At 40.5% G+C, this 285,548-nt stretch overlaps 15 protein-coding genes, 2 long non-coding RNA genes and 1 pseudogene across 27 annotated transcripts; 7 read left to right on the top strand and 11 right to left on the bottom strand.

Moving 5' to 3' along the window:
• Positions 1-8,506: 8,506 nt before the first annotated feature.
• ephb3a (eph receptor B3a) lies at positions 8,507-75,791 on the bottom strand. 2 transcript variants are annotated; one of them, XM_008433273.3, is made up of 15 exons: positions 75,230-75,791; positions 61,050-61,114; positions 56,715-57,387; positions 49,073-49,228; positions 42,854-43,189; positions 39,235-39,359; positions 36,651-36,807; positions 36,357-36,465; positions 36,005-36,057; positions 32,637-32,759; positions 31,714-31,961; positions 23,070-23,285; positions 19,784-19,933; positions 16,611-16,804; positions 8,507-11,629 (listed from the first exon to the last, which is right to left on the bottom strand). In XM_008433273.3, exons 1-15 carry the CDS (start codon positions 75,291-75,293, stop codon positions 11,518-11,520), a joined length of 2,781 nt encoding a protein of 926 aa, XP_008431495.1. In that variant the 5' UTR covers positions 75,294-75,791; the 3' UTR covers positions 8,507-11,517. The 2 variants fall into 2 exon arrangements, with proteins under 2 accessions (XP_008431495.1, XP_081454142.1); XM_081598016.1 differs by having other exon boundaries at positions 16,598-16,804.
• Positions 75,792-102,400: 26,609 nt separating this feature from the next.
• LOC103479061 (neuromedin-U receptor 1-like) lies at positions 102,401-110,155 on the top strand (annotated as a pseudogene). Its single transcript, XR_014084396.1, has 4 exons — positions 102,401-103,065; positions 105,380-106,103; positions 106,796-107,032; positions 107,833-110,155. The product of XR_014084396.1 is annotated as a neuromedin-U receptor 1-like (transcript).
• Positions 110,156-113,536: 3,381 nt separating this feature from the next.
• cpdp (CPD photolyase) lies at positions 113,537-121,157 on the bottom strand. Of its 2 annotated transcripts, none has more exons than XM_081598672.1 (10): positions 121,026-121,157; positions 119,039-119,385; positions 118,801-118,949; positions 117,521-117,703; positions 116,601-116,759; positions 116,031-116,229; positions 115,751-115,903; positions 115,499-115,620; positions 114,438-114,597; positions 113,537-114,360 (listed from the first exon to the last, which is right to left on the bottom strand). In XM_081598672.1, exons 2-10 carry the CDS (start codon positions 119,283-119,285, stop codon positions 114,212-114,214), a joined length of 1,521 nt encoding a protein of 506 aa, XP_081454798.1. In that variant the 5' UTR covers positions 119,286-119,385; positions 121,026-121,157; the 3' UTR covers positions 113,537-114,211. The 2 variants fall into 2 exon arrangements, with proteins under 2 accessions (XP_081454798.1, XP_008431493.2); XM_008433271.3 differs by lacking the exon at positions 121,026-121,157 and adding an exon at positions 119,565-119,977.
• Positions 120,460-123,575, top strand: LOC103479059 (UAP56-interacting factor). Of its 2 annotated transcripts, none has more exons than XM_008433269.3 (9): positions 120,460-120,693; positions 120,821-120,946; positions 121,029-121,192; positions 121,995-122,164; positions 122,244-122,316; positions 122,407-122,462; positions 122,627-122,701; positions 122,808-122,964; positions 123,050-123,575. In XM_008433269.3, exons 1-9 carry the CDS (start codon positions 120,621-120,623, stop codon positions 123,149-123,151), a joined length of 996 nt encoding a protein of 331 aa, XP_008431491.2. In that variant the 5' UTR covers positions 120,460-120,620; the 3' UTR covers positions 123,152-123,575. The 2 variants fall into 2 exon arrangements, with proteins under 2 accessions (XP_008431491.2, XP_008431492.2); XM_008433270.3 differs by having other exon boundaries at positions 120,463-120,693; positions 122,808-122,934.
• A 517-nt stretch (positions 123,576-124,092) lies between these two features.
• On the bottom strand, positions 124,093-149,713 carry LOC103479057 (TSC22 domain family protein 2). 2 transcript variants are annotated; one of them, XM_008433266.3, is made up of 4 exons: positions 147,314-149,713; positions 138,216-138,290; positions 126,968-127,019; positions 124,093-125,986 (listed from the first exon to the last, which is right to left on the bottom strand). In XM_008433266.3, the coding sequence occupies exons 1-4, from the start codon at positions 149,026-149,028 to the stop codon at positions 125,627-125,629; spliced, it is 2,202 nt and encodes a 733-aa protein (XP_008431488.2). In that variant the 5' UTR covers positions 149,029-149,713; the 3' UTR covers positions 124,093-125,626. The 2 variants fall into 2 exon arrangements, with proteins under 2 accessions (XP_008431488.2, XP_008431490.2); XM_008433268.3 differs by lacking the exon at positions 138,216-138,290 and having other exon boundaries at positions 147,314-149,712.
• On the top strand, positions 149,636-157,229 carry LOC145548097 (uncharacterized). Its single transcript, XR_014084394.1, has 3 exons — positions 149,636-149,732; positions 156,401-156,439; positions 157,008-157,229. It is a non-coding gene; the product is annotated as an uncharacterized LOC145548097 (long non-coding RNA).
• A 2,714-nt stretch (positions 157,230-159,943) lies between these two features.
• On the top strand, positions 159,944-165,324 carry LOC103479056 (profilin-2-like). 2 transcript variants are annotated; one of them, XM_008433265.3, is made up of 3 exons: positions 159,944-160,334; positions 161,401-161,593; positions 163,315-165,324. In XM_008433265.3, exons 1-3 carry the CDS (start codon positions 160,206-160,208, stop codon positions 163,410-163,412), a joined length of 420 nt encoding a protein of 139 aa, XP_008431487.1. In that variant the 5' UTR covers positions 159,944-160,205; the 3' UTR covers positions 163,413-165,324. The 2 variants fall into 2 exon arrangements, with proteins under 2 accessions (XP_008431487.1, XP_008431486.1); XM_008433264.3 differs by having other exon boundaries at positions 159,946-160,334; positions 163,654-165,324.
• Positions 165,325-172,458: 7,134 nt separating this feature from the next.
• ahsg2 (alpha-2-HS-glycoprotein 2) lies at positions 172,459-174,368 on the bottom strand. Its single transcript, XM_008433262.3, has 7 exons — positions 174,071-174,368; positions 173,834-173,944; positions 173,631-173,712; positions 173,400-173,554; positions 173,233-173,328; positions 173,091-173,159; positions 172,459-173,012 (listed from the first exon to the last, which is right to left on the bottom strand). The coding sequence occupies exons 1-7, from the start codon at positions 174,266-174,268 to the stop codon at positions 172,635-172,637; spliced, it is 1,089 nt and encodes a 362-aa protein (XP_008431484.2). The 5' UTR covers positions 174,269-174,368; the 3' UTR covers positions 172,459-172,634.
• A 4,198-nt stretch (positions 174,369-178,566) lies between these two features.
• On the top strand, positions 178,567-186,113 carry LOC103479049 (SUMO specific peptidase 5). Of its 2 annotated transcripts, XM_008433259.3 has the most exons (11): positions 178,567-178,824; positions 179,629-179,712; positions 180,251-181,174; positions 181,929-182,034; positions 182,116-182,263; positions 182,354-182,401; positions 182,659-182,736; positions 183,187-183,324; positions 183,472-183,555; positions 184,277-184,327; positions 185,232-186,113. In XM_008433259.3, the coding sequence occupies exons 3-11, from the start codon at positions 180,430-180,432 to the stop codon at positions 185,346-185,348; spliced, it is 1,515 nt and encodes a 504-aa protein (XP_008431481.2). In that variant the 5' UTR covers positions 178,567-178,824; positions 179,629-179,712; positions 180,251-180,429; the 3' UTR covers positions 185,349-186,113. The 2 variants fall into 2 exon arrangements, with proteins under 2 accessions (XP_008431481.2, XP_008431480.2); XM_008433258.3 differs by lacking the exon at positions 179,629-179,712.
• Positions 185,703-196,113, bottom strand: LOC103479050 (protein crumbs homolog 1-like). The gene is made up of 8 exons (XM_008433260.3): positions 195,786-196,113; positions 193,452-194,423; positions 190,815-191,365; positions 190,570-190,735; positions 188,529-189,444; positions 188,341-188,382; positions 188,135-188,257; positions 185,703-187,904 (listed from the first exon to the last, which is right to left on the bottom strand). The coding sequence occupies exons 1-8, from the start codon at positions 195,817-195,819 to the stop codon at positions 187,652-187,654; spliced, it is 3,057 nt and encodes a 1,018-aa protein (XP_008431482.1). The 5' UTR covers positions 195,820-196,113; the 3' UTR covers positions 185,703-187,651.
• A 798-nt stretch (positions 196,114-196,911) lies between these two features.
• zbtb41 (zinc finger and BTB domain containing 41) lies at positions 196,912-204,550 on the top strand. Its single transcript, XM_008433261.3, has 11 exons — positions 196,912-197,243; positions 198,767-199,945; positions 200,090-200,297; positions 200,877-200,946; positions 201,110-201,257; positions 201,382-201,511; positions 202,039-202,134; positions 202,283-202,389; positions 202,486-202,591; positions 202,704-202,792; positions 202,903-204,550. Exons 2-11 carry the CDS (start codon positions 198,802-198,804, stop codon positions 203,535-203,537), a joined length of 2,733 nt encoding a protein of 910 aa, XP_008431483.2. The 5' UTR covers positions 196,912-197,243; positions 198,767-198,801; the 3' UTR covers positions 203,538-204,550.
• A 736-nt stretch (positions 204,551-205,286) lies between these two features.
• Positions 205,287-208,344, bottom strand: LOC103479045 (complement factor H-related protein 3-like). Its single transcript, XM_008433255.3, has 8 exons — positions 208,184-208,344; positions 207,915-208,106; positions 207,620-207,781; positions 207,322-207,510; positions 206,539-206,589; positions 206,161-206,322; positions 205,912-206,076; positions 205,287-205,370 (listed from the first exon to the last, which is right to left on the bottom strand). The coding sequence occupies exons 1-8, from the start codon at positions 208,239-208,241 to the stop codon at positions 205,324-205,326; spliced, it is 1,026 nt and encodes a 341-aa protein (XP_008431477.3). The 5' UTR covers positions 208,242-208,344; the 3' UTR covers positions 205,287-205,323.
• A 2,811-nt stretch (positions 208,345-211,155) lies between these two features.
• Positions 211,156-212,530, bottom strand: LOC103479046 (uncharacterized). Its single transcript, XR_535885.3, has 4 exons — positions 212,418-212,530; positions 212,174-212,338; positions 211,611-211,636; positions 211,156-211,446 (listed from the first exon to the last, which is right to left on the bottom strand). It is a non-coding gene; the product is annotated as an uncharacterized LOC103479046 (long non-coding RNA).
• An 8,090-nt stretch (positions 212,531-220,620) lies between these two features.
• Positions 220,621-233,927, bottom strand: LOC145548113 (complement factor H-related protein 2-like). 3 transcript variants are annotated; one of them, XM_081598778.1, is made up of 7 exons: positions 233,776-233,927; positions 233,492-233,674; positions 232,248-232,427; positions 231,951-232,142; positions 230,387-230,545; positions 229,942-229,967; positions 220,621-220,827 (listed from the first exon to the last, which is right to left on the bottom strand). In XM_081598778.1, exons 1-7 carry the CDS (start codon positions 233,831-233,833, stop codon positions 220,798-220,800), a joined length of 828 nt encoding a protein of 275 aa, XP_081454904.1. In that variant the 5' UTR covers positions 233,834-233,927; the 3' UTR covers positions 220,621-220,797. The 3 variants fall into 3 exon arrangements, with proteins under 3 accessions (XP_081454904.1, XP_081454903.1, XP_081454905.1); XM_081598777.1 differs by lacking the exon at positions 220,621-220,827 and adding an exon at positions 229,621-229,827; XM_081598779.1 differs by lacking the exons at positions 220,621-220,827; positions 233,492-233,674; positions 233,776-233,927 and adding exons at positions 229,621-229,827; positions 233,076-233,279.
• Positions 233,928-237,827: 3,900 nt separating this feature from the next.
• cdc73 (cell division cycle 73, Paf1/RNA polymerase II complex component, homolog (S. cerevisiae)) lies at positions 237,828-263,964 on the bottom strand. The gene is made up of 17 exons (XM_008433254.3): positions 263,787-263,964; positions 263,097-263,202; positions 262,926-262,995; positions 261,232-261,294; positions 261,015-261,067; positions 259,349-259,437; positions 258,999-259,212; positions 257,864-257,962; positions 257,645-257,723; positions 257,418-257,482; positions 242,093-242,150; positions 241,640-241,675; positions 241,466-241,553; positions 239,744-239,905; positions 238,929-239,029; positions 238,702-238,843; positions 237,828-238,611 (listed from the first exon to the last, which is right to left on the bottom strand). The coding sequence occupies exons 1-17, from the start codon at positions 263,915-263,917 to the stop codon at positions 238,575-238,577; spliced, it is 1,593 nt and encodes a 530-aa protein (XP_008431476.1). The 5' UTR covers positions 263,918-263,964; the 3' UTR covers positions 237,828-238,574.
• LOC103479042 (beta-1,3-galactosyltransferase 2) lies at positions 246,994-254,753 on the top strand. The gene is made up of 2 exons (XM_008433253.3): positions 246,994-247,741; positions 252,284-254,753. Exon 2 carries the CDS (start codon positions 252,399-252,401, stop codon positions 253,659-253,661), a length of 1,263 nt encoding a protein of 420 aa, XP_008431475.2. The 5' UTR covers positions 246,994-247,741; positions 252,284-252,398; the 3' UTR covers positions 253,662-254,753.
• Positions 263,965-265,144: 1,180 nt separating the features above from the next.
• On the bottom strand, positions 265,145-275,867 carry ro60 (Ro60, Y RNA binding protein). 2 transcript variants are annotated; one of them, XM_081598780.1, is made up of 10 exons: positions 275,234-275,867; positions 274,629-274,657; positions 272,762-273,353; positions 271,425-271,645; positions 270,386-270,532; positions 270,169-270,306; positions 269,971-270,087; positions 269,602-269,718; positions 268,568-268,714; positions 265,145-267,477 (listed from the first exon to the last, which is right to left on the bottom strand). In XM_081598780.1, the coding sequence occupies exons 2-10, from the start codon at positions 274,632-274,634 to the stop codon at positions 267,325-267,327; spliced, it is 1,638 nt and encodes a 545-aa protein (XP_081454906.1). In that variant the 5' UTR covers positions 274,635-274,657; positions 275,234-275,867; the 3' UTR covers positions 265,145-267,324. The 2 variants fall into 2 exon arrangements, with proteins under 2 accessions (XP_081454906.1, XP_008431474.1); XM_008433252.3 differs by lacking the exon at positions 274,629-274,657 and having other exon boundaries at positions 275,234-275,864.
• Positions 275,868-276,687: 820 nt separating this feature from the next.
• Positions 276,688-282,930, bottom strand: LOC103479040 (regulator of G-protein signaling 21-like). The gene is made up of 4 exons (XM_008433251.3): positions 279,926-282,930; positions 278,918-278,979; positions 278,658-278,824; positions 276,688-277,528 (listed from the first exon to the last, which is right to left on the bottom strand). The coding sequence occupies exons 1-4, from the start codon at positions 279,976-279,978 to the stop codon at positions 277,262-277,264; spliced, it is 549 nt and encodes a 182-aa protein (XP_008431473.1). The 5' UTR covers positions 279,979-282,930; the 3' UTR covers positions 276,688-277,261.
• Positions 282,931-285,548: the final 2,618 nt, after the last annotated feature.

Here is a 285,548-nt window from a genome sequence, read left to right on the forward strand (position 1 = left end):
CCTCTTCCACTTTTTGCTGAGCTTGCTCTTTTCCTCCTGTCTGAAGCCAGTGAACCATAGAACCCAACGAACCCAGAGACAGCTACTGTCAGGATTTTCTTCATTCCCGACTCCGGCTGTGAGACTGTAAACTCGACCACTTGTGTCATCCAATTCAGCCGTTCGCCTCCTTCCCTTTGACTGTTTTTGTGAATGTGGGTTTTTAAAAGTCACGCAGAAATACTAGTCCTTGCATTTCCACTCCTACGGTGAGTTGAGGTAATTCTTTATTATCAGGATGTTGAATGAAATTCTCTGAAAGCCTTCCAGCTGACTCAAATCGCAGCAGCTAGAGTTCCTGTGAGAGTAAAGAGATCATATTTTGATTTTAGCTTCTCTTCACTGTCCTGCCCCCTGTAGATTTATGTTTTCTTTCTCTCATGAAAAGCTCCACATGGCCACTCTCTCTTTTATATTATAGAACTGAATGTTCTTTAAGTTCCGTGTTGCTCTCAAACTGTAGATTTACTCCTGGTTCCCCAAGTACAGCGGCACCTTAAAACTCCACCTCCTCTTATGAAATGCATATTATTGTTTATTTTTCTTCCATCATCGATACTGCGGCTCTTTTTTTTCTTTTTTCGTCATGTTAAAAAAGTGAGACTTGGATAACTTTTTTTGGATATAACTTTTCCACACACGTGACATAGAATATGATAACCAGATTCATTGTAATTGTCCAGTTGAATTTTAACGGAGCCAGTCAGCGGGAAGAAGGATGAGTCGTGAACAATGATGTGGATCTTCTGGATTGTCTTCGTATTTAAGGTTTGGAAATGGCAGTGAAGGAAGTGAATGAAGCCATTCAGTCCAAATATTGAGCAATTAAAGTCAGAGTGAGAGGAATGTTTAAGACATTTTGTTACCGTGACCTTGTCCGCCATGTTTACGGCGCACACAGTTTCCGGTAAACAGTGTCAAGGTGTGAATGTGTAAGCGAACTCTGATGTGGACCAAAAAAGCAAACTCTGGTCCACCTGCAAACCAATGCCTCGGTTTGGTTGAAGTGAACTTTGGTGCAGTTTAAATGCACCAGAGACTGCTCCAAGTGGACAGCAGTGCAGTGCATTCTGGGAAAATATAACCAGAACAAATGTCTAGCCCTAGCAGAAGAACTGTCTTGTGGTCTTTTTCCAAAAACAAACACATCCTACGATCTCTAAAATCTGACGCCACTCCATTTTTGTCTTTGTGAAGAAGGAAGTCGCGCTCAGTGTCTTCTTCAATGGTTTTCATTTCGTTTTCCTCAGCGGTTCTTGTTGCAGCATTACCACAGGCGATAGGGAGACCTGGTTTCTCAAGTGCTTTGGTTCGTTTGGCACAGTGTGACGTGAAAGTGAACAGCAGCAGCTGAAAATGTCGCAAATCAAACCGAGTCAATCGGACTTTTCAGGCGTGCTTCCTGAGCCAAGCAGAAGTCTGCACGAGAGTAAATACTTTCTCACAAAACATAATAACTTTCCAACATAACAAGCACGATCTGAAAAATACTAGCTGACATGCTAGTCCAAGCCTTTCACCTCTTTGTATACCTTTGCCTCTTAATTCTCCCCTCCCGTCCTCCTTTTGCCTGACCTCATTCGCTGCTCTGTCCTCTGCTGATTCTCCCCTCCTGTTTTGGCTGTGGCCTCCAGATCAGCAGCCCTGGCTCAGCAGCAGCCGCAGCAGCAGCATCAGAGCTGCTGATGATAGGCAGGGGAGGGGAACGGTGGCTTTAGCAGATTTTCTGCCGCACAGTTTTCCGCCCTTCAGAGCCGACAGGGCGCTGACACCGGTTAGTCAATGGCAGTAGCTGCTCAGGCTACTTTAATGGATCCCACTCGCAGCTCCAGCTGCAGGCTGACAGAGCTGGAGAAGCACACACACACACACACACACACACACACACACACACACACACACGCACACAAAAAAAGCCACTGTTATGCTAATCACTCGTCCCCCAGGCTTTTTATGACAACAGTGCTGAAAGGTAAAGGCAAAATTGGAAAACATTATTTACCATCACAGGAGTGTGTGCGGAAGGCATGTGTGCAAAGAGAGCAGGGACTCTGGCGTTGCAGGCCCTTTTAATTAAATGTGAAGAAATCATTTCATGACAAAAAAAGAAAAATAAATGCTGCCTTTTCCACCGCTCCACATTTCTTTATTTTTTCTTCTATAGATGTGAAAGCTCCAGTAAAGATTATAGCTGCACGCAGCGCCAGCTGTTTGGCTAAAAATGTTCCCACGTTATAGTTAGAGCGGGTTGAGAGGGAGTAACGGATTATCATTAACGAGATTACTGTAATCTGGTTACAAGAAATGCTTGGTATAATCTATTAGGATTCAAAGAAGGAAGTTTTTTTTGTTTTTTTTTTACAGAGTCTGATTTTCATGTTAAATAACATTTTGATGGAGGCAGATTGAGAAATTCTACATTTATTACAGGTCGGTAGGGGTTAATTACTATGTGCCAGGGGTTTAACAAGATCCCACACCTGGAGATGTCTCCATATTAAAATGGCAGAATATTTCCTCTTGAAGTAAAGTCACAATCTGCTGTCAGGTTCTGGTTTTGTCTGGTGAAGTAAGAGTGAACTAGAATAATTGGACTCTGATTCGAAGGTGTATGTTTTAAGGTCCCACTATAGCTGCATTTATATTGACTATATAATTGCACAACTTCCATCCATCCATCCATCCATCCATTTTCTGACACCCTTGTCTCTCAGTGGGATCGGGAGGGTTGCTGGTGCCCATCTCCAGCTGGCGTTCCGGGCGAGAGGCGGGGTACATCCTGGACAGGTCGCCAGTCTGTCGCAGGGCAACACAGAGACACACAGGACAAACAACCATGCACACACACACACTCACACCTAGGGGCAATTTGGAGAGGCCAATTAACCTGACAGTCATGTTTTTGGACTTTGGGAGGAAACCGGAGAACCCGGAGAAAACCCACGCATGCACAGGGAGAACATGCAAACTCCATGCAGAAAGACCGGGGCCAGGAATTTAACCCAGAACCTTCTTGCTGCAAGGTAGCAGCTCTACCAACTGCGCCACTGTGCAGCCCCGAAATGGAAACAGGGCAGCTTGAAAACCTTAATAAAAAGGTTTGGCACCAAGATAAGATGGTTTTTTTTAGCTGTATTGACATTGGTTTATTTAGCAAAACTGCAACAGAAATACTTTTTTCACGTCACACGAAAGCATTAACAACTGGATGTCGCTACTGGCACAAACCCCAAAGAAGACGACAAGAAGATGTGGCATTTTTTTAAGTAACGTATCTTGCGAAAAAACTTATTCACGTGATTTAGTTGCGTTTCTTATTTAATGGAAACACCGCAACTGTGAAACAGTTTTTTCGACATTAGCTGGATATAGACAGTTTTGATCACATTTGTCATGGAAACTCAGCTGATGTTTGAAGCTCTTAATAAAAAAGAAAAAGAAAAAAGAAATCAAGTAGTTCTTGAGTTGACTTTTTGTCAAAATGGCTGCCAAAACATGCTTGCGAAAGTCCTAAAGAGACCGCCACTATTTTTACATCAAATATCAGGAAGCATTTTGAGCTAAAAAGAGACAGAAGATACATGCTAACCTAATATATTATTCTTAGTACAGATCTACTGAACATTGTTGGAAAGCTGCCTATTGTGAGTTCAGGCAAATTCATTCATCTGATAGTGACTGAAGTTTAAACCTTTGAGTCATGTGTACTTTGTGACTTTATGCACCTTAATAACCAAAATATATGATTTGTATTTATAAATACAAATTTACTTGCTTAGCCAAGTCCCTGGTACCTAAAACTTAACAGAAAAAAAACCCACACTGAAAATATGTTTTATAATTTTAGAATATGACACACAGGACTAAGCGTTACAAGAGTCAAATATTGATCTAAATTATATTTATATTTAATGTTTAACAATGCGTTTTTTATTATTTTAGTTTTCTTAGTTATTAGCTGAATGAAAATGTGGAGAACATTGTGACCTGCCCTACATTCCCAGTTTGTAGTGAGGAACAGAGTTGGTGAAAATGCTGTTTAGTTATCATATCCTCCTCATTTTGATGGAGATTTTTAGGTGCAATATGTTCTGCTTCTGTCTGTTACCATGCCAGCTCTCTATTGACTATTTAGTTCAGGTGGTCCTGCTCTCCTGTGCTTCTCTGATTGCTTCCTCTGTGTTTTCAGTTCATGTTTCCTCTGATGCCTTTAGGGTTTTGTCCCTCCTCCCCCCAAATATGAGACTATTCTCCATTTAGGACAATGTATCTAATTATCTCAAATTCAAAATCTACATCAAACAGCTCAAACCTGACCTACACTCAAGAGATTCTTTCACGTTTCTTCATCATTTTGAGATTTTCCATATGTGAACACACAAAAAAAAAACCTCAACAATTTCAAAGCGTTTCTGTCTTTAGTATTAGAATGAGCTTAAAACCTGAACATTCTGGTCTTATTGCTTCTCTGTGAAAAAATGAGATTGTACTAGTTCTTTCCAAAAAATATTTCAAAATTCCTGTCATTTTCCACATGAGCCCAATGTCCTGCACTAAGCTAACTGGTATGAATTGCTGATAATGTTTGGTAAAAGCGATGAAGAAGCTACCATGATATTACACAGATAATGCTTTCAGAATCTATTTAAGTGGAAAAGAAGAAAGAATGGCAGAGAAGACTAACAGTTTGTAAGCACCGAATGTCACCGCTGGCTAATTGTTAGCTTCTAATGAAGCTAAATTAGCATGTGCTTCAAAGCTTCACCTTAAATTGTAAATGAGCCTGTAGCTGTGTAGCATTTATCAAGTGCAAAGCACCTCAAGGCACTTCACACTTTGACGCTTCAGTCATTCGCACATTCACATGCTGTCAGTGGCAAGCTACTTACTTATCTTAGCGCTGACTTGACATTTGACCTTTACATTTACATTTATAGTAAAACATTGCTGAATTCATGTCATATTCCTGCGAACAGAGTAAAGTGAATTATCTTTTGAAATGGAAGCCTACTCAGGCCACTGAAGAGCTGACTAGTCAGCAGCACTCGGTTAGAAAAGCATTGTAGAAGCCTTCACCTCTTCTAAATCATTTTGGAAACATTTTGGTGACCCCGTTGGGGGGGGAAGAAAAACAGGTGACAGAATTACAGGTAAGGCTGTTTGTAAGCACCGTTAAGCATTAGCTGCTATTAGTAGTTAAGGTATCAGTGATGTTAGCTTGCTAGCAGCCTGCTGATGATGCTAAATGGAGCATTTATTTCAAAGCTCTTAGCACTGCCTCAGAAGTAGTTATTATATTTACTCTCTGAGGACAAACACCAGAGTTTCTTAGTTTTCCAGAAAGTCTAATAAAAATCTCACCATATTCCATAAACACAATATTGTTCTGTCTTCTCTTGCTGACTCCATTAATCTCACAGCCCTACTTTTTGACATGGTTAAATAATTCATCTTTACATAAATGGATTAAATCATCTCTTTGTTTAATTAATATTCTTTTTTAAAATGCAGATTATTGAAAGTGATGTCACGGTTGAGTCACATTGTGAATGTCTTTCTTCCTGCGGCTCATTACAAACACGACTTTTCTGATTCACAGCCCGAGACGCTTAACCGATGATGTAAAGGTAACGTTTTAGTAAAAAGTTTAGAAATGCAGTCGGACCGTTTCAGGTTTCTCTCGACTGTCAGACATAATCAGTGCAGCTGTAGCTGTTTAGCTCACTCCCTCTCCATCCTTTGCTTCCCTTCTGGATATTTCAGAATATTCAATTAAAACGGAAAACTATATTGCATGAAAAACTTCTGAAAGGGCTTTGATTTCCGCTTGTGCTCTCGGTGCAGGCGCAGAAATTCCTTCCAACGCAGAGCAACTGTAGCAGGTCGTTAAAGAGCCCGAGACTTCAGTGTCTCTCCTCACAGTTTAGGCTTAGTGCTGCCTGCCTTCCCTGTAAAGAGGGTAGTTTTCCATTGATGAGCCCGCACAAGCAGCCTCAGCACCAGCACCAGCAGCAAATCACTACTCTGTTAAAAGGCCCTGATGCGTAGCAAAACTCTCCTGCCAAGCCCGCCTCGCTCCAAATCTGCCTGCTCTCGCCCCGCCCTGCCTCCCTCTGTAATTGGAGGCATTAAACTTGCTTTGGACAGGATGGCAAATGAGCCCATTGAGTCCGGGAGAGAAGTGACGAGTGCGTTCAGTTTAAATCTGAAAGATCGCCTCCAATCCAGCAGATTTGCGCGCGCTTCTCTCCCTCCTGCCGAAGTCCAAGTCTGGTCCGGTTTAGAGGCAGCGCTGCGGCTAATCTGGCAGTAATCGTCGGGGTCGGCGCAGTGACGTCTGGATCTGCCTCGAAGCCCAGCGACCGGCGGCAAACGAATAACAACGCTTGGCGCTGGGGATGCTTTCTCGACTTTCCCACTCTGCCAAGCTCGCTCATTAAAACCTCTGTGAGAACGCGTCGCAGCTGATTTCTCCCCACTAATGGCCTGTAATACAGTGGTGAGAGATTTTCCTTCAGGTTTGCTGCCATTTTGCATCATCTTCAAAGATGCAGCAGTGGAAGGGGGGGGGAAGCTTCTGTGAGATGGAGGTGCTGTGAATGTTGTCTCTCGGTGAGCAGCTGTAAACGCTTCAGATATTTAATGGTAAACAGGATGCAAATTCTCACTTCCTGACATTGTGTCTGGTCTCATAGGAAACGGTAAACACAAACAAAGACATTGGTGATTAAAAAGCCGGGCCGCTCCTGTTAATTTCCAAGCTTGAGGATTTCTCAGTAGACGGAGCAGATGCGCCATCACAGAGCATTTATCTGCTCTGCTAGCAGCAGGTAGCGCCGACACGTATGATAAATGCCAGCGGCCTGGCTGTTGACCCGGCCGCCGTCGCATCCTGTGAGAGCGTCGCTGATGATTAGAGAACCAACCTGAGCGTGACCCCCGGCGCTCGCTCCTCTCGGCGGCTGAACACGCAGCCGCCGCGGGAACCCAAAGACGGAGAGAGTTAGGGATCAGCAGCTGCGTTTCCATTTACCAGAGAATTTCATAAAGTATGAATATACATTTGCTTAATAGACATTAATTTTGGAAAAAAAAAGTTGAGATTCGCACATGTTGAGTCCGTAGCTCTTCTTTAAAATCGCAAATCACAGATGACAATTTCCCAAAGTACAAGCGGCTTCTCGCTCTCACGCCTAAATAAGACGCAGACGTCTCCTCTGATTGGCTGATAGATTAGCGCCAGTGTCATGGCTTAAACTTTACCTTAAAATTGCACAAATTGAAATCGCGAAAATAAATTAGCTTAATAGAAACATGCCATTTTTTGATAAAAAAGCTTTTGTGCGAGGATGAGGTGGTTTTTCAGCTGTAGTGAACTTAATGTATTTCACAAATCTGCAACGGAAACACTTTTTTTTCCGCATCACACGAGTCGCGTGACGAACAGCCGGATGTTACTACTGGCGGAAACGACAAAGACGACGACAGGAAGTGGTAGGAAGAAGATGGTTTGTGTTTGTTTTCTTGTAGAGCTCACAGTATCGCGCCGCTCATAAAAAGTTGTCATTTGAACATGTTGAATCCAGAGCTCTTCTGTAAAATCAAAAGTGACCCCAAAAAGCCACACATTTGCTATGGAAACGCAGCTCATGTTTCCATTACAAATGTGCACAAATCTACAAAACACGGATGGAGCAGAACCATTGAATGCCACTGGCTTTGGATGGCAGATTTTTAAAAATTAAAGGATTGTTGTTTTATGTTTTACAACAGAGTCACAGAGATATGTGTGGAGAACGACAGGTACATAAAGGTAAGATCATGCACAAATTTTAACCAGAAAAGAGAGGTTAGCCAAAGAAAACATTAAAATGAGGAAAAAAAACCTGAACATATATTAAATATTCTATTTTTCTTGAGTGATATTGCTGAATTGATTAAAGCATAATGAATACCTTTAATTAGTTATAATCAAAGTTTAAAACATGAGCTTCGATGTTGGATTTTGGATTCGTACGTCCGATCGTGTGGGAGTCTGCTCCTCGACACCCGAGAGCCCCAGGAGCCTCTCAGTGGCCAAGCCTGCTCAGTCAATACAGACACAGGGTGACGGCGCCGCTCAGCCGGACGGCTTCGCTTCGTGTCCTGCTCGGCAGATTAAAGCCAAACAACACCGACGCTTGGTGAAAGGCCAGATTAACTTTGCCTCCTTGAAGCCTCTCCAGCAGCAGTGGAGACCGAAATCCCCACAACAGTCCTGCGGTCTCGCTAATTGGCGAGCAACGCCGGTCCGGGCTTTGATTAATCTTAAATCTTAATGAGTTCACTCAGAGCTGCTGTGATATTCCGACTGAGGAGGTAAAACACACTCGCGATCCCCTTCGTTTCATCCCCACGGTTGCATCAGAGGAGACCTGGAACTTTCGGCCTAGTGAACCCGCCTAGGAATCAAAGAGAATACCAGAGATGTGTTTAATAATTTATTTGCATATGATTATCGTAAAAATACTGAAAGAGAAATGCTTATTTTTGTTCTAGTTTTCTCACATTTTCTTTTTTTTTTATTATTTTTTTTTACAATCTAGTACACCTTTAACTGCACATGAAAACTCTGCCCCAACAGACACGTTTTCTTCTTTCACGGCGAGATTCTCTTTAGTTTCAGATACGGACAGACTAAGGATGTCCCGATCCGATCCCAGGTATTGGTTTGGGCTTTTTAAAAAAATTGCTATTGGCATTTCAGGCCTTCTGTCTGTGATTTTTAGCTCTAGCTAGCTGTGCAGTTGTTCTTTTGTAAACATATTTCCTCCATGGAAAGCGCCACACGTGTCACAAATCTACACTTCCTGAATGTCTTAGTATTTTTTATTTGTTTTACCCCAACTAATGAAGTTCACAGTGATAGAGACTGTATTGGCTGCTGCAGCTCCTGGTCTATCAGTCATATTTTGTTAGTCATGTGACTTAGATGTGCCCAACTGTCCCAAAAGCAGGAAAATGACTTCAAGTTTTATCTGCAACCAGTTAACTAGAAATGCAATAAAATATCACTCAGAGCTGCTGTGATATTTCGACTGAAGAGGTAAAACACACTCGCCAAATAATTAACAAAACCTTTTTTTTTTTTTTGATAAACCAGAGCAAGCATGCTAACGCTAAGCTAGTAGGCTAGTAAGTAACTTTGTTTCGAGTCAGATCATAGAAAAAATGAAGCTGCACAGGTTTCCACTAGGCAGGATCTGATGACATTTTCAATTTGATAAACTTCAGGATAAAAAGCAGTTTAACTTTATGAAGTCTAAAAATCAATGCAGAAATGTACAATGGCCTTATTCAAAGCGGCTACTTCTGTTGGAATAATGTAACATTTACATTACAGTTACAACGTTAGCTATAGCATTTATTATTTTAATTTCAGTATATATCGACCTCATGCAAAAATGTATTAAAATTCACTAAATTTAGGTCTAGTCCACATGTTGCCAGATATCTGGGGAAAAAAAGTAAATTTTTGTTTTAGCCTTTCAACCACACAAAAACTCAGTTTTATTTAATAAAACTCTGATCAAAGTGCAGATTTGAGAAAACTGTGTGTTTGCATGTGTGTACAAAGGAAAACAGACTTAAGGTCTCGCAAATTAGTCTGGGACAAATAATGTGCCAATATATCCGCTTTGTCAAGATTCCCAATCGACGTCGTCTTGTGTTTAATTAACTTTATATTCTAACACGTTGTTTAAAAGTAGTTAAACCTTTTTATCTGTCGACACAAATGAGCCTCTTGGTGCCATGTTTAATTCCTGACAGGAAGTTGTGTGTTTTGAAGCAATCTGATTGACTGGCATAGGTTTTAGCTTTGTGCTACACTGCCCCCTATGGGTTTGGCATGTTTACAAAAATACTCAAGGGAGGATTTGTGTGGGTTCGTGTGGATGAAAACTTTTCTGAAAACGATCCTGAGTGCAAAACTTAATAAAACAATATGAGGAATCGTTCAGTTGAGGCGTTTTCCGCAACGGTTTTCTCGGATCGGTTTCGGGACATCCCTGGTAATGACCGTCAAATTCCCTCATCCGTTGCTTTATGAAAACATAACAAGCAGATAAGTGAGGGCCCTGCAAAAGGCCAAAGTCAGGTCGGATAGCTGTAACTGCTCAGTGGTTTGGTCTAATACAAACATGGTGTTATATACAGGCAGTTGGTTTAGATAGAAACTGCACTGACAGCTGGCGCTCCGAGGAAAACACTGATTAGGAAGAAACAAAACAATGGCGGATTTGTTCTGCAGTTTTTCTTCCTACCTCTGAGTCAGTTTTAAGTTCCTGCTAAGCTGCGATTTTTTTTTTTTCTGAATAAAATCTGCAGCTCTGCTTGGGGCAGGAAGAAGCCCAACATCGATCCTGACACAGTCTGCTCAGTGATTATAAAGATAATTAGCCTGTCTGAGTCAAATGTCTCCTTAATTCACTCATTCACGTCTGTCTGGTTTCTTTCAATGTGGGAAGAAAACAAAAAAAAAAAAACAAGCTTTGTAATAAAAAAGTTAAGCCCAAGTAAAAAAAAAAAAATAGCAGTATCAGGTAATAACTTAGCATTCAAAACAATGCGTTTTATGAGTCAAGGGAGGTTAAGAAAACGCGGACGTTAAAGCCCGAAACAGCAAGATGCCACCGAAGCAACAGCGAATGTGGAACTTGGTAAGTACGTTTCTCATGACGGAGTTTCCACTTTGGCATGCACATGACGTGTCCCGCACAGTGTCAGCTACGTCTCGCCTCCAACGCAGAGAGACGCGGGGGGTTCAGGAGAGGGTGAAGACTCGGATGCTTTGTACAGGTTCGTAAAACACGGATCTCCCAGTACATTTCTGTGGAAGACGGTATTTAAGAGGAAGAGGATGAAAAGTTCCTTTTTTTTTTTTTCTCATCGCCAAAAATAACTTTAAGGAACCTATTTGGTTGGGTTTAAACAAACTACAAAAGAAAAAAACAAACGGTTGAGCAGATTGATACAGAGGTCAAGCTGTGTTGAAGGTTGGGTTTGCTTCATCTTGGCACTGTTGCGTCATTTAGACGTTTGTTTGTGAGCTCGCCTTTCCTCGGTGAGACGGCAAGAAGGAAATGCTGATTCCCAACCAGCGGAAAGAAACAGGAAAAAAAAAACACATGCAGGCATGCAAACACAACCTGAGAGGGTCCATTAAGAAGTTTGGCTTCATGTCAACAGTCACAAATCCACAAGTGTCAAGTAATGAACACACACACCGCAATGGGAAATTGTCTTTATACAGACGTTAAGTCTCCAGTGGGAAGGAAGTCTTCGAACCGGTCCGCTTTCATTGCCTTCATATTTTATTCCCCGCCCTCTTTTTTTTTTGTGTATTTTTAGACTTTGTACATCAGATTCTCCTCGTCAGAGTTCATAGGTAGTTTTTTTTTTTTTTCTTTAATCTCCTTCTGTATGCGTTGCAGCAGTTCACACTCTGATGGGAAGAGTCTGGCTCATCTGTTGCCGGATGATTTCCTGACTGTCTTCCGGACTCTTCCTGTTGTGTCCCGGCAGTGTTCCTCCCAGCCGCAGCAGATCCCTGCCAAGACAAACGACACACAGGTCAGCATCGAGTTCGCAGACGCCAAAGCTGCCGCGAGTCTGAGTCTTTCTGTTGAAGCCGGATTAAAGTCTAACCCATCTTTGTGTCGGAGTAGCTCCATTCTGCAGAGTTCCTCACTCTCAGATCCTACGATTGCACATAATAAAATGCCACATCATGGGAATAAACTGTAAAACGTGCTGATTTGAAGCCTCGTCTGCTGTAAGCAGCTCCAGAGCCAGGCCAGAATCTATTCATCACGTTTTCAGTTTTTAATAAAACTTCAACATATTTCTTGGCTATCTTTGGGACACCAGTGGCCGAGTGTCCTTTGTTCTCCGGCCAGTGTCCTTGTTTTTAAGGCCCGTGTGGCTGGAGATGCTGAAGCAGATAGCGCCACATCTCATATCCCTTCTCTGCATCCCCTTTATCTGACCGCGGCATCGTCCAGCAGCCAATGGCGACGCAGACGCTCTCTAAATCATCGCTCTGACAACATGATTCTTCTCCTCTCCCCATCTATCACTCGCCACTGCCGCATACAGATGAGGCCATAAATTAATCATTGGCATGTCATCGGCACACAGCCACAGAGGAACATGCAGACGCACGAGCAACGCAACGCAAACAGGAGCGCGCGCGTTCCCCTTCTTCCCGCCCGTCGTGTTCGCCGGGCGCGCCCTCCCCTGATGCATTAAAAAGCTCATTAGCAACCTAATTAAACACATTCCTCTCTTTTAGCTTCTCCTCAATCTACCTTATTACTCACACTTCATCACCTCCTGCTTTTCCACATCAGCACCCCGTGTGCCGCTTTCTGTCCTATCACCTACATTCCAGCATCCAGCCAAGTGGAAGGGGAATTAAAGCGAGGTCAGCCATTACATTTCCACACACAATTAGCTTCGCTGAGCCCAAATCCTGGCACAGGAAATGCCCTCGGGGGACTCCGTGTTAGAGTGAAAACTGTGAGCCAAGGAGCCGGTACCCGCACCTGGAAACTGAACGTGTGAATTCTGCTGTATGCGTCTCTCTGTCTGTCAGCCAGCCAGCCCGGCGGCGTAGACAGTGCTGAAGATCTGCGTTTGATTCATTATACATCACCAGCCGATCCGGTGTTCTGAGCACCCGCTAAGAACACCGCTAATGTTGTTGACTTGAATTCCAGGCTAACAAAATTCAGAACAAACACGTCAGCATGCTGGAGCGTTCCAAGTCTGCAAAAAGTCAGAAGGAGAAAGCTGGGGGAAAAAAAAATACAACCAACACCTGGGGGCGAGCACAGCTACCTACGACATCACATCTCCACTTCCACCGAGAAGTGTCAGAGACTCGGAGGCAGACATCCGTCTGGCAGCAAAAAGGCCCTTCAGCGCAAAGAGGCATCCTATCGAGTCAACACGGAGTATAAAACAAAGCAAAGCCAACGAGCACGCACCTTGTTGTGCTTCTCTTCAGGCCAGACATTTTTTTTTTTTTTTCTGTGACATCTTATTCCAGCAACCCAGAGGCGCAGCGCTGCCCGTCTCCGCAGCACCAATCTTTATCTTGCGCTGAGCGCCAGTCATATACAATACCAAAGACAATTTCACACAAGGAAGAAGGAAAATGCATTACTGCTTTATTTTCTGCTTCCATCATGGAATAACCTCCAGACCATTTTGAGTGCTGATGGAGTAAAAAAAAGAAAAAGAAAGAGGACAGTGATTGTTTTTTTCTGTGCCAAACTTTGCCCACAGTAGCAAAGTTGCCTCCATTTACAAACGCGTTGCCTTTTATTTTAAAGTGACGACCGTCAGAGCAGACAGATGATTAAGAACCTCCAGACGGACATCCATTTGGGAAAATGTCAGATTTTAAAAAGCATTTTGAAACAAATGCTTCACTAAAAGTCAATGCCTGGACACGCCTGTTCAAACACCTTCATACAGTGTATAAAGGTTGGCAGTACAGATGTTAGAAGCATTAAATAAAGCGGCAGAATGTAAGTTACATAAAAAATTGTTTTTTCACTTGTTTAAACTGTCACCATGTCGTGAAAGATAATCCGTGAAAAGATCGAACTCCCTCACCTCCTACCTGAGCTGCTGTTAACATCTGGAGAAAAACAACCAATCTGAGCCAAGAGGTGGGTCATAGCGCTGTCAGTCATCCTCATGTACTCGTTGCTAAATGTGTTGATAGCAGAGAAAACATCTTACCGTTACAGGATTTATCTGCTGTCATTTGGTGGCTATGCTAACTAGCCTTAGCATTCACAACATGCTATCCTAGCTGCAGTGTGGCAGGGAGCAAGGCGAGGACAATGGAGGATGAGCAGCGCCACACGTAGAGGTGATTGACAGCGCTAAGACCCGCCTCCTATCTGTGATTGCTTGTTTCTAGTTGGCACTGGGAGAAAACAGAGGAACTTTTTTTTTTACAGATTATACTGTCATGACATGGCGACATTTTCAACAAATTTGTAAAAAAAAAAAAAAGTTTGAAAAATTTACATAAAGCAGCTTTAAATGTAGTATAATATCACAGCGAAAAAAATTTGAAAAATCAAAACTTTAGTTCAGTACAATTATATAGTGGAGAAAACTGAACTCTATCCCTGGTATCACTGCTTTAAATGTTTTGCTTCTGGCAGTAGGAGACCATTCTTCTGGTCCTTAGGCATTTCACAGATCTCTGGTCCAGAATCATGGGAACTTGGATGACCTGGGAGGAACATTGATTCTGTGTCTGAAGGAGCGCTCGGTGTTCTGTTTTGGACCAGATCGAGCTACGCAGTATGTTGAATCACAATACACATCTCCGTTTCCAATCGTGCAACAAGGCAGTCACAAAGGGCTGAATAATATCTCCAGTACCATTTATTCAAACTCTGTATCAATAGTAACATCTGGACAATTAGACTTTTCTGTCCTCAACTGATATAGATTTCAGTAAATCTGAAGAGGAGAAGTTCAGACGTCAACGATGATGGGGGAACAAAAGCATAGAGAGAAAAGTGCGAGTTATTCATGATCGATGTCATCACTGCAATTTTCAACTCTATGATTGCATCTTCATGCTATCCTAATATTGTGCACACAAAGTTCATCCCCAACAATGATCCATTTTCAGTTTACTGGCAGAGTTCAGTAGATTTTTTAAAAATCTCCTCTGGCAAGAGTTTATGATGCTCTGCATTCTAATAAGGATCCCTGGGTTTTTTTGTTGTTGGAAAATCCAAGTTTTATCTGATCAAAGCACATGCTTCCAGTTAAAGCCCTAGTGGAGTTTAGCTAGCTCAGCGTTGTGAAGGTAGAACAAAAATTAAAAAAAGATAGAAAAACATTTTTGGCATCTATCCCAAGTAAGTAGGAGATCGTTGATCGGTTAATATTACATAAGAATCCGCAAATGTCTGAAAATGAACCACTTCTAGCTCTGCTGTAAGAGAGGGCTGAGAGCCGCCAACAAGGTCACATCTGTACCAGCACCGTTAACAGTAACTCTACTGTTAAGAACTTGGTATAAAATAGGCTGCTATATTTTGCAACTTTTTGGACAAAAACCCCCCCCCCAAAAAACCAGGATTAGCCAAAATCGGAATCTAATGGTTCCCCAAGTTGATCACTATACCGGTGAGCTTTGGATATTTTTTTATTACCTTCCTTTAAATCCTTTTCAGTACGTTGATGGGAACATGAATATGGGTTCTTCTCCAGTCTAATAGCCAACAACTAAAAGAGTTTATGACATGGAAGCTTCTAGATATTTGGATTTCAAGGGAAGAGTAAGACCAGTGGTTCTTAACCTTTTTTGAGGTACCGAACCCCCCAGTTGCATATGCGCATTCACTGAACCCTTCTTAATCCACCCCTCCCCACCACACTTACAAATACTTTGCAGTATTCTGATTTAGTAATGTAACTAAATTAGCTGTGTTACCACCCCCACGCCACTAGAGGCAGTAGCAACGCTGAAAAGATGCGACTAAGGAACAGATTTAGACTATAGAATTTGGTAAAAACTGAGCTTTGCTGAAGTAATTAAAGACACAAGTTCAAATCCATGCTGAGAGTGGAACTCCTTCAATCAGTGCTCCTCCGCAGCTCTGATTGGCTAAGCAATGTAACCTGATCCTCTGCAGCAAGTGATGGCAAAGCGGGGCGTCATCACGACTTTACACAACTGTGTCTTTACCTCCACGGCAGAGGCTCCGCCGAACCCCTGAGACCGACTCCTCGAACCCCTGGGGTTCGATCGAACCCAGGTTAAGAACCACTGCATTACACACAGGATGTGTTTCCACACTCGTGCTCAAATTAAAGGTCGGATTTTTCAAATTAAGTTGCAGAAATTAAAGATTGATTTAAGACTTTTTACACAACTAAACCCAAGAGAGCCACATTTTTCCATGTCTACAAATATTTTTTTTTTTACATAAACATAACTCACTTCATCCCAGACTTTCACCCCGACAACAGTAGCTGCGTTCCCATTACAAAATGTGCGCAAAGGTTGGTCCACTAATGTTGAAAAAAAAAAACACAATTTCACAATTACTGTTTCCACTAAATAACAAATGCAATTAAAACCACACGTGAAGTTTGTTCACGCGATAAGTAAATAAAAAACATGCTGTGCGTCATCATCCTCCTGCCACTTCCTGTCATCTTCTTTATCGCTTCCGCTGGTATGAATATCCAGCTGTTAACCTCGTGATTCGTGTGATGCAAAAAGTTTTTCCATTGCAGTTTTGCGAAATGCAACCATTTGATACGGCCCCCCAAAAAAGAACTCATCCTAGCGCACGAGCTTTTTATTGAAAAACTAGAGCTTTGTTTCCACTAAGCAAATTTTTTTTTCGGAATCCCAATTTGCGCAATTTTAAGGCCAATGGAAACGCAGCTAGCAGATCATGAAGTTGCTCTGAACACCAGTGCTGTTGGGCATCGACCTGAGTGGCTCTGGTCCAATCAAACTTACATGTCTGACTCACCCTGAGTAGCTGCTGGTCACCACCTTGAGGCTCGCGGCGTTGCGGAGCAGCTTGTCCAGGGTGCTGACGATGCGCGAGAACTTAGGCCTCAGGTTTCTCTCCTTCATCCAGCACTCCAGCATCAGCTGGTGCAGCACCATGGGACAGTCCATGGGCGGGGGCAGCCGGTAGTCCTGCTCTACTGCTGTCATTACCTGACAGAAGGAAAACCACTCATAAGTACGATCATTTTAAGCTAACTGGCGTAAACATTGTATGTTCAAGGTCCACTGAATTCAATGTGGCTGCAAAACGTAGAGACTGGTTAAGTGTTTATTTGAACTGCAGCAGTTTGTTACTCTGAACATCAGGGAGCATCCTCTGAAGGTGCGCAATTAAATATTAACGGACAAAAACATTTAAAATGAACACCTGAGCAACACACATGATTTCCACGCTGAGACAAAGTTCAGTTTATTTTTGATTAGATAAAAATCTCTGTTCTTTTGCTCGAATTGAGTCATTTTGATGAAGTGGCATCACCTGCCTGGATCATCGACTTGCTCTTAGAATACAGATGATGACATCTCCAAGGCACACCATAAATCTGTGTTAATTCTAACGGCAACAAAAAAGTGAAAAGTCCTGGACTGAGTCTGTATCGGCTGTGCAGGGAAAGTGTGACGATGCGTAGCTCATCCAGTACAGCTGCTGTTAGTAATTGGTGGGATCTGAGCTTATTCTACTTTATGTTGTTTTGTTTTATGCTTGTCAATCTTAACTTAAAAACACGTCAGTTTGAACTTATAATAAATCTATTTTAGACATTGAAAGAATCGTCTTTAAGATTGAATATTTACACATTTCAGGCATTCACAATGCGTGTGTAAATACAGGATCATTTAGGGAAGTGGCTGTATGGTCAAATAAAAATGCCTACAAAGTCAATTCTGATTGGTCTGGATGAGGCAGAGTTTTATTTTTTATTTTGTTGGGCTGTGAGTCAGATGTCAAAATCATTCACCCCCTAATGCACAAAGATTTCAGAATTATTTTTGTGAGTAAAACCTCTTGTGAAACATAGCAGCCTCCAGAGACGGAGGAAGCGGTTTGTCCAGATGAGATGCAGACATGTTCCACCTGGACCTCGCTGACACTTATGACCCTTTTGGTGCCGTTTTTGCATTCGTCGAATCTGAGCATTTCACACACAGACTCTGATTTTTGATTGAAGCCTCTTGGGGACTGATAATGCACTGAAAAGAAGGGGAAATAAACTGAAGTGAAAAGAAAAGTAAAGCCAAGTCTCACCAGGATGTCAATGCAGTTTTTGTGTCCCTGTCGTCCCCGAGAAGATCAATAATTCAAAACAGGAGGAGAACAGCAAATCTACCTTAAACATAACCATCTTTGTTTATCCTCTTCAGCCTGTGAAGTGATTCAGGGGGTTTTGTATCTACTGTGCATTTGGGATCAACCTTTGAAGGGGAATTTTCTGCTGACTAAATGCCTGCAAGTTTCACAGGTGAGACTGAACACAAGAAGAAGAGCCACAATACAAGAAAAGCCACAAAAAACAAAGTCACAACATAAAGGTTCAACACGAGAAACCACAACACAAGAAAAGCCACAAAAAACAAAAAAAAGACACACAAGTAGCCACAACAAAAAGCTACAATACAAGTTATGCTAAAACTGAAGGTATGCTAAACCTGCTAGCAACATAAAATTTTAATGTAAAACAGAATTTATGAACAATTTCAAAGCATAACTTGCGTTGTGGCCTTTGACTTTACGGCGTGGCTCTTGCGTTTTGCTAACCCTTCCAGGCCACCGTCCTTGACAGCATTGTGGTACTTTGAAATCTAAGTAATAAGTGAGGAGCTACTTATTTTAAAGTCTGAGAACCACCAATCCATAACCTATAATTTCTTTTACGGTCTTAGTGGTGTCAAACAAAGCATTTCAACTTGAAAAAAACTAACTCCCCATTCCTTCGCTACAAGCTAAAATAAACCCCATCATGTTCAACCATGTAGTTCTGACTAACCACATAAAGACTCTGTTTAGTGTCTGTTGGCGTTCTAGTAAGATAATCGCCACTTTCTGTATTATGTCCTGCGTTTGACAGCTGCTCAGTTTGTGCTGTCAAATATTCCATCCTTCCTTTCAGCGTCTCTGCCAAACTAAAAAAAAACTAATCCCAAATGTTGTCACTTCAGAACTGCTGTGACTGACGCGGAAAACAATAAGTGAAGGAAGAGCACGTTGGCTCATTGATTAGATTTCGCCTAGCAACTGCATTTACCTCCATAAGCTCTGTATGGGCTTCCAGCTCCCCGCAACAATAAAAAAACTGGCATTTGGGAACAATAAAGCAGTTCTGCTGCGCTCCTCTCCTCCCGCTGCTTGTCCTTTGATTTTGTGTCGTGCCTCCAGCCGGTGAGTACCTCTGTTTATATCTCGTATTTGTTGACTCTGTTGCTTATTGAGCAACGGCTGTGGCACAAAGGCTACGGGGAACAATGGAGAGCCTCTGCTTTGATGCTTTTCATTACTGCGTTAGGGTTTTGTTGTGAAAGTTATACATACATTAATGCCATTTTTCATTTTGGTTGCCTTTTTTTTTTTTTTTCTCCCTTGCTTTATTGGTATCAGTGTTGCACGTCTCCTTTTTGAAGCGCGATACAGAGCCGGTAGTCCTCGGAGAGTTGCGTGGAGGTGTACAGTACGCACCGCTTCGGCACTTTGCTCAGCGAGGAGGAACCCAGAGATTTCTGTTTTCTTTCCTACAAAGCTCGGTGCTGCAGCTCCAGTGTCTGTGCAGAGCAGATAGCCGACAGGTAACAAGGCCCGTAAAAAAAAAAAAAAGCCTTTCCTGAGAATGCCTTTGTGAGTGTGAGGAGGGGAGGCTTTGCAGTATGGATTTGCAGGGAGTGTGCCGGGCTTGAGCTGTAAATAAGGTAGTAAAAAAGAAGGTAGAACACAGGCACACAGCTGCACCAGCATCTGCAGAGAGGAGATAAAGACTCCAGAACAGAGCCGGGGTCCAACGTGTCACTCTGGAAATCAAAGCCACAGCTGCTCAGAGGAACTCCCAGCCGGCCCCCGCTAAACTTTAGTCGTAAAACTCTTTGAGAAGGAATTTGCGGCGCAGGTGTGTGTGTGTCGGGGAGGCGGCGCGGCCAACTCACGTCCTGGTTGCTCATGTCCCAGTAAGGCCTCTCTCCATAGGACACCACCTCCCACATGACGATGCCGTAGCTCCACACGTCGCTGGCCGAGGTGAACTTCCTGAAGGCGATGGCTTCTGGCGCCGTCCACCGAATGGGAATCTTTCCTCCCTGCTCACGCACACAAACACACACGCACACACACGCACACACACACATCGCTATTATAGAATACACGGCAATCCAGAAACAGTAGAGAAGCACAGAAACACGGTGCCCCGCAAGTTTTCACACACCACTAACTTCTTTGTATTTTGTTATAACTGTGGTGACAACTTTGTACTTTGACTTGTCTACTGGAGAACGGAGCTTATGGACGGGTATTTTTGAGACGTGTTTTAATCATCTTGACCTTTGATTGAACTGTTGTGTTGAAAGGTCACGGATGCAAAATCAGACATGATCCAGACTGTATTGTCTTTTTATGTACGCTGATGTTTGACATGTTAAGTTCTGTAAGGGAAGTTTGATTTTGTGTACGTGACTATAAAAAGCTACGTATGTACTTGTTTCTTCACTCTCGTCTTCTCCGAGGTTTAAAGGTTTAAACTTTGTTGATCCTTGAATGAAATATCCTGAAGACAAATGAGCGTTTCTCTGTATGACTGATTCAGTGTTTCTACATTTTAATAAGAGGACACAACCAAAAACCTCAAAGTAGGAAATATTTAGGAAATGAGGGGAAAATTATTTACATTTCAAAAATAATTTTTACCAATACCAATTTATATTCTGCCCCTATACTCTTGGTCCACGTGTAACTGTATATCGGGGAAAATGAAGACATCTTATGTGTTTTTTCATTCATCCACGCAAACACTTCGATTAATATCACTAAACATGATTACATATTTGATGAGATTTGAGAAAACTATTTGTGTTTGCGAGTGTACCTGTGAAAACAGAGCAGAGATTACAGTCTGTGACAAGTAATGCGCCAATATGTCCACATATTTACTCTGATTTCCAATCAACATCACCTTGTGTTTTATGAACATTATATTCTAATACTTTATTTAAAAGCGGCTCAACCTACATACCTGTTCACACAAATGAATGTCCTGGCACCATGTTTAATTTGTAGCAGGAAATATTGGTTATATTGAAGCAATTTGATTGGCTGGCATAGGTTTCAGCTGTGTGCTAAACTGCCCCCTATGGTTTTGGCATGTTAAAACAACGCCCATGGGCGTATTTGTACAAGTTTATGTGGATAAAAACTTTACTGGAATGTTTTTATAGAAGAACTGGCTATGTGTGTACATGGCTTATTACCACAACACGAGTTTCCTTTCAGAAGTCACCTTAACAGTAAATCAAGTCTCCCTGTGTGTAATTTCTTCTATGTACAAATACGTTTATACTAGAGATGTGGCGATTGATCGGCCACCGATCATAATCGGCCTATTTCCGTGAAAAAGTGTATGATTGGTGATTGGTGATCGCCGATCACGGTCTCTTGTTGCCGATCACACAAACCGATCACCTGCTTCTCATTTCCCAGCCTGCCTGTGCAGCTGGTCTCCTCTTTTCTTCACTCTGCGCAAACGCGCAGCAACAAATACTAAGCGATGTGGAACTATAACGCACTGAGTGAATGGGGAAGTTTGCTTGTTGCGGCAGAAAATTGAAGCACGTCAAAATGCATCAACACGACGAATCTAATACGACATAAAAACAATGGCATACTTGAGGAGTTTGGTTACATCGAGGCTCACTGCAGTAAAAAAGACATATGGAGGATCAGACAGCAGGTAAAGCAGCGCACAGCTACAAACACAAGAATTAGCATGACGGTAAGAAAGCTAAACAAATAACCTGGAAAATAATTTAAGTCTTCGAGCTGCGATGTAAGACCCTGGTTCTGCTCTCGCTGTTGAACCGCTGCTCCGCGCTACAGGTAGTAATATTTGACAGACAGAGCGCCGCTTCTGCTCCACCTGGTAGTGACTCTCACACCGAACCTCTGCTTAAAGCTGCAGCATCTAACCTAAAAAAATAAATTTTACATATGTATTAAAATTTTTGCTGTCCTAACATGAGACAGATAATCTCTGAAAAAATAATCGATCTCCTCTGCCTCCTCCCTGTTCTGCATAATTACTCAGCTTAGTCAGAAACATCCAATAAAAACTAGCAGTAATCAGCTAGCCGCCATGCTATCAGGAAGTTTTCATTCAGTAACTCAGGATTGTTTATTGTAATGGATCCTGTATTTGCCTTTGAATGTTAAGTTTTATACTTGAATTTCTTTGGCAATGTTGAGAGGTTTTATTTTGACTTTTTGCATTATTTTAGCCTTTTCTGAGCCTCCATATGTTTTCAGTCTGTTAAAGATAGTATTACTGATAGCAGTACAATTTGCACAATGTCTGCTTTGTTTTTTTTCTTGGAAAAAGTTATTAAAAACAAGTTTTTGTCTAAATTAAGGTGAATTCATGGTTCCTTTTTCCACATAATGTAACCGGTAGTGCTTATGATAAAAAAAATAAAATAATTATGTGATCGGTATCGGTGATCGGAATCGACAGGAAAAATCCTGATCGGCACATCTCTAGTTTATACATTGGTGAACCAATCACTGACACCAAGTAACACAGCAGACTAGTCAGGGATCAAACTGTGAAGAAGTTTAAAGCAGTTCCAGCAGAGAGAGCATGGCACATCTGCAAACCAAACAAGACATGGCCGACCACCTGAACTGGCAAACCAGGCATTAATTAGAGAAGTAGCCAACAGGTTCATGGTAATTATAGAGGAGCTGCAGAGATCCACAGCTCAGCTGGACCGATCTGCCAACAGCTAACAGGATGTTATCCCTCCTGATAGTCCTTTAGACTCGGTTCAGTTGGTCACCAAAATTGCAACATTTGTTACGTTTCTACTGCCGTGTTTCTCTTTCACTGTGTCAAACAACCAAACCATTTGAAAAACCTGTTCGGCGCTGTGCCAAAGAACCAGAGTCTGACTTTACATTAACAGCTCCCCTGGAGAACCTGACTTTCTAGGAGTTTGATTAAAGTGCCACAATACTAGAATCTAGATGTTTTTAGATATCAGAGCCAGTACCAATATTAATGTCAGATTGGTGCAGCTCTAGTAAGAAAATTTAAAAAAACGTGAAAACCAGTTTCCTTCTACTTCACAACTATGAGCTACTTTGCCTCAGTACGTGGCATAAAATCTAAAACAAACGAGTTTCAGAAACGGTAAGAGTTAGATTAAAAAGAACATTAATCTGACTGACCAGGGAGCTGGTGTACGTGGGGTCAGCGGACGTGTCGTCCAGGAAGCGTGAGAGGCCGAAGTCGGAGACCTTGCAGACCAGGTTGCTGTTGACCAGGATGTTCCGTGCGGCGAGGTCTCGGTGCACGTAGTTCATGTCTGACAGGTACTTCATCCCGGCGGCGATGCCGCGCAGCATCCCGACCAGCTGCGTCATGGTGAAGCGCCCGTCGTTGAGCTGCAGATAGGAGCCAAAGAGATTCAGGACGGGCGGCGAGGAAGAGAGAGGATGTGATGATTATGGAAATGTAGGAGTATAAGAGATAAGGACAACACCGGAGGGGAGCCGATCAGTCACTGACGCCACACAAACATGACATCTGTCATGATGCGTCGCAGCTGCTGCTGACGCTCACTGACAGCTGACCTTTTCACACACGCTGCCCAATTAGTAGATTAATTACACACTTTATTGCTGCACCGAAGCCGCTTGTGTCTAATACCGCTTTGACAAAAACAACATAAAACAAACTGACAGGCCGCTCGCAGACACACGGCCGCTACCGAGGCGGATTTCTCATCGACATCAAAACAACAACACATTAAAGCGAAACCGCCTTCCAATTGCATCTTGCACCAAAAAGTCCTTGATTTGCAGCTTCTTTATTTATTTATTTGCCCTCCTTTTTGCTACCATTAAAGAAGCATGAAACAAATCTTAAGATTGTGGGGCTTTCAGGGTTCATTTCACAATTCTCCACATTAGTGAAGCATGTCACAAAGTGGAGATTAGAATAAATGATCGGTCCGACCTGTGAAGACTCGTGACCCCCTGACGATCCGAGAGCCGGAGAGAATCGATGGAACGTCGATAGACAATTAAAAAAAAAAAAAACCGGGGAGACGTTTCTTCTCTCATGACCTGAATATCTAATAAAACCGGGAAGAGAAACTGGAGAAAATACTGTGCTGCATAATCGTTGCCTCCTTTGACTCGGCTATGAGAAAAGCAGGAACGCACACACAGATGTGACATGGCAGAAATGGTAAACACGCTCGCTTTGTAGTCTGCACACTCCGGTGGAGTTCGACAGGCGAACGGGCCGGGATGGATGGATGTATAAACAGCCATGATTCACTGCAGGCCTTCAGAAAGTCCTGTGTATGCATGTGTGTTATTTCAGGACGCCTGTGAAGGTTCTGCATGCGCACATGTCCTGAAAGCTCAGAAAGTAGGTCTTCTGGGAAGCATGAGTTGAGAATTTCCCGTGAGTGACCGACTCGGACAGTAAATAAATGTGTGTGTGTGTGTGTGTGTGTGTGTGTGTGTGTGTGCGTGGTGGTGGTTAACGCAGTAGTTTCCTCATTAGAGTAGAACTCCGAGTTCCCTGAGTCACCGGCTGAGTGACACTGGCAGGAGAGAGGAGAGCAGGGAGCAGGCAGGAGGTTTTTCTCCGTTATTTATGTGATAGCTGACTGAAGCTGCGTTTCCATTATGAATGTGAGGAAAACTTTGTCAATATTCCGCTAACGTACAAAAAAAAACAACTTCACAATTGCATTGTTTCCATTAAATAAGAAATGCAGTTAAAATCATGTGCATGTTTCTTCATATAAGTTGTTGCCATCGTTCGTCTTCCACTTCCTGCAGTCTTCTTCGTTTTCACCAGTAGAAACATCCGTTTGTTGATGAAATGACTTGTGATACAAAAAATGTGTTTAGACATGGAGCTACAACTACTGACTGTAATTTCCAAGAACAGGTTTTCAAATAAAGACGTGGTAATAAGCAGAATGATACCCATTTACATTGTCCAACGGTTTCAGGTTAGCTTTTCTCTTTCCCTTAGCTGTTCTCCTTAGCATCGCAGCAGATCACCCTAATCTGCTGTCGTACAAAGCATCTGCACTAATCCATCACTTCATCCATGAACCTTCTGTGAACTGGGGGTGGGGTTTGAAACTGGTCCAGATTTATAACACCTGAACACCTCCCAGCATGCTGTTCCTGTGGTTTAAAGTCCTCCTTATAGGACAGAATCTCCAACTCCTTCCACTTTAGCTCAAAGACTTTAAAATACTTCTGCTAGTTTATAAATCACTGAAGGGCTTAGCACCAAAATACATCAAAAACCTGTTGTTCCATCAACTGGGGTCTCCTGGTTGTGGTCTACCCTACACCGCTCAGAACCAAACACAGAGAAGAAGCGTTCAGCTTCTATGAACCACAAATCTGGAAAAAAAAAAAACTTCCAGAAATCTGACTTCCTTTAAATCTAGACTAAAAACCTCTCCTGTTTAGAGTTGCCTTTGATTAGTAAAAGCACACACTATCTTGATGATGCAGCTTATTAAATCAATTGTTTGAGGTTTTTTTTTTTATTAACACAAGCGAGGTTTTGTGAAAAAGGACATAAGCAATTAAAATATTACCTATAATGTATAACTATTGACGTTCTCATAAAGTATGAATCCAGATTAGTTGGTATCTGAGAGTGAAGTTATCAGGGTGAAAAACTAATGGGGACTTTAACATCTAAAAAAAAGTTACCCGTCATCATGTTTGTAATTGGGTTGTTAATTACACAGAAGCTGATAATGTTTTACAAAGTTAACAGCAGCTAATGATCTTCCTTTGTGAACATGTGAAGCTTCCCTGGTCACAGTAAATACATAACCAGTAAAACAGAACACAACATTTTATGAAGTTAAAACTTTAATCACTATCAGCTTTTGTTGTTTTTTATCCTTCTGTTTTTTGGACCACTTCACTTAATGTCACAGTTGTTGTAACCATTACGTGAACTGCATAAATGATTCACCTCTTTGTAGATTTCCTTTCAATACAAATACAGTATGACATGTACCTTCGAGGTATGCATAAAATATGAAACTGTTCAAGTAGTCAAAGAAAATGAATATGTTTCTAATCATTTTTCAGAGAAATGTGAAGTTTTGCCGCCACATCCAGGGTGTTTGTCAGGGTCAAAACAAATCTGTTTTATCAGCTGCTTTATTATATATGAATATTATGATTTTGTAATATTTTTCTTAGTGTATTACGTCATGATCACAGCTCCCCTCTTCTGCATTGAAGTCTGTTATCTCATTGTATGATCAGACAACTAAATGTTTTGGACAAGATGCACATAAAATAGCATCATCAGCAAATACAAACTTTTTCCCCTATAAAAATTGTATGAATTTTTAGCATTTCGAAAAGGTCTATATAGCCTCTGCTGGTGGGGACTGTATAGTTTCAAAATCTAAAACATCCATTGGTCAGTCTTGTTTGCCACTTAAGGCGCCCAAATGTTGGGACTCTTTCCTCACTGACCTTTTTTTAGCTTCATATCATGTTACATTATTTCTTCATCAAAATCATTCTTTGATTCTTGACTTGATTCCTTCATGCATTTTTGAGAAATCTTTTAATCTCCCAGGGCAACCATTCAGCTGTGCAAAACACCTGGGTGGACCTAGCTCCGCCTTCCAGACGCAGGTCCTCCTCAGTTTTAGTTTTCAAGCTTCTGAGCTTCACAGACCTTCCCTCCCCTGCAACTTCCCCTCTGAGCTCCTTCAGACTAGCTAGCAGCAATTGGCAAACACCTGGCGGAACTGTTCATCTACTGAGCTCATTGTAGGAACTACGTCTCAGTGAAACGCTGGTAAAAATGTTAAAACTTTAATAGAGGAGCCATGTTGTGATGACTTTCTGAACGTGGAGTTTTAGAAAGAGTAGGAAGTTTTAAAGGGACAGAGGCCCAAGACGTTAAATTACAAAGTAAAATCGCTTTTGTCATATTTCAGATACGTATATAGAGTTTTTAAAGCCACTGAAGGACACAGTTGATTGTGCTATAATCAAAGGCAGTATGTGTCAGGAAGAGACCCAATACTGAAGATAAGGCCAATGCAGACCTTACATAAACATCACATTTATGAGACTGGAGTTGTTTTAAGAGACGTCAAACTCCAGTCCTCGAGGGCTGCTGTCCTGCAACTTCTTGATGCGTCCCAATTCCCAACACACCTAAATCAAAGAAGCAAATTATCTCTTCTTGCACTGAAATTCTATAGAGTACTACTAAAGGTAATTATGTGATTCAGGTGTGTTGACAGAGAGGTGCCTCTAAAAGCTGCAGGAGGCCAGCCATGGAGGCCTGGAGTCTGACACCTGTCCTCTACGGCAAGCTGTTAGCTTCAGCTGTGGGACCAACTAATGACAACAGGTTCTGCTGCAGGTAGAATATGAGCCGCTTTTAACAGAATCACCCTTAGGAAATTATGAACTGTATCTCTACAGCAACAGTATTATTATTTTATTACTATTACAAATGCGCTCAAAACTTTGTCAATATTCCTCTTGTTAAAAAAAACACAACCAGAATTTTACAATTGCGCCATTTCTAGTAAGAAATGTGATTAAAAATGATAAGTTTGTTCACATGATGTCGTTACAAAACATACTGCTCCATCTTCCTCCTACCACTTCCTGTTGTCTTCTTCATCATTTCTCCTCCAGAAGTAACATCTGGGTGTTCACAACTCATGTGATGTGAGAGAAGTGTTTCCATTGCCGTTTTGAGAAATACATTTATTTCATTACAGAAGAAAAACCTCCTCACCCGGGAACAAATTTTTTTATTGAAAAGCATGAAGTTTTGTTTGTTTTTTTCCCCCCAAATTGGCGTGTTTTCATTTAGCAAATTTATCTTTGTAATTCAAACTGTATGGTCAATGGAAACGGTGTTTTAAAAGTTGCATTTCTGTTGTGTGATGGTTATTTGTACTTTCACATTTAACAACATGAATAATCCAACTTTTACATGGAAATTTATTTTTTGTTGAATGAGCCCAGCTGAATGGCTAAAAAAAACAAAAAAAAAAAACAAAGCTAGATAAAAATATAATAGTAAAATAAACAAAACTAAATTACTTTTGAAAGCGTTTCACCTTTGGTAGCCTTTGTTTTAGACACAGTACAGCTACAACCTCACTTTCTTATTGTCTTCATAAATGAAAACATTACCTATTTGGGTTGTAAGAGCTACAGGTTGCTCACCTCTGCACCTCACCGGATGTGTAAGTGTGTAATACGATGAACCAAAATCAAAATTAGAACCATAAGAATCATTACACAAATTTAGCAGCAGCAGGGGTGAATTGAATTTTTTTATTTTTTATGTTTAACTGGTATTTATGTTGTTCAGTGGATGTAGCTCCAGTGATTACTGACAGGAACAGTCATGTTACACTAATTTCCACAGAGCGTGCTGAGCTTGGGCACACTTCTTTTTCGTCTTACAGAAGAACGACTACCAATGGCACAATTTCAAACCGAGGACATGAAACAGAGCAGCAACTCGGAGAGATGGAGACGAGTTTTACTTTCTCACTCAGCCTAAAACCTATTTCAGTCTAACGACGGGGGCATTGACAGTCCAAATAAAACTTACAAAGTAGCCTAATTATCTGAGGAAGTTGTGGTTACCACAAACAGCGGCCCCAACGCAGTCAGCAGGATACAGTTTAATACATTGTTACAGTACTGCTGGGTAGGATAGTTTGGTAGTTACTTAAAGAAGCCCGAGTTCATCCTGAACCTCAGAGCTCAGAGGGGAAACCAGTGGATGTAGGGAAGAGTTCAATCAGGTGGTTTCACCCACCAACTCCCCTCATTAAACTCCCACTATTTCTACTGCATGAAATGAGCCTCCAACTCCAACTTCATGACAATTTCACAGGTTTTTTTTCTTTACAATAAAGCTAGTTTACAAAAACCAGTAATTAGTTCTATATCCATCTAAATTTATAGTGGCACAGAAGGGTCATAAAAATGAAAAAAACTACAACGTCACAACAAAAAAGCACAACTTCAACCAGATGAGCCACAATGGTAATTATGCTAAACTTGCTAACATAGCGTTGGTTTTAGCATAGCTTTTATTTTTCTGGTTTTGGCTTTAGCATTTTGTCAAGTCCTTCCAGGCGACTGTATAAATTAACTACAAGAGGTTAAATCAAAGTGGAATTACATACAATAAAAAGACGCAAGCATTTATGGACTATTTTACATAAATAAAAAAAAATTTACAAATAGAAAAATTCTAAAGTACTTTTTGATCAAAAATGTCTGACTGTGCTAACAAAAATCTAACATTTATGAGGTTATAAAAAAAAGCTTAGAAAAATACCTGTTTGTGTTCACAAACAGGATAAAGGTTTCATAAAGCTCGCGCTGAGTTTTAAAGAATATCTGTTCAATATGGAGTTATAGAGCTCCACTTTTTAAACTAGTAATTGTCAAATCTCATCTAAATTCGTCAAAAAGCGGTTCATAAGCCTTCTATGTGAACTTTAGCATCATTAGCGGTTAACAGTTAGCCTATCACAATGTTCTTACACTGCTTAGAAATCACTCATATTCTCTGCCAGTCTCTTTTTACTGCGCGCCCAAAATGTTGACACACAGACAACTTAATAATGTTATCACCCCGCTCAGCAAGTTTTTATTAGTCGACTCTGTGACTGTGCATCTCGAGAGCAACGTCCCTTATTACTTCAAATACAGCCAGGGTGTCAAATTTAAAGTTTCAAGACAGAATTTACTTTGATGATAAATATAATGAGATTGCAATATTGCAAGACCTTGTTATACACCTATTGTGCAGTGTCAACACCAAAAATCAGTCAAGTCATCCATCTCAAATTAATGTTTTTTTTTTTCTTCTGTGAAATAGTAAAGAACAATCCTCCCTACCGAGCAACGTCAACTAAGTTCTCACTAAGCAAGTTGGGCACAAAAATAAGAGCTATGATCTTCAGCAACAGAGCTGTGACTAGCAATTCTGTCAGACGGACGACACTTTAAGAGTCACATAAAGACAGTTAGAAAGTCGGCCTTCTATCGCCTGAAGAACATTTCCAGAATTAGAGAACTAATGTCTTAACATCTCATCCATGCGTTTATCTTTAGTCGCATTGATTACTGCAGTTGAGTTAGTTGCTTTCAACCCATAATCACTGGAACATGGACCAACATATTTGATGGTTTTGATGATGGTACTTGACCATGTAAGGTTTGTTACTGGGTTCTCAATTGGTGTCTGTTTGTTGTTTTTATGTCTTTATTTTTGCGATTTTATGATGAAAAGCACTTTGAACCGCCTTATTGCTGAAATGTGCCATGCAAATAAACTTGATTGATTGACTTTATAACTTAGAGTCACTACAAAGTATGGAGAAAGCTGCAACAGTAGAAAATGAAAGATTTTGCTGAAGCAGTACTCCTTGTTGGTTATAAGAGGAGAGGAGAGACGGCTCTCGTTGGGATTAAAAATAGTGCGGTTTGGCCATAAAGTGTGAATCATTTCACATCATTTACACTGAGAAACGAGAACGTAATCACCCAAAAGTCAGATGATGTTTGTAACATTCACAGATATGTAATAAACAAAGCCTGAGAAATGTGTGCAATGGGAGCATAAACCACAGTCCAGGCACTGCCTTGTGTTTTCAATCCTTACTTCCTGAATTTGACATGTCTTTATGTGTTTGACATGTCTTTTTACCTTCAGGCAGATTCAGAGTTAAGAACAGATTGCTCATTTCAATAAAGCACATGCATGAAATATATGTGAAAGCATGATGCAATTATGCAGCACTAGGCATAAGTGGGCATAGTAGTAATTAAATAAATGACCGCTATGACCACTAGATGGTGGTAACATGCCTGCATTACACTTCTCGGTATGTATCTAATATGCATGAACAGGCGTCTTGGCTGGGCTCCAGGATCTGTTATCGATTCAGAGGGAAAACGATTGTCCTCATTTCCACTTCAGACCATAAAATATTCATATGATTAAAGTATTTTAAAATGATTTACTGAATTAGGAGGCGGACATGAAATCCCTGGACAAAGTTTCTGTGGTGGAAACATGCCTTTATTTGTGAGCAAATGGAATGGAACCCAATGAAATGGAAATAAATCAAAACAAGCTGGAAGATGTCAAAGACTCCTGAATCTCCAGAACACCCCTGGCCCAAGCCGCTGATAGCCAAAGCAGTTATCACGCCAAGCAACACGAGACAAAACTAGCATGAAGCAGCCTCCTTTCCCCCCCAGTTTCACAGAGTAGACGTGTTCAAAGTTCAGCCATGCAGGAAAACGAGTGTTATTGAATGTAAATGACATGTAATAGCCCCCACGCAGCTGGAAATGTACCTTGTGACATCTCATTTCTCATCCTGCCTTTGTTCAACATTTTGCGTAGGCGGTTTGGTGTGTACAGACAACTCTGATCAGTAATGTATTCAGTGGTTGTACGGGGACTCTCTAGCACACCAAAGCAAACTTATCCAAAAGTCTGCGTGTGACGAGTTATCCAGCAGGAGCATGTGCCGCGAAGAGGCTGTCAGCATCACTCAGCCGCGTCAAGCAAAGACACAATGCCTGTCTTCAAGCTTTCTATTACACGTTTAATGTCTATCACTCAGCAAGCGAGCGCCTCAGGCTGTTTTACACGCAGTAAAACATTCCAATAACCCAAAGGTGCTGTGGCTGACTGTCTGCGTGTGTGTGTTCCTCTCGGCTTTGATGCGAGCAGAAAGTAATCTTCCCCGTCAGAGGTGCTGCAATTTGCAACTCCCAGCATGCTCACCCTCAGGAAGGAATCCAGCGCGCCGTTTTCCATAAATTCAGTGATGATGAGGACGGGGCAGCTCCGTGTCAGGACACCCTCCAGCCGAATTACGTTAGGGTGGTCGAACTGACCCATGATGGAGGCCTCGGCGAGGAAGTCTCGCCTCTGGCGCTCGGTATAGCCCGCCTTAAGAGTCTTGATTGCCACCACCATCTCCCGGCGGCCGGCCTGCTTGAGGCGGCCGCGGCACACTTCGCCAAATTCACCTGCAGCAAGAGAACAAAGTGGCGGGAGGGAGGGAGGGTGATGTGGGGAGGGGGTTGAGTGAGCAGAGGGAAGGTGTCGGGAAAGAGGGAGTTTGGGGGAAATGCAGGAAGAGGGAGAGTTACTGGTCGGATTTGGGTGTGAAGGAGCTGACTTGAAAAAATTGAGGGTCGGCTTCAACTGTGGGACACATTTAGAAAAAAAGAAGAGGAAATCTTAGGGTTGTGGAGGGGGGATTCAAGGATCAAAGATATTGGGGAGAGAGGGGGTGACTGGTATCGGTCGAGGGTGCAACCTGGGTGTGTTGCAGGGAGACAGAGGATGGGCGAAGTACTTGAGGGTTTTGAATCTAGTGCCTAGGAGCAAGTATGTTTACAGGGAAGTAAGAGAGAGAGAGAAAGAAAGAAAACATAGGGATGCATGAAAGTTGGGCGAGCAGGACCAGACCCATCAGGACAAAACATGCTGCTGGAGAGAAATAAAAAGAGAAAAGAAAACGATCTAGAAGGGGGAAAAGTAACAGTCACGTGAGTACTTCCCAGCTTTCAAGGGCACTGTGAATACTATCCCTTTTTCTCCCAGAGAGGACTCTAGCACGGCGCACCCCGAGGCTCTAAGGAATAACAAACTAAAGCCGTTTCTCTCTCCTTCCGAACAAAAGCAGCTGCTGCGCTTACCTGCACCAATTACTTCTTCGATTTTCACACAAGAGATGTCTATCTCTTTGGCAAACTCGTGAACCGCATCGTTGGGGTCCTCGTAGGTGAAGGGGTCAATGTACACCTTGACCCCTGGAGAAACTAGGAGGAAAAACAAGAAAGAAAGATCAGATCCTTGCATGTGTACCGGAGAATTGGAGGCGGAACGTTGAGAGTGATCGCTGAAAACACAACTGTGGTCAGATTTCAAGTTAAATAAATAAAGTTGATTTCTATCTTAGCATTTTGGAGTGAATAGTCTAATGTACTTTGTGAATTTTTATAACGGTTTCTCATTTTTATGTCTGAAACTCTACAAGGTTCCTTATTGAGAGGCTAAAGGTAAAATCCAATGAAAGCTGCGTTTAGCTTTTTTGTTTTGTTTTGGCTTAAAGATTTACTTTGTGACATAAACCCATTTTCTTAGCATTTTTGTTCTGGAATAAAACTGGGGGTTAGGGTTAGGGTTAGGACAGGTGGAGTTTTGAAAGAATCCAGGTGAAATCACATGTTCAATAGAATCACTTTTGTTCTTGAGTTACCTCCCCAAAAAACAGTTCCTGTGTTATAGCATTACGCCAAAATTGCCTCAAATTATAGAAACTCCTGACCTGAATAACCTAAAGAATGTTTTTGTTTTGGACCAAACAGAACTTAATGATCAGAAGTTCTACTGCAGCAAACAAGGCTTAAACAAACATGTCCAGAAATATACTCCAAATATATTCCAGCAATATATTTGTAATGGAAACACAGCGTTTGACACTTTTTGAAACCAAGTCTTTTTGGGAACACCCCAAGAAGCTGCAGGATTTGTTGCATGGGAAGATAACAAATAATGGCAGAACTTCCAATAAGAAATATATGTCACGTGAGCACTTGTTTTATCAGAGACTGGTTAATGTTTTTCTAAGTGAGGTGGAAGCCAATGTTCGAAAGCACATATGCATTTTGATGACATGCTAAAATCACAGTGCCATCTAGTGGCCTGGCATAACAACTACAGTGGATTCAAGGTGCTTCTTTGGTGGTGCTGTCTAAATGTGGAACTTTTCCCCAATGAACACATGAAAATACCAGCAATTTCCACACAGCAGTGGCCAAAGCAACAATTTTTGAACAACAGCCTTTGACAACAAGGGAACAAGTAGTAGAAGGACGAGCAGTCAAAATGAATTTCCCTGACTGATCCTTGTGGCCGTTGGGACATTGACAAAATCAAATGCAACGCAATGCTCGATGCAGAAAAGATGAGCGTTTCCATTAGCCCCATGTTGTGACAACAGTGAAGCATCTTGATATGGTCCATGTCTGCGGTTGCTTCTCATCATGTGGTTTTACTTCAGCCTAAGAGCAAAACCATGAACAAAAAGTGGGATGAAAACATCCTCCAAGACTGTCGTCTTCCCACAATCCAGGAACAACTTGAACACCATGATCCTTTGATTTGCCAGCGTGCGGGAGAGCAGCGGGTTATGGAGCATAAGTGAAAACAAAAGATCAGATTGTTAAAATGTTGCGGTAATGACCAAGAAATTCTCCAGATAAGAGAGGAGCTGAGACCAGCAAACTGATCAACTCCAAACACTGCAAGTTAAGAAAGGGTCACCATCAGTCTGGATGTCACCTCCAAGTTGATTCCCAGCCTCTCTGTATGAATCGTGGACGTTAGAAAATCACATTTCTGACATATGAGTTTCAAAACCGTTAAAGCTCATGAAATATTTCTGTGGTTTACATCACAGAATGTGTGCTGAAAAATCTAAAAATATAAGTACTAACACATTGGTCACACAACACAAATGTTGGATTTATTTTTTTTTTCAGAATTGCTGCAAGGTTTTAAAAACCATCAGCGACTCCTCACACTTTAAATTGGTGAACTGCTGCCATTCGTCAAACAGTGCCAATTCAATTCAGTTTATGTTGCACAAATTCACAACAATGTAAATCTGTAGAAAATTTGGGAAGAAATTCCATCAAATCTATTGATACAGACAGATGCCAAGTCAGTTGCACATATTTCAAATACTTCATTGTTATCAAGATTAGTTCATTAATAGATGATTAAAAGTTTCCATCTAAGGAGACTCAGATCTCAGATAGCATCTAGTCGCTGACTTGCAGCTTTCACTCCTCCTGGACCAACATGTAGCGACAGCAGGCTGTTGCATGCATTGTTGCTTTGGGTATGAATGGTGCTATTTAAATAAACCTGCCATGGCCTGCCTCACAGCAAGAGGGCAACATCACTAGTGACAACTTCTCAATGTGGTCACTGAATGCAACACCAGAGCTAACTAAAAGAAATAGGTCATTTTTATGGGTTTCATTGTAAAACTACACAGTAAAAATTAATAGTAAATGAAGCGGGTTTAATTTTTTAAAGTCATAAATTCAACATGTCATTTATAATTGTCAGTTATAAGCTAAATATGTAGTTAGCATGATAACTTCAAACTAATATACAGTTAGCATGCTAACTTCAAACTAAGTATACAGTTAGCATGCTAACTTCAAACTAAATGTACAGTTACCATGATAACCTCAAATTAAATATGCATTAGCATGCCAACTTCAAACTAAATATACAGTTAGCATGCTAAATGTGTAAATATTTATCCCTATAAATATTTATCTCCATAAATATTTAGTGTGCAGGCTAACTATTTCGATCTTAGCTAGCTAAATTATTTTACAAATAATTATTTAGCTTGTGGATTAAATATTTAGAACTACGACATAAAAATGCATGAACGTCATTGTGAAAATATAACTTTGTACTCCCATTTTTTTCACTCTTATAACCCAAATTATTGCTCTTCATTATTGATTGTATAACTTTACAGTCGGCACTCCATAATTTTCAAATCACAATTCGCAGTTTATTGGTCATTCTCATATTTTTAATCCTTTGTTTTGGTTGTAAACATTAATCTGAACAAATTATAGTGTTTAGTTGATAACTAAACTAGGGGGTAGTTTGTTCAATTTGGCAGAGTTGAGGAAAAATCAGAAAAACAAAGGCAAAAATAGAAAAAAAAATCAAACGGCAACAATGGAAATGCAGAGGCTGTGTGCATACTAAAATCTCCTCAGAAATAATGCAGATCAATAAAAACCATTATTTCACTCTTTGGCTTATTTCTTCTTCTCCCAATAATCAATAACCCTCCGGCAGCGCATGCATCTAACTCTGTTTCATCTGCGAGGTCTGACTTCCTCCGAGCTAACAGGAACATGCCTTCTTTGACTCAAAACAGGTGATTAGATAATTGACCAAATCAGTTGGTTAACTGTACTGGCATGACTACAGCAGCAGAGAGGAGCAGGACACAGAAACTCACTGTACTGCTGCAGTTTCTCGGTGTACTCCAGCTCCGACCCGCTGCGCTGCTTCCTGTAAACAACAAGCACATGAGCAGAGTCACATTCACACAATCAGCTGCGGCTCTTTCCCAGGCACGGCAAACTCGAGCTAATAAACCGCTCCGACATCAGCCGGGAAGCCAGGCCGAGGTAGAGAACCGCTGCTTTCTTTTCCTTGGAGCTTAAGAGGCAAGAGTTGCATGGAAGCGCACACCCTTTGAATTCATCTGAAAATTTAATGAGCCTCTTTGTTCAAAGTCTAATTAACACGGCAAAACATGTAGTTCGTGTTGTCAGGGATGGAGAAGGGGAAAAAAATCAAACACTTACTTAAGGCAGACAACAGCGATAACCACCAACGCAACAACGACCACCAGACCGGCCGAGGCCGAGCCGATGATGAGAGGCAGCTGGTCCTGCACCGACTTCTGGGGGTCACCTGGATTGTAAAACGCACACGAATAAATACCAGCAGACGGATTAAAGAGCAGCTTGAGCTGGATGTGTAATGGATACCAATTAAGTCGGTCATAAAAGCTATTAAGCCTGAACCTTCATTAGGAAAAGCTATGGCAGCAGACCATCAAGGACAGACAGCAGAGGGAGGGAGGAAAGCGTTCGTACTGTGCAGGTTGGTGCTGAAGTCCATGGGGTTGCTGTAGCGACCGTACCCGGCCACGGTGCGGGCCCTGACCTGCACCACATAGGGCGTGGCCGCCCGCAGGCCCTCCACCTTGGCCGAGCTGTGCTGGGACGTGACGGTGTGAGCCATCGCCTGGCCCTGACCGGAAACAACAAAGGAACGTCAAAAGCTGCAGAATGTAACTTTTTATTAAACATATTTTTTTTTACATTTTTGTTGAAACAGTCACTATGTTGTGACTGTATGGTATGAAGAAAACTTGAGCTCCTCTCCTTTCTCCCAGAGCTACCTGGAAGCAACCAATCAGAGCCAGGAGGCGGGGCTTAGTGCAGTCAATCATGGCCATGCTCATGCCACTCTGCCTCCCTCTCCCCCTGCCTTCTGCTATGCTGAAGCTAACAGAGTCTGTCATAAATGCTAATGTTAGTTACCATGACCACCACTGACAGCAGATAAACGGCTTTCCTGTAACTTGTTTCTCTGCTGTTAGCTCATTTAGCAGCAGGAACATGAGGTTTGACTGATGGCGCTCCTGGCTCTGATTGGTTGTTTTTGTTCGGGAGCGGTGCATTTCTTCAGACGATGATAGCAGCAAACAGAGGAGGTCCATCTATCAGACTGTGTGTCATAACAGACTGTCACGATATGGAGACAATTTTAACAGATATATAAAAAAACAGATTCTTTCTAAAAGTTGCACCTTTAAAACTTGAAATGCACCAATTTGATAATAACTGTGTTAAATATTGAAAAAATTCTAGATCGGGTATCGGTGAAAATGTCCCCGATCTATAAAGACAGATCTATTCAGTCTAATTCTATGCTTTGTTCTGAACAAAGCATGCTTTATTATTTAATTGACATATTTAGAATTCCTGATTGTTCTTTCTGAATCATTTGAAAGAAAGTTTGTTACATTTTCTTTTATGTTTGACCAGAATAGCCAACCTATTGTTTTTATCAGTTTCTTTACTATTTATTTGACATCGGCTGTTCTACTCCTAATTGCACCGACTGAACAAATTTTGTTTTTACATGTTTGACCAACTTATGAAGCTGATGGTGGATTTAACTGAGCTGTACTGATGCAGAGTTATCAGATTAATTTGTAATTCAGTGCATTTATGTCTATGTTTAAAAAAAAGGAGACATTTTAAGTTAAAACATTCATTTTCTCTATTGTATTGATCTCAGCCAATACTAATCTTCATATTTGTATCAGAAGTGGAAAAAAATGGCTCAGCACATCTCTAATTAAAACAAAAATCATTTATTGTTCTTTTTTGGGGTAACTGTAAGGTCATGGTAACGCTACAAAAAGTCAGTGAACTGCACACAGTAATCACATTCAATCATATTTTCTAATCTACTGATATTTATTGACAGCCTCATGAGACAAAGTGGAGACAATTGTAAAAACATTTCTCATATTATTTTTGTTTTTTGGCTTTATCGCTAATTGAAATGTATCAAGACAACAATAAATCAACATTTTTAATATGATAAAAAGTTTTTCCACAATAAACGATATGATAAATGCAAACTCCTACTTTCCTCTATTCGCTTATAAAACATAACTCTGTTCTGACAAAACATTGATAAAATGTGATCTTGTCTTGTTCACATGAACTTAATATCTCGCATTATTTCATCTTATTACATAAATGTATACATATATGCATATATGTATACCCCTAATGGGTGAAGCATAACCCACTATGTAAGTGCAAAATGATCACTGATCAGAGATAATATGGTTTCATCATAAATTCATCACAAATTTACATTTCTGCTGATGTTATTGACCACAATAAAAGAAAAGGGATTTCTGATTAAATTGTATATTTTTTGTATTTAAAGCAGAAATCCAATAACTTCTGTTTTTCATTAATACTTTCTAACGAGAAAATCCAATTACCAAAACTCGCCCCAACCCCAGACATCATAAGTGAATTATTCATACTCGTATTCGTTTTGTCTTTTAAAAATGTGACGCATAATTAATTTCAAAATGCCGCTCTGCCTGGACCTGCCACGCTGGTATGTGAAATCCTCCGGTGAAGCTAATCTAATGCAAATTACCCTATGAACACGATAAGAGCCATTTTACTATTTACATCACAGCTCCTGAAATAGAGGTTTAAAAGATGAAGCGATTATGTCAAATCGATGTCATATTATCGGTGGTGTTCTCTGTTGCGGGGTTAGCGGTAGCTCTGTGGCCTTAAGGCCGAGCAAACCATCGAACTGGAGCTGCTAACGTGGCTAAAGTTGACCGTTAGCTTGTTTTAGTGCAGCAGCAGGGTCGGTAAGCCTCAGGTTTGACCATCAGAGGTTACAAATTGGCTGCATTATGCCTGCAGGCTGTTCTTAGGGAATTGATTAATGCTAATGATGCAGCAGGAACACATTACCAGCTGCTGACTTTGATTCTGCTACAATTAAAATGTGCGCCTCATCCCCAGCCCCCCAGCATCACGCTCCAAAGCTCACTTAGTGTTCAAAACAATTAAGTTGTAGTAAATTTTTATTTAAACATTTAATGTGACACGTCAGAGCTTTTACCCTCTCCTGGTACTTGATCTCATAGTCGAGGATGACGCCGTTGGGTTTCTCGGGGGGCAGCCATGACAGGCTGAGGGTGTCTGCAGTGGAGCGCATCAGATGGACTGTTGGTACGGCTGAAGGTGCTGCAGGGAGTCACCAAGAGAGACAGTATATCACTGTGATGTAACTTAAAAGTTGCTGAGAGCTTCTTTCAAAGTTGTAAACACAGATGCAGTGAAAAAATGGCTGTGGACTGAAATCTGACCTTTTTCAGCTTAGTTAACCTTAAATGGTTCCAGACTTCTTCTTTTTACATGGTGTTACTACAAGTTAAAAAATGTTTTTCCTCACAAACATTTTTTTATGATTTCCTTATGTTTCTCATAATATGAACCATAAAATTGAAACTTTTATAAAACATATTTTTTCAATTTTTGTGTGAAACTGTCACTCTGTTGTCACGGTATGGGACAGATAATCTGCGAAAAAATTAAATAAATAAAAAAGTCAATCTCTTCTGTTTTCTACCAGTGATAACTACACACAACCAGAGTCAAGAAAAGGATCTTAGCGCTGTCAATCACAGTCTCCTGTGGCGCTGCTAACCCCTCCTGCCCCCCTCTTGCTCTCTGCTATGATATGCCTCAGGCTAGTTCGCATGGCGACCAATGGTGGTCATGGTTTTCCTGAAACGGTAAAACCATCAGCACTAAATGTGCTGCACTATGCATTTAGTAGCAGGAACACAAATGTGATTGACAGCACTAAGACCCTCCTCTCTGCTCTGATTGGTTGTTTTTGGAGAGGCACATTCTTGCAGGTGGCAATAGTAGGTCAAAGAGGAAGTGGAAAGATCAATGTTTTCACAGATCATCCGTCTCATTCTATTGTTACAACATGGTGGCAGTTTTAACAAATGTGTAAAAAAAATACATTTGAATCAGAAGTTAAAAGCTCTCCAAAAACCAGGAATCAGAAATTCTGATGGGTACAATAAAATAAATACTACAGGTCAAGCTGTGACATAGAATAAAGAATGAGAAAGAGGGTTGGGGTTTCATTTGTACTGGTTTCAGTGACTGGAACTCATTTCTCTTCCTGTTACATTTAGTGAAACATATTCTGGACTGAACATTTATCATACTGGGATAATAAAAAGTCACATGTGTGTTCTGGTGACGCAGGCTTGAAGCATTTAAAACATTTTTGGATCATAATTGTAGCATAATGTCCATGTTTATGTTTCATTAATACAATCCTTGCAGAGAAAATGTTTATATCTCATTAAAATGGAAAGAGGTTGAAATTTGACTTGGTGCAGAAAACCGTAAGAGTGTAGCGTAAGGATTGTGGCTGGGAATCCAGGAAGAATACTAATCAACGTAGGAACACACAGCAGAAGATGGATGGGCATCTGACAACTGAAAATCTGCTGAAGGAAACACACAGCAGAAGATAATGAGTGAAGAATTCATGGCTGCAATTAGGAAACGGGAAGTTGATGTTATGGAAGCTGAGCGCAAAATCAACAGAGAAGAACAGAAACGTAAACGACAAAAAAAAAGAGAAAGATACAAAAACGCAGAAAATTCTAGAGACAATCCAATAAATGCATAACGTTAAGTCGCTCCTGTTCTTGTCGGGTTTTTCATCACTTCCAGTTATCTCATTATTTTAGCGCACTCTTTAAGGTAACTCTCCAGGGAATGCTGCCCCGTTAATGAATGCACACCTATGAGGAAACATTATAGGTCAACGTTATTAGGTCACAGCAGCAAAGACATTAGGAGCCACATTAAAAATACTTTGGAATAAAGTCGTGGTTATGACAAAACCCAGATTGATTATTCTTAATCAAATGCCACTAAATAAAACACTCATTTGTTCTCGGATGTTGCGACTATGTTCCCTCTGAAAGATTAGTTTAGAAAATGAATAGTTTTAGACGTGCAGTAAGCCTGATGGGCATTAACTTATAAATGGTGCCATGGTCTGGAATCTACGGTGGCCCAAAAGGGTCAACACGACAGCATAACTTCCGTTTTAGCATAAGCTGTTACCTTTTAACAATGTCAGTGATAATGTAGTCAAGGTTTTACCGCGTTTCATGAACTTTTTGTGCAGACTTCGTAAGAGAGCGTCTACTCACTCCACCACCTTGGCTGTCTCCACACGTCCTGTTTTCAACTAACACGCAAGAGCCAGCTTTTATTTTGATATTTCACTTTTTGCCAAGCTAACTCACATATTAGCAAAAATATTTAACATTTTACCTTCTGCTTTAGCATAACTTCAGTTTTAGCATAATTTACGTTTTAACATTTTAATTTACGTTTTAATATAACTGCCATGATAGCAGAAGTTCTGCTTCAGCATAATTTACATTTTTAGCATAACTTCTGTATTAACTTAACTTTTGCTTTAGCATATCTTATGTTGTGGCTTTTGTTATTGTGGCAGTATATATATATGTGTGTGTGTGTGTGTGTGTGTGTGTGTGTGTGTGTGTGTGTGTGTGTGTGTGTGTGTGTGTGTGTGTGTGTATGCATATGCTTATGCTCATTTAGTTGACACTTCTGGGATCAAAACAACTTAGCTAAGCCCCCTAACGACCATGACTTCCTGTTAGAAATTAAACATTATTTATTTGGACAGATAGATATATATATATATATATATATATACACGTCAAACTACTTTTAGATAGTTTATTAGAATATAAAGTTATTAAAATGTTCTCCCTTGTACACGCACACACAAATACAGAGCTCTCTCAAATTTCCACTTTTTTATAAACCATCGTTTTCAGTGAAAATAAACAGAGTTTTTCGTATGATCGGAGGGCCAAAACGCTTAAAAAGGCATTTGTTTTCCCAGATATCTGGCCACATGTGGACTACTAGGCCTAAATCAGGCTTGTGTGTAGGTTTAACTTTGAGTCACGTCTAAATACATTCTAAGTGAACCTTGGCTGGTGAAATCGTATTTATTGTTCAGCGGGAACGCCTGGTACCCGAAGCACTTGAAGCGAACCGAAACGGAAAGATGATGAATGTTCAAACTTTCCCCACCTCAATCCCGAACAGCTTAGGAGAGGAAGTAGATGATTCACCTCTACTGTTCTGCAGCCTATTGATTTGTGACGCCTGACTCAGTTGATAGTCACTGAGCTGGGCTCATATATACTGCAGTGAGGTGATTAAGTGCAGGTTAACTGGGAGAGTAATTGCCGTCTGGGAGAGGCCCCCCTGAACAGTTTGGTTGATGATGATGTTGCATATATTTAAGTGGCGATGTTGGAAGGTGACATTTGTCAAGACATATGATAAGAAACCTGCTTAGTCTGCCGAGTGCTGACAGTGGGGATATAAAGCAGAATTTATCTGCCTCTTCCTGAGAACTGTCCCAGAAACGCAGAGCTGCAGCCCGGCATTTGTCCAGCTGTCACTCTCAATGAGCTTTCCTCCACACTGTTTACTCTCCGTGTTGGAACCTCTGTTGATACCCAACACTCATTAGGAGGCTCATTGACATTGACTGAAAGCGGGATCCTTTAACCAGCCTGTACTACCGCGATGCTAAGTGGTATTGATCGGCGCTCCGCCGTGAATCAGGCCGGCGACGAGGTTTTACTCACCGGCCTGGTTGGTGGTGATGTTGACCGTGGAGTAGTTGGGTGAGGACGGGTTCTTCCCGGACACACCGTTGACGGCCTGGACCTCGAAGCTGTAGCGGGTGTGGGCCTGCAGGTTCCTCACCACCACCTTCCTCTGCCTCATGCCCAGGCGGCGGGGAGCGATGTCCACGTTGTCGTCGCAGCGCGTGCACGGGCTGAGGTCGCGCAGGCACTTCTTGCACACCACGTTGTAGACGAGGTCCCCCCGCCCGCCCGTGTCCGTGGGTTCGTCCCACTCCAGGGACAAGGAGGTCTCGTTCACGCTGGATATGACGTTGCGAGGGGCCAAGGGGATGGCTGCACAGAAACACACACATACACACATGTGTGGGCACTGGAGAAGGTGGGCAGGCTGTGCTAAAACACACAAGTGAGGGTTTAGTCATCCTCCTGGTGCAGCGCTGACATTATCCTCCCTGGTGGTTAAAGAAACTGTTTTAACAGCTTTATAAAAAGGGAACAATAGGTAGCATGTGAGCAGAAAATAGAGTATAAGAGAGGTGGAATGTAATATTGACATTCTTTAGTGAGAATACGCACATAACATGTACAGAAATGTCTTAAAAAGGGTAAAAGAGATCATATTCCGCCTCCTTCGGCATCTTTATTTAGCATAAATCCAGACTATTTGGCCCCAGAGGCTGCAGGGAACCACCAGTCAGAGAGACAATGACTTCTTCTACAACACACAGAAGACTACACAAACATGGTTACAGGCAGTTTCAAAGTAGAGATGCACCGATACGATATTAATATATGTATTGGTCCCAATATTGAAAAAAATTCTAGATCAGGTATCTGTGATAATGTACCTGATCCATAAGGGCAGATCTATTCAGTTTAATTCTATGCTTTGTACTCTGGGCGACATCATGCTTTATTATTTATTTTTTTACATTATATTTAGAATTCATAATTTCCTGTATTAGTTTATTTATTTTCCATTGGCTTTTAGCCTCCCAATCTAACTGACTGAACAAAGGAAAGTTGTTTTTACAAGTTTGACCAAACTTGTGAAGCTGTTTGTATCTAACTGATACTGCACTGTTGTAGAGTTATCAAATACATTACTTATTCAGTACATTTATGTCTTTGTTTAAAAATAGAAACGTTTTAAGTCAATTCAGCTGTTTTTCTGCATTGGATCAGTATCGGCCAACGCCAAACCTCAGCTACTGGTATTGGAAGTGAAAACAGTGGATTGGTGCATCGCTGGTTTGCAGGGCTTTATACCTACTACGTAAAGGCAGTAGGTAAATCTTATGGCGTCTTCATTAGAGCTGTTAGTTTATGCACAAAAAAACTACTAGCATGATTATTTATGTTCATTTAGAAATGATAGTTTTGATGAGTTTGCAGGAAATCCTTGTTGTTGGGTAGGGAGTTGGGTTTAGGGAGTTAATACCTAAAATCCTCAAACCCCTGAGTTCCAATGGGAGTGGTGCATCTCTACTTTAAACAGGCTCCTACAATAATTTTAAAAAAAATGGCTTGAAAATAAAGCAACGTTCAACTTTTTTTTTTGTTGATGTGATTCATATAAACTGTCATGCTCAAGCATAGCTTGGCTGACCCTCTGTCAGTTTGAAATAGCTAATCTGCTCATGACAGAGAGTTCCTGTTTGTGAGTCAGTGTGACCCAGGGCCATCGTGTTTCTATAAGCAGCGCAGCATTTTCAGAGAGAGAGCGCTTGAAAGTGCGATAAGCACCGAGGAAAGCAACAAAGATCACTTGTGCAAACAGGCTTTTCATCTTATTAAGGTGCTCTGCCTCTCGGCTCCCGGCAGCGGAGCGTCCGGCCCGTCTCACTGCAGCCAGAGAGCAAACGGCTCTCTCCACAGAGTCCACCTCCTCAGCTGCCTTGCCCTGAGCGGCCATTTCTCTCGCCCCATCCTTTCTAATTAGGCAGACGGAGTTCAGAGTGGAAGCTCCTCTAATTGGACACCCGTCTAAAACACACGCTGAGTCCAAGCTGCCATCCATTGCCTTCTCTTGTGCAATGCGCAGCTTCAAAAACACAAAACGCAGGCGGCCCTGGCTCCGGCTCTGACAGACCGCAGAGGCAGGACTGTCAAGCCTGCGCGCGCCCGCATGCGTGTTTGTGTGTGTGTGTCTAGTGGAAGGTGGTGGCCGTGTCCCTGCCCGCCTGTCAGCGTGCGCTGGTCAGTGTCACAGTCCACAGTGTTCCTGTGACGAGGATCTGGGGGAGACAGTTGCGGGCCGTGTGTGTGTCATTTAACGTGGCGAAAGGCCCCTGGGGCTCGACTTTAGCAGCTCATGTCGCTCTAAATCAGCACGGCCAGGGAGGGACTGGTGGAACAAGCAGGCCGCGCTGCTGCCAGCAGCACAGCCGCCTGCTTACCGCTAAAACAAGTCCTTCACATTCAAATACTGACATTTACAGGCTTTCTGCAGATTTCAACAACTCAAATTTAGGACCTTTTTAAGATGATTATGAGTGACATTTAAAACCTGTATCACTTCGGAACGGTACAAAAGAAAATGACATATTTGATGTAGTAGTAGTGCCGAGCTTATTTGCACAGACTGAATGTGCAACAGAAGTGAGACAGTGGTGAAGACAAACGTCTTCTAGACAACTGGCGACAATTTTACACTTCCATGATAAAGGCAAAAACTAATGCATCTGAAATGAACTTGAAAAGCTAGTGTATTTTAATTTTAGATACATTAATTTAAGCTAGCCAGTTAGCTCAATTTAAGTTAGCTAGCTAGCTAATGTATCTAAAATTAAGATTAATAGCTAATGCATTTTAACTTTAGACAAATTAATTTATCCTTGCTAGCTAGCTAGGTTTCTAAGCTAGCTAGCAAGGTTTTGTTAGAAGCTACTTAGCGGTAGCATCAACCGCCTCAAGAATGCAGTGAATGAAGATGTCTGCACGTGACTCAAAAGTTTGACAGAAAAGTCACGAGAGAAAAGCAGTGCGTAGTATACATGATGATGTCCTGCCACCACAAAATTTAAGACCTGTGATTAAAGTAAGTTGCACCAACTTACATTTTTCTATGGAATTTACGACATTTTAAGGCCTTAATTTTTGATGCATCAATTTAAGAATTTTTACGGATGCACAGACTCCCTGATTTAGAAGCAAGTTAGAAGTAAGGAGTCAGTTTGGGTTTACCATTTTAGAGCCAAACTGAATTTAAAGTATGGACTGTTTTGAAAGGGTCCACTCTAATATTATTCTTAATAATAATGACAATATTTTCTCACCTTTTATTCGAGTCGCATTGTTTTTAACCAATGTACTTACAGCTGCCTTGAGACTTGCCTTACCTCAAACCATCAGTGAGCAGCTGCTCCTTCATACTTAGACAGATGTAAAGTATTTAGGAGCCGTCATTATCTTGCCTGTAACAAACCACATTTAGCTTGAAAAATGCAAATAGTTTGGGAATCAGTCTAACTGATGAAAATGTAGACATTTGTGAGTAAATACAAATTTTGAGGAATTTACTGTATCTTTTTGTGTCAGAGTTCTACGTATCATCTTTTCTTCCAGCAACAATGTGACATATACAAAAATGGCATAAAAAAACCATGAGGCGAAGTAACACATCTGTCTACTCATAAACAATTCAAATTTCAGAGAAAAAAACACAGGAGCTAAAGCGGATCGTTTCAGAAGGAACTGCAAACACACAACATTTTACCCATTACTGGAGGTCTAGTTTCTACGGCAAAAATCCCAGCACACATGAAAGAAACAAAACTAACATACAATCAACTTTTCAGCACAATGTAGGAGATAGCTTTAAGTTAAAAATTCCTTAATATAAAAACTACTAGTTCCACTGGCAGATTATTCAACCAGTGGAAATGGGAAATTATAAGTGAAATAATGTGCCAGTGGAACTAATACTTATTGTTAATATTAGGGATATATTGACTTAAACAAGCTGCTATGTCTTGCTGAAAATCTATGTGCAAGATTTTCTTTTATTTCAAGTGTACTAACTTATGCACAGTAGAAACTAGACCAAAGATACTTGGTGAGATTTCTTGTTTTTGTTCTTTCAATAACAAAGTTAATGGATTTATTTGTGCTAGGTTGTAGAGAACAAAACAATGAAAAACTTATAGCCCAATGTGTACAATCAAGAATAGACCCAGTTATTGGTGATCACTGCTATTCAGAATATGTTGGCGTTTTCTCAAAAAAAAAAACAAAAAAAAACTTTTTTTGAGAAAAACATGTTAAAAACTAACAATAAGTAGAACATTTCTACAGCCCTACACAACAAAACAATGCAACAAATGCAGATTATGTTTTTCTGGAGCTACTTGTTTACAAGTTTTTTTAAAAAAAAAACATTTTGGTTTCCAAGGAAGCGAAGGCAGCTGTGGCACGCATTTGGTACACATATGGAAAGCCAAAAAGGATCATAATTTGTCTGCTTTGCACCAGCAGGCGATATCTAATAAATGCTGTGAAATACATCACTAGGTCTTAACTGATTTAATAAGTTATCCTGTTTGGTTTACTTTGTGGACGAGGCCAAATTCACTGAAGAAAAACTTATTTTATAACATTTAATTCTAGGCTTAGCAGATGTTTTTATTCGATACGAGGCCTGTAGGGCTGAGTTTTGATTTCACTTATAAAAAGAAAAATATCCGATCTTGCTCTGCTTACAAGCGTCCCATCTACCTCCTACTCTTTATCTTTCTTGGTTTTTATTTATTTTCATAGGGTTTCTGCTTTTTTTTTTTTTTTAAATGCAATGAATAAATTTGGCATTTGCTTCTGTTTGCTGCTCTGCGATGCTCATGCAGACCAGTGACCTCAAAACCAGGGAATTTACCAAACTGTGATTTATCTGCACCGTTACACCTACCAGCTACCATGACCCAACAACTAAGTCATAACACAGAATTCAAGTTAATACTTCAGTAGAATTAACTTGGCAAAATGTGAATTTAAAAAAACGTTTATATTTTACGGGTCTGAAACTAGATCTGCACTATATGTGAAACGGTGATTGTCTCATTATCCACTTGTGCATTATCCCAATTACAAAGAACCGCTTGGACGCAATGTTTGGTAGGAAATTATATTTCAAGTGGCATGTATGCAAATTCTGCATGCCAATAATATATTTGGCCTGTTGGCTGGATCTGCACCGCCGTCGATGCCAACACTTGTTTAATAATTTCAGTGGTTGAGATTCTAAAGCTCGCTGGGAGCGAGTGAAGAAGGAAAAGAAAGAAAAGAGACAGAAGAGTGAAGGGTGGCAATAGCGCCTGACAATATGGTCATGAAAACGTTGAATTCTCCTGATGTTATGCAGCCGCTGCAGACGCTGAATGTATAATGGAGTCTTAACAAAAGTTCAGTCTGGAAGACTCTAGTCACACCTGCCTCATCAATCAGCGCCTCCCTCTCTGCAACCTGGACCTATCCGCGCCGGTCCAATCCTCGCTCCAGCCAATCATCGTTTGGGCTCCAGTTCAAAAGGACCTTCACCCCTGGCCTCCTCTGCTCACCAGCTGCGATCAACCCACCTCCGCCCCATCTCCACCTTCTGCTCCCGGCTCTCAGGCCTCATCCTCCTCCGACTGCGGCCACCAGTACAGGCCCCGGGGGTCTACATTCCTATGCTGCACCAGGAATGTTCATCGAGCTTATCGAAGTCCAGCTTGACGTCCCCGACCGGGACCTGAACGCCAAAGGACTTTGTTTCTTTCTATGTTCATTTTGTCATTAAACTCTTTTAATCGCTTTCTTTGTCCGTTTGAGTCTCTCCAGATTGAAATGGCTTTTTGTAAACTGGGTTAATTTTACTGCAAAGTTTCAGAGAAAACCTTAATGGGTGATTTTCTGTTAAACGGTTAAACAGTTAATATCCTGCCAGAAGTAGAAAAATCTTTTGGTTTTGGATCGATACTAAACTTCAGATATTGGTATCAAAAGCGAAAGAAGTGAATCGGTGCGTCCCTACTCTAGTTTTTAAATTATTTCTCAATCTGGTGAATACTTGCAATAAGCTATGACAACATATGTCATCATCATCATCATCATCATCATCACCTTTACTAAAGACACAAGCAGGTCCATATAAAGGTGAGAAAATCAACTGCTTATAATCTTTCAACTGAACCTCACTGAAGATTGTGAACGTTTAAATTCAGATGGCGGAGCGTTACTCACTGGTGCAGGAGGAGTCCGGCGGGTCGCTGTCGGCGCGGTAGAAGCCGCTCAGGCAGGGACAGATGTTTGCGCCTCGTGAACTGGTGCGGCTGTTGGCCGGGCAGGGAGCGCACGTCCCCTCACCGAATTTGGATTTGAAAGTCCCGGGGATGCAAGCTGGGTGGACGAGAGAGAGAGAGAGAGAGAGAGAGAGAGAGAAACGGGAAAGGACGATAAGAAGCGAGGAAAACAAAACGCCGCTGTCGCTTATCTGGAAGACCAGCAGCTGTCACATCAGGACGCATCCTCCGATGCACCTGCAAAAAAACCTCAACATTTACAAAAGAAGCATCGGCGGTGCGCTTAAGCAGTGGGACTTATCTGTGCTTTTTTTTTTTTTTCTTGCATTTGCTTTTTCATTTTCATCCTCTGTGCTCGGTGACATTAATCTCCCCGAACATGGAGTCGCGATGACAGCAAAGTTTCATGTTGAAGATGAGGAGAAGGGGGATAAAGATGAAGACCGACTGCTGACAGGAGATTGCTGTTGTCAGACAAAACAAGGATGGAGAATGCTTGTGTGGAAAAAAAAAAAAAAGAAGATGAAGAAGAAAAAAAAGGGATCCACCCCGAACCCATCAATCAGTGTCTCCCGGCTCCTCACGGCTCTCCAAAACCGCGCCGCTGAATACAAACGAGGGCCTCGGCGCGCATGCAGAAGACGCTCCATAATAAGCCCATAAATCAATCCAAATGAAGGGACATCAGAACAGACATGAATTAGCTCAGCCGAGTTATGAGGAGAGTATACAAAGTGCGGTAATCTGAGGCGATGTGTCCAAGAGATTAATTTAAATTCCTAAGTGTCGGGCTGAAAGTTGGCTGATATGGAGTCTTAAGGATAAACCGGAGTAAGCCCAGACTAAAGAAGGATTCTGATAAAGGGGATTAGCAGCGAAAGGTCTGGATAGATCTGCCTCGGGAGCCGCTGGTTTTACTGTTCGCCACATTCCTAACCGGTGGTGTAAAAGTGGGGGAGTCTGGCAAACATCTGTCCTGTCAGCGTGACTGCTCATAAAACCCAGAGAGAGGAAGAGGGAGAGAGAGAGGAGAGGGTGATTAAGTAGTTAGGCTAAGTGGGCTTTCAGTTTCGGCTCCACCCAAAGTCAAAACAATGGCATGATTAGAGAAGCCAACAGCTAACAGCCCTGCAGCGGCGTTACGCAATAAAACTCGCAACAGCAAAACTTATGCTGAAAAAATAAAACACAATTTTGCAATTGCGGTGCACCCGTTAAATAAGAAACATGATTAAAATCAGACGTGAATCAGTTTGTTCACACCAGAAGTCATTAAAAACTATCATCCTCCTGCCACTTCCTGTCATCGTCTTCTTCGTCGTTTCCGCCAGCAGTAACATCCGCCTGTCGATCATGTGACATGAAAAAAGTGTTTCTATTGCAGTGTTCTGAAATACACCAATTTAAAAAGCCGTCTTATACTACTGCAAAAACGTTTTCACAAAAAAGCTTTTTTCCAATTTTCCAAATTTTCGTAATTACAATTTGCACAATTTTATATTTAAACTACAGGTCAACTTCAGTCCCAACACTTCCAGCTCTGGTTTAGTTAATCTTTTGTCCCTTTCTACCAGAAACCATTCATTGTAACTATTAATTGACAGTTTTTTATGTAGTTAAGCCACTGCAGAACCTGCAAAAGTAAAATAATATATAATCTAATGACTACAAAGCTGAATGCATCGAGTATGACACGCAAAAATCTGAGAAAATCAGACAAAATTTCAACATTCAATAAACAGCTGATTTAATTTTTTGAATTTGACAATATTTGTATCAGGCTCTAAGGTTTGTGTCAAACTCAAGACCTGGGGGCCAAATCTGGTCCCTTCTCATGACGTTTCTTTATGTCAAGTTATAGGCCACATTTCAGGTCATATGTAAGCGCAAAAATAGCTAAATTCTTTGTAAATATTTTTAAATTAGCGCCACAAAATTTTAGATCTTTAAATTAAAGAACAAAAAAAAATGTTTTTAGCTGTTTGAATATTTTATGTTATGGAACATTACATTTCTATAGAAAATAGAGTAAAAACAAAAAGCATGTAGTTTACAATCTATTGGTAAAATTACTTGATAAAAATGTGTGCAGCACCGTGTTGCCTCTGCCCCACCTGTTGCTGCACACTGAAAATCAGTTAGCTAAAAAAATTGCCACTTTTTTTTCTCACTTAAAACACAAACAAATTTCCAAGTTTAGAAATATTTATGATCCCGAAAATAACAAGATTTCAATAGAGTTGAGAGTTAATCCTAAAGGATTCTGTTTCTGTTTTATCCATCTGCCTGTTGTTTTCTTCTCCTTGTTGGGTCAGAGGGGAGCGTCTGGCCCCACCGGTTATTGGGCCAGTTATTGGGTTCACCCGGGACAGGTCACCAGTTCATCACAGGGCAACACAGAGACACAGGACAACCGACCAAGCGCGCGCACACACACACACACACACACACCTACAGCCAGCTCAGAGAGACGAGTTAAGCTATCAGCTATGTTTTTGGACAGAGATGAACCGATCCACTTAGTCATTTCCAGTACCAATATCTGAGGTTCAGGATCGACTGACACCGATCTGAAAAAGAAAAACTGCTGAACTGATGTAAAATGTTTCTTTTTTTTAAAACACAGACATAAATGTACTGAATTATAAACTAATTTTGTAACTCTGCACCAGAACAGCTCACTCAAATACACCAATAGCTCCACAAGTTTGGCCAAACATGTAAAAACAACTTTAATTAGTTCAGTCAGTACAATTAGGAGTAGAACAGCCCATTTAAAATAAATAATAAAGAAACTGACAAACACAATAGGTTGACCATCTTGGTCAAATATGTAAAAATAAACTGCAACTTGGAAGCTGGTCATCCCACCGGTCAATCACCCACACAGTCCATCAGCAATCAGACCAGTCAGCGCTGACGAGGAGAAACTGCCCCACAGCCCCCAACCATTAACCCGCCGCAGCGGCTGGATTGCTAAAACGCCATGGGAGGAAGGGCAGAGTGCCATCCCGTCTGGTGAGACCATCCCGGGGAGGCCAAGAGGAAGGGGGGTTCCCACCAGAGCACAGCGCAATCCCCACGGCCCACTGCTGGCCCGACGCCCCCCACAGAGCAAAAGGCCAGCCACTGACACCGCCAATGGCTTCTTCACACCACCAGTCCCCGCCAAGCGGCCCTGGGCACAGAGGCAGGAACAAAAGAGAGGGCTGCACGGGATCCACACAGCGCCCAGCCTCATCACAGCCTCACCCAGGTCGCTACAGTGCTAGAACCTCCCAGAGCTACCAGGAAACACCTGAGAGGAGCCCAGGCAGGAAGTAAGGATCTTTTACAGTAGAGTAAGAGAAGTTACTTTAAATCGTCGGTTGTCAGTGTGGTGGACAAAATACTCAACTATATCTGAGTAAAAGTTTATTCAAGTTAAAGCACTGAAGTACTTAGTTTTGAAAATACTTTAGTATTCATAAGCGCATGAGAAGGAAGATACATTCCTGTATTGTTTTCCGAGTGCTTTTACAATACTCCAGTAAGGATACTCAAAAAAATTACTTAGGTATAGCAGTCAAGTAATTGCACTTCATCAGGGTTAGAAATTTGATTAAGTATAAAACACGCCAAAAATAATCAGATGTTGCAAGTTATACAAATGGATCTATGGAGTGACAAACTCAGCTCACCTTAAGGGTGACACCAAGTGAAGCAAAGCTTGTAGCGCGAGTTCTGCTGTTATCTCCTCAGTCTGCCCCCTCTCTGAGTGTTGACCTGCCTTAGTCAGTTTTTGTTTATATGTAACTGTCGCCAGCCTTGTATGTTATGGTTGTGTAAGCTGCAGCAGTGTGCAGAGAAGAGACAGAGGAAGGACACAGACTCGTAGATCCATGACACATGAAATGTCCGGCCATCTCCATTTTATACCCAAAACTTTGGAAAACGACCAAAACTGCAACGGAACAAAACGCTCAGCATCCATGTTTTCTTCTGCATGAAACGTAGCCCACCGTTATTTTCTTTTGGTTTATTTTCCTCTCATTTCTTTCGAGTGTCTGCTGAGTCACCCCCTCACTCCCCTTCTCTCTCTCTGTCTTGTTTTAATCCATTAACCTCTTTGGAGGGCACGGTGATTTTCCTGTTTTTGATCCTCCATATCTCCCTCTATTGTCTTTTCCCCTCTCCTCCCCCCTATATCTCATGCGGCGTTTGGCTCGGAGCGGCCAGACGGAGGTAAGAAATGAAACGTCTGAGTGATTAATGTCAGCGTGGCGGTGTTGGCTCGCGTTGGTCTGAATGGTGTTAATGAGCGTGGCCGCCTGTAGATTAACTAACGGGTAGGCCGCCGAGGAAATTACACTTCCTCATCACAAGCGCTGGCTGAGGCCCTGGAGAGCTTTTTATCAGGCTTCGGCGGCAAGCTTTTAACCTTGAGCAGCCACATGGCAACGAATGAGCTCTCCGGCGCGTGTTCAACACCATTCCTCACGCCCAGGTGAGAGAAGGTTTCGCGTGCGCCGTCTCTGACTTCCTGCCGCCAGCTGCCATTTTCATTCCCCTCCTTTTAGCAGCTGTTTCTGTCCGCGCTTTGGCAATTCACACCTCGCCCCCAGCCCCCCCGCCCCCTCCTCCGCCTCTCCCTCCACAACGCTATCTCTCTTCTCTGGGATTCATCTTCCCGTTCTATTATCTGCGTTTGCCTCGCGAAAATGTATTGGCTCTCGGTTTTGTGCCATCCGACTATCTTTCTCTCCCTCCTGTCCCGCTTGCACAATATTTGTATGCGGCTCTTCTCTGCAACACCTCATTAATTCATACTCCTCCCCTACCCCTCTTCCTCCTTCACCCCCGCATCCCCCCCCCTTTCAGGAGCCACACAATAAATGCGAAGAAGAGGGCACAGGCTGAGGTGACTTGCATTGAGCATACAAAGGAGCTGTAGTTGAACAAAAGTCAGAACGAATAAAAATTTAAGTTAAATACTGTACAGGGCTTGGTCCGCTTAGAGCTACGGTACGTAACTTTTATTAAAAAAAAGTTTAATCATGACTAATGGTGGAGAGATGACTTACTGTAACAGGAAGAACGTTTATCCGCCATAGCACCATAGCATCTGTAGCTATGCTAACTAGCCTTAGCATCTTCTTCTCTTTTGATTTTACTGGTTGCTGGCAAACAGATTTTAGTTTACTTTACCGCCACTTACTGAAGGGGAGTGTGAGCAAGAATTGAAACCCTGACCTACATTTTACTGAACTGTTCTGATTTTACAAGACACTGGGAAAAAATGCTTAAATGTGATTTGAATCTAAGAGAAGTAACTCAACTAAATTAAATTTCTCTTTTTCTCGCCTGAGCATTCACAACAGGCTCTGGAATCAGGAAGAAGTTGCAGCATAGCAGAGAGCAAAGAAGTAGAGGGGGTGGGGGATGAGCAGCGCCACACAAGATTGTGTTTGACAGCGCTAAGATATGCCTCCTAGCTCTGATTGGCTGTTTCTAGTTAGAACTGGGAGAAGGCAGAGGACCTTGATTTATTTATTTTTTTCACAGATTGTCTCATACCAAACTGTCACAACATAGTGATAGTTTCAACAAATATGCAAAAATGAAAAAAAAATGTTTATATAAGTTGCATACTGCAGGTTTATTTAGCATCAATTTTATAATATGACAGTATGATTTCCTGCGCACAGAGAGAGGAGCTCGGTATTATTTTTTTCTTTGTAAAAATGTGCGTCCACACGACAGGATACGGCGCCAGAAAGCGCTGTAGCACTACCAGAGAACGACAGAAACACACAGAACGGCGCCAGGAAGCGGGATAGAGAGAGAGAGAGATGGAGCTATGACATCATTGATTAAAACGAACAAAAAAATGAAACATGAAAGTGCCATTTTGAAATGTATTCACTCTAATGTTGGTTTTAAAAATGTTTTAAAAACGATCGTTTCTAGTTTCGTAAAACTCCAAAACCGTGTGCATGCACAGCCTGAACATTTGCAGACACACTTAAAAGTCTTTCTTAGCTAAATGTTAATATTTCGTCACATCATTCCCTCAATTTAAAGCTCTTCCACCCAAAGAAAGTGAGATTTCTGTTCCTCTGTGGATCATAGTGTAATGCAGCGCTGCTCCCTCCCCTACATATTGCTACTCACTTCCAGTCAGCAGGCAGACAGAAGGAAGCTGAATGTTTCCCTCACAAGAAAGGGAAAAAAAAGACTCTTAGGAAATGTTTCTGGCTTAAAAATCATTAATGATATGGAATCTAGAAGAAACATACTCACCACTATTATGAAGCTATTGACATAGTAACACAGCATAAGGTATATTATTTGCGATAAGCACTTAAACACTACTGATAACATTCAGTAGGTATTTATTCTATTCGATGTATAAATACTAAATAAACACGTTATAGAAAAAGGATTGAAGTAGAAATACACCAGATGTTTACATTTGTTCCTGAAGGTCACATTCATACATCAGAAATTAGATTTTTTTTTTTATTTATTTAGATCAGTTATGATCACAACAACTATTTCTATTTGCTAAATACCAGAATAGCAAACTCTGAAGTTTTAAGACACTAAGATCACTGAACTTTCTAACTTGGGAACAAAACAAAAGAAGAGGCTGTCATTATCTACTGTGAAATGAAAGGCTGAAGAGATGAAGAGCCCAGTGTTCCAAAAGCCAGGTAAACAAAAAAAAAAGCCAGTGTAAAGTTGGCAAATGCAGTTAGAAAAATCCTTCCTTTTTGGAGATATGTCCTCTAGTCCAGATGTTTCCCAACCTTGGTTCTCAAGGCCCTTTGCCCTGCATGTTGTAGATGTTTCCCTGCAATTCAGCAAGAGTCTGTTAATGACCCATCAACTGAAATGGGAAGCAGGGAAGCATCTAAAACATGCAGGGTAGCAGGGTGGAAGAAACTGCTGCAGTCTGATGCAACTAAACTGTAAGTGTTTGGCTGTAAGGGCCATTGCTACTTTTGGAGGGAAAACGAGGGAAGATTGCAAGAGGTGAAGAATGTGATAATGTTGTGTGGGTGTTTTGCTGCAGGAGGGATTGGTGCACTTCAAAAACGTAAATGGCAACATAATACAAGAACATTATTTGGAAATATTGAAGAGACATTTCAGGACATTAGGCATAAAGTTCAAGCTTTGGCATAAATGTTTCTTTGGAATGGAAAAGGACCCTAAGCTAACACTAGATTACTTGCAAAGTAACTTAAGGACAACACAGTTCATGTTCTGGAGTGGCCATTGAAACGTTTGTAGGAAGAGCTGAAAAAAGGCATGTGTGCAAGGAGGTCTACAAACCCGACCCAGATCCAGCAATTCTGTCAGGAGGAAGGAGTCAAAGTTCTACTCTGTTGTGAGAAGCTTGTGGAAGAAAACCTACATTTGACCCAAGTCAACCCAATTTAAAGGCAATTCTATAAAATGTCAAGCAAATCCATTTTAAACTTCTGATCTTGTCTGTAGGTATTTCTAGGTCATAGGATCAACTGTTTGTCAGTTTTAAGTCAAAGCAATTCTATACTGTGAAAGGCCACTGTGTAGTGAAAGTCCCGTCCTCTTACCCTGGCACTGCGTATTCTCTCCAGCGGGTTCATAGCCGGCGACGCAGGTGCACGAGCCCACCGGAACCATCCACTCTCCATCCCCGTTGCAGTACAGTTTGAGAGGGACGGACACCTCCATGGCGTTGGCCACGCAGGCCCCTGGTGCAATCACCAGGGAGGTGGCCTCTGCACCCGTGGCGGTCTCAGGGAAGACGGCGAAATTGGCAATGGTGGTGGAGCACTTCTTGAAGAAAACCCTGACTGAGATGAGCGACATGCAGGCCCCCAGGTCCTGGAAGGCCAGGTAGAACCCGGCCTTGGACAGGGGGCCGAAGCTGCGCACTTTGGTGTTGATCCTGCCGGCCTCCAGCAGAGAGAAGCTCTCGTCCGGAGCAATAGTATCCACCTTCACGTAAGGGTTCTCCTTCCACAGGGGGCTGCTGTCTGTAGCCACGTCCCCCTCTGACTCGTAGTAAAACAGATTGAAGGTCTCCTTGCAGGAGCCCGGGATGTTGGGGATGCTTGCGCAGTCGCGGACAGAGAACTTGAGTTCCACGTAGACTCTCAGCACTCCTTTACGGGGGACGTAGTCTGTCCTCAGCCAGTTGTTCTGGTTCGGCTGCCGGACGTTGCACACCTGGTAGGTTCTGATGGGGCTCATGGAGTCATCGTATCCGCTCACTTCCTCCCACTGCAGGGGAAAAAATAAAAGTCAGAGGAACTCGGTCAAAACAAATCCTAGTAACCTGATTGGAAAGCTAACGAGTGTTAGTTAACTAATGCTTCCTAATGCAAACTGCTCAAGCATGGAAGACGTTCAAAACAGTCCTGTGGCGCTTGGAATGGATTACAAAAAAGAAATGACACACACACACACTGACACACATTCCCGCAGCATGCTGTGTGTACACGAGGCCTGTGAGGAATAATTTGGAGCTAAATCACTTCTAATTGCATGAATCATTCAGAAAATTCCAATCATTATGGGCTATTAATAGATAACATTTTCCCATTAAAACACATTTCACGCATTCTATCTGTTTGACTAGTTCCGATGCCGAGCGCATGCCGGAGGTCTGCGGGAAAGAAACGGGGGCGGGGCGAGCACTTTTCTTCGGCTGTGATCACAGCAAAATGTGTCGATTTAAAAGCTTTATTAAATCCTACCCTCAGAAGATGCAGCGTAGAGTGGAGGAAGACCTGTCTGTAAATCTGATGCGCCGCAATCGATTGAGCTTGAGGAAAGAGATTTGGTCTCTCAGACAAACGGCACTGTTGAAACTCAAACGTTCCCATGTGTCTTTAATGAAAGGAACTCCGTCCGTGCGATCGGGTCCAGCGGTGTGAGCGCTACTCACTAAGTCTTCATACACATGAAGCATGAGTGCATGTATTTACATGTATTAGTTCATAAAGCTGCTACGCTCAGCCGAGCTGTAGCTCAGGAACCGCTAAGATTATCAAATTAAAGTAACTTTTGACTTTGTGTTTGCATTTATAAAACAGTGATGACGATACAGTTTCACATCACCTTGCAAAGGTATCCAAGCCGCTTGAGCTTCTGCATTTTGTCTCATTACAGCCACAAATCTTATTATATTCTTTAGGTTTTATGTCAGACGTTCACAGTTTATGCTTAATTGTGAAGTAAATCTTTGAAATGACTTATCTTGACTGGTACCCCTGAATACAATCCAGTGCAGAGAAACAGCTTAGATTCCCGTGGTAACTGTGGAGGAGGAGCTGCCAAAATACAAATCTCAGGTGTGAGAATCTGCCAACAAGACATTATCGGTGCACTTTGATTTAAACTTATTAGAAATATGGCACAACTAAAGTCAGTATTGTAAAAACCCATAAGAAGTTTTGCTCATCAGTTTGCCATGATCAAACATGTGGATGACGGCGTTTTCCAATCTGGCTGGAACCAAAGGGATCACACACCCAAACAGAGGACCATACTGGAAGTAAACTTCTTCTGCCTCATCGCTATTGGTGTAGCTTAACCAGTTCTTCCTCAGTCAGCCCCTGCCAGAATCATCTCCGTTTGCAGATACTGCGCAGTTCTTTGTTTTTTGGGTGGTTCAAGCTGGATCTAGTCGGGTATTGTGCTCAAGCTATTTGATTGGCAGCAGACTGCATTCATTGGCTGACCCATAGATTTACGTCAACCGTATCCACATCTCAAAAACCAATCCACAACAAGACCGTAGAAGCTGCTAATCTATAATTCCATTGATGAACTTGGGGTCCAAACATTTTTATGAGTTGTGGCAGAAGAATAAATACAGCGTCAACCGGACGGTACAACGCACAATGAACAGATACTCAGAGAGATTTTGGAAAATCTGGCCACCCAAAGGTACATGCCCAAAAGATGTCAACAGCATGGGCCGTACTGGAAGAAAACCTGTTAAGCCCCTTCTTCCATTTGCGGATCCTACGCGGTTCTTCCCTTTTTTTTTTGGAATCATCCAAAAAAGCAGCCAGAGCATGGCATTGCACCCAAGCAATTTGGTTGGCAGGAGACTGCATTTGTTGACTGGCCCATAGAGTTACGTCAACAACATCTCAACCATCATTTTCAGTGATGGTTCAAGCTCAAACTCAATAGTATGTGAGCTTGAACCAATCAATAACTCCATTGTCAAACCTTGAGGTCCAAAACTTTTTATCGACTGAAATAGAAGAGAACGAATTGCATCCACTGGACAGGGTAACAAACAACTATAGTGAGAAATGTCTGGTTGCCCAAGGATACATGCTCCACATGACATCAATAAACCACAGCTGCAGCGTACTCATGGCCCACCCATGTGCACATCCACATCATGAGGAACACTCTGCTGGTAACCGGCTAGAGTGAGACTTGACAATGGAGAAGGGGCATTTGAGACCACAAACGACTTGACACTTTGACTGGCCTAGTCAAAGTCCTGACTTAAATCCAACTCTGATTACAAAATGTTTACAGGTGTTCTCAGTTGAATTTAGCTGAGCTTTGCTAACAAGAATGGGCAAAGCGTCTAGATGTGCAGGGATGATATAGATTTGCAGTTGAAAGTTGGCCCTACAAAGTACTGTACAACACTTTTTAGACTCTTCATAATTAATAAGTTCATAGTTATTAATTTTAATGTGTGGGAATGCCTTAGCAAAGCACTATATTTGTATTTAACAGCAATGTTTATATACAAACTAATGTTAGAAGCCCTAATATATGTTGTCCACTGGTCAATAAATTCAGTCCATTAGGAAATAACCTTGTGAGACGTCAATGCTTCTGTTTTTTTCCCCCTTCGGTTCCCAGTTCAACTGAATGCTTCGTTTCCATAACAAATGACTGCCCCAGAAATTGATTATTTCAACTGGAGGGAAAATAATGCATAACTCATCTCACGTCTCCGGGCTGCCGGGCAATTTATCCCCAAACGATGAGCCCAAAGAGTCGGCATCAGACGTCGTAAATCACCGGCAACACGTTGACGCGCTACCTGACAAATATGATAATTGCCGGCCCCTGAACGAACGGGCTTTGCCGGGGCGTGAGGGGAGCGAGGATGGAGGGTGGAGGGTGGAGGGGGGTGCGCTGCCTCGCCAGTCCTGACATATGACTTCATGGATGCCAGGACATTCAGAGCCGGCCGGAGGAGTGAAAGAGGGGGGGATTGAAAAAGGAAAAAAAAAAAAAAAAGAGGGAGCTGGTGGAGATGGTTTCCATGGCAACCCAGCATTTCCATTGACTGACTTTGCGCTCACGTAGCGAAGACAAATTGCGCCGGCCGGGTGTGGGGGAGGTCTGTCAGGCTGTTAGCCCTGGGGTCAAATTCATGTTGTTTTATTTTCTCACAATTCCTACAGGGGGTATCAACTGAAAACCCTTAATTTCTGCCTGTAATGCGCTCTTGGGCCTGTATTATAAAAGATGCATGCTTTCAGGTTGCCAGGCCCTCATTCCTGGGGAGAGACGGAAGCTGCGGCCCACCTATGCAGTCCTCACTTTAAGGGGATTTTCTCCCGGCCTCGATATTTGCTCATTTTGCGGCACCGAGTACAATCTACACATGCAAACTCTTGCACTTTTTTTAAGGACTCCAGAAAGATGTACACACTGAAATCTCACATTTATTTCACACAATGTCACCGTGTGCTTTTTACTATCCCAGAAAGTAAACATTCCCTGCAAAAACAAAGATATAAAACAGCAGGGAGGCTTGCTGTTCAAGGCAGATTGGGCTCTATTAACAGGCAAATGGAACAAATGCTGCTGGAGGAGAAAGAAGAAAAAAAACACACAAAAAAACACAATGCACAAAGCAAATTCAATGCATAAGCACACTAACTCTAACTCACCCCGCTCTCTGGAAACGTGGTCCAAGCCAACTCTGTGGTAGCCCACCGACTGTCCATGAGGGTTTCTGCAAACAGAGAGTAGGAGGGAGGAAACAGGAGCTCAAGTTAAATGGTGTGAGTGGGGGGGCATGGCTGCACAGCATTAAAGACACACAAGTTCCCCATACAAGACAAAGGAAGCAGGTAAGGCCTGCTCTACCTCTCCATCATAACCTCCACCCACGTGCGCTCACTTTTTGAAACCGCTGACAATCACAGGAGATCTGTGATGCAGCCTAATTAAGCCTCTGTGTTGCAGCTGTGTGTGTGTGTGTGTGTGTGTGTGTGCGTGCGTGTGTGTGTGCATGTTCACGCCTGGCACACACTCCTCTGTCCTCACTCATTTAAGGAGCTCAGAACAAAGCGTCCTCCTGGATGCCTTCAGCCCGAGTTTGACTTTGTGGTTCAGAAAGGTCTGATAAGCTTCGGAAACTTTGGCCCAACAGGCGGCGTGTTGGAGGCCAATAGCTGCTAGTGTAAATTGCATTTAGCATTTAGCCTTTTAAATACCTCGTGCCTGAGCTTATGCTGACGCCACCTCCACGAGGACAATCTGTCTACATTTGAAGATCTGAAACTCGCCTCACATTCAGGTAGAAGCTCTATAACAACCATTTTGAAAATATATGGAATTGACATTGAAATTGTATATAAAAGGCAAACAGCAGGCAACTCTGCCCCCAAAAACCGCTATCTTCGGCTGGCATGGACAAACATCGGAGGAGTCCGGATCAGATTCAGTGACCTGGGGCCTCCTGGGGAAGCCTGGACGGAGGTCCGGTCGGTTCGCCTCACCTCGGAAGAACTAACCTTGTTTACAGCTGCAGCGTCACCGACTCCCATTGTTCTGTTGTTGTTGGTGCATAATCAGTGAAACAATTACACTTTCTTCATGGAGACTCAATGACACGGCGCCTGCTGTGCACCATTTGCTCACAAGTTGTTGATAACAGTGAAGAAGGAGGAGGGTGTGAGAGGGCTAAAATAAATAACATGCTCTGTGTAGAGCAGTGGAGGAAATGTGGTTCTGTTGTGGCGGCAGACCAGAGTTGGCAAACGGTGTCTCGTCGGCTTTTGTGTGGTACTGATAGGAGGTCGGTAGGTTTAAGCAGAATTTACAGTATCTATGTAACCATGGTAATCACCAAAGGTTTACTTTGCCTCATGAGGGAGAGAGATTTGATCAGAACTAGACTGGATTTGTTTGGATCATACAGACACTCATCAGTATGGCTGCAACAAGCTACAGATAAAACTGAGCATCTAAATTTTATCAGCTGGTTGACGCCTTGGTTTTATTGACTAATTCAGTTTGTGATTTAATCTCAGTATGAATGTAGAGAACACTGGAGGGCAAACGGCATCGTGAAGACCGAGGAACACAGCGGACAGATCTGAGGTCGGTTCAGTCCATCATCTGAAAATGCAGAGTGTGACACTACTGCAAAGCTAGCAAGATATGGCCGCCCGTCTCAAACAGGAGAGATCACTATCTTGGAAGAATGTTGTGTAGTCATGAACTAAACACATGCTACACAAAAAGCCATTAGCTATGTTTCCATCCAATTGTCGTGTGGCATTTGAGCAAATTTTTAAAATGCAAAAAAAATCAAAAATGCTAAATAGGCATGTTTTTATCTACTGGTTTGGAGCAGATCAACAACGCTACGCAAAGCGCAACTTCGTCAGGCGTTGACGCTAGGTATGGCTGTAGTAAGCAGGAAGTAGCATGGACCACACATCTCATAAAAAATAAATGGAGTCCTCCCCTCCGGCATGGAGATGTGGATTGAGATTTCTGTGCCTCTGGTAAGGCACAAACCCACCAGTGGATTGGGGTGTTTGCTACATCAAAACTTATTTGGAAAATGTGTTTCCATGTTTTAGCATACTAGCTCATTTTCTGAAAAGCCAAAAACCACCTCAAGCTAGCTTAAAAATGTTTTGCGGTTTTTTGTAAAATTAAGAAAGTTATTTCAAATTTAGCCATTTCCATCAACCTTTTCTATTGCGATACTGCAATAGAAAAATGTGCATACAAAAATAATGGAAATGAGGATAATGTTGAAATAAAGCCAAAAGTTTTAGTTTGTCAAGTCAATGAATGGAAAAATCGAAAAGATGAAAAAGTATACTCTGAAAACCATAACTCAGATGTTTGGTCCACACACGAAACATTACATATTACTATAAACTACCACTGTCATCGCTTTTTCTTTCACTAGATTATTCCAGGTCAAACAGGAAGGGTACTTTTAGCATTAGGTGTGTTGTTTTCTTGTTCTTCTGTGTGTCTAAAGTTCAGAGATACCGGTGTTGGGATTTTATTTACTGCATTTGGGGGTTTTTTAATTAGTATTTTATCAGTTATCAGACATTTTAGTTGAGAGATAAAGCTTTAAATAATCAACGGGAAGAGCTTTGTGAGCTCATTTCTATTTTAAGCTGTTGTACTTTTACATCTGCTAATGAGAATTATCTGACAAGAACAACACCAAAGCCAGAGGAAAAAACACAAACACACTGAAATATAAAGATAGGAAGAGTGTAATTAGCTTTTGAACTGATAGTGTGACATAAGCACTGTAAATCTGACCTCATTAATTGAATTGAATACAATTGAAGACTTTATTTTTAATGTGCACCCATATATCCAAGAAAAAAACAGGCATTGTGCAAATTGTACTGCTATCAGTAATACTATCTTTAACAGACTGATAACTTATGAAGGCTCTGAAGAGGCTAAATAATGCAGAGTCAAAAATAAAACCTCTCAACATTGCCAAAAAATTCAAGTATAAAACTTAACATTCAAAGGCAAATACAGGATCCATTACAATAAACAATCCTGAGTTACTGAATCAAAACTTCCTGATAGCATGGCGGCTAGCTGATTACTGCTAGTTCTGATTGGCCATTTCTGACTGAGCGGAGTAATTATGCAGAAAAGGGAGGACGCAGAGGAGATCAATTATTTTTTCAGAGATTGTTTCATGTTAGGACAGCGAAAGTTTTAAAAAGTATGTATAATGTATTTTTTTAAGTTAGATGCTGCAGCTTTAAGCAGAGGTTTGGTGTGAGAGTCACTACCAGGTGGAGCAGAAGCGGCGCTCCGTCTGTCAAATATTACTACCTGTAGCGCGGAGCAGCGGATCTGATCCTCCATATGTCTTTTTTACTGCAGTGAGCCTCGATGTAGCCAAACTCCTCAAGTATGGCATTGTTTTTATGCCATATTAGACTCGTCGTGTTGATGCATTTTGATGTGCTTCAATTTTCTGCCGCAACACGCAAACTTCCCCAATCACTCAGTGCGTTATAGTTCCACATCGCTTAGTATTTGTTGCTGCGCGTTTGCTCAGTGTGAAGGAAAGAGGAGACCAGCTGCACAGGCAGACTGCGAAATGAGAAGCAGGTGATTGGTTTGTGTGATCGGCAACAAGAGACTGTGATCGGTGATCACCGATCATACACTTTTTCACGGAAATCGGCCGATTATGATCGGTGGCCGATCGATCGGCACATCTCTAATATATATATATATATATATATACTGTATGTATACATAGATATTTTTCAAAAAGAAGTGGGAAGAATAGGAACGTATTTAACTTTGCCTTTCTGTTTCACAGTCAATTAAATGTTTGGGTGTCCTGTTTAAGTCACAATTCATATATGTAAATCCAAAGAAGTACACACATTAACAAGTCTACACATACCCACTCATATGTGCATCCAATCAAATCGTTATATACATTTTTATTAGACTAAAAGTTACTAACATTTTGGATTGGCCCAATATGATTCTGAACTTAAATTCATGCCATGCAGGAGCTAAAAGTTAGGACAATGGCAAAGAGGCATTTGAGCTGTTAATTTAACACCTGTCATTCAATCTTTAGAGGTTTGGGGACTTCATAAAAAGACTAAAGATTTTGAATTAGTACTCCAAAATTACATAAAGGTGAACTATACAACAACATTTTAAAGGTCAGCATAGTTTGTTTTTTGCCTCCAATTCCCTTTGATAGACGTCATGAAATAGCCTGCAAGCTAGCTCGATCGCAAGCAAAGGTGGGGTGGGGTTGTGTTGCATTCCACCCAAGCCAGTCTAGGGGGGCATGGCAATAAATAAGACAGCATGACGAGACGAGAAAAAACTAGGATGTAGTAAATTTATTTATAGAAAGACAAATGTAATCTAGAATTTAAAGGAAAAACCTAATTAATCTATCCTAAAATCTCAGGTTTCTAAAGATGAACCACCAGCACCAGCTAGTGAAGGAGACACTGGTCCTTTCTCTGTCCAGCCACAAGCTGGAACAAAATGAACAACCAGTTCTCTAGAACAATAACCATAAACCCTTAAACCGCCTAGTAGAAAGAACCAGCACTCATCCTACCATATGGGAACAAAACAAAAGGCAAGTCCTGAGTCACCAGCAGCAAACCAGCTGCGAACAAAACAGCCAAAAAACTGGTCTGAAGCTACACACATGCTGCCCAAATGGCCAAATGGCAATAAGATCAGCCCCACACCCTGCTTTGTACTCTGCTCATTAGGGGGCACAGTGGAACCAGCTGTGCCTGCTTCAGCTGCAGCAAAACTAAGACCTAGTCGGGTGCCTGGGGAAATGAATACATTTTTATGTGTTTTGGCTTTTCATCCACTCAGAAACTCTGTTCAATATCACTAAAAATTACTATAAATCACTATAAAGCTCATACGAAAGTGGAGATTTGAGAACCTCCCATAGTTGTGTGTCTTGTGAGGAGGTTGTACCTGCACATTACAGTCTGCAACAAATAATGTGCAGCATGTCCACACATGCTTTGACATGATTCCCAATAGATACTGTGTCTTGTTTCATTAACTTTATATTCTAATATTCTAATTAAAAGTAGTTCAACCTGTATATCTGTCCACACAAATGAACCTCCTTCTGCCATGTTTAATTCCTAACAGGAAATCATGATTGTTTTGAAGCAATCTGATTGGCTGACATAGATTTTAGCTTTGTGCTACACTGTCCCCTATGAGTTTGGCATGTTTAACACAACACAGATTTGTGTTTATTCTGTGTGGATGAAAACTTGTGTTAAACCGATAACGTAAATACAATATTATTTTTTAAACGATGTGGTGTAGATATTAGTTTTTATAAAGAATACGTGTAGGAGAAGGAAGACAAAGTATTTACACACATGCAGGCACTGGTGCATGTAAAAAGCTATATTTCAGGAGTTGGCTAATAGTAATATTACAGATATTTATCGATATATTTCACTACCATTGCGGCAAGATAAAAATCAGTATCAGTTGTTCATATCGGCAAAGTTCTATTTATCGGGCACAGATACTGATCTGTTGAAAAATTACGAATATCTGATGTTATTTTCGATATATCGTGCATTGCTATTAAAAACCCAAACAGAACAGCTAAGGAATTAAGTAAGGTGGAGTCTGAAGTCAGGCTTTGTCATCCAACATCATTGCTTAGTAGGTTACTTATAGTCAAAAGTATACCATACAACATTTAGTGGTGGTTAATGGCAATAATACTAGTGCTATTATGCCACGTTAAGTTTTTTCTACTTCTGCACTTATTTTCTCGGGCTTTTACGTTTAACCGACACCAAAAATGTAAGCTCTGCCTGTAGCACACGTAAAACAGGCTGCATCGTCCCCCGTTTCCAAATCACATCCCCTTCAGCATATTATATTCCTCGTTGGTAAAACAATGAGATTAAAAGCTCTGGCGGTTTTCAAATGAAAAGCAAACAGACAGTTGAGAAAATGTGGAGGTATTCCTCGGCAAACAGCTCCTCGCGGGGACCGACGCACCGGGGAAGGAGATAAATCTCAGCTGATTCTAATGACTCATGATGATTTACTGCGCCGTGTATTGCTGAATCCCCACTGTTCCCCACTCTGAACAGCTCATGTCACTCATATGACTAATTAATGCCTTGCGATGCCTCAGCCACCATCAATAATTGCCGGGTCATGCAGTCAACATGAAGATGTTTGCCTCATATTTCTATACGGAACTGAAAACCTTTTTTTTTTTTCCTAAGGAAATCGGCATACTACTTAATGAATAACACTACTATTATTGCTACTAGCCACCACTAAAGATGAAACGCAAAATAGTCGATAATAACATAACCTTATGTCAGCTGTAATTGCAGATAATGTTGAGGGGTATGAATTATATATTAAGAGTGCAATTTAAAGTCGAGCTGTATTTTTCTTTGAACATAATGTGCTCTGGAATATGCTGGAAAAGTTAAAAAAAAAAAAAATCCTCCTCATTTTAAAAGACTAACCGAACCCTTCTATTGTTGTTAACAATAGAAATTCCCCTTTTTTCCTCAGCAGGATGATTAATAAGTAATATTTATGCACAAAGCAAACCTAAATTTACATTAAGTGCCGTTGCTCCGCTTTAAAAGCCTTCTTCGTTCCTTCATGCTTGTCTGCAGAAGGGAATGAACGACAGCAGCTAATAACCTCAGTTGTTAAACCCAAATAAATGCCTGTGAACAAGGTTGTTTTACTGATTAGCACGGCTTGAGCCAGGGAGGAGGAACTAATCAGCAAAATCAGCGCCTGTTGTCTCTGCTTGGCCACACTCGGGCCTCTGCGGCGCACCAGCCAAGCGAACGGTGACGCCGCATGTGCCGGCTTGTCCCCCCACCCCCCTTGAGCGGGTGATCTGGAGCGTCGGCCCCCACCCGTTGCCTTATCTCTCCCAGGTGCCCTGAGGCAACAGAGGCAGAATCAGTCACCCTCAGCAAACCAAAGGTCTGAGCTGCTGCTGCTGCTTTCACGGCGCACACATGCACACGCTGCAGGCTGACGCCGCCGCTGCCTCTGTAAAAGCTGGGTTTAAGACCCCGTGTGAAGAGAGGCAGCATCAAGCCCGTGCAGCTGTTATAGGTTAAAGTTTCACTGCTAGCAAAAAAAAGTTAGGTGAATTCAGGAAAAATGGGGCGCTGAGTTAAAATGGGACAAAACAAAGGCTGGAGTACGATCTGTCTGAGCTGGACTTACTGAAGAGTTACTTGATGCCAAGGTGTGAAAATGTCTATGTGCAAATCTTTGTCGATATTCTGCTGCTGTCGAAAAATTACAATTTCACAATTTCACCAAGTCCACCTCTGAAAGGTCCAAAAGTGAAATTAGTAGAAGCTTTTGGAGTGGTTTAATCAAAGATCCGATTAGGGTGTAGTGGTTTGACCTCAAACATGAGGTCAAATTCATGATTAAAAACTCTTCAGTGTGACTCAATTAAAACAATTCTGCAAAGATGAATGGGCCAAAACTCCTCTTCATCAATGTTAAAGACACGACATCTTGTCACAAATGCTTGATGGCAGCTATTGCTTTTAAGGGTTTAGCAACCAAGTTTTTAGGTTTAGGGGTCAATTACTTTTTAATATAGCATCAGGTTGGTTTTGATTGTTTGTCCCCTGAATAAATTAAACCAGCATTTCAGGTCATCTATGATTAAAAAATAAACAACCTGTACATGAAAATGAGTAGAAAGAGAGGAAACAATACAAACAGTTTCTAAAAGACCCCAAAAGACTAAGTGACAGCAGACGGTAAGAGACTGTTGATGTGGCCTAGAAGAGGTTTTTACTAGTAAATATCCTGCCTGCAACTGATTCTAATGGCTTTAATTTAGTGAAATTGTCATTAGATTCTGAGCAAACTCTGAGTCAGAATCAGGACGGAGACGAAAGCCACTGCCACCTGAAAACAACAGTAGTAATCCAAAAGCTATTTTATAAACCTGTAAATCGGCCTCACATTTCTATTAAGAGTTATTTACAGCGCAGTTGACAGTTAATTTTAAAGACATGTTACTCTGGCCATATATACCAGCCAGTTATATAAGTATTTGTATAAATGCTTTTGTAAGATGCACTATGACACAGTAAAGTAGAGGTTTGCTCTGCGCTGGGAGTCTCTGTTGGTTTACGAAGCCTACAAAGTCCTCATGTTTTCCTCTTTTTCCTACAAACACTTCCTGTCAAATTGCTGATTAGTAAAGACCTCTAGTGCCAGATAAATCATTTTCTAAAACGCATCAGTTGCCATTGTCTGTTGGTTTCAAACTGAATAGCCATTAGCTAGGCAATAGCTTCCTAGCTAACCTCAGTTTTCTCAAAGTGAAGATGCTAAAGGACATATCTACTACTGGTGAGGTATTCTTATTGCCATAACATATTAAAATACATAAATATAAAAAAAATACTACTATTTTTGAAACATTTTCACTTTTAGGTTATTTAGTAGTTTGCCGTCTTTGTCCTTTCCACAGTATTTTGGCTAATAGGCCAAAATAGGCATCAGTGTAACCACAAACATTTTAAAGTAGCAGTATTATGTAAAACAGACTTTTTTAAGCTTTACACCATGTAATAATGTTATTCCCTCATCAAAAACACCCAGAGTGTTACTTTGATTCTGTCATGCATGTTTGAGAAATCAATTAATCTCCATGGCAACCATTCAGCTATGCAAAACACCTGGTTGGACTTAGCCCCGCCTTCAAGACGCAGCTCCTCCTCAGAGCTGCAGCTTTCAAGCTTCTGCCACACAGAGCAATTCCCCCATTCAACTCCTTCAGACTAGCCAGCAGTAATTAGCAAACATCTGTTGAAACTGCGCATCTGCTGAGTTCATTATTAAAGGCATGCTTCAGTGGAACGCTGGTACAAACTTTGTTAAAGTTTTAATAGAGGAGCCATGTTGTGATGACTTCCTGAAGGTGGAGTTTCTGGAAGAGCAGGAGCTTTTAAAGAGACAGACTCCCAATTTTAAAGTGTTAAACTATGCAGCACAATTTCTTTTAAGTCATAGTTGACATCAAACAACTGAAGACAAAATGGTTACTTGATTGTGCTATGAATTGGCCCAACGTGTCTGGAGAATACATGATACTGCCCCTTTAACACAGCTGTCAATAACTGTTAATATTATTGTTATTATAAACAATATAATCTGGTACTGTGCCTAAAAATATGCTTTGCCCTGTAGTTCTAAACTATCAGCTATTGTTGAGCTAATTTGCGTTGACCTGATTTTGTCGCACATCAAAGGGGATTCTTAATGTTTACAGCTACAAAATAATTTCTCCACACTTATTTTCTCCAAGGTGCAGTTATTTATTCAACACATCCCTATTTATCCATGTAATGTCCTTTCATCTTATGCAGCACTTATTTGACGGCGTTTAGGAAAACGTGCCGAATGCGGCCCATTTTCGCAGACCTACAGAATCATAAAAGCCGTTAAAACCTCGCAGCCAACACGAGAGAGGATAATGATGCCTATCCTCGAGCTTAAAGTCGACTCCCGGCTCATGTGCCGCCGTAAAACACTGAAATGGCAGCATAAAAAAGGGTTTCCGTTAGCCAGTAACTCTCCTCTCCAAAGCGTGTCGACTCACTAATTCCCAGAGACCAGTTAAGGTTGAAAAAGATCCCATTTGTTCCACAGTTCTCCCCCTTCCCTGGTAAATTTACAACACCCCTGAGATAGGCCGAACTGTTACAACTCAAATCCAGATTTCTGGTCTCTCCCCCCCCCCTCCCTCTCCCACCTCCCAGCCTCGCTACTCTCCACCTCACTCATAAAGCTGCAGCAGAGGTGGAGTCATTCACCCCCTGGGGTAAGAAAACAATGCAGTAGTGGGAACTTTAGAGCATCACCACTAGTGGCATTTAATGCTGTTTTTTTTTCTTTTTTTTTTCTGATCGCCTTCTGGAGCCAAAATGCCACACAACTCTGTATTCTCCAAGTGCTTGGGGAGCTCATGCATGCTGATGTTTTATTCACTTTGTGAGAGAGGGGGTTGGGGGGTATGATGAAAGGGGAGGCATCCCTTGTATCGCACTGACACTTGGAGCCAGCCAGCAAACACATGAAATATTCACAGAAAGAAAATAGCATCATCACCATTGATCAGTGATGATCAACAGTCAATGATGGGGAAAAATAAATCCAGCTTTTAGGCATTTGTAGGAGTGTCGGCGTGTATCGGGTCAAGGTTTTTTATAATATCCTTTAGTGAGATTACAGGGAAAGAACTTTAGTTTTTCTAACCATTGAGCATAAAGTTGCACAGTATCTGTTGCTCAAACTCCAAGCCATCACTCTAATACCCCAATCACACTGCCGTCTACAGCATTTAATTTCAATAGAAGACAGTTGGTAGTCAATTGAGAGACGAGACGCTGGAAAATAACTCCCTCACATCACATTCCTACACATTTAACACAAAAATCTTGACCATCAGGACAAGCCATGTTAACCAGACATATGCTCTAGAATCAATGCAACTGGGATAAATACCATTAGCTATAATTGCTCAATATCGATGTTGTTAATTCTCATGCTCACTATCCAGAAGCTTCACTCACCTCTAAATGCAGAATGCTTGAAACCTTCCAACGCACTTAGTGTGTTGGAAGGCCACCAGACTTTACATGTTTCACCTCCCTCTACAGGCTAAGCATTGTTCATTTATTTTAATTAGGGATTTTTATACACCAGTAGCAATGACAGTTAAGATGGATTAATATAGCTGACACATTGAACTGGGTGCAATTGATGTAAAAGTGGTTTTGTTTTTGCAATTTTCTGGGGGAAACTGCCATTGTAGGGCAGATCTGCTCCTCTTCCAGCTTTTGCTGCACACTGCTGTTGAGATGGCTGAAAGACCGCTACTGCATTCCGACCCTAATGGGCTCGAAACTTGGAGAAGCAACGAACGACAGCAAAAGACACAACTTTTCTGCCACTCGGGGTGAACCCAACACACGAGACGCAACAGCAGGCTAGTGACGCAACTTTCTTGAGTCGCGTCACTAGCCTGCGTGAACTTCTACAGGTACGAGCTTGAAATTTCACGTGCACCAATTTTGCAAATGATTGTTGTGTAAGTTTCTTAGGAAATGAAGGTAGTGACGTCGCCTCCAGATTGTCAGACGCTTTCCAAGAAGGACTATTTTTGAATTATTTTCAGTTGTGAAAAATAGAGTACAAACCATCAGTGATATTAAGCTAACAGTTTGTCTGACTGGACACTCCGACTAATTAACAAGCTAATATACACTTATTATTCTTTTGACTTTCACTATAAAGAGCAGAACAATAAAACATATATTTTGAGCAATAAAGCCTTGAAATGAAAGTTATTACATAGGCCTGTCGCAATAAATCAATTAATTGCATGATGAATTAAAATGAGCTAAATAATTTATATTTGTACGATTTATCGTTTTTCGCTTTTCTCTCTCTCTTTCTACCAAAAACAAGATGAAAAAAGTCTTCAGTCTGGTGCTTTGGTCTCAACTAGTCACTTTTTTAAAAATACAATTTTGTTTGCAGATACTTTGTAGTTCATTTTGTTTTTTTTATTATTATTTATTTATTTATTTTGGATATTTTAAATGTCTTCCAGTTCCAGTGTAAATTTGTGTTAAAACAACAAAATTATCGTTTATCACAGTAACTTCTGGGACAATTTATCGTCCAGCAAAATTTGTTTCCATGACGAGCCTAGTGTTCCAATCAAACTAACAAAATATATATGCAATTTTGGCAAAAGTAAGACTAGGATTAATTGTAACTTTTGTGTTTTAGGTCAAAGAAATGAGATCACTTGTTTTTATTTTTGTTTGTTAATAAATACCAGGATTTTGTCAAAATATTGTATTTTTTTAATCAAGATGATCACACTGACAACGTCATACAGGCTCCTGCCTTCGAGCTGGATTTGCTCTGGAATGCGTGTCTCTCTGGAGTGAACCACAGTGGTTAGAGTTGATACTGATCCTCAGCTTGATGCTTGAGCAGAAGCTCTTTGAACAAGTTGAGCTGACCTAATTCAGTCTTTCTCGGCGGCCGCTCGAATATGCTTTTACAGGTCAGCAAATAACGGTTTGACTCGATATGAAGACATACTGAGAGAGCAGAAGAATCCGAACGATCACCCCTGCTGATATGGGGGGAGGGGAAAAAAAAAACAACAACAAAAAAACAGCCAAAACACACAGACACACGTAGATCCTTCAGATTGCTTTATAAAGTCTCTTTCCTAGCGCTCATCCGTCTGGTTTATTAGCTTTTAAAATGAGAGGACAGTAAACGCTGACTGTAAATGAGAGAATTATAACATAAAAATGTCAGAGATGCTGAGGCCTTTACTGCAGTCTGGGGGTGCAAACAGGGGGTGCATGATTCAAATCACACTTCCTTATGCGACCGGTGTCCTGATGAAGAATATTGTTACTTTCCTAGAACAATGACCTAAGTCATTTTTTGAAACGACAAAAAAAATATCCACCTCTTTCTTTCCAAAAGATGTTTTAGGCAACAAAAAAAGTTATTTTTGGCAAGAAATAACTTAGTCCATTATTTTAGGAAGGTGACGATGTTACAAAAGGGAATGTTTTTGAATGGCTATCATTGCTGTGTGATGCAGTCGCAGCTTAAAAAAAAAGGAAAAAAGGGATTTTATCGTTACTTTTATTGCAGTTGTACAAGAAAATATTGTAAAAAAAAGTCCATATCTCCCACCATTAGTTTATCAGCAAAACAAAAGTTAGGTGATGAAAACGACTCAACTTGTGATAGACTTTAACTATACCCCTAAAGCAATCTATTTTATATGGATTTTTAAATGTAGCTTTTTGAACTAGATCATCAGTAATTGCTATGTTTATATTTAAAAATCCAATAGAATGCGTATATTTTTTAACGTTTAGCTGCGAAGTTACAAGAATGTTAAACTGTATTTTTCATTCTCCTTTTGGTTTTTTGGGGGGGTTTTGTGTGTGTGTTTTGTTTTGTTGTTTTGTGTCTCTCACTCCTTGGTAGAGCCCCTGATAATCCCTCCCCTTCAAACTCCCAGCCTTTGTACAAACTCTAGCAATAATAAAAAAAAAAAAAACAGGATGCCACATTCATGCCAACAGCAACCTGCAGGAGGAAAAAGAAAAAAAAATGGCTGTGCCTGCCTGTCTTCCAGCTCATTTAAACCCATCTGATGATCTGCCCTTCATGTTTATCCTCAGAGGACAAACATTAGTTAACCCCTGAGCTTTGAGTAACGGGCTCTGGCCTGGGGAAGAGAGTGGGTGTGGAGTGGGGGGTAGTGGGGGTGGTGGTGGTGCTGATCGTCTCTGTGTGGGGAGCCCACTGGGACTCTCAGTGCTGCCGCCGCTGCATTGATTTACTCGCTGACACCAGAACTGATGAGGGATCAAGCTGGCCACGGTCCAGCAGAGGCAGATTGGATGGGGGGGGGGGGGGGGGGAGGAAGGGGGAGTGAGGTGAGGTGAGGCGGAGAGAAGCGGGCGAGGGTGGGCTTCTCCCCTGGGGGCAACGCTCCCCTCCCTCCCTTGTTGATGGAGAGGGCCCGCAGCGCACTTGTTAAGCCATTGACCTTTAATACACACTTGTCATCTAATATGTTACACATGTGCGGGATTGATCTGGCGGGGCGCGCGCGTGCTTAAGGAGCCACCAGCCCGGCGCAGGTCGGTCGGTTTCAGAGCAGCGCGCGCGCAAACCTCCTCCGGAGCGCATCATTTGCGTCCTCACGGTGACGGCGGAGGGACGCCCCCCACCCCCTCCCCTCTTCTGTCCCCCCACCCACCCACCTCGCCTCGCTGCCTTCCGTGGAGGGAAACCGAACCTCCTCGGCTGTGGGGAGGATAGGCGGGGCAGGTGGGGCATCCTCGCTCCGCTAGCGGGTGTGACAACAAGGACAATAGCAACAGGGACAAGTCCCAAAAGCCGCATCGGAAACACCGGGGGCGGGGTGTCATCACGGAATAACCCCTAACCCACCAACTGGGCTGTGTTAGTGGGTTTAATTAAGGAAAACAAAAGCGGCTCCGGTTTCTCCCACTGAGACAATAAACATCAGGTAAACTGAAGACATGGAGTGGACTGCTCTGGTTCAGTTCGTACAGTGGCTCTCTTTCTATCTCTCCCCCCCACCCCCCTGTTATATTGTCAGAAACCAAATAGTCTATTCTTTTTACGCAGCAAACAAACAAAAAAAGCAGATATTAAAAAAAATAAAAAGAATTAAAAAAGAATCAAAACGACATACCTTCTACAGCCAGGACCACAGGGACAACAAGGCTGCACACCCAAAGCAAGTAATCCATTGTCATAAACCAGGCGCTTGCAACATGAAGAAAGGTGTGCAGACTGGACCCCCCTCGGACGGACTGGAGACTCAAACGCAGAGAGCCGCAGCAGCAGCAGAGCTTTTTCTTCTCATGTCTTCAACTGGGATTGGGGGGGCGAGGAGAGAAGGAGGTGGAGGGGGTACGGGGTGTCTTAGAGCCCCGATCAAGCGCACAAATCCTCAATATAAAACCATGCAGGCTGGTGCCGTTATTACTCCTCCGGGGTGATGAATGTCGCGCCGCTTCACAGTCTCATTCTCTTTGTGTGACTTTACCGACAGCGAGCTCCGCTCCAGGGGCGCATCTCCGCGCCGAAGGCTCTCCCGGGGCCCAATGGGGGGGAGGCGAGGTACCGGAACCCCGGTGGGTGAAGTCCTCTTCTGCGCAGAGGGACCCGAGAAGCGGCACCCTATCCAGCTCCGCCAGGATGGTGCTCCTCTGCGAGGGATGTGCGTCGGAATGGCAATAGAGACTGAAAGAGGGTGAAAGAGGGAGTGGGGGGGGGGGGGGTGCTCAGCAGCAGCAAGGCAGACATAATTAGTTCCATGCTTCCTGGTAAGACTTTCAAAGTAAGGGCACACAAATAACAAAAATAAGAATAATTAATGCATTATCTTAAACAAACTCACTGTGTAGGTCCCCCTTCCGTAATTTTTGCCGCATACTGCTGGTCAGCTGGCTGAAAGAAAGAATGTAAACTGCTGTTTAGAAATATCTTCTTCCCAGTTGGAAAGGTAAAATTGTCATATTAAATGAAAGGCTTAATGTTCTACATGATAACCGTGTGAAAAATACTTCCCTACAATGATATTTATATATCACTTAAAAAAAGAACGGTTTGACTGGGCTGTACATACAAACGTCAAGTGATAGATGTAGCTGGTGTTTATTTGTAATTGGGTATCAAAATCTCAGCGTGCCCCTGTTATTTGATGGGGTTATAAATACCACAACTGTCAGAAAGCAACTAAAATCCTCAAATACGTAAGACTTTCTCTAATAATGCTTATGACTGCCTATTTTACAACGAGGTGCTGTTTGTAAACAGTTTTTAAAAAAGCAAATTTTTGACTTATTTAGCCTGTGGTGAGAAAAAAAAGGGTGTTATGCTGTTTTTCATTTTTCTAAATGTTACAATTCCAAGCTAAATATTTAATTCACAACTCGTTATTTTGTTAACAATCTAAATATTTAACTTGCGAATTCGGTATTTAGCTATTAAAATAGATACCACACCAAAGGTTTAGGTCTGTGCTAAATGTTTAATTTCCTAAGTATATTTATTTTCCAAGCTAAGTATTTAGTGTTGACCTAAATATTTAGCTAGCAAGCTAACCTAACTAAATATTTAGCTAGCTAGGTTAGCTTGTTAGCTAAATATTTAGCTAGCAATATTTTTAAAAAGTCACATATTTAGAGATGTGACATTTATAAATGTATTAATGACGTGGCGAAAATATGACATTTTTGGTTTACTTAGCATATCATATGGGAAAAATGGTTTCAAAGTTAGATTTTTTTTATTGTGAAACACTTGCTTTGAAGTAAAAGAAGAAGAAACAAACTCCCCACACCGGATCAGATATAATCTACTTCATCATAACCAAAGATGCCACAACTTAACAAAGTCTGACGTCACTGATTGGAAAATAAGGCTTTTACTTTGTCGTGAAAACCCCCAAACTTCCGTCCGTGTTCCAGCTCTTTAAACCGAGCTCGACGCAGCCGTGTGCGCGCGTGGAAGTGGGTGCAGGACAAAAGAGTGTTAAGGTGGGAGGAAGAGGAGGTGGTGGCGAAGGAGACTTGTTAGTGTGCCCGCAGACTCGTACCTGCCAGACGGCCGCCGCTGCGCTTAACACCGGCCTGAAGGTTGTGCACAGCGCCGTTGCAGCGCCGATCGATGGTGGCATTAAATGGACTGCGGTCATACCGGCGGAGAATGTCAGCGAGAGCCGTGAACAGACAGCGCTTCCCGCGGCTTATTGAGTGGCCCGGGTGGCTGATACTCCATAATAACCATCTGATTTGAGCTCAGCCACACTGGATTTAACAGAACCAAACCCACAGATTTCACTTAGTCTCAGCATGAACCGCTGCTATGGTCGTAATTGGATATTAGGAGGGATAACAAAAAGAAGGAATGGGTTGAATCGTTTTACAGCAGTCAGTAAACTTTTAGCAGGGTTGTGTAAGAGCTTCTGGTAGGCCTATTGGAGCCTATCAAAATGTCAGTTTTAAACTACAAATTATGTGATACTGTTTATTAGATTAAAAATAATGTAAAAGTGATTCCAGAGAAAGTGACTGGAGTTTTCTCTCCATTGCTGAAGCATGAAGTGAATCATGACCCTTTCTTACCTGTTGCTCCACACTGCTGGTCAACTGGTTGAAAGAAGGCTACCTAACTTCACGCAACAGTTTTACTCAAATAATGCTGTTTTAAGTCGTACTTCCACTGCAGGTCAGCTGGCTGTTAGAACGACACTTAAGGTGCATTCATACCACCTCTATCCCACTTTATCCAAACTCCAGTTCATTTGCCTAGAAAGTCCATTTTGTTTTGTGCAATTGAACTTTGATGCCGTCCAAAAAAGTGAACTCTGGTCCTACAAACCTAGGTCTTTGTTTGGTTGAAGTGAACTCTTGGTGCGGTTCCAATGCATATGTAAATGCTAAGCACACCAGAAACCGCTCCAAAAGCAAGAAGCGAACTACAGCGCAGGGCATTGTGGGTAAATGCAACCAAAACACATGCATGAGTCTAGCATTAATGGAAGAAATGGCTCACAGTCTTTTGCCAAAGATAAAAGAGAAATCCTTGAACAGCTAAAATCTGACACCACTCCATTTTGTCACAATTGATGACATAGAAGCTAAAGGCCCCCACACACTCAGATGTACTTCTCTCCATGGAGGTCTGCGCATACTCAAAGGGACGTCCGCCCAACAAAAGTGCATTTTTATGACAGCATACTCTGATTCCCTCATCAGAAACATTCCTGGAGCATTGCCTTCATTGTTTTCATGCATGTTTGAGAAATCCTTGAGTCTCTAGAGGCAACCATTCAAATGTGCAAAAACTCCCGGGTTGACCTAGCGTGTCTTCGAGGACTTGGCTCTTCCTCAGAGCTGCCGTTTGCAACCTTCCGAGCTTCTACTTTACAGAGCGACCCTCTTCTAAGACTCCCCCATCAGCTCCTTCAGACTAGCCAGCAGCAATTGGCAAAAACCTGGTGGAACTGAGCATCAGCTGAGCTCATTATAGGAGCTACTTCTCAGTGCAACGCTGGTAAAAACGTTACAGGGTTAGAGGAGCCATGTTGTGATGACTTCCTGAAGGTGGAGTTTCAGAGACAGAGTTTCTTAAAGAAACAGAAGCCCAATTTTAAGGCGTTAAATTATGAAGTCAAATTTCTAAGTTGCATTTAATTTATAGGAATTTTTTATAACAACTGAAGGTAACAGTTACTTGATCAAATGGATTGTGTTACCCCACATAGAGTAGTATTATGCTATTTGACACTTTAACCATGTTTATTTCAAACTAATCACTTTAGTATGTTTTTATAGAAAAATAGATAAATGCCAGATACTGTTGAGCTATTGTTATTGAGATATTGCAATGTGATTTTATGAAGTTATTTTAAGAGCTGGAGGCATCATCATTAGTTTTTCGTTCCAAATCAAAGAAATTAGAAAGAAATTACATAATGTCACATTGTATTTAGAACTGTGTCCACAGTGACACTGTGGCATTTTTACTCTGACTTTTCATCCAGTTGAGACTCATACCAGCCCCTACAGCTCTGTGCCACCACAGACACACTTTCCTGGAGCAGATCATATTTGTCTCTGAGCAGTTTATGAAACAGGATCCAGTTTACCAGTCTACCAGTGGTGGTACCATCTCAGCCAAGCCCTGACAGACACTTCCCTCATTAGTTCTTGTCATACTTTGACCTTTCGCAGTCTCTGTCTCACATTCTCTCCCTTTTGGCTCCCTTTTTCAGCAGATCCCAAACCCTGGTCTTTTGTCCCTTGATGGGTTCCAGAGGAGCGTTTGTATGCGTGTAGGGCTGTGTGTGTGTGTGTGTGTGTGTGTGGGTGTGTGTGTGTGTGTGTGTGTGTGTGTGTGAGCTGGTAGTATAGCGCTCAGCTCAGGGACAGGGCTCCCCTTCACACTTCCAATTCCTCTGACTGTGAGCCTCTGTTCCCACTGAGTCTCCACACAGGAACACACACGCACACACACAGAGTCCAACCTCTTCCCAAAAGGAAAAAAAAAAACTGCTTATGACGTCCCCCCCTCTCCCCAGGCTTCAGACACACACTTCCAAACAGTCCCCCCCCCTCCTCCCCACCCCCGCCATCCTCACCTCCCTAACTTCCTTTGTCTCTCAGGCTTTGTGTACTAATTAACTACAGTTCAGCTCCCAGCAGGACGGGGTCAGCCCGCGCCACCGAAACCACTGACGGACAGCTCTTTTTAACCAGCAGAAAAGAGGGAAAAAAAGAGGAGGAGGAGAAGAAAACAGCTGTCACTCTGGCATCAGCACAGTCATCATGACCAGGTGATATTAAACGCTGTCTGCTGCTGCACAGTTCTTTCTAATTAGTCTTTTTTAATATCCCCCACTGACTGCTGATTGCTTGTTTGTGTGTGTTTTCTAAGAAGCTCCTCGGAGACCCACGGCGAATCGGACAATATTTTTATTTATTTTTTTTTACAAATCTACTTTTGAATTCATCTTTCAATCCCCCTGGTATCTCGGAAAAACACAGCGTGTGGAATGTTTCTAATTAATGGCTCAAAAAGCCAATATAAATCCAATCTCAACCCCTTTTCTTGTGTGTGTTTCTCACTCTTAATAAACTTCCATTTGATTTATTGCTGAATAAAGATGAGGGGGGAAAAATGTATTTGCAGCAAAGATATGGAGAATTTCAGGAGCACAATCGCAAATGGAGAAATTTAGAGAAGGATAAAACTTTTAACTTTAAAACCTTTCTCTAGTGGAGAACAGTACCATTTTATGAAAAAAATGTGTTTGTCCAATATCCCACAGCTTTGGGATCCCGGCCAGAGGGGGGCTTACTTATAAATATAGAGACAAAGTCATTAAGTTAGCAACAGTATATTGTATATACTGTATACTGTGACTGTATATTTTGGTCTGTTATATTCTAATTGGGAATATCATGTTTTCACTACCTATAAGTGGAAAATCCTGGTTAACAGAAATAAAGGCTTTCAAACATCCATCTGTCTGTTATTAACCCATATCTGTTTCACTTAGTGATACATTTCCCAGAACAAAACCAGCAATTAATTTAATTTCTGTAATTTATTGAATGGGTCTGCAGTGAAAATTGAGAGGAAAAGCCCATTTTAACAGTAAGAAAACTCCAGCAGAACCAGAGCCTGGCCCAGTGTGACTGGCCATCTGCTGCGGGTTTGAGATGACTGTGCAGACACACACACGCGCACGCACGCACCCACGAACACACACATACACACACAAAAGTAAAGACCATAGCACAGGAGTATTTTCTATAGCTGCATTTCCACTGAGCATTATGCAAATTGAAATTATGAAAATAAATGTGCTTAACGGAAAACTGCAAATTTGTGGATCACAAACATCACACAGTTCATGAAAGGTTGTGTGTCATTTGAAGGCGTTGAATTTATAGCTCTTCTTTAAAATGGACGACTACAATTTCCTTAAAGTGCCGCATACGTAGCCTCTCCCGCGTAGGCGGGGCCTCTCACTAAAGAAGACGCTGATGTCTCCTGTGATGGTTGATGAACCAGCGTCATGGATGGCTGAAGAATATGCTACCTATTGTGGAAAAACAGCAACTGTGAGAAATTGTGTTTTCCCGACACTGGCAGAACATAGACAAAGATTTGCGCACATTTGTAATGGAAACAGCTAGTGTTCAAGAAAAAGTGCATCATTAATGAGGGTAGAAGCTCCTTCATTGGCTTCATTAAGTAGAGAAACACAACTAAACAGTTTATCTCTGAGCCTGTATATGTTGTTCCCATGTAATGTTAAATATTTAAATTAATTGCTGGTAATTTACCAATTGTCATACTCTGAATTTTCTACTTATCCCTCACATGTCAGATGCATCAGCAACCCGTAGTATGTGCTTCTTTGTTTTTGTCGTGCTCCAGTGATTTCCTCCCATCACCAAGTGCAGACTAGGTACATTTTGGGTTATTGTCGTCGTGTGGATCAAGGATTACTTGTCTCAAAATGATCCAGTGTTAATGAGAGGAAGGAAAATGTGTGTCCTTATGTGGCCAAGGACTGGAGAATTGTAACATTTATGTGTACATAACTACCACTATTGTAATTGGCATGCATAAAGGAATTTGTGGGTGTGGGGTAACCAAAGCTGCCTCTGATCCAGGGGCGCTCAGGCTTTTAAATGCAACCCTGACCTCTGCTGTCAATACTTTGTAAAACTCCTCCTCTACATATTCATCTCTTCTGCTCTCTCCTCTTCAGCTCAGTTGTGCTTTTTTTTGTCACCAGGGGTGTCAATAAATTTCTTTGCGTCTGTACCGGGGTTATAACAATTCTGGGTTTTTCATTATAATTTAGTTTTATTTTGTTGTGACTTTGTCTAACTCAGTTTGAATAATTTTAGTGTGTTTGCTAGTTTTTAAAGGTTATTAATTAAATATTTAGTTTAGTTTTCAGTTATAGTGTACTACTAGTAGTAGTTACCAGTACTGTAGTACTATTAGTATTACTTGCCATAACTAATGAAAACCAAACATTTAGTTAATAATTTAAAAACTAGCAAACACACTCTAAAATTATTCAAACTAACTGAATTAGACAAACACAAAAGTCACAATAAAATAAAACTCACATAGTCACTAGTTATATTATAACTAGTAGTAGTTACTAGTTATTCAGTAACTAGTAACTACTACTAGATACTACTTGTTGCTACTAGTATCTAGTAACAACAGAATTCTAAAAGGTCAAGTGTTGTATTGTGATTATGTATACATTGATTGCATATTGAACACTCAGCAGAGGATGCCATTTAAAAAAAACTTATTCACTTATTGTTGGACTGCCTCTGGTGTTTTCTCAATTTTGCTGTCGCCATTTTGGGGACTAGAGTAAGGAGGATTATGGTGTGCCTTAATTTGCTTGTGCAGAGAAACAAAAATCAATTTCACATCAGTTTAAAAAGCTAATAAACAGATTCATAAACACAGAACACATATAGTTTTAATATAGTTTAGTTTTAATTGCATATAGTTCCAGTTAGTTATTGTTTTTTCCCCATTAATTAGAATTTTTATTTATTTGAGTTGACGAAATGTAAGATTTAGCTATTTTGCTAGTTTTGGCTATCTATAATAGTGTTGGTCTGTACGCCAAACTCATGTAAAGACATATGAATGTGTCCAGACAGCAAAAGGGGGGGAAAGGCACATGAAATATTCCAGAGTTCATCCATGCTCTGTGTTCAGGTGTTACCTCAGTGTTACTCCCCAGCTCAGACAGGATCAACCGGGAGGCTAAATCCTAAAGCTACACTGACGTTACCAGCGGGCCGGCTGGAGCGCGCGCCTCTGCTGCCACTCTGACAGGTGGAATAAAGAAGTGCCGATCCACAGACTCTTCCCATCCAGCAGCAGATGAGAAACCAGTTCCTAAGCTCCAGCAGGGGCCGAGGGGAGGGAGGAGGGAGCGGGGAAAAAGGAATACATATTTCACAGAGCGTGGAGCAAAGTCCTGAGCAGCCAGGGATGAGGTGGAGGGAATGTTAAGTTGACAAGAAGGGGACGGCAGAAGAACATCTCCACAAAGCGAGCCGGGTGTGTATTTTGAAGTGTGACCGGTTCGACTCGTGCGAGTGCAGCTTCGTGCGCATGTAGCGCTCGCGGATTTATCTTGCACACATGCCGCTGTTTCTTTTTTTTCTTTTTAAATCAATATTACATGAATTCAGCAAGCTCCTAATCCTCAGAGCTTAAGCTCTTTGCATGTTATATGTTTCTCCCATGCAGCACCTAAATATATATACATATATAAAATGATTTTTTTTTTTTAAAGAGCAAAATCCATATTCATTCTACAGATGCATCATTTAGTATAATTACAAATTGAAAGGCCATGGCTGGGGATAAACACAGTTGGGGGTTGGGCTTTCTGTAAGTTAATCAAAGGAATCTTTTTTTATAAGATTCTCTTTCAGGCCACAGGCTTAACAGAATATGCTCTGAATGCCAGTTTAATATGAGTCTATTCCTCTTTAAATCCAAAGAAATACCGAAGCTAAACTTGAACGCAGAACGATAATAAACCATGGTGTACAAGCTGTTAGGCAGCCTTTGATCTCCTCTCATGTAAAACTTAGTTTGCAGTCACAATTTCATTTTCTTTCAGAGCTTTGAGGACCTTTTTTTTTATCCTCCGCTTGATGGAAACCGATGGTAAAGTTCATATCATGTTGCGCTGAGAATAAAGTCTCCCACCATTTCGTCAAGCTGTCATAAAAAGACAATCTGTCATGTTTTAAATCGGCCCTGGGAAGTCGGCAGGGGTCTTTTTTGTGGAGCTGCTCGCATCACTGTCGAGAATCAGATTCAACTCAATGCCTCTCGTCTTGTATTATGCTGAAACTTCAGTTTTGTTTTTGCTGTACTTCCATTTGCCCATTGGATAGGCCTACAAACAAGTGAGTCAGTTAAAATTAGGAAAGCCTGGTAAGTTTGTGGAAAGAGTCAAACTGAAAAACATGAAAAGTACTTCTTCATGTGCCTCACCAGATGATATTTTGACTATTCTTCACGAACAATGTTGCGAGATGAGACTCTAAAAACACGTATTCTGTGGGTCCATGCTTTGAGTGCCACAAGTGGTCAATAACCAATCAGAAAATAGGTCAGGCTGCTGTTAGTTGGAGTCACTCCTAGGATTTGGCTTATTAAAGTGAGTAAATCTTCGTCAGTGTATTGGTACTGTCCTGCTGATACATCAACCGCACCACTACATATCCACAGTGATGAAAGTAGGGCATAAAAAGTATTTCATTTTTCTACATTACAAAACACAAATTGTGCGAGTTCATGCAAAGATTCAATCACCACTTTATGTTATGTCATGCTATGCCATGCAGACGCTGTGCTGCGCTGAGAAAAATTCAACTGCAGGGCAATTTTCTGATTCATTTTGAATGTAATAAATACACGATTGAGCTTTCATTATTAACACAACAGATGGTAATGTTGGAGCCTTCGTTATGAAGGCTACACCCTTCATCCCAGCACACTGGCACCGCACAAAACAGTTCAAGAAACGATACGCTTCACAGGTGTGACAGGTGTCATGTTGTTTCTTTACAAAACTCTGGTTCAGATACAGCCACAAACACAACTAAAACAGTTTGGATATATAAAAATAAGACAAATGAAAAACATATCTTTATTCTATTTCAGCAGGGACTGATGGTGGAGTTGGATAACCGGGAGGAGGAGATGGAATATGAAATGCTCTGAACAGAACTGCAGTCCGTTGGGTTCAGCGGTGAAGCAGAATGTGTTGAGGGTTGATGTGACAGACAGAGACACCGCAGAGACAGGTGACCGTTGATACTACTGATATTTTTAAAGTAAAATGTTTCTCTGCTAAATAGAATTTCTTATATCACCAACATAAGAATTTTTTTTTCTCGTTGCTTCATGATGCCTTTAAAAATAACCTTTAAAAAGAGAATTACAAATGGATCAAATGCAGCTTTGAAATATAATCTATGTTCAACAGTAAAATCAGTAACTTACATCCTCTTTAGCCTCCAGGCTAAAGAGGATGTCCAGACCGAACAGATTCGTTGACTTCTTCCACTGCCATTGCTAATATTACAGGCGGAATTCTAAAACAGCACAAAAGAATCAATGTCATTGTTCAAAACTTCTCCTTCTACTAAATTCTACCAGAGAAATCAATTTCAATGGGAGAAAATCCAGATGGATCCCTAAAAGGAGATGAGAATCAAGTGAAAATGCTTAGGAAGGCAACGCCCAGGCAAAGTTCATGCTAGTTTATAACCTCTACATCATGTTTACAGCCAACACCTGATAAAGTTACTTTGACTAACCTGGGGGATTCGCTCCAAACCAGTAAATGGAAACACACTTAATTTGCATTTTCTGTTTTTCCCCCACAAAATTCGCATGACAATTGGATGGAAACATAATGATATCTGACCAGAACATCTTCTTCCAGATGTTTATGATACTTAACTCCCTGATTTCTCGATGGTAGAAGATACTTCAAAGTACTAATCCCAAGAAAATACACTTAAGTCTGTGTTTATAACATGATTTATACTGAAAAAGGTTCGTGGCTATGAAAACATTTGAACGACACAATACCTAACCCTTTGATGAACTCACGCCATGGCTGTTATTTATAAACTAATCGTTACTTCTGGCGCCTGTTTGGTCCGTTCTCTCCACAAACCGAGTCACGTGACTGACCTGCAGCCAATTAAACTAATTATCCCTGAGATTCTCCAGCAGAAAAACTGTCTGCCAACAAACACCAGGAAGTAAACTTTGTGTGGGGTGAGACTGACGGATAATGAGGGGAGAAAAAAATAATAATAATCAAGAGGGATTTATTCGTATGATTTTACATATATTTACATAACTGTCAAAATCGTTGTGGGTTTCCTGTTTGCTGCTGCTACAAGGCCAAAATAAAGAGTCCTCGCTGATTGCAGAGGAAATCCTACATGATTGTGCTCAGACAAAGAAGCTGCCTGTTGGATACTGCCGGAGGGCAAAGACACTGCCGGGCCTCTGGCAGACGCCTGTCACCGCGCCGCCGATTGATTATGATTTTGGTGTTGGTTTGAGTTTGTCTCCCGGCGTCACCGACTCCGCGAAGCTGTCACAGGCGGCGAGGAGCTCCAGGTGAGGGCGCGGAGCTCCACCGAGCGCCGCCTGCACACTTCCTCCGACTTCCACCTGGCTAATGAGTGGAAAGCTGTCAGTTACTGTGGAGGACTCTCAGGATGGAGGGGTGGGAAGGGGGGTGGGAGGGGAAGGGGAGCTTTTCAGGACCGCGGGTAATCGAAGGCACAAATACTCGTGAAATAATGAGCGCTCATCCATGAAGTGAGGCAATACACAGCAAAAACTAGTTAAGACAATTTCATTTTCAGCGGGCACAGACACTTTTTTTTTTTTTTTCCCAGCAGAAGTCTTTTTTTTTTTTTTTCCTTCAGAATTATTCACAGGAGGCGTTATTGATGATTCGCCACATTCTGCAATTTTCCCACCATTCTTCTCTTCCATTATTCATCCACCTCTACTTTTTAATCTCCTGTGAGCTGACTCAGAACTCCGCTTCCATTTGCAGACTGTTCCTCCTCCATGCTCATGTCTGTAGCATTGATTAAATGGACCCCAGTGGGCTGTGGGGGATTACATTGGGGTCTATTTGAAATGGCATTTCTACAGTGTTTTTCCCATTACTGAGCATACTATTGGAATTTAGATAAACCAGGGGGGTTCTGGGCATGGCTTTAGCTCATTTCTGAGTTTATTTGGGCCCGGTCCACATGGGTTCTGTTTGCTGCAATTTAACAATTATGAGCTTTGGTGTGTTTGCTAATTTTCTGCTCTCGCATCCCTCACCAGCCTTGAGCGCCAGCAGAGCGAGTTCCTGCAGGAAGGGGACGGCGAAGGCAGGAAATAATAGAGACAATTGTTTTTCATGAGCCGAGAGAGACAGAAGGCACAATCAAACGGGACGGAGACAAATTAGGCAACGAAGGACGGAGACTAGGAGACGTTGTTCAGTTATGTAAACATTTCAAAAAATAAATACATTTTAACAGTCCATTAGTAAAAACCGAGGCGTCTTGTGAAGCTGGTTTGTCTACAGTCGAACCAGATAAAAATAATGGTAGCTCCCCCCTGTCACAGTTCACTTTGTTTAATCGAGAAATGCAAATATGTTGATGCCAGTGGCAGGTTTTTTTTGACATGAGTAAGACAACGTGCCACCCAGAGCGCAGTCCTACCAGAGGGCAGCAGATAAAAAAAACTAACTAAAAAGTTATTTGGTATTTATTATTTGCTGCTCCAGTCAGTTAGGAGTGGGGCTTCCTGTGTTGAGCCAAATGTGATAAAAAAAATAATGATTTTGAACTTCAACTGGATAATGGAGTTGAAGTCGGTGTATGATTTGAAAGACCCAACACAGCACCAAGCTAAACGGCTGTGACTAGCTACGTTTCCATTGCTAATGTGCAGAAAAATTTGTGGATCTTCTGCTAATGTAAAAAATAAATAAATAACATCCCCCAATTGCAGTGTTTCCCATAAAAAACTAAATGCTTTTAAAATCACATGAATGTCTTCATATTTCAGCCTCTCGCAACGTATCATCAGAGGAGACATTGGCAGCTTATTCATTCATTGGAGCAGCAAGTTTCTTATACTTGGAGTGTCTACGTATGCGGCGTTTTGGTACATTGTAGTCAGAGATGGGCTCAGTAGGTTTTTCAGTTTTGTTTCATTTTTTTCTCTTCTTCCAGCAGGTGTAGAGGCAGATAACAGGGTGTTGACTTGTGTTCTCTCTGTGCTTCTTCTTCTTTCCCTTTGGACCTTTTCCCCATCTTTCCCCAGCCTTTCTTTTCCATCTCCGTGTTTATTACATTTGGAAAAAAAAAAAAAAAACCTAAGCAATTTCTAATAAAGTGAAGAGTGGAGCATCATGGCGAAGGCTCAAATGCTCCGTTTGTGAAAGTAAATTTCTAGGGCCTCACCGTGACACCACAATCCTGCACATTCACGCAGACGGTGAATATTTTATATTGAGAGCTTCTATATTATTTTATACATATATTTTTGTACTTCCAATTTTCTGCAATTTTATGATTAGTGTAATTGCAGCTATTGTGTTTTAAAGAAAATGAACAGTCATCATCTCTGGTTAAATATGTAAAACACCAAGATGTGAAGAACACACACACACACACACACACACACGCACGCACACACACACACACACACACACACGTATGGGATGATGCGGCAGAAAGATGTGCTCACCCAGCAGAATCACTAGTTGGATCCAAGCGTTTCCCTCACGTCACTGACTTCCTAGTCTACCTGCATTTCTGAATATGATTCATGCAGATGGTGAAATATTTCATATCGAGAGCTTTTCTGACATCTATTATTAATGTCCTTCAACTAGAAAACCCGAGGCTTTTGGCCTCTATTCATATAGTATTCTACTTGACAAGTGTTCAGGTAAGCGGCGGCTGTCACATATCAGCTGCTTCAGTGAACGATGTCAGGAAGTTTTTCTGTGTCCCACACTTCTCGTTGAGATTAATTAAAAAATAAATAGATCCAGCACAGATCCTGCAGTGCTGGATCCCAGTCCCATTCTTCCACCGTAAGAATCCTGTTCTGGCTGCAGCATCCTGCTTTTCAGCTTGTATCGTGAAGAAACCGAGCTCCCTCGAGGCTATTTTCCAATTAGTACCAGAAATCCAGTGACCTCTTTCGCTGCAACTCTGAGCAACTGATGATAAGATCAAAAGCCGCAATAAAGTGCCAAGAACCGGAATGAACTTTCAGTGAGAAGGAAGCATCTCATAAACAATCCCACAGAGCACGTGGATGAATAGAAGCTGTGTGAGAAATGACGTCTTTCAGCTCATTTCTGAACTCGTTTCCCCACAGCCTTTTTTTTTTTGCTTTTGGTTCAACTTTTGACATGTTTTCAGCCACTGCATCGCTTTTCCAAACTCCACCGAAGCCCACAGTACGCTGGCTGTCTGACACCAACAACAAGCCAACATCCACAGTGAGAGCTTAGAAGGAAGGTGGAGCATTTTTACGGCTTAAGCGCCTGATGTTACCCACAGGAGACCGGAGGAAAGGGAGCCAGAGCCAGAGCAGATTGACTTCCTTCTTATAAAGTGAGTGAGGAGAGTTATTAGAGGCATTTGAGAGTACGACTGAGGTTTTTCATTTTACTGTTTTTCGTTAAAGCGCTCAAACCTCGTGAACTTTTCTACTTGTTGACATACATGTTGACGTTGCAGACGTCCGTATTTTTTTATTTTTTGGTGCGATAGAACCAAGAAAATGTCTGGTTCTATCACACCAAAGACTCCTAAGACAACACAGTCTTAGGGGAACTGAGACTGTATTGTAAGACAATACTTGGAACCACCTGGAAGTGGAACTGCATCTGAACTTTGACTAGGCCAGTCTAATACACGACTGTGCTTTTTATCTTTGAGCTTTGTTCAGGATCGCTGTCCTGCTGGAGAGTGAACGATACAACAGCATGAGCATAAATGCACAACAACGAGGGGCATAGTACAAACTAATACCGAAAAAAAACAAAAAACAAACAGTAGCTGTGTTTCCATTACAAATGTCTGCAAAACTCAATCAATATTCCACTAATATTGTAAAAACACAATTTTGTAAAAACTCCAACTACTTCCTGTTGTCGTCTTCTGTTGTGCCAGTGGCAACATCTGGTTGTTGATCATGTGACTCATGTGATGTGAAAACAAGTGTTTTCATGGCAGTTTTGCGAAATAAACCATTTCGATACAGTAAAAAAAAAAAAAAACACCAACTGCTAAAACCACTTTTTTCAAAATTGCCGTCTTTCCATAAATCAAATTTATTTTCAACATGTCAAACTGCGCAATTATATGTTCAACGGAAACGCAGCTTAAAACAGCCTGTTGGTGTGAACATCTTGTTTTTTCCAAATCTGCGATGACTGGAACAATTGTGTCGTGTGTGTGTCCTAGATCTCGTTTGGTCTGGTAGTTCTGCACGAACAACGGTGGAAAGAACAGATGAGGTGAGGGCAGAGCAGCAGCACAGGGATCAGTGACTGGACACCAGCACTTCAGGGACCAGTCACATGTCAGAAGGGGCCAGTGTCCCTCTGGCTCTTGGTTTGGATTTGTCAAGAGAATGTTCTCCTTACACAAAACTTGAACTGTCACCAAGACACAAGCCCAGGTGACAGGCTGGGCTTGGTCAGCAGCCACAGGAACTTATTTTACTCTGTTGATATGCAATCCTGGCTACTTTTTTACTATTTTATTTAATGGTAGTCCCTAATGAATAAGGCGTCTCCTATATCTTTCTAATGAGTTATGAGGCTAAGTTGTAGCCAGTCTTTGCTGATCAAACATCAATTTGTTGTGATAAAGCGTGAACATTTCTAATAAAGAATAGGTTTCTTTTCAGTTTCCTACCCTGGAGCATTTTGGTGAATAATAGCACAACACTAAGTAGAAAATAAATCAACAGATTTTAGAGAAGTATTTGTGGTTGATAACAATCAATCTGGGAAGGGTTATGAGACCAGTGACAAAAAAATGTGAATTATATTCCTGCGAAAACCCTCCAAAGCAAACGTTTGTTTTGAAGACGCAACAAAAAAAAGAAAGAGAGAGCAATGGTCTCCAGCTGCAGTCGTCAGGGGAAACTGTCCTGGAACTTTTGGAAGAATCTCTGTTCCAACACACATGAACCAAATCAATACCTCATCAATGAGAGCGTAAAAGAACGCTGAGGATGAAATGCAATCATTTGATTCAGTTATTTTTGTGTTACAAAAGTTCAAGGTGCAAATCATTTGTATGTTTACCTGTTAAAGCTGCAGTATGTAACTTTTATTTAAAAAAAAAAAAGTTTTTACATATTTACTGAAACCATCACTATGTTGTGACGGTATGGTATAAAACAGACAATCTGTGAAAACTTAAGCTCCTCCTCCTTCTCCCAGTGGTTGCTAGATCAGAGGCAGGAGGCGGGTCTTAGCGCTGTCAATCACCCATCTATCTTTTTATTGTCTTTTCAAATGATAATGACAATAATATTCAACTTTTAGCTGAGTACGTACAAGCTGGTTGCTTGCTAAAAGTTTAGTTAGAAATGTTTGAGGTTAGGTATTTTATTTAATTTTTAAACATAATTAAATCATACAATGATTGTTAGGGATCAAGCCTGCTTTAAAAGAAGAGTGAGGATTCCAACTAACATGAGGTTGACAACAATATTTCAATGATAATTACAGTGCTAACTGATATTAGCACTGGATAGGAGCTAGCTTTACTAGAAATGTTATATAAGATGTTAAGGTATTTTATGTCTTAGTTCAACCATATTTAAAAGTACATGAATTATTGGGGTTTAAAACTGGGCTAGAAAAAGAGAATGAAAATGCAAAGAAATGATCTTTTGGACACCAAGTGCAATGGAAAAGGAAATGTATCTGGTGAAAAACATTTATCCAATCAAGATAACCGTTACGTAATTTTTTAGCTAACCACTAGCATGTGAAAAATGATGACAATCAATTACTTTTCTGTGATTATTGACAGCAGTGTATATTTTCTATATGACCAGGGTAACACGGCTGGTAAAGCATCAGTAAGAATTAAGACAGAATTATAGTTTCAGTCACATCGACTGGTGTAAAAGAAACGTAGACGCTGAAAACCTTAATTTAACAACTGGACGAGCTAGTATTATTTTTTCCATCAACGTGACGTTTGTGGCCAAGCTGTGGTAATGAGGAATAAGCATCTGGAAAGGCATTACAAGCCCTACATGCTAAGTAGAGTTGCCATGTTTTGTTGGTGTTTGGCTGAAGAACAATCAGTGTTTACAAGAGCGATGAATGACAGCAACCACATTATGAGGGAAAGTGTTGTGGTGACTAATTTAGTAAAGAACCACAAGCTTCATGAAGATGGAAAGAAATGAATGCTGCTGCAAAGTCGCCTCCTTCGACACTGGAATTATTTGAAAGCATCAGTTTGTTCAGAAACATTAGCTGCAGACTGAGTCACTGATAAGGCCAAGGCCGTCTGACTAAAGAAAAGCTGTTCCATCCATCACATTTGGCGATTGTGATGATTCTGTCTTAGAAAAACATCATCTCGTAGCTTTCAAAACATCAGATATAAAAAAATTTAATATTTTACACTTGATTCCAAATAGATGTACAGAACCTAAAGTACAATTATTGTACATATTTCAATAACAAATGTGCTGTTGGGGATCAGAATTGGCCTAAAAATAAGAATAAATACAGTTAAGTTTAACAAGCAGATGATAACATGAATTCTATGCTACATTGTAATTGTTCTAGGAGCTAGCTGCTTGTTAACACATTAGCTAGAAATATTTTACAGTATATTATTTCTTAAATATCAAAAATACATCAACTGTCAGCTGGGATTGAAACTGGGCTAAAAAAGAAAAGTGAATTTACAACCAAACTGATCAGACAGGCAACATAAAGACAAAGACAAAGATCATTTTAAACTGTTTCCTGTTTAACTCCTGAGCGACCTACTTGCTAACATGCTAGCTAAAAGTATCGGTGCGTTCAGGAGGAATCAGCTATAACGCCGCCCTTCTTTCCCTCCATCACTTATAATGTTTTCAAATGGCGACTTTCAGATCCAACATGGGAGCTTCATGTGATCAAGAATATATCTGGTGAAAATAGTGTTTATTTTAGGAAACACACTTGTAAGAAATAGTCTAAAGTCAATGGTTCATGTAACACCTGCGACTTTGATATTGTCAAGTGAGTACACCTTCAAACAATGTTTAGATACTTTATGTTTTGACCAGGTTAGCAAAACAAAAACCATTAAAAGTGGAATGGCTATAGTAGATGTTTATATTTCATTTGTGTTTGCAACTTATTCTCACGATGCATACAAAAATACTTCGAGTAGCTATTACTTTTTTTATTACTTTCTAACTAATTGAAAGGATTTATTATTTCAAATGAATGAATAAAATAACTAGTAAAAGCATTCAAATAGCGTAATAAGTGAACTGAACAGCACAAATCTCTTCCCCATTTCTTATTGATGGGATGTAATGCAGCAGCAGAGCTTTCCTCCACTTTCTAGTGTTCTGTCAGAATCTTTGATGGACGCTCACTTGACAGAATTGTGTCCTCAGTCTTTCAAGAACTCGTCCTAGTCTTCTTGGCTTTGCCACCATCAACAATATGAGCTGTTCTTCCGCCCTGGAGACCCAAGTAGCCTGACCTCATGAGTCCCAGCTAGGAGTGGGGAAGAAAAAAAAAAAAAAGCTAAGCAGTGAGTGTGTAGGTTGAAGGCTCTGGGAAACCTTTTTTATAATGAGGTCAGGCTGATGCTGCGTGCTCCGTGCCTGCGTGTATGAGTCAAAGCAAACGCACTCAGACAGGTTTATTTCATTTTAAAGCAATATAGCTACATCCCTAAAGGCATTGAACGGAGCAAGAAAAATTTACTCGCTGCCAAATTTAAAGGTGGTGGTGGTGATGATGACGATGAGCTCTTGTGACTGTTTGTCTCCCTCCAAGCCTGAGCTAGAGCTCCCCGTCCGAGCACCGGGCAGACAGAGCGAGAAGACGCCTCTCCACGTCCAAGGATGAAGTTTGAGTCAGGTAACTTCATCTGGCACGGAGGGACGGAGGAAGCATTACATCATAATGCAACCTGCTGTGCGCTTCGGTAAGTGTGTTCCTCGTTCCACGGAGGGGAAGAACGTGTTTCCAGCCGTGGAACAGGAGTGCCTTCAAGTGTCAGAGAGCTGAAGTGCAGTAAGTAACTCATTCGTTCAGAGACAGGATTCATTGTTATGTGGGCTGCTGTTCCACACTGATGATTTATGGATACGGTTTGATTTTTTTTTCACACGGAAATGAATTGTTAACTATTATTTGTTTCATATGAAAGCACGTGGAAGGAAACCCAAAATGTTCGACCGACGTCATGCAGTTCAATGCTACCAAATACAGATAAGCCTGTCGGAATAAGCTATTAATCAATTAATTGCATGATAACTTAAATCGAGGTTGAGAGCCCAGTGACATGGGAGGAAAAAATAAACTTGTGGTCACGAGTTATTATAAGTTGTTCCCACAATGCATTACGTTGAATCTATTTTCTTTTCTGTCTCCCATGTCACCAGTGAGTGTGTGTGTGTGTGTGTGTGTTTAATTTCTGTTTTATTGTTTTTGGTTGTGTTTTATTTTGTATATTTAAAATGTCTTCCAGTTCCAGTAGTGTTCTTAACAAAATTAAAGTTTATTGGTTTTTGAGAGGGCAAGCTTTGCACTACGAGACCATCATCAATGTGTTACTTGAAAAGTGTCTCAAAACAATACATCATTGTTTATCGCAATAATTACTGGAATAATTTATTGTCCATTTTAACGTGACAGACCTAATTCTGATTAAAAGTATGCTAACTTCTGATTTTGAAGACATTAACAAATAAATCTCTGTCATTTAGCAAATAGAAATCATTTTTGGTTAATTCTAGGTGACCTAAAACAAGATAAGTTTGGTCCGATTTCACTTCAGACAGTGAGAGAAAAAAAAAGTATGTGTAACTTTTTATTTGGCGTATGTACACTTTTGACTTCAAGTGTCAACATATCTATATTATGTCATTGAATTTAGATTGAATTAAAATGCTTAAAATAAGACCTGAGTTATACAACAACACATTAAAACCGTAGCTCGAAAGGACCTGGACTTTGTTACTTTGTTGTGTCATGAAATTGAGAAAAAAGTTATTGTATATTGAAGATGCATGTTTGGTTGAATGATGCAATTTAATTGGCAATTTAACATTGTACTATTTGATATAATGGGGTATATTACTGTACCATAGCCTCAGGTTGTAAACCGGTGTAGGTGGAGAAAGACCCTTTCTAACCCCCAATTCTCTGGGTTTCTTTTCCTACAGTTGCCAATGGCCATTCTATATTGTTTTTAATCCATTTAAGAGGTGGCAGTTCACATGCAAGATGGAGCAAATGCTTTACAACACTGGTGTTATGTAACTTTACAGTAGTAGTAGTAGCCAAAGAGGAAAACTGTAGCAGGAAGTTTTGATTTAATAAACTAACATGTTTTGAATTGAACAACTAAAGTCTGAAAGTGGTTCGAGAAAATTGTTTTCAGACGTCGGTTTGCAGGTTATTACTAAAAATGTTTAGGGTGTAGGATCTTACTCCTTCTGCCTACATTCAGGAAAAAATAAGGTTTTACATATGTACATGCCTTTAAGCTTTAAAAAGCTTTAAAATATCTAAACAATGAAAATGTGCCGGATGAGAAAGTGCTGAACAGTTTAACCGAGGTTGGATTAATTTCTTTTTAAAGTTTTACATTTATTTTCTCAAGGTTTACCTTCTTTTTCATGTTGTGGTGTAAAACTGCTGAGAACCTTCTCATATAAAACTGACCAATCTCACTCTAGTTGTGTTTGCATTACAAATGCATGAAAAACTTTTTCAGTATTAGCTAATGCAGTGTTTCCATTAAGAAATGCAGTTGAAATCTCATGGCAATAAGCAAGTTCACGCAATATGTCATTAAAAGTACTTTTTTTTATCATAAAATATGAGTCGTTTTTTTTTTTTAAAATGCAGTGTTTCCAGCTATTTTTATTTTTTAGTCATTCCAATTCGTGCAATTTTATGAAAAAAGTGATGCTGAAGCAATGTTGCAGTGCAACAGTGTGATCACATATAGCCCAGACTCCAAAGGATTTCTTAAAACATAATGAACACTAAAGCTCTCACACATCAGAAATGCTGCCCATGCATGCTGCTGCCGCTCAAAGAGAGCCGCAACATCCAAGAATAACAGCACTCAATTTTCATGCTACACTATGCTGTCTGCACTGATGAGGATTCACTCACCTCAGTATTCCTCGTGCTTGAAACTGGAACTTTTACTGATGGTTTCTTTCTGATTATTTCTGCTCATAATAAACTGATCACCAATGGGAAAAGATAAAGCACTGAAATTCTGGTCCTGTAATTCTTAAATATGCTAATAATAATAATAATAATAATAATAATAATAATAATAATAATAATAATAATATTAAATAAGCATTTACTTATGGTTACCTTAACACACTGACTGAACAAATGACACTTCACAATTCAGTAAGTTCACCGGTACTCAAAGTGGAAATGACATTATGAAGCCAAAAATAATTGAAAACCAAAAGAAAATTAAAAACAGATAAATATGTCATAAAAAACACGTCAGTCAGTCTCAAGTCTTTAACACACTGTAAGCCTTACCGGGGTTCACTTGTAACAGATCCAAGAAGCAGAACAATGGCTATCACATCATTTACAATCTTCTTCAGATTGCTCTTGATTTTGAGAGTACACTTTGTTCAAGTGACAGTGAACATCCCTGGCTTTCATTCAGCTGGAACTGGAAAAAGCCCACACCCAGCCTCAAGTCTGGGGAAGTGACAGAAAGTCTCAGATGCTCAGGGATGGATGATGTTGCTTTGACCTCGTGAAGAACACAGGTATGTATACACATTTGCAATGAAGCAGCAGCACGCCAACCTTATATATACATGTTGTAAATACAAAGTTAGACCACGTCGTCCTGAATCCGGCCTGGTCTCTGTCTTACTGTATATTCTTTTTGTAATACAGACAGTTTTCTGTGAAAACATCTTCACTGAATTCACAACGGGCTGATTTGTACTTCACTTGTTGTGCCTGTCGAGCTAAAATAACTGTGTTTATGCTGCTTTTTAAAATTATTTTATATTAAAGTATACATGACACGAATGAGGGAAGAAGGGAACGGGAGATCGACAGGCGGATTGGGGCAGCGTCTACTGTGAAGCGGGCGCTGTACCGGTCCGTCGTGGTGAAGAGAGAGCTGAGCCAAAAAAGCGAAGCTCTCGATTTACCGGTCGATCTACGTTCCCACCCTCATCTATGGTCATGAGCTTTGGGTCATGACCGAAAGAACGAGATCACGGGTACAAGCGGCCGAAATGAGTTTCCTCCGCAGGGTGGCTGGGCTCTCCCTTAGAGAGGGTGAGAAGCTCGGTCATCCGGGAGGGACTCAGAGTAGAGCCGCTGCTCCTCCACGTCGAGAGGAGCCAGTTGAGGTGGCTCGGGCATCTGGTAAGGATGCCTCCTGGACGCCTCCCTGGTGAGGTGTTCCGGGCACGTCCCACCGGGAGGAGGCCTCGGGAAGACCCAGGACACGCTGGAGGGATTACGTCTCACGGCTGGCCTGGGAACGCCCGGGATTCCCCCGGAGGAGCTGGAAGAAGTGGCTGGGGAGAGGGAAGTCTGGGCCTCCCTTCTGAAGCTGCTGCCCCCGCGACCCGACCCTGGATAAGCAGAAGAAAATGGATGGATGGATGGATGGATACATGACACAAGTGACAGTATCTCCTAACTTTGAGATAGTATTTAGTGTGAGGATACACTGTCTGTAGCTTAGAACAAACTGAGCAGAAACTAACACTTAACTGTTAGATCTTCATTGTCCGTTTCTGTCTGGTATAGTTTATCAGCCGTTCATCAAATTATAAATGTATAATTTTACAATCCTTCTGTATTTTCATCATTGTGGTTCATCATTTTCATTTATGATTTGATAGCTCTTGCCATACTTAGTTTTGTTTATTATTGTCAGTAAGGTGTCACCATATTAGTTTTTTCCCCATCGTGTTTAGTTTCTTAGTTTAATCTTGCATTCTGTTCGTTGAACGTTCGGGTTTGTTGTTCCTTTTAAGTAAATGGGCTCTCATTTTAATTAGCTGTTTCCCTGCTTTCATTCTGACACAGCTGTTTCACATCTCCTCTAATTAGCTCATCTTGTTCATTTGTCCTTTCCCACCCAAGCCTCAGTATTTAACCTCCATGTTTTTGATTGTTCCTCGTTACTCTGCCTGTCACCAGCTGCGTTTCCACTGACCATAAAATTGTGCAGATTGTGGATAAGTTCAGGTCAACTGGATTAGAGACTCTACCAGATTCCAGTTGGGTTGCAGGCTGGCCCTCTGTAAAACATTCATATTACTTCCAGTCAGAGAATATATTTCTTGATAAAATTAAAAGATTATTTAAACCTAAATCTGTCAGGGGAATCAATAATTCTGGACTTCTTCACCATCTGACATTAAAAGAGGCTGATATTTTCCTGCTTTAAGTCATTAAAGTGAACAAGATTTTTTTTGTTATCGCTAAATGCCAGACTAATGTAAGAGCAATTATTTTTTTAGAAAAAAAAGTCTTGCTTTATGTCAAATTACTACACCTTTAAACAGTTGGCGCACTACATCCCAACTTGGTTCGCTTCAGACAGACGTCATGAACATTTTCAAATCATCTGGTTCATCTTAGGAAACAATTTCCAGATGCTTGAATAATCTGCATTTATCTGCTGAAGCAATTTTTGATGTTGATATATGCATATATTTTTTTACAACAGCTGAATGCAACATAGTTACTTGATTGTGCTATAAAATGATTCTGTCTTGAAGACACATATTACCTTTTCTTTAAAGACAAAGCAGGAAATATTTGTAATGTAGTGAAAACAAATCCCTGAACTCAGTTCTACATTAAATTTATGGGGGGAGTGAAAATGTGTTTTCTTTTGATGTTATCGATTTTGCCTCAAGTTTCTTGGTGCAGCATTTCAGGAAACTGGATGAAAAATTGTGAGCATTTCAAGCAATTAATACGGCCTGATGTCAATTTCTATGGTTTGAAGCTATAAATAAAAACAGCCTCCCTAAGAGCGGAAAAACCTTGAAATCTTTATTTCCTGCTCTTTGTAGTTGTACCATTCGCTCTCCAAAGCCCTTTGAAAGCAGCTCTTAGGAGAGAAAACACAGTCTGTGTGGCCCTCTCAGGAGCCACTGGAGAGCCGCGTCTCAGTGTGACAGGGGACACGCGTCACCCAGCTCTCCAGCTGGTCCCTCCGTCCACCGAGAGCGCGGCAAAGGCACGCTGCTGGGGCTGCACAGCCTCACGACGGGGACTTAAAACACAACGAGAGCTCCTTTGGCAGCCTTTTTAACAAACGGGCTCGTTGAGCAGACCAAACACGCACACACACACACACGCACACACAGACACGCACGCACGCACGCAGATGTATCGCTCCAACATCCAAGAGAAAATGTGTAACTCTTTGATGTTAAGAGCTGCCGCATTCGTTGTTGTGAAGCTGTACATGTGTACTCTGCAGTGAGAGGATATGAAGACCTTTCATCACTGTGGCTCAATAAAAATTGAGACGCTTTTATCTCAGGAGAGACTGAACGCCGGGAGGTCACTGGGAGCTTCCAAGGTAGCGGCTTTGCAGCAAACCATTTTATAATATTTTAAAGTGGGAAGTTGACTTAATCATGCGCTACTGAAGTTTTCATACTTTAGTGTGTTTGCATGGGATTTTGTGTGAAACACCAACACAAGGCAGGGCGTAAGTGTGAAGTGGAGGGCAAAGAATGGATGGTTTAGAATATAATTAAAAACACATAAAATCCCAGAAATATTTGTAACCAATGGCTGTCATTCAAGCCAAATTAGTGTATTAATGCACATACCCTGCTTGATTCAAATCTCACTTACAGCTCAGTTTGTGCTTTCTCCCATTGACTGGGATTCATCTGGTAGAATCTCCACTGGGCCAATCAGCAAACAGAAGAAGTTGTGAACGATGATGGCCATTTTCCGTTTTAGAATCATGTCCTGTAGCTTAAGCCCAGACCTTCTGTAGGAAGTGAAACAGAACCAATGGCCAGGGGTCACCTTGAACCTTGACTCTGACACCCCTAACTAAAATCCACTACAACTCCTGATGTCATATCACTTAGATGGAAAACAATTTGTTTTTTGTTTTTTTATTGAGAGCTTCTTAGTGACATTTTTAAATCTTATGTAAAATGATGGGTAAACCATGAAGTTTTTGTCTTTTATTTTATTGAACTTATTTTTTTTCTTTTTTGCCCTTATATGCAGGTGGCAAGTAGGACCACTAACTCTCAGCAGTATTTACCTAAAGACCTGAGTGCATCTATTCATCACTGCAAAAGACAACTTTTTTGAAGATGGAGTGACTCTATTATAAATTCTAACAAGAATTCAAAAATCAAGTATTAGGAAACCACAGGCTTTTCCTTTTTGATCTACAATGATGTACAGATAGTTATACAAAAAATGTACTCCAATATTTTGCTAATTGAAATGTAGCATTTTCAATTGTTAAACAGGTGAAAATAATAGTATAAAAATAAACGGCACAAATTATTATTATTTTTTTGTATTTTTAGTTGGAAAAACAAAAAGAAATGTGGCCTCTTTCCTTTGTATATTCTTTCTTCCTCCCTTCCAGTTTCTGTTTTCATTAGAATGCCCTCTCCAGAAAAATCTTCCAGAGATTCTTATTTCATATTTAACAATGAAAGGAAAGGACTGAAAACTTAATACTACAATCTTTACATAATAAACGTAGGAAACCTACGTCTTTCTTAAAGGGTTAAAAAAAAAAAAGACTCCTGCCAATGACTGACAACAGGCTTGCTAGTTTTTCACATCTGCATGCTGACGCAAACCTAAATGTCATCTCAGCTCGCCGCTCAAACAAGCGGCACCACGCTCCGCTTGTTTGATCATTTTTGTCGCTGTTAACGAACTGCTGCGTCTCACACTCCTCTGGAACAGAGAGGCCTGTGTATTAACGACACACACAGTAACCAAAGAAACGAGGCGAGAAGTAAACACAAACACTCTGCGTGAACAGACGACATAGGAGGAGAGGAAAGTCACATATTGTTAGATGGGAGTAAGAAACCTGCACCAAATTAGATGTCCTTGTGTGTGAATGAATATATTGAGCACCTAGCAGGAAATTAGCCCAGCCTGATCTCAAATAAAAGCTTTTTTTTTTTTTTTGTCTCAGTTAGACTTCCACATAGCCACAATTAATGCCTGACTAAATGGAGGCTCCAAGTGGGAAATGTCAAGTTTCCAGCCAGGGGTGTATTGGAGTACTGGAACCCCTGCACTTTGGACTAAAAGCTCAAATTAACTGAGACGCCACCACAGAGCTGAAAACCAGCCAGAGCAAAGCTGAGGAACATGACGTTGTTTGTTACCCGTTTACTGAGCTGAGAAATCTGCCAAACAAATCCCAAGAAAGGACATCGAATATTTGATCTACTTACCCACATACGCTTCTAACATTACTCAAGTGTGTTTTAAATGAATAAGGCTGGTAGTGAAGTGCTCAACAGACACTTAAAGATTCATGTATCTACTCTGCGGAGCAGCGTCAGGGCTCTGCTCGATGACTCGCATGGAGTTGATGAGGATTCACGTTAAACAATCTGTTCTTTTTTTAAATGCTGTAGATTTAAACACTCCAATGACGAGAACGCTTTCACTTAATTAGGATCTAATAAAATGTGTTACAGCAAAAAAATGGCAAGTTTAACCAGTTACGATGTTTGGCACAAGGGTTACATTATTGAATCATTTTAGACTAAAAACATTACAAGTTATATGTTTTTAACATGCAGTCGTATTTCTATCAGCTATATTTCTATCAAGCCTCAAACAAGCCCATAAGGCTTGTTTGTTTGCCAAATTAAAGGTACCTTTTGAAAATAACCTTTAAACGGGTATTACTTTTTTATAAGCCCATATTTCTATGGTCAAAATTATTTTTATTGCTTTGATATAATATTCTGAGCTTAAATGTATTTTTTTCACAAGCTGTAAGTGGAAAATCATATTAATACCACTAATCTGTGTGTATTTAATCTGTATAATTTTTCACTCAATTAATTTGATTATTTAAGTAAATGCACATTTTTATGATATTCTAATTTACTTAATGATTATATGTATAGTAAGACAGATTGTAATAGTCCATAATCTCAGTTAAGGTTAAGCATATAGATAGTAAATAAAAGTTACCCAAGAATGGAGCCTTGAGGAACCTCACATGTAATCTTACAGATTTCTAATTGCCAAGCATTGCAAAGTAGAGTAGCAACAAATAAAGATTCATCATGACAAGAACATGAATATTTCACCTAAACCTTATTAGAGTCACTAGAAGACTTAATTCATAATGTCACACTTTAGGCAAAAAATAAACACAGCAACCTTTTTGCTACACAAGAAACATCTTATATTCAAAAGGTTCAAATGAGATACGAACGAGATGGCCAAATTCGAACTCAGCCAAGTGCTGCTTATTTGCCAAATTGAGATGTTTCAGATGAAAACAGATGTTTGCCTGGTCACAGTTTGACATGAATGACAGGAAATGGGTCTGAGCAGATAGCTTTGGCCCAGAAGCCTGCCGCCTGAATGCTTACAAGGGTGTATAAAAACCAAACCATGCATTGTAAACACACACCGCTACGCACGTTCAGGAGACAAACAGGGTCAAAGCAATCTCGACTTTCATTTTTGCTGCAAAGCCATATGTGCTCCCAAAGCGGAAAAAGCAATAGAAACGGAGCGCGGTGGGTCATGGCGTGTTCATGAATTAACATATTGACAGTGTCAGTGGATGCCAGATGGATTACGGAGAGGGGAAAAAAAAAAGAGAGAAGAAAATAAGTTGAGTCAGAGACATTGGAAAAAAGGAGGATAGTGACTGAAACAAATGGGATTTTCTGCTTAGTTAGTAGGAGCAAGAGAGAGAGAGAGGAAAAAAAAGGAGGTGGGCTGAACATCGGCCATCAAATACGGGAAATCAAAGCACCAGACCAGTCCAGATTTAAAAGTATCGTAAAGAAACAAGGAATAGAAAAAGGAACCTGGAGTAACATTTCCTTCCAAAGTATCTTTTCTCATTTTGCAACAGGATCCTCGACCTGGAGGTGAGTTTATTTTATTTTCTTCCTCACATTAATCTCAATGACTGCGGCGTGCTGAGTGGGTTATATACAAATCCACTGTGGGAAATCCAAACAAACGCTTCTCTGGAGCCTTTACTGCGTGGAGCACAAATTCTTAAGAGATTTGACAGCATTTCAATAACAAGGGTTTTTTTTTTTTTTAAATGAAACTGAACTTTTATTTTATGTGAATGTCAACAGCATTATTGGACCTATACAGCTAAAAATGACATGAAGTTGTTGAACATATTCTATTTTCCATTAAACTAATCACCTGGTTGAAGTGGCTTATATCTAAATGCTACTGCTTTAAATAAATACACGTTGCAGGAGGTTAGGAAGCAACAGTTTGCTCTTATTGAAGTGGTGATTAGTTGTTGGGGCTAGTTAAAAGCACATTAGAACAACATATAATTTTTACAGATATAATATTAGCATGGCATAAAATAGCAGAGTTATTGAATTTGACATGATTTAAATGAATCATGTATTAATCTTAGATATCCAAAGTTTTAGAAAGTCAAGGATTATTTAAGTAAAGTGATTAAACAATGACTATTTTGTTTCTATCGCCTGGATTGAGGTAAAACAGAAGCAGGTTATGTGGCGACGTCAGGATCACAAGACTGATTTGGTTTTAAATGTTTTGATTGAAAATTTAGATTTGTCATATTTGATGATTTTACAGTGTTTAAAAGGCCAATTTTTGCATCCAGAGGGTTTAGCAGCCGGTCCCTTTGGGAATATCCGGTTCTGCTGGTTAAAAATAGAGATGATCTACAAACAAGTCGCAAAAGCAGCTGATATGGACGATGTTGCAAATGTTTTGAACAAAAAAGGAATTTCTGCCATCCAGCATGTTCAGACCAGCATACCAATTAGGATAGAAGTATTTTATGTATGGGCTATTTTTATTTTTTTTATTAAGAAGTCAATTACAATAAAGAAAAACACATTTCCAGTTCATATATCATTCAGCACTGTGTTCGGCTGATAACGATACGGAAATGAAAATCAGATAAGCAGTTTTCTCATCTGAGAAACAGGGAGAGGCGCCGAATGTGACGGGATTCTCAAACATCGACTGTCGATCCCTGAGCGAGTTTCAGCTTTTCCAGTCGTTCAAAACAGAAGAGATCTGGTCTTAGTGTTTTACTGAGCTTCCAGATGGAGGATAAAAAACGACTTGCTTCATCTACTTCTCTACTGCTCCCCACGCACAGAGCAGAGGACCAGGACTTACAGATGATTGTCATTCATGATGTACAATTAAAAAAAACACATCAGAAACTAAGAACACAAGATAACAAATATAAATAAATACAATAAAAAGATGAGTGTACTTATAAAGTAACACTATATAAATACTGCTATACTTTTAGTGAATAAATGGACAACACTACTTTGTAAAATTAAGTCTGCCACGTAAATTTAACCTGGAGTTTTTTGCTAAAGCAAACAGTTGCTGCTATGGAAGCATTAAACCGCCAGAGCCATGCAATAAATTCAGGTGCGGTAATCCATTTAAGGGAAAAGGCTTCTCACTATAACGAGCTACAAAGCTCGTTAAAACGAGAACGATTCTGGTTAGAATTACGAAACTCATAAAAACGACGGGACTACATATACAGCAGTGCAGCGAGGACGCCACGGAGAGAGAGAGAGAGAGAGGAGGGGGGCCCATCCGCTTTTCTTTCCTCTTACGCTGTTCAGCTCTCACTCTTTCAGTGGCTCTGCTCGGTGGAACTTTGTTTTGATTAGCATGGCAGCTTTGTGGCCAATCACCTGTGAGGATATGGGATCATACAATTATGTGAAAACAGAGAGGGGGCAGACATGACGGTCAGGTGAGTCCATCCCCTCAGTCAGTAGACAGAGAGGAGGATAGGTGCCAGTCCATCATCATCATTTGCCAAATGATAACAAGTTTATTATGTTGTTTTCTATCTGCTGAGCCTGTTGTGCCATGTGGACGTCATGTGGACATATAGTAAGCAGTAAATTTTGTAACTGGACTTTGCGGCCTTCCATTCATTGAAAATTGTTAAGTATTGAATTGCGGAAAGTTTTAATCTTTTACCTAAATTTGTTGTTGTAATGATGTTATTAACCCCCCAATTGCAAAATTGTGATTTTTTTGACAAAGATTTGTGTGTATTTGTAATGGAAACGCAGCTAGTGTCTCCTGGAGACAAACCAATGGAGACAATGTACTTTGCATTGAATGAATTTAGCAGTCTATAAAGTTTTGATGATTGACAGTCAAAAATGTCTTCTTTCTCTTTTCTCCCTTCAGACTTAATAAGTGAGAGACCCACCTGCAGCTGCCAAGATGTCAGAGCTGAACTGCTCTCTCGCTGCTCTTGTCATGACCGCTGCCACGGTCTTCAGTGACATTGGCTGTCCGGAGATTGCTGTGATGTGCGGGATGAACATCTCTTGGGTCGTGGCCAATGCGACTGAACAAGATGTGAGGGAAATGTGTTTGAGTGAGGAGGAGTACCTTACTCTGCAACTGGGGCCAGCTAAGTCCCCCAGGTTTCTTCCTGTGTGCATCACCTACCTGGTCATTTTCATGGTGGGTGTTCTGGGAAACTCCTTGACCTGCGCTGTGATTTTGCGCTACAAGGTGATGCAGACCCCCACCAACTACTACCTGCTCAGCCTGGCCGTCTCGGACCTGCTGGTGCTGCTGCTTGGCATGCCGCTGGAGCTCTACGAGATGCAACAGAACTACCCCTTCCTGCTCGGGGAAGGGGGATGCTACTTCAAAATCTTTCTGTTTGAGACGGTCTGCTTCGCCTCCATCCTCAACGTTACTGCCCTCAGTGTGGAACGTTATGTGGCGGTGGTGCACCCCCTCAAGGTCAAGTACCTGGCAACACGAGCTCACGTCAAGAGGGTCATCTTAGTGCTGTGGGGGCTGTCCATGCTGTGTGCCGTGCCGAACGCCAGCTTGCACGGGATAGTGGTGCTTCCTCCATGGTTTGGACGAGAGTTTCCCCGATCTGCCATTTGTAGTACGTACTGAATGTCAAATCCATTCGTTCATCATTGACACCCCATTGGCTCTGTGCAGCTATGACACTTTATCACGTGAAGGCGCCATGATGGATGTGATAAGTGAGCGACAGTAGTATTGAACAGAGTGACTGCGATTGTTTTTCCAAGTTGTTTTTCCTAGTAAATCCATGGCTTCGACATATTTAAGCTAGCTTGTGTATGGCAGTAGCACACCTAGTATAAAGTTGTAAATAGCTGGCTTAGCATACCTGCTCTGAATGTATTTTTTGATTTGATCAAATTGCCGACTTTGCCTGACTTAACGTTACATAATGTATGTATGCCATTAAGGGTGCTTCTCCTTAAAAGTGTACGAAAGTCTAGATGCTAACCAGTTTTTTTTTTCCATGATATAGGCTACATGATGGTGTGGCATTTTCTCCATGGTTACTAATGATTAGATGAGCACCTTATCCAAAATGCAATATTTGATTGCATGCTAAACTTACATACTTATGAAGTATATGAACGTTAATCTTCTGACCTTGGAAAAGGTGTTTCCTGCAAATCCACCAAAACACCAGAAACTGCCAGTTCTTACAATTGATGGCTGCTAACCATCACCGTCTTCTTGACTCATCAAAAGTCATGCGTGATCTTGTGATCTTAGCCAATCTGCTATTTCTCACTGTTGCCTCTCTGTCTCTAGATCTGGTCAAGCCTGCCTGGATGTACAACGTGATCATCCTGATCTCCACCTTGGTCTTCTTTGCGCTCCCTTTGCTGATCATCAGCATCCTTTACCTGCTCATTGGCCTGCAGCTGCACAGGGAGAAGGTCAGGAGCACGGCGACAGCTAATGGTGACAGCCTTGGACCCGACTCCTTGTCCAGATCCCACAGGCAGAGGCTGAGCAAACGCAACCTGCAAGTCACCAAGATGCTCTGTAGGTGTTTTTTGTTTGTTTGTTTGTTTGTTTTTCACTAAGTTACTTAGCAAATGAAAAAAAATTGACATTTTAAGTGTTTAATTTTACAGAGCCCCCTAGTGGACATGAGGAAATTGTTTTTCTCTTGCGTTAAGTCGCAAAATTATTGGATTCCCACGCAATAGGTTTTGCGTTCTCTCACAACAATGTAGTCAGATCATGTGGCATCTTGAGTTATGAAAGTCTTCCTGCTACAATATAAGGTTTTTGTAGTTTTTTTTTCTCATGCATGTTAATATCTCATTTCAAGTTGTTTTTATTTTTATCTTTATGATACAAATGCACCCTAAACTTAAGTGCTACATTCAAAAGCAAAACGGGTCAGGCATAGGCTTTCCATCCCTCTCCATGAACAGAAACTTTGCGTGAGAAGGAAAGAAAGAAAAAATACATCCGAACTACATGGACTGAGTCATTTCTGTGGGGTAACAAACAGTTTGTGTTGTGTCTTTTTGTGTTGGTAATCCGAACGGTTAATGAATGTCTCCACCGCACAAACAAACAAGCAGTTAATAGATCGACTTTCAACCAGTTTATGCGCCAAAGAGTCAAGAATGTAGAAACATGTTTTCACTGAGGCCGCTTGAAGGTATTTGCACTTTTAAATCAATATCCGTTATCGCTATGACTGCATACAAAATAAATCGGGGAGTATTTGCTCATTTATTGCGAGGGAGGGCAACAGTTTTGCGAGGCAACACAAAAGAAAACGTCTCCCGGCTAATTTTGTCCTAATTCACCCACTCGGTGTGCTCCAGGCGTGCTGGTTGTCGTCTTCAGCCTCTGCTGGGCTCCCTTCCACGTGGACCGCTTGATGTGGAGCTACATCGACCCGTCGTCCGCTCGGCACCAGATGATCTTCGAGAGCGTCCACATCGTCTCCGGCGTCTGCTTCTACCTGAGCTCCGCCGTCAACCCCATCCTCTACAACCTGATGTCGACGCGGTTCAGAGAGCGGTTCGGCCACATCACGTGCCACGCCAGAGGCTGCCCGGAGCGTTCGCACTTCAAGAAGCACCTCGAGCAAGGAAGCGCACAGCAGCAAGAAACGGACTTAGTGGCTGCCGGGGAAATTGGCAAAAGAAGTAACTGAAGAAAAAAAAAAAGAAGAAAAACAAAAAGCAACGGGGTGTTATAGGAGTGACAGCGTTCGCTTATATGGTCATTTAATGAGCACCGAACTCCTCTGGAGGATTCTGGGCTGACCGTGAGGTCATGATGGCTCCAAATGAGGGAAGATCTGTACATTGCACCACCAGAGCTGTAAAAATGAAATTATATTGTAAGCATCAAAGCTGCAACCTATAGGCAGAAAACCTGAAGACTCTCTACACTGCTACATGCTTACAATTCTATATTTATTGCTCATCATTGTGGTCCAAAAACACCCAGAAGTTAAGCAGGAAGGATTGAACTTGTCACTGAACCGTTATGAAAGGAGAGAAATAGACTAAAAGGGGTGAAATGGCAGGTTTTCCCACATACTAATTTGCACAATTTAACAAAAAAATAGGAAAAAAAATAATAATAACTAAGTGTGCACACCTTTAAGTTAATACTTTATTGAAGCACTTTTTGGCTGTAACTCTTCTTATAAGGTGCTGTTACACAGTCGATAATTAACACTTATTTTATGGCATAGGAGCAAAAAAAATGGAGCTTCATTTTCCAAAGTCATGTTTTCATTCATATACAAGTGTCACTGTTTCAAACTAAATATGTAATTGGTGAGTTAAATATTAAACCCCAAGCTAAATATTTAACTCCAAACTACAAATTTAGCTACCAAGCTAAATATTTTTTGCTGAATATTTAGTTAGTGAGTGAAATATCTAAGTATAGCTTCAGGGCTAAATATTTTTGCTCCAATATAAAAATGTATAAATGAATGAATAGCTAACATAGTGAAAATACGAGTTTGAAAAATTTTAAGTTTTTTTTTTCTCTTTTGACAGGCAAAAATAATTGGCACCCGAATATTTGGTGTTGATTTTTGACTTAAAAATGATCTTTACAAACGGCACCAAGAGAAGTAAGAGTCTATTAACATCCGACATCTTGACTTTGTTTCAAAGTGACTTTTCCTCTCACGCACTGGTTGGTTTGTTGCGTTGGATGCCTGCTGGGACTCACCGCCGGGACAGTGAAAAATAAAACCCGGCGTTTTGGCCAAAATAGACTGGAACTATTCAGAGATTCATCCGCCTTGACATGAACCTGGGTTCCATCTGAACTAAAGTAACCGTGCTGCCACTACCACCTTCACGTGTTCTTGGTGATGTTTTTGTGCCAACTTTATCTTTTGAAATGATCACACAAGTGTTTGGTTGTAGATCATAAAAATATTCTCCAGTAAGATTTGGGGTGAATTTTGAATTTGAGCTCTACTGGACTGCATCTCCTTCAGTGTTACCACTTTCAACCTCTTCTTTTTCTTCAATTTTTGGATCTGTACATCTTTTTTTTTTTTTACAAAAAAAAAATCAAACCACATTAAACCACAAGACTATGTTGCCGTCAATATTTAGATTATCAGTAAAATGACACCCAATCAGGAAAATAATTCACTTTAGACCGAGTTCTTTTAGGTGTGCAGCTGTTTTGTGTCGTCCACACAACATATGATGTGAACCTTCTAAGTATCACCGTTCACACCCTCTTGCTGAAAATGAAACTGTATAATTAAAATATGAGAAATAAAGTCAGATACGTGAAGTAAGAGAAGTGAATTCATTTGTTAATGTGCCTCTCGTTTTAAGAGCCGCTCATCGAATTGAAAACTCACTGTAATGTTACTATCAATATGGCTGACATCACAGACCTGCTTCAATGCAGTATTGGATTGTTTTTGTTTTTGTTTTTTTAATCACATATCCTCACTTTGCCTGCCCATATTTTTGGCCAGTGGAGTGGACTTTCAGTTCTCCAAACCACACAAAAAATACTCCTAAAAGCGCACAGGGGTCAGTGCAACACCGCAGGTCTGCGAACAGGGGAGAAAAGCTGACTGGGTCCAGAGGACCCCGTCTCTTAACCCTTGTAGGATCTTAACATTCTGTTTACTCCCCTTATCCTACGGGTCAGAAATGACCCGCCCCAACAAAAGCCCCAAAATAAAGCAGCTTTTTTGAATTTGAAATCCAAAATCTATTTTGCATGATGAAACAATCTGTTGTTTATCTATTCAATTCAATTTTTTTTAATCATGTATTTTTTTTGTTACACAGTACAAAAAGACGATCACACTTTTTGTAATCAAAGCAAAAATCAACAGTTTTCTTTTACACACAGTAAAGGTTTATTATTGTAATTACATACATGTGAAGTTTCAACTTCTGAATGAACTATACTAAAAGGAAAAAGGTTAACAATTTGTAACTTATTTGTCAGCAGTTCATTCTTTTATATTTTTGAGAAAGTGAATTATAAAAACACTTCTCTCATAGCACCACATGTGCTTGATTTGGTGAACAATTTTTGTTCTTATGTTGAACAACATAAGACCAACTTAAGACGTTAAACATGTTATGTTCAGAAGCATAGAAGCATTTTTATTGCCTTTATGTTGCATAAAATGTTGAAGATGTTCAGTATAATTGTCCCTAATCTGGAAATCGTTTCCCACCAGCGCTGTTGGTTTTAAGTTCCATTAACCCTTATTGGTTTTGCTACTGGTGTAACTGGGAAGTCGGTGCGCTCACTGAGCTTCAGAATGGCGCACAAACGTCTCTTGTACAAACGTCCCAGTTCAAGTTGCTGGCCGCCCTGTTATAGTAATGAGATCTGCAGGAGCTCTTCTGCCGTGACGTCTCCCGAAAGAAGCAGATGACGAACTGCGAAGAGGAAAAGCAGTTCCTCTGGATGGAAAGAAGAACGAGGAAAATGGGTCGTACAATATGGAAAGGATGAAAATGAAATGCATAGATGATGTCAGATGAGAGCATAGACAAAGATCATCCAGCTACTCAGTGCTGACAAATGGTTTCGTAATGATGCAGCATTATGGGTGTGCCACAGCAGCGCTAATGAAGACCAATTTCCATCCCCGTAACGAGGCTAGAACACGCTGCTCACATATATTGGCTCTGCAAATTGACCTATTTAAAACACCGTGTCTCTGTATCACCCAAGTAATGGCATTCACTCAAGCAGACAGCGCCATTTACAGCAAGTACCAGGGGTGTGTGTGTGTGTGTGTGTGTGTGTGTGTGTGTGTGTGTGTGTGTGTGTGTGTGTGTGTGTGTGTGTGTGTGTGTGTGTGTGTGTGTGTGGCCGTCAAAATTAAAGAAGCCAGGCCAAATGAAATGTGCAATCTGCTTCATTTCACTTCCACAGGAGGATCTGGGAACGTCTTCGAGCCGAAAGCCGTAAAAGTCCAGAACTGGAAACAATTAAAAAAAAAAGAAGCCTTGATGTAAAACATCAACCCAGAGAAACGTAAGCAGCGGGTCGGAGGTTGTGCAGATTATCTCGGTCGTAACTGTTGGTGGATTTCATTCATCACAAGCGGAAGAGCGATTCAGAGTCATCATGATGACGTACTCTGATTAGTATTTCAGCTTGGATTTAGAAACTTCAAGAAAACTTGCTGAATTGGTCAAATTACAGACTGTATGAAAGCAGCTGTAGAGCTGGGTATGGAAAGTAAAGAAACCCTGAAGACATGACAGATACGGGAGATTAGATCCTTTTGCCAGTAGGACGAACTGATTTGCTTTATGGTGGATCTGAGGATAGAGATTGATGCACTGATTGAACAAGCAGTTAGCTTTTCATATAACCATTCAAACTGCTGTTAATTCCCTGCATTTTATTTGGGTTAAATTAATATTTTTGAGTTGAAATGCAATTTTGACATCTGAGACACTTAAAGGCACTTCACAGAACTTTTTAAAGCAAGTATTGTTAAGTTTTCTAAGAAAGTCGTGAAGTTATTATAGGTAATATTTCCCATACCGGCTTTTATCAGCATGACATTGCTGGAAAAGCAAATCAGTGATGGAAGCTAGTCAGATGTGCTCTGTGTCTGGTACAAACACAACCCTGAGTTGTCCATCTGAACAAAACTGCACAAAATTTAAAGATGAACTCCTGTGAAAATAAGAATCAGCCGTATTTTTTCCCTTATGTTTTCATGTCCCTGGACATAAAAATATTATAATATAATGTCTGGTTTCAAGGACGGAGTTTCCAAGCTTCCACCTCACAGAGCTTCTCTTCCCTGTGACTCCCCCACTCTGATCCTTCAGACTAGCCAGCAGAAATTAGCAAATCCGTTGTGGAACTGCACATATAATGAGCTGAGCTCATTGTATGAGCAACTTCTCAGTGCAACGCTGGTAAAAACGTTGTAAAAGGGTCAATCGATGTTGTGACGGCTTCCTGAAGGCGAAGTTTCAAAAAGAGCAGGAGTTTCTCAAGCAGAGGCCCAAGTTCAAGATATTAAAATTACAAAGTCTAATTTCTTTAAGACATATTTGACATGTACATAATTTTTATAACACAGTTATTTGATTGTGCTATTAAGTGATTCTACTTCACTGGACAACATAATACTGCCTCTTTCAGAGCAAAAGCTTAAAGTATATTTCTTCAGGAGACCAGATATTAAAAATGAGCCAAATTGTAAGAGTCATGTACAAATTTGAATTGAACAAATGCAACATTCACTTCAGCAGTGCCAACAGCGTACCGGAAGGATTAAAGCATCACCTTTAATCCCTCAACTCTAGACAGAGGTTCCATGTAACTGTAGATTCTCCAGCTTCAACGAGTTAATATTTAAAAAATATCTATAGAGAATATGCAGTTTTTTCCTCTCAAACAAGGGGAACACGAGGGGATTCATATTTTAATTAGCAAACTGGTTTGAGTTGCAGCGCCTCCTTTAGAGACGGTTTTTATCCTCCGCTAAGAGTGCAGCTAATTAGGCTGGACTGGAGAGGGTGTTGTTTTCTTTAATTACATGTGAGCTGAATGAAAGCTCACTCCCTAATTGGACCCAAACAGGATTCCTTATATAGACACACAGTTTCATATCAGTTTGTGTTTGACAGAGTATTTTTTTTTGCCCATTGTTGTTGCTGCCAGTTTTTTATGTTCATAAAAAAAAAATGTTTTAAATCACTGCTGTTGGTTGGGATTGACATTTAGAAAACACAAAGGTAACAAGGTGCATATATACTACTTATATCCCTGTTCTTCTCTGCTCTAAATATAAACCTCTTGTTCAGAGACGGAACGAGGTCACAGGAAGCTGAAGAAGCAACAGATGGGATCGCTCTTTGCCAGCCAGAGGACAGAGCGTCAACAACTGAGGACTGAGTGTGTGACCAACTAAACCTCTGTGTGGACAATACCATCCCCACCAGAACTGTGAGATGTTTCCCTAATAATAAACCCTGGATCACTGTTACACAAGAAAAAAGAAAAGCCTTTGAGGAACAAGACGGAGTTTTTGAGGAGTACGGGAGGAAGCTGGAGAATAAAGTGCAGAGGAACAATATCGGAGATGAAGAAGACAACAGACTACAGGCAATCATTCCTACCCACAGCCATCACCATCTACTGTAACTGAATAATTTTTAATTAATAAGAGTTACCACAGTGTCTAATTTCCGTTTGGGATCAAAACAGTATTTTTCAATTTGAGTTTAAGTACTAGAAGAATTAACTTGGTTGGGAATAAACTCAACTAATCTGTGATGTTGCAGTTCTTGATTAATTACAGTAAGAATAGAGAAATTAACACATGAACACAAACTTCTCTCTGTAGTTGATCTGTTTATGGCAAACAGAATCACACAGGCCAAAAAATATAGATAAAAAAAAGAGACACAGGAGAGCTGTAACAGTGACTACAAAGGCATGGGCATCAAAACAATGCAGAAACAAGTTTCTAAAACATAAAATTAATACGTATATAAAAAAAACATCCTGCAAAACAGTTTGTATCAGCTGGTGGAGTTTAAAAGGCAATAAAAGAAATAAAGGCCGAACATAACATACTGGATGTCTTCAGAGATAAGAATAAACATCCACAGCATAAAAAGACATTAAAAAACACTTCCTGAGGGAAAATGTAAGAGATGGAGCTTATCAAACATTTCCTCTACATTCTTTCAAGCGCACCGTGCTTCAGGCCTTTTTGGGACAGTACTTCCTCTCAAACTGAGCTACGTTGAATTTCCGGAGGCAGCCTTTGTAGTTCATGTAGCGGATCTTCCCGAAAACCGGCCTCTCCGCCCAGCCCTGGTCGTGGATGCCGCAGATGGACCACATGCAACCTGCGGAGGAAGAGAGAGAGTGAGAACACGAGAAATGAGAGGTCTCAACCTGTAACAACGCTCCTGCTTTTTCTCACCGACGAAGCCGTTGGGGTCCTGACCGTCCAGCTCGTAGCGGTCGTTCAGGTACAGCGCGATGGAGAGCGCCTCCTCTGGTGAGCGGGTCCATTCCAGGATTTTCTTGGCCCAGTACATCCTCAAGAAGCCGTGCATCTTCCCCTCCGCTACCATCTGGTGCTGATGGGGAAACAACAAGTTTAGTTCAAATAAATGATAAAAAAGAAATGCTAAAAATCACATATTCTCCTTCACAACACTACTTCTTCTGTCTGCTTCTTCTATGCTGTTTTGTAAACTCTTAGTTGAATAAATTTCAACTAAGAGTTTGAAATTTATTCAATCTCTTAATTGAAGTTTTAGTTATGGACTGTTAAAAGTTCTGAAAGTAGTTGGATCAGTGTTTCTCAACCCTGGCCCTCAGGCCCCCCTGTCCCTTCTGCCACACACCTGAATTGTATCTCTGGGTGATTAACAGGCTTCTGCATGCAATCATTTGAATCAGCTGTTCTGAATAGTGGCACGTCTAAAACATGCAGAGCAGGGGGCCGAGAAACACTGAGTTAGACGTTTATAATCATGCTCTTATTTTGAAGTGTTTATGTAGCAGTTCCATTTCCTCTCCTCATGCTCTCTCTCTTTATTTCAACATACAGACCAAAATAAAACACAGACAACAAGATAAACATTAAATACAATGTTTATCTTGTATTTAATGTTTAATGTTAATGAATGTACACATTCTATGTACGCTAATTTTGACATAATGTACATAAAACATGTACATTATGTCAAAACTAAATTGGCCCTCCAGGGTTGTAGTCTTTCAAGTGCAGATGTAATAGCTTTAGCATTAGCTTCTCCTAAATACCATGTTAATTAGTATAGTACTATAGCAATAGCTCCTGTTAAATACTGTACTGGTGTTACGCTTTAGCGTAAGCTTCTGCTGCCAACCGTGTTGGTGTTGGGTTTTTGCTTTAGTGGAACTAATGTTTGTGATTAACGCTTTAGGGTTAATACAACAAATTGCAAAAATGATTCTGGATGCCTCATATATTTAATGTGGATTTTATCCTACCTGAGCTCCGTTCCACAGCTTGTCGTGTGTTTGTGCTTTTTCCAGCTGCTCCCGGGTGTAAATGTACTCCCTCTTGTCTTTGGCATGGTCCTTCAGGGTCTTCTGGGCCCACTCATAAGCACCTAGAGGCCATGACCACAATCCAAGATCATAACAGAAAACTTGGAGTTCATTTTTACTGAATTCATTCGGACAAATGTCTGCCACACCACTTCTAACGAAACCCCTCCCCCCACACCCCATCCTACTGACCTTCCACTTTGTCGTATTTCTCGTTGTAGAAGCAGAAGTTGTCGGTCAGCTCCCGGCGGACCACCAGCTCCTCGATGAAGGCGGCCACAGACTCGCTGGCGTTTTTCCCGCAGCGCCGGACCTGCAGCGCCACACGCTGGGCTGAAAGCTGGCCTGATCAGAGGAGGGGCACAGAAACGTATGTAGTCGGAGTCGGGTGAAACGAGGACAAGGACATCAGACTGGACTTAACGACCTTGGTGAGATCGGTGAAGATCTAACGGAAACATCTCTTGCCTACCGAAGCGGATCCACGGGGAGAGCTGGCTGAGGGCGGCCATGTTGGGGTCGTTGCGCTGGGTGGCGAACAGCTTCAGGCGGACATCGATGAAGGACTCCAGCATGGCCATGCCGGCTTCTGAGCCGGGCTTGGCCCACTGAGGCTCCCCTACTGTCCTGTCAACGTCCAGGGAGGCCAGGGTCTGCTCCCAGTCTACAGGCTGAGGCAGAGCAAACCGGTCAAGTCAAAGCCGAACAGATTATATTTGTTTTTATATATTTGACCAAAGCTTGTGAAGCTGTTGGTGTGTTTAATTATGCACATTCATGTCTTTTTGTTTAAATATAAGAATTGTGTTTTAAGTCAATTAAGCTGTTTTTCTGTATCGGATCGGTATCGGCCGATACTGAACCTCAGATACTGGAAGTGAAAAATATATCTGCTGGTATTTCCACAGCGTTTCTATACTTTTAAGCAGTATTTTGCTATTTTATATGCGCAAATATTCAAGTACATTTTTTTTATTTTATAGAAATGTAAAAAAAAAAAAAATACACACAAATATATATATATATATATCTGTGAACTTACTTTGGCTGTTCTCGTGGCAGTGTGTTGGTGTTTCTCTAAAGGAGGAAAATCAGTGAGGAACTCAGGCAGAAGGTTGGTGATTTTTCCTCTGATGGTTCTGGCAGAGTACTCCAGCTTGGGTGAAGCTACCCAGCAGGGAACGATATTATGGGCATCAACCTGTCAAAAAAGGTCAGAAATAACAGGAGACGGTGGAAACAATACAAATGTAGCTAATTTTATACCGTAGTTCAACACAAAGTAAAGAATAAGTGCGACGTGGTATGAAAGGAATACATAGTCATTTTTGTTTCCAATGAAAACATAAAAATCAGATGTGAATATCACTGAAATTTAAATATATCATATACTTATTTATATAAACAGAATAAGAAATTGTAGAAATAAATCACACAGGGACGCAGCAGACGATGGAAGACGTTGCTCTGGACCATCTGGCTGAAAAACATGTCACAATATAAGCGTTTCATATGTCGATACTGATAATTGTTGATTATTATTATTTTTTTGCTTCGACATACTGCCAAACTGCTGCCGTGACCTTTCCTGCTTTATCCAAACAAGTTACTCGACAGGTTGTTGCTAGGTAACCAAAGAGCGAGCAAGTTATTTGATGCCACCAACCTAACTTAGCTGGCTGTGAGAGGTTGAGTGGCTAAAGCCTTTACTGTGCCTACATCCCCCAGAATGCCGTGTGGTTCTGGATGGGAATTCTGTGAAATTATTGAACATTCTATAAGATTTTTATGTCCTGGAAAAAAATAAAACAATTGACCACTTTCCTTTCACTGAACAGTTACACACTTTGTGTTGCTCTATATTATTAAAATCACAGTAAAAGCATTAAAGTTTGTAGCTTCGACAAGTCAAAGTTGTGCGAGTTGCAGTGAGTTATTTTCTGTGTGCTCAGCTCTTCCAACCTGTATGAGGGGGATGTCCTTGGAAAGCTTCTTTTTGACGTCGTTCAGCCACTGCTGAGGCTCTCTGAGGGGGGAGAAGTCGGTCACCACGGCGCCCAAAGCGCGATCCGACACAAATCCGGGCAGCACTTCTCCAGGAGCCCCGAGCAGCAGGTGGAACTGGATGTTCAGTTGCTTGCAGTCCTGTTGGAACGCAGACAGGAGAGCCAGGCTGAAACTCACTGTTCCTTAACAACCTGCCATATGCAGCTTTTGATTAAAATGCCAAACGACTGACTCTTTCAAAGGTGTGTTCACTGGCAACAGGTATAACTCAGTTACATAAACTCTGCTGTGGTTAGTAGGACGGAGGAAGTGTGAATGCAGCCGTTCATTTTCTGGCTCAGATCACAGTCCAAACATTTTCAGTGGGATTAAAGTTGGGCTCGTTAATGTGAGCCTGTTTTAGAGTGGGGTGGAAAAGTGTTTGCCTCTTCCTGTTTTTTTTTTTTTTGCATGCACTTCAGTGTTTTAGAATATCACTGAAATATAAATATACCATATGTTTATTTATATAAACGGAATAAGACATTGTAGAGCAAGGGACAAATTTACTATGTAAGAAAGCAATACTGCACTGTAATTACTATTATTAGACATTAGCACCTATAGTAGGTGTTATCTTGTCTACTATTTTTGCCAAACAGGGAAGTGATATTTTCAAATGATATCCTTTAATAAACAAGAGCTGAATTTATTGGCTTTGAATGCAACCAAGTTAAACTACTGTCGTACTGTAATTGATTTTTTAAAAATCTCGTCTTAAAAATATGCAGTTCATTCAAAAAAAATTTGCCACTGTATCAAAAATGGTATTTTTTTTAGCATCATGTCAAGTTTAAAAGTTTAATATTGCGACAATCGCACTTTATGTTTAGGCAGATAGTTGCACATTTCAGGACCAGGAGCTCCTTTCTTAATACGAGGATGATGCTGATACACCACCGCAAATTATCTTTACTGACTATAAGGCTGAATATTGCAGAGGGTGTATGAATATCGTTGAGCATGCATAAATAAGTTGAACTCTATGGGTAAATATGCCATGTTTACTGCTGGCTTTACAAGTTGAAAAAAAGTTTGAATTTCTCATTCTGGGCCGATTTAGTGAAAATGAAATTAAATTCGTCCTGCTAAAATATTTGGTTAATTTGAAGCAATTTTTCCTTGTTTTAAGCATCTTGATGCAACTAAATGTTTCACTCGTTTTATATATTTTGTGAAAACACACAAAGTGTTACCTTTGCGACTTCTTGCAGTCCCTTCAGCAGAAAAGCGTAATGTCTCAGTGTGGACAGCTCCGATTTCGAGACCACCAGACAGAAACACACATGCAGGGGGAGCTCTTCCTTTGCAGCCAGCTGCTGCGCACGGATCAAGGCCCAGTTATCTTTATTAAGGTTGGATAGGAGAAGTGAAACATACAGTAGTATACACGTCCTCATGAGTCTGGCAGATTGTTGTGTGGCATATTGTCACCTTGCACCCTGTGGTCTCTCTGCATCCAGTACAGCACCCCCTCCGAGCCCTGCTTGATCTTCTCCGTGTCGGTGAGAAACCGCTGGCGCTTCTCGTTGAACTTCATGTCCTTCTTGTCCTCCCTCTGCTGCTTCACCAGGCTCTGCAGCCAGCCCGCGGCTTTCTCCGCCTTCTCCAGCCTCGGCTGCTTGGCGCTGGGCTCCTTGACTCCCGCGGCAGTCTTCGCCTTGCGTTTTTTCTCCGACATGGTGGCTCCGCCGAATGAAGAGAAGAGCGTCGGTCTGCGAGCCTGATTGGGGAGGCGCGCGAGCCTCGGGGCTGTTATCGGTGCGGTGAGAAGATGAGATCTGAAGAAGGAAAAGCACAGAGGAAACTTGAAGCGCTCGCGAGCAAAAACAAAAGAATTTGCAAAAAAAAAAAAAAAGTGAATACATTAATTGGCAAAAAAACATGCACAAGCTAATGTTAATGTGTCTATCAATGAACCAAACTTCCATTCAAAGAGCCCAGCAGCAAAACGACAAACCTTTTCCACACACGGAGCAGCATACACGGCGGAAGCCTTCAGGACCGGCCTTTTTAGCTGCAGTCAGTCGTGAAAGCTCATTTTAATGGAAGAAAGACAAGGAAGCAAACAGAAAACAGCCGCTCACGTAACCTTCTCTTCTCCGCTTTACACAACCACTTACATGAGCACGCTGGTGACAGCTTTCGTAACACTGTTTTCATTGGATTTGACTACACGTCCCGTCATGCCTCTCTGAGAAGATCTCCGATGGCCATAACTTATGGCAAGCTCATTGTGTAATTACTCGATATTCTTGGCATCAGTAGTGTATGGCAAGATAGTTGTAAAAATACTTACATATCCTTACTCATTTTTGGCTCATAGTTCGTAGACATTTGACCCGCAGACAGAAGAATTAAATGTTCAATTAAATAGTTCGCTCTATGACTAAATCGACTTATATTTAAAAAAAAAATGGTGCAAGAAGTTAGAAAAGGGTTACATTTCTTTATCTTTATGAATATAGAAAACACAAACGAAAGTTATTCAATTTCTAGACAGAACGACACTGTACGCTAAAATTCATTTTTAAATCCCCATCATATCCACTCCGTAGCGGTCGGTGGCAGTACACACTTGAAAATCCACAAATAAACCACAAAGAAGCGATAGATAGATAGATAGATAGATAGATAGATAGATAGATAGATAGATAGATAGATAGATAGATAGATAGATAGATAGATAGATAGATAGATAGATAGATAGATAGATAGATAGATAGATAGATAGATAGATAGATAGATAGGTTGTATTTATTTATCTATTTATTTATTGTTTTAGAAATGAAACCATCATGAGCTACAGTCCATACCAGTAGATGGCAGTAACGCAAATCTTCAGTTTTCTTGCCAATGGTCAAAAAGCACCAGAAGAAGAAAGGGAAAAAGAAAACGAAGAAGAGGAGGCGTTCCTCCTGGAGGAGGTTCCTCTGTTGTGGCAGAGCTCCAGAAGCCAGCAGAACCTTCCGCTGGCTGCTGGTCCATTTCTGGAGCGGCTGTCCTGGTTTGAGTAATGAAGAACGGTGGTTTCAGCACAAGACGGAGGGAAATGGCGGCCGTTCCCGATAAAGTCGATATGTCCTTAGGTAACATTCTCCTGTTTTTTAATGCCAAAAATAGATTCCTTGCTATGTTAGCATCTGCTTAATAGCATCAGCCAGGCAGTCTGGATAAATATAAACATGGCATTTCTCGCTGTTCTCATTTCGACAGATGACATAATTCGCCTAAATAAAAAGGAGAAACAGTTGATAAGAAGACAAGCTAATGTGAACCGCAGACCGTTCAAGCAGAAAGGCCGTTTGAGTCAAACCAGGAGCGGAGCAGCAGCACCGAGAGGTGGGAGCTAACCTTCCCCTGCTACTGCGGCGAGGTCCCGTTACAATTAATCACAAATGTGGGCAAATTGTCATCTCACCAGGAGGTGGCGCACCTCGAGGAGGCGCGGCTGTGCTAAGAAACAGGAGGGTTCCTCCTCTGGTGGGTCGGCGGCGGGGTCAGGGGGTCATCACCGGGCTGGCGGCCAGGAGGCCCGCCGTCCTGCTGAAACGAGCCGGAGTGCTGAACAGATCAGCAGCCAGCCAGGTAACACCCAGACTGGGAGAGGTCGGCAGATGATGCGTTCAAGGCCCAAGAGGGAATCTCTGGTTCCGTTTAACAGAAAATCTCTATCAGTGGATATTCTGGACTCCTTCTGTGCTGTTAACACATTGAGAGTGAAGTTCTCACAGTTGGAAATGTGAGAGGAGGCCTCTGTCCACAGGAAGTACAGTGTGAAAGTGATTGTTTACTAAACACAGAGCGTCGCATATGAAGCTTCCTGCGGTGGTGAAGTAAAATAACACATGTTTATAGAAGCTATGAATGATTCAGCTTAAAGCTGACTGTCGTATTGTTCGTTTCTCATCCATTCATCCCCGTTGGACAGAATTTTTGCAGGTTCTAGTCGAATCCTATCATCTGTAGAAATATCTGTGAATGTTTTGTAAATCTGACTTAAACACGTTTAATAAACGGCATCTAATTTCTTCTTGTTTTTAAGATTTTCATAATCAGACATCCAACCGGAGACGTGACTCCATACTGGAGATGAAATTTTGGGAACAAACTAAACTTTAGAGACTATGGAGCATAAGGAATGGTCGGAGTGAAGCGGCTCTGCGAGCAGCATTTATGGTGAATCTTTCCCAAACTCGTGGCTCGCATTTTGCTGCAACAGCTTTTCCTTTCACTTAGCTTCCCATCGAACAGCCAGATTCTTTCAGTGTCTGTTACGCAGCTGTGAAGTCTGCAGTCTTCCTCTTGATTCTGAAGTGATCTTTATTTTCTTTCTGCAATAAATGGATTAAAATGCATTTTTGTCTCTTTTTTTCACCTTGTTTGTCAGAAAGCGCGTCCGCGGACGAGGCCCTTCATTCAGCGCTCGGAGGCCCAGTACAGGAGGCCGGAGGTGCCGAGGCGGCCGTACCGGCAGCCCGATCCACAGAGAGGCCAGAACGCGGCAGCGTTGTCGTCGTCGTCGTCATCGTCTAGGAGACCGTTCCAGCTGCGGCGACGGTGAGACCCGATGGGCCCCGCTCAGACACGGCCCCATCCCTCTGGAGCGTTTCCACAGCTTGTGCTTTCCTCTCTGCAGACCTCTGCCGCCGGTCCAGCAGACGCAGAGGGAGGCTCGCCAGGCCACCTTCCTTTTCCGTAGAGGGCTCAAGGTGCGCTGCGCTATAACGCTGACGTGGTTGAAATCATACCTGATGTTTCCCAAGGCGACATATTTAATATCGCCTTGCTGTGCTGTGCAGGTTCAAGCCCAAGTACAGAAGACAAACCTTCACACTCCTCCAGTCAGAATGCGACAGTAAGTGTCCTCAGTGCGATTGGTTGGATCCATTAGAAAGAGAGGCTGGGCGTCCCTTAAAAGTCTTAAGTTCATATATCTAAAATGAATGCCTTATAAATTGATTTAAAAAAATAAACATGCATATCTGTATGCGTGACGCAGCTCTCCTGCTTGCCCACTAGGTGGCGCACGTCTACAGCCGGCAGTGGAATTCTGACTGTTTCTATTGACAACCCGACAGCCAGAACTCAACCAGAGTAAGCGTTCAGTGCCACCTCCTCCGAAGTAGAAAGTTCTGTGGCGGGATAACGTATCTTAACACACCTCTGCCTCCAACAGCATATGTGTTTAACTTGCTCGTAGGCCCCCTACTGCCTGGACGCTGCACCCGCCGCCCGTCAGCTCGGCTCCGGTTAAGGTGGAGACGGAGGAGAAGAAGGTCCCTAAAGGAGTCCCTCTGCAGTTTGACATCAACAGCGTTGGGAAGCCGGTAAGAAGACGTTCGGATTTCTTCCTTCAGGTGATTTTTTAAAAAATTTTATTTTATTTTTTTTCCCTCCCGGTCATTCATTAGTGTCTGTGTTTTTTTGTTTTTGCCTCCCCAGCAAACGTCTATGACTCTGAACGAGCGTTTCCGCATCCTCAAGGATCGGCGAGTCGCCACGGCGCAGAGCGGCCGGGGCAGCAGGTTTGTTACCGTGGGTTAAACTGACGTGAAGGAAGAGATGACGCCCCAAAGACCCTCCGTCCCGCCCCGACACCGCCCCAACGACGGGACGTGTGCCGAGTTGCTGTGATGCCACTGAGAGGGAAGCCTGGATGGGACAAACGAGTAGGATTCACACGGCTGCTCTGTTACCGGAACAGTTGGGAAAAGCTTCCATTTTCTCCTCGATGTCGGTGTATTCAACTTTTTGTGTTGTGACAACTCAGTGCAGGGGAATATTTTAAACTTTTTTTTTTCTCCCTGTTATGACTCAGAACTGTTAACACTACGGACACTTTTTAAAAAGCATTTTGTTTTCAGAGAACACGACGTATTTGTTAGGATGGCATGTGGGGAAAGAACGTTTTTCTGCCAGTTTTGTAAAGTTCTTTAAATAAAATACTGATCCTGATCCAGCATCATGACCATGACTTCTGATTCTCAATATTATTTAAAAACAATCAAAATTTTCGGTAGCATAATTTGCGGTTATTATGCTATTCCTTTATCGAAAACATGTCTGGAGTGTTGCCTTCATTCTTTCCTAAGTTTGAGAAATTCTCTAATCTCCAGTGGCAACCATTGAGCTATGCAAAACACCTGAGTGGACCTAGCCCCGCCTCCTTGGAGCTTTCCCTCTGGGATTAGTTACTTTAACTGTATAATTTAGACCCAAAGAGCAAGCAGCTACTGAACCAGTTCAGTCTGGAAAAAATATACTTAAACTGATCAAAGCTAATGGCTAATTAAATGTCACCTTGTCACTTATTAGCTAACGGCTCATAAGACTTACCAGCTAACAGGGAAAAAGTTAACAAGGGTGGAGTTATGAGGTGTGGTTTTTGTAATCCTGACCAGACACACGTCGGCTACTGTGACCAGTTGGAATGTCGAAACGAGAGCCGAGCCACACAAGCAGGTGAGAGCGAGTGAAACCACATCTTGGAATCGGAATATTGCTTTTATTTAAATACAATAAAATTTTGCAAAGTAACAAAACTATTGGCATATGAAATTCAAACACCATTTAACTGAACAAAAACATGGCTCACTTCATTTTGTCTGCGACTAGTGTCGGCAACACTAGGTTTTATTTTCAACTCGCTGCTCGGCAACAGAAACCCCCTCCCCTCACCCCCCCCCAAATCATTTACACTGTTCAGACTATCTTACAAGAGTGCTGAATAAAAATGAGGTAAGAAAGTGGTTTGAAGGTTACAGATCATGCAGAACATGCTGAACAGCAACGAAACTATTTTTGTGTCGGAGGAAGTAAAAAAAAAAAATCGTGTGCATCTCAAAAGAAATCGATTTACACAGCTTTTAATCTTTGGTTGACGTAAGTTGAAGTATGTTGGATGATTTCACAGCTTCTTCCCCCTCCCTCCCTCCGTTGGCCCCACTTCCCACAGGAAAACCAGTGGAGCTAAAACTGAAAGTAAAGAGGGGGGGCATGGTAATACTCTTAAATTCACTTTAAGATCAAATAAGTGGGTTTTCTTCAACTCCTCCCCCCTTTGCTGGCTTATATTAACATCTGACGTCGACAGGTGCTGTCGCCCATCAAGGCGAATAATACTTTATACTATACAAAAATGTACATTCAATTGAGCTCAAGCTATGAATTGGCAATTGCAGCGTGATATCTGAGTTAGTGTTAAACATTTGTCAGAATTTTCATTTTATTTTGCCTACATTTTATTTGTCTTCACAGAGGGCAGCCTGGGAAGAGGCTGAGCTGTTTAAACACTGTAAAACAATAGAAGAAGAAGAAAAAGAGTCACCGGGCTACTATTTAACAGGTTTCGTGGAATTGTTCATTTTGTGGAAATAGCAGCCCTGTAATAAATAAACACTAACAACAGTAGAACTCAGGAGGACTGATGCGAAAGTTGGACTTGATGCAAGGTGACGGCAGCAGTGTCGGCGCTCCGACAGAAACAAAATAAAGACTCTCCCAGTTCTTGGATCCTGACATTGAGCAGCTAACCTCTCCCGACTCTGTCTCGTTTAAAAAAATAAGCACTTTTTTCTACTTCCTGTCTGTCTCTTTTTCGCCGGTGAACCCCTTTGAGTGCGTTTCAGGTCAGGCGGTGCTGTTTGGGTTGGTTCTGAAGCCGCTCCAGCCTGCTTGCCACGAGCCCCTCTCACACTTCCGGTTAGCGCCTCTCTCTCTCTCTCCGTCTCAAACACACACACCCTTTGATGATTGCATTAACACTGGAAAGGCCCACAGTACAGACACGCGCATACATTTCAAAACCAGTTCACAGTCTCGCTTGCTAGCGTGCTAACACACGTACACACACGCGCGTGCTTGCGCGCGCACACACACACACACATAAGCACTGTACTTTGTGGTCAAGCTGGTGGCTAAAGACAGTTTCTTTCGTTTTAATTTCACATATACTAATTATATTAAGTTGTACAAGGAGATACTTTGTTTCTGCCCTGTGCGAAGCAGGGCAGACGCACTTCAAGCGGAGGTGACGTTGGGCTGCGGTTGTTGGCCAGCGTCGAGCTGAGTCTGGGGCTGCTGAGGCTGGAGCTGCTGAGGCTGGAGCTGCTGGGGTTTGGGGTGGAGCTGCTGGAGGCTGGGGGCGGAGGTGGACCCGGGGGTGGCGGCGGTGGCGGCTGCAGTGGCAGCGACAGCGACGGCCGAGGCGCCGCCGGTCTGAGCCGTTAGCTGAGACAGCTGCTCGCTGTTAGCCAGAGACTTGAGCACGGCGTTCTCCCGCTCCAGCACAGAGTTCCTCTCAAACAGCTCCTTGATCTGCTCCTTTAACACCTCCACCTCCTCACGCACTGCATACATCAGATGGCTTTTCACCAGGTCCTGCACAAAACACACGGAAAGGAGCAGGTGGGTCAACAGGCCAATTACGGCACAGCACGGAAATTACATGATTTTATTAAAAGTTGGTTTATTTCAATTATTTAATAGAAAATCTAAAACTTAATTGAATCATAGATTCAATTATTTGTTCATTTTAGCGACTGATTGCTAATGTCAACCCAAAATTCTGTTTAAGAATTGGAGTATTACTTTAAAAAAAAAAAAAAGTTAGGAAAAAAGTGTTGCTGAGCATTTTCTTTTTTGAACAAAATAATTTAAAAAAAAAGGCTGGGAAAATAAGCGTTCCTAATAATAAAGGCAAACATGGAAGACTATTCATGTTTTGATTCTATATATTGGAAATTTCTGACGACTTTGTTCATTTCATTTAAATATTCTATTAATTTTATTGTTCAGAAGGTAATAAAAGTGTTACTTTTTTAAAAGTAAAAGCAACATTTTTAGAAACCTCTATGTGGTGTTAAGATGAACACAATCATGAGGAGCGATGCCGACTCAGTAGTGCAGCAGATAATTATTGAAGTCCCAGAAAAAGCATTTAAGGAGAAAGTTGACAGGAAGGAAGACATTTGGAGAAAAAAAATCCAAAGTCAAAAGCAATGAAAGTTTTCATTCCACCTCAGCAGAATCACATACCGACTGTCTCCATGTCACGCTGCACTGATGCAGTAATTCACGCAAAAGGAGCCCCAACCAAATAGTACAGTACTTAAAGTAGCTCCACATTTCTGTATTAAAATCAGTTTCATTTGTTCTGATGTAATATTTACATTTTCTAACAAACTGAATAATAGGACTTTGCAAGCTGTAAAATCCACAATTCATCTATATTTCACTCTCTCGCATGAATCTAAATAAGTTGGAAGTTTCACTTCTTGCAATGAATTAAAGAAATAAATTAAAATTCTGATGATTTTAATTAGAATATTTTCTTAGAGAACAAATAACTGGTGAGCTTACCATTGCCTGTTCAATTTTATTATCAATGGCAACAATGTTGGTTCCAGAGGCACTGAAAGAAAAAAGAAAGAAGGAATTAGATCAGCTTTAGCTTCCCTTCAGAAGTTGGTCCTTTATCCTGAAACGACAACAAAACACCCAATACAAGAAATCGATCTAGGCAGTGTAGATAGCATCAGTCAGTGCGTATATAAAGGAAAAAGTTATTTTATAACATAGTAAAGAGGGTAAACATTGAATCAGTGTTAAAATTTCATAATAAAATCAGGGATTTTCTGGGCACTGCCATGTCCTGGCCTCTGGAGGCAGCGCTGATCACACAAAGGAACGAAACACAGAAGTGAAGAAAATGGAGAAAACAAACTTGGTTATAATGGCACAATACTTTGTAGGAGGAACATCTGATATGTCCGGCAATATTTAAAGATGATAAAAAGGAAGGAAGTGGAAGGAACGGCTTTTATCTGAAAAACGTGGTAAATAAAATCCAGTAAAAGAAACCGGCAGAAGAAATCACTTAATTAGGAATACTCAATTATTGTAGGGAACAAACAGGAAAATAGGAATAAAATGTTTACTGTAATCTCACTGAGTTTATTCTACACAGAATTAACTCGGGAGCCGTGAAAACAAATAGAATAAAATTTATTATCCCACAGAGGGGAAACTCAGGTGTGTAACTGCAGCATCGAGATATGCAGGTTTACACAAATGTCTTCCAAAAGTGTTATAAAAATATATAAAACAAGATTACCAATAACAGCGATAATAGTAATGATATACTGCACAAGATAAAGATATTGTGCAGTTATCAGAATAGAAATATTGTACTCATAATCCAAGGTATAAATGAGCAGGATGATTTTGATTTATTTAAACTCCTACCATTTCACAACTTGTGTTGGTTTGTCACATAAAACACTGAAGTGTGTGAAAGTGAGACAAAATACGAATCCTTTTTGAAAAACACTGAAGTATGAGCAAAATTACTTTTCTCCACTAGAGGGCGACAGAGAGCTTCGTGTCCAGCTCACTCAGACTTGAACCAACTGTCCCCCACTGCAGCAGCAATCTGTAAACTGTTGTCCACAAACTCTCATGAGTTTCTGAAACACAATATTTTTGTAAGACGTGAAGCTCAATCCCAGCATGCCTTGTAGTACAGTCCCCATCCCGTCAGCCCCTCAACCTTACCCTCGACCCCCTACTGGGGACAAGATGTCCTGTTCCTCCGTAGTCCGTCTGGCTGGTGTGCGCGAGACGGGCGGAAACGCTCGGCTGATTGTTATCAGTGGGATGTGCTGGGGAGGAATGCTTCCCATACCTCTGCTGCCATGACGCCCTGTCACTCATTTTATTCTCTCCTTCCCTCTGATTCGTTCCTAAGATACGACTAAGCTACATGGCCTGCCCAGCCACCTGGCCTCCCGCGGCTCCTGAACGCCCGCTACAAGAGATCCACTCTGCAACACACGCCCATCGCTGCAAGACATAAATTTATTCTCAATTCACCCCCCCCCCATAGACCACATTATCCCCCCACCCAACCACCACCACGAGAACAAACCGTTTCATAACCCAAAGCTGCGAAAAATGTGCGTTTAATTTAGGCACAGTGAGCTCTCCTAAACTTTTCCTTCCTAATGGAATTTTTTTTTCTTCCTCTGAGTCTATAAAATAAAGAGCTGATGGACTCTGGGTTCCACCCTTGTTGCTTCAGTGGCTTCTGACAGTCCAGAAAACAAAAAACACACCCTGTACACCCAACTGCTCCGCACTGTCCCGGTGTGTTAGGGTTCACACCAGTCCACTATTTGCCTACTTCTGGAAATGACATAACTTGATTTGTAATTTGAAGAGACAATGGCACAAACAAACCAATGTCTCTTATAACTCTCCAATCAGATCTGAGCAACACTTCATTTGCTTAGTCAAACATTCTCGTGTTTGCGGTTAGACGTTCATCTAGGTGTCCTAAAATCATTCACAGATAACCCAAACTACGACAGATCTTCTGCTGTGGTTCCTCCTCCCAGAACTCCCAATGATCTCACTTCTACAGTGAAAAAAAAAAAAAAAAGAGAGAGAGAGAGAGAATGAAGCCGTCTTCCCTGGAGCTTTTCCTGCAGAACTCCTTTAATCACATCAGGGACTAGAAGACGAGGAAAATTAGAAACACCAGTGCGTACTGTCAGTGGGACTTGTGCCAGTGACGGATCTGTAACTATGGTGACCGGAAAACAACGATAACACAACAATCGTTCCTATGGAGTCGTAGAAGATTTGTGGGCTCAGATTCTTGTTAAACCCTGAAGGTTTGGGTTGATGCTCGCGACTTTAGCTGCAGATGTAGTAGTTGTGCTGATGCAAGCAGAGAAACAAAATCTTATCAATGCCATATTAGGACACCATCTGGTAATCAAAGAACTTCCAAGAACAACTGGAAGTTATTTCAGGTAGGCAGGAGAAGAGGCTTCTGGAAACCACACGAGTGACTGAAGAAATTTCTTTATGCTTTTGGGGGAGGAATCAGTACAGAAATCCATCTGTCCTCAACTCAGTCCCCTCAAAAGGAGACTGTGTTGGTACTGCAGTGTATAAAGTTGAGCCTCTGAAGCTAATGGGCTGGGCTGAAATGAAACAGAATGCTAATGTGGGTTTCAGCTTACTCTTGATTGTGCAACAGATACTTCTGTAAACCTCTACATCAACACGGCTGACATTTACAAGCTCCGCATACGGGTTCCCATACAACACTGGCAGTTAAACAGGAATGCCAATAAAAGTCCACTAGAGATAGCAAAGTATAGAAGGCCGAGAATCTCCTGGGGCCATCAAATTGTTGTCATTTGTGACGGATCTGCTGATGTGTTTAAGAGCAGCAGGGTTCCCGCTGTGGCAACGCGCTTTACAGTCAGCCTTCCCGGGTGATGAGACGAGAGCAGAGATCAGCAGGCGGGATCCTGACGTTATGGTGTTGCATAACCTCACCTGGCCAAAGGAGATGCATACAGTACATTCACAGCCCTTCAACTTTTTCCCCCTATATTGTCAATGTATGCGTTTCCATTGCAAATGAGTGCAAATAATTGAATATATTCTGCTGATATTCTGCACTTGTCGTGTTTCCATTAAATCAGAAATTAAAAATCACACTCAATAAGCTTGTTCACGCAATGTCACTAAAAATCATGGCAGCGTCGGATATAAACAGTTGCATGAGAAATAATAATAATAATTCATCCATGGTAGTACTGCTCATCATCCATCAGTGGTGAGACATCAGCGTCTTATTCAGGCGTTGGACAGACAATCTTACATTAGGGAGTGGCTACCTGTGCTGTGCATTAGGGAAATTGTTCACAGAAGAGCTGCGGATTCGACATGTTTGACTGATGCACAACTTTTTACTGACTGACTGTACACGATCTGAAAACCCCCCAAACAAACCATCCTCCTCCTGCTACTTTCTGTTGTCTTTTTTTCTGAGAAATTGTCTACAATTTCCCTGAGGGTAAATCCCAAAGGGATGAATGAAGTTTTTATCCATCTTTGTCATTTCACCAGCAGTAACATCCGCTTTTGATCATGTGACTCACATGATGTAAATAAATCTATTTCAATGTGGCAGAAAAACTACCTCAACGTAGCAAAATCAAAAATAATGAGTTTTTTCAACATTGATGTGTTTCCATTGAGCAAATTTATTTTTGTAACTCCTATTTGTGCAATGAACTAAATGTAATTGAAACGCAGCTTATTACACATATACTCAAACAGTGCCAGCTTGAACAGGTAGTGTGGTTTTTCCAACATGCCTTGGGAGGTTTCACAACTTGTAAATGGAGTTTACAAGTTATGAAACCTCCCTTTTGACTAGCATCTCAGAAGCTCAAAAGATACCTGAACTATGACCCCAAATTCCAGAGGAGCTTAATAAGAGGCTGATGTGTAAAGAGAAGCAGCAAAAGCAAATGAGATGAATTGGCAGTGCTTGCCAAAAACTACTGATTTCTAAGACTGCAACGAATGATTATCTTAGCAATCGATAATTCTATCAATTATTCTGATGATCAACTTATTGAATAAAAAAAATGGCACATGGTGCAGATTTTTTATTTGCCCATTTAACTATTCATATACAATATTAGAAATGCATTAAGGGATGCAAATTTCTTTTTTAAAATAAAATATTTTATTGTCTCAAATGCAATAACATAACATTTTCTTTTAGGAGTTTATGAGTTCTGCGTAAAACATGGTGGTTTTTACCTTAAAAGCAACATTTCATATTTTTTATACAGTTTTGGATGAATTACTGGTCTGAGTGTTTTTTTTGTTTTGTTTTGTTTTGTTTTTCAACAAATGGCCTTCTTTAGGTTGGACAGTCTAGCAATCCATTAACTATTGACTGAACTTCAAATCAACAATTGATTAATCACGGTTAATTGTTTCAACCCTATTTGTATCATTCTGGACATATTCCTGTAAAATATCTCTGCTTTTTGGATATGGAGCTGTTAGCATGTCCTGACAGTCATGACACCGTCATACAGCAACAGTCTTCAGTCAGAGGCCTCTTGAGACTTGCTGCAGGACTGACTGCTACTGGAGATTCTTCTTGCCCAAAGATTTTCAGTCTCAATGACTCTTTGAAGATACTTGGATATTAAGAGTTACAAAAATAAATTTTCATTTGGAATAAATAAAGGGTATTCAAATTAAATATAGTGTGAGTGTTTTTCTCATTTCAGTCGACAGACAACTTCCACCGGCTGCGTCAAACGCGTTCTTACACAAGCATGCACCATGAGTCGTCAGAGAACATAAAGAGGAAGTACAAAAATTGCAACCAAGCAAGCTTCAAAGCATAATTTGGGTGGCAATGTCATGCAAATGAATCGAGTTGTAAAACTACCGAGGGTCACATCACGTTTCTATTTACAGCTTCATCTCAGCAAACAAGGCATAAGGAAATCAAATGACCTGGAGCTGGTGGGTTTGTGGTGAGAACCCAAGACTGAGGGGGAATAAATAGGAAGTAGTTGACTGTTTATAAACCATTTACTGAAACTTTTTCTGCACTGAGAGAGTCAGTTCAAGATCATTTCATTTGTAATTTATAGGAAAAGTTCCACATCATCAGAGCTGGTTGTGTCCTCCTTGTAAAAGATCAGGTAAAACTCACAGTACCTGTTTTCAAGTTGCAGATGCCAGTTTGCCAAGTTATTTTCTTCCCATCTAAAAGTAACAAAACCCAATCGGCTAAAATGACATATTGTTACAGACGCAATTACTTATCATCACTCTGCCCATTCGTGGGCAGAGTGATGATGTAAAGAGACACACTCTTTACAACTACCTTCCTACAAATTTGTTTGCCTGAAGACAACTCAGCACTTCTGTTTGCCTCAAAGCACTTCAGAGAGCGTCTATTGACGTTTATGGAAAGAATGGAACAAATGGCACACACCACTGTGAACACACACGACAAATAAAAAAAGAGCAGACCTGCAACTATGAGGAGTTATTTCCCCCCCTTTCTCTTCTATCCTCAAAACACCTGTGAGTGTGTGTAAATGTTGCTGAGCTGCTGGCATTGTAACCACACTCTTGTTCAATGGGGACAATTGGGATGTATTGGGACATTTTGAATATAACCAGCAGTAGCTGAGGTCGCCAGTTCCCACTGGTGGGAAGCTAGCAGCTCAACAGACGTCTTGGTGTTTAATTAGTTTCAGTTATTAGTGATTTGTAACATTGTATAAAAAATATAAAATTTTCTGTTACAGCAACTACATTTTCTAACTTGAACTCAAAACAGATATTAGCTTTCTGTTTAAAGTATCAGAAATTTTTCCATTTTCATTAGGTTCCTGAGAGTTGAACCTTGCCAAAACGTCTAAAACAAAAAACAAAAAACATCTTAAAAAACAAAAAAATACAGAAACATATGGTGAATGAGCCAAAAGTATGTTGTTTCTTTTCACACAAAATGTGTGAAAAGCATCTATAAATTAACCAGTTTTCTAAGGAAGAAAGTTGGATTCAGCAGATAGCTTGATGTTGAATGAGTTAAAATAAAGTTGCTGTTCATTCTTTCCTAAAACCCAAATCTTTCTGTCATGTCCACCTTGGAGTGAGAAATGTTGGGAGCCTTTTGGCTATCTTACAGTCAGCGCTCCACTTTGTCTACAACAAATAAAATCAGAGAGTAAAGTTAGACATGTCCAATGAGATAATCGCTAATATGAGATGCTGAGGCAGTTTAAAATGTCTTCTGTATTCATTTTGTATCTGAACTCCTTTTAACTGCGGAGCTGTGTGGTACCTACTGCTCACATACATGCCATTACATTGCCTTTGGTTCTAGAGTAAATTATGAATATTCAATCACTGGAAGGCTTTCTAAGTATCTTTTATAGCTACAATAAATAAATTGGTTTATTACCAAACAACAACAAGAGCTTTTTTCCTATGAAATATACAGCTTAAAATTATATTTTATATCATTTCAAGCTGTATATTTGAAATAAATGTCAAATATACAGTTATATTGTATGTACTAATAATTCACTTTTTAACTCTGTAGTTAAAAAGTAAATAGTTCCGTTTTAGCTATTTATGTTTACTTTTTACTACTTATTTACTTTTAAATTATTAAATTAATATGAGACAACACTTTAATTTCCCTTCGGGATTATTAGAATATTTTTTAATATAAAAAAATGATATAACTATCTTGGTGTAATACATTAATATAGTGCACATTACATTTTCCTGTCTGCAAAATAAAGTCAGTCGAGTATGAGCTGTCTCGTAAAGGAAACTTTTTTAGTTGTTTTTGTAAGTTCCTGTATTTGCTGACTTTCAGTTATGCTAAGAGAAATAACTGAAAGTTTAAACATTTTAATGGTCAATTCGTTCAGGTTTTGATTTACACAGGAGGTAAATCAAAAACTGAATATAGTTCATGAAAACAAAATCGAAGCTGACTGGCGCAAAAAGTCTGATCAATGTCTTGGTCTCTAATAAACGTTAAACAGCTGACTATGTAGTTAGATTCTAATGGAAAAGGTGCATCACCAAAAAAACCCAACAAAAAACCCCTGCTAGTTAGAATATCCATTGTGCTAAAAATGGCTCAGGAAAGCTAGATCTGTGCTCTTCTTTGAGATTTCACTAAACCTGTTCCATGACTTCATCTTGTTATGTTGGAAACGGACCCCAAACAAGCCCGAGCTAAAAAAAAAAAAAAAACAAAAAAAAAACCCCGGACAATTATAGGTCAACAACACGAGGGGTCATCAACACAAAGATCTGTAAAACACACCGGCCCAAACACATCGTTAGTTATCCCCAGCTTCCATGGGAACGCGAGCAGACTCGGGCGATTGGCGTCTCCACAACACCAACCGCTCAGAGAAGCAGAGGAAAAGCTAAATGCGTGTAACGAGGCCACCAGCTTCATCTCACGGTTTTGTTCTGGTTCAGTTAAAACAGACGGCACTGATCCGCTTCACGCTAAAGCTGCAGCCATTAAAAGCGAGACGTGCATTGATTATGTTTTGGAGTGTACAGTTCCTCAGTTGGCTGCTGACAGTGTGTCAGCTGTATATTCCTCTTAAAGCAGTTTCACTTCCTGTCACTCACTTATGCTTTCAGCTGTTTCTTTTCCATTCTTGTAAATGTCATCACAGCAAAGTTCAGTTCCTTTAAAGAGGGGCCCCTCGCTATTGCCCTCCCACACTGTCAGCTGGACATTTTCTTAACATTCAAACAGCAATCAAGGAACAGAAGAACGGATTTCAGTGAAAAACTATTCTGATTGCAACAAAGAAGTCTTGAAAACATTGAGACAGCACATAAGGACTTTAAACCTTATTTAGAACTACAACTTTATGGTGCTACAAATACCACACAGATATGACCATCAACTTAGCACTAAAGTGAGGAAATTAGTGTTTGATCAGTTGTTGCAGCAATGCTTCTTCTTGGCAATAAAAAACACTGAACAGCATTTGCAGGTTGAGCAGCCAAGTTCATTGCATAGATTGTAACTCCATAAACGTATTTCTTCTACCGACTTTAGCGTTATCTTCTGGAAAAAAATAAGCAAACGGGAATACTCTGGTTTCATAGCGTATGGAGTGAGCGTACACAGAGACCCTCTGTGGGTGTGGAAGTTTACTAAAAGTAAAGTTCACGGATAGCCACTGGTTGAAGAATTTACCCTGGATATGTTCTAGCATTTTGATCGCCTCCTACGATAAGATTCACACCGTTTTCGCCAACTCTTGTTTGTGTGGCAATCTGGGTAGCATGCTCCACATGTTCTCCACACACTGACCTTGTGGTCCAACTGCTGTAGGCAAAATCTGATTTCTCACAAAATGTGACTTTCCTCCTCAAATTTCACTACACATGCTGCAGACACCAATGCAAACTGTCTTGATGGTAAACAGTAGTTATGACCCATCCTGGCAGACCTAAGAGACCGCAGATTATGTCGGCTTGTCTGTGTAGGGAGTTGACAGCCAATGGTCTGGTGAACCTGCAGAAAACTACCTTTGGTTCTCAATTGTTACGAAGTGAGGAAACAGTCTTTTTGTGGTGTTGTCTTTTTGGGACAATCACTTAGAGCTCTTCTATATGTAATTTGGCATCAATATGGACATCGTCCGTGGGCCAAATCCTGTATTCAGTAAGTGTGGGGAGCACTGGAACTACCACAAACATTAACCATGAAAGAAGAAAAAAATGTGCGGGACATTTCCTCAAGTTTTATCTGACTAGTACTAAACTGAAGTGATTTAAATGCAGTTTTGTTGATGTCTAATTAAACCACAAAGGTGAGTTTTGTCAGTAGAAAGCAGGAATCAGAGCACAAACACATCAACATAAAACATCTGCTTCTAGTAAATGTATCTTGGGTGAGCTGCATGCAGAGAGAATACCACAGAATGAAAAGTCGAAAAGCAAACTGACTGACTGGCAGACCGGCCAGGTTTTTCACAACCTCTACCTAATGAAACCAATCTAACATAGTCACTCTCTATATTTGGTTCTTTTTGGTTGGATATGCAGAGCAGTGAAGACAGCAGATCCATTTTGTCTCCAATCAAACTGAAGCCGCTTCTCTTAAAGCCCCAGAACCAAGACAAGACATCCTCTTAGGTCTGACTTTCTGAAATAACTATAAAACTGAACATGTGTTTACCTTCTTCACAAGAACAAAACAAGCCAAGCCGCTCCTCATTCTGTTTGGTGGCTAACATGAACCCTTGTTAGAGCCCACGGTCATTAAAAACCTTGTCAGGCTGAGTTTGATACAACACAAACGCTTTTTGGATCTTTGAAACTGTAAGTGCAGGACCTGGAAATGTATTCATACCACTATTTTACACATTTTGTGTCATGCTACAACTAGAAACCTAAATATACCGCTAATGACACTTTGTGAAGGTAAGCAAAGAGGTAATCCGGAACACGCAGGAACTAACTGGTGATCAAGAGTCCGAACGTGTAAGATCAAATCTGATTTCTAACGCTGTTGTTCCGTTTCTGGCCTCAGAGTTTTGTTAAGCTACATTAGAGAACAAATGGCTTCAAGGCTATTTGTTCAAGGCTGCTTCTGGTCAGATGCTGATCAACATACAAAATGCTATGTTTATTCAAAAACTCACTCCACATCGCCATGGTGAAACATGGTGGTGGAGGTATCATGCTGCATGGATTATTTTTAATCAGCAGGGACAGGGAAGCTCAAGCTAGTTGTAATTGCTGAGCCAGTCAGAACTAGATATCGGTGTGTTGGAACAGCCCAGTCAAAATACAGACTTGAATCTAAAACGGCACTGATTGCACTTTTCTTTCCAATCAATGGCCTTTAAATAGCCTAATTTGTAGATACCATGATTTTTTTTTGTCTGGAAAGTTGCTAAACATGGGGGAAAAGTTGGTAGCAGAGGGGTGACCATTGCTAATAGCAAATGTGCAGATGTGACCTGGTGGGTAGTGGCTGATTTTCAGACTTTTGTGGTGTTGGATAAGATTAGCTACTCATGCATCGGCCAATTGCTGAGCTCCCAAATTTAAGACAATCGGTGAACCCCTACTTAAATCCAGTTGAGAATCTGTGCTAATCTGAGTTTGAGATACTCTCAAGAGAAAGGGGCAAAAATTCTGAAATATACCAAAACTCACATTTAAGGATTTCTAAAAACCCCACAATGACAAGTTTTCTTTTCAATACAGAATGGACGTAGTATCGTTATGGCAACAGAAGCGAGTCAGTGGCGAAGATGAACTCTGATAAATTTACACTTGCAGACGTAAAAAAGCTAGTTACCATAAACAGCTAGTTACCTGAATCACCTTGAGTCACACTACGCGGTGAGTGAAACTCAAAATTTTGCCCGACAGAAAAGTCAGACGAGAAAACACCAACATAATATATATAAGGCTAAATAGTCTTGCCACGACAAAATTTAAGACATGTGATTAACATGTTTAAAGCCAACTTATGTTTTCTTGAATGAATTTGAAACATTTTAAGGCTTTAGACATAAATGAATTTAAAACTTAATGATATAGAAAATGGAAAATATAAATACTACTTTTCAGGTTTTATTTTTACCCAAACAATATCCAGAATTTGTAGACAGCTCCGTATTTATGTGCTGCTTTAGACAGGGAATCCTAACAAAACATATTTCAAGGGGAATTACTTTTTTTTTTTTTTTATAAAGCCCACTAAGGATCTCTTACTGCTGCTCAAATTGCCTCCAGGTGTTTAAAAGATGAATAGAAAGAAGTGAAATTCCCCCCATAAGGACTGGTTGAACTGGTTTTTAATCCGAGTACCTGTCTGACCATTTGAGTTGGCCTCTCTGGACTCCGTGTACTTTTGTTCTTCTTTGAAACTCTAGAGGAGAGCAATTATCCTGGTGGATAGCTCTATAGAAACATTAGCAGAGCTTGTGAAAGCAACGCCTCATCATCCCTTGAGCGACAAAGGTGTTATATGATGTCACAGGAAGCTCAGGAGAACGACTGCAGGGAATTAACAGGGCGAGACAGATCTTATTGAGACGGCCGGCGGCCAGCACTGCGTCTGCTGCCAAGCTTTGTTTCCAAACTCAATCCATGCACGTGTCAAAAAGCAAAGCTCACTGCTGCTGAACACTGCACGCGCTTTGTTACACTCTGGCAGGCCGGCCCAGTCCAATCCAGCTCGGTACTGTACCTATCGCTGTGAGCCTTTGAGTCTCTTAATCTGCTTCCAACATGGAAGGCCTGGTAGAAAGCCGTGGAGGGGTTCCTGTGTCAACCACATCCGAGGAAGAGAGAGGAGAGAAGAGAAGAGAAACAGTGAAGAGAGAGAGAAAACAGTGAAAACACACCGAACTGATTCTGGAAATGCTTTTACCAACTTTGAATCCCATTACATTACTCTAATGTCGCTGTGGTAACCGTGTAATATCGTCAGTGTGACACTGAGGGCGATCAGAAAATGTGATGTTAAAGTGGAATGAAGCAGGAATGGATGCTGAACTTTATGGGACTCCTTCCTCCAGCCGGTTCACTGGAGTTGCACAAGCTGTGCTAATTGGGGGGTGGGGATCATTTTCACATGTTAAGTTCTTAACATGTGAAAATGTTAAGAATTTGAAACAAGACCGCTTTCAAATATTGGAGCTGGAAACATTTTGGTATGAAAAATATTTATACGATCAAATATTCTGCACTTTTTAAACCAGACATTGAGAATAAAATCAGACGTGACAAAATGTCAGGATGTTTCTAACTGAACGAACAAGGAACGATTCCTTCGACATCTGGTTTAGACTTTTAACCTGAGATGCATCGTCGGCTGGTGTCCAGAATTGGTTGATATTTAGATTGACTGGCTCAACGGAAACTGAAAACTGAATCCCTTTTTCTGAACTCCGATCCAGAACCGAACGGCACTCTGGGGGATGTAGGCAGGGGAAAGGGTTTAGAATTTGTTATTGTGACAGATCACAGTTTGCTTAAAGATAAATAACGGCATGGAGTGAAAGCTGCGGATAAAACAGGAACGGTCACGCCACCAGTTTAGCATTATTTCAGATATTCAAGACAAAAACTAATCAATAAATAGCAATATCGACTGATATGAAACGGTTATATTGCGACACGTTTCTTCAGCCACATTGTCCTGTCCTATTTTTTTTTTTAATATTTTGTCTTAAATTAATAAATGTCTGCTCTCTGACACGCTCACAGTGGGACATCACCCCTTACTGTACAGAAACACTCCATTGTTTTCTTAAAAACTATGTTTGCATCAGAAACTAATAGAAAACACTGAAGAAATATATATTTTTTACAGAACTAAACACGTCTACATTTACTTTTAGTTGGTTACAAGGACACTGTGTTCCATAGCAAGGGATGGATGTTGGGGGTGGGGAAGGAAACCCCCCCACTCCTGCCCCGTTGACCCCCATGCACTCATTTTACACGCACACTCAGCCTGGTCGTCTTTTACAAAACTAACTTTTCCCTTCCCACCTCCACACACACACGCACACACACACAGACTATGGAGTTGATCTACAGCATGTGTGTGAATATTACCGCAGCCAAGGCTTTTTCCTAGAAACCTCTGGCACAAACTGCCTCTGTCACATTACCTCATGACTAAACACTCTCGCTCTCTGCTACAGCTCTGCTTAAAATCACTTTGCGGGCATTGGAGCAAAAAAAAACAACAAAAAAACAAAAAACCTGCGCACATCCACACGTGTGGCGGACGCACACCTCCGGAGAGAACTCCCCTCCTCCGCAGCTGAAACTTAGAGAGCTCTGTACGTCTCTGCTATCGGCCCAAATCCACCAAATCAGATGACTCAAAGTCCTCCTTAAGAACCCGAGTCATCGTTCTTCTGTTTTTGAAGCAGCGAGCGCTCGCCTCTCAATGCTGCTCTTTGTGAGTCTGAAACACAACATGTCAATATCGTTTATGAAAGCCGCTCTTTGTGAAAAGCCTGCGTCGAACGGTGCCAAAATGCAAAATCCAAGACCTAATATCAGAAATGAGGAGGATGGAAGGAGGAAAAACAAAACAGAAATAAAGAAAAAGAAAAGGCATATTGGCAGATATTTACAAGCACAAAGACTCCATTCTTCGTTCTTTCAGTTTAGAGTTTATGGTTTAAAGTAGATAAAACTCATATATGAAAAAAAGTAATATATATATAAATATTTGTTTAAAAATGCCCAAAAGCAAGTCACAGACCTAGAAACAAATCAATATAACTGTTTTTTGGCAAATGTTTGAAGATTGATGTCAACCGATCAGAACATGATACCTGACTTTCACTCTTTAGCAAATCATAATGACTCACTTCTAACTAGGACTGTCGCAATAAGCAATAAATCAGTTCATCACATGACAAATTAAAACGAGCTCAACAATTTCCATTACCATGATTTATCGATTGTTTTGTCTTTCTACCAAAGCTAGTGGAAAAAGTTTTCAGCGTATCAAAATGATCGTTTATCGCAGTAACTTCTGGGACAATTTCTTGTCTGGAAAAAATGTGTTGCCGTCTTGAAGAAGCTTATTTCAAATGTTTTTTTCAAGAAAAATAGTTATATTTGTGGAGCTATAATGCTGTGCCACGTAGTCAGTCATACAGTTACCCAAAACATAAGTAATAAATCATTTTTTCATCATGATCTTTATTGTTATTACAATAGTATGGCAAAATGGACTATGGGAGTCCCACAGCTTAAGCATGCACTATAATCTGCTCAACTGAGCTAAAAAGGATTAAACATATTTGGCAACACTAAGAGCACTATGAATTCTGTCATGCAGTCAGATTTAAAAAAATAAAAAATAAAAAAAACGGAATTCATAGGGTTTTTTTTTATCATCCTCATTGTTATCACAATAGTACCTCAAAATATCATGATAAAACGCTGAAGTCCATAGTTCCAACTCCTACTGGAGAGTAATCTTTATTAATTATTTGATTACTTTATTTCCCAAACATCAACTTTACTGAGAATCTAACTTATCTAGCGCACACAACACACCCCAGTTAAACCTTGAACTGAGTGGCTGTCATACGGGGCGTGGAGGTGATGACTGAAGCCGAGTCGGCAGACCTTCAGACCAGCCGGATCGGTCCGACCAGACCGACACATCTTTCTCTGAGGAAACGGCTCAGAGGATCCACAGAGCATGTCAAATCCTCCTTGTTTACACAGAGAGCGTTCACACACACACACTAACCTCTCTGTGAGGTAACTCCAGATAAAATGTGCCCACCAAATGTCATATGATGTGAGCAGAGGGCCTCGGTGGTGGAAGCGGGGAGCGAGCTGAGGAATATCAAGTGAATAGGAGGCGGAGAGCTGAAAACAGGATGTAGCAGGGAAGAGTGGAGGCCACGGAGGAAAAAACACAGTTGCACACGCTGCCCTGGTGTCACTGCGACACCCACACTTCCACGGCAACACTGAGACCAGGAACAGGAACCGTTAGCGACCCCCAGCTCAGAGCTGTGGGTACGGGTAGCCTAGCGCGATCCCTGCCTGCCAAACCTCATCTGATAAAGATTAGACTAAAGATGCTTCAATCCGATATCAGAATCTCAGTCAGTCCTGATACCGACAAAAAAACTTTAGATTGGGTGTCGTGACAATATGCCCCATCCATAAGGGCAAATCTATTCGGTCTAATTCTATGCTTTGTGCTCCGAGCGACATTATGCTTTATTAGTTATTATATTTATTATTTGTAATTGCTCTTTCTGAACTATTTAAAAGAAAATTTGTTGCAGTTTATTTTTTACGTGTTCAACCAAGGCAGTCCACTTATTGTTTTTTCCAGTTTCGGTTTCTTTGATTCAGTAAATTAATGTCTGTGTTTAAAAAAACAAAAAGAAAAACGTTTTAAGTCAATTCAGAACCATTTTTCTGTATCGGACTGGCATCAGCCGGTATTACACTTCAGATAACTTTTTCTTTAATTTTTACACGTTTCTGTTCCTCTCTTTATAACGGTTATAAATATATACAAATTATTCCATCATTAGTAACCATTTCATTACCAGTAGGACTGCTATTTTTAATTTCAGCGTTAGCTTCTGCAGAGTACAGTTTTGCATTTGTCTTGCATTTTTAGATGTTTGGCTGAAAACATGCTCACAGTTCACCACTGAAATCAGCCGTCTGAACTGAAATAGTCTCTGATACCAGATGTGCAAACCAATTCAGAGCACAAGATTATCATTCAGCAATATTCACTAGCAGCAGCAGCAGGAAGGCCTCTGACTGATCACCATCAATGTTCCCCAAATACATCACAGAGAAACAACACGTCATAACGAGACAGCAAGATGGCCGACACACCCCCCTGTTATCAGGAGAATAGGGGCACAGTGGAAAGAGCACTGCTGCAGACATGATACGAGCTGGCTGTCACAAGAGCCCCTTCCTCTTATCAGCATGGGAGACGAGACCCCCCTACAAGCTAAACATGTGTCTGGACACAAGCACAATGAAAGCCTGGTTACAGAACCAGAAGGTCTGCTGCTGGTCACGGTGTAATAATTAGCTGATGTTAAATATTAGATGGATATCGAAGCTGATTTAGACAAAGCGTTGATGACCTGGTTTCGTTACGGTTACATCCATCGTTATCCAAAGCGCATTTCTCTGCTACAGTCTCGTCTTCCTCAGACTGCAGAGGAGAAACAGGAAGTGCAAACCAGTTCCATAACATTTCAATATAAACAAACTTTAAACAAATTGACACGAGGAAGAAAACACAAACTGCTTTAAGTCACTAGGCCTTCAAAATCCTTCCGCCGTATCAAAGCAGCAGTGGATAGTTTTCTCTGAAACTGCCCCTCCTCCACCTGCTGCTGCGCGTTGCCTAGCATGCGACTGAAAGAAAAAATGCTGCACTTTATCCTAGCAAGATAGATAAATATGGTTATTATATTGACATACAGCTAGGGGTGGGCATTTATACTATTGTTTATCATTTATTGTGAGAAATTTCTTAAAATAATTTTTATTTATTTTTGTCTTGATAAACATTTACTTTCCAAAGAGAAATTAAATATTTTTGTAGGTCACTAATTTAAAAAATCTTCAAAGAATAACTTTAATGTGGGACTTCAAAATTTTAATTTAGATTAGTCGAAAATGGTCTGGTCTGTTTTTGTTGTTTTTTTAAGGGTACGCATTTAACAGCGCTGTGGAATCTAAACATGCCGTCTGAATTAGTGTTTCATTGAGTTGTCTGAGCACAAGTGAATGCAGCACAGAAAGCGCTGCTGAGGTACCAACTCTCCCCTCCCTCTTGTGTTTGGATGAAAGAGAGCAGAGAAGGAAAACTAAAAAAAAACAGCTGAACATGTGTCAGTGTTGCTATGCCAACATGCTTTTAATCCAGAAAGTTTTCTTTCTTGCCCTTTTTGGTCATTTAGGCAGCATTTGCACTGAAGGGAGACGTCACAGGTTTGCAAAACGTGACAGAGAGAAGTTGAACACTTCTGAATATGAAGCTGCATGGCAGAAAACCAGCTGTACACGATACAGAAATGGGGAACTTTTTCTTCCCATTAAAGCTGGATGGGTAGAGGATGGAGCGTACAGCTGCAGATTTAGTAGAACTTGGACTTTTTAAATCTATCTTCATCTGGATCTGTGTGGTGGGATGAACCAGAGCATGAAAACTAAACCAAAACACATTCAGTTTACAACAACATCAGGCAGAACTTGCTCTTGTCCGTCATAATCCAAATTGTTCACAGCTACTACTTGTTGATTTTAAAGTTCTTGGAATTGACGAACTTAATAGGTCAAACACAAAATCATGAAAATTTACACATTTTTATTATTAAAATTATATACATTTTAATTATATAATTTATAAATTTATAAATTATATAAATTTTAATCATGAACTGCCACTAGTTAAACTAAAATATGCAATGAATTTTCATAGATTTTTTGTGATCAGTTGATAAATGTAGCAGATATAATATTCTGAGAGAGTTTTTAAGCTTGACACAATAGGCAACATTTTCAATTCAAAAACTTTTTGTGGCTAAAATATTAAAGAAACAGACAAATGAGCTCAAAAACAAAGATATTAATTTTGTTATTCAGCCATCAGATTGGTGTAAAATGCTAATCTAGTCATTTAGCTTTCAAGTGTTTCAGAAAGCGTGATTATTAATTTTAGAAATGTGGACTGTGAACGCTGACATTATCATCTGAGCTGCTGCTACATGTTAAGCACTGAGATGCTATTTTAGGCTTCAATATCTTTACTGACAGGCTAACTGCTTTTAGCACAACAACAGTATTTTCCAGAGTTCTATCAGATCGTTATTTGAAACAGAAATGATCCCTCCAAAAGAAACGGCTTCGTCGTCCATCTTTATTTACGGATGTTGCTTGTGCGTCAGATTTACAGGCGTACCAGAAACACTCGAATACAAAGGTTCCGGTCTGAACTTTTGTATGTATGTAAAATTAAATATAATTAATTGCATTAAAATTTGTAGCTTGTTTAAGAATCAATTATGACTAATTAATTGAAATTAACTCATTATAGCTTTGCCCCTAATCAGAATGCTTTCCCAAAAATTACCATATTATACATTTGCTTAGTATAGCAAAACAAAATTAAACCAATGATATACATAGGAGCTTTGGAACTATAGTCAATTGTGTTATTTAGCATCAGTAGGAATAATTGTTGCTTCTTTGTTTCAAATATCAATTAATTGAGGCATACATGTTTTGCTTCTTTATAAAATCATGAGGTTAATTCAATAGGAATTATCTTGATCGCTAATGGAAACTGGTTAACTCACATGACACCACATGAGAATAAATAATTGATTTAAAAGAGAAAAAAAAAGACTAATTAGAGTTTAAAATTAGTTCCAAGCTCAATAAACTACCCACATCAACGTGAAACACAATAAAACTGTTACTGCCAGGACTCTACAGGCTGCATTTCCTGCCTGCTCTAGATTCTGGCACCTATGTGTGACTGTAAATGGAAACCACTGAGAGATTTCAGTCACTGTATCATTTCCGCTTATGTGTGCCATCTACTACAGCTTAGAACTGAGAGATTACTTCAGGAAGGAGAGTGTGCTTGTATCTGGAGACAGTAAAAGCCAGCGGCGCCCATAAGCGTTTGCTGCCGGAAGTCTTTACCTTTACATATGTTATAAAAGGATAAAAAGAAGAAAAAAAAGAGAAGGGTCTCTGGTTCTTAACTGTGTTTGTTTAAAAGCACTAAAAAGCTCAGGTAAAAGTGCAAACCGTGCTGTCACCAGTGTGGCAACACAAACTCAAACACTCTTTGCTTGTTTATATTCCAAAGTATTTTTCCTGAGCAGGAACTGGCTTATTAAAAGGTCAGGCATGCAGCTCATTTACAGGGAGGCCGCGATTAGCCCAAGGCTACCGGAACAGTGAGCTAAGTCACGGCAACGAGGGCTACGTTTTCTTTTTTTAAGCTCTGCCTTAAAGCCATCAGACAAAAAACACACACACACACACACACACACACATCATCCTGGGGTCTGTGTTAAGAAACAGAAAAAGTGGCTTTGGTCATGTTCAATTTGTGAAGTCTGTCCACCTTTTTTTCTTTTTTTTTTTAAACAGGCATGCATTGCCGTGGCAACACACTGCAAACCTCAAGATAAGAGATTGCCTGTGTCAGAGCAGCATGTCCGGACCAATAAATTGTTAGGCGGACGAAAAGAAAAAGTGACACCGACGCGCACTGAGAGAGAAAAGTCCGTCAGAGTGAAACTATTCTATACAACAGGAAGCGCTCATGTTGTCTAAAACAGGCTGCTTACTCCACAACTTGTTGCAGATTAACACTTAAACCCGGGGTTTCCTCTCGAAAAAGGTCTCACATATTTGAATGAAATGTCGTTTTAAAAAAAAATTTAACACCCATTTTTAACTAATTTGATTAAGATAATTGGTAGGTAGCTGTCATTTGTGCACTCCTGCTTTGATCAGGTGGATAATCTACACTCCACATTTCTGATAGGTTTTCATTTTGCAGTCATTACATTTTCCTTCTTGCTCTTAGTGGTTTAGGAAGTGAAATGCTCTTTTTAAAGATGCACCAATCGAAAGACTAGGAACCGAATCTTTTATCAGCTCTGATTGGTGATCATCAAAAACTAATCTACTTTCCCCCCCTTTTAATTAATTAGTTTATCGTTTGTCACTGTATACATATACAATGAGATTAAAGCCAGCTCCACAGCAGTGTGAAAATAAATCAGTGGCGTCTGGACTTACTGGCAAAAATCAGGAAGTTAAACGCACAAGGGGGCCACAAAATGTGCCTCTTTTTATTTCATCTGTTCAATAATAAAAAAATGTCGTAAATTTTCTGTTGAAAGTGGACCAGTAAATCATTGCAGATACAAAAAAAAAAAAAAACACATTAAAAAAGTCATAAGAATCTATTCATATTTTTTGAAGATGTTATTTAGCGGTGAATGAAACGGTGTCTGCCTTGCATCAGCCAGCGGTACTAGCAGGCCAGATTTGCTCCATTCTAGAACTGAGGTTAGGCTGCCCAAAGTCCTTCAGAGGGTCGCACCCCTGCATTAAACGCATCAGAACAAAGGACTACCACCATTTGTCCCTCTATAAAAGCATCAACTAACGTCATGTAGCGTTTTAAGGAACAGATGAGGATAGTCTTGTAAATCTTTCATTTCTTGTTGGATTCAGAATACTGATACTTGTGAGGAAAACCAATTATCGGTACAAATCAGGGAAAAACAACCTAATCGGTGCATCTGTTTTTGTCAAATCAAACTTATGTGTGTGACTAGTCTAGATGCCCTTTTCCCTGAAGAAAAAAAAAAAGAAATGCATTACACTTGCAACACTCAAACACTACCATACACACACAGAGAGGCTCTGAGTTGTAAACAAGAGGTTTTCTATATTCAACAACTTGTTCCTTGCACTGGCCTCAAGTGTTGATTCTCTATCATTTTTTTTTCTTTTGGCCCAAACTAGAAACCAACATTTTCTTCCTGCGCTCCACTGCATTCCCCTCCCATCCATCCGATTTGAGGTGAAGGTAAACCAGGTCCTTCACCTGATGAGATAAATGAGCAACAAGTGCTTCCTGTGATCTGCACGGTACATTTCATTCCAACTTATGTTCCTGAACTGAGTTTCTAACGGGGAGAAACGCCACAGTCGACGATCCTGTCGGACTCGAGAGAACCTGCAAACACTTCACATAAGAAAGCAGGAATGTGTTACCTGTCCTCCTCCCCGTCGACAGGTAGGATTCCAAACAGGCTTGTGACAGTAGGAGTGGAGAGCTGCAGGGTCTCAGGCATGAAGGGCTTCCCGACGTCCCTCCCAGACACAACCGGAGACTGTGCCGCTCCCTCTGACTTCCTTCCGCTTGCCTCCACCTGTCCAAACCCGGTGGCGGGGAGGCCCTGCACCCCCAGTATCCCTGGAGTCTTGGCGTGGGCTATCAAACCAGGAGGCAAGCTGGAAGTCGTAGCATTTGGCATGGTTGCACTGGAGGCACTGAGCACAGCGGCGGCAGCAGCAGCAGCAGCGGCGACGGCGGCGGCAGCGCCCGCGGGTGCACTGGAACCCACTCCAACTGCAGGCACGTTTTGCACACCGGTAGCCGCGGGGTGGCCCATGGGCTGAGGTTGTACGGCTGGGGCGTACTGACTCGCAGTCTGAAGCGGGAGCAAAATGGGCCCCACGGGGACTCCGAACCCTACAGTCTGAGGCGCTGGTGGTCCGGCAGATACAGCCCCCGCCACCGCTGCGCCGACATCTCCAGCCTGACTCACTCCAGAAGCTGGAGTCGGGATGTGTCCGCCGGTTGCAGCAGAGAGGCTCGACACCGGAAGAGCCTGTTGTCCCCCAGGAAGTCCTGCAGGTATGGACGCAGGCTGAGGCTGCGGGTAATACTCTGTCTGGTGCTGTGCCAGTCCAGACGACTGGCTGGTGATCAGGTGGACTCCGGGAACCGACTGCTGGGGCACGTAAGGAGGAGGCATCATTGGGGATTTTTGTATGTGGATCTCAGAGTGGGGCAGACCGTTCTGTCCGACGGGAAGCACGCTCTGAGCCGCATGAGGCTGAAGACCTCCTATGGATGACTGAGAAGGAAGGGTTACGGGTTTCACACTGGAGAAGGAAGTGTGTGTGGCTGAAGTGCTGCCTGCATGCTGCTGGCTGCTGTAGCTCTGATGTAGAACCTGCGGCGGTAGCGAAGATTGAGACCCTTCCGCCATGGACCCCAAACCGGGACCAGAGTGAGTAGCCGGGGACACTGTGGACCCCACTGAAGGTCCAAGCCCGCTGTCCCTCTCTGCAGCAGGGTCCAGGGTTACACTGCCGTGTCTTATGTTGTCAGTCCCCGTGTCCTTCTCGTAGAACTCTGTACATGTCCACCTGCCTCTCCGGAACGGTTCTCCGGTACCATGATCCAGTTTGATGACCCGGAAGCGTGATGAGCAGCTCACCGTGGAGGTGGCAGAGCTGGACCCTGCAGCAGGCTGGGAGGTGTTGGCTGACACGCTGGGGCTGGCTATAGCAGGCAGCTGATGCTGGACCCCTCCAGGCGGAGTCATGGGGGGTAACCCAGGTGTCAGGGTAATCCCCAGCTGGTTCTGACCGCCATGAACCGAACCGGAGCCTACAACCTTTCTCAGTTCGGTCGTGTTACCTCCCGGCCCAGGCGGCGGAGTGGCCTGAGGGGCGTTTGCTGGCGCCTCCGCCTCTCCGACGTTATTCAGAGCTTCGTCGGAGGAACTCCTCTCGCACGCGGGCTCGTACTCAGCTCGCGACACGTCGTATATTTCCGACGACATGTCCTCAGTTCTCGACTCGTCCGGGTCGTCTAGACTCTCGGTGTCGTCGGCGGCCCCCACGGCCGCTACCTGGGCCTGAGTCACGCTTGTGATCTGAAAGCAGCTCTTCTTCTTGGCCGGCATCTTCGACATGTTGGCCAGTCGGATTCCGGGTCCCGTATGGCTGGGTTTTTTTTTGTTTGTTTTTGCTCCTCCCTTCAAAAAGAAGCGAGCTGGTGGAAGCTTTCCGTCTTATTTCCAACACTCGGGTCTGGTTTTCCTCTTCCTATTTAGCTGTAATCAAGATGAATCTGCGCCATCCTCTTCCTCTCTCGGTCTCCTGTTGCGTTTCATGAAGCTGAACGCCAAACTCCGCGTCTCCTTGTCCAGCAGTAGGGGTCCTGACACCGCCGAAAGCTGCTTGGACGACGACTGGTACAGAATTTAAAGTCAGCCCGGACCGGCCTGCTACTTCCCCGGCTGTCCACTCGTCGGCCGGCCGTTGTCGCAGAGTGTTGCCCAGCTGCAGGAGCTACTTTGAGCTAAGGAGGCCCCGCAGCCCTTCACTCAGTGAGCTAGCTAACAATTCAAGCCAAGTGGCTGCCGCCGCACACTCCCCCTCTACGTCGGTACAAGTATACGAGACATCTTCACGAAAGCGCACCTACGTCTCAGCTACTTCACTGGCGTCAAGACGTCCGTCGAGAACACTTTACTTTGTTACTATCTATAGTGGAAGAGCGAACAGACCTCAAAACGTTCCGCTTGAAACAAGTGATAATCTTAACAGCGCCGACAGCCCCCTCCCTCTCTCCTGACAAGATGGCTATGTTGTGTGGAACCGCGCTGCATCGTGGGTAAGCAGCGAGCTCAGCGCAGGAGTGTTTACGTACGGCCAGTTTGTGAATCACTCCTCCTGCTGCTTTCAAGAACCGTCGGAAAAATTGCTATTATCGAATGACTAATCAACTTATATGTGTTAGCAAACAGTGAATATGACTGAGGTAATCTCAAGTTCTTACCTTACTTTACTTTAAATATATTTTGCATGCACTAATCATTTAAAGCATTTATAGATCTATTATTATAACTATCTAATGCATAAAGACATTAGCATAAAATATGTGAATGTTTTCCTGTGCAGTGACACAGGTTTTCACAACCCAGAACTTTTTCGCATTCTGCCACAATTATACCGTATTCATATTTTATTTAATAGACCCACACAACATGCCGCATATAATTTTTCCCGTTATTCTCTTTTTTCTTTCTTTTTTTTTTCTTCAGATGTACAGTTGAAATGAGATATTTACATATATCTAATAAGAAGACATACTTTTTTCTTACTGTGCGAGTTCAAGTTAAAGTTAAATCAGACCCTACTTTTCTTACTTTAGGTTAGATCCATCCATCCATCCATCCATCCATCCATCCATCCATCCATCCATCCATCCTTGTCTGTGGTGGGGTTGGCGATGCTGGTGCCTATCTCCAGCGAGACATTTCGGCAGTCCATTGCAGACTTTAGGTTAGTTAGAATTACCAAAATTATTTCTATTTGCTAAAAGCAAGAAAACTTAGAACTTTTTTTTTTTTAGATGTTCTTGTTTACACACATTTGATCAGTATCAAAGCTGTATGATCTGGGTCAAACCTTTTTTGATTTCCTTCCACAAACTTAATAGACATATTTCAGTTAATTGGAGGCAAACCTGTGGATGTAATTTAAGGCCACACCCAGAAGACACCAAGTTTTCTGGCATTTAGCAAATAGAAATAATTTGTGTAATTCTAACTAACCTAAAACAAGAGGTTTGATTTATCTTCAGACAGTGAGAAAAATCAGTATGTCTTTTTATTTGGTGTATGTAAATATTTGGGTTCAACTTAAAATCTGAAAAGTGTAGCATGCACTTTTATGGTGCATTACCTTATAAGTCCGAACTCGGAGCTGAGAATTATGTTACATCTGAGTTAACAGTGTTCTAGTTAGAATAGTCGGAGAAGTTGAGATTCCAATATGGCGACACCCAATTAGCCGTTGTTCATTCGTATAGTACCTCTTACAACCACCGTTTTAAGGTTTACTTTCCATAAGCAAACACCACTTTTAATTTGTTCAGTTTAGAGTTGCAGGCGCCGTATGTACAGTAACACTGATTTTAGATGCAGTCTGACTTGTGTCTTAAAAAATAAGCATGTTTTTCACCGCAATTTACTAGAAAAACTGACATTTGTACAAACATTAAAAAACATTAATGTTTTAACCTCTTGAAATAGGTTTAATTGACTACATATACTTTGTTTTTACTTGACTTTCTATTTTTAGGTATGAAATTGTATGAATGTTTGTATCTTGTGTTTGTATTTTGAGACTACGGATGGAAATTATTAGAGATGTGCCGATCGATCGGCCACCGATCATAATCGGCCGATTTCCGTGAAAAAGTGTATGATTGGTGATCGCCGATCACGGTCTCTTGTTGCCCATCACACAAACCGATCACCTGCTTCTCATTTCGCAGCCTGCCTGTGCAGCTGGTCTCCTATTTTCTTCACTCTGCGCAAACGCGCAGCAACAAATCCTAAGCGATGTGAAACTATAACGCACTGAGTGAATAGGGAAGTTTGCTTGTTGCAGCGGAAAATTGAAGCACGTCAAAATGCATCAACACGACGAATCTAATACGGCATAAAAACAATGGCATACTTGACGGAGTTTGGCTACATCGAGGCTCACTGCAGTAAAAAAGACATATGGAGGATCAGATAGCAGGTAAAGCAGCGCACAGCTACAAACTCTCACCCGGATTAACATGACGGTCAGAAAGCTAAACAAATAACCCGCAAAATGATTTAACTCTTCGAGCTGCGATGTAAGACGCTGGTCCTGCTCTCACTGTTGAACCGCCGCTCCGCGCTACAGGTAGTAATATTTCACAGACGGAGCGCCGCTTCTGCTCCACCTGGTAGTGACTCTCACACCGAACCTCTGCTTAAAGCTGCAGCATCTAACCTAAAAAAAAATAATTTTACATAATTTAAAAATTTTTTGTAAGATAAATTTTACAAAAAATAAATGTTATATAATAAAATAAATTTTACAAACTTTTGCTGTCCTAACATGAGACAGATAATCTCTGAAAAAAATATCGATCTCCTCCCTGTTCTGCATAATTACTACGCTCAGTCAGAAACAGCCAATCAGAACTAGCAGTAATCAGCTAGCCGCCATGCTATCAAGTTTTCATTCAGTAACTCAGGATTGTTTATTGTAATGGATCACCGTTTGTAAAACATCACAAACGGTGATGAGTCCAGCTACAGACAGGAGGTGGAACACCTGGAGGGCTGGTGCAGAGAAAACAACCTCTGCATCAACGTCAAGAAGACGAAGGAGATGATTGTGGACTTCAGACGGAGCAGACACGCCCACCTCCCCCTGCTCGTCGGAGGATCTGCGGTGGAAGTTGTCTCCAGCTACAGGTACTTGGGTGTGCACCTGAGCAACAACCTCACCTGGAGCAACAACACTTCCGTTCTGGTCAGGAAGGCGAATCAGCGGCTCTACTTCCTCAGGCGGCTGAAGCGTGCAGGACTGGGGAGCTCAGTCCTCACCTCCTTCTACAGATGTGTGGTGGAGAGCGTGCTGTGCTCCAGCATCAACGTGTGGTACGGTAGCTGCTCTGCTGCAGACAGGAAAGCTCTGCAGAGAGTAGTGAAGGCTGCACAGAGGACTGTTGGAGTCAACCTCCCCACCACCACAGACATCTTACACCTCCAGATGCAGGAAAAGGGCCTCCTGCATCATGAAGGACCCCACTCAGCAGCACACTCACTTTTTGTCCCGCTACCCTCAGGCAGGAGGCTGCGGAGCATCAAATGCAGGACAACCAGACTGAGAAACAGCTTCATACCAGAAGCTGTGAGACTCTCAAACTCCTCTCAGTCTCTCTCACTGCACTGTCCCTAACAATAACTTGGTCACTTCAACCCCTAACCCCCCCAATGACACTGTATTTGCACTTTACACTCGGACACTTTAAAATGTTGCACTGCTAAATTTATCTTCCCATGCTGCTACATTATTCATACTTCATCCATTTTGTACATTCCTATTAATATACATTTCATTTTTCTACTTCTTGTTTTTATATATTTGTAAATATTTTTCCTATTTATAACAATTTGATCTTGTAGCTAGTTTTTATATTTTATACTTTATATTTGGATGTAACTGGGGCCGTGACTCAATTTCGTTCCACCTCATGTAACACGTGATGTGAATGACAATAAAGTCTCTTGAATCTTCAATCTTGAATCCTGTATTTGCCTTTGAATGTTAAGTTTTATACTTGAATTTTTTGGCAATGTTGAGAGGTTTTATTTTGATTCTTTGCATTATTTAGCCTCTTCAGAGCCTTCATATGTTATCAGTCAGTACAATTTGCACAATGCTTGTTTTGTTTAGTTTTCTTCTTGGAAAAAGTTACTAAAAACAAGTTTTTGTCTAAATTAAGGTGAATTCATGGTTCCTTTTTCCACATAATGTAACCGGTAGTGTTTATGATTGAAAAAAAAATAATAATTATGTGATCGGTATTGGTGATCGGCCGTGATCGGCACTCATGGGTGATCAGAATCTGCAGGAAAAAACCTGATCGGCACATCTCTAGAAATTATCATTTTGCTAAATCCGGTTTATTTATTGCAACATTAATGTGTGCTGTCAGTACTATTGTTGATTCAAGGAACTGCCATATTAGATCTCAAAGTCAGCGTTGGATAAATTCAGGGACATTCAAAGTGGGAAATCTGACTCTGCAGCTTATTAAATAGATTTTTTGTTAAGAAAAATGAAAGGTATATTCCTTCCAAAATCCATTAAGATCTGTGGGCTAGGGGATATGAATACTTTTTCAAGGTACAGTGCATTCATGAACTGTACCTTTCTTAGATTATATTTAGAAAATGTAACCAGAGGTTACCTGAAGGCATCAACTCTGGCTCTGTACTTCTATGCACTGCAGTGTTAGTGCCAGTGGTGTTTATCACCAGAACATCTCTAAAGAAGCTCACTGCAGCAGCCTCATAAAAACTAAAGGGTGGATTTTTAAAGGGGCGCTGCCTTGTTTATTTTTCTAATCCCTTTATTTGCATTCAGTCTGTACATTTCACGAGAGCCTGTAACAGCTAATATGGTCAGTGTGGAGGATTCAGTCCCACAGGGGTCCTGACATTCTGTCCTGTGTTAGGAGCGCAGTTCCTGATGGGAATGTTTGCTCAGCTATATACAACCCCTGAGGGGAAAATATGGAATCAGTACACTTAAAGGATGTTCAGTTATGTTTGTTTTGTGGTAAAACATAAATGAATCACAGAAGTTGCTGGTATACGTTTTTATGTCTTTTGGCTAGATCAAGTAGAAGGAACAATTCTGGGATGAATCAGTGTTGAGGTAAGAAAAAATGATGGCAGTACTTGGTTTATTCAATGAGACTTTACTTAAGAAAAGAAGCTCACTTGTGATATTTGCAGGACAGGCATCTCATCAGTTTGTACCATCAGTTTTCAGCCGGATTGAGATCCAAGCTGTTGTTGATCTGCCTTCGCTGAGGAGGAGTTTTAACACACTTTTCTTCACTTGAAAGTTGCATCATCATCATTCTGAAGAAATGAAATGCTCATTACCAAATCCTACTTTCAGTTCATGGTTGTATCGCTGAATCCAACTTTCAACCAGTCATCCACAGCCCAACTTTTTTTTTTTTTTTTTCTATTTTGGTCTAAATTATGGTTCTAGTTAGTCTTTTCTGTGTACAACTACTTTGGCTGGTTTCTCACAGTTTTCTCAAATGTTTCCCTTCATTTGTCAGACATTTATCTTGTGCGTTTTTTTTTACATAAAAAAAAAAGGTAAAAAGAATGAGTGTTTGGTCGAGTGTTTCATTGCTGCTACAATGCCTCTTGGCAATCCAGTTTATTTCCCATAAAGTGGCACCACGTTTGTAATGTAAAATTTCCCTTTGGGATCAACGAAGTATCGTAGAATTTGAATTGAATTGTGAGGGAAATGCATTTGTGTGAGCTCGGCTTTGAGCAGCACAGTCAAAAATGAGACAACAGTCTGGTATTTCCTCCCTGCACTGGTCACCAGCTTGGTCTCACATTGCTGTGCAGGATATATACTGAAATACTGAAAAGCTATATGTAAGGAAACAAGGAGGTAGAAAATACCCTTTAAAATGTTTTTGTAAAACTAACATGGAAAAAAGTCAATTAAATTCAAACCACAGAAAAAAAAAATATTTTGGTCCCTGACTGTTGGGAGACCTTTTGTAAAAAATAAAAAAAGAAGAAGAAAACTGTAGCGAGTCTGATATAGGGGATTTAAAGAGCGCTCAAAAGACTAAACCCATATTTTGCCGTACAGAAAATAATCCATAGATGGGGGACATTTAAAACGACTGCCAACGTGCCCATTCACACTGTGCAAGCATGTTTACCCTGAAGGAAGGCTGCAAGACGCTAAAAGAAATGTCCAAAAAACCCAAAATTTTAGAAAGAAACTAGACATGTTTAACTTTCGTAGGAGGTATGCATTAAGGTAAGTGCAACAGTTGTTTAAAACAAACAAAAAAAAACAAAACGCAAAGTACGAGTAAAGTTTAATGGAAAAATAGGAGCATGACCAGGACGTCTAGAATAATGTTATTTCAAAAGGTGCAACTAAAACCGCATTATTTAGACAGATAGGTTTCTGTCCATTTTTGAGCCAGCACTCCCTCTGCTGGCCAAAGAGGGTATTTGCCTTTTATTCTTTTTCTGGTGTTTTTCGTTTTGTTCCTTTCCAAGTAAGACGAATAAAAACAACTTTAAGACAGTGGTGAGTAAACTCCCTTGACATCTGCCTCCAATCATCCACCCATCCTCCTCTGATGTTCCTCTGTAGGTCAGCTGTAACTACCACCTTCTTCTTTTCTCTCAATCAAAATTTCTTGCTGTTTGGTCAGAAGATTTACACGGCCTTGTAAATGGATTTATGCCACTTTTTTCCCTCCACATTATACCCTAAAAGTTTTATTTATTTTATTGTATATTTATGTGATGGACCAGTGCAAACTAACAAAAAACTTTTTGAACAATAATAAACTGATGTGTTTTAACTAACCCAACTTTATTCAGGGAATTCAATACAATACAGTGCCATGCAGCGTAGACCTAGCCTGGCCATTGCCTACGCTATTCTGCTTGCTTCTAATCTCACATCACCACTGAGTCTGGGTTTTCTCCCATTAAGCTTGACTCCTTCGATAGTATTTGAACTGGGCCAATCGGTGAACAGAAGGAGAAGTTGTGAATGATGTCAACAATTTTCTGTACTGTTTCAGAATTGTAGCCTGGCTGTAGTTTTGGTGATGACAGCAGAGGAAGTGGATAAAGCCATCCAGTACATGTTGACTACGATTTCAAATATTGAATTAACATTAACAGTCATCTTCGGTCTTCACTTTTCTGTTCGCAGTGGGTGGGAGATGGTTACTTACAGCCCAAGCAATTTCCGGTAAGCTTTAGCGTCAAACTCGTGCATTATAATGGGCAAACGTTTGAGACTTGGGTAAAATTTAAAACCCCAACAGATTCCAAACCTCCAGAAAACAATTGATTTTCAATAGTCCACAGTCGAGACCCTCTGTACAAAACAAAGTGTAGAACATGGGGCTGTTTTTTTACCAGGCTAATAACCTAATCTCCTTCTCTCAGTAGCTAGCTTTTAGTGGGACAACTCCCCATTTGCTACACAATGCAAAACAAAAGTAATTTATGTTAGAATCTGTTTTTGTGTGTTTTTGTGGGTGTGTAATCTTTCCTGAACAGAGGATCCTTTTTGGTTTTCCACCTGCTGCTGGCTACATACCTGACGGCAGTCAGTGTTTTGTTTGGCTTTGGTTTTTAGCCAAACAAAACACTGTTTGGCTAAAACAGTGTTTTGACGGTTAAGCACTCTACCAGTGCTTAACCATCACTGGTAGAGTCAAGCCAACTCCTGAGTGTAACTTCCTAAGAGTTTCTTGGTTTTTTTAAATGCCTTCTTTGTTCCTTGCCTACTACTCACCCCGGGCACCTCACAGGTTGGACTCTGGTGGTTCTCACATCTCACTGGCTGCTTATTCTGGACCTTCCATCTCTGTGTTTCATGGTCGTCTTCCTCCGTGTGATCGCCTTCAGCCGTCACCTGTCTGCTCTCCAACTTACCCTGCTCAGAAAAACAAATAATCGTAAGTTTCAACCTGCACAGAAACGTACCTCCACAGATCCTATTTCCCTCTCCATGTTGAAACTTCTTCTTTGAATCGTAAGCTCAAACCTGCCATTGAATAATCTGCATCATGCTGCTCGTCAACTGCTAGTCACTCTTCTCTTTCTCTCCAGACCTTCCTGAGAAAACCAGAGAACCAGACTCATTATTTTGCAGATTTGACCATGTTCTTTAAGTAAACCTTTTACCTATTCCAGAACTGCCTCTGATGCCGCATGTGGGGCAGAAAAATAGCTGAAATCACAACAATTAAGGGGAACAATCATTTATTTCCTTGTGCTTGTACAGCATGCTTTCTAATTGCCAACCTGGGCAACTACCCAAATGGTCCATGTCAACTATTACTGATTGGGTGTCTTGTTGCTGGGAAAAAAATGATCTTTTTAACATTTTAGCTTCACATTTGATCCTAGCAGGGGTTGCATGAAAGCCTCTCCACAACACTAAACTTTTGCAGTTGTGTCTGAAAGTGCCACAACTGCATCTCAATTAGATAAAATAATTGAGCCTCTCAGGGCTGCACTAGCCTGGGTCTGTAATCACTGGTCCTAGTGGCTTCTGACCCATAAATGGTAGACTGGATTGAATTTGCTTGAATTTGTGTGTTCTGACCAGACTGCCCAAAAGCAGTCACACGACTCTGTTCCACTGTCAACTGAGGAGTAAGTAGAGAAACATCTGTATGTGGTGCTGTTCGTGACGTGGATAATTTTTAAAGATGTCTTAAATATTTGTTGGCACAAAGTGTGAGCCCCTGCAGACACAAACAAACACTCTTGTTCTTTGACCAGCGACACAAACAATGAGAAATTATGAGTAAAAGAAGTTGGTGACATATGTGTCGAAATAATTGCCTTTGTGTTGGAGAGGTTGTATGTGGACAAACTTGTCGACTGGAATTGCACAGTTGTTAGTGGCGAGGATGGTGGAAGGTCTGCAAGCCACAGCACCCCAGGGCATCAAAGGACAGCTGTACTCAACTCCAGAAGGCCAAAACAGCCCCAGACAGACACCAGGCACCACCCCAGGTCAGCCATACACCATAAATGGAGGTAGGTCATCAACGAAGCAAAGGAGCAGCAGCCCCCAAGGGAAAGACACACAGGGAGAGATGCAGGGCACCAGTCTTCCCTGACCCTGCCACATCTTCATCAACCCTATAACCCAGACTCCTCTGTACCCCAATGCTCCCCCCAACACCTGAAAGCAAGACCACCCAGCACCAAGCAGGGGAGACTGCACCCCCCCCAAAGCACCCAACACATCTGGCAGTCAAAACTCAGAAGGACCAGGGCAGGCATCACAACACCTGATGAGCTAACCCCAGAAGGGGGTGAAGAGGGATGGACGCCCACAAGAGCCCCGCGCAACCTCTGTGGCCCCAGGTTTTTCAGTTGTATTTTGCACCGCCCCTTTGTACAGCTGCTGCAAGACTTTTGAGCTGAATTAGAAAAAAAAACTGCACACATTTTGGCAACTATGAACTTCGTGGACGCGGTTTGTAAAGCTAGATTCCATGATCAATCATTTTTAACCGTGCTGTTTAAAAATTTGTTTGGTTTGGTTGGTGCAATCTATTGAGATCATTTTAAAGCTCCAACTATTATCCCTGCAGAACTGCTGCATGACTTTGAAAATGTTAAAAGAGACCAAATTAAGGAAACAACACATCAGTAATCATTAAGAAAAAGGTAAATATGCTTTGAACCTCACTGTAACCTGCCTGGACAGACAGCAGCTTTGAGCCACAGTCCTGCAGTAAAAAACATGACTGTCAGGTTAACCGGTTATGTCTCATTGTGTGTGCCTGGTTGTTAGTCTTATTTGTCTGTTTTGCCCCAAATCTTCCCATGTAGCTGCTATTTAACATTTGAATCAAAATGTAATTCTCTTTAGGCAGAACAAGAGTGCAAGTGCAAATATGGCTACATAAACTTAATTTGGACTTCCACAAAAAATAGAGTAACAGAAGCACACAAGGTATGTAAATTGTGAAAAAATGTGTTTGGACAAAATCGTAGGCTTGCACATACAGAATGAAAAACCTTTGAGAAAATAAGTGTTTGTAAAGGTGGCGCAATGTAAGAGGATAGCCCCTGATAAACTCTACCTATGGTGGTAGACATCTGTCATCAGTCATATATATTTTTACTGTAGACGGTTAGTTGGATAATTTAGAATTAATCCATTTCCAAAGGGATTATGACACATCCAAAGGTAGAACTAATAGTCACTTCTTACTATTGAAGAATAGTGAAGAGAGTGACTCGATTCAAGCAACTGAACAAAAACGAATCGCTTGAATCCCTTACCTCTAATGATGTCACCAAGGAAAATACACACAAAGTAGAGTTTGCAGTTTTTTCCCTTCAGCGTAATTTGTGTCTAATAAAAATAATAATTCTAGGAAATCCAGCAGTGAAAATGTACATTTAATTTCTGAGCAATATTTTTCATTGTCAGTCGAAATTTTCTAGTGAGCAAACACACCACTGGATGGCAATTTTAACAAAAAAAAAAAAAAAAGTGGGTAACAATTTTAAAATCCCGACTCTAGTTGTCTGCATGCACTAGTACCTTACACGGCACAACGTCTGGCTAGACAGTCTTTGTCACCTTATTATACAGCGTGAAAACACTGGTGTATATAGCATAATGAAAATGAATAAAATGAGCACATGTGCATCCGCCTCTGACCCACAGCACTGACTCTTGGCTGAGCTGATAAGTCCCTCTTTATTCCACCGCGTGCTGCCATAAAAGCGCCAGGGAGCTCATTGTGCGGAGTGATCTGATACGGACTACACCCAGCCGCCGCCTCACTGCCCTGGCTTTCTTTGCTGCCCCAGCCTTCGCGTTGGTCAACGTCGAAGTGTGGGTTAGATTGGAGACTCTAAATTTGCCTGGAGATATCTTTCACCTTCCCGACTCTGTCTCTTTTTTGGTAACATTACCCGCGAAGCTATAGTCTTTTTTTTATATATAAATTTATAGCGTCAGTTTCTTGAATATGTCTTGGCAAAGCTACGTGGAAAACCTGATGGCCGATGGCAGCTGTCAGGATAGCGCCATTGTTGGGTATACAGACGCCAAATATGTTTGGGCAGCGCATGCCGGTGGTACATTCAACAATATCACGGTAAGTAATAAAAAAAAAGATAAAATATTGGAGAGAACCGGTGCTGATAGTTGCCATTACTGGCGCGCGCTTCCCCACGCGGACGCTCAGTAGCGCTAAAACCGTTATCTCGCAGGCTTTAACTGAACAGAGCTAATGGTACGGAGCTAGCCCACTGGGCTAACTAGCTTATCTGCAGGTGGCCTGCGTTGGATATTAGACATGCTAGGGAAAAATTGCTATATTAAATCTTCTGTGACAAGACTTCAGTTATTATGACAGGGTGCGGACCTTAAATTATTTGCTGCTGTATAGCGTTTTAACAGATTTTGGAGCTCCAGCAGTGAACGTGCAGCTAATTTAAAAGCTGCTAGCAGACGGTGTCTGGCAGCAGAACGTGCATGCTTTTGTGCGCGCAGCTGCTTCGATTAGCTGAAGTTAAGCTGCTACTTTACCGGCTACCTGTGGTTCAAAAAGGCTAACTCGGGCTAATGTCTGGCTAGTAAAGCGCATACGGTACACGCCTTTATGTTCAGTCAGACTACCCACCTGTTTGCATTGTAAGCTAAAAGGAAACGAACCTTTTCGTTTTATGTAATGATCTTGGTGCATAGCGACACTCGATGGAAAAAATAAATAAATAAATATATATATACTAATCAATCTTTCAAATATGCAAGGATTAGAGAATCTCATTTTAACAGAGTGCTTGTGCTGCATCTACAGGTACTGCATGCAGCAATGCATGACTCCCAACAAAATCAATGTGCAAAATTAAAACTGCATCTATTTCAGAGATGCACCTTTAAGGCAGCCAGACCCACCCCCAATACATTAAATGGATTTGAACTAAGTGCTTCCAAACTGCTTGCCTAAACATTTAAACAATAGCTTGCGTTTTGATGCACCTCTGAGCCTTTTAGACATAAATGGCAATAATTTTGTAACTTTCTGTATCAAGTAAAACGGCTACCTTTATCAAAGAAGCTGCAGCACTTTTTTTTTCTTCTTGATTTAAAAATAAAACTTATCTTAATCCAATTGTTTTTTGTTGTTGTTGTTTTTGTGTGTGTGTTTTGTCTTTCAGTCTCAGGAAATTGATGTCCTCGTCGGAAAGGATAGGGAGTCGTTTTACACAAATGGTCTCACTCTGGGCTCAAAGAAGTGTTCCGTCCTTAGAGACAGCCTGCAGGATGATGGCGACTGGACGATGGACATCCGGACAAAGAGCCAGGGAGGAGAACCTACATATAACATTTCTGTAGGCAGAGCTGGAAAAGGTAAAATTAAACTTGTATGTGGTTGGGTTCCAGAAATTTCCAGAGATTTATTTATTTATTTACTTTACTTAAATACTTAAGAAAACCTCAAGCATTAACATCCCCAAATTTGTATTAATATAATGGGGACAGTAAATGTAATCTAACAAAGTAAATGTACCTTAGTCATCAAAAGGCTAATTTCGTGATATTTGTGAGCATCTAGCATGAGGATTAAAACAATATTTTTCTTTTAATGTAACCATTTAAAACACTTCATTTTGAATTCTTAATTAACCTCATTGTCAAGATTTATTGTTGCATCTAATTAGCCCTCAGACACAACAGCAGTAGTTCTTGTTAAATGGCATAGTTGAGGGGGAAATACTTTGAAAAAACCTTTTAAAGTCGGGTTCTATAAGGAAAGCCAGGCGTTAATATCTGATGTGCAGCTTACCATTTAACAACTTTAGGTTAGTCAGAGGTTAAGGAACAGGCCACTTTTAAACAACTTCAGTCTTGAAAAAAATCATAGCACTTTATTCACCAATATTAGATTCTTTGCATATAAACTAGTGTTTTTTTTGTTGTTGTTTTTGTTTTGTTTTTTTACATAGAGGACTCTGAAGGCTATGGTCTGCAACAATGACCCTCCCTGATCGTCCTTAATAAACCAGCCTAGAATGTTCTGATAGCAAACAAACATGACAGGGTTTGTCACCGTTTGACATTTCTGATCCTGGACTTGTCTGCTCCTGGACAGTCCAACCATCTTAATCCAGACTGAAGTCCAATAAAGGGATGCTTCAGAAATTTTGAAGCGAGATTTTGTTGCATAAGCAGATTGTATCCTGTCTGTAGAAGATGACCTTCACAGCCTTCATTTAGTATAAAGCTTTATTTCTAAGGTTTTCCTTAAATTGGATTGTTTGAAGAAGTAACTAACAAGTATCTTGACTCCTTTTTGTATTTTCAGGTTTGTCATAATCAGTGTTTAGGAATTAATGACTTATGCTCAACAAATTAATCAAGTCTGAGCCAAATGTAAAATTCTTCCAAAAAAAAAAAGTTCAATTATTTCCACATTCAAATTATGAGGAGGATGGGATGTTAAAAGGGTCTTTAAGTAATGACTTGGTCTGGCCTGTGTTTTAGATGTATTTAGATGTATAAGCTAAAAGCCTTGAAAGGCTTAATTTACATGAAAGCAAAGCAGAATCGATTTTAAAATGGCTGCAAACTTTCTTGCAGTATGATGAAGTCTTGGTTAGCAGATGAATTTGCCACATGAGTTTGCCTCTAGTTAGCAGAATTAGAAAGAAACTGTTTTAACTTTCTAACTTTTTTTCCCCTTTCTCCTGACTCTTGTGCATGATGTTTTGTTAAATGAGCATTAGTTAAATGTTGCACCTTATGGCAAGCATTGTGTGTCGTCACTTTGTGGTTTATTCATTTCTTACTATGAAGCGGTACAAATAAGTCCTGTGGCTGCATTTTACTTGGGTAAATTTAGAAGTCACTGGGTCTTCAACAATGAATTATACAAGATTCTTAATTTCAATTTGCATTTTTACAGTAAATGGGAATGCAGCATGATCACTGTAGCTGCTATAAGATGCTACAGGAATCTATAAATTCCAAGTGGTGCACATTTCTTATCTGGAAAACCTTTTCATTACCTTTTTTTCCTTTTTTACTTTTCTTAACTATCCTTTTTTTCCTTTCCATCTTTTCTCTTTCAGTTTTGGTTCTTGTAATGGGCAAAGAAGGGGTCCATGGAGGCGGCTTGAATAAGAAGGCTTACTCAATGGCAAAATACTTGAGGGATTCGGGCTTTTAATGCTATAAAGCTCACATAGATCCAAGTTGAGGGACAAAAAAGAAGAGAAAAAAATATTGCTGTTAAGATTTCTCCTGCAAGCAGTGAAATGTTTTGGAAACATTTAATAGCAGTGAAGAGTGATGAGATACTGTGTCACCTTTGTTCTCACCCCTTCATCCTGTATGGGGGGTGTGGGGCTCTTCTGTTTTGTTCATTTGTCTATTTTTTTATTTATATTTTTTCCCCCCTTGTGCTCCAGTATTGGTTTTAGTCATGGGGAAGGAGGCGGTCCATGGTGGAAATCTTAACAAGAAAGCACATGCAATGGCTGAGTACCTGAGGAAGTCTGGATACTAAGCAACCTCGCCACCCCATTGGTCAACTTAGCAGCTCACTCCCACTCACCGTATTGTTGACACGACTTCCAGGATTTAGGTGGCAAACAGTGTTACTTCCTACCCAGTCTCCTTTTATACACAGTCTTTTGTTGGCTATACTCCCTCATTCACTTATTTATTTTTTTTTTTGCCCTCCCTTTAACATTGTTTATCATGATTTTGACACTACAGTTATGGCATGTTTATTGAGATTATCAACCAAACATGTTTTTTAAAAAACAAAAAAAAGCGAAAGTGCATACTTAAATAAAAGTGTAAAAAATAAATTTGGACTCTTAATGTAAACCGACTTGTTTTCTCTGTACACATCGATATACATATACCTTTTTGTTAAGCATTATTAAAAAGATGCCTCTAAAAATGTTTTCCAATATTCAGCATGCAGGCATTATGAAAGTTGCATGTATGCGCTTTATCACAGCAAACCCAGCCCTGTTCCATGTCCTTCCACAGTGTTTCAGCCAAACCATCTGACATATGCCTTTCTCTTAAAGTCCTATTGTTTTTTGTTTTTTTTTTAAAGACAGATTTCCCCTAATTGGCCACCTTCTGTTTCTTTTCTTTTTACCGTCCATTACCTGATTTTTGTTTTGCTATTGTACCTGAATGTGGTCTTAAAGTAACTGATGTGGCGTTGGGCTGTTTTTTGAGTGTAACGTAAGGTTATCATTACACCGATTTATCATTTTTGATCCCATCTTGGAGTCTCAGTGGACGTTTCATCTCTTGGCAGTTGAGGTGGGGCCTGTCCTCTCCTGCCATTTGTACATTTTTGCTGTAAAAATAAAAACACTACACCTTTGTGAGCTCGCCCTCCCATGTGGACCAACTTCCATAAGAGAGGTACTTTAGCTTATTCTTAGAGGCAATTGATGGCTGCCTGGAAACCACCGAGATGACTTCAGATGACTGTAAAACATGCAACTGCTTCTTTAGACTTCAACACTAAAATGTTTCCTCACTAACTGACTTCTTGCTAACTTTAATGTGCATTGATTACTACAAAGGCAATGTCATTTTTACTACAGTGTGAATGCATTTAGACTGTACACCGAGGCTGCTGGACTCCAACACCTTGGGATTGTTTTTTGCCTTGTGCTTTAGTCATCAAAGTGTATTCACAACTTGTCATAGTATGGTACCTAGAAATATATTAAAAACAATGCTGTGTACACTAAACATTGAAAATGATGTTGGTTGGAATAAGAACATTTGTAAGTTGTCTTGTGGTTTCTTTTTTTTTCTGAAAAATAACTATTCTGTGCCATAAAATTCAATTTCTGATCTGATACTAATACGAGTTGGATTTGTACCTGCTGCCCAAGCAAGAAATAACTTTAAATGGCACTTTCTTAAGGGATATTTTGGCATTGGTAATCTCCAGACTTTGTGGGATCTGTACAGAATTAAAACAAAGCAAAAGTTTTGAATATTTTGTCATCTTTTAAGTTGAATTTGATTTTTTTTTCCTTTTGTTCAGTTTCTTTTCAAATGCCATGACTTCAGATTAAATAAAAGGTAATCCAACCAGAGATGAGAGCCAAGATGTCCAGTCTTTTACCCTGTGTGCCAAATTGTATACAGATGGCTAAAATATAAGCTATAGTCTCAAAGTTTCAATTTTCTTTTTGCAAGGTGTTCAGAGAACGTTAAACTGTTGAAAAGTTCTTGAACATTTGAAGGACTGTTTAACCTGTTCTAGTACTTCAGAACTTGGATCTGGGAATGACCGTATACACTTATTTTCAAAGTTCAAAAACCAGTGAGCTTTTGGAGTTGAAATTTGTAGTTAAAAGGGCAACATGTTTTTTTTTGTACCATCAAATGCTGTGGCAACATGTTCCCTAAGGAAGGTTTTATCACCCTGTATGAGATCTTATGAGAGAAAAAGTGCAAATAAGCTAACATCGATATTGTATCCAGACATCTGACTTGGTGAGAAACGCCTCGAGTTTTCATCTTAGATTTTCTGGATTTAAGAGTGACATTCAACCAAACTTAATTACGTTCTACCTTCAAGATTGAAAATAAGTGGGATTTGCTCATTGATATTGTCAGTAATTTAGCTAACTATTAGCAATACAAGCAAATTCAGATCAATTTCTGTGGACTTTTTTATAGTTCGGAGCAACATATTCGCTAAAGGAGGTTCTGTAGTCGTGTGAACGACTTGATACAGAACAAGTGAAGAGTGCAAATACTCTGGCAGCCATATTTGATCTTTAGGTCAAGGTTGATGAGAAACCTCACTTTCTGATTTGAAATTTAAACTTTTTGGAACCATTTTGTGGATTTTTACTAAAAACAATGCGTGTTACAAGAATGTCAAAGTTCTGTTTTGCAACTGAAAATTTCAACAAGATGGTACTTGGAAAACTAGATATTTACTGAGGTGGTGCCTGATATGAAAGGATAACCCTACATTAAAACCTAAGAAGATAAGCAAGCTATTAAGTATATTCCGTTCTTTTGTCTCATCCTTTATGTTCTATCATTTAAGATTATGGATATCCGTATCATCTTATTGTACACCATTTTAGAAGGAAGATGATATCCCTTATGGGAAGATGGGTTAATTAAGATACATTTTATTTGAAGTTCAAAACATTGGGCTGCTAGATAGGCTGAGTACCAACTTTTGCTTTCATCTTGTCTCATGCAACAGTCACTATTTACTGGTCCATGAGCTAATTAGCAAAATTGTCAACACCTGCTGTATTCAGGTGTTTACCAGACCATAACTAGGACTAAGGCCATGTGCTCTGGTTTAAACATACCAACTACAGGGGTCAGCTTACGTGGGACACTGCTGGGGCCATTTGCCTGTGTGCAGTGCTTTCTTTTTTCTTTCCCTTCAATGGCGTGTAGAGAAAGCAGGGGGAGTGAAATTTTAGCACATTTAGGACTTCTGGTGTTTCTAATGTCACTATGCAACTGTGCAAAACTGACGAGGCTTAAGGCATTGGATGAATCTAGAGGAACCTCAGTGCACACCAAAAAGCAACCTGAAAGAAGTCATCTGCATCATGGAAGACTCTTGATTGGACAGAGCTCCCTGAAAGATTCTAAACTCAATGGAACCAACTCCACGGAGGCGACGCTGGATGAAGCGGACTACCAGGCTGACATGAGTAGGTGTTGCAGAATTAAAACGTATTTCACTTATAAAAAAATTTAATTACTGTAGTACACTTGTACTAGATCTTAATTAAACTATGCTTTATTTTAAAAGGCTGGCAAACCAGACAACGAATGGAAAAGAGTGACTGGCAAAAAATGGCAATGGAAAACCTGCTAAAAATGGAGTCAAAGGTTGAGTGCACGCGAGATTCTATGAAGCTTCTTGTTCCCGATGCTGCCTCTACCCCTGCATCTCTCATCTTTGTGGACCGGGGTATGCTTATATATTTTTTTAACTCTTCTGCACAGCTGTTCCTAGTATGAAATATAAGTGGAACAGATGGGAGCTATGATATTTCAAGAAGTCTCTGTCTTGTCCTTTTCAGGTCACTTGTCTCCTCTGTCTCTGACAAAGTTGCCCTCAAGCTGTGGTTACACAATTAGGTCAACTCGGAAAGATCTGGTCTTGGTAGCACCCTATGATGGCTGCTTTGTCATTATTCAGGTGGGTTTCCTACTATGGATAGTCTACACATCTGAATTATCTGTGCTGTGCTTATCACGTAATCAAACTCTGATTACAGGAGAACTACTATGTGCTCCCGTTGCTCTGGTGGGGCCTACCAGTTAGAATGTCATGTCCTTTATTGGGACATGTGTCACAAAACCCTCCAATGGTCACTTGTCATGCTGAGGGCATGGTTGTGAAAACGGAATGGATCACATCTGCTTCAAAAATCAAAGTAAATGGTAAGTATTTATGTTGGCTGTGGTGTTCTCTAGGTGTGATAACTTGCAGATACATTGTTTACCGTCATCAGAAATTGGCTGCAAACAGTGACTGACTAAAAATGGCAAAGGAAAACCTGCTAAAAATGGAGTCAAATGTTGACTCCATTTTTTGCCAGTCACTCTTTGCAGCCAATTTCTGATGACGGTAAGTTAAAAAAAAAACTTTCTAAAATTTTATTGGAATATTACCAAGCAGGAATATTACCAAGCAGTGAAAACTTGAAATCTCTTCTGCAAATGCATACATTGAGCCTTAGGTTATGTCTGCATTTTAGCCTGTTTAATTTTCAGCCTTAAACCAAATGATATCATCTTACCACTTTTAAAATAATTAAAAAATTGGCTGCATGCAATTAAAACGGCTATTTTTAGTGAAACGGAATGATTTGGAGTAGACTTTCTCTATTGACACTGGGTGTATTCAGTGTGCTATGGAAGGAACAGAACTCTTAAATTGGTGTGGACCATGGATTATTAATTAAACTTGACTTTTTTTTTTTTTCCTCGTGTAGTAAATGGAAACTGGGAATCCCTATTGACAGCTGCACAACGCTGTGTATTTGGTATAGTTGAACATCCAGAAGGTGTTGTTATCTCTGTGCGCTATGCACCTTGCCTGGTAAACAAGGTAAATTTTAAAACAGAGATCATTCTTCTAAGGAGGTGGGGAATGAAATTTAGTAACGGTGACATTTGTTTGCAGGATGGAATGCACTCCCTTGAGCTGGCTGGAGATGTAGAAACCAAGGTTTCATGTCCATCATTGTTGGCAGCTCAAATCAAACAGACAGAGACCCAAGTAAGAGGTTCTGTGCAGGAAAGTGACATGCCAGGCAAATGGGTGTATCCATTTCCCACATCATATCCATCTTTAACACTTCCTCGTGCTCAAGTAGCATCTCAAATTCCTATATCTCAAAACCAGAAGATCCCAAGCAAACCAAATCTGGGGCAGCGTCTGTACACAAATTTTCCCGGTTTTCCTTATGCTTACCTTCAAAAGCCAGACCTCACTACTACTAAACAGCCACAGACCTCTGCACCTTCAAAATCCAAAGTTGCTCCATCTGCAGATCATTTTTACCCTCAGACGTCGTACCCCCACTTGCCTTTTCCTGCAATGCCACGAATGATACAACCTTCGTGGCATTCACCACATGTTCTCCAGAAACCACCTGCCAGCAACCTTCAGATTCCAGAACAGATATTTCCTTCAATCTATGCAGAAGCTTTGTCCCTGCTCTCAAATTCTTATCCACTGTATCTCCAAAGATTACTTGAGAAACCTGGGCCATCATATCCTACAATGTCTGAGAAGGGTCAAGGTGAACACATGCCCTTCCATTTATTTTGCTCTCAACGGATGGCGGCCGCAAAACCATCTGTACTTTCTCAGCTAGCATGGCCTGAAATGTTTAAAAGTGAAGTGCACCAGCTATTTCAGCTTGTGTGCATCCAGATGGAGGCAGCCTTAAAAGCTCCAGATGTTTCCCAGCCACCATACTCTGACACTGTGAACGGCCAGTTACATGAGCCATTCAACCTCTTGTGTGCCTTGCAGAGGTCCCAGCTGCAACATTCAAAAACAGCTCAAGGTCAAGTATATTACTCATTTTACTTATTCTGCTACCAGCAGAATCGAGCCTCAAAGCCTGCTGATATTACACAAGAAGCCCCCAAAGGCAATCTATACCAGGCTTTGTACCCCTTCCATTTTCAGGCATCTCAAAAACCCTCTCGAGTTGACCCCTCTCAACCTGTGACTTCTCAAGCACAAGTATACCCACAGCAAACTTGGAAACCTGCTGTAACTGAGCCACCACAATCGATGACTCCTGAAGCCCATGTATACTCGCCATACTTTCCCTTCTATTCCTACCCAAAACCAACCCAGAAACCAGCAACACGACCGCCGCAAAAGGCAACTCCCCAAGCCCAAGTACACCCACGTTTCTTTCCCTACTTTGACCAACCAGCGCCACTTCAGAAGCCTGCTGTAACTCGACCACCACAATCCGTAACTTCTCAACCCCAAGCATACCCATTGCCATTTCCCTTTTATCCCCAACCAAAACCAACCCAGAAACCTGCAACTAGGCCACCACAATTGGCAACTCCTCAAGCTCAAGTATACCCACCGTTATTTCAGTACTTTGATCAACCACACCCACCTCAAAAACCTGCTGTGACTCTGCCGCCCCAACCAGCGACACCTAAAGCCCAAGTATACCCACCATTTTTCTACTCCTATACCCATCCACAGGTGGCTCAAAAACCTGCTGTTACTCAAGCCCCACAGCCTGCAGCACCTCAGAACAAAGTTTATGAGCAGTTCTCTGACATCTACCACAAAACAGAGTCACCTTCAGTGCCCATTACAGTTTCTCAACCCCAACAGCTACAACCTCCTCGGGGCCAGGTAACACAGCCATTCTACTCTTATCACCTTGATACCCTTACACAATCAAAGTCACCTTCAAGATCTACAGCCGAAGATCATAAAGATCAAGAACAACAAAATCAAAGGTGCTTTTATTATCAGCTGTTGCCTGAAAATCAGCTGGCAAACATTCCAACTAACATGGCTCTGGGTCAAGTATATGGACCCTGTCAGCAGTCTAAACCACCAGCTGTGGAAATGAGTGAAAGAGCTACCCTGGGAAACCATTTCCATTATTCACAGCCTCCCATTGCACACCCTCTACAGGGCCAGGTTAAAAACCCCTTCAACATGTTTTATTACTCACAGCAACCTCATGCTATGCAACAGTCTGATGTGCAACAGTTTGCCGTATTGCCAAATGAGCAAAAAATGGAATCTCCCCCATCAAATCAAGGTAACCCTGTTTACTGTCTTCAATATTGTCCTTCTGGATTATCCAATTGCTGCCTACAAATAGCTTTGCATCATTATCTTTACATTTCTATCCCAGGTGACAGTAAAGCTGAACCTCAGGTGTATACAAGTTTCTTGCCAGTGTCTTATTCTATCTTTAGCCAAGACTTGGAAACTGCTGAAATTCCACAAAAGCTTTCCGCACCATTTCTGCAGGCCGGAAGAGCTAGTGCTTCAGCACAAATTTCTCCTAAGGCACCTCAAACTTCTGATGCATATGAATACTTTCTCCAGCCACCAGATGGTGTTGTTGCACTACCCAGGAGTAGTCTTGGAATGATTGCAAATGAAGAGCCAGTTTCTTATTTTGGGGCTGAATCTCCCAATGCCATATGGTCACATGGAGCGCAAAATATGGAACAAGGGAAATCTGAATCTCCCAATGACCAATCTCAACGGTGGATGCCTGAGAGTGAACAAGTGAAGCCAGTTGTGCAATACAAACCTTTTAACATCCAATTTCCAGAACAAACTATCCATTCTAGGCCATATTTTATGCCTCATCTTGGCCAACATGTAGGAGAGTTGCAAAATAAACCTGCTGTTGAGCAGCAGCCATTGCACAAATCTGAATATAAAAGTTCAACACATCACAACTTTAAACGTGCAATTGACAGGTTTTTCTCTCCTTACTATAAGATGCCTGGAGATGATCCTGTATCCAATAGCTCTGTTGACCTTAATGGTACTCAAGAACAACCATCAGAGACGGGGTCAAATAATTTGACCAAACACAAAACTCAAAATTTGTATTCAAAACCACGAAGCCATGTCCTACTGCAGCATGGCCCACCAGGAAAGAAGCCCAACCGTTTCAGTGACTCTCAACCATCTTTTGGAGAGTTGAATTATGGTGCAAACTCAAAAGCCCTAGAACAAAGACAAAATTCTCATCTACAAACTTTGAAGTCTTTGCAGGAAAAAAGACAAGAATTAAAGAGGCTGGGGAAAGGAGTATCTAGTCATTCACATGGTAGCAACTATATGCAGAGGGATGGTGACTCAAGTTTGTTGACCTCTTCTGACCCTAATCCAGTGAATTTGCACCATGAACAATCTTTCAGTGCTGACAAATTAAAGCCTGAAGTTCTGAAATCATTTGACCTCTGGAAGTCCCAAACACCTTCAGATTTCATCCAATTGTTTCTAGCCAATGTTCCAGCAAAGACAGAAGTAAAGAGCGCTACAATGGACCAACTAGCCACAGGTATGTTAATTTTTTGAATGAGTTTCATATGATTCTGTTGAAATAACTTCTTTCCCTGATTCTTGCAGAAATTCACAAACCTCTTCAGATGGACAACAGGAATTCAAACAGGAAATGAGTTTTCTTTAATAAAAAGAAACTACTCATGTTTTTGTGTTTTTAATATTTGTATTGGGGGGGGGGGGGATTATCTGATCTGATTTAAGGTTTGGTAAATATTCTAAGCTTGCCAGTTATTTTTAATTTTTGTTCAAAATAAGACGATGCAAATTATGAACATTTATTCTCAGTTAAACATTTAAATTAAGTGACTTAGCCTTCAAATGTTAAAGCTAGAATATTAAAATTTTAAAAGTTGCAATTTGGTAAGGGTAGTAGAATGAAGGCAACTGTTTCAAATCTTGTGCTTAGGAGACTGATCTTTTAAGCTATAGCTGAACTACATGCCTCCCCACATTCACCACTCCTCCAGTTATTGGAAATACTCCTGGGTACAGAGATGTCCTGTTTGCATGAGTCAACATGATTGACAAATAGGACTGTGCACTTTGTCAATAATGCGAAGTGTCCTCATTGACCCATATGACCCATATTTTATTTGCCAGCAACATTAAGTACCCAACTTAATTTTCAAAAAAGCACAGTGAAGAGTTAAAAACAAGGACCGATCTTTATTAATTTCTAGTATAATCTTGTTTCTTTTCAAAATGCTTACATGACCAGTTTCAAACTATTCTGAATCTAAGAGTATTACGAAACACTTGCAGCAGTTCCTCTAGTACCAGTGTAGTTAAAGCAACTATTTAGTCTTTAGGAGCTTAAGACATTTAGAAGAATCTGATCCTTCCTGGGCACACTTGCAGTGGAGCAACAGGAGCTGCAGGAGCAACAATTGAGGCGGGTGCCTCTCTCTTCACCAAAGCGATGGGGACTTCCACGCTGGCTGACGAAGCGTCTGAAGACGAGTCATCAGCAACTGGCGAGGGACTGGCAGGTTCAGCAGCAGGAACAATTAGAGCGGGGGCAACAGGGACCACTTCAGCAGATTCCGCAGATTCTGACAAATAGCTGCTCATGTGGGGGTTGTGGAGGGCTGTGAGTTTGTGGTGTCCAGTGCCATGCTTGTGAGAAACCCTACCAGTGTGGTTGTGAACTTGAGGTGGCAAGGGAGATACTATGGTGTTGTTTGCATCCACAAGTGGCATCTGAAAGTAGAAAAATGTCATTTAGATTGTTTGGGTAGATTGGGTCATCTCAAATTACAGGAACTTAAAGTGTTTTACCAGAGTGGAAAACATCTTGCAGTTCACGCTGGGATCGATTGTGCCTTCGGAAAGGCAAATTCCACGTGCCTGAGAAGGAAGTTAGACTTTTTAATGCCGTTTACCAACTACTACTCCAGACTTCACAATATTGTCCACTTACAGCCATAGTGTCATTCAGGGGTGTGCAGGTGTCATTGATGCAATTGGCCTCAACTACAACAAATTCTGCCTTGTACCTTTGCCCACCAGCCACAACCTGAAAGACATTTAAAAGGTTGTAGCATGCTTGAACTTGTGGTTGCATGACCTTTACATGCTGAGACCCACCTGTGAAGACATCCTTCCAATCTCCAAGAGTGAATAAGTCAAATTTTGTGTCTCATTGTTGAGTTTTATCAGTGAGGCTTGAACAAAGTCCTGCCCCTGCGTGTGATTCAGAGGAAGGAGGGTAGAGCAGCCACGGCACAAGTCTTCTCTTGATTCTAAACATCAACCAGAAAAAAACCCCTCTATAAATCTGTGGTGATTTTTGTGTGAAGCCGGTGTGTTGACTCTTACCTTCTGTTTTACATTTGAATGCCAGGACAGTGAGAACACCAGCAACCTTCTTTAGCACCACATCACAATCCCCTTCAATCGCCTAGAGAAGCACAAAGAGTCAGTCCAAACAGCTTAAAATCTTACTCTTCTTGTCTGATTATCATGTCTGGTATGGTTGAGCCGCTCTAACTCATCTGTGGAAAAATAATCTGCTTTCTCACCGTCAGATGTTTGGGCCTGACTGTGCAGTTGGCAACAGGTGTGGGGTCCAGTACATGACAGTCGGTCTCCAGCAATTCAATTTCCATCACATATGTATTGCTTCCATCAGGCTGTAGGCAGATTAAATAAGACAAAATATTCTTTAAGTTGTTTACCTCAATATTTTCCTTTTGTTCTTAATAGGATACAATTATCCTATTAATCCGAGATTCTCGCATTTACAACTGCTGACCTACCACAGTGTGGATCTTGATCTCTTCGATCCGGTTCAGCGTGTACTTGTAGCCATGGGTGTGCTGTGCGTTGAGGTGATCTTGAGCCACCAGAGCAGCCTCCTCTGCCTCAAGGGAGTCGCACTCGGGTAGCAAAATATTCGGCTGAGCCCATATCCCCCCCAGTAGTCCCAAAGCGACAGTGATGCCCAGGAGTTGCATTTCTTTTCAAGGCACAGTGAGGTATGTGAGAAACGAAGCAAGCAGAAAATGGAAAGAAGAGGCAGAACTCTGGTCGACCGTGTTGCATTTATTCTGCACTTTAAACCGGTCCAAGTTAAACACTGTGATCTCTCCTCCTCCTGCGTCACAAGTGGGCTGCGCTCTGTATCAGCAGAGCTGCCAAGACAAATGGACACAAAGTCTAGGATGGAGCAAGTGACCACCAGTTCAAATCAGTAGGTAGGATTTTATAACGGTACAAATGAAATGTCTGGATCACGATGGAGTTCATGGAAGGATTTCCTGTTTCTCATCATGAACTTCTTGATGTACGGAATTACTTCCCAAATAACAAATGACTGGTTAGTCAATGTCAAGCTATGTTTACGTCATACGTGAGCTGAAATCAGTGGTCATTAATGAATTCTAAGAAGACTTTGGGTTCAAATCTCACTTAGGGCCATTTTGTGTGGACTTTGAGTGTTCGCCCCATGTGTGTGTTAGTATTTTCCTAGTAGTGCCGTTTTCTGTCACATTTCACAAGCATGCATTTTATCTTTACTGGCCACTCTAAACGGTCCTCCAGTGGGGGTGTCTGTGTGTTTGTTTGGTGGTCCGTCTCTGTTGACCCCACAATGAACCTGTTCAACTTCCACCTTTTACCTAATCAGCTGCAAATGTTTGTTTTAAGTAATGTGGTGTTTTTGATAAACCTTCTCCTGCTTCTATAGTGCATGGCAGTGGCGATTTGAGCAACAACTATTTTTTATTAAAGATTAGTGACCTGGACACATTCAACATCAGTGTCGACATCATATTTGATTGTTATCCATCTGAGATCAATAAGCTTTTCAATAACAAGAACACATTGTTGTTACTGTGTTTATTGGTGTATATTAATAATAATACATTATTTTTTTATATCCCTTTAGAAACCCACTAGGTTAACCAAAGTGCTTGACAGCAGGTGAAATCAGATAAAACATAAATACAAGGAATAAAACACAAGAGATAATAGAAAAAAATATTAAACCACAAGTTCTTTTTATTGGATCCCACAGGGTAATTTTAAACGCATATTGGCCTTTTCAACAAGTTTAGGAGATAATTATTATTCAGTTTATTCATTTGGTGCCAATCTCACAGCATATGTCTGTGAATGAGACTTTAATCACATGCAATTCATTTTCTTGTAATTATAATACAGGTCAGTCAGTCCTCCTGAGCAAACACGTGATGACAGTGGACAGGAACAACTCTGGTGACAAGAAGAATTTCCCAGCTCATTTAATGGCTTTGATAAAAACAAAAGAAAAAAAGCATGATCTACTGTACCTTCAGTTTGTTTATAGAGGACAGTTTTATTTGAAAAGACTAAACTTCTTCCTAGATTTAAAGGCAGACACGGTGTCTGTGTCACAGGCACAACCTGGGAGTTGGTTCCACAGGAGAGGAGCCTGATACTGTAACTAAACCATCTACCTCTCATTCTAGACGCTCTAAGAACCACCAGTGATACAGGCATATCAGACTATGACTTCATTTATCCTTAGTTGAAGAAATGCGATGGTTACAATGGCCAAGCAATATAGGGGATAAAGCAAATAAATTCAAAAACGGCAAGAAGAACTGTATAAATATGAGAGTAATGGGTGAAAAAAGTTAAATACGAGATTTATACACATCAGTGCAGTTGCAGATGTGAAACTGCTGAAGGTGATACAGAAAGGATGTTCAAAATGCAACATTTGTGGCCCTCTCAATTCCAGAATAAAGCAAATCTGACGTGCAAAAACCAGCATTTCTTTCTATTTTTAGTGTGACATGTTCACAGACAAATAACGTCTTCAAAGAAAAAGATACAACAGTAACTGTTTCTCATTCATTAGCCAGGTTTCTGCATTCATTTTAATTTTATGGTAAATAGAACCTGAAACATCCAGCAAATTTTACTCACAGACGGCCTGGGCGCTGACATTTTCATGATCTGCAGGTGCTTTAATCTCGGCGACTTGCATTCTGGATCTAAAAGGCATCAATCGACAGAAGATAAAATAGAGTAATACGATCTCTTCTACTCATTTTCATCAGAACTCACATTGCAACATTTTGAATCAGGAAGTCGGTCATTACAGGCTTTCCTTACAAACGTTGGTGTGGTGGCCGAGTATTCATTTCCAAATATGTAATGAAAATACAAGTAATCTGTACCGACTTAATGACGAAATAATGACTTTGGGAATTTTACGTTACATTCTGCATTAGTCAATCCTCCATAGTGATGCATTAACTCATTTTCAGTGATTTTATCTTGGTTCCATGCTAAAACACTCCTATTGTGTAACCAGCTGCCTGTCTCCACCGAGGTCAGAGAGGAGCCTTACAAAGCGGGGCCCCTCAGATCAGCGACTGAACTCTTCAGAAGAGGATGTTTGTCGATGGCAGGGGGCATATTTGAGGGCCAGTGACACTCACCGCTGCCGTCCTGGATGTTTATTTTGTATTAGACCATCTGCACAACACACAAGTATCACTCCAGGTCAGGAGCAAACAGAGGTACTGATCCGACTTTTCCTGGTAAATTTCCAGCGTTTTCCTCACACAGGCAAACTGCTAGTAAAGGAGGCCAATCTCAAAGTTGTCAACTTAAGAGAATATTTTGGTACAAACGCGTGAGAAAAACAATCTTTGGACAGAGAGGGAAATCTAAATGGAAGTTTATAATGTTTGTATTGGGACATGCGTGTATGCACGGATTTCCATTTCTTTTGCGTGTTTTTACACACTTCATTGTTTCAGAACATCAAACCAATTTCAGGATTAATCATAGACAACACAAATAAACATAAAATGGAGTTTCTGAAGGGAGAGTATTATGTAAAATCATGTTATGTCATTCCTTCATCAAAAAATTTACTTGAGTGTTGCTTTGATTCTTTCACGCATGTTTGAGAAATGCTTTATTCTCCTGAGGCAAACATTCAGCTGTGCCAAACGCCTGGGTGGGCCTCGCGCCGCCTTTGAGACGCAGCTCGAAGGGCTTCTTCGGCTTCCTGTGACCACTTCCTCACAGTCATTTTCCTTACTAGTAGTCTCTGGACAAGGGATTTATATTCAGAGCAGGGAAAAACAAGATTGTGATCTGCTTTCTCCAAATGAGGTATTGATTTGGAGATATATAAATCCTTGACATTTGTATAAATGTAGCCTACCTCAGGAAGGACAGTGAAAGGCTACATCCAATGCTCTACAAGGTTAAAGCAGCAGACACATCTGAGCATCTGCTGTTTTGAAGCAGGGCTGCCCAGCTGAACAGCTGCACAGAAAGTCAAAGGGAGGTCCAGAAGGAGAAGTCTGGGGAAGAAAAAAAACAAGATGTCAAATCTGTGAAAATCTGGTCTGGTCCGATTCAAAATAGATGCGCATTTAAACACATTCTGAAAAATCTAAATTATTTCCTAAAAAAAACAGAATAGACTTATCTGTAAATGAGTTAAAAAGTCAAACAAAAAAAAAAATCACCAAACAATGTTTTCAGCGTATAAATGAGGAGAGATTTTCTTCCCCTTTTCATTTTAAAATATGAAAAAACTCGAAATCAATTGAATGTTTGACGCGCCCAAAAAAAACACATACTGAAAGTCGCCTGTTTTATTTCAGGGACCACCAGAGGGCGCTGTGGGAGCCTCAGAAAGTTAGAGGTTAGATGAGAAAAACAAAGGCAAAAATACAAAAAAATTGAGTCCCGTAAATCTTTTAATCTTAAAATTTTAATCATAATTTTTTGTAAGTTTTTCTTCTTTTTTATTATAAAATATGAATTATAATAATTGATTTAACAAATGTTATTTCTGATGCCAATTTTCTGCTGGGCTGCCAGTCAAATTCATCAAGCTGCTTTGCTCCTCAAGTTAGAATAGCAAGCAAGAAATGGAAAAGTTTCTGACAAGAAAAACATTAACAGAACTGCTGCAAACAAAATATAAGAACTGTGGGAACAAAATAAAATTAGATGTGATTAATATAAAATATATATTTTCTTATAATCAAGATGTTTGAGATGAAATTTTTTTATCTGGTAATAAAGTCATAATATATAATCTGATAATGAATATAATAATTGCTGAATAATGAATAAAAATATAATACCCTATTAAGTAACATATCCTATATTACTTAATAGGATATGTGTGTGTGTGTGTGTGTGTGTGTGTGTGTGTGTGTGTGTGTGTGTGTGTGTGTGTGTGTGTGTGTGTGTGCGTATTAAGAATGAAGTTATTTAGATGACACATCCCCTATCTATCCATCTATAGCTCAGTCTTGTCTTGTTATCGAATTGGTCGTTTCTGATTGGCTAACACGGGAATGACGCATTTTGTATGCGACTCCCAATGTGGAGACTCTTGTTGCTACTTTCGTCATTGGTTCATCTCGTTTAATTAGATATTTAACAGCTTAAACTACTAACTTCCCGTGCGGTTCTGCTGTTAGACGTACTGCGGGCCCAGAACTCTCACCGAGCGGAGGTTTCATCCAACCAGGGGGAGGAAATGCAGGTAAAGGCCGACTGTAGGAAGCTTCCTCAGATCCCCCATGTTCTGCTGCTGTGCCAAGGGAACCTAGCTCTGCAGCTAGCTGCTTCGCCGGGGACTCCGCTCGGTAACACGTGCCGAGCTGAGGCCGGACCGGGCTGACAACCTGCAGGAAAAGCAAATGCTAGCAAAACGTCGGAGGACCGTGTGTTTGTGCTCCTGCGTGGGTCCAATACTGGACACGTGGGCTCCCACAATGCCATGCAGAGCCTCTTGTAGAGCTCAGGCTTTTTAACGCTGTGAGGCGGTAGTATCTCATGTGAAGGATAGGTTCCTTACAGAAAATAGCACCCAGTTTTACAGTGATAATTCAGTTTAATAACATATTTGTTAAATTGTAGAGAAGGTTTATGGGTTAACCATGAATACTAGCAGCAAAGTAAATGAAAAAAAGTACATTAACAAGTTGTTTTTAAAAAGCAACTAAGCACACAATAAAAATATTTTTAATGTTTAATCCTCCCGTACCCCCCCCCCCCCCCAAAAAAAAAAAAAAAAAAAAAACAGCTATGCATGTGCAGCCAGCGGTTGATTTCTTCTTGTTTGCCCTTTCTTCTTTGCAAAATATCTCAATTTTGTCCAGCTGGATTGAGAGTGATTCTGGACACAAGTGTTCCAGTTCTGCCACAGATTTCTAATTGAATTCAGTTTTGGACTTGACTGGACCATTCTAACTCATTAATGTGCTTTGAATGTAAACCACTTCACTGTGCTCACTCTCTAACTTGCATGATGATGGATGGTGAACCAGTCTTTCTGGTCTTGCAGTCTCTGACAGGTTTCCTTTCGAGATTGACCTGCTGAAGAAAAGTGTTTTGTCCACTTCTTCAACTGCTATTCCCAAAACTACAGGTAAAACACAAGTCTAAAAAAGAAAATTGACGTCATCGTTCCCAACTTGTCCTTCTGTTTACTGATTGACCTGATAGAAATTCAACTGGAGAAATCCACTTAAATGGGAGAAAGCCCAGACTGAAGAGTGAAGGAAGATAAGAATCAAGCAAAATTGCAAAGGAAGGCAATGATCAGGCTAAAAAAAATAAAAAGTGGAAACACAGGATTTTTTTTCCTTCTTGGCACTACTTTGATTCAGTCCCAATTAAAAATCCTAATTAAGTCTAATGAGAAGCAAAACATGCCACATGACTTCTGTTGCTAGTCATTGGTGTCAGCTTCTTAGAACTGCAGTTTTCAAACTCTTGAGCTTTTCCTTCACAGAGCAGCCCTCCTCCACCACTCCCACACTTAGTTCCTTCAGACTAGCCAGCATCAGTTAGCAAACATTATAATAGCTGCTACTTAGTGCAACGCTGGTTAAAACGTTGCTAAAGGGTTAATAGAGGAGCGATGTTCTGATGACTTCATGAAGGCTGATGCTTCTCTGTTGCAGAGTTGGCGTGGACACCCAGGAAGACACTCGCGTTACTTCGGCAACCAGCGTCCGCATTCTCCCTGAGATTTGCCGCTTGATCTAGCGAAAGGCGTCGGGACCATGGTGTGAAACGCCGGGAGTCCGTCTATTCCAAACAGGAAGCCAGGGGGTCCAGCTCGGCCGCTGCCCCTCCTCACATGTGTCGCTCTGTCAAACAGAAGGCTTCCCACAGCTGTGCGCTCACATGTGAGCCAACGTGCTTCGGCCTCTGCCAGATGGAGCAAACACGGAGCCGCTGGAGGAAGCCAAAGAGCCTGACCCGGAGACGGACGTTCATGTCGTCCGTCAAGGGCGTGTCCCACCTGTCCAGGCGGGACAAGAGACGCTTGTACTATAAGCTGCAGTTCTGGCTGTGGAGGAAGCGGAGCGAGACGTGCCGCTTCTGGAAGGTCCGGACGCGACGGCGGCGCTGCGGCTCCGGGGTCCGTACCGCCACAGACACTGAACTTTATTTGAAATCACAGAAAACAGTTTTGTTAGAGAACAACGACAACTCGGAAGTAAAATCCCCAGAATCCATGAAAACCCGTCTCGGTCCGGATGCTGAGGGCTCTGGAGAAGTCCGCCAGAACGGGCTGGGCAGCTGGAGCCAATCAGAAAGCGTCTCAGGTTTGTCGGATGCAGGCAGCGTCAGTCAGACCTCACCAACAGCAGCATCGCTGCCCGACAGCGTTGAACCTTCTGGACGACCCAAGAGCCTTCTTCACCCTCTAGAACTTTCCCACACCGTGCGACCTCTGCGGGGCGCCGACGATACCGCACCGTTCAGGTCGCAGATGGGTTCATTACAACACAGTCCTGATCTCCAGCAGAGCGGGAGTGAAAAGACAACATCCTGTCCGAATGAAGCCAATGCTGACGCTCTGACCAGGGAGATCCAAGGTCAGTTCACCGTTCCCCGAGGGGTGGGCGACACGCCGGAAAAACGTATCACAATATATTGAAGATATCGATAATTATTGGTCCGTTTTTTTGTTTAAAATATCTGAAACGCTGCCAAACTGGTGATCTGAGCAGTTACGAGCCGAACATGAAACAGCTCATGTGCAAGTTACTCAAGAGGTTGTTGCTAGGTAACCAAAAAGAGTACGTAAATCCCCACGGTAATAATCAGTGTACCAGAGTAGAATTTTGTGTTTACAGCAGAAGCAGCAGCAGCAGCTGTGGATATTTTTGCTGACTATCTAAAAAATATTAAAAATGAGCTGGGCTGAATATTTAGAATATGACTCCAGGATATTAGAAAATTGTGCAATTATATTATTGTTCAACATGGTAGAAATAATTGTGTTGCATTTATGTTTTATGTAATAAATCCATGTTTCCCTCACTGCTCCACCCAACAACTCGCTGCATATATTGGTGGCATCCAAAGTGAAAATTCGGACTTACTTTGAATTCCAAACAGTCCTTTTTTGGATACTACTTATATTGCTATAATTCGATTTTTGTAACATATTGTGCAGATCAAATTAGTGCAACATTTTTGCACACTTTAAAAAAAGTTCATATAGAATCCTGATCAAATGCATGAAGGTTTTTGATGACAAAAATGTTTAGAAGTTTAGAAGTGGCGGATCCTGCATGTCTGTTAATCACAGCTTTTCTTTTTTTTTTTTTTTTTCCTTCCATCCAGACTTCTTGGAAGTCTTCTACAGGCGATACGGAAGCTTCATCCCGCTCCATAAGAGTGACGTTTTGAGGCATCTGAAGAGGAAGTTCAACTCTGATTTCAGTGACAGGTGAAGGCTTGAACTAACCCAAAGTAGCTGCGTCGTGTTGCTGGATGAGACCCTAAAGTCAGTTTGTTTCTACCTCCTCAGAAAAAGCACCATCTTCTCTGAAGTGGACAAATATCGAACCGCTATCATCCAGGAATCCATCCTGTCTTTCCGAGTCGTCTACAAAAAACACATACTGACTCTGGAGGACTTGTTGACGTTGGCGAATGAGCACTGGCTCAATGACCAGGTTGGCGCCGGACACCACAACAGCTTCGGTTTGTTGTGTAGAGTGTGTGTTGAGCTATGCTAAACCAATGTGTTTTGGGCTGAACTGCAGGTCATGAACATGTACGGAGAGTTGATCATGGAGTCGTCCAATCACAAGGTAACCTACGTTATAGTCACCATTATGAAAAAAGATTGCTTTTATTGAGCAATTACACATAAAAATATTGTATGGTAGGAGGAAACACCACCTACCATAAAACAACCTGCACCTTTAGGTGATTGGTCCACATATAGAATGCAATTCAGATAAAATACCTATAATTCTTTTAACTTATTACCAAATACATTTTCTAGTCTTTGTTTCTGATTAATTTCAGCATGTTTCTTTTGTTTTTTTTTTGTCTCCACTTGAAGGTCCATTTTCTCAACAGTTTCTTCCACCGGCAGCTCATGACCAAAGGATATGATGGTGTGAGGCGTTGGACGAAGCAGGTTGGCTGTAACAAAAAACTGATTCTCATCAAGTAAACTAAAGAAACGTCCAACACCAAGTCAGATGTGGGATATTAATTGATTGGGGATGCAAACAGAAAATGTGGATTCTGCAAATTAAAACATGTAAACAAGACGGACAACCGTCGGAGGAAGCTACAAACCACATTGCTAGTTTTATTTCCTGGGGAGTGTAAATGTCTCCAATCAGACCCAAACAAAAGTGCTGCCAATAAAGATTTGAAGCCGTTTTTGGTACCTTTGGCATCATTGTCCTGTTGGAGGATGAAACCAGCATCTCCATAAAGCTAGCCAGCAGAAGGAAACATGAAGTGTTGTAAAATATCCTGACAGACACTAGATTTTTTGTTGTTGTTGTTCAGTCTATTAGAATAGATTTTCTAACTAATCCATCCCAGTAGAACCATTGATCCAGTCTTCCTGTCTCAGGTGGATTTATTTTCTAAGACTCTTCTTCTGGTGCCCATCCACCTGGAGGTCCACTGGTGTCTGGTTACTGCCGACATTTCCGCCAAGAAAATCTACCTTTACGATTCTCAAGGACATTCACTCCAGAAGGTTGCAAGGGTAATAAAGCTATTATTATTGTTGTTATTATTATTTTTGTTTTATTGATTTATTTTTACAAATTTTCTTCTTACAAGAATGTCTTGGTAGGATTTTTTTGTCAGTTGACTTGGACTGCATCTGGATGTGTTGCTTTGCTTTGAACAGAACATCCTGAAATACTTGATGTCCGAAGCAAAAGAGAAGAAACGAGCTTCATTTCAAGATGGCTGGACGGTGTCATTTGTAGAGGTATGAGAAACTGGACCACGTTCTGTATGTGTGAACACAAGATGTATGATGGAACCAGAGAGAGCAACTTGAGTTTGACATTTTCACTAGAGTTACACTGGAGTCGCAAAAATAAGACTTGAGACCTGACTTGGACTTGGCCCTCAAAGACTTGACTTGACTTGAACTGGGCTCTTAAAGACTTGTAACGTGACTTGGACTTGTCAAAGAACGTCTCTGTTGGAACCTGTTTTAGGAACACTGAGTTGGCTGCTGTTACTGTCCCGCAGAAGTAATCACACCCTTAAAACGTTTTTTTCCATTTTGTCACATTTCAACTACAAGCTTCTATGCCTTTTATTGTAATTTTATGTGACAGACCAAACATTAGTAAGCAATGAAGTAGTCTAAAACTAGTTGGTTAGCATTTGTATTCAATAAAATTGTGAGAAATATGAAAAAGCTCAAGGGGTTAGAATATCTTTTGAAAGGAGCTGCATAAAAGTGTCATATTAATGTGCAGCATTACTGAACAGGTTCAGGAATGCTGTATGTGTATCATGTTCAAGCAGCCTGCAGGGATGTGCTCACAAATCTTTGCTCCACACAGCTATTACTATTGCTGGAGACCTGACATAAAACTTATGATTCACTCACTCCGTGAGGGCAATGCTAGCTATGGCTAACGAGCAGATTCTCATTTTTTACTTGACGCTTTGTCTCCCCCTGCTGTTTTTCACAGGAAATTCCACAACAGACCAACGAGAACGACTGCGGAGTTTTTGTCTTAGAGGTACGTCTTGCTTTGCTAATTGATGCTTTTTAATACTATTTTTCACTAAGACTATTTTCTGTCACAGTAGAAAATAGTACAGTATGTGAAGTAAGTGAAAAATATCAACTTGTTGTCACAATTTTTTTCTCAACTTTTTAAAAGCTTTTTTATTTTCTGTCCTTGTCCAATCTTAAATATTAAAGAATTCTCAGAATATTTAACCTTTTGAAATCCAGTGTATCCAAACTGAGGGGCTCAATAATTTTTTTTTTTTTCTTTTGGAAAACTGTAAATAAATGGCTTCACCTTTGTCGCTAGCTATAGAAATGTTCCGTATTAATCTATCTTCCTGAATTCCGTTCTTAATTTCAGTCAAAAGAGTCCTAATGTTTTTTCCTGCAGTTCACCCCAAAAGACATTGGTTGAAAGCATCTACATAAAAATGTTATGCCTGGAAAGAAGTGAATTTAAAGTCGGATTATCCAGAACAGACATAGTTTAATTTCTGTTACCTTGAGCAGCCTTATTTGGATTTTTTTTTTTCCGATAAAGTTTCCCCTAAGTTTTTTTTTTTCTAAAACTTGGATCTCATTAGACTTCCCAACAATATTTCAGTCTCACTTTCAGCAGTCAACAAATTTTAGTCATTTTTGTTATTGCTTTTTGTCATAAATTTTATTCTGTTCCAGTTTAGAAGAAAAAAACTTACCAAAATGTTTTTTCTCATTCAGAGAGCATTCTGGTTACTTTTTGTTGCTCTACGTGTTCATTATTAATTTTTTTTCTTATTCCTCGTATGTGTTTCATTTTAAGGTTGTTAATTTGTAGCCCGTTACTTAAACACTTTCACTGGAAAATGTGAAACATTTATTATTTGTTTCAGTTTAATACATCGTTTCTTTTTTGTTTGTTTTTTTAACAGTACTCTAGATGCCTGGCTCTGTCGAGACCGTTCCAGTTTTCCCAACAGGACATTCCGAACATACGGAAAAGGATCTATAAGGAACTCTGTGACTGTGAGATTCATGAACTGGACTGATGAGACGATGGTACATGCAGCTTCTCAAGGATTTCTAAAACGAGCAACCTCACCAGTCTGAGGCTGGCCCTCTGTTAGGATTTCCGTCCATCAGGTCTACTGTCAAATCCACAATTCTGGTTGCTCTGCTGTATTTATGTGATCGCTATTTAACCAGAAGTGTAATTTAAGTGAGAAGCATCTCTGAAGTCCACCAGAAAAGCCTTACTCAGTCTATCACGGACTTTTCTGTTTCTATCCAACTGTTAAAACTAGCAGTTTTATGTTTTTAATTTCTGTTTCCGTCATTGTTTAAACAGATACATTTGGTTTAGTCTTTTGTGTTTCAACCGGAAAAAATTATAAAGTTTTGTAAACAACTTGGATGTACTTCACTTTTATTTGATGTTTTCATCTTGTATATTGGGTATACAGTACACATTTCACATAGAACAATCTGAAGTTTATACAAGTTTACATAGTTATATGTGAATATGTTGTGCTAGCTTCACATGTGACTGTCTCTGAACTTCAGACCACAGCAGACACAAGGTGGACAATTAAGGCACACACAGAGTTCTCTGTCTGAGAACCAGACCTGAAGAACACCAGAAAACATGGAAGAAGACTTTTCTATTACAGACTGTAAGTTAGTTTCATACATAGGTTCTTTGTAAGTCAGAAAAAAAAATGCATCGTCAGAGGCTTTTAACAATTTTGTATGGGTGCAAATCAGACATAAGGAAAAATACGGGTGTCCATTCAAATAAAAAGTGGTTCCTCCAACCTGTGTGCTGGACAGGGGCAACTCAATTTACTACAACACTGTTTTTTTTTTAAAGTGGGAGGCCCTCCAGGGGGCGCTAAAAACTGGAGCCTATCCATCCATTTTCTTTACACGTCCCTTTGTGGGGTCTGGATGGGTGCTGGTGAAAAACAAGTCAAGCTAAAAAATGAAATACAATTTCTACTATTTTTAAATCTTCCAAACAAATGTTTTTTCAATTATTATTATAAAACATAAATTGAAATAGTTTATGTTCTTTGCCATGCCCATCTCTGATTGGCTGACAGTCAAACGCATCGAGCTGCTTTGCTCATTAAGCTAGCGTATTAGCAATCGTGGAATGGACGAGTTTCTGACAAGAAAAAGACCGAAGGAACCGTCCAGCAGCCCTGCTGTGGACGACACTGCTACAAAACCCCCTAAGAACAAATGGCCAACTTTGAGCCACTTTGAGGCAGCGTTTATGCAAAGCAAATGATTACATTTGAATAGAGAATAAAAGCAAGTAAAACATAAGTATGTTTATTTTGTAGCATTGTCTCTGGATTTCAAGAAGCTAATGCTATTTTGGGGCGGGGTCCTGAAATATGATGGACTTAACAAATGAGTGTTTTTAATTCAACTGAAGTTAACTTAATGCAGAAAAATTACTCAAAGAAGAATGGTGAATTTTACAGAGCCTGTCTGGTGACATGGAAAAAAAACAACTTGCATCCACAGAAATAAATTCTTGGACCTAGCAGGTCTTTGATGTTTATAATGTATATTATTCTTGAATTGAATTACAATTTTGACCTCAGTACACGTGAACTAGAAGTTCATATCCAATTCAAAATTCAATTTAAAAATATTTATTTCAGAAGGAATTTAAACGTTGTGACTCTTATCATCCTGGTATCTTCAACATGTTGTCATGGTCATGTCATGTGATGATGTGGGCAGGAAGGATCTCTGGTAGCAGTCAGTCATGCAACAAATCTGAATTGATCTTTGACAGTATAACAGTCTCAAGACTGTCATGACATGCTAACAGATCAATATCCAATACAGCAGAGACAAAATTCCACATCAACATGTCCTGGATGATGCAAGCAATTGTTTGCAAGCACTACTAGTCCACCTCATTTGCTTTTGCCACTTCTGTTTGCTAGTACGCTATCTTATCATTAAGCAAAGCAGCTCGATGCATTTGACTGTCTGGCCTTATGTTGGAAAGCTGGGCAGAGAGATGTTGGAGTTGGGGATATGATTGATGGTAGAGATGATAGATGACTTGAACTTCCTCCTTCTCTCTCTACATCCACGTAGCCTCCTATTCAACTCCTCTAGGATTTGAGGTCGTAGTTCAGGTATTATTTGAGTTTTTGAGATGCTTATCGATTGTCAAAAACAAATTCTTCTCGATACGGTTATGCATCATAGCAACTGTCCAAAGACATAATGCCTCAACCAAAAACATAATGAACAAAGCTACATAAAGAACGGGTGTATATAAATGATCGACCATCTACATGAAGTTTGGTTCATTTGGTTTCGTCTATTCGTTGACGTGGAACCCCCACTCGATCTCTGGCTCGTCGTCGAGGCGAATGACGAGGTAGGACACAAGTTGGAAGAGGTTCTGCCACAGGCCTAAGAACAGGTACATGTAGAAGTCGCTGACGTCCATTTGGCAGTACACACCCGAGTAGTTCATGTCGCACACGCACTCGAAGCTGTTCACGTAGTTGATGCAGAAGCCTCCATTCATACACGGGTCTGAGGCACATTCATCTATATCTTTCTCACACCTGAAATGATACAAAAAATATTTGTTTAAAAACAAATGCACGCTAACCATGATTGACCAGAAAATATCGTACGTGGAAATAAGGACATTTAGTAGTATTTAGGATGTCTGCTAACATTTAGAAAGAACAAAAGGAATTTAGAAATATGTATGAAAAAATTAATTTAGTTTTATTTGGTTAAGCGGCTTTCCTTCAGTGTTCCAAGACAAACATCATTTTGCGTGTCCTACCATTGACCGGTGAATCCAGGCAGGCAGTAGCAGGTGTTCTCAGCTTCAGAGCAGTTTCCTCCATTAAAGCAGCTGTAGTTCCATCTTGTGCCCACGCAGAAAGAGGCAGGCAACTGAGGAAGTCTAGGCAGATGCACATATAGTGTCAGCTTCCTTTTTAGTACTTGCATGGCTTTAGGATTTATCTTGTGCGAAGAAGCACTCACGGATCTGTCTCTATGTACCACGGAGTTTCAGGGATTTTAACACTGAAAGAGATAAACTGTGAGTCAGTACAGCTTGGTAAAATGTTTTAGCAATTGCTTAAATATCATGAGTCTTTCTATAAATCAGCATAAATGGAAAAATTAGAAACAGTGTGACGGCAGTTTTATATTCATCGCGTAAAACTTACTCGCAGAAACGTCCTGTCATGTTCCGAGGACACAGACACGTGTAGCTCTGGAAGCCTTTCAGGCAGGTGGCGCCATGGTTGCAGCTGCTGTTTTCACACAAATCCATTTCTACCTCGCATTGTTCACCGGTGAAGCCCAGCTCACACTCACACTTATAGCCCTCGGAGAGGTTAGTACAGTTACCGTATACACATGGGTGGGAGTTGCAGGTGTCTGTCTGGTCTTGGCATACTGATCCTGTCCATTCAAAGGGGCAGGTGCATCGATGCTGATCGAACAGGTCCTCACACATACCCCCATTCTGGCATGGGTTTGGGGCACACACAGTGGCTCCCCAGCATCCGTACTGTGGTGAATTATTGCTGTTGCCCCTCACAAACTGCTCCTCCTGAGGTCTGGGGAGGTTCAGTTCTGTCTCCAAATGGAATGGTAAACGAAGACCCCCAATCTCCACTGGACCTAGACATCCTGAAAAGGTCAGTCCAGATTCCTGGCTTAGGCCACCCAGGAAAATGTCTGCTCCATCCCTGAGAAAGTTCAAGTCCCCAGCCGCTGCTTTGGAAACACTGATGTACTCTTTGTGTTCGTCTACATCCATGATCCACCTGGATGTTGGGATCTGTCTCTCCTTGCTGATTGATACAAAGTGCCACTCACCATCACTGAGTGGAGCCAGGCTTTGTGCTGTCACTTTCAGAGAGTCGTTATCAGCCCCACCCAGAAACTCCATAACCAAATGAGAGTCAAGGAGAGAGACCGTTATGTGATTGGACTCTCTCTGAGCATGAAGCAAAACGGCCTCTGACTGCCTAGTGCGGAAGCTGAGGGAGAGACTGGAGAGGTTGGACTTAATCTTCCTGTTGCTGTGATACCACAAAATGCTGTTGTCGAGCCGGAACGTCACATTGGACAAACCTATGGCATGCAAACAGAGAACACTGCTGATGATGCCTTATTTGGTTGAAACACTTGAGTCTGATACACCAAAAGCAGAGTGCCCAAGTCCAGTCATTGAGAGTTACCACACTGCAAACTTTAGATGCGTCCCTTCTCTAACACACTTAGATCAAATGAGTGACTTGCAAGTCACTCATTTAACGTGTGCAGAGCTGAGTTACTGCTGGTGACAGAATTCAGCTGTTTGATTCAGGTGTGTTGAAGCAGGGATGCTTCGCCACTGTCATACTACCCCAGGTCAGCTGCAGCTACAATCCTGTAACTTGCCACATCACTTAGTGAATGGGTTAATGTCTGAATGTAATGTGACGTGCTTTAATATCCTCTGGTCTTGATAAAGCGCTATACAAGAACAGCCCACTTAGCTAGGATGGAGGGTCTCGAGGACTGGACTTGGGTACCCCTGACTAAAAAAACAAATTAGTCAAATTATACTTTTATTGCACCAATGAGACATCCCAAGGTGTTCCATACAAAAACATGTATGCACTATACAAGTAATGAGAGGCTGGTTATTTTTCAGAGAAATGAGTCTTTATGCCCAAAACCCAAATGAAGAGCTATAATAGATTTTCTGAAGTATTGTGATCAGCACCTTCCTCCTTTTCTCATCAATAACATGTGACCAAGAAATCTCGTCATCACATACTACCACAAGCATGTGCCAGTAGACCTAATCCGACCAGGGATTACTGTGTCTTAGGGGAATTCTGCATGGGTAACTCTGTTCCCTCCTGCAATTAGCCACATGGTAATAAGTCTATGAGTCCTGCTTGGCATAAGGAATAGAAATTCTGGCTGTATGTGTAATGTAATAAAAAAAAAGGTTGTATTGGCTATAGTGATCTCTATTTGATAGTGAATTGACAGGAAAGTGGGTAATGAAAGAAGTACATGCAGAAAAGGTCACCAGAAATTGAACCTGCGACAGCCACGTTGAGGACTAAGGCCTCATTATGTGGGTTGTGCTCCCTGTGCCACCGCAGCACCCCATGCAATGGAATTATTAAGACTTCTTGATCTTTGTACCTGCATTGTAACACTTATGTTGTAACAGGTAATATTTGAGGAAAGGGTACTTACACTCAAAGCCTTGGGAGAAGGGCTGACAGATGGTCGTAACAGGGCAGGGAGACAGCTCACACCATTTCACCTCCTCACACCTTTGCCCTGCTGTGTAGGGGGGACAGCTGCAGATAAAATCATCCCACATGGAGTAACACTCCCCTCCATTGAGACAAGGGTTAGCCTGATGAGTGAAAGACAGAAATGAGATTACAAGGCTGGTTCATTTTGCGCAGACGTTGCAAGCATGGCTTTTATCTTACAGCACAAGCGTTGTCACTGCTGCATCCTTCTGATACGCCCACAAGCTTCTCCAGGTTGTACGACTCCACAGGAGTTGCTACTGGATAGAACTGCAGGCGCTTACTGTTAATCCTCAGATCTTGGACGCATCCCTTGAAGTAGCCACCAAATGAAGCCGAGGCCCTTGAATCTGGTAGACCTCCAACAAAGACCAAATCACCAGGATGTGCTTGGACTCGCCTGATGGTCATAGAGCCCTGGATTTGAGTTGACAGGAACAAAGTGGCTGCAATTCCTTCCAGCTTCACAGCTACCAGGTGGAAGTGGCCATTGTTGACAGTGTTCTGACCGACAAGAGTCTCAAAGTTGTTGACCTGAACTTTGACCCTGCCCTCCACCAGCCATAGGCGAAGATACTGGCTGGTGGTATTGGCCAGGATGAGAAGCAGACCACTGGACTGTCTGGTGCGAATGAACATGGATATAACTACAGAATCCCCTGGATCGTTTTCTAACGAGAACATGGCGTAGCTCTCAAGGTCTTTGTTTCCAAACCTGCCAGTGATGTACTCTGTGATGAAGGAATGAACAGAGAGAAATGGGCATCAAAGGAAACCCAATACAAAGCATAAATGATAAACAATACACTGTCATTCAATTACAGGGTTGTGTGTATCAGGTGCTAAAATGCTCAACAAATGTCAAACTTCTATTGCTGATTTTAAAAACTGCCATGCGATGTGGTTGTGTAACTTGGATCAGCTTTAGCAGCAATACCTTGAAATTGTTTCCTGTCTGAATTTATCAGTCTCTTACTTTGCTGTGCAGAAGTTTCTCTGATGTTCAGATTTGCTGTTATGCGATCTTCAGTACCTCACCAATATACTTGTTGGTCACGTTTACACTCAGTTGCTCAGTTTGGCTTCCAAAGTCTGACAAATCAGTCCAAAGTCTGATTTGTCCAAAGGACATTAGTCTAGAATTCTTGTGACTCTTTTTTTTTAACAAGGAGAAGCTTGGTAGCTTTTTTAAACAAGACATACCTCAGTCATTGTCTGACTACGCTTTCAACATCAGCAAACTAACTAGGGCCTAAATCTAAGATAACATTTTTGGATTTGATTTGGAGGTTCTCTGATTGATTAGATTGGGATTAATTTGTGGGGTCCTCCATTTTTTCAGAAATTTTAAAATGTATGTTAGCTAAACAAAGCTATCAGTTGCTGATGACATTATTCATGGCTTCACTTAGGTAATTTGCTGACAGTTATGTTTGACAGTGAAATGACACACATATAATAATGACATTTCTTAACTTGCTCTTTAAAGAAGACACCTTGGCGTGTTCCAGACGTTTAAGACTCCCTGATCTGGCAAGCTGAGAGCATTCCAGGTCAATTAGTGAAAGCCACGTTTTTTTAATCCATGCTGCAGGTGTAGGTATATAGTTTCTAATTTGACATCTGTTTGACTGGACTTTGGGCTATTTCCATTTACCCAATAAGCTCCTTTAAAATTTGCTGTCTGACTTTACCCCGGTGAGTGGCTCTCTTTAAAGCGATCCATTGAGACTTCTTGATTTGACACCTAATAAGACTGGACTTAACCTTTACCTGCTTTAACAGCCTCTGGTAATTCTGCTTACAGTTGGGTCATTACAAAAGGTGAGCATACCGGAGTCACATGCACACACCGTCAAATAAATGAATAAAATAAATGAATAAAATAAATGAATGATTTGTCAAATAAAAATACAAATCCAGAGGCAACGGGAAAGTCTTCAATAATTGACTGAAACATTGTGTTGTGTTTTGTAGAAATAGTTGAAGTTTTGTCTCATTACAACCATTTTATTTGATACCAGGGCTCTGCAACTCCAGTCCTACAAAATTTGGATGCATCACCGCTCCAACACACCTGAATCAAAAGGCTAATTTACCTCTTTGGTATGTCAGCTAGTTTTGCAAAGGTCTGAAAACCTTTCACTAGATTGAGGTGTGTTGGAGTACAGATGCATCCAAAAGCTGCAGCACAATGGCACCCAATGACTGGAGTCCCCTAAAATAAACCAACAATAAAGAGCACACAATAGTGAATTGGAATCATGTATGAACAATCATACATGGTTTTTAATCCACCATCTTGGTGTACTCGCCAAGATGTGGGAGTGCACTTAATTGAACAGAAATTATGGGGAACACTAATCAGACCTCAAGGTTGAAGAATCTGTACACAAGAACAATAAAGGCCCCGACATGCAATAACAATATTTAGATCAAAGCATATTCACATGAATGGCCCGGTCAAAGTCCAATTGAGAATCTCTGGTGAGGCTTGAACGTTTATATTCACAGGCACTCTCCAGATGTGTAAAGCTGAGAGACACATACCCCGAAAAGATGGTCGTACAAAACACTGAATCTCAAATTTGTATTGAAAATAACATATGTATTAACCCATTTGTCATTTTCCTTCCACAGTTATTCACTACTTTGTGCTGCTCTGTCACCTAAGAATCCTAAACAATAAACTGAATAAGAAGTTGTGGGTATAATGTGATAGCAAACAGAAAAGTTCAAAGGATGTGAAGACTACTGAAAGGCACTGAGTGGAGTGTGTGTGTGTGTGTGTGTGTGTGTGTGTTTTTTTTTTTTTACCCTCTGCACAGTCGTCTCCTTCATACGGCCTGTGGCATTCACAGCCGTACCTCCTCCAGCCCTGGCTCACACACCGCCCTCTGTTCTGACACGGGCTCTCCTCACACTTGTCTCTGTCACTGCATCCAGCTACGATGTTCGCCTGGACGTCTGAATCTTTTGGCACGTCATCGGGCAGCACCAGTCGTGAATCTACTAAAACATCCCTAAAGCAGCCCAGAAAGGCTGGTGGATCCTCTGCTCTGTCCTCCACTCTACCTGAAGCCCCGTTCCACCCGATGGCTCCAACAAAGAGGTTTTGTCGAACAGCTGCTGGCTCCGGCAGAGTGGCAGCTTGATCCATCGGCTGGACTTCGACACCTGAGTCTCTGGTGCAGCTCACCTCACTGCAGAGCAACCTGATGAGACTGACCACACCACCCAGAGATGCTTCAACTGTGTGCCACTTGTTGTTGGACAAATACTCTGGGAGTTCTTGAACCAGAGTGCTGGTGCCTTGATCTCTCAAGCTGAGGAGGCACAGATGTCCATCCATCAGCTCGATGGTGAGGAGCAAGTTATCCACTCTACGTTGAAAAAGAGTGCCTGTTGGGTTCTCTGTTCTAAAGCTGAAGGTCACATTAAGGGGAGCTTCTGGGTCCAGTTGCTTGGTGTCGATATACATATAACCCCGCGACTCAAATGAGAATGTGGTGGAGGTCTGGCATTTTGGCCCGGTGTAACCTGGAAGGCAGATGCACGTGCCGGTGTGTTTGTTGTTCGAAAATGTGGGAGAACATATTCCTCCATTCTCACACTGGCTTTTATCACAGCCCGAAAGGGGAATTGTACAGTTCTCTCCACCATACAGGCGTCCATTTTGGCTCTGCTGCGAACAAAGGCAACGGAATCCTCCTGAGTGGCTTTCACATAGTCCGCCATTTTGACACGGCTGCTGTTCGCATCCACCAAAGTCCTCACTGTAAAGCGTTCCTTTAGAAATAAAAAATAAACAAAAGACAAATCAATCTCTATGTTCATATAAACAAGACCGTATTTACACGGATGTAGATTCCTGGGCTGGAGACAGTTTTAGTGCCCTACCCATTAAAGAAAAATTATTTTACTAATGCAAATTACAGCATATTAATATGTGGTCCTGTCAGCTAGAAACTGATTCATGGTAGGCTTAATATGTCCTCTGATATGTTGTTCCCCCCAAAATTTACATTAACTTCACAATTTTCAAATACTTGAGTATTTTTTATAATCTTAATATGTGCATGCAACTCACCTCATATAGGCCTATTAGTATTATATAAAGTACAATGTTTGAAAAATATGCATTTGCTAAAAAAAAAAAAAGAAAACAGAAATTTTTGGGTGTCCCGTAAAATCAGGTCCTACCTGTGGAAGCCCTTTGTGAATGCACTTTATTTTGACATGATATGGTAGACCAAAACAAAAAAGTGCCTAATTGTGAAGTGGAATAAACAGTACTCATAATTTTCCATGGTTTTTGCCATTCAAAATCTGAAAAGAAGCAACATGCATTTCTATTCCGTCTCCTTCAAACTGCAAAAGAAAAAGAAAAAATCCGGTGCACTCAGTTAAGAAAACAAAACAATATGGTACAACTGTAAACCTCCTAAGATCAGCCACCTTTAACTGAGAGAGCAGTCATCAGAGAAGCAGCCAAGAGGCCCATAGTCACTCTAGAGACGTTGCAGAGATTCTCAACTCTGGAGAGAGAATCTGTTCACAGGACAACTAGAAGTTGTGCAATCCAAAAAACTGGCCTTTATGAAGGAGTGTCAAGAGGTAAATCAGTGTTGAAAGAAAGTAGGAAGTTGCTTAAGGTTTCCCATAAGCAAAGTGGTGGACACAGCAAACATGGAAGTCAATACAATAAAAAATGTAACTTTTCAGCATTCATATAAAATGTCTTGTCTCGTTCACTTTGAGTGTACCATTCTTGCTGAAAGGATGGTTGTCTTCCCCAGACGCAGGGAAGATCATCTGAGTTACTGGGAAGATGGACAAAAGCTAAATACAATCCTGGGAGAAAACCTACTAGAGGATGCAAAAGACTAGAAACTGGGGTAGAGATTCTAGCAGGACCATAGCTACCAGGTTCAGGTATTCATATTTTTGAATGGCCCAGTCAAAGTCAAGACCACTACAAGATCCCATTGCAAAACTTTTACACATAGTCAAAAATACACAAATACAAATTCAGGCCAAATGACAATGAAACAAAACAATTTACTACTTCCTTAATCTGACACACCTGTTCAGGTAAAAAACATGACACTGATAATTAATCATCTCTGATCATAAATCATTTAACATTACCTGCAGATAGCAACACAAGGATCCACACACGCATGTTGAATCTCAAAATTGTTCTTTGCAAGTCCTCCAGATTGTTAAATGTTGGCCAGTATCTTCATTTTAGATCTTACTGGAGAACACGTGTGTGTGGAGCTCCATCGTCTTCACCCCGGCTTCTCTTAATGCATGTGTGTGTTAACTGAAATGCTTGGATCGCTGCATGTTAGATAGAAGAGATTAAGCTAATGCACTTATGTAGTCTTACATGTTAAACGTGTTGGAGAGGGGAGGGGCGCATCGGAGCCGGCTAATTCCAGCACCTCCACGGGTCAAACACAACCAAAATGTGCTGTTATGTAAGTGACGCTGACCGGATTTCAAAGTTGTGGTCCGAAAGCACCTCAAAGTCCTTGTTTTAATACACAAGATTTTGTGCATTTATCATAAAGATCGATACTATATAATATACTATATATGTCAGACAAAGGTTATAATACAAACTTCCAGGAACATGTTATTAATGTCATCAAGAACTATATGTAAGGAAAACTCTCAGGTCATAGTTCTACTCCATTGATAAAGAGAACGTTTTCTGAATAAAAAATTACCTATCAAAATTTTACTAGGAGTGATTAAAACTAAAATAAATATTTAGCAAAGTTTATTACTCTCATGAGTTTAAAGAAAGGACATTCAGACAATTTCCTTAGCTGTAATACTAATATTTAATAATTAATTTGTGTGGCCCTGCAATAAATCGACCACCTGTCATGGATGGATGGATGGATGGATGGATGGATGGATGGATGGATGGATGAATATCCAACATTAATTATTCTTCTCAGGGAAGAAGGGGAAAAGATTCTGAATAAGAAATTGACATAATATCATCTAAGTTTAGTTGTGCTGACAATAAACCAATCTGAGTTTAGTTACTGAAAATGAACCAACAATTTTACCACAGTTAACTCGTTATTTAACATAAGGGGTGGTGATATAAAGCTTGGAGAAATATGGAGGATCATTCAAAAACCTTTTATTTAGATGGAAAACAGTATACACATGGGTGTGGCGTCACAATTCAAATTTCCGAGGCAAACGGAAGGCAGCATAACTTCAACTAGTCTGATATCATTCAGACTACATTACCCATGATTCTTTTGTGTCCACGGAAGCTTTCCAAATGTCAGCACAGTTGAGCTTGTCAGTAATCGCGTAACATGTTAACTACAGGAACGGACTCAGTGTTGTCATATGGTATTAATACGTTTCATTGAGCTTCACGCAACTTTACGTCTGGACAGAAGGACAATAGCCGCACCAGCCAATGGGGGAGCGCTTTGTTTCGGTGTCCGACATTTCATTTCTGGTGGGGCGTTTCAGCTAGAGCGTCAGGAAATTATTATGCCCTCTATTTATTTCCCATTATTACTCATTTGCGCTTAAAACGGCAATATGGAGGCCTCTCATCCGTATTTGGTAAGAATATTTTTAATACGTCCCGATAACAATGTGAGTTCATTAAGTAACGATAAAGGTCGTTTGTCGACGCTCTCCTCGGATGGGGGCCCGCCCGTCTCACTGACAATATAATGTTAGGGGGGTCCTTGAGGTGGAGGGGGACTTGTAAACACAACCGTTATTATTGACGAGAATTAAGCTGACTTAACTACGCTGACTGTCGGTTACGCTTCGTTCTGCGAGGCTGCGGACAAGAAATAACAAACAATGTAACAAGCGTCCATGATACGTTGTTACTACGCAACATTGTTAAGCTGTTGTAACATTTTATTTAAACTTGGCCACAATGTTACACTTTTACTGTTGCTATCTGCACTGTTTTACTTAAGTAACCTACCTTTTAGGAATTGTGTCAAAGCTTTTGATACCCTGACCAAAGTTGTCTGGGTCCAAAGAGAAATTGGATTTAGGTGCTCAGCTAAAGCCGTTAAATAGCAGCAGTCATCACATTGTAGCCCAACACATGATACCTAATAATTAGAGAACCCTCAGTGAACTAAAATTGAAGAAAATAGTCAGAAAATTAACTAGAGAGTGATATAATAATTGTGTCTTGGTAAGTACCTTATGAGCAAAAACTACCAAAATGTCACATTGTGTACACAAACATATTCCTAGCCAAATAGACACATTGTTACAGGAATTAGAAATGGCTAGATAAGGTTTTGCTGATTTGCGGATTCAGATTTTTCTTTGTCTAATAACTGTAAAATTTAAAAATGTATTTTTAATGCAAGTTATAGCTTTGTATTCTACAGTAAATGAAATAAATATGAGACTGTCTATCTATTCATCAGAGCATATGCCCCTTACCTTCAACAAAATAAATGATTGGACATTTACAGACTGTGGATGCTCTAGTAGAGCACAACACGTGTTTGTTGTGAACGCCGCATTCCAGGTTTCCCTCAATGAAATATATACTAGTCAGTCCCAGTGACCGTTTCACTAACGGTTTTTGCCCATGTGCTTTCTGGGTAAAAATCAATCGCGAAGCACCCCCATCTCATTATAATAATGGTGCCCAGCTACTAGAGACGGCATGTTTCAGAAAACTGTTCATCTCCCTGTCAAGATTTAAACCGTTATATTTGTTTTATTTGTGGCCTAAGCACACACAAAAGCTGTAGAAATAACTAAATCACTACAATGGTTCTGTTAGCATAATCATAAAGATCTTTGGTTATATGATTACAAGTGACACATTTACTGATTCAAATCAACAAATGCATCAATCTGGTATGAAAAAGTCACTGCAAGTTTAAATTGAAGCTTTCCTGACCCACTGGATCTCAAATAAAACGTCTTGAGGTCTATTCTCTTTGAGAGATGTCAAACACTCATGGTGCCTCCTGCTGGCTTAGGAGCCCTTAGCAGTTAATTTATGTTATGCCTCTGTCCAGCTTTGGTCAGAGCCATCAGAACTAAACTCTGTGATCAACTCCAATGTCCAGTTTCATTGTATTTGTTGTGTTTTACAGCACTGATCAATTGTACCCCAACATTCATCTCCATAATGAAGAAAAAGCCCAACAGTATGGTTCTTCCAAAGCGTGGGAGGTTGGTGACAAACTCATTTGCTGCAGAGGAGTGCAGTGTTCCATCGAACTCCAAAACAGTCCAGGATTCCTCCCTTCCTCTCAGACGCCTCACTATGTCACAGCACAGTGACAACCTCCTTGCCTTTTTGAACGAAGACCGGACCCGGCAGAGGTTCTGCGATGTGTCCGTGTTGGTGGGTGGAACGGTTTATAGAGCCCACAAAGCCGTCCTGGCCCACGGGAGCAGCTACTTTCATGCAGAGCTCTCCAAGAGCTCGGGTACAATGACTCACGTCACTCTGGACCACGTGGAGGATTCAGTTTTCCAGCATCTGCTCGGCCTCCTGTACACATCAGAGTGTGTCGTTGCAGAAACGGACATCCCAGCTCTAGCTGAAGCAGCTAGGTTTTTGGATATGATGGACGTATTAAAGCTCTTGTGTGAGGATGGGAAAGCTACATCTTCCCAGGGAGAGATGAGGGAAACTGAGATAGAAATTCCCTCCTGTGATGCTGCTGGGGCAGACATGGAGGTCCAGAGCACCCTAAACAGCAAAATCTCCCCGCAGCACAGTGTTGCTGAGAGTACTATTCCATCTTCAGGTAGGGAGGTGAAAACATGTCCGAAAAGTGGTACCACACGGAGATCAGCTTGTACAAGAAAAGCACCCTCTAAGCATAAGAAAGACAATGGAAAGTACTGTATCAGCAGTCCTATGGAGCCACAAAGAGCTGAATCACCAGGGAGACCAGATGAACACAAAGTGGACGGTATTTTGGAGGTTAATCGGGACGTGAAAGAGACCCCCAAACCATCTCAGGGCGATGACGAGATGGAGGAGGACACCGAGGAGGATGAGCAAGATGTTAACACGGGTGCTGTTTCGCAGAAGAACAATTGTGAGGCTTCTGGAAATGACAGGACGGCTTTAGAGGAAGGTTCACACACTGACAGAATGGAGGCCCCATCCGGGCAAGATCGGAAAGTTCACATGCCTCCAACAGCAAGCACTAACCAGGGTCCAGAGTATCCTGAAGGTTTGGCTCCAGTTATCATCCAAACATCCAGCAAAAAGACTCTCAAGTGTCCCAAATGTGAGAAGACTTTCGATCGTGCAGGTTGGTTCCCTCTGAGTTGGATTTAGAATGTTCCTCATGTCTTTAACATATAGATTTGCCTTTCTGTGTCTCTTGTCATCTTGGTTACAATCAATAATCACCTGAAAGAATCTATGGCTTGATTTCCTTTCCCTGCATTTGTAGGGAAATACGAGAGTCACACCAGAGTCCACACTGGAGAGAAGCCTTTCCAGTGTGACATATGCCTCCAGTGCTACTCCACCAAGTCCAACCTGACAGTGCACAAGAAGAAGCATGCAGGCGATGCTCCTATTCCAAAGAAGGAGCACAAGTGTCCCTTCTGCAACAAACTCCATGCCAGCAAGAAAACTCTGGCCAAGCATGTCAGAAGGTAAAACACAAGCCTGTCCGGTCGATCGACCAGTAGTCATTTGGCTTTACAGAGATCTTTTGGGGGTTTGTGGCGGTCTGTCTCAACACAATGCTCCTACTTCTGTTCAGTCATCATGCCAAAAGATATGGCATGAGTTTCAAGTAACTTTGAAACTTTGGTTTGAAAGTTACTTGACTTTGAAACCACAGTCAAATTCCTTGTTTGTGCACCCAAACATATTCAATGTGTCTGATTCTCATTTCTGTAAAATGTAGTCAGATATGGCAAGATGAGTTTTTCCATATGTTGAGTTTAAGTGATATGTAAACAAGGGATGCACCTACACGAAAGTTTGGGCAGATATCAATGTCTGATATTAACATTGTTGTTATAGATGGCAACTAATATTTACTGATATTATATTTTTCTATCCTCTCGATAACGTGGGGGGAAAAAAACGCAGCTGACATTGATTCTATACTTCAGTCAATCCCCACAATCCTGCGCTGCATCACTCTGACTGTCACATGACCTAGCATGAAGCACATGGTCCACCCGAACCCTCTCCACTTTCACTATGTTTCCCTGTTGTTCTAGGTTTCATCCTGATCACACACAGGAGTTTTTTGCTGCGAGGAAAAAGAAGAGCGAAGGCTGGAAATGTGCAGTAAGAACCAGCTAGTAACTTAACATGTCTAGAAGTAAATTTGTAAATTTTACAAATCATTCACATGTGGGCGCACACCGATCTGGATGGGTAAAGCAGATCGTAACCGAATCTTACACTACATGAAATTCAGAATCTTAATTACCTGTACACCATCTAACAGATTTGTTCAAAGACGTTCAGCCGCAGGCCTCACCTGCAGGAGCACATGATCCTGCACACCCAGGACCGGCCCTTTAAATGCTCATTCTGTGACGAGTACTTCAAGTCCAGGTTTGCAAGGCTGAAGCACCAAGAGAAATATCACTTGGGTGAGATACATCAGAACCCCTTCTGCTTTTCCTGGTCAAAATCTTTACAATCTACGTTTAAAAAAATGGTGTAGAAGATGTTTTTTATTTAATTAGATTTATTTATTTTTTCTCCAACGTGCAGGTCCGTTTCCCTGTGAGATCTGTGGACGCCAGTTCAACGACACCGGCAACAAGAAGAGGCACATAGAGTGCACACATGGAGGCAAGAGAAAGTGGACCTGCTTTGTTTGTGGGAAATCAGTGAGGGAAAGGTACAGTTTCACCTCAGATTCTCCCCGGGCATAAAAGCCATAAAAAGTATTATTATTATTATTATTTTTGCATTTACATTTATAATCAACATTCCTTTTTATTTATACCAGCAACTGCAGCTTTAAATGTGAAGATGAAGAAAAAGAATGCATCGATTTCTTTATCCATTCAAAAAATGCTTGTGCTTGCATTAATATTCACCCCCCTTTAAAAAGCATACTGTAAATAATATAATATTGCCTTCAGAAGCCCCACCTGTGTATCATTTAGCTTAATTTTGTTAGATGTTTTTTGACATTTGAAACCAAATTGGCTGCGATTGATTTTACTTAGTGGTGTCAGAGGAAAAGGGGGTCCGACTCCAAATGCACAAACAAAAGTTGTCCCCATTTTTCTTTTAGTTTGCAATTTTTGCACCACTTTGTCGGTGTATCACACAAAAAACCCAAAATGATATGCTCCAGTTTATGGTTGTAATCTGAACAAAATAGCGAAGCCATAATTTAAGTATTCTGTCTCCCTTCAGGACGACGTTGAGGGAACACTTGCGTATCCACAGCGGAGAAAAACCTCATCTCTGCAGCATTTGTGGGCAAAGTTTCCGTCACAGCAGCTCCTACAGGTGGGAGTTTTTTTTTTTTTTTTTTAGAAAACCACTACTACAATCTACTCCCTGATCATAAACACTTCAGACTTTCAGTATGGCTGGTTCTGGTGATAAACCCCTCTAAACCCCTCCCCCCAAAAAACGTCTGTTTGTGTTTGCAAAGGCTTCACCTCAGAGTCCACCATGATGACAAGCGCTACGAGTGTGACCAGTGTGGGAAAACCTTCATACGCCACGATCACCTGACCAAGCATCAGAAAATACACTCTGGTAAGTGTTTAATTCAGCTTTTGTCTCATCCACCCAGACCTTTGGTTCTCGTTTCTCTCTGATGGTGAGTTCAGTGCAGTCTGTGTTTGTTTTTAGGTGAGAAAGCACACCAGTGTGAAGAATGTGGGAAGTGCTTCAGGCGCCACGATCATCTAACAGTCCACTATAAAAGTGTTCATTTGGGAGAGAAAGTTTGGCAGAAGTACGTCATCCAAATCAGAAATTTATGTTTTGTACTAGTATTAGTATATGACTCTTCCTCTCTTTGCCCTGAAGGTTTGATTTTTGCTTCTGTCTGTATTTTTTTTTCTCAGATATAAAACTGCTGTGCATCAATGTGAGGTTTGCAAGAAGGAGTTTAAAGGAAAGTCCAGTTTGGAGATGCACTTCAGGACTCACTCAGGTAAATCATGACTTTGGCTTTAATTTAAAATGCATTTTAAAACCACAAATTGGCAGGACACTTGAAACAGTTTCTGCTCTTTAAATGTGTGGACGTTTTTTGATCCGCAGGTGAGAAACCCCACAGATGCCCTGAATGCCATCAGACTTTTCGAATCAAGAAGACCTTAACAAAGCACATGGTGATTCACTCAGATGCCCGTCCCTTTAACTGCCCCCACTGCAGCGCCACCTTCAAGAGAAAAGACAAGCTGAAGTACCACGTGGACCATGTGCACAGTGCCAGGTTCACCGAGCCGCCCCCCAGCCAGGACAAAGCCGCCTCTACTCCTTTTGAGGAAACCTCAAAGACGTACCACTCTGAGCCCAAGTTGGGCCTGCGAAGCGCCTCCAACCCGGCCACCGTCTGCATCCCCGTCACTTTAGTCCCTGTTCCCATGGCAGCAGGAGGTCCAGGAGACCTTCACCCTCACCGGGCCGCCTCTCTCTCGTCTCAGACCCACAGCGTGGTAAACGTTCAGGCTCAGGGCCAGCAGCAGCAGCAGAACCCCAGCTACCAGGCAGCAACAGATCTGGCTTTCTTAGAGAAGTACACCCTGACCCCTCAGCCGGCCAACATCGTCCATCCCGTAAGGCCCGATCAGATGCTGGACCCTCGAGAGCAGTCGTACCTGGGGACGCTGCTGGGCCTGGACTCTGCTTCCTCTGTTCAAACCATCTCCAACTCTGATCACACTCACCGATGAATGAATCCGGTGGAAAATGTGCAGATTTAGGACAAAAACTATCTGAATTGCACACGACCTGGTTTGATTCAAAAGTAATGCCCAAAGACAGATGTAAACACATTGACTTATTCATTACTATTCTATCGAATCTTTTATATAATTTATATCAGTATAATAATTTTTAACAGGTTAGAAGATTTCATTTGATGACGGTTAAAACTTAAGTGTTTTTTAGCAGCTAAACTATTGATGGATGAACTTTATTCTGGTACGTTCTCATCTCCTGGTTGGGTGCAGGACTGGACTGATTTATCCTTTTAATACCAGCTGAATAAAACCTAATAACTGGTCTTTATAAATAATTAAAATTTTAATTTGTATCATGAACAATCAAAGCAAACAGGCAATTCTGTCATTTTAATCCATAGAAAGTTTTTTTTTGTATTTATCAATTTTCTTTCTTTTTTTAATGAAATGAAAGCCATTCAAGTAAAATTTATTACAAAATAACACCATTAAAGATCAAAACCTGTGGACAACTCTTATTTTTTGACGAGGGACAGTATTTTGTTACGTGCAATATGTATTGTTTACAAGTAGAAATGTCTCTATGTTAAGAAACAGTGACAACATGGACATTCCTGCTGCCTTGTGTAAAGGTTAGAATAAGAGAGTATACTGTTTCCATTAACTATAGAATTGTGCAAATTGAAATTACGAAAATAAATTTGCTTAATGGAAACACGCCAATTTAGAAAAAAAAAACTTGTGATTTACAAAGAAGGAGTTTGTGTTAGAAGGAGGTCGTTGTTCAGCCGTATCAAAATAAATGTATTACAAAAACTGCAACGGAAACTATTTTCCCGTCGCACGAGTCACATGATCAACAGCCGGATGTTACTGCTGGTGGGAAACGACGACGATGTCAAAAAGTAGGAATATGATGGTTTGTTTTTCTTTCTCTTGTTTTGGACAGCATGCAGAGCTCTCCCAGTTTCACACACTTAATAAACGTTATGTGTCATGTTGAATCGTGTTCTGTAAAATCGCCGACTACAATTATTTCCCCAAAATGCCCCACGTAGCCACTCCCAAGTGAATAGACTCTCCAATACCCAAAATAGACGCCGACGTCTCTGATTGGCTGATAGCTGATAAGCACCATGGCTAAATTATGAGTATGGTAACTGTTTACATCTTCATCTGCAGTTATTTGTTATGACTTATCGCATGAGCTTATTCACTTGTGATTCTAATTTAATTTCTAATTTAATGGAAAAACCACAATTGTGAAATTGTGTGTGTGTGACTGTGTGTTTACATTAGCAAATAATTGACAGATTTGCACATATTTGTAAAGTAATATGTAGTGCAGCTGCACAAGTTCATGGGACATTTGTTGCAGTGCCACAGGGACCTGGTTTGGATAACAGACTGACTCCTTTGTTGATTTTAATAAATCTAGGGTCTTTTAAATACAGACATAGGCAAACATCAACAAGATTGAATTTTATTGGTATGCTAGAACAGAATGAAAATATCCAGCCTGGTTGTTAGCAACACATTCAGTCTCAAGTTGTTTCAAATGGGTTCATGTTTCCATTTGTTCTCAGTCCATCAGCTCAGCACAGGGAGGTCAGATATTTTCCCAGTGGTGCCTCAGCATGCATTCTGGATACAATAAAAACATTTTTAAAAAATAACTGCTTTAGTTGTTTATACATATATATAAATACACAAAAATAACAATTTTATACTTTGAAATGCCTGAAATATTAAGAGCATGTGAGCAACAAAAACATTTTTAAGTAACACAAATACTCACTAATTGTATCTTGGCCCAGGAGCAGCCTGAAAAAGAGAAGAAAACAAAAACATTTGAATTTCTATCCTTTGTTATTTCAATGTCAGCTTCAGCTGTGTCCAGCTTTAGCCCTGCTGTGTCCTGCATGTTTCCCTGCTGCAACGTTGCTCAGTCTGTCATCAAGGTCTGCAGACGCCTTTCAATGAACCAACCAGAGCTTCAATTCTGCTGTGTTGAACATGTAAACATTCACTGGCTTTGCAAAAGTATTCATACTCTTGAACTTCTCCATATTTTGTCACATTATAACCACAAATATGAAAATATTCCACTGGGATTTTATGTGACAGAACAACATGAAGTGGTACACAACTGTGAAGTAGAGAGAAGGTTTTTTTAGGCTGAAATTCACCCCCTCCCCTCCCCTCTCATCTACGATGGTCCTAATACGCAGTCATAAAAATATGACAGGCAACAAAACAAACACAATGATGTGAAACTGCAAACTGTAAGAGATGTTAATGATTTGTTGGTCTGTCTGCTCCAGTGTTCTAACCATCTAACTGGTGCTTATATACTGATACTTACATTCAGATACACGGAGTCTTCCTTCGATGCACCGAGCCACAACGTAATGATTAAATCTCCATCTATCAACACATTTTGGATACTCTGTTTTCCCATTTCTGATAAATGTATTACCAGTATTTATTAGATCAGGATACTCTGCAGTGTTCAGAAGACAGAAGTCCTCTGCAAAAAAGGAAAAGAAGAAAACACTTCTCTTTATATCAGTTTTTTTTTTAAATGAAAGTTTTAGTGTTGTTTTCCTTCTACCTTTGCATTTGGGGAGTTCGGACCACGTGCCACCTCTGTGACACACCACTGTTTCAGGACCCACTAACTTGTAATACATCTGACACTTGTATTTCAAATGACGTTGCTCCTGTTGCACAGGAAGTCCGTTTGGAACATGAGGGATCTCTCCACAACGATCGACTGAAAAGGAAGAATAGAGTTTCATAAAACATTAGGGCTGTTAAAGTCGAGTCCCTTAGTTTAACACTTCATCTCACACAAATCAACAAATGTTTGACTCAGCTTTGTATGTTGCAAGCTAATACAAAATGTGTGTGAATTACTTACATGGTTTGTTTGGTTACATTCTAGATAAATACATGCAATACAAATGAAGAAATCAATGTGCTTATTTACTGGATACGAAAGTCGTCTGAGTGTCCGGGGGTCCTGGTCTGGCAGAACGAGCTGGAACAAACAGAGCAGAGGAAGGTTTTCATCTTTGTTTGTTCTCTCATTGTGTTGAATAAAACATAAAATATTCATTTCACGCAGATTTTTTTTCTACTTTGAATTTTTCTTTTAAACATACACAACTTACTTTGAATAATAAGTGCAAAATGAAGGACAGTGGTATCGTAACCTGATTTAAAATAGTTACTTGTTGAAACACAGGACTGAATGTGACTGGATGAAATAACACAATAAAGATAACAAATGACATCACCCACAGATGCCTTTTTATAACATGCAAATCTTTGTCCTGTCTTTACTGTGGTATTTTTTTTGTTTTGTTTTTCTGAACAATCTCATCATATATAATTGTCAAAATACCAAAACATTTATTTACATTGCATGCTTTCATTTTGAGATATCAATGTTTATATGTTGTGGACATTATAATCGCCTGGTAAGTTTTACATAGCCAATAAGTGGTGGCGGTTATTGATATGGGCAACAGCCCAGGGCGGCATGTTGTGAGTGGCGGCATAAACGCACTTCTGACAGAATGATCAACAATTCCAATAATCACACTCATAAACTCTGTGAAAAGTCTTCCCAGAAGAGATGAAGTGCTACAGACATCATATTAAACCTCAAGCTGATGAAAAACGGGATGTCACTGAAGTTCACGTGTGTGAATGCAGACAAATTAATACATTTGGCAACGCAGTGCGTCTCAACACAATGGCCACTTACTGCAACGTGGAATTCCGACCCAGTTCCCAGCATCGCAGTAGGCAGTTTTTTCGGACTCTCTGTTCTGTGTCAGAAATCCATCTCTGCACTGATACGTCACTGTGGAATAAGCATCAAACACCTCCTGGTATGTCTGAATAACGACCGCATTGGGGACAGCTGGTGGCTGGCCGCACGCCTGGGGCTGCTCTGTGGATAAACTGAGACAGTCAGTCGGAATGGAAAAAGGCAGGTTTGATTTATTTATTTATTTTTTTCCCCGTTTCTTTTTTCTTTAGCCAACGGGTTCAGGACTTACTCTGGCAGAGCGGCACCGCGGACAACGTCCCGCTGAGGCACTCCACGATGTTATCCAGGCCGTTTAGCGAATATCCCGCGTTGCAGTTTATTTCAAACGAACCGTTTAGGTTTCGCTTGAATTTGCCGTTTGGAATAACCGGAGGAAGGCAGACTGTCTCCACTGGGAAACAGAAAAAAATGTAAACATACAAACTTTTTTTTTTTTTTTTAAACATAATTAAATCAGACCAGAAGAGTCATTCATGAATTACAAATTAAAAAAAAAAAAACAAACAAAAAAAAGAAATCCTCACCAACACACTCCGGTTTATCGGACCAGTCGCCATGTTGACATTCTATTGTCGCCCACCATCCCTCCTCTGTGGTTTTGTATCCCGTATCACAGCTGTATCTTACATGTGAGCCATGAGGATAAAACTCTTGCACCGGGAGAAAGTAACCGTTTTTCAGGTCGGGAGCGCTGCACGGCTCCGCTTCGTTCACAGCTGAAACACACAGAAACCGGTCAGAGATGACGTCAGCGGCGGCAGCTTCTTCTCTAATAAACGGACGTCTCTCTTACCAGGCAGAACTCCAGGGATCCAAACCAGGAGAGCAAATCTCAGACCCGTCAACCACATGTTGCCAGGAATCAAATCACAGCCTTAGACTGCGGAGTTAGGAGCCTTGTTCAGATCAGATGCCTGTTAATAATTAAAGCATTTCCCGTAGAGAGATAAGAAGTGAAGGAAAAAGTCAACATTGCATCGAGTTGCTGCTGCTGCGGGGCTGTCAATACAAATTGAGCAAGTTGGGACATTTTGGTGATGAAGCAAGAGAAAGGGAACATACACACAAATTATGCTCAGCTTATAATTTCACCACATGATTTCTATGATGACAATAAAGATTATTATTATTATTATTATTATTATTATTATTATTATTATTATTATTCTGTTGAATAAAATAATAATAATAAAAAAACATAAAGTAGTACAATTTTGAAAACAATGTGCTAAAATATCTGTTTACTATCCAGGTTTGACAGTGATTTCCCAGCACGGTGTGATAAAATACCAGGCTTACGAAACACCAGAGCCTAATGTCAATAAACTGGTTCAGTAAAGATTCATCTTTGAGTATCGACTCCGTTGCATGATTTCATCAAACTTGTACGGGTTATACCAGTGGTTCTCTACGTTTTACAAATGCCGCCTCAGTCAACACAAAGTTGTTCCAATTATTTTCTTCTTGACAGGCAATCTAAAACAGGAGCGCAAAGTTTGCTTTTGCTGTCTCGCCATGAAACAAAAAGACACCCAAACAATGTTCTTATCAACTGGCATGACCGGTTCAAGGACAGAGTCTATAGCTGAAACGATTGATAGGATTCATTGGATTAATGCATTATGGAAATAATCTGAAACGATTTTAGTAATTTTAGTATACAGATTCAAAAAGGGACATTTACTGAAAGAACAACATATTCAGAGCAGCAATTAAGCTAAAACTGTACAACAGCATGTATGTTTTGAATTGAAGATAAAAAAAAACAAAAAATAAACTTTATATATGTTATGTTTATATAGCTTCACCTGGTTAACATTCTTTAAAAAAACTACTTAAGCACCTTACAACATATATATATACACTGCTCAAAAAAATAAAGGGAACACCGAAGTGTTCCCTTTATTTTTTTGAGCAGTATATTTATAAAAATTAGACATAATTGGGTAAGACACAGCACCAAATGGCATCAATTAAAAAAACCCATTTGATATTTTACAGGCTTCATGATAGCACGTCCTTTGAGTGTCTGACAGATCTAGAGGTTGGAATGATCCCACACACTGAACATCATCAGTCTGAGGGAAAAAATGAAGACTTGTTCATACACACCAGTTTCATTAAAAACAAAAACATGGTCTCTGAATCGAGTGTGGTGCAGCAGGCTGTTTGTTCTTACTTGATCAGGCTGGCAGTAAGGAAATAATAGGAAACGTATGCAAGGACAGACATCCAGGATCATTTTCCCCATAGGTCAGAACATAGTGAAATACAGAATTTGGAAATTGAGTCAAATTATTTTCAAATTACGTAGTAATGACCTCATTATTACATTAATTACATTAACATTAATAAAACAAAATGTAAACACCAGCAGACCTGGTTGGCCTTTATTTGGCAGTGAATTGTGAGGAAAGTGGGAAATGAGAGCTGGGGCAGACATGCAACTAAAGCCATCAGGCCGGGACCTGAACCCAGTTAGCGACTGCAGTCAGTGTTTCCAGTTTGGTTCTCACCAAGCCAGTACTCTCCAGCAGGATTCCCAAAGCCCATCTTGTAGTCATTCCATTTCCTGTAGAAGCTAACCGAGCCGTCCATCCTCCTCTGGAACACCTGGTGGGAAGAAAATGTGATTAACCATCAATCTTCTGAAGCAGTCTTCCAGCTGAAGGAGTTTGCGTTCGCCACCTATCATGCGTTGTCCGCTGAGCTCTTTCTGCTACGTGACATTGTCTGATCATTTGTGCAGGATCCCCAAAATGATGCAGGCGATTGCTGCAGTGGCAGCTCAAGAGGACCTGCATCCAATATTTTCATATATCTAAAAATGCAGTTTTGACTGGTCATATTAATGTTTGAGATGTCTTAATTTGGAATTACGGATGTGTGACTCTTCAAATGATGAATCCAGTAACACCACTGAGAAATCTTGAAAAGAATTTCGAGCCGTAACTGAAAAATGTAACTGAAGTTGTCTTGAATAATTTTTCTTACTAGTCAGAATGTAAATGCAGATATCTTAAATTAGTAAATTACATTAAGGATCCAAATGTAGTCGAGTCTAGTCCAACCTTATTCTTGAATGCAATTGCAGTCAGATGAAACAATTTTTATGTTAAAACGGTCTGCCATGGCGGTGCAGCCTAAACCCAGGAGAGGCAAAAAAATAATAATAAAATAAAAAATTTAATAAAAAAAGAATAATGGTAAATAGTTCACATCATTACTTTTATTGTTTTCAAAAAAGTACAAAAAATATCCTGATAAAACTAAGTTTATCTGTCATATAAAAGCATGAAGTGTTTTTCTATGACAGATCTGAGTTCAGATACTCACAGTCCATCTTCCTCCATGTGAGTCCATGTCACAGTAAACCTGGTTGAGAAACACTGGTCTAACAGTTACAGATGGTATCTGGTGATCAGGTAATTAATATTCCTAAAGAAAAAATTTGATTAGGATTATACCTTATTTCCAGTGACTGTGGTTCTGATTCCAGTGCAGTACAGTTCACTCCTAAGAACAGTGGCTGTTTCTGACATGGGCAACATGAGCAACCGCCCAGGGCATCTTGTGGGGGGCGGCATGAGCGCCCCACAAGATGCACCCCCACCCTCTGCTCTTAATGTAATACCTTGAAGGTATTACATTAAATACCTCAAGAAACCCCAACAATCCGTCCCCCGTTCACTTGTTGCCCCACCCACAGCAGGCGGTTACAAATGTCCCGAGTTCTCTGAACCAAAACTTGACAGGTGACTCTCGTTAAAGTCGAAATGTTTTATTAAGTAGCTGTTGCAGACCACAGAGACCAACTCAGACAGAGCTTTTACAATTCTCTGTATGAAACGCATAACTATAGCAATGCTACTGGAACAATCTAAATACAGAATGTGCTACACTGTGGTAGAGCAGAATGAAAATATCCAGCCTGGTTGTTAGCAACACATTCAGTCTCAAGTTGTTTCAAATGGGTTCATGTTTCCATTTGTTCTCAGTCCATCAGCTCAGCACAGGGAAGTCAGATATTTTCCCAGTGGTGCCTCAGCATGCATTCTGGATACAATAAAAACATTTTAAAAAATAACTGCTTTAGTTGTTTTTACATATATATATAAATACACAAAAATAACTATTTTAACCGGGATACTTTGAAATGCCTGAAATATTAAGAGCATGTGAGCAATAAAAACATTTTTAAGTAACACACAAATACTCACTAATTGTATCTTGGCCCAGGAGCAGCCTGAAAAAGAGAAGAAAACAAAAACATTTGAATTTCTATCCTTTGTTATTTCAATGTCTGCTTCAGCTGTGTCCAGCTTTAGCCCTGCTGTGTCCTGCATGTTTCCCTGCTGCAACGTTGCTCAGTCTGTCATCAAGGTCTGCAGACGCCTTTCAATGAACCAACCAGAGCTTCAATTCTGCTGTGTTGAACATGTAAACATTTATTGGCTTGTAAAAGTATTCATACCCTTGAACTTCTCCATATTTTGTCACATTATAACCACAAATATAAAAATATTCCATTGGATTTTATGTGACAGAACAACATGTAGTGGTACACAACTGTGAAGTAGAAAGAGGTTTTTTTCGGCTGAAATTCACCCCCTCCCCTCCCCTCTCATCTACGATGGTCCTAATACGCAGTCATAAAAATATGACAGGCGACAAACAAACACAATGATGTGAAACTGCAAACTGTAAGAGATGTTAATGATTTGTTGGTCCGTCTGCTCCAGTGTTCTAACCATCTAACTGGTGCTTAAATACTGATACTTACATTCAGATACACGGAGTCTTCCTTCGATGCACCGAGCCACAACGTAATGATTAAACGTCCATCTATCAACACATTTTGGGTACTCCGTTTTCCCATTTCTGATAAATGTATTGCCAGTATTTATTAGATCAGGATTCTCTGCAGTGTTCAGAAGACAGAAGTCCTCTGCAAAAAAGGAAAAGAAGAAAACACTTCTTTATGTCTCTTTTTTTATGAAACAGTTTTAGTGTTGTTTTCCTTCTACCTTTGCATTTGGGGAGTTCGGACCATGTGCCACCTCTGTGACACACCACTGTTTCAGGACCCACTAACTTGTAATAGCTCTGACACTTGTATTTCAAATGACGTTGCTCCTGTTAGAAACTACTGTCACTACTACTTATATATATCAATAATATAACTTGTGACATTCCTGAACTTCATGATTTTGACTTTTGTCAAAGTTGCACAACCGTTTTAAATTATTCCACAACTTTCTCCATGTCCTGTCTGCTATGCTCTTTGGTCCTCATGATGTTGTTTGTTCACTGTGTTTTCTAACGAACCTCCAATGCCTTCATAAAACTGCTGAGTGTATACTGACATTAACTGACACACAGGTAGACTCCAGTCACCATTCAGATGGAAACTGGCGTAAAGAAGGTTGAATACAAACGCACTTTTTAGATTCTTTTTTTTTTCACCATAAGGTTTAAAGACATTGTGTCCTAGCAAACAAAAACACATTGTATTTTGTGATTGTAACTGGACCAAATGTTAAAAAGTTTGGGTTGTAAATATTCTTGTCAGGTTCTGCATAGTTCTGAATGCTCTCCACCCACCACATGTTGGGACGTCTGTCCAAACTCCAGCTCTACAAAAGACAGATTGCTTGGTGGCTCCTTCCTTTGTTGTGAATCCATCTTTACACTGATACTCCACCTCTGAGTCTAGAGTAAATACCTCCTGAAAATCCTGATTAATGATGAAGGCATTGGGGCTCCTAGGAGGCTGGCTGCAGGTTGGAGGACTTTCTGTAAAAATAAAAATTAAACACACAAGCTTTTTGAGAAAAATAATCAGAAGTGACAGATTCCATTACAAAATGTATCATCAAATATGAGAAATCCGACCAAGTTTCTGACCACTATTCTATTTACTGCTCAGTCTTAAGCTAAAATGCATAAAAGTACTGAAAGAAAATCTTTTCAGTGAATAAATGAAACACTTACCAATACAGACTGGGATACGGAGCCATAAACCATCTAGACATCTGCTTGTTCCCCACCAGCCTTTTCCCTCTGCTTTGTATCCATCATTGCAGGAATAACTGATCTTTGTTCCATGACAATATGATTCCTGCACCGGATGTAAAGAACCTGCATCCAGGCTCGGAGCGCTGCAAGGCTGTGGAAATTGAGCTGATCGTCCACAACAGACAAAAATCAGACACAACTTCAGAAATATCCCATATCAGATGTTCATTACTTACCATGCAGCAGTCCAGGAACCCAAAGCAGAAGAGCAAATTCAAGACACCTCACCTCCATGTTGTCAGGAATCAAATCACCCAGAGAATGAAGAGTCAGGGACCAAGATCAGTTAATTATTACTGAACATTTCTCTGGAAAAAGAAGTGAAGAAATAGTCAACTGTATGTCAAAGCATAACTTTCACTGAGGCAAACAAATCAGATCAGCAAAAATCTATCAGAATGTTTACTGTCCTGATGTGAAGCTGGTTTCCTGGACTGCTGTGATCAGAGGTCAGGATTGAACAAACACCAAACACTGGAGATGAACCGACTTTAGAAAACACCAAACTACTAACAGATACTGATGGACTTTGTATCTTATAATCTGGTAATGAACTTCAATGAATGAATACAGCAGCTGGGAACGGATACTTGCAATAGAAAGTTCCTATAAGACCAGATGGAAGTAAGTCTCCCCAGAATTGTGTCATGTTGGTAGGATGCTGGTGAACAGAGTTACACAGGAGCAGCACAACCAGAGAGGAAGTTTGTTTTTAAGGCCACTTGATTTGGATCATTTGGGGGCAAAAGTGTTGAGTGTAAGATTGTTTTTTTAAATGTTACTCACAGAATACAATTTGTGAAATCCTACTTAATATTTCATGATTCATCAAATTGTAAAAAGTTTCCTGGGTAAATTTGTCTCCTTTGAATATTTGGGAATCGAGGTAACAAGTTATACGGGAGCGCTGAAACTAACTAGATGTAAAATTTGATCAATGACTTTAGTGAACTCTTGCCTGTTATATGTATATTATATGACTCTCTAATTCTGGTGGAGACTTCAACATCCATTTTGACAACTCCAAAGACAAAGCGGCAAAAAAATATGTGATAAACCTAAAAACTTTGGTTTAACTCAATATTTTAAAGAGGCAACACACACACACACACACACACACACACACACACACACACACACACACACACACACACACACACACACACATGTAGGAATTAAATAATTAAATTGAGGGTACAATGGCAACAAACTTCCCACTGTATGATAGTAACTTTTTTAAATCATTTTGCTCTTTATTGGGACGGCCCAGACTGTTGATATGATCATTTCTCTGTTGTCTTTGAAAGTACAGTATCTGTTGATTCACTTAGCAAAACAGATGTGTTTACGAAATGTTTTCAGACAACACAGCAGAAACATTTGACTTAATTTACTGTTCCACCTACTGGCTGCACAGTGGCGTAGTTGGTAGAGCTGTTGCCTTGCAGAAAGAAGGTTCTGGGTTCGATTCTCGGCCCCGGTCTTTCTGCATGGAGTTTGCATGTTCTCCCTGTGCATGCGTGGGTTTTCTCCGGGTACTCCGGTTTCCTCCCACAGTCCAAAAACATGACTGTCAGGTTAATTGGCCTCTCCAAATTGCCCCTAGGTGTGTGTGTGCATGGTTGTGTCTCTGTGTTGCCCTGCGACAGACTGAATAGTGGTCAGAGGTGAACCCCGCCTCTCACCTGGAACGTTAGCTGGAGATAGGCACCAACAACCCTCCTGACCCCACTAAGGGACAAGGGTGTCAAGAAAATGGATGGAAGAATGGATGGATGGATACTCTTCCACCTCACTTTTATAATTTCCATTCTAAAATTTCAGACATCATTTATTCCATTTCTCCCGTTAAAGTGAAGAAATCTTTTAGGGGAACTGCTCCACTGGTAAGATGTGAAAGGGCTGAATGTAGGTGGAATAAAACTCAACTTCAATTTTACTTTTACTTTATGGGTTAAATCATCACCTGGAGAAAGTTTGGCGGCTCAGAGGCTCCACTCTGCAGAGAGCATGACCAGGGTCACAGGATCGGCTCCAGCTTCCATCAACAGCACGAGATTTCACCAACCATAGATGGATAGAGTCGAAAATCATTTCTAGCAGCGGGAGGGTGAACAAAACAAAAGATACCCTAAAGTCTGGTCGAAATATTTTATTTTAAGTAAAGTCAAGCATTTTATATTTACTGTCAGCCAACAATCAACAGAATTTAAATACAAAAAGAAAAAGTTTCCTTCCAGGTGTTTCTGACAGAAATCTCTCTGTTGTCACTTCATTCTCTGTCTGTGGTGGATGAATCCAAAGCCAGGAAATGTTACAGTCTTCTGGTAAATCTGCAAAGATTCTAATAAGAAGACACAACAAATAAACTGAATGTAAGAGTGATTAACATTTCAGCAAACAAACTGTCTAAGGATGATGTGATTATTGGAAAGATGTGTCCAAGAATAATACTTACTCGAGCAATGTCGTTGCTGTAGCAACCTAGAAATATTCAAACAGAGGTCAGAGGTCATTTTTAAATGTTGGATTTTTGAGGTGCCAAAAAATTCATAAAAAACATTGATGGATTGTATTTTTGAATTTCACATAAAAATGAATAAGGAAATGAGTCATTTTTAAAATATTTCTAAATTAAAAAACAACTGAACAAATGATAAACTCGTCCTTCATTAAAGCTTCTTTTGGTTTCATGTTATAGTTTTTAGATTAAGTGAATCAATTAATTGCCAAGTCAACTTCTTCCTTGAAACTAGATAGACATTGAATTGAAAAATGAGAGCAATGTTTTACTTTGGCTTTTCTGTTTAAAACCTTTAAACTAAAACAAATTACATCCTGCCTGTTGGACACATCATAGATTGCTTGGAAACAAAATAAGTTTAAATATCATGTTACTCACACTGAGTTGCTTCTATTCCTCCATTAGAGCACCTAGCAAACATCCAGTAGTCCCGCCACTTTGTACAATCAATCTTCTCTGTCTCTCCATCCTTTATGCTGATCTGTTTAGTTTCAGCAATGTCGAGTCTGCGCATATCCAACACACAGGGTGGAACTGCAGGAATTTAAAAAAAACAAAAAAAAAAGATCAAACTGTTTAAAAAAATATATGAACAAAATACCACATTTCAGATAAATGAACAAAATCACAACTACAGTATTTATACTTATAGATGGTTAGTTTTGGTCATGCGTCATAATTACAACAGACTAAACCAAAAAGAGTCCAAAAACAGCATGTTGCTGTTATAATATCCTGACTCATGATTTATTTTGACATAGAAACATTTTCCAGGAAGTAGCATATCAGTGTTTCCCAACCCTGGTCCTCGAGGCACACTGCCCTGCATGTTTTAGATATCTCTCTGCTTTAATACACCTGATTCAGGTGATTGCAGTTCAGCAAACACTTGTCAGTTGAAATCACCTGTGCTAAAGGAAGGAAACAGCTAAAACATGCAGGACAGTGTAGCTCAAGGACCAGGGTTGGGAATCACTGATGTACTGTATATAAACTAGATTTCAGGCCTGACTGCTAGTTTGTAGTTGTAATATCTACAAAATGTAGTAGGAGTTGTAATAACTACAAACCAGCAGACTCTACATTGTTCCTCTTTAGGTTCGATCCAGTCACTTCCATTTCCAGTCATTTCTACCTCCAGAACTGGGACGAGATCAGACCCAGAAACCTGAGTCGAGTTTATTTTAATCGTTGAATACTCCCAGTTTTTTATTTCAATCATCTCTCACATTACGCTCCTTCACATCTTAAGTCGTGGTTCAAGCAAGTGACATGGAACATTTCTCCATGTCACTTGCTTGAATATCGCCAGTTCCTTTCTGCTGTTTCTCCACTGTAGAATCAGGCTGTTTTACACACCAACAGCTCATTACACATTTGATTTAATTCACTGAGTCAATTAGCTGATTTTATTAATTCATCTTAATGTAAACCTTGTTGAACACTGAAGTTCATCATTGAGTTACTGTTTAAATTTAGTGGAGCGTTTTTGAACAAAACTTTAAAGTTAACTTAAGATGCAGAGAAAGCAGGATTGATGATATGGTAACCATGGCGCCACAGTGTTAACACCAACCAAAAAAGAGACATTAATGCATGAAGAAAAGTAAAATGCTTTGAAAGATGAGCTGCAGAAACTGAAAGAGAGAAAAGAGATGCTGATGGCGGCATACAGGAACTGAAATGCAACTAACTGAAAAAATGTTGAGAGTAGAAACTACTGTCACTACTACTTATATATATCAATAATATAACTTGTGACATTCCTGAACTTCATGATTTTGACTTTTGTCAAAGTTGCACAACCGTTTTAAATTATTCCACAACTTTCTCCATGTCCTGTCTGCTATGCTCTTTGGTCCTCATGATGTTGTTTGTTCACTGTGTTTTCTAACGAACCTCCAATGCCTTCATAAAACTGCTGAGTGTATACTGACATTAACTGACACACAGGTAGACTCCAGTCACCATTCAGATGGAAACTGGCGTAAAGAAGGTTGAATACAAACGCACTTTTTAGATTCTTTTTTTTTTCACCATAAGGTTTAAAGACATTGTGTCCTAGCAAACAAGAACACATTGAATTTTGTGATTGTAACTGGACCAAGTGTTAAAAAGTTTGGGTTGTAAATATTCTTGTCAGGTTCTGCATAGTTTTGAATGTTTTCCACCCACCCACATGTTGGGACGTCTGTCCAAACTCCAGCTCTACAAAAGACAGATTTCTTGGTGGCTCCTTCCTTTGTTGTGAATCCATCTTTACACTGATACTCCACCTCTGAGTCTAGAGTAAATACCTCCTGAAAATCCTGATTAATGATGAAGGGATTGGGGCTCCTAGGAGGCTGGCTGCAGGTTGGAGGACTTTCTGTAAAAATAAAAATTAAACACACAAGCTTTTTGAGAAAAATAATGAGAAGTCACAGATTCCATTACAAAATGTATCATCAAATATGAGAAATCTGACCAAGTTTCTGACCACTATTCTATTTACTGCTCAGTCTTAAACTAAAATGCATAAAAGTACTGAAAGAAAATCTTTTCAGTGAATAAATGAAACACTTACCAATACAGACTGGGATACGGAACCATAAACCATCTAGACATCTGCTTGTTCCCCACCAGCCTTTTCCCTCTGCTTTGTATCCATCATTGCAGGAATAACTGATCTTTGTTCCATGAGGATATGATTCCTGCACCGGATGTAAAGAACCTGCATCCAGGCTCGGAGCGCTGCAAGGCTGTGGACCTTGAGCTGATCGTCCACAACAGACAAAAATCAGACACAACTTCAAAAATATCCCATATCAGATGTTCATTACTTACCATGCAGCAGTCCAGGAACCCAAAGCAGAAGAGCAAATTCAAGACACCTCACCTCCATGTTGTCAGGAATCAAATCACCCAGAGAATGAAGAGTCAGGGACCAAGATCAGTTAATTATTACTGAACATTTCTCTGGAAAAAGAAGTGAAGAAATAGTCAACTGTATGTCAAAGCATAACTTTCACTGAGGCAAACAAATCAGATCAGCAAAAATCTATCAGAATGTTTACTGTCCTGATGTGAAGCTGGTTTCCTGGACTGCTGTGATCAGAGGTCAGGATTGAACAAACACCAAACACTGGAGATGAACCGACTTTAGAAAACACCAAACTACTAACAGATACTGATGGACTTTGTATCTTATAATCTGGTAATGAACTTCAATGAATGAATACAGCAGCTGGGAACGAATACTTGCAATAGAAAGTTCCTATAAGACCAGATGGAAGTAAGTCTCCCCAGAATTGTGTCATCTTGGTAGGATGCTGGTGAACAGAGTTACACAGGAGCAGCACAACCAGATAGGAAGTTTGTTTTTAAGGCCACTTGATTTGGATCATTTGGGGGCAAAAGTGTTGAGTGTAAGATTGTTTTTTAAATGTTACTCACAGAATACAATTTGTGAAATCCTACTTAATATTTCATGATTCACCAAATTGTAAAAATGTTTCCTGGGTAAATTTAACTCAACATGTTAAAGAGGCAACACACACACACACACACACACACACACACACACACACACACACACACACACACACACACATGTAGGAATTAAATAATTAAATTGAGGGTACAATGGCAACAAACTTCCCACTGTATGAAAGTAACTTTTTTAAAGCATTTTGCTCTTTATTGGGACGGCCCAGACTGTTGATATGATCATTTCTCTCTTGTCTTTGAAAGTACAATATCTGTTGATTCACTTAGCAAAACGGATGCCATTACAAAATGTTTTCAGACAACACAGCAGAAACATTTGACTAAATTTACTCTTCCACCTACGGGCTGCACAGTGGCGCAGTTGGTAGAGCTGTTGCCTTGCAGACCCACGGAGCCTGATTCAGGTCCATAGATGCCCTGTGGGAACGGGCAGAGGGAGCAGAGCATCCTGTTCACCAAACATCCAGGAGAAACTGAGCCAGCCAGTCTTCCAGGGCCGCCACAGGGGGCGCCAGATCAGATAACAGTTATTTTGGTCAACTCTGTTCATTTCCATCTTCCTTAAAGTTTCACTGGTTTATTTGAATGGTGACTCCAAACAGACAAACCCCTCTACAGTGTCGCTCCTATGCATTGCATAGTGTTTACACATTTTTCGCACCACTGCACACAGCTGTCATATTTAGAAATCTTAGTCATTGTAATCTTTTTATTTTCCCTGTCTGCCAATAAATATGTAACAAGGTTTAATTGCTGTGATATTGATCTTATAGAGCCATCTGTGAAACTTTAACCTCTCAAACAGCAGGCCTGGATACTTTTCATATTTATGTTATCCATAAACTGTTCATGTGAGCAAAACTAACCAGGAAAATCTATTCAGTCAGTCCATTAAACCGGGATCGTCAGAGGACTTTTAATTCCTTGTAAACTTAATTTTACTTTTACTTTATGGGTTAAATCATCACCTGGAGAAAGTTTGGCGGCTCAGAGGCTCCACTCTGCAGAGAGCATGACCAGGGTCACAGGATCGGCTCCAGCTTCCATCAACAGCACGAGATTTCACCAACCATAGATGGATAGAGTCGAAAATCATTTCTAGCAGCGGGAGGGTGAACAAAACAAAAGATACCCTGAAGTCTGGTCGAAATATTTTATTTTAAGTAAAGTCAAGCATTTTATATTTACTGTCAGCCAACAATCAACAGAATTTAAATACAAAAAGAAAAAGTTTTGTTCCAGGTGTTTCTGACAGAAATCTCTCTGTTGTCACTTCATTCTCTGTCTGTGGTGGATGAATCCAAAGCCAGGAAATGTTACAGTCTTCTGGTAAATTCACAAAGATTCTAATAAGAAGACACAACAAATAAACTGAATGTAAGAGTGATTAACATTTCAGCAAACAAACTGTCTAATGATGATGTGATTATTGGAAAGATGTGTCCAAAAATAATACTTACTCGAGCAATGTCGCTGCTGTGGCAACCTAGAAATATTCAAACAGAGGTCAGAGGTCATTTCTAAATGTTGGATTATTGAGGTGACAAAAAATTCATAAAAACATTGATGGATTGTATTTTTTGAATTTCACATAAAAATGAATAAGGAAATGAGTCATTTTTAAAATATTTCTAAATTAAAAAACAACTGAACAAATGATAAACTCGTCCTTCATTAAAGCTTCTTTTGGTTTCATGTTATAATTTTTAGATTAAGTGAATCAATTAATTGCCAAGTCAACTTCTTCCTTGAAACTAGATAGACATTGAATTGAAAAATGAGAGCAATGTTTTACTTTGGCTTTTCTGTTTAAAACCTTTTAACTAAAACAAATTACATCCTGCCTGTTGGACACATCATAGATTGCTTGGAAACAAAATAAGTTTAAATATCATGTTACTCACACTCAGTTGCTTCTATTCCTCCATTAGAGCACCTAGCCAACATCCAGTAGTCCTCCCACTTTGTACAATCAATCTGCTTTGTCTCTCCATCCTTTATGCTGATCTGTTCAGTTTCAGCAATGTTGAGTCTGCCCATATCCAACACACAGGGTGGAACTGCAGGAACTTTAAAAAAAAAAAAAAAAAAAGATCAAACTGTTTAAAAAAATATATGAACAAAATACCACATTTCAGATAAATGAACAAAATCACAACTACAGTATTTATACTTATAGATGGTTAGTTTTGGTCATGCGTCATAATTACAACAGACTAAACCAAAAAGAGTCCAAAAACAGCATGTTGCTGTTATAATATCCTGACTCATGATTTATTTTGACATAGAAACATTTTCCAGGAAGTAGCATATCAGTGTTTCCCAACCCTGGTCCTCGAGGCACACTGCCCTGCATGTTTTAGATATCTCTCTGCTTTAATACACCTGATTCAGGTGATTGCAGTTCAGCAAACACTTGTCAGTTGAAATCACCTGTGCTAAAGGAAGGAAACAGCTAAAACATGCAGGACAGTGTAGCTCAAGGACCAGGGTTGGGAATCACTGATGTACTGTATATAAACTAGATTTCAGGCCTGACTGCTAGTTTGTAGTTGTAATATCTACAAAATGTAGTAGGAGTTGTAATAACTACAAACCAGCAGACTCTACATTGTTCCTCTTTAGGTTCGATCCAGTCACTTCCATTTCCAGTCATTTCTACCTCCAGAACTGGGACGAGATCAGACCCAGAAACCTGAGTCGAGTTTATTTTAATAGTTGAATACTCCCAGTTTTTTATTTCAATCATCTCTCACATTACGCTCCTTCACATCTTAAGTCGTGGTTCAAGCAAGTGACATGGAACATTTTACTCAAGAATGTACATATTTGGAACCTTCTATTTTCTCCAGTTCCTTTCTGCCGTTTCTCCACTGTGGAATCAGGCTGTTCACATTAATGCCTCATCCTGATGCTGATAACTCTCCTTTTACTGCAGGAGCTCTGACTGACTCACGTCTTTCTCAGCTGCTGAGTGCAGGAGACAAAGGCTCCACCGACAAAGATAAAAGCCATCATTAGTTAGCTTCCATAACAAATCAATCTGTAACAGTGACTACACCTGCAGTCCCACTGAACCTTGTGGAGCGCGGTAACCATAACAACACTTGGTGTTCATTTGCTAAAATATGTTTACATTACTGATTTAAAAGGAATGTTTTACACACCAACAGATTTAATTCACTGAGTCAATTAGCTGATTTTATTAATTCATCTTAATGTAAGCCCTGTTGAACACTGAAGTTCATCATTGAGTTACTGTTTAAATTTAGTGGAGCGTTTTTGAACAAAACTTTAAAGTTAACTTAAGATGCAGAGAAAGCAGGATTGATGATATGGTAACCATGGCGCCACAGTGTTAACACCAACCAAACTCTTTCTGCATCTTTTAAAATGCTGTTTAGTTTTGACCTGATCGTCTCATTGGAGCTCCAACATGTTTCACTCCTGCAGCAGAATGTTGGTTACAGTGTCTTTGTCCACTTACTGCATGATTGTGCTTCAGTCCAGGTTCCATCTTGACAAGTGATTTTGTTTAAGTGGTTTTCTTGACCTGTAGTGTATCCATCCTCACACTGATACTCGAGCTGAGAGTTATGGCCGTAAACCTCCTTGGGTTCCTGATTGATGATAACTGCATGGCGGATTTTACCAGGCTTATCACATGCATAAATACTTCCTGTAAAATAAAAGCATTGAAGATAAAAAAAACTATTAGTTCTTTAAAGAGACATTAATGCATGAAGAAAAGTGAAATGCTTTGAAAGATGAGTTGCAGAAACTGAAAGAGAGAAAAGAGATGCTGATGGCGGCATACAGGAACTGAAATGCAACTAACTGAAAAAATGTTGAGAGAGAACTGGAGGGAGAAGCTTCCAAACTTAGGCACCTGATTTGATATTTTGCTTAAACACAAAAATATTCAATAGTTTTGCATTCAATGCCAGTGACATAAAATGGCATAAACACAGCATGAAAACTTGAGGAGTTTATCTGTTTACGTCTCAAGTAAACAGATTACTGTTTAACCTGTTTACTTGAGAAATGGATTAAGTAAACATCTGTTTACATAAAAAAAAAATTCACATATGTGAAAAATGACATTAAATTGTCATTAAAAACATAAAATTTGATAAGCTAATTTCTGCAGAAACCCTGGTTGATGGACTCACTCTCACAAACAGGCAAAGTAGACCATCCTCCATTTGAGCAACGGGCCGTGTTGTCGCTGCGTTTCATTTCAAACCAATTGTCACAGGTTACCGTGATCACGTGGTTTTCTTCATACTGGCCATCTTGAGCTTCTTCATACTTCCCATTTGGAATAGTTGGTGGAAGGCAGAACTTACCTGAGAAAATTAGAAATTGATTAGTTTGAGGGTACAGTGGTCACAACATTCATACTGTGTGACAGTAACTTGGTTATCAGTTTGCTCTTCATTAAGAATAAAACTGTTGATATGAGGACAGAAATGTATTGATTTTATTGAAATAAATGACTGTCAATAAATTCTGTTGACTTGAACTGAGCCTGCCTCAGGCCCTTTCTATCATTTTAGGTGGATTCATAACAGTTTTCTGCCGTTTATAAAACGGGTCCCAGAGTGGAAAAGTTTCAACTTTTTTGAAAAGATGACATTGTAGCTCAAACTCTCTCTGTAACCTCCATGTGCCTCACTCTCAGAAAATACCAAAGATAATACTATTTGTTGTTTTTCATTTCGTTCTGTGTTACATAAACACCTATTGGCCTGCCGTACCTACTACATCATTTCCTGTGCTGCTGTACATGAATGTTTTGGAAAAACATTCATGAAATTCCTTAGTAGTTTAGTTAAATGTTGCCAGTTTAGTTAGAGTTTGATAACAAAACGTTTTAACTTGAAGTTTCTGTATTTTGTTGATGAATTCTTATATTTTGAAGAGAATGTCTTTGTTAATTCTGCATGTGTGTGAAGAATTTGCTGTTTAAGAACACCACAATGTGAGCACACTCCTTCATCTATTGCTCTCTAATATCACACCTGACCATAAAATCTGACCATAAAACCATAACTAACAACCATAACTAACAACCATAACTAACAAAGATAGTTTTTGGGTATAAATCCTAGCAGTAAGATTGTTCCATGACTTGGTCATTTTGAATTAAATTGCTAACTATATTATAATTTTCTTTGCCATTTAACAACAGATATTTATAAACAAGCTTATTGTTGCACATTATTTGGTTCAGTATGTGAGGGGTTAATTTAAATAGTTTGAACTCCCCATATATGAGAATATAATTCACAACAGCATAAATGTTGGTGCATCCATTAGAAACTACTGTCACTACTATTTATATATATCAATAATATAACTTGTGACATTCCTGAACTTCATGATTTTGACTTTTGTCAAAGTTGCACAACCGTTTTAAATTATTCCACAACTTTCTCCATGTCCTGTCTGCTATGTTCTTTGGTCCTCATGATGTTGTTTGTTCATTGTGTTTTCTAACGAACCTCCAATGCCTTCATAAAACTGCTGAGTGTATACTGACATTAACTGACACACAGGTAGACTCCAGTCACCATTCAGATGGAAACTGGCGTAAAGAAGGTTGAATACAAACGCACTTTTTAGATTCTTTTTTTTTTCACCATAAGGTTTAAAGACATTGTGTCCTAGCAAACAAAAACACATTGTATTTTGTGATTGTAACTGGACCAAGTGTTAAAAAGTTTGGGTTGTAAATATTCTTGTCAGGTTCTGCATAGTTCTGAATGCTCTCCACCAACCACTTGTTGGGACGTCTGTCCAAACTCCAGTTCTACAAAAGACAGATTTCTTGGTGGCTCCTTCCTTTGTTGTGTATCCATCTTTACACTGATACTCCACCTCTGAGTCTAGAGTAAATACCTCCTGAAAATCCTGATTAATGATGAAGGGATTGGGGCTCCTAGGAGGCTGGCTGCAGGTTGGAGGACTTTCTGTAAAAATAAAAATTAAACACACAAGCTTTTTGAGAAAAATAATGAGAAGTCACAGATTCCATTACAAAATGTATCATCAAATATGAGAAATCTGACCAAGTTTCTGACCACTATTCTATTTACTGCTCAGTCTTAAACTAAAATGCATAAAAGTACTGAAAGAAAATCTTTTCAGTGAATAAATGAAACACTTACCAATACAGACTGGGATACGGAACCATAAACCATCTAGACATCTGCTTGTTCCCCACCAGCCTTTTCCCTCTGCTTTGTATCCATCATTGCAGGAATAACTGATCTTTGTTCCATGACAATATGATTCCTGCACCGGATGTAAAGAACCTGCATCCAGGCTCGGAGCGCTGCAAGGCTGTGGACCTTGAGCTGATCGTCTTTTCAAAAAGTTTCAACTTTTTTGAAAAGATGACATTGTAGCTCAAACTCTCTCTGTAACCTCCATGTGCCTCACTCTCAGAAAATACCAAAGATAATACTATTTGTTGTTTTTCATTTCGTTCTGTGTTACATAAACACCTATTGGCCTGCCGTACCTACTACATCATTTCCTGTGCTGCTGTACATGAATGTTTTGGAAAAACATTCATGAAATTCCTTAGTAGTTTAGTTAAATGTTGCCAGTTTAGTTAGAGTTTGATAACAAAAACGTTTTAACTTGAAGTTTCTGTATTTTGTTGATGAATTCTTATATTTTGAAGAGAATGTCTTTGTTAATTCTGCATGTGTGTGAAGAATTTGCTGTTTAAGAACACCACAATGTGAGCACACTCCTTCATCTATTGCTCTCTAATATCACACCTGACCATAAAATCTGACCATAAAACCATAACTAACAACCATAACTAACAACCATAACTAACAAAGATAGTTTTTGGGTATAAATCCTAGCAGTAAGATTGTTCCATGACTTGGTCATTTTGAATTAAATTGCTAACTATATTATAATTTTCTTTGCCATTTAACAACAGATATTTATAAACAAGCTTATTGTTGCACATTATTTGGTTCAGTATGTGAGGGGTTAATTTAAATAGTTTGAACTCCCCATATATGAGAATATAATTCACAACAGCATAAATGTTGGTGCATCCATTAGAAACTACTGTCACTACTATTTATATATATCAATAATATAACTTGTGACATTCCTGAACTTCATGATTTTGACTTTTGTCAAAGTTGCACAACCGTTTTAAATTATTCCACAACTTTCTCCATGTCCTGTCTGCTATGTTCTTTGGTCCTCATGATGTTGTTTGTTCATTGTGTTTTCTAACGAACCTCCAATGCCTTCATAAAACTGCTGAGTGTATACTGACATTAACTGACACACAGGTAGACTCCAGTCACCATTCAGATGGAAACTGGCGTAAAGAAGGTTGAATACAAACGCACTTTTTAGATTCTTTTTTTTTTCACAATAAGGTTTAAAGACATTGTGTCCTAGCAAACAAGAACACATTGAATTTTGTGATTGTAACTGGACCAAGTGTTAAAAAGTTTGGGTTGTAAATATTCTTGTCAGGTTCTGCATAGTTCTGAATGCTCTCCACCAACCACTTGTTGGGACGTCTGTCCAAACTCCAGTTCTACAAAAGACAGATTTCTTGGTGGCTCCTTCCTTTGTTGTGTATCCATCTTTACACTGATACTCCACCTCTGAGTCTAGAGTAAATACCTCCTGAAAATCCTGATTAATGATGAAGGGATTGGGGCTCCTAGGAGGCTGGCTGCAGGTTGGAGGACTTTCTGTAAAATAAAAATTAAACACACAAGCTTTTTGAGAAAAATAATGAGAAGTCACAGATTCCATTACAAAATGTATCATCAAATATGAGAAATCCGACCAAGTTTCTGACCACTATTCTATTTACTGCTCAGTCTTAAACTAAAATGCATAAAAGTACTGAAAGAAAATCTTTTCAGTGAATAAATGAAACACTTACCAATACAGACTGGGATACGGAACCATAAACCATCTAGACATCTGCTTGTTCCCCACCAGCCTTTTCCCTCTGCTTTGTATCCATCATTGCAGGAATAACTGATCTTTGTTCCATGACAATATGATTCCTGCACCGGATGTAAAGAACCTGCATCCAGGCTCGGAGCGCTGCAAGGCTGTGGACCTTGAGCTGATCGTCCACAACAGACAAAAATCAGACACAACTTCAGAAATATCCCATATCAGATGTTCATTACTTACCATGCAGCAGTCCAGGAACCCAAAGCAGAAGAGCAAATTCAAGACACCTCACCTCCATGTTCTCAGGAATCAAATCGCCCAGAGAATGAAGAGTCAAGGACCAAGATCAGTTAATTATTACTGAACATTTCTCTGGAAAAAGAAGTGAAGAAATAGTCAACTGTATGTCAAAGCATAACTTTCACTGTGGCAAACAAATCAGATCAGCAAAAATCTATCAGAATGTTTACTGTCCTGATGTGAAGCTGGTTTCCTGGACTGCTGTGATCAGAGGTCAGGATTGAACAAACACCAAACACTGGAGATGAACCGACTTTAGAAAACACCAAACTACTAACAGATACTGATGGACTTTGTATCTTATAATCTGGTAATGAACTTCAATGAATGAATACAGCAGCTGGGAACGGATACTTGCAATAGAAAGTTCCTATAAGACCAGATGGAAGTAAGTCTCCCCAGAATTGTGTCATGTTGGTAGGATGCTGGTGAACAGAGTTACACAGGAGCAGCACAACCAGAGAGGAAGTTTGTTTTTAAGGCCACTTGATTTGGATCATTTGGGGGCAAAAGTGTTGAGTGTAAGATTGTTTTTTTAAATGTTACTCACAGAATACAATTTGTGAAATCCTACTTAATATTTCATGATTCATCAAATTGTAAAAAGTTTCCTGGGTAAATTTGTCTCCTTTGAATATTTGGGAATCGAGGTAAAAAGTTATACGGGAGCGCTGAAAATAACTTTATGTAAAATTTTATCAATGACTTTAGTGAACTCTTACCTGTTATATGTATATTATATGACTCTCTAATTCTGGTGGAGACTTCAACATCCATTTTGACAACTCCAAAGACAAAGCGGCAAAAAAATATGTGATAAACCTAAAAACTTTGGTTTAACTCAATATTTTAAAGAGGCAACACACACACACACACACACACACACACACACACACACACACACACATGTAGGAATTAAATAATTAAATTGAGGGTACAATGGCAACAAACTTCCCACTGTATGATAGAAACTTTTTTTAAATCATTTTGCTCTTTATTGGGACGGCCCAGACTGTTGATATGATCATTTCTCTGTTGTCTTTGAAGTACAATATCTGTTGATTCAGTTAGCAAAACAGATGCCATTACAAAATGTTTTCAGACAACACAGCAGAAACATTTGACTAAATTTACTCTTCCACCTACGGGCTGCACAGTGGCGTAGATGGTAGAGCTGTTGCCTTGCAGAAAGAAGGTTCTGGGTTCGATTCTCGGCCCCGGTCTTTCTGCATGGAGTTTGCATGTTCTCCCTGTGCATGCGTGGGTTTTCTCCGGGTACTCCGGTTTCCTCCCACAGTCCAAAAACATGACTGTCAGGTTAATTGGCCTCTCCAAATTGCCCCTAGGTGTGTGTGTGCATGGTTGTGTCTCTGTGTTGCCCTGCGACAGACTGAATAGTGGTCAGAGGTGAACCCCGCCTCTCACCTGGAACGTTAGCTGGAGATAGGCACCAACAACCCTCCTGACCCCACTAAGGGACAAGGGTGTCAAGAAAATGGATGGAAGAATGGATGGATGGATACTCTTCCACCTCACTTTTATAATTTCCATTCTAAAATTTCAGACATCATTTATTCCATTTCTCCCATTAAAGTGAAGAAATCTTTTAGGGGAACTGCTCCACTGGTAAGATGTGAAAGGGCTGAATGTAGGTGGAATAAAACTCAACTTCAATTTTACTTTTACTTTATGGGTTAAATCATCACCTGGAGAAAGTTTGGCGGCTCAGAGGCTCCACTCTGCAGAGAGCATGACCAGGGTCACAGGATCGGCTCCAGCTTCCATCAACAGCACGAGATTTCACCAACCATAGATGGATAGAGTCGAAAATCATTTCTAGCAGCGGGAGGGTGAACAAAACAAAAGATACCCTGAAGTCTGGTCGAAATATTTTATTTGAAGTAAAGTCAAGCATTTTATATTTACTGTCAGCCAACAATCAACAGAATTTAAATACAAAAAGAAAAAGTTTCCTTCCAGGTGTTTCTGACAGAAATCTCTCTGTTGTCACTTCATTCTCTGTCTGTGGTGGATGAATCCAAAGCCAGGAAATGTTACAGTCTTCTGGTAAATCTGCAAAGATTCTAATAAGAAGACACAACAAATAAACTAAATGTAAGAGTGATTAACATTTCAGCAAACAAACTCTCTAATGATGATGTGATTATTGGAAAGATGTGTCCAAAAATAATACTTACTCGAGCAATGTCGTTGCTGTGGCAACCTAGAAATATTCAAACAGAGGTCAGAGGTCATTTCTAAATGTTGGATTATTGAGGTGACAAAAAATTCATAAAAAACATTGATGGATTGTATTTTTTGAATTTCACATAAAAATGAATAAGGAAATGAGTCATTTTTAAAATATTTCTAAATTAAAAAACAACTGAACAAATGATAAACTCGTCCTTCATTAAAGCTTCTTTTGGTTTCATGTTATAGTTTTTAGATTAAGTGAATCAATTAATTGCCAAGTCAACTTCTTCCTTGAAACTAGATAGACATTGAATTGAAAAATGAGAGCAATGTTTTACTTTGGCTTTTCTGTTTAAAACCTTTTAACTAAAACAAATTACATCCTGCCTGTTGGACACATCATAGATTGCTTGGAAACAAAATAAGTTTAAATATCATGTTACTCACACTGAGTTGCTTCTATTCCTCCATTAGAGCACCTAGCAAACATCCAGTAGTTCGGCCACTTTGTACAATCAATCTTCTCTGTCTCTCCATCCTTTATGCTGATCTGTTTAGTTTCAGCAATGTCGAGTCTGCGCATATCCAACACACAGGGTGCAGGAACTTAAAAAAAAAAAACAAAAACAAAAGATCAAACTGTTTAAAAATATATTTGAACAAAATACCACATTTCAGATAAATGAACAAAATCACAACTAGAGTATTTATACTTATAGAAGGTTAGTTTTGGTCATGCGTCATAATTACAACAGACTAAACCAAAAAGAGTCAAACAGCATGTTGCTGTTATAATATCCTGACTCATGATTTATTTTGACATAGAAACATTTTCCAGGAAGTAGCATATCAGTGTTTCCCAACCCTGGTCCTCGAGCCACACTGCCCTGCATGTTTTAGATATCTCTCTGCTTTAATACACCTGATTCAGGTGATTGCAGTTCAGCAAACACTTGTCAGTTGAAATCACCTGTGCTAAAGGAAGGAAACAGCTAAAACATGCAGGACAGTGTAGCTCAAGGACCAGGGTTGGGAATCACTGATGTACTGTATATAAACTAGATTTCAGGCCTGACTGCTAGTTTGTAGTTGTAATATCTACAAAATGTAGTAGGAGTTGTAATAACTACAAACCAGCAGACTCTACATTGTTCCTCTTTAGGTTCGATCCAGTCACTTCCATTTCCAGTCATTTCTACCTCCAGAACTGGGACGAGATCAGACCCAGAAACCTGAGTCGAGTTTATTTTAATAGTTGAATACTCCCAGTTTTTTATTTCAATCATCTCTCACATTACGCTCCTTCACATCTTAAGTCGTGGTTCAAGCAAGTGACATGGAAAATTTCTCCATGTCACTTGCTTGAATATCTCCAGTTCCTTTCTGCTGTTTCTCCACTGTAGAATCAGGCTGTTCACATTAATGCCTCATCCTGATGCTGATAACTCTCCTTTTACTGCAGGAGCTCTGACTGACTCACGTCTTTCTCAGCTGCTGAGTCCAGGAGACAAAGGCTCCACCGACAAAGATAAAAGCCATCACTAGTTAGCTTCCATAACAAATCAATCTGTAACAGTGACTACACCTGCAGTCCCACTGAACCTTGTGGAGCGCGGTAACCATAACAACACTTGGTGTTCATTTGCTAAAATATGTTTACATTACTGATTTAAAAGGAATGTTTTACACACCAACAGATTTAATTCACTGAGTCAGTTAGCTGATTTTATTAATTCATCTTAATGTAAACCCTGTTGAACACTGAAGTTCATCATTGAGTTACTGTTTAAATTTAGTGGAGCGTTTTTGAACAAAACTTTAAAGTTAACTTAAGATGCAGAGAAAGCAGGATTGATGATATGGTAACCATGGCGCCACAGTGTTAACACCAACCAAACTCTTTCTGCATCTTTTAAAATGCTGTTTAGTTTTGACCTGATCGTCTCATTGGAGCTCCAACATGTTTCACTCCTGCAGCAGAATGTTGGTTACAGTGTCTTTGTCCACTTACTGCATGATTGTGCTTCAGTCCAGGTTCCATCTTGACAAGTGATTTTGTTTAAGTGGTTTTCTTGACCTGTAGTGTATCCATCCTCACACTGATACTCGAGCTGAGAGTTATGGCCGTAAACCTCCTTGGGTTCCTGATTGATGATAACTGCATGGCGGATTTTACCAGGCTTATCACATGCATAAATACTTCCTGTAAAATAAAAAGTGCGAACTTTAGGACAAACACAAAAACTGGTTCCTTAATTATTTGCTTGTGTCCCTTTAATATTTCAGCTCAAACATCCGATGGACTCACTCTCACAAACGGGCAGACGAGACCATCTTCCATTTGAGCATTGAATTCTGCCGGAGCGGAGTTTCATGTCAAACCCATCTTCACAGGTGACCGTGATCTCGTCGTGGTTTTTATACCCACCACTTTGTGCTTCTTCGTACTTCCCATTTTCAATAGCAGGTGGAAGGCAGGCGCTACCATCTGAGAAAAGTAGGAATTAGATCATCAGTTTGAAGATAATAGCCACAGTCTGCATACTGGGTGATGGTGACTTAGTATTTTGCTCTGTATTGAGTGGATCCAAGGCCGTCAGTAAGAAGAGTGGATAAAGAAATTCATATATTGTTGATTAAAGTAAATGACTGTCAGAACATTCAGCACCCAATTTCATTTAGCTTAGTTTACAGAACGAAATATTTCAGTTTTACTCATTTTGTAATTAAAAATGAGTTTCTAATTAAATGACTAAAATTCATTCATTTACATTTATAATCAAACTCTGTTTTGTGGTTCCGTTTAGCTACAACAGCTTCCTGGAGGCGGACAGCGGCTGGAGTCCTGTGTAGATGACGCACTTGCCTCGTTTCGAGCGCGAGCAGAAAATGATTCGCAGGCGAGCAGAGATTTGATCCGAGCGGAGACACGTTGTGAGCGCGAGGAGGAAGGTTTGAGAAAGCAAGAGTCAATATTTGGAGCAGAGGAGAAGCTCCGAGAACACGCATTTCGAGTTTTGGAAAGAAAAAATATAAAGTCCTGCTTTGTAACTGAAAATGTGAGCACGCAAGTATTAAAAGTTTTGAGAACAGACGACATAAAATCCTGCTTTCAGAATGTGTGCTCTCAACTTACGGCAGAAAATGTCCCCCATAATTCCGCGTCCTGATACGCTCGAGCGGGAAGAAAACAACAACCATGGCAAAAGAGAATGAGGATTAAGTTGTTAATGTGCTGTCTCCGGTTTAACAACAACTTTTCAAATCCAAAGACACGCTCTGCCACTAGCATGAGAAGAAGCGCAAACGTCTCTATGTGTGACGTCATTGCGCCCTCTAACTGTGCATGCGTGACACTTTCAGGTCGTTTGCAGTTCACACTGGAGAATCGGGTCTCTTTAGGCTGCAGTGTGTGAACGTAGCTTAAGGACATTGACATGGGTCATTGCGAAGAATATTGCTGCCTGTAAACATGAATCTTCATTTAAGTAAAATCCACTTCTCTGGTGGTTTTTACAGTCTAACAAGCCCTGTGGGAAATCTGATACTCACCTATACACTGAGGGGTATGAGTCCATTTGCCATTCTGGCATGTGCTTGTTGCCCACCAGCCCTCCACCACTGGCTTAAATCCAGTTTCACAGCTATAAGTCAATGTTCGTCCATGGTTATAGTTTTCTTGCTGTGGGACAAAATAGCCATCAGAGAGTTCGGGACGGTCACAAGCTGCTTGAGCTGAAAGAAAGTCACAAAAAAATCAGTCAGTAAATTGTTCTTTTTTTTATTAACAAGTGGATAAAAATGAATGGGCAGCGGAGCGGAGGAAACGTTCTCACCATGCAGAAAGCCAGGAAGCCAAGCCAGAAGCACAAATCCCAGAGACCTCACACACATTTTGTCAGGAATAACAGAGTTCCTCAGTGGATTGGAACAAAATCCCAGCTTCAGACAGAAGTAGTTAATAATTATTCAGGGCAGATTTCCAAAGTTAGGAAATCTGGAGTAAACAGTAGTTCTGCCAAAACAGTGCAAACAATTTTTTTTACAACAAAAAAAGCACTTGTAATCAATAAAAAATAAAATAAAATAATAAAAAAATATATATACACTGCTCAAAAAAAATAAAGGGAACACCTAAACAACACAATATAACTCCAAGTAAATCAAACTTCTGTGAAATCAAACTGTCCACTTAGGAAGCAACACTGATTGACAACGGGGACCCTCGTCGGGTCAATCAGTGTTGCTTCCTAAGTGGACAGTTTGATTTCACAGAAGTTTGATTTACTTGGAGTTATATTGTGTTGTTCAAGTGTTCCCTTTAGTTATTTTTGAGCAGTATATATTTCAATATTTCTAAATTAGTTATGAAAAAAACAAATAAAATACCCGGTCAGCTCATCTCCACATCAGGTTAGTTATGCAATCATAATCCATTCTCTAAAGGCAGCTGGATGATGTTTAGATTTGATCAAAGGGCTCAAATTTATTTATTAGGACACCAAATTTCACAATAATTGCGTTCAGAGGTCAGGGTTGTTCCCCCACGCAGCCAGGCCACCGTCACACTGCTCAACAGAACCGACACTCTGTTGGGAAAAACAGTAAAAAAAAATTTTTAAAAATTAAAAAACACACAATCAATTCCAGGAACAGACAGAGTGATTCATGTTTACTGCATCTTTGTGTGTTCCATTTAAATTTTTTTTTTTGCCACTGGAAACATTTAGAATACACATCAGATTGGATTCACGTTCATTGATTTGGAATTTGACAGGACAAACACGCAGTAAAGTCAACAGATTTGCCAGCAGCTTGAATCAAGTTAAACCTTTTAACAGGTTCTTTGTTTAAATAGAAGTAGTTCACTGTGTCTCCAGTAGGTGGTGGTGTTGCCTCAGATTTATAAGAGTAATACTAGACATGGTCTCAGTTTGGAAGCAGAGTAAAAATATTCTATAGATAGGAGAGTATATTCGAGTGTTATATGTTATTAAGGGAAAAAATGTAAACAAAAATATTGAACAGGAATATTTTTTTATGTTAAAATAGAAAATTATTTATTACTACTGCTCCTGCAATAATATAACATATTGTGATAGTTGTGATTTCATACATTCCATTCCATTTCATACTTATTAATTTTCATTTTGATACATGTACAATTTTGGAATTGATAACTTTTAACACATTTAATACAATTTTCAAGTTAAATATTCTTATTGTGAACATATTTTAAACAAAGTTATGCTGCGGTGCAGATTAGTGAAGGACTGATGGCAAATTCTATAAAAAAATTAAAAAAATTGCAGTCCCCGTTTCTTGTGCATGTTTTTTTCTACCAAATGTTTTCCTTCCACTCAACTTTTCCTTAATATGCTGGGATACAGCAAACTGTAAACAGTCAGCATCTTTAACCTTTCATGGCTTTAACCTGCTGGAAAACTGGAAAGTCAGCAGTCACCCCACGAAGCTGCAGGCCACAACATGACCGTCACATATTTCTGTTAAATATTCCCTTTAAACCTGGTATTAAGCATTATTCTTCCTCCCAACAAGTCAAAACAGTCAGTTTACAGACGCTGATGTTGCCCCTCTTATTTATTGATCGGGTTTTACATTTACACCCTGACTATATGCTAAATGCCTCAACATTCTCTGGGTTGGCAAATATTTTGCAACAGTGGGCCACGGCTCGCACCGCACCTCCTCCTCCGCTTGGGGGCGCCACCTTTCACCTCAAGCTGGACGTTGCATCAGAAGAAAACCATGGTAGGTTTCAGGTTCACAGGTTTGTGAAGCTCTTTCTGAGCCAACAGCTGGCAAAGAGCAGAGATCAGTTGTGTCCACATGATGGGAGTATTAAGGCCACATGAAGAAGACAGAGCTTTCAAAATTATTGAAAATATGACTTTATTCTCATATTTTGACTTTCCTTGAAATATTTTTCTCGTAATACGACTGTTCTCTCGTGCGACTTTACTATTTTTGTGGTATGTTTATTATTGTACAAGTTTATTCTCGTATTTGTATTTTTTCTTAAAGGGCCCCAATACTCAGTAAGTCATGATTAAAAAAAAAACATGCATTAACAGTTTATTGTAATAAGTCTATTATACAAAATGCCAAAGGAAAAATGTTTAAAAACAACCAACAGAATTACACGAACATACCAGGACATTATTTTGTGAACATCATATTTCAGCAGGTTGAGCCGCGCAGGACAGTCGTTCCAAACTGAGGTCGTCCATTAATGATGACTCCAACAAAGTTTGCCGTTTTATGACCTCAAGCATACACGCATCCTTTGCAATATTCTACTAGTCTGAACATTGCGATACTCCTTAAATACATTTAGACTTATTTCCTGACTCAGTTGGTTAGATTTATTAATTTCTAGACAGATTTTAGTAAGTTCTCATAATCCCCACATCCAATACCAGAAAAAATAATCATAACTTGCTTGAACAGACAAGATGATCGAAAAGAAGGAATATAGGTTGAAAATTAATCGAGGTGCAACTGACATTTAAATTAACACAAAAAAATGGTAAATTAAACCTAATTAATAAACTAATAATGTGAGATCAACTATGTTTTTGGTGCTCAAAACTTTGCTGTGCAGTCAGTGAATCAAAGCTAGCAGGACTAGCTTATCATATCCAAAATTTACTGGTTCCGTTTTGCTGTTTCAGTTAAGATAATGCACCTTACTAATTTTCATGTAGCGAAATACAGCAATTTGTTAAACTATAGCCCAACTATAACACTAGAACATTGTATTTGGAACCAAATGAAGGCATATAACACTTTTTCTGTATTTTATCCACCTGCTTGACTTTAAGGGGATGGAGGGAGGTTAATAGCTGTATTTTACTTTTATACTTGAAAACAAAAACAAAAAAAGAAAACCGTAAAAAGTCAGTTGCTCTCCATTCTAGTCTTTTTGGATTTGTCACCCACAAAAATGGCCACCTATTTGTGGCAGCTCTAACATCCCATATTTTTGTGAACATGCTTGGTTTCAGGTTAAATCTTTTCAAGTCAAAGGGTTTAGGTCTAAGTGAAGTGACGAGTCACTGGTGCAACGGCCCTAGTCAAGTTAAGTCTTTATGAAATCGAGTCTAAAGTCATGTGACTCAATTCCAAGTCACATGACCCAATTCTCTATTTTCTGCATAACTGCGTTCAAGTTTTTCCCTAAATTATTTGTTGAAGGTCTAAAACAAAAACAGCCATTTGGTTTGAAACCAACTGCTGACAAGTTGCAGGATTCCTATGAATTTTTTACGTTATTAAAAAAGAAAAAAAATCTTTCCTGATTCAACTTTCCAGAATTTGTAGACGTTTACATCCATTTAAGACATAGAAACTAAAACATTTTTAGTAGCATATTGGGGATATTTCCAGATTAGAGCAGTTTTAAGAAAAAGAAAGTAGGATCCAAAAATGCTAAGGACAATGAAGAAATGAAGGACAACAAGGAAGCAAAGAGAAGCAGGCAAGTGGAAGGACATTTGGAAGGGAAATGAGACGATGGTGGACAAAAAAGAAAGGAAGGAAAAAAACAAGGAAGGAAAGAGAGATATAGACAAGTGGGAAATGAAAGCAAACAAAGCAAGGAAGAAAAGTGACGAAGACAAAGACAGAAGTAACAATGAGGGGATGAGGAGGAATGGACAATGAAGGACAAAAAAGAAGGTTCCAAGAAATTAAAGATCAGAGGAAGAATAGAGAAAAGAGGGGAAAGTAGTAAGACACAGGGAAAAAAAGAGAGAAAGAAAGAACAGCAACACATGGAAGATATTTTGGGAATACTTTGGTTTTCTTGACGCCATCAAATAAAAGTGCTGAAAGAAACCGACCAGTCCAGCCAACAACATACATGTAGGTGTTTCACAAAGGCTTTATTGTCCGTTCTCAAGTGGTGACTTAAAGCAATTACTCTCATCTAGCACAACACCAACGAAGAAGAAAAAGAAGACAGTCATTAGATGACCGGTAGAGGTGCTGATGGCGTGAAAAACAGAAGTAGGAACTGACTTGGATAACCGAATCACTTACCTGCAGCCGTCTCTGCTCAAAGAGCTTCGGCTCTCTCAGGTTTTATCATGTATGTACATTCTGACCACAAACATGCTAAATCAGACGGTCGTCAGAGTCTCTGTGCTCTAACTTAGCTCTACGTCGCTTCAGTCGTTTTCCCCGATCCAAACAGTTCTGAGCGAAAAGCAACAATCTCCTTGATAAAGACGCCCAAAAACAAGGAAACCCGAAACATCTCGATCAAGTTTTTGTTGCTAGGTAACTTGTTTTTAACCGTCGCCGCAGTTTGTAGAATTTTATATCAAACGCAGTTTGGTTTTGCTAAACTACCTGGAAACTTAAGGGAGAAAAAAAAACCCTTAACAAAAAACAAAAACTGGGTCTGAAACAGAAAAACCCATTAAAAAGACTTTTCTTATGTTCAGAGGGAAAAACTCCAGAAGCTTTGGGAATTTCGGGGAAATCCGTTGGCTGTTCCGTCCACCGTGGGGTTCATGATGGAGGATGGCTTGGCTGCTGGCAAAACACGAGGACCGAGCCGAGTTGGAATCAACTTGAGGGAATTTCAGAGAGAAACACTGATCTGGGCTCAGAACCGGAGGTGAGATTTGTGTTTCACCATGTATCTAAAGAAAGAGAGATGAGAAGGCAAAAACAGGTAAGGTACAGTTTTGAGAAATCAGGCCAGTGAAATCAAAGATGGAAGGAGTAAACACCTGTCGAGGGTTTCCCAAAAGCGTAAGAAGACGGGTCGGTCGAGGTGGCGTTTGTGGCGGCTCAGCTCCAGGACGGTCACGTCCCATTTCTGCACGTTCGGGTCCGTCTTTGCCTCGTCGTATTTCAAATGGAAGGCCCGAACTGCAGGGGAGAGAGGGAAGCGCGCGGTGAGAATGTTGCGTTTCACCCACCGCATCCTCGCAAGCCAGAAAGGCCTTCCACTCACTTTTGGCAAAAATGTCGACGGGAGATCCGTCGGGCAGCAGCCACGGCCAGCCCTTGAACTGCCAGGCAGGACCCTGCACGAACACGGCCACTACCCGGTCCCTGCAGGAACACAAAGTGGCCAAACTGAGACGCGAGGAAGTTTCCCCAAAAGGTGTTGCAGATACACTAGACTGATTTACTGAAGGTCCAAAGCTTTTCGGTTTTGTCACATGTTGGAGAAGAAGGAAACTCGTGGGGTATTTTTGTTTTTCCTCTGATACGTGAAACCCATGGTTTCATCATCCACCTCGACACAGTAGAAGTGAAACTACATGGTTTAGCTCCACAGAGTTCAAAAGTAAAAAAAAAAAAAAACAATTGACACCAACTTTTTGTGTTGATAAGCTACAGAGATTGGTAAAGGGCCACACATAGTGACTTCAGAAACAACAACAAAAACAAGTAATTATGTCACCTTCAATTCTGAAAATGCTACATTATGTCAAATATGATTTAAAAAAAATTTATATTGGAGTTCAACATCTTGAAATTGGGGCTCTGTCTCTTTAAGAAGCTCCTCTATTAACCCTTTAACAACGTTTTTACCAGCACTGCATTGAGAAGTATCTCGCATAAAAAGCTCAGCTGATGCGCAGTTGAGAGAACATGATGCAAAGTGGTAAATTATGAAAATACTGTTGTGTTAAACAACAACAAAAAAGTGGAACCGTGGTGAAGCTGTTCAACAACTGGACTGTGATTTACTTCCAAAGCCTGAAACAGAGCTGATGCAGCGCTCTCTTCAGAGTGACTGAATGAAAAGCAGCAGCTCACCAGTCCTGTGGCGCCAGTTTCAGCGGCTGGTCGATAACGCGGTAGGGAACGGTGACGCTCAGCGTGGCGCCGCCCGGCTGGATCTGGTCTTTGCGCCTCTGGAGCAGAACCTCGTTGTCCCGCTGGTTGCCCTGCTTCTTCTTGTCCTCCGATGTAATGAACCTGGAAACAGGGAGTTGAAGGATTCAGGCTCTCCAGTTTGAGGATAAATCTAGTTTATGCTGGTTGTCCATCCAACTAAGAGTGCTAATCCTTTGGTGCCTGGAGTTCAGCTCATACACCGTATCAGTTCACTACTGGTTTCCATGGTCACCACAGTGCTGAGACTGCCCTCGTCAAAGTGTTCAATGACATCCACATAAATACAGACTGTGGAAGAACCACGGTGATGCAGCATTCGACTGCTGACCTTGACAAATTACTGAAGTAACTGTAGAGTTGGGTAAGACTCTCAGGTTCAGTATCCAGTTGGGTCGAATCGTATCCAAAGATCTGGGATTTTTTTGGATAGACTTTAAAAAGCTGTTAGTTTATAAAGGCAACACTTTATTTGAAGGGGTGTGCATAAGACTGACATGACACTGTCAAAAACATGACAACACCTGTCATGAACATAAAGGAGTCTTTATGAATGTTTATGACAGTTGTCATGAAGTGTCATTCGATAAATAATGACACTTTTAATGCAAAGTTGCTCTAAAAGTTGCATTAAAAGTCAATTAAAAATGCCAACTTTGCATTAAATTATCATAATTTACAAAGTCATGCAAAGTTGGGACTTTTATAAACAGTGTATGAGTGTCATGTCATAAACAGTGTTATGTGTGTTTATGACAGTGCCATAAACATAAGACATGTCAGTCTTATGCACACCCCTTCAAATAAAGTGTTACCTTGATAAATCACTGAACAGCTTAGCACCACAGCACATTAAAGATCTGTTGATATATCAACCTTCCAAACCTCTCAGGTCTCCTGGAGAAGCAGCATTCAGCTTCTATGCAACATAAATCTAGAACAAACTTCCAGAAAACTGCAAAACAGCTGAAACACTGAGCTCCTTAAAATCAAGTCTAAAAATCCACCTGTTTAGAGATTCATTTGATTAATAATAACTGGGATATTAATCCATATATTTGATGTGCATTTGCTTGATGATGACATCTGACAAAATGTACTGTTTATTGCTCGTTTCATAATAACTGTATTGAGTTTTTAGAGTGTAAAGCACTTGGAACTGAAATGTTGCTATACAAATAAACTTGACTTGAATTTTATTTTGGTAATACTTGGTTTGCAGCAATATGATAAAATAAAATAAACATCAATTAACATCGACTCAAGTATATTTACTGGACAGATATAAAAAAAAAGAATCCACTAACATTGACTAAAATCGGTGTAAAAGCTGAGATGTTGTGTATCCCTACTTTTAGCTGAAGGTTATTCCGTGAGAATCTTATATCCAGCCAAGTTTTATATTCTAGATTTCGGCCATCTTTAATCATTAAAGATGGCCCAGGGGTAGTTCTGGGAGGAGCTTTTTATCGTTTACAAAGAAACAACTAATCGGAACATAATTTGGGAAATCAATCATTAATAAACACGTGCCGGGGCACATCAGGGGAAAATAAAGGGTACTTTTATATGTCAGCCACTTTATCTAAACTAGAAAGATAAAGGTAAAAAAAACCCATTGCATCCACATCAAACTGTTCTCACTTCAGATCTTGCAGAAGATCTTTAGCATTGAGCATCGTGATGAGGGAGGTGGTGGCAGCAGGGATGATGATGATGGGGGTTCGGGATCCTGCAGGCAAAGTGTCAAAAACGAACAGAAGGTCAGCGAACGCATCACGTTAGTTGGTATTTACATAAAGGGCAGCAGATGTGTACCTTTCTTCTGATTTGGTGGAGGTCTGGCTTGTGAAACTAAAAAAAAAAAGAAAAAAAAAAAACATGAGAAAAATAGTTTTCAGAAAAAATATAAATCAAAACATGTTGAATATTTAGCTTCATCTTGGGTCACGTGACTCTTCAGAAAACACAAAGTCCCTCCAATTGTAGTTTTATCCAGACAGAACATATTTCTATTTATAATCTGAAGCCAAGTTGCCTTTAGGTGAAACCCAAGCTCAGGTCACTTTGTTCTCATCTCAAAAACAACCTGAACTGACTGTTAATGCGAGCAGCAAATATGTAGAATCTTTCTGTCTTTATTAGCTATAAACAGACAGCATTTTAAGAACCACACCATGTTTAATGCACTTTTACAGGAGTACATGTCATTTTATAATACTTGGAAAAAAGTACACTGTTTATATGTAAAGATTTTAAGTCGATCCGGACCTGGACGGGGAACTGGCTGCAGCGCCGGGGTCTGGGCCTTCCGGGCTGATGCTCCTTCCTTCAAACAGAAAATAAAAACTCCATGGTCACATACAGCTGAACAACGTATGGTTTGTATCTGAGATACGCAAAGGTAAACATAATAAACAGGAATGTTTTGGCTAGGAAAAAAAAAAAAGTAGAGAAGTTAAAAAGAGCTCAGTTTAGTGTGAGGGGAAATGGACTGTCCTTCAGGATCATTGATGGTTCAGGAATGAGCATGAACTGCTCAAGTTTCAATAAGTTACTCATTTCTTTTAAAGAATAAGGTTTTTAGACGGGGAAAGAAAAATCCAGATTTCCTACAGCTCAACCAGTTTTAAGTTGAGACTTTGACTAGACCTCTTCAAAGCCCTTTTGTTTTTTTTTAGGGGATTTGTTTCGTCTGCAAAGTTCAACTAACTTATTTGAATCAGTTTTGAAGGTTTTATTTACAGGCAGTCTTACCAGACTTCCAACACATTCAGCTTAAAAAAAACAACAAAAAAAAACAAACGGCTTTGAGTGGATTGTTAACTTTGGGCTGTTTTTCACAACGGGAGGGTTTTTAGGTGATGACATATGGGACACAAGATTATTTATACATAACCATATCTGGCGCTAAACATGAATTATTTTTGGGGTTCGGTGGGTTTGCATTGTTTTGTGGGTGGAAACTGTTGGTCCAATTTGGCAACCCTGACAGCAGGTGTCTGTGTGTGAGAACATAGTTAATCTGTAACTTTACAAAAGAGGAAATTGCACATCTTTACACAAGGCAAGCTGTGTGGATAACATTTTCCCTTACTCTTTTCTAACATTTTCAAATGTCAAATATTAATGCAGTCGGCTTGTGGTGGTCTTTGCTTTCAGTAGCCAGACAGGAAATGAGAGAGAGAAGAGGAGAAGGAAACGTGCAGCGAGTGTCTCAAGGTTGGGAGTTGTTTGCCTCTGTGTTCGGAGCGCCAGGGTTCTGGCTACGCCCAGCGCCTCCCGAGTGCAGATGTTTACAGGGATCCAGTACGCTGCAGGATGCCAAAAAATAAATGCAATGCAACCACTCAGAAGAGTTCAGCCACACACACAAGAAGAAAAAAAAAATAGAAAAAAAAGTGCTTGTGTGCCATAAGAAAACTTTAATTCCATAGATTTTCAAACATTAAAAGTTTCAAATGTGAATAATTAAGTCAATGAGTTCTTTCCAGTTGCAGACAAACCAATTGATGTTTTTGATGATTGATGTGAAGGCATGTCTTTGGGTGCGTGTTCTCGTTTTGTACTTAGCTCAACATTAAAGTGTATGTGATAAACGGTAATTATTAATCCTACCTCCAATAAAAAAAAAAGAAAAAAGACTGAATGTTTTCATGTGTTTGTAGTGACAGAATTTTGGTTTGTGTGAAAACAACCTGCCTGAAAAAGCAACAAGTTAAACTCAACTGATTCAGACCAAAGCAAACATTCAGTCTGTTTCAGTTTTCTTTTTTTTATTGGATGTAGGACACGCACATCAGGTAAGCCTCATTTTTGAAGATTATTTTTATTAGTCATCAATTCCAGGACTCTCGATTAACTCAGAATGTTAATGAACCTCAAGCTGCAAGTGATGGAGCTCTGTCTGATTTTTGTCATTTAAGATAGGAATCATTGTCTTCAAAAATTTAAGACAACGGTGGTTCAACTTCAGCCTTCTGTGTTGTGGCCATTTTTTCCCTCCCAGTTAAATATCTATTTATTGGATGCAGTATTTGCCACATTCATTTATCGAGCCATTTATTCAGTTTTTATTTTATTGCCAACTTTGGCAGGATAAGTCCTTCATAAGAACGAATGAACTTCTAAAAACTGGGTAAGTTACAGCAGACAATTATTCTGGAAAGACATCAAGTAGAGACAGATGAGGGAGAAAGAGAGACGACGGAGTGCAGATAGTTTAATGACCTCCGTCTTTGCTGAACTAACAAAGCTGGGTTTTTAAAAACAAAGTTACAAAGAAGAGAGATATAACTGAGAAGAACAAGAACAGGAAGGGGAGGAGAGTCGGGAACCAAAAGAGAAAAGAGCCACAGAAGCAGAGAGATGATAAATATGGAAAAAGGAGGAACAGTAATTAATATCTTCAACTAAAGCAAGAATTCAAAAACACTTTCATATTTAAAAATACTTAACTGATCCCGAAGGGAAATTATATAAATGAAATTCGGCGAGATCTATAGTTAATCTCAAAAGGAGTATAATTTTCCTGAATAGTTTTCCACGCTTACAAATATGCTTTTCCTTTGAAAGTGCAGTATGAAACTTTTATAATAAAAAAAATTTTTTTTGCATACATGTTGAATTTGTCGCTATGCCATGACAGTAAGGTAATTTTATATAGCACATTTTCAGCAACAAGACAATTCAAAGTGCTTATTATGGTATCAGACAGATGATCTGAAGAAAAAAGAAATTGAGCTCCTCCGCCTTCCATCAGTGCTAGCTAGGGGCAACCAATCAGAGTCGGGGGTGGGGGAGTCTAAGCGCTGTCAATCACTCTTTGTACGACGCTGCTAATATGACAATAAGGGAGGCAGAAAGAGACAACAAATTAGAGCTGCATGTTAGACAATACAAGGCCTGCAGTAAAGCTCAACACCCTCCTCCTTCCCCAATTTTAAAAAGTGAATTTCAGATTTTGCTGTGGCCAAACCACTCACTTACCTAGTAATGGTGCATGCAGTGCAGGCGTGAAAGCGCCCTAAGCAATTCTAAGTTAATTTTTTTTTTTAAATCAACGTTTTAATCTAGCAAGCGTCCTGTGGTTTAACTTTGAACTACAGCCTGTTCTGTTGCTTCTACAGCAAATCACCAATGTGCTTCAAATAAATAATTCAGGACATGTTTCATTAGGACAAATCCCGAACAGACTGAATATTTCATAGCATCTGTTTAGATTCTCCTCCAGCGCAGCGGTTAGAAATGTTCAAATGAAGCTGATCTCAGAGGAGCAGCACTCCTGTCCGACTAATCCCGATGTTGTGAACCACTGGGCAGGCCGGGCAGCAGCGTTTCGGAGCTGACCGTAAGAGGATAACATCAACACAATCTCAGCACTTTCACGGTAACGTAAACGGATTAGCACGAATTTGTTATGCCCAGCAGATGTTGATGGCTAGTTGATAGGCAACCTCCATCAGCAGCACCACGGAATAAAACTCCCTGTTAAGATTAAAATCACGCACGGCAGCAAGGCAATGACAGGAAATCCCTAAAGGGAGGAGAGAATGTGAGGAAAAACATGCAACATGTTTCGATGTTTAATTTTAGAGTGATGGTAGGACTTGATGTGCATGTGGGACACAGTCATAAAATAATGTAGTTGTGTTATTTTATTGCACTCTGTCTGTCTGGGGTCTTCAAGCACATAAAAGGCATCGACTTAAATGAATCAGGACTTTCCCAGAGCATTTTTCACACAGTCTAGTTGGGATTTGACATTTTTTAAGGTTAAGACTTTAGATTTCATTCTATATATATATACTGCTCAAAAAAATAAAGTGTTTAAGTGTTCCCTTTATTTTTTTTGAGCAGTGTATTTTAGAAAGACCAGACACTGTAACCGGTAATGTGCTGTATGATGTGAATTGTAACATACCTGGAAGAAGTGTTTTGATCAACTGCCTGGAATTTAAATGATAATGCATTTGAATCAGAATATATTATCTTGTGCTGAACTGGATTGACTTAAATGAATTGTGGTGGAGTTGAATTAATATGACAAACTATATTACAATGACTAGATGGATAGATAACTAGCTACATTTTGGAGATGTCATACTTGATGCTGATTGGCTGTATCCCCCATAGCAGAAATAAGGAGGATTAGATGTTAGCTTATGTGGCAGTGCTAATGCATATTAAGTAATATTTGGTGTTTGAACTATTAAAATAGGTAGCTATGACCATTTTTAGAGGGTATTAAGTAGTCATAGATTTTAGCTCTTTGCAGTTGACTTTGATCTAAGAGTCCAGAATACTGGGGGCCACTGTAAAAATCATGATTTTCCATTATTCCCTTATTTCTTTAAATTATTTTGCTTAATCACTTTGTCCATTCCAAACTACTAATTGTTGATTCTATCATTAGGCATTAAGAAATATAGAAATTCTGTGTTAAATTCTGCACTTCTTACACTTTTTGTCTCCTCATTCTTGATAGGAAAACATTAGCTGCTTGTTTGCCAACATGGTATGATTAAAAACACAAAGGTTTTCAGAGAATGCAAACAAGTAGGGTCGCAACTATGTACCTTGAGGTGTATGCAAACACACTATAAACGTAAGATCATTGTTTTGTGTGTGTGTGTGGGCGAGTGACGGGAGAGGAAATGGAGTGGAATGGCACCTAATCAGTGCCTCTGTTCCTTATCAAATCATTTACACATGCAAACAGCTGCTTAAAGAAAGAAAATGCAGACAAGAAATCCTTCTGCCAATGTTTGGCACCCCGTCTTATGCGGCGCCCACCTTTTGCGCCACTGCAAACAAGTGTGGTGGAAACAGCATTTTAGTAGTGTGTTTGGAATTGCCATCCAGTGATAAATTAGCACAAGTAGCTGAATGCTGACTGTAAGAGGTTTCAGCTGTCCTCAGTCCATCGTTTCCGAAGTGAGAAAATGAAACCAGAAGTTTCCCCCCCCCACATCTTTAAATCCGATTAGGAAATCTAATGTGTTCAAAGTGTCGACAGAGAATTCTCTCCTCTTGCTTCACAGCATGCCAAATTCAGATCATACTTTATTCTTCTTTCTGGGGAGTGGGTGTGAATACAAATAGGTCAGTAGCCCAGCCCCCCCGGCCCCCCGCCTCCCCTCTTTAACAGAGCAGCCAGCAACAGCAGCAGAGACGCCGTGACGTGCTGGGAGAGCGTAATGCCACCAAGCCTGGAGCTGCCTCTCAGAACAAACGCACAACTGACAGCGCTGCCTCACGCTCCTTCTGGCCGTCCTCTTCCTCCCCCGCTGTTTGCAGCCAGAAAACAGAGCGTGAGAGGCTGCCGAATGAGGGGAGGCAAGAGAGGAGCAGGGAAAAAAACAACAACAGGAGGACTGGAAAGAGATCGCAGGGAGAGAAGACAGCATGCGTAAATCAAAGCGAAAGAGTGCGGAGGAGCATGAAAATGGAAAGAGGACGAGAAGCTGAACAGAGACGTGAAGCCTGTCCGAGCACTGCTGCTTTGATTTACACGACTTGATTACGGTGAAAAGGACCCGCGGCTGCGGCTAACCGTCACCCACAGCCTCCTTCTTCTTCCTCTGGCCACAAGCAGCTGCAGCACGGCAGCGTCAGAAACCAGCCTCAGGGGGCTGGGGAGGGGGGACAATGCATCAGGACAGATGGAGAGATTGCAACACTCCAGCTCTTTACTCACTCTCAGCTGATGTGTGGGGGACAGAGAGCGGCGGCTACGCGACCGGCTGAACGCGACCGGCTGAACGCGTCGTTTTCCCACTCCAAATAGCGCGATGGTGAAAAGCTATCGGTCCGAGCTGCAGCGAGAAAACAGGAGGGTTCATCGTGGGCTCTGGAGGAAACGAGGGAGGATGTGAGCCGTCCGAGCCGAGGCTGTCTTTCACCAACGGATAAGACGGGGTGAGATTTGCAAACCTTGCAGTGGCCCACTACAAAATTACCTGCTTTTAACGGAGCCTACAGGATGTGATGGGTGTGTCGACTTGAGGGAAACATTTCTGTTTCTCTGTTTTGATTCAGGCAGACTAGATGAAACTCTTCAGTTCTCACAACCCCCTGTCCTGGTGAAACCCTTCAGTAGAGAACCGTTTACTTCTGTTAACATGAGTAAACATGAGAAACATCACACAGCTTCAGGCTGCTGCTGCTGGTGATGATACACATATAGAGAGTCAGTCTTTTGGGGAATTATCAAAGCGAGCTACAGATAAGGAAGTCATCTTGTAGTTTTTAGCTCTCTTAACAACACTTCTCTCCATCAGACTAAGAGTAAAGTTCTGGTAAGCTGACAGGATTTTACTGGAAGATAACTTTGCCTAATTTCTTTTGCAAGTGATGGATTTGCTATCATCTGTATTAAATGTGCTAGAAAGAACCATAAATTCATCTTTAATTTTTTTCTTCCTTTGGAAAAGTTCTTGGTTATGCAATGATCAGAGTTCCATTTCCATTTCTCTTTCCAAACTAGAGAAGTGTTTGCAAAAGTACATCAGTTAACTTTATGTCCACGGCTCTAGAGAACATGCAGAACAAAATAAAAACTACTGGAATGAGGACATGTTTTTTGTTTTCTTTAAAGCTACATTTAAGTGTGAAAATAGGAATAAAAGATGAAGATAAACAATCATTTACTGATTATGATCGCAAATGTGTCACAAGGGGGCCAGAGAACTGGAGGAGTTGAGTGATTTAACAATAAATCATCAACGTATTTCTGCGTATCGGGTCGGTCTCTGTTGCTCTGTGGTGTTTTCTTAAAGGAGAAACGATTTATTATTTCCTTAGCATTTCCAGATCAGTGTTTGGGCCACATCAAGATAGTAAGTCTTTTGATGGATCTCAATCTAATCTGGACTTTTGTAACATACTGTTAGAAAGTATGCCTTAGCCAGTGAACACACTTTTATTACAAAAATGTAAATAATATGACAACTGTCTTTCTACATTTACTGTAGAATTGGAGTTTCTCAAACTAGAAGCAGGTGGCTGGTAGCTTTACCTAAACAAAAGTATCATTTTGTCAAATGATAAAAGTCACATTTTGCTTTAAGTTGCCCACTGACACCTTCTATACCCAGCTAGATGCAAACCGCTTGTGTGCGTCACTGACAACACCACGTACTTCTCCATAATGATGTGTGAAATTCAGTTGATACTCAATATCTGGTGAAGGAATATTCCAGCCATTACATTTCAGATTACACCCGTTTTTAATATTTCACTTCTGCAATATTCCTGCATGGTTAGACTCATTTGTTCTTCAAGCTGGCCGACAGTAATTTCTGTTACATCAACAACAGTCGATAATTCACAGCATTCAAAGTTACATCTGTGAACATTCATCAGTAATTTAATTTGATTAATTTGTGATGAACTGATTATTAAAATAATTGTGAACTAGGCAGAAATCGGCTAATTGTGAACTCACAGGCTTAGAAAAAATAAATAAATAAAACAGCTGTTGAAACAATACCACACTCAGAGCAGTGTGGAATTACGATTTAAAAAAATATTTGAAAAAACTGTTCTACCCAAAACTCCTTAAGTGACATAGATCAAGAACCGGATTCCTTAACATCTCCATTAGTTAAGTGTTTCTGAACACTTGACTACTAAACAAATCCAATCGTCTCTCCATCAGTGAAGAGTGAGGTGTTCACGAGCTGATCAACAACTTTGGTGCCTGAACAGAACACTGAGCCGAGCTGGGATGAGTAAGAACCGTTAAGGGTGACTCATGAAGCGATGACTACGAGTTCCTCTGGGCTGCTCTAAAATTAGTGCTCCAACTATTCACCAAAACAAATACAACCTTGATTTAAACAGCATGGAGATCAAACCTCAGTAAATGCAGAAAGAGGCCCCGATATCACAAAACATGTGTGTGACCACTGCAGCAAAAAGGTAATGCGTCCAACAGTTAAAGCTTTGATGATATTCTGATAACTGTAACCCCCGTTAGAAAAGCCTCTAAAGAGCCACTTAGCACAAGCCACACATTCTTCATTTGCATCAGCATTTTACCAAACAAGATCAGATCAGACAAAACAAAACAAGATATTCTTTGTTTTCAAGCTTTGCTGGCTTCGGGGTTGATGTTAGGATCTGAGCAGTAGGTAGAGACCCGTGGAGCAGCTGACAGTGGCTCTCGACTGGAACAATGTGGCTTACATATTTAGTCCAGCTAAAATAGACCAACAGTGGCTCACTCAACGATTCCAGTTCATCTGGGATCCACGCTTTACACACAAACAGATTCTTAGATTTCTGTGTTTTGTATGACAAGATGAACCGAGTCTGTTCTCCAAAAGCATGTTGCTTCATATTTCGTTACAAGCAAATTAATACTTCATGTCTTACTTAAAACACAAGTAGCCTTTAACATTTACTCCCAGTGTAGCATTGGTGTTTGCTGGGGATAACAGGTTTAATAAATGTTCAGAGTCCAATGTGAACATGAATGATTGTGGTCTAATAATATAGGGGAGCTAAGAACTTACCTTTTAAATGTGATTTTATCCTCTTGAGTTGATGATTTTCAGCCCTGGCATGGGATTTGTCTGGTTAGTTTCAAACATAGGAAGCTTCAAACCAGTCTTATCCAACTACTAAAAGTAGTTGAAAAAGTAGAAAGCCCCGGTTTAGACTTTACACTGTTGTATAACAAAAGTTGTTGTAAGTAATATAAGGAAACTATTACAGTCCAGTCTTAAGAGAACTTATTTTCAGCGGTTAACGAGAAAGCTGACAGTTTCTAAATTTGTTCCAACGAGGCCGTTTCCTGTTGTACATCAAGGGTTTTCTGGTTTTGTCAAACAGTAATAAAGTAGTAAGGCAAGGGAAGAAGCAAAGAATAAAGAAATGTGCAAGTTTAAGACCTAACTTGTAGGTAATTTCGGAGTTTTTCTGGGAAACAACCAAAAAATTTAGAAGATGAATAAAAGATGCTTGACTTTCATACTTTATAACAGATGCAACTAATTAGGAGGGAAATCTAACTCAGGAAAGAAATTCTAGACTTAACTGGTTAGTCATCCTCAGTTTTTCTATCAATGTTTTTTAAGAGCATCTTCAACAGTTGCATTTGAAAAGGTTGATGGAAATTCAAAATAACTTTGCAAAAAGGTTTTTACGCTCACTTGAGATGGATTTTGGCTTTTCCAAAAAAGAGTTAACACGCTTAAGAGGAGGCAGAAACACATCTGCTGAATAAGTTCTGACAAAGCGAACATTTACCTCACATTTACCTAAGTAGCTGTTTTTAATGATGGTGTGTGTTAAGAGTTGCATTTCTTTCTCCATGTCCATGGACAGCATGTAACATAAAAAATACATGACAGAGTAATAAGTCATTTCTGAAAAGCTCTCTCCATTTTTTTTAGATGTGTGGTCCATGCCAGTCTGCAACGTCTACTTCCTGATTATTACAACCACGAATAATGTTGACATCACATTTTGTGTAACCGAGTTGATTAGCTTCAAACCAATAGACGGAAACATGCCTGATTCACTTTATTTTGGCAACATATTAAAAGTTTCTGATGACAATTGGATGCTGAATAACGAGGGAACCAAAATTGCAACATTTTCAGCTGCTGCGGTTCAAGTTCACTCTGCACTGTGACAACCAAATCAAACCCCTTGAAAAACCTGTTCCTCACCAAAGCCTGTGGGGGCGTTACACCCAGAACCACTGAAGAATAAGACATGAAAACATCTGAAGAACACAATGAGCGCAACTTCCTTCTTCCCAAAATGTAAACAAAATTGGAGTAGCATCAGATTTTAGTACCTGTAGGATTTTTCTTTATCAAATGACCAAAGACAAAAGCGCTAGCCATTTCTCCTGCCAGCGCTAGGCTTGCACGTTTGCTTTGTTTGTACTTATCCAGTAAGCCTTGCGCTATAGTCTGCTTCCTGCTTTTGGAGCGGTCTCCGGTCTGCTCGGTGTTCACATATGCATTCAAAGCGCACCAGAGTTCACTTCAACCAAAGTAGGTTTGTAGGCAGATCAGAGTTTGATCACCCATTCAGACCTCTCCAAATGAACTGGACTTAGTAAGCAAACAATCTAGAGTTCGATTACGGTTAAAGCGGATTAACTAGGACTGGTGTGAATGCCCCCTAATAGTGATGGTGAATTAGGAGTTTTTTGTTTTTTTTCGTCATTTTTTTCTCTTTTGCCATCTTTAAATATACTATGTACTTCTGAGTAGAGTTTTTTTTGTAGTAGCAGTACAAAATATGATTGTTTGTATATTTTCTAGAGTTGTGACATTGCAGTTACCCTAAGAATCCTTATAAATGGTCTGAAAAGTGATGGTCTCATTTTTTATTCCAAAATAATCCAATGCTTATATACTTTGAAATATTTCTAAGTATCAACACAACTGTTACTTCTCTTTCTGCACCTGTTCATACAATCATTCTCTTATTTCTTAGGTTATCTCTTGGTGTGGCCACATATTGCAAGTTAGTACTGAAGAGTGAACAACCTTTCAACCTGACACAAACTCCTCACTTCTGTGATTAGAGAGCGGCTGTAGGACACAGAACAATGCAGTGGAGACGGCGCCACTGTTGTACGCACACAGCCAAACTTCTCTATCTCCTCTCTCTGCTGGGATTCCTCGTGTTTCTGGTCCACCAAGTGTGGCTCCCCAAGCTCTCCGGGATCCCGTGGTGGAGGGGCTACCCTGTGGTGTACGGAGGCATGGTGCTTCAAACCGCTAGGAGCAAATGGAACGGCAGCGCTGCGCACTCAGCGTGGAGGTTCGTGATCGTTCCCCAGGGAACGTTGACGACCAATGCCAACATCAGCGTTTCTTTTCATCGTGGCGACTCCGGCTTTGAGGGTAATTTGACAGGCAACAGCAGCCAGAGCCAAATGGGAGCTCTTAATGCTACTCTGACCCACGGACCTTTCCCTTACGTCATCAACGAGCCGGATAAATGCCAACAGACCAAACTTGCCCCATTTCTCATCCTGCTAATTGCCACCGAAGCTCGTCAGGTGGAAGCAAGGAACGCCATCCGGCAGACTTGGGGGAATGACAGCGTTTTTCCCTCCTTGGGATTTATCCGACTGTTTCTGCTAGGGAAGAAAGATGGGGAACTGGGACTTCTGCAGCAGAAGATTCTGGAGGCAGAGAGCCGGAGGCATCACGACATCATCCAGCAGGACTTCCTGGATTCCTATAAAAACCTGACGATAAAGACTCTGATGGGAATGAACTGGGTTGCGACGCACTGTCCGACGGCGAGTTACGTGATGAAAACCGACAGCGACATGTTCGTCAACACGGAGTACCTCGTCTACAAGCTGCTGCGACCGGATCTGAAGCCCAGGAAGAACTACTTCACAGGCAACAACATGAGAGGTTTCGCACCCAACCGGAACAAAAACAGCAAGTGGTACATGCCCCCCGAGCTCTACCCGGGTGAAAGGTACCCCACCTTCTGCTCTGGGACGGGGTACGTCTTCTCTGGGGACCTGGCCGAGAAAATCTACCGGATGTCACTGAGCGTCCGCCTCCTGCACCTGGAGGATGTGTACGTGGGAATCTGCCTGGCCAAGCTGCAGATTGAGCCCACGCCTCCGCCCAACGGCTTCCTGTTCAACCACTGGCGGGTGTCGTACTCCAGCTGCAAGTACAGCCACCTGATAACGTCGCACGGTTTCCATCCCAACGAGCTGCTCAAGTACTGGCATCACCTTCAGAGCAACAAGCACAACGCCTGCATCGGCACGCTCAAGGAGAGGACGAGCAGGGCCCACTCCAGACTCCGGGACAAGCAGGCGCATTTACTGAAACAGTAGCTGTTACCATTGACCGTATAATTGCGCAATTTGACATTTTGTAAATAAATTTGCTTAATGAAAACACGACACCTTTGCCAAAAAAATAGTTTTTTGGTAAGTTTTGGCGCTAGGACGAAGTGGTATTTTTAGTTATGTTAAAATTGGTTTATTTGACAAAACGCCAACCGAAACACTTCCGCGTCACACAAGTCACATGATCGACAACCAGATGTCACTGAGGCAAATCACGAAGATAACAAGAATTGGTAGGAGGAGGATGGCGCCGCATGTTTAATGCCTTATTGTGTGAACAAACTTTTTCATGTGTGATTTTAATTGTGTTTATTTTGATGGAAACTCCACAATTGCAAAATAGCTTTTTTTTTTTTTTTGACATAGGTGGAATATTGACAGAATTTTGCGAATATTTGTAATGGAAGCGCAGCTACTGATGGGTCCATTTAATACCTCCTGCTCAATACTCAAATGATTCCCATCTGTGAACAAACCTTACTTATTCTGAGATAAGACAAAGTGTGTAAAAACTGATAAGATCCTGTCAAATTGTTGCCATTTTTCAACTAATACCGTTTCTACCGGGCTGATTCCTAGCAGAACGTCCATGTACACGCTGCTGCGTCATGAAAAATAAAGGGTGAAATGAACAAGCGTGCAGATGAAAAGTCTCTGTAAAATGTTAACTCTGCTGTTGAGTTTGATAATCTGAAGCAAATATTTATAACACAACAACAAAAGCATCTCAATAGCAACTTTAGGGGGAAAAAGGTGAGCAGGTAGTGGAAGGTGAGACTGAAACTAACCAATCTCAGAAAATACAAAATGACAAGACCAGCAGGAATCATTATAGAGTGCTTTTGCTTAGCAACACATTGGAGTTTTTTTTTTTTTTTAAGTCAAAGTGGTTCCAGTGCTAAACAGGTGCTAGTGCAGCATATCACTCCGACACCAATAAACTGATGTTACTTAAGCCAAACTGATTGAAGGGTTAGATGAACCAGTTACGCATTAAACATAAATAATTGGTGCCCCCGGCACCTCCAAAGAAAAAAAAAAAAAAAAAGGTTTACTATGACAAAAAGAAAAAAAGAAGATATATAAAGTATAAATAAACATATTACCTCACATCGATGTTCAGGTCTTAAATTGCGATCAAAGTCAAACACAATATTCTGGTTCACACATGTATGAGATGGACCAATTTAGACCTGAAGGTTAAAGGTGGTTTTTGTTTTCTGCCAATAACGCAGCAGAACCAGAGTTGTTATCAAGTATTAACCAAGTCAAGGCTGTAATAACCCGATTACAAAAAAAAAAATCCTCTTCATTTTTTTTCTGCATTAAAATAAATCTGCAGTTCATGTTGCCAAAATTGCATAAAAATATTCTGTTCTAGTCCTAAGTGGGAAAATTGGCAACATTTGAGAGGGTTGACTACATTAGATGGTAGTAATAAATGCAGCCGTAACTCAGTTTAATCTCTTCTTGGAGCAACGCCATGAATAAATCAGATACCTGTTGGTTAAATATTAGGCTGGTGGTATAAGAGCTTTTGTTTGCAGCACTAACGAATTGCAATAACAGGGTTTATACAGGAATCCCAGAGTTGGATTTACTACCTTTTTTACTACCTCTACAATATTTTTACTACCAACACAAAATTGAGTCAATTTCGCGCCGATTTCCTCAATTTTGGGAGATCGGTGATCGATCGATATTTACGTGAAGCCAATCTCATCCTCTGATCTTTTCTACTTCGGCAAAGGTCTAAAAATCAGCCACTTTCCTCTTCTGCTCTTCAGTGAGAGGTTTGACTGACAGACCGGCCTACCAGGTCATGTCTGCAAGCTTGTAGTTATCAATAGTGACCCCACTGTTACCAACTCAGAGACTTTCTTCTGTATTTAGCAACATTTCAATCAAAAAAATGGCACTGGCTAAAATGTAAATCAAAAAATTATAATCTATGATCTGCGAGAAGGCTGCAATGTAAGGCGACAGCTCATGTAAGACAAAACTTTATCTTACTTGAAGGTCTAACTGTGACTTTATCTTGACCAAAAACTCACATTAAAAACAGAAAGCACTATTTTTAGTGATGATCCTAAATCCATAAGACTTAGGATATTTGTTTTTTAAAGAATATCAGTAAAATGCAATGACATTCCAATTTCACAAGCCGATGTTTTATTCTCAGAATATTCGTTTGATACTAATTGTCAACACCAGGGCAACTCAATAACAAGGTTCAAGGTTATCATATTTCACAGGTTATTGAAAAGTTTAAATAAACAAATGTCCATGTGCAGCGAAATTCTGTGTTTTGGTGACCAGCACACCAACTCTGTCAGATCGTTGTTAAAATTAGAGCAGCTGTTTAAATGACCTAATCAAAAAACTGCTGGTTTCAGATCATTTTATAATCTCAAAATAAACACCAAGCCTGAAAACATGAAAGTGTTAAGGACTCAATGTGTTGCCCTTTGTGTGGGAAACTTTTGTGGGTTTTATGGTGTTGAACACTTATACATATAGTGGACCTATTTGTTGCTATGGTAACGAGACTGCGGGTAGCTAGCTGACGCAGAAAGTGAGGGGTGGGGATTGAGTTGTTCTTTGATGGGTTTTCTGAGTTATTTTCCCTTTGCTGTGGCACACTGCTCTAAATTAAGAAGGTTTCATTTAGTTAACAGAACAGTTCTACCGCGGTAGTGCGGCTACGGATGGCAAAGAAAAGAATCGTCTTTTTGCCTTCGCGAAATTTCCGGATGTAAACAATAACATAAAATTAAACGTGTCTCAACGGTATCAGCTAATGATGAATGATAAACTTGTACGCAAAAGTTCTACCACTTTTCCTACAAATGCAGTGGAATTTTCACTTTTGAGTTTGTTCACACTGCAATCTGTTAGCGCTGCAGTTGGTGTTATTTAACTTACTTTAGCTGCTGCGGTGTTCAGAGCAGCTCATCTCTGAGTGCTGGCTTTAGAGTTAGCAAGGTCAGCTGCCTGTCTGCAGCTCCTGTCGCGCTGCTGGTAAAACTTTAGCTCATAGCTGAGCTTGAAGCTGCGTCACTTCACGAAACGGGATCTGCTCCACGGTGGAGCCTCAATCCACGCCGGAATCCGCTCCTGATGAATGATGGATGCTCCGGTCGGACTGATTTGATCACCGTCACGTCATTCCAGATCAAATTTAGATTTTTTCCTGTATACTTTACAAAATGCCTTTTGGTCATTCCTAGTCCTTGAATCTCGGATCGTTGAGCCAAAGTTGTGAAAACATATTTTCCCATGGCAAAGCGCAAGATAACTAGCTAGTTTCAACACGTTATACGGTTCCAACGCAACGCATGACCACAGCAGCTTGGAGTCTGTCAGTGACAGCTCAGGTCCTGCCAGTACAGCAGTTATCATTTTTTATACAGATTTTATTAAAACGAACTTAAAACAATAAGCAAGCATCAATGGAAAATTAAAAATACTTTGAAGGGATGATAAAAAATAATTTACTACCTTTAACTATCCTTAGTTACTTCTTGCTAGCTTTTACTGGCCTTAATTTGAGCTAATTTAATTTACTACTGCACGGAAACGCTGAATAAAGTTAAACATTTCCCATTTCTTGTAAAAATGTGTTGCATGACAGCCAAGGCTCTCCTGCCTCAATCATCAGCCCTGTTTCAGCACTGGAACCCTTCATATGGAAAAACCTCTACGTGAGACTTCGTGACCGGGTCCAGAAGCTGTTCTTACCGTCACTGACTTCAGGGTCATGCCGTGGTAGGTGCCCATGGTGTCAATTTTGAAACCCTCCGTTTCTACAAAGTAAGAAAAGGTAATGAGGTAATGAGAAGGGGCAGAATTGGCCGACATTTTTCTATTTTGTACGGCAAATGACATTTGGCTTTTCTAAAGAAATACTCTCCTCAGTCTAAAAAAAAGACTGATTTTATAGAATTACAACCATGAAGCAAAGTCACCTTCTTTTCCTTTGAATCGCTCCTGATCGTATCTGTTGTAGGCGGCCGGGACGGGCTGCTTGTTCCTCAAGGACGGGTCCTGCACCAACAGAAACCGCACGTTCACTTCCGCATGCAGCCGTTTTAATTTATTCGGACTGAATTCTCATGAAGTTTCAATGAACCTTTACAATGAGGGAGCTTTGTACTGCTCAACATAAGAGATAAAAACATGTTTACCACTTGGGTAGTGTTCTGTGCTGGTCTCTGCTCTGGTGCTCGTCCTTCTTCTCTGGCTTTCACCGATTGAAGGATGGCAAAGATGTTCTTCGAGAAGTTCTGTAATAAAAAAAAACAAAACACGCACACTGATTTAACATGTAAATTACATAATACGTTGAAAACCACATCAGCAAGTAAAGAACTAAACATTTATTACTAGATGTATACAAGTTCAGAGTGCAAATAAAAGGGCCAGTTTATACACCCATGCTTTACTAGGATATAAATCATTTTATTTAAGAATCTGAAGTTTCAGTTTATTAAAGTGTGTATTTGTGGTTTTAGTGTGCTACATAAAACACTTAAATTATCAATTATTAGGGAAAGAAGCTGAGTTTTAATATGGGAGTTTGTAATCTATACTTGAAAGTTTTAAAAAAAAAAAAACATTCCTTCTTCAAGAAATTCTGAGTTTTATTGTTTAAAAGAGCTAAAAACAACTTGGAAAAAGCCATTAAACCAAAGGTCAGATTTCTATGCAGGAGCCAACTGAGAAATTCAACTAAAAATAACCTGCATGTTTACAGATGCTAAAATAAGCTCTAGTTGATTTAAAACACTCTGCTTTAATAAACAGTTTATCAAAACTGTTAAACAGTTTTAACAAGATTGTTTATTAAACTTTAAGATAGGCCTGTCAGTTAAAGCTGAGACTTCAGTTTTTGCCGCCATCTAGTGGCTAAAACCGAGTCGTTTTGGACTTTTTCCCTGATCTTGTGCAGTTCCTCTCAGCGTGGCTCTGTCAGCGTGGGCGGAATCGGCCATTTATCACTGCAGCATATGTGAAGCTGCTGTCAACTTCCCTGTGTGGATATTACATAATACTGATGCAGCAGAATATACAGTTCTGCTACGTCTCTTTGCTTTGAATGCTTATCGTTCAGCAAGTCTCTTTGACTCAAGAGGAATGTCTGTCACTTTTATTATTCTCCCGAGGAATTAGAAGACATAATGAGTTGAAACAGTGAGCCGATAGGAAGAGAAAGTTCATGTTTATCAGCTGAATCCTTTATAAGATCCAAGCTGGCGGTCATGTTGCAGGTGAGTGCGGTTGGGATTTGTCGGGCGAGTCATGTAAGGTCGTGGTTCTGACCTTCCCGGTGCTCTGGAGGATGGTGGTCCTGGTCCTCCAGACCCGCTCTCGGCTGACAATGTCCCTGGTGACGTCCACCTCTGCGTCCACGAAGCTCCTCTGCTTCAGCGTGATGTCATCATCCAGGTCCGTTTTGATGGTCGAGCGTTTCTTGGCCATGATCTTGGCTTTGATGGCGGCGATTTTCTCCACAGACATGGCTTCGGACAGAGATCTGGACAAAGAGCGGGGAGAAAAAAATAAATAAAATGTCAGGTTTTCTGGAAGGTAGCATTCTAAATAATGCAACTTTTTTTTTAGTTTATTATAATCCAATAAACTCTGTTTTGACAGAAATCTTGGTTTTGTACCTGATCTGGTCCGTCTGCACGATGCCCTCTTTGTGGCCCTCCAGACGGGCGGCCAGGCGCTCCTTGTCCAGACGCACACGTTCTGCATCCTGAAGGTCAACAATAAGGATTTATATTAACTTCATTTCATTTGTCTAAATAGGAAAACATTTAAATAAGTATTTTATCAAAAAACCGGAGGTGTACAAACATCTGAATACCTGATCTCTTAAAATGCTACGAAAGACAATAACACAATAAATCATGCTTACTCTAAATTAAAAACATGACTTAATTTTCTTGCTGATGCACCTTATATATTAAATTAATAAAGCTCTTTTTAATAAAGCTCACATTTTCTTTTGAAGAAAATATGAATATTTTGTTGTTTGTATTTTGTTGCTTGTATGTAAACAAACATGATGATGTCATGAAAAATAGACAAACTGTGGATGGACGAAGCCTCAAATAATGTATTTGAAAACTTTAACACACTTAAGACATTAAATCTGAACCTTTGAATATAAAACAAGCTGCCGTAAAAATAAATAAACTGCCTTGTCCAGATGAGAAATGTAGCTATACACAAAGTATTATTCACTTTTAAAAAGAAAATAAAACCTTAAAATGTTTACATATTTTAGCACAGATAACACAGATGACTATTTTTTAAAATTATTTTCAGGTATAGCGGAAAGATCAATTTTTCTTTAAATAAAATCATAGCAGTGATTTGTATTGACACCCCGAATTGATAAAAAAAAAAAAAGTCATTAAAAAAGGAAATCACATAAAGCGTCTAGTAACATTTAATTAGCATCAATATGAGTTCTTGTTTCAGTGGGGTGTAATTGTGATTGCAAGTAGTTACTTTTCAAAATGGGAAACACAACAAACTATTAATAAATGTGCAGAAAACTGACATAAAAAAAAGAAAATAAAAAGAGAAGGATGTCTGAGACAGGGATCTGGTATTAGCATTAATTTATCTGATTTCACATGGAAAAAAATAAAACGGAACACAGAGAAACAGAGAAAAGTCGTGCCACATTTCAGCAGGACCAGGAATGGGTTCAACCACATGGAGTTTAGTTTCATTTAATTTAAAGATACAAAATAAAAAAAGTTTTCCATTGTGTGTCGCCACAGGTTTGTAAAACAGAGATGGAAACGTGAAATGAGTTTGTTGAAATATGAATGACTTTGTTCCAAGTTTGCTACATGGATCTTGTGTGCAAGATATAGAAAGTGCAGAAAGATTATTTTAATTAAAATGATTCCCATTATTATTGTGGGAAAAAACACAAGAAAACAGATTTAGACTGACTTTGTTTTACTAGTTAGTGGTTCTAATTTACAGTCAGTTTTCCTATTACATGAAATGTTTTAGTTTAGTGTCTTTGTTGCATCAAGGACTAATCTAAATACCTGTTTTAGAAATAAAGAAAAAAACTGCCTCCTTATGAAAAATGATATTTTACTATTAAACGATTTGTTTGATCAGATTTTGAAGTAATATACCTCCATCAGAGGAGGTCAGGACCAATTAAAACTAACAGAATTTATTTTACTACACAAAAAAGTTCTACTTTTTGTTTTAAATAACATTTGAACTTGTTAATCTGGAGGAAATCTGTTACTTTTCATAAACCCACATGGTTGAAACTCATCAATTTGCCTCAGTTACCTCAATTCTTGGTTTCTTGGCTTCAGAAGAAACTTCATCAGCTGCTCTTTTAACTTGGAGAGGAAAAAGAGAAGAGAGTTTTATCACCAGAAATTCAATGTACGGACAATTGAAACTGCTCAAACTGAAGTTCAGACAATTTAAAAGCAGAAACCATTACAGGCACCACCATGTCATAATAATAATAATAAGAAGAAAAAAGCTGCTATAAGCATACCTTGTGTTGGCCTTTGAAGTCCTATTTCTATTGGTGCACTTCTGTCGATGCTCGTCGATGTGGCTGTAGAGGAACAGAAGTGTGTTGTTCATTACAGCAGGTCAAGTTTTACCTCTACTGGACAACAAAGAGTTCCTCATCAAACTGGTGACACAAGCAGGAACATTCGACAGATCGCTGAGCTTTGTGGAGAGGTGGAAAAATCTGCTTCTTGGCACTCTGTGTTTTGGAGACACCTAGAGGCCACAGACCGCTATGACGACTCCTTAAGACTGCTGAAGGAGTGCCTGAAAAAGTATTCACTCTTGGATGTTTTAACCCATTTATTACTTTTACAAAGTTTTTAATTATAGCTGATTTGTAAAAAAAAAAAAAAAAAAAAAAGAAAAGAAAAAAGAAACTTGAATGTCAAAGTGAAAACCGATTTATACAAAGTAATGTCAATTAAAAATATTAAACGTGAAATAAATGATTGCATAATTGTTCACCCCCTTTGAAGTGACTGACGCATCAAAAAAAAGCATCAAATTAAGAGATGAAGAAATTGGTTTCCGTAGTTTTGAGCGACTTCAGCAGGCGTGGCGCCAATCACCGTATTTTACAGCTTATATTTATTTAGATCTGATATTCAGGCCATCTCACAGAAGAGATGATTGAAATAAAAGCAAATAATTTTGAAAAATATTGTTATTTGCAATTTTTATTTTCTAGGAAAAAAGCAAGGTAAAAAAAAAATTTATATATATATATATATAGCGATTAAAGTCAGAAGTCAAATCTCATTATGCAAAAAAGAATCTGATTTTATTTTTGGGCCCCATCACCCAACCCTATGCAGAATTACCCAAACTGCACAGGAACTGCATGTAAATGACCATTTGCTGTGACGTGAGGTCAAAGTGTGATGCATACTGTTACCTTACCAAAGGATTGTGTTTAAAAATAATAACAGATAAGTGGCTTAAGACCAGGTTACTGTACAGGAAAACTAGAGACACCAGAAGAAAGAAAACACGACTTATATGATCAAAGCAATTCATGTTCGCAGGAATGTTTTTCAGTTTCTCTGGGTGAGTTGCAGAACTTTTATTTTTAGAACACTGTTACAATACACAGCATGCCGCCGGCACACAGATCTAGGTCTGTCCTGCCTGGAAGGCTAACAGTAACGAGGCGGTGAGCAGCGTGTACCCCACGCTCACCACCTGCATCTACAACACCTGAAATAAAATAATTTATGTTGAGCTAAGAGAAAACAAACGTTAGCATCCAGACTTTCCGAATCCATATATAACTCCAACCACCTGCCAAAGCAAACTTGTTCATGGTTTTGCCAGCCACATTTACAAAACAGCACCACACTCCTCATTATTGTTGTTTTCATGGACAAAGAATACATCAGTAGGTGCTTTGAGAGCTTAATATTTTAATTTCAGGTTGCATGTATTAAGACGTTGTGTTATTCTGGAGGCAATTCCAAGCTACGCAGTCCTTCAGTGTTTGTTAATAAAAGCTCAACAACTGGAAACGTAGAGTGGACTTTCCAGCGTACAGACTATGGAACATGAGTAAATTTGTTCTCCTAAGCATTGCATAGGATCTCCCAACTATACAAAAAACAACAAAAAAAGAAAACAAAACTGATCATTCTGGGTGTAGGTAGATGAAAGTGACTTTTAACACATGCTACTTACAACTCTCGCCATTGAGGTAGGACAGCAATCCTTTTCGATCCGGTCGTCTGACAACAGGGATGTTCTCTGTCTATAATTAACATGCAGACATGTCAGGAACAGAGACGCTGTGCACAGCTAGAGAGAAATTAACGAAAGATGCCAGAAGCTTTGGCTAAATGCTCCACTTACTGCAGCTCTCCGCACATACGAAGGATGCGGCAGATGCACATTGTTGAGCAAGAATAAAATGGAGTCCAAAGTATAGTACTCTTTGGGTTGGCCCTCCTTGCCAGTACTGAGGAAGAAAAAAACATTGCCACTATTAGAAGCAAAGTTTAAAAAAATGAGCAATTAAGCCAATTATATGTTATCTACGCAGGTCTACAAGCATAAAGTTCTAGTTCTGCTCAACACCTAGCAACAGTTAGTGAGTCCACATATTCAGCTTTATGTTCAGAATAGTTGCAAGATAAATTTTCCTTCGTAAACTACAAAACAGAATAATAAGCAAATATTAAAATAAAGGACGAGCATGTCCTCGCGACTTCACGAAACAAGTCACAGCTAGGTGGCATCGCTAATTTAGCATCCCTTCACTGGGACAAGTTTGGTGTGTTCACTCCTAAAATAACAGGAAAACAAAGGAAGTGCAAAACCCACGCATTTACTCCAAAAATGAATAGTAAACTGGAATACAATTTCTGGTGCAAGTTACTGAAATATAACGCGAAAGCAACCAGCAACTTAAAGTTCTGAGCCCACAGAGGAGTTGTGTTAGCATTTTAGCACAAAGTAGCTAGCGAGCTTTACGTCGTTACGGAGAGGGAGTCACAGGCCTGGGAGAAAAGAGGTTTAAACGTGTTTAGCATGGTGACATACCCCCAGATTATGTAGTTTGTCTTCACATTTTTCGGCCAGGAGAACTCTCCGAATATCACCTCATCCCCTTTAGCGACGATTTCCTTTTTCTGGATATTATACTGACGAAGAACGCTCAACACATCCGCCATCTTCACTCGCCTTCATGTAGTATGTTTACGAGGCCCCCCACATATCAACATCAAGCCGCCTCGCAAGTTGCCTGATCCAAAATACATATTTTTTATGAGCCAGGTGGGCTTGCCCCAAGCTACTAATGACGCAAAATCTAGATGCAGATGCATTTGGATATAAACCACGTTTTTCCTCATTTAATTACACCCTGGAACCGCATAGGTTTGTCCGAGATATGCATCTAAACTCAAAATGTCCAACTTCCACTTTTCTGAATTGAGAATCAAGCTTCTTTATTTCTCACTTTGTTCACATATATCTCACTCCACACATTAAAGTATCTTCACTCAAACCAAAGTTCTCATACACATTGCTGTTTGTGACAAAGAAAGCACAGTGGGACATAGGCAATTCTGTCTGAGGTTATGATCACTCTGCAGGTGCTTGCAGTGCGAGGGAGTCCTGCCTCCGGATCATACAGTGATTCATCTGGTCGGGATGCTCTGGATGATCTAGTTATATCTGGATGGGCTGTTTTAATTTAAGTCATGCCTGTTCCATTCAAATATTGCATGCTGATGTCATTATTTGTACCAGCACAGTCACTCAGAGGACACTTTGTACCTTGAGGAATCCCAACAGGATTTGAAATGGTAGATATGTTCCCTACCAATTGGTTTTACCGTCTTAAAAGCATTGCTTCACTCGCTCTCATCCATCTCTTGTCTTTAGCTTATCCCAGATCAGGTCAGGGGGCTAATAGAGGATTACAAAGGGTATATGCCCTCCCATGTGTTTTGGGTCTGCTCCCTTGGAAATGGATGACAAAACCACCAAAATGAGGTGTCCAGGAGACATCCTGACCAGATGCCAGAATCATCTCAACTGATTTATCTCTATGGATTGTAGAAGCACCTGCAGTGCAAGGCTCTCTCTGGGTGAGGAAGTTCCTCGTCATTATTTCTAAGGAATTGAGTCACTGTATGCAGGAAGATCATTTTGTCCGCTTTTGTCAGGTACCTCATCCTTTTGGTTGTCTGCAACTCTGAAATAAACCGTTTTCCAGTCCCGAATCATGGCCTTAGATCAAGAGCAACCAATTCTTAACTCAGCCACTTTGTTCTCTTCATTCAGTAACATCTTTAAAATTCCACTAAATATCAACTCCCACCGTCTTACTTCAAAGCTCCTCTCAAAAGTTGGCAACTCTTTACGGCAGAGATTCATCAGACATGAACACAGGGTTTCAAGAGCAGCATAAATGTTTATTAGGGATGGGATTACTTTGCCACTACAATCAAAATACTCATGTAACAAGTCAATATAACAAACAATATGGCAGGAAAAGAAGTGAACCACAGTGGAGAAACTCTCGTGACCAACACCACAATTCTACTCTCTCCTGTGAAGACTACAGATGCCGTAGCGGCAGTAGTTATGTCAGACTTATACAGGTAAAGTCTATATGGAAAGAAAGTAAATATTGCCTTGACAGTTCCAGGGTTGAGAATCGTGTTACACAGCGGACCACAGTTGGATGACTGACGAGTTTAGTGAGCGACATCTGTAATTACTACAGTTTGAATGCTTCTGCTACCGACACAGTGAGCATGGTGGAATCAGTTAATGGTGAAATAGAAATCGGATTGCTTAAATCTAAACAATTTAATGACTTCAAAAGGTACATTCAATTTGATTTATTCCACAATAGTTGCAGTTGTTAGTTTTTGCAAATAAATTAAAGATACAGCAGTGCAACTTTAGCAGATTCAGTCATGGTGAACAGTTCTTCCTACCCAGCTACAATTAATCTTGACATGATGCAGTATTGTTCTAATTGTAGGGGTGCACCAAGAAATCGGCCCAAGTTAACTTAATTTTAGGCGATCGGCAGATACTTATACCTGAAACTAATTTCATCTACCTGATTTCATCTGTAAAGACGTGAAAACGAACCACTGTCCCGTTTTGTTCTATAATGAGACCGGATTGACCCGCCCACGAGGTCACATCGGAACAGCAGTCACCAAGCTGTTGCCAACTTATGTGATTTTGACACTATATTTTGACAATTTTCAGACAAAAAAAAAGAAAATGTCAAAATTGGAATCAGGCTTTTAAAATATCGGTTGATTGGCCAGAACCCTGCAATCGGTGCACCCCTACCTAATGGCGATGCATAGATTTCTGACTAAAACGAGAAACTGAGCCAATTTCTCTCAACTTTCACCAAAATCTGTTGAAGTCCTTGACATTTGCATAATTTTGTTGCTAAAGAAAACAAAAAAAAAACAAAACAACAACACTCCTTCAAAAAAACAGGTTATCCCATTTAAAAGGTAACAGTGCCAGTCGACGGTGCCAGTCGGAACTTGACATCCATCATAGGTTTGAATATCTTCAACTTTAGTGTTTCAGCGATGCGTTTGAACCATTGTTTTTTCCAGAGTGGACTGATTACACAGCATATGTCGTCAGGAGATGTTTAAAACAAGAACTGGATCGTTAAGTTTAAATAAAATGTGAATAATGTGGATAATAATCCACATTGCATCAAAATTACAGAGTCCAAGGAAAAAAAAGCAACCAGTAATATTTGCTTGTAAACGCAGATTATATGTGCTACGGACCATGTGGATTAAAGAAAATCTGTGTTACATTCAAACTTGTGCACTTAATTGTTGTTTTTATAAACACAGTCATTCCAACAGATTGAAATAAAACGATAAGAGCTCTAAATTATTGTGGCATTTATGCGCCTGATGAGTGGATGTAAACTTTTAATCAGGACAGTAGATCGAGAAAGAGAGAGAAAGACTCCTCTGATATAATAAAAGTGATCGAGGGGCTAAACAGGAATAAATCTAAAACATTCTAAAATGAATCTAGTGTTATTATTCAAATAAAAACTACATAAATCATAAAAATTACACAGAACAGAGAGCTATCCTGTGGACTTTTTGGTGCTTCCTCTTGTCCTCTCATCTTCATTTCCCATAAATCGGTTAATAATTTATAAACATACTACATAAAATTAGTTCCAGCTTCACAATTCACCTACTTTACCTCAAACCTGCTACCAGAGTAGTAATAAAAAAAAAAACTACAAGAAACCACCTTAAAATAAACCCAACATTATGACTTCATCTTCTAGCTGGAAAAGAGAGATGTTAGTGTCTTACCCAGAACCAGAACCGACCTGCTGTGTAGTCATGCCACATGAAGCATACCCTGTATCGGCACCCTGTGACGTCGCCGGAGTACCGTCCAGCCTGCTGGACGCTTTGTCAGAACGGAATACAAAAATCTGGAATTGTAAGTGTCAGTATTTTTTTTTCTTTTCCTTTAAGAAGGAGATTAGTTACTCCAGAACTCTGCGTGTCTGAGACTCGGATTTTATTGGATTGCATGGGGTCGGGTCAGGTCAGATAAGGTCGAGGGCGAGGTTCCGGATGACGCTGAATGCTCCAAGGTCAAAGCCGCAGATGCTGAGTAAGCCCCTGTCCTCTGTGTCTGCGACGGCGTGGCCGATGGAGGTCAGGCCGCACATCACCAGCTTGGAGTCTGTGCCTGATGCCTGTAGTTGAGGAGGAAGAGAAGAATGTTTTGTTTGGAAAATTCTGTTTAAAAAAACAAAAAAAACAAACACCCATCATCTCAAGAATTGTGGGGGGGGGGAAAGAGCTCGGCCTTTTAAAATGGGCAAAGGCCGCTGGTACATGGAGTTCTGTGTGTTGTGAAATTTCAGACAAAGTTCAGTTAACTGTGAAGCTCCGTTTATGCTTCATGCATTTACATTCTGCAAGGAATCAGGCTGACAACTTCTTCAGCCTGTATTCTCCTAGACACTAGGGGGCAGTGTAGAGCATCTATGGCAACTGTAACGTGTTTAGAGGAGGTAGAATAAAAGAAATACAGTAAGGCCACAGCTAACAATTATTTTGGTAATCGATTATTCTATAAGTTATTCTCATCAGTTAATCGGATAAGATTTTTGAAATATAATATTAGAAATACATTAAAAGATGCAAATAAACTAATAATTCTATTCTTTTTTTTTTTACATAGGAAAATTTTTTTGGATTGTGTAAAATGCAATAACAGGTTTCCTTTGGTAAGTGCTTCATCATTTGTAGCACAAAATGCAACTAAAGCTGAAAAAAATTATTCTACCATCAACATGTGAAACGTTCAGCCGTTTCTGCTGGACTCAACAACAATACAGTGTTATTTTTTCCCCATTAATAATTGATAATAAAAGGTGCTTAAGTTTTTGTTTTTTACAGAATTTGAACCAGGTGAAGCTAAAACTGCCACTGGAGTTCTGGGTTGGTTGGATTTTTGTAAGACTATGTTATTACAAAAACAAAGTAAAAAACAAAAAAAAAGCAACTTAGACCACAACTTTTTGAAAAAGATGCAGCAAAATAAGTCGCTTTAGGCCACAACAATCCCCAAAACACATTGCGACATCCTGGAGGGACAGATTATTCTGTTTACAGTGAATTTACTGTAAATCTAAAGCCTGACACAACAATGTAGAACAAGTGTTGCTGATGTCCTCCGCAATGTGTTCAAATGTAGCTTATTTGCACTGAAATGCTTCAGCTGACAGTGAGGTAGGGAAAGAGCTGAAAGATCAAAGTGTCCCACAGAGACAAACCTACATGTCTGTGTTTCTTCAGAGACTCCACTGGGCTGGCTGTAAACGTCCACAGTGGGTTGTTGGTCAGAATGATGAACATGTCCACAGACTTCCCATTTTCTGTGGCCCATGTGACAGGAAGGGTGCAGTCTGTGCTGCCACTGGGGAACTGGAAGAGAAAAGTTCAACAGAAACATCTGTTATCAGGCTAACTGTGACTCCAACAGGCAACAGTTGTGGGGTAAAAAAAATAAAATAAATTAGGGTTGGAAGTTGTCAAGTTTTCAATTCAGATAGGAGAGTGGCGCTCAATTACCACAAGTGACCTGCTGAGGGCAGCAAAGCGCCTCGGTTTCTGCTAACATGTTGAACGTGCATGGCAGTGTGAGTGCAATTTCTTAATTTTTCTACTGTTTTTGCTTTTTTCTTGGTTACATTTAAAAGTTTTTGATCAAATAAAGTTAAATGTCAGACAAAAAATGTCCAGAATTAATACAGAATGCAGCTTAAAGATGATGCTCTAGATAAAGAAAACCATCTAAAGTGATTGTGCCAGGAATCAACTGTCTGGCATCAAGATTTTGGAAGAAATAATAATGAGAATTTTACTCTGAAGGAATTTTACCCCTTTTTCTTTGCAGAATTGTTTTAATTCAGCAACACTGAAGGGTTTTCTTAAGTTTAAGAAAGTAAAGTCTTTATTGTCAGTGTAAATTTGTGTACGGTGTTCACAAGCACAATGAAATTGGGGCACGGTTTTCTGCTACAAGTAAATATATCAAATAATCAATCAATAAATGACAAAAACAGAAATAAATAATGAACACAGGATGTACAAAACAACATAACATCTAACAGTGTTTATTTTTTTGACTAACAAAATATCCACAAATTATGCAATTAGGACACTGTAAATGGAAAAGAAAGGGAGAAATGTTTTAAAGGGAAGCAGGAAGCAGAAGTAGAGGACAGAAAGCAGCATAGAGATGACCAGTGGACACACCAGAAGCCTGCTTCTACACCTCCAGAAAGCCAGAAAACAGCTGTACGTCTTACCTTAACCAGCTCAGCGGTTACTTCTGGAAGCGACATATCTGCAGAAAGAGAGCATGGAACCACAGCGCCCTCAGAGAAGGCCAGGACCTGCGTGTTTGATTCTGTCCGGGCAAAAATCTGCAGCAAACAGACATAAAAAAACAACAAATATAACTTTGCCTCTCTTCAGTACATCTAAACAAAACTCTTCCGTTTGTTTTTGTGATGTCACATTCCCCGGCTAATAACCTCTGAGGGGCCTTGTGGACCAACATGGAGCGGAAAGAATTTGCCAGGAATTCCCAGTATGTGCCAGCAGGGCCCGGTCGGCAGACGCAGCTGTTCCTTCTGCTACAGCGTAAACTCTCCCTCACTCTGCTCCGGGCTCACCATGGTTATGGCTGCAGCAGCAACCGCCGTGCTAATTGCCGTTCCCGGGACAATGCTGGTCAGCGACGTGCCCACGTCTACAGCCACGACGAAGCGCTTCCCGACGGGCTCCACGTTCTGAGGATCGGAACGAGAGTGGCCATGTTCTTAGCAAGAAGCCGACGGCTGAGGAGGAACTCTGGGACCCAGAAAACTCACCTGAAAGCTTGTGTAAAAAGCCCAGTCCATGGCTTTGAGGATGCTACCGTCCGCTTCCCACTTCGTTTTCCCCTGGAAGCCTTGACCTCGTTTATAGTTTTCCGAAGCCAAAAGGATGCTGAAAGGGTGGATGTTGGCCTGGAGGGTTGAAAACGGAAACGTTTTCACATGCAGCACAAAAAACGGTGACGCCGTTGGAGGATGTTTACGGCGGTACCTTCTTTAGCGATGACTCGTTCTGGAGTCTCTCGCAGATGGTTTGGGTCTCGGCGCTCCGTGGCTCAAGAAGCTTGTTGGACGTCATCTTTCCCAGGATTTTAAGAATGGAATGCAGAGATATCTCCTTCAGCAGGGCACTCCACACCTTCAAAAAAAGAGTAAAAGTTTACATTTACCAGATTTCCAGTTTCTTTAAATTAGTGTTAACCAGATGCCATACCTGTTTAAACTTATTTAGGAATGGTTTATGTCATTTTCTTATCAACAGACCAGTGACTAGTGAGATGGAAGCTATGAAATTTGACCTTTCGTCTGGTCAGTGAACACACCACACCCAAGCATTAACAGAACTGTCGGTGTGGAAGCCATTTCTGCAAGAACAACACTCAAAGTTGGCCGATTTCAGCATCAGTGTTAGCTTGGATCCTGGTCGTTTCGGTACTTTGCCGTTTCATTCTTTCAAGGTTTTTGGGTTTTTATAAAGTATTTCTGCAAGTTAGGAACCCGTAAACCTGGTGGTCTTCTGGGGTCATCGTTAAATATCATTTGAAATCTAGATATTTAAATGTTGGATTGAACAGGATTTTACAGTGTTAGCTCTCAAATATATTCATAACAGTGATTCGTTAAGTGATAGGGAACTTCTACTGGGGGCTCAAAGACATTTTTGGGGATACGGATGGGTACAGTTATGACATTTTAAGATGTTTATGTTTTGAGGCGCAAGTTTAACCACCACAAACCCCCAGGATCACAGCTCCTTACCCAACATTAAGCTTCGTGCACTGAAGTTTTTGCTGTATCTCAGGGCTCCACTCCAAATACAAGTGAAAAGGGAAATCCACATCGCCGGATGTGGATTTCAAACTCTATTCCAGCTTACCAAGTCCGTTGCACCGTATCGGCTATAAAAAACAGCTTCATTGTTAGAAAACCTGTCAACTGAAAAATCTCTGTTACGTCTCCCCTTTCCGTCTAATTTGTTAAAATTGCAGACATGGCCTCACCGCTGAAAGTGTCAAAGAAAAGCAGCGTACCTGTTTTGACCTCAGGTGGTCTGTAAGCAGCTGCTCCCTCTCCAGCTTGTGCTCCTCTATTAAACCGCTGACCTCCACTTCGTCACAGCTGTGCTTGACCTTTTCCACCACTTCCAGATAGGAAAGCACTTTGACCACTTCCTCCGATTTCTCTTTGTCCGCGTAAGCCGCCTGGACCTCCTTCCACCCTTTTGTTACATATTTGCTGATCAAGGCAACAGCTGGAAACACAAAGAGTTGGTCGTCACTGTTAACGGTCAAAACGTGGAACACTCCAACCTTTTTCTCACTCGTCTCTTATTCTTGTGTGATAATGGAATTTCACTTTAAAAACGCGAGTGTTTAATGAAACAAAAAGCAGCTCATTGTTTTCAAGCTCTTAATGCTATAATGTGTTTCTAAATAGGGATGCAAACAATTAATAGGCTAAGTAAAACAGCTGATGCAAAAATGGTTCACATTTTTTTCTTTTTTTTTAAATTTAGCACATTATGTTTTTTAGCCTTTAAAGTAAAAAAAATGGTTGAGCCTCTTGATACAAAAGCAAACTTGTATCAATTTATTGATAAGACCAATCAACTTTACATCATCTCCACTGATAACTTGCATCCCTATTTCTAAATGATCCCCTTTGAGACGTGCAGCATTGCCCTTAGACGAGCACAGACACACCATGTGGTGATGGAGCACCAGCTTTTTTCATTTGCAAAAAAAAAAAACATGACCTTCTGAATTTTGTTTTTACCAGTAGCTGCGTTTACATTACAAATATGTTCAAATCTTTGTCAATATTCTGCTAATGTAAAAAGAACAAATAAAAAATAAATAATTTTACAACTGCGTTTTGTCATTAAAAATTACATTAAAATCACACAAAAATAAGCTTGTTCACACAATGAGAGATTAATAATCAATCAAGGCACCGACGGAAGAAAGCAGCTACATGAGTGTATGTGTGTTTGTGGTTTCCGCCAGAGGTCACATCTGGCTGTTGATCATGTGATTCGTGTGATGTGGAAAAAAGTGTTTCTATAGGAGTTTTGCAAAATGCACATCTTCATAGAGCTGAAAAACCACCTGATCTCAGAGCAAAAAACTTTTTATTGAAAAACTTTATCGGTAAAAATGAAAACAAGCCAATGTCATGTTTTCGAATTTAGCGTTTCCATTAAGTGAACTTATCTTCTTCAAATCAATTTACGCAATTTTATGGTTAATGGAGACGCAGCTGGTATCATGTGTGACTTGTAATAAATCTCTCATTGCTCCTTCAGGCAGCAGTTTCAAACGCCACACAGGGTGCCTTTTTTTTTTTTTTTTGAGCGCCCCTCACTCACCCTCTGTGGCCGGTTTGGTGTGGGAGAGCCTGAGCAGGTCCTGGTGTGACCAGCCCTCTCTCTGCTTACACCTGGTAACCGCCGCAGCCAGACTCAGGGGGTCCTGCTCATTGTACCAGTCGGACACGGCCTTCCTCAGGGCGCGCCCCCAAATCCCGCATTTCATGCCCTCTTTCAGCTCCTTCTTGTACTGGACGAAGGAGAACAAGTGGGCCGGGTCCCGGCAGACCTCCCTCAGGGCCTTGAAAGCCGCCTGCCTCGTCTTCAGCTCCGAATGCTGCGAGCACAAGGCCAGGGCGAAGAGGGCCGGCCCCGGCCTGACGGCGCGGCCGCCTTGGGCGAACCGCTTGGCCTCCTCCACCACCTCTGCGCCTCTCCCCTCCTGCAGCAGCGACAGCAGGGCTCCGGCGGACTCCGTGGAGACGCGGCCCTGCTCTCTGGCGGTGTAGATGTCTCCCTCGGAGCCGTAGCAGAGGAAGCGGCACAGTCTGGTCTTGTCGCTGATCTCCCATGAGCCCTCAGTGCCTGTCGAGTTCAGGGCGTGGTTGCTGGTGGCGTTTTCTGATGGCTCCATTGCTGTGTTGGAGAAGGCCTGGGTCAGAGGAGGGTGAAATAAAAATTATTCACACGACGTCTGGTGAAATAACAGGTCAGCGTCTCTGTTGTTTTAGTTTGTGGGCATCGCATACTTTTACATTCAGATATGTTGCTTATTTTTAAAGCTCTACTTTTTAATAAGTACCAGAGCCAACCACAGAAGGAATTATGCGAGTTAAGCAGCTGATTGGGACCGCCGCACCACCAGGGGGCCCCCAAGAGCATGATAAATTCCTGTTATAGTTTTTTTAATGCTTTGGTGATTTTTTTAAAGGAAATAACTGATTCCAAAAGAAAATGACGGGATTAAAATATTGCAAGAATACAAACTAAATCCTATTACACATTGAAAAAATATTTCTAGATTGTTTTTCGAGTTGTTGCACAAATAATAGTGCTGCCACTGTTAGGGAAATGAAACGCATCAAACTTGCCAACTTGTTTACTGTAAATTTTATGTTCACCAGTTGATGTTATTTTCAAGTGATTAAAATAATGTGGCGCATTTAAATACCACTCTGCATCTCGGCATACTTTTGATTTTTTTTAGTTTACTAGTCTTGCACGGCTAAAATCAACAGCCAAAATAACTCCAGTATAATGCTAGTGATATTAAGTAAGTCACACACATAGAGTAGCTTAGGAATTTTATAGCATTTTCCCCCAAAAAGGCTTGGGCCAGCCCTGCTACATACATTGGATACATTCAGTGTATAATTTCCCTTTCTTGTTTTTTTTTTCTTTCCAATTTTCAGATTTTTCTAATAAGGTCTAATTCTTTAACACATTAAGAGAAAAACAAATGTGCTTTAGTGACTTTTTCAGAGGAAATAACTGAATCCAACAGAAAATAATGGAATTAAAATATTATAATAATATGCATAAAACATTTGTCTGATTTTTATTAAAACTGAAAAAAAAAATAGTCCATGCTGTTGGTTGATGTATAGAACCAAAATAATTGCTGATTTTTTAAACAATTGATGAGAAGCAATATGTAATTTTACTCAGGTGAAATAACTGGTGCATCTCTACCAATCATGTGGAAATATTCATTTACTTTCTTGTTGTGTATATATATATATATATATGTGTGTGTGTGTGTGTGTGTGTGTGTGTGTGTGTGTGTGTGTGTGTGTGTGTGTGGCAGGGTGAAAAACAAGAGCGTATCCATCCTGCTAAATAGCCGGTGCTGCCACATTCCGGGAGGTTAGAGCAGCAGAGATCAGACCCAGCAGATACATGCAGGTCAACGCTGACTTTTACATACTAGCATCGTTTCCTCGCTGCCTCCGTGCCCTGACGGAAATAGATTAAAGCCGATTAGAAGACATGATGATACACAAACCACAGCGAGGAGCCACTCCGACCCACACACTGGAGATGTGTGAAGGCTTCGCTGTTCCGAAGTTGTCAACTTCAGAGCTCCCACCCCGCTAACTAGCATATGAATCTATGCTAAGCTAACATTCCCAGTTCCAGCTTTAGTAACTAAACTAGTTAACCAGGCACCAGAGAACCGAAGCTTTGCTCTGCTAGTTTTGTTGGTTCAGATGTAAAATAAATAAATAAATAAAATACTAATAATTATAAGCTCGTAAATGTACAAAACTGCTTTTTACGGTAGTTATGTCGCGATACATATCCCACCTACTCACAAAAGCATAACAAAAGAGCCGGGCGCTTTTAGCCGCTATCTCCTTTCGCCTAAACTATCAGATAAATCTGAGCACTTTTCATCCACCTGGACTCCGGAGAGCAGAGCTAGCAGGAGGCTGGTCGCCTTCCAACAACACTGTCGATTTAATGGCTGACGTATGATGCTGGTATTTAAAAATAATACTAATTAGCAATAAATTCCGAATAAACACTTACCGCGAGATATTTGCACAGTGCGAAAGTTTTGATGCAGCCTGATGGAGCGAGGCCTGCCCTCCGGTTGGCAGTGACGTAATCGGGGGGAACGAGGGTGGGGCGCAGTGGATGCTGGGATACTGTCACACACCACACTACACACCGTGTTTTCTCTCGCTCTGCCTCTCCCTCTGGCTTTCTCTCTCTATCTTTCTCTCTCCCACACGCATAACTTCATACTTCTGCCTTTATTAGGACTTTGTATTGACTTCCACTCATTTTAGTCACCACATTTATGCCTAACCCAAACAGTAACAATTACAAGTAAATTCATAACCATACCTTTAGCAAAAACATAAATAACACCATATCTCCTCACATAACTGCTAACGCTAAAAATAAAAATAAAGCCTGGCCAAAGCCTTCCTACGGAGTTCCGCTTGATTCTCATCTCTGACAGTTCTCCCATTGAGATTGCTTCTCGGGTTGAATTACAACCAATCAGCAAACAGAAAGAGAAGTTCTGAACAATGACATTGATTTCTGAGCTGTTTTGCAGTTGTAGTCTGCCTACTACTCTGGCAGTAGTTTTATCAATGGCAGCAGAATTGAACGAAGCCCTTCAGTTTGTGTTGGCCACACCTCCAAATATTGAATTAACATTAACAGCCTTGTTCAGCTTGGAACTTTTCTCTTCTCAGTGGAGGATGGTTGTTTACAGCTCAGGTAATTTCTGGTTAGCTTTATAGTGTCGCATTGCATATGTCACGATTAAACATTAGCGATTGGGTAAAATTTTAAATTTTAAACAGAGTCCATGCCTCCATCAAGCAATGGTTTCTCCATAGCCAAGAAATCAGACCTTCTTTATGAAACCAAGCATAGAAGAAGTGGCTAGTTTTTACCAGCCTACCTATAAAACCTAAGTGTAACCTAAAAGTGAATGCAAAAGTGTCTGTAAATATTTTCTCTATTCATGCCACACATTCTCAATTGGATTCAGATGTGGACTTTGACCAGGACAAGACATAAATACAGTATACTTGGATCTAATCATAGTGTTCCATCGTCCTGCTGGAAGGTGAACCTCTGCTCCTGTTTGAAGTATTCTCCAGCTTCTTACAGGTGAAATAGATGAAAATAAAAATCATTTGTAAAAAAAAGTCTGTTTAATGTCTCATTTACAATAATTCACAATGTTGATTTGTAAAAAGATCAATTAAAGTTGATTTGTCTGGGTACCTCAGATTTGGCCTGGTCGGACTGAAAAAGTAATTCTGTATGTAAACTTTTAGTTTTAAAGACAATAAAACTAAAAGTTTTTATTATTTCTCTCATCGAACTTTTAAATGTGAAGTCATTGTTTTAATATCAACATGAGTAAGAAAACAAGTTATGGAATCAGGTTGTACATAAAAAAAAAAAATTAAAGGCAACAAGAAAAAAATACTGAAACTGAAAGAAAGAAATGACAATAATGTGAGTTTTTTTATATACAAAAGTTGATACAGAAAAACTTTACTCTGATCTTAAGTATGGTTAACCTCCACTGCACTACTGCGCTCCGGCCACTGGGTGGCAGTAGCGCACCAGATGCAGCATGAAGGATGCACTTTTGTTACCTCCACGCAGCTGGTGCTGTAAAAAAAATCACGTGATTTATCATGAAATAATCCATGTGCTACATGATGCCTACTTGATAGGATGATTTCACATTTTCACAAATACTGCTAACTTACAAACGTACAAAATACATTTCATTACAAGTCACTTGTGCAGGCCAATAAAAAAAACATTTTTACTTTCAAAGCTGTCCCTACCAGAAGCTGCACAGTAAAAGCAAGAACCTTAGCTCTGCTGCTGACTCGTTTCCGTGTCATTTTCACAGCTCTCTCTCTCTCTCTCTCTCTCTCTGTCTCTCTCTCTTGTCTAACAGAAATCTGCTGTGAAGCTTTGTGGGATGAGGAAGTGCCTGTGCAGCATTTTGACCCACAGCCCTTCGTCAGTCTGTCTGGGCAACACTTCAGACTCTCGGCAGCACACACTGAGTCAGTCCTTGCTCACCAGGAGCAGAGGGTTCACTTTGAAATCCTCCACAGGGCTCTTTATTCTCACCGCCATGCGTTTTTTCTTAAGACCTCTCTGTTTCAAAATGGAGTTAAGAAAGAGTTTGTACGGCTCTGTTTCGGTAAAGCGTGGGAAGGAGCAGTTCTCCATCAGGATGAAGATTTTCTTCTCTGCCACGGCGAAGCAGGACGACCCCGGCTCTTCCAGACTTTGTCTGATCGTTTCTCTCGTGTAGGAATCCAGATTCACCTGGAGAAACAGCACATCAGTTACATAAAGCTGCAGAAACTGCAAAAAATGTGTCACTTCACTTTGTGCTTACAATGCAAGAGTAATCATGCTCCCTTGACCTTTTACCAAACAGTATTTTATGAGCATTTAATGTGACAGACCAACACAAAATTTCCAACACAATTTTGTTTGCTTCTCATCTCCCTTCAGTGGAGTTTCTCCCATCGACTTTGACTTCTCTGGTAGAATTTCAACCAATCAGCGAACAGAAGAATTTCCAGTAGCTTCATCGTGTCAGTTGGATTATTTTAGGCCCAATCTACAGGGCTGGTATGAGTACACCTTAAGAGTGACATTTAATTAGGGGTTTCTTTACTTTCATTTTTTTACTCTTTCAATAATTAATTACCACCCCTTACTTTAATCCATCCAGTGCAACCAATGTCTTCAGAGATCACTAATTAGCATAGTTTAACCTCCCGATGTTCTATGAAGGCCTCAGAGGTTTGTTAGAGAACATTATGGCAATGTAACGGCCCATTACGTTGCCATTACTAATGGGAAAGTTTAAAGCAGGGTCACGTTCTCAAAATAGTATTGCAAGCTCTGTTCAATCCACCAACTCTGAATGGAATGACAACAGCACAACTTCAAACCACTAAGACATGGCCGTCCAACGAAAAGCTCGTCAAGGAAAACATTAATCAGAGAAGCAGCAACTCTGAAGTAGCTGCAGAAATCCACACACTCAGGTTACTACAAAGAAAGTCGGAAATACACAGAACAAATAGAAGATGGCTGAACAAAATCAAAATTGGACGCCTAGAAAGAAAACCTGTTAAAGGCTGAAAAGTCCCAAAAAGTTGGTTGACATCCTAAGCTTCTTGAGAGCCAATAAGACTAGCAATTTTAATTCCAGCTAAAGGTGATGCTACAAAGTACCGACCCACACATCGACATGCCATAGTTTTCAGAATTTTATTTGGAAAAAGAAATGGAAAATTATGAATAATTTTAGCCATGATTGACTATCGAATGTAACCCCAGTAAACAATGTTGATCTTTGTTGTACCTTTACCTAACTAAATCTTAAAAGTTGAACTGTACATTTGGTTGCATGAGTCCACATCAGATGAACTATCCTCACCTGTTTGGGGGATCCGTCCCTGATGAACTCTTCATAAATACTCGCCGCTATCTGCGTCCGCTCCTCCAGACTGTCAAACGACCGATACTCCTTACAGGCGAGCCAGAATTCCAGGTTTTCCTCACAGAACTCCAGTTTTAGGAAATCCCGAAATGCACTTCGCCCGCCTTTTTACAGAAAAGAACAGAGCTGCATTATGAAGACGGCAGTAGCCAACCATGACATTGGTTCTGAACTGCCTGAAAGCAGAAGGAAATTACTTTTCTGGGAAAGGACCGTCTCAAGAGAGTCTCCAAACGGGTTTGTTTCATACGTTTCCTGTCTGCAAAGAAAGAGAGAGAGGGGGGTTTATTTTGAACATGTGCCCTTTTTACAGAAAAGCAGCATTACACAATATTAGTAAAAAAACAACAACAAAACAAACAAACAAAAGGCAAAACAACAGCAGATCTGCAATGGTTATGGATTCATGGAAATCTCAATGTAATATGTCCAAATCAGAGTTTTTCAAGGTGCCTTATACAAATTACAAAACATTTACCAGAAAATTGAAATCTTGAAATTTAGCTATTCATATTATGTATTTTAACATAATAGTAAAAGGGAGCACAAACATTCAGTGACTTTATATTTAAAAGCAGGCTTGGACACATCTATCTTGCACACTTAGTGTTTTTGAATGAATAGTGACTCATAACCAGTTCTTATGGCTCATCTTAAGATTTTTAACCCCAAAGTGTTTATTTGCCATATTTGTTGTAAGTAAGTAATTGTGACCCTTTCAGTTTGAAAATTGTTTCTTTAAAGCTTTATGACAAGAAAAGTTGTGTTTTAAAAGTGCATTTTAGTAGCTTTTTCATGGACTTTGCATTGAAACAGAATGACACAAAAAGTCATATTTAGATGTTTTAGATGTATTTTTCTGGTAAAAGTGGAAACTAAATGGTTTCTTTTCGTTGACAAAGTTAAATCAACATAGAAGAAAATCTATCGACCTATCTACTATTCTCATTCTGCAAAGGTCTTCAAGTTTGAATTTGTTTTAAAATCTGAATGTAGAAATAAAATAGTTTCTTTTCTAATTTGCAACAAATCTCAAATAGTAAATATTTATTACAAATCAAAAATAATAATAAAACAAATCTTATTTTAACATTTGCAGCTGTAAACAAGTTTTACTTTAGCTGGACTGCGGACGAAAATAACCACGCAAGAGTACGAAGGCGCAATAATAAGCCTTTAAAGCGCTCCAAATAAAATGCACTTACATTTTCATTGTGTCCTTCACGGCTGTTTGGAACTTCTTTAGGAATCCATACATTGTTGAACTGAATCACCTCAGAAGTGAACGAACCTCAGGGTGTGCATGATGCGGCTCAGTCCTCTGAAGAATCACTCCAACATCCTGTCAGATCTCGGATCTTTATCGCTCCCCAAAGGATCCCTACTTTCAGTCCACTGACTGGATAACTAGACCCAGAGCATCGCGCAAACGCATGTCTTGTTAGATTATTGGTTTCAGCACGATATCCCTTTGTTATCTGCCTTGAAGGAACCACATGAATGCATGGAACTAAGCATCTGCTCTTCCTTGTGGTTTAATTTTAGAACACACCTTGTCACACACCCACCACACTCCTCATTCTCACAAACGTAATCTGGCTGATAGGCATCAGTGTCAATTGACTTACCTTTCAGGTCTGTGCTATTTTTAGTGTCAGGTTACATTTTTTCTTGAAATTCCACCAGTCTCTTTCGTTTTTTTTGTTTTGTTTTTCTTATGTCGAACAATTTCAGAGAGTTGAATTTGAGTTGCTTCAGACATCCACTCGCTATCTCGCAAGACTGGGCGTTTTGTATTCTCATTTTGTGCTGGTGGTGGATCATAGCCAGATTTTAAATAGACATTCAAAATGTTCGAGGCCGTTAGCTTGTGTGAAAATGTGGCCCTTATGTGATTTTTTTATTCGTCATTCAAACCACAGCGGCCGAGACAAAAAGGCAGGATTCTGAGTGCCATTTTGAGGCTTATGAGGCAGGATAGTTGAAATCATTTCCATTTTGCTCCATATCAATATCAAGAATGTCTTCAAAGGGCCAGTTGCGCCTGAATGCATTAATAAATCTGCCTGCTAAACTGATCAAATGTTACAGCTGTTTCTGTATTGGATGAGTACTTCTTGAAATTATGAAATACTTAACATCTTTACACATTAATTTAATTTGGCACTATATGTAAAAAAATAAAAGCCAGTTTGATTTGATTTCTAAAATAACTGTTGTTTTGAAGTTCTGTTTATGTGGTCCTCTTGAGTCTTGAGGGCCACATAAATGGCTGTGGTGGGCCGGATTTGGCCCGCGGACCTTGAGTTTGACACATATGCCATAGATGATCTGGGACAGCAAACAGTTTGAATCTGGCTAAGAAGTGACAGATCTTACATATAGTTTAATAAGGGCCAGTATTATGTAATTTCCAGCCAAATAGTGCCATTTCATAGCATAATCAAGCAACTATTTTACCTTCATTTTTTATAAAAGTGCTACATATATCTAATAACTTTAAAAAAAACTTTACTTCATAATTTAACACCTTGAAATTGAGCTTCTGTTTCTTTAAGAAGCACCTGCTTTGTCTGAAGCTCTGCCATCGCAGCATGGCTCCTCTATTAACCCTTCAAAAATATTTTTACCAGCATCTTACTGATAAGTAGCTCCTATAAAGAGCTCAGTAGATGAACAGTTCCACCAGGTGTTTGCTAATTGCTGCTGGCTAGTCTGAAGGAGCTGAATGGGGGGAGTCTCTCTGTGAAGTGGAAACTCTGTAGCTTGGAAACTGCAGCTCAGAGGAGGAGCTGCGTCTAGAAGGCGGGGCCAGGTCCACCCAGGCATTTTGCACATCTGAATGGTTGCCATGGGAGATTAAAGGATTTCTCAAACCTGCATGAAAGAATGAAAGCAACATGCCTGGTAGGTATTTGATGAGGGAATAACATGATAATATGGTGTAAAGCTAAAAAAAAAAAAAATTTTACACAATACTGTCTGTTTAAAGCGAGCGTATGAGAAATATCTGCTCATGTTTCACAGTTACAGGCATGTTTAAAAAACCTTGAATCTCCCAAAATATCTCAATATTCCTTTGTCCATAATGACGGAAAGGAAAACTCATTTACTTTATAAATTCAGTGGAATAGAATGAAATATTTCAAGCATGTCAAGCCACATCAAAAACTCATTCATTTTGTCCAACAACCACCGAGGTAAACATGGAGAAGATCCTCTTCCCCTGTCTAGCATGTGATTCCACACATCCTGTGAGTTTGTGGTGTCGGGAAATCCTTGTGATCCAAAAATATTTCACATAAAAACGATGAGCTTATTTCCACTTGGAAACTTCATACTTACCCAGGAAGCAGCAGTCTGGATGGCAAAGAAGTGAAAACAAACAAAACAAAACAAAACAAAACCAAAAAGTCATTGGCCAAACTGTCTTTTTATTCATAGTAGATGACTGAATTTAATCCAAAAATTTTATCAGAAGCATCTTGAGAAGAAATTTTAGTCCAATTACATGTTTTCTTTTAGAACTGTAAGGGATTAAAGTTCATATTTCCTGAAAACTATTCAATGCTTTGTCACCCAAAACCAAAATAGAGTTTAATTCAGAGGTGGGTGGTAGAAAGTTAAGTTTAACTTAGCAACATTTGAAAAATCCCCAAAAACGTATAAAAGTAATTTTACTACATCACGCCTTGACTAACACTACTTGGAAATATCATCACCCTTTCTTCTAGAAGAAAATCTAGATGCGTACGTCACACAGGGCTGACTCCGTGTGACAGCAGTATTCATTGGTCATTCACATCTTTTTCCTTGCAGACTGCAGTTTGTTGTGAAATCTCTCACCTTCGGTTTATTTTCTTTGGAAACCAGCTGGCTCAGGAGACCATGTCAAACTCATTCATCTGGTCCAGCCCCTCGCTTGAGCAGTTCAAGAGAAACAAAGCCGAATTCCTGGCTCACCTTGAGCCTTAACTTAGTTTATCTAGCGGGACATTTTGTGGCCTGAACTCATGACGGTGCCACCACCAGGTACAGAACCCACAAGGCAAAACAAGAATGCCTTGACTAAGGTCAGTTTGGATTTAAATTCTACTTTTACGGTTTCCTTTATTGACCATAGTGTATTTGGTGACACTCTATTTAACAGGGTGTGCATAAGACTGATATGACACCGTCAAAAACATCACATAGCATCTATCATGAACATGAAGGACTGCTCTAAAACTTGCCTTGAAAGTCCATTAAAAGTCCCAACTTTGCATTAAAATGTCATTATTTACAAAATAATGTAAAGTTGGCACTTTTAATGGACTTTCAAGGAACCTTTAGTACAACTTTGCATTAAAAGTGTCATTATTTACCGAATGACACTTCATGACGCCAGTCATACACATTCATAAAGACTTCTTCGTGTTCATGACAGATGTTATGCGAGTCTTATGCACACTCCGTCAAATAAAGAGTTACCTGTATTTTTTTTGGCGCAAAGGGGGCAGTGGGGGTTGATATCTGTAGTTTTGATTTGGAGTTGTTGGCGTGTTGCTGTAGGTCTTGGCCAAAAAAGTAGCAGCAATGTGCAGCAAACTGAACCGTCCTCATTCACCAAACCAGGAGATTCAGCAGGCTACTGGTGAAAGCAGGTACCTTGACATGGAGCCAAAGCGGAAAGCTGAGCAGGCATGACCTTAAACAACCATCTGAGAGACCATTTGGTTTGTCAACCCAACCGTGACTCTAATTCGGTGATGCAAAATAATGAAACAAAAATATCCCAAACACAGCAGCAAATCTACGTCAGGAAGGGTTGAAAGAAGATAAGGATCGAGCTGCTGCAGTGGACCAGTCAAAGTTCAGGCCTCAACCCAACTGGAATCCTGCACAGAAACAAACCAGCCTGCAGAGCCGAGCGAACAGGAGCGGAGCAGAGAGCCAAAATTCCTTCTGCGATGACGTGAGGACCAGATAAAAGTCACAAAGAAAACAACAACTTCAAAGTTTTATTCAACGTTTCCTTGTTGGCTGGACTTTTCTTTTTCTTTATTTTGAGCACAGTGAGCATTCAGCCCTCATGCAGCTCAGCACAGATAAGGCCTGTCATTTTAACCCTCTCTCTTCAGCCGTTCAACAGTTTTCAAGTCTTGCCGCAGTTTTTCATTCAGCCGTTTTGCTGCGACTTAAACTCACACAAACGCCTCAACAATTGAGGCTGCAAAACAAACTTGTGTGAGGCACCACGTCCAAAATAGCGCGCTCAGTTTCCTCGTTTTGTCTCCATCAGAGTTTGCCTCACGTCTCGTCTTCAGCCCGATGTTCCAGCCGGTGATCTAATCAGGGCTGTTTACTGTGTTTCACGAACCGACAGACACTACGTCCAACGTGACGTTATGACTTCACAACTGAGATGTTTGGTTTGGTTAAAATTAGCAATCTGCTGTCTATTTTCTGCCTGCTCTCTCCGGCCTGGCGGCTGCGGCTGTGAAAGCGTTCAACCGTTGTTGACGTTCTTCTGTTGAGTGACAAACTCAAAATGTATTTACTTCCTCCTTAACTTAGACTTGAACCTAAGAAAACACAGACAAGAGCCATACGGAAGAATCTTACAATAAAAAGATTCTTGTGAATTTTTTTCTGCCCCTGAGAGCTGAACCAGTTAATCCAGTTCCATGAACCACTTAGGTAATATTTGTTTAATCATTTCTCAACCTAAGTGAACAGAAAAATCAAGAGGTGAGTGACAGCAGGGACTGTTTGCACTGCCAGGTTCGTAAAAAACAAACAAGTAAAAAAAAAATTATAATAATACAGCAGGTTCAATTTTTCTTATTTTCTTGCATTTTCTAGAACTTGATCAGCAACACGGACAAATGCGAAACAGATCAAGATCTGCAGCGTCTGCTGAATCAGGAAGTTTTTTTTTGTTTTTTTTAGCAGTTGCAAAAGACCAACAGTGACAGAAATCAGTGAAGGCATCTCCTGATTAAAATACCAGCTAACCAGGCTGCAGGTTTTAGGCTGCAGTTTGTTATAATGTATTTATGTTAAACTGATCAACTACTAAAACTCCACTTTAATTAGTCTTGGATCTACCAAAAAGCTAACATAAATGACATCCTGCACTCTAATGGGCCCCTTGCAACAGAAAAGAGAATAAATTATGCAAATTCTGAAGATGTAAGCATTCATTTTCTAATTCAGTTAAATGAAAATCAGCTTGTAGCAAAAATTCATGTATATATATTCTCAAGACATTTCACAAGACAGGGATCCAAATCAAGCAAGCAGAATGCAATCATAAGTTTCAAATTTAAAACCAGTTGCACCAGACATTACTTTTTTTTCCGTTTGTTTTTTTTAAATCCATGCTGGTTTCTGTCATCACTCATTCATTTCCCTAGTGATGTTGGTAAATGTGATCAAAACAAACACGTTTTAAACACCTGATTCGCCCGTTTGACGCCTCTGACCTTACTTAACCTTACTTGCTAGGAAGGCACGACGTTGACTGACTGCTAATAAAAGCAGGGATTTATTTACTTGTGATACATACACAGAAAAAAGGACAATATTAGGCTACATAAAAACTTATATCTACATCCCGTTTTGTAATTAGTGGTGTTGCACATGCAGAGTGGAGTGGGGCTCCTCTCTGCTCCGACTGCAGACGGGCCTACTGAGTTCTCTGTTCTTCTTCAGTTATGTGAATTTTGAGCAACTTTTGCAAAATAGTGAAAAAAAATAAAATAAAAAATGCAAATTAGAAAAGAATCAACCAGGCTGCACAAACCGTAATTTCCTCAGGTGTTGATGCTACACACATGGCTGTGA

The sequence above is a fragment of the Poecilia reticulata genome, chromosome 17, assembly GCF_904066995.2.
Source record: "Poecilia reticulata chromosome 17, P_reticulata-male-v2, whole genome shotgun sequence".
Taxonomy (NCBI): domain Eukaryota; kingdom Metazoa; phylum Chordata; class Actinopteri; order Cyprinodontiformes; family Poeciliidae; genus Poecilia; species Poecilia reticulata.

Bases quoted from the DNA above. Each gene is read 5' to 3' on its own strand.
- LOC103479040 (XM_008433251.3), bottom strand. From the start codon at position 279,978: ATGTATGGATTCCTAAAGAAGTTCCAAACAGCCGTGAAGGACACAATG. The intron at 278,980-279,925 runs GTAAGTGCATTT...CTTTCTTTGCAG, and splicing joins GTGAAGGACACAATGAAAAT to ACAGGAAACGTATGAAACAA. The intron at 277,529-278,657 runs GTGAGGATAGTT...CTGTTTCTCCAG, and splicing joins GGGACGGATCCCCCAAACAG to GTGAATCTGGATTCCTACAC.
- LOC103479059 (XM_008433269.3), top strand. From the start codon at position 120,621: ATGAAGAACGGTGGTTTCAGCACAAGACGGAGGGAAATGGCGGCCGTT. The intron at 120,694-120,820 runs GTAACATTCTCC...TCATTTCGACAG, and splicing joins TAAAGTCGATATGTCCTTAG to ATGACATAATTCGCCTAAAT. The intron at 122,463-122,626 runs GTAAGTGTCCTC...CTTGCCCACTAG, and splicing joins CCTCCAGTCAGAATGCGACA to GTGGCGCACGTCTACAGCCG.
- LOC103479056 (XM_008433265.3), top strand. From the start codon at position 160,206: ATGTCTTGGCAAAGCTACGTGGAAAACCTGATGGCCGATGGCAGCTGT. The intron at 160,335-161,400 runs GTAAGTAATAAA...TTTGTCTTTCAG, and splicing joins GTACATTCAACAATATCACG to TCTCAGGAAATTGATGTCCT. The intron at 161,594-163,314 runs GTAAAATTAAAC...TTTCTCTTTCAG, and splicing joins TGTAGGCAGAGCTGGAAAAG to TTTTGGTTCTTGTAATGGGC.
- LOC103479057 (XM_008433266.3), bottom strand. From the start codon at position 149,028: ATGTCGAAGATGCCGGCCAAGAAGAAGAGCTGCTTTCAGATCACAAGC. The intron at 138,291-147,313 runs GTAACACATTCC...TGGTTGACACAG, and splicing joins GTCGACGGGGAGGAGGACAG to GAACCCCTCCACGGCTTTCT. The intron at 127,020-138,215 runs GTACAGTACCGA...TTTTTCTTTCAG, and splicing joins TCAAAGGCTCACAGCGATAG to TGCCTCTGGAACCAACATTG.
- LOC103479050 (XM_008433260.3), bottom strand. From the start codon at position 195,819: ATGCGTGTGTGGATCCTTGTGTTGCTATCTGCAG. The intron at 194,424-195,785 runs GTAATGTTAAAT...TTATTTCTAAAG, and splicing joins CCTTGTGTTGCTATCTGCAG to GAACGCTTTACAGTGAGGAC. The intron at 188,258-188,340 runs GTGAGTGCTTCT...GCATCTGCCTAG, and splicing joins TGGTACATAGAGACAGATCC to ACTTCCTCAGTTGCCTGCCT.
- LOC103479042 (XM_008433253.3), top strand. From the start codon at position 252,399: ATGCAGTGGAGACGGCGCCACTGTTGTACGCACACAGCCAAACTTCTC.
- LOC103479049 (XM_008433259.3), top strand. From the start codon at position 180,430: ATGTGTCGCTCTGTCAAACAGAAGGCTTCCCACAGCTGTGCGCTCACA. The intron at 181,175-181,928 runs GTCAGTTCACCG...CCTTCCATCCAG, and splicing joins TCTGACCAGGGAGATCCAAG to ACTTCTTGGAAGTCTTCTAC. The intron at 182,402-182,658 runs GTAACCTACGTT...CTCCACTTGAAG, and splicing joins TGGAGTCGTCCAATCACAAG to GTCCATTTTCTCAACAGTTT.
- cpdp (XM_008433271.3), bottom strand. From the start codon at position 119,587: ATGCTGCTCCGTGTGTGGAAAAG. The intron at 119,386-119,564 runs GTTTGTCGTTTT...TTCCTTCTTCAG, and splicing joins CTGCTCCGTGTGTGGAAAAG to ATCTCATCTTCTCACCGCAC. The intron at 115,621-115,750 runs GTCAGTAGGATG...CATGGCCTCTAG, and splicing joins GAAATACGACAAAGTGGAAG to GTGCTTATGAGTGGGCCCAG.
- ephb3a (XM_008433273.3), bottom strand. From the start codon at position 75,293: ATGACAATGGATTACTTGCTTTGGGTGTGCAGCCTTGTTGTCCCTGTG. The intron at 43,190-49,072 runs GTGAGTAACGCT...GTTTCTGTGCAG, and splicing joins GCCGGACTCCTCCTGCACCA to CCATCCCCTTGGCCCCTCGC. The intron at 36,466-36,650 runs GTACGAACGCTT...TTTACAATCCAG, and splicing joins CTTCAGCACCAACCTGCACA to GTGACCCCCAGAAGTCGGTG.
- zbtb41 (XM_008433261.3), top strand. From the start codon at position 198,802: ATGAAGAAAAAGCCCAACAGTATGGTTCTTCCAAAGCGTGGGAGGTTG. The intron at 202,390-202,485 runs GTAAGTGTTTAA...GTTTGTTTTTAG, and splicing joins GCATCAGAAAATACACTCTG to GTGAGAAAGCACACCAGTGT. The intron at 202,592-202,703 runs GTACGTCATCCA...TTTTTTTCTCAG, and splicing joins GGAGAGAAAGTTTGGCAGAA to ATATAAAACTGCTGTGCATC.
- LOC145548113 (XM_081598778.1), bottom strand. From the start codon at position 233,833: ATGTGTGTGAGGTCTCTGGGATTTGTGCTTCTGGCTTGGCTTCCTGGC. The intron at 232,428-233,491 runs GTGAGTATCAGA...TACTTTTCTCAG, and splicing joins TCATACCCCTCAGTGTATAG to ATGGTAGCGCCTGCCTTCCA. The intron at 232,143-232,247 runs GTGAGTCCATCG...TTTATTTTACAG, and splicing joins TCGTCTGCCCGTTTGTGAGA to GAAGTATTTATGCATGTGAT.
- LOC103479045 (XM_008433255.3), bottom strand. From the start codon at position 208,241: ATGTGGTTGACGGGTCTGAGATTTGCTCTCCTGGTTTGGATCCCTGGA. The intron at 207,511-207,619 runs GTAAGTCCTGAA...GTTTATCCACAG, and splicing joins CGCGGTGCCGCTCTGCCAGA to AGCAGCCCCAGGCGTGCGGC. The intron at 206,323-206,538 runs GTAAATAAGCAC...CTTCCTTTTCAG, and splicing joins TCAGACGACTTTCGTATCCA to TCGATCGTTGTGGAGAGATC.
- cdc73 (XM_008433254.3), bottom strand. From the start codon at position 263,917: ATGGCGGATGTGTTGAGCGTTCTTCGTCAGTATAATATCCAGAAAAAG. The intron at 257,724-257,863 runs GTAAACATGTTT...CTGTTGGTGCAG, and splicing joins CACAGAACACTACCCAAGTG to GACCCGTCCTTGAGGAACAA. The intron at 238,844-238,928 runs GTGAGTGGAAGG...TCTCCCCTGCAG, and splicing joins CGTCGACATTTTTGCCAAAA to TTCGGGCCTTCCATTTGAAA.
- ahsg2 (XM_008433262.3), bottom strand. From the start codon at position 174,268: ATGCAACTCCTGGGCATCACTGTCGCTTTGGGACTACTGGGGGGGATA. The intron at 173,160-173,232 runs GTAAGTGGACAA...CTTCCTTCTCAG, and splicing joins CCCTGAATGACACTATGGCT to GCACGTGGAATTTGCCTTTC. The intron at 173,013-173,090 runs GTAAAACACTTT...TTCTACTTTCAG, and splicing joins GCAAGATGTTTTCCACTCTG to ATGCCACTTGTGGATGCAAA.
- ro60 (XM_081598780.1), bottom strand. The intron at 269,719-269,970 runs GTGAGCCCGGAG...TGTTTGCTGCAG, and splicing joins CTGCTGCAGCCATAACCATG to ATTTTTGCCCGGACAGAATC. The intron at 268,715-269,601 runs GTAAGACGTACA...TTTCTCTTCCAG, and splicing joins TAACCGCTGAGCTGGTTAAG to TTCCCCAGTGGCAGCACAGA.